Source organism: Rutidosis leptorrhynchoides, chromosome 3 (assembly GCF_046630445.1).
Source record: "Rutidosis leptorrhynchoides isolate AG116_Rl617_1_P2 chromosome 3, CSIRO_AGI_Rlap_v1, whole genome shotgun sequence".
NCBI lineage: Eukaryota > Viridiplantae > Streptophyta > Magnoliopsida > Asterales > Asteraceae > Rutidosis > Rutidosis leptorrhynchoides.
Window position 1 is genome coordinate 304,303,470 of NC_092335.1, and position 288,358 is coordinate 304,591,827.

General features: G+C 33.6%; 1 protein-coding gene and 1 pseudogene across 1 annotated transcript; both read right to left on the reverse strand.

The window, feature by feature from the left end:
* Positions 1-9,608: 9,608 nt before the first annotated feature.
* On the reverse strand, positions 9,609-10,454 carry LOC139901050 (uncharacterized). The gene has a single exon (XM_071883790.1). It carries the CDS (start codon positions 10,452-10,454, stop codon positions 9,609-9,611), a length of 846 nt encoding a protein of 281 aa, XP_071739891.1.
* A 1,383-nt stretch (positions 10,455-11,837) lies between these two features.
* On the reverse strand, positions 11,838-183,976 carry LOC139901051 (early nodulin-like protein 18; annotated as a pseudogene).
* Between the last annotated feature and the right edge of the window lie 104,382 nt (positions 183,977-288,358).

Genomic DNA, 288,358 nt, shown 5'->3' on the forward strand with positions numbered 1-288,358 from the left:
TGGTTGTTTTGATTTCTTATAAAAGAATGTGTATTGTTGTGAAAGTAGGGAGTATAGTTGATTATTATTGAATCAGAATCGAAGAATGTAACATACTAATTGCGAATTTAAATATCTCTCGGGTATTACCTACCCGTTAAAAAAAAATTCACAAATAATATCTTTGAACAAGAATTTTTCATTACTGTCTTTATGAAAATATATGTATGTATATTTTCTTCAGATGTGATACAGATTTAATGAGTTAATATCATATTAAGATTATTTGATTTTTTCGGCTTGAATTAGAAATGAATAATCTCTAAAACATTAGAGATTACATAATTTTCAGAGTGTTTCACTACTGTGATCAATACTTAAATATTCATTCTTATATATTTTTCCTTAGAGAATCATGATGATGCTCATAGAACTCTTACTAACGTCGCAAGATACGAATGTTGTTTTCCAGTAAGTTTCGAGTACATCGAAGATGAAAGTGTAAAATCAAACATGTTATTGAATGATACACTTGGTTTATTATGAAATCGAATTCATTTAATTGAAACAGAGATTGTAGTTAATCATGATTAAGTCGCTGACGAAGGATGTACATCATAGCATATTAGTAATATGAATTTAACCGAGTAGTATCTGCCCTTTTTCAATTCATACTCAATAGCTTAGTACGAAAGATTTATTATAGTTTCAGAATTCATATATATAAAATATATAAATTCTTCAGAAGAATGAGTTAATACTTCATAACTCATTGATACAAAATACTCGTTGTTGATTCAGTGATGATGTCCACGGCGATTCTTGAACTGGCGGAGCTCGGGATGTTATAGGTGCTGCTAGTGCTGATGATGCTGACAGTACTGATGGTGTTGGTAGGGCTGACTATATTGTTGATGCTGATGATACTGCCGGTAACTGCTGGTGATGCTTGTACGGTAAGTCTAGCTTGTAAATCTCTCACCATTCTTGTCAGAGTTTCGATTCTTCTCCCTATCATCTCTGTCCACTTATCTGATTTATGGTTAGGGCTGAAATACATAATCTCTAAGACTTTAGAGATTACATAATCACCGCAGAATTTTCTTTGATGAAGTTATGAATCAATACTTCATCGTTTGTTATTATTGGTATTCCTTGGTGTCTACGGTGCGTATGATGTTGATATCCGAGGTACAGATCGTGATGTTAAGGCGTATGATGCGGATGTGATTGTTGGTGGTGGTAATGGAACTGTTGGGGTTGATGATGGTGGTACCGTTGATACCGGTGTTGCTGCTGGTGCTTATGGTATTGAGACTTGCGATGTTAATGTTACTGGTGGTATTGGTTATGCTGCTGGTGCTGCTGATGGTGTTTGTAATCCTTGCACCATAATCTCCAAAACCGTCACGCGAGCGCGAAGTTTGTTAATTTCTGTTTGTATATCGGGATGATTGGCGGTTGGAACGAGCGAATGAATAAGATTTGTAATATGGGATATTATATAATCGTGACGAGATACTCTAGCAATGAGTGAGAAAATGGTGTCTCGAATGGGTTAGCCAGTAAGTGCTTTAGGTTCATCGCCAAGAGGTGATTGTGGTGGGTGGAAGGGATCGTATTCTTCTTGTCTCCAGTGATTTAATATATTACGAACCCATCCCCAATTCATCCAGAATAGATGATGGGAAATTGGTTGATCCATTCCAGTCACGCTGCTTTCGGAGCTCGTGTGGAAGTCCATATCAGCATAGCTGTCAGAATCTGAGGAGTTCGAACTGGTTGAGGGATTCATCTTGTATAATTGGGGAAGATGAATTTTTTTGTATGAAATAGATTGTAGAATTTAGATTTGGTATTCTTCAATACATATTTTACGCATGTATATATAATACCAAAATCCCATAGATTACGGAGAATCTTTGAAAAAATGTCAGTCAAAGTTCACAGTAATAGATGTGCTAAGATAAGAATTCGTCTATACACTATTATGCAATAAATGCAGAAAAACGCGTCTAGACTTAAGCATGATAAGCAGGTAATTTCCTAAGGATGATAAGTAGATGATTTCCGACAAGAAATGATAAGTAAAACTTTTGACATGCAGACACGGTCGAAGTCCAGACTCACTAATGCATCCTAACGACAATCAGTTAGACACACTAATGCAAGACCCGGTTCGCTAAGACCACCGCTCTGATATCAACTGTAGAGACCCGTCCTAATCCATCCGGACGAAGTCCATATCGATTATAAACGATTCATAACAGTTGATTACATCGCGAGGTACTTGACCTCTATATGATACATTTTATAAACATTGCATTCGTTTTTGAAAAGACAATCTTTCATTACATCGACAGTTGAAGACATGCATACCATTTTATAATATATGTAACTATAATTGACTTAATAATAATAATCTTGAGGAACTCAACGATTCGAATGCAACGTCTTTTGAAATATGTCATGAATGACTCCAAGTAATATCTTTAAAATGAGCAATTGCACAGCGGAAGGTTTCTTTAATACCTGAGAATAAACATACTTTCAAGTGTCAACCAAAAGGTTGGTGAGTTCATTAGTTTATCATAAATAATCATTTCCATCATTTAAATAGACCACAAGATTTTCATTTCTCATAAACATACGTCCCATGCATAGAGACAAAAATATCATTCATATGGATTGAACACCTGGTAACCGACATTCACAATATGCATATAAGAATATCCCCATCATTCCGGGATCCTCCTTCGGACATGATATAAATTTCAAAGTACTAAAGCATCTGGTACTTTGGATGGGGCTTGTTGGGCCCGATAGATCTATCTTTAGGATTCGCGTCAATTAGGGTGTCTGTTCCCTAATTCTTAGATTACCAGACTTAATAAAAAGGGGCATATTCGATTTCGATAATTCAACCATATAATATAGTTTCAATTACTTGTGTCTATTTCGTAAAACATTTATAAAAATTGCGCATGTATTCTCAGCCCAAAAATATAAAGGGTAAAAAGGCAAATGAAACTCACCATACTGTATTTCGTAGTAAAAATACATATAACATCATTGAACAAGTGTAAGGTTGGCCTCGTATTCATGAACCTATATTAATTATATATATATTTATATGTCGGTCAATATTTGTCTAACAATTTAAGTCAAGTCATAGTGTACCACAATCCTAATGCTCGAGACTAATAGGCAAAAGTTAACAAAAGTCAATTTGACTCAAAATGATTTCCAAAATGATTATTATATAGATTAAATTTTGTCGTTTTATATTTTAAATATTTTTAAAAGATTTATTAGAGTAAATAATATAATTCATTTATTAATAAATAAAACTTTATATATAAAAATATACTTTTTATATATCTTGGATAATAAAATTTATAAAGTTCATTGAATATCATAAAAATGTTATGATAGGTTTTATTAATATAATTATATTATTTGTATTACATTTTTATCTTGATAAAATAACATTGATAATAATAATAAGTAAATGTTGTATTATTTTGTAAAAATAATTATTATTATTCTATTAATAAAAATATCAATGTTTATATTTACTAAAAATGATATTATGATAGAATGATAATTCTAGTTATGATAACTTCAATATTTACGATACTTTAAAATAACCATTTTATTTAAAATGATGATAATAATGATATTTTATAGTAACAATGATATTTCTATTAAAATGATAATTTTTGTCAAAATGATAGTTTTAATATTATCGATACTTTTAATAATAATAGTAATATAAATAATGAAAAATGATCATTTTATCTAAATCAATATCTTTAAATTTCCTCATGATGCTCATACTCATTATTTCCTAATCAATTTATTAATAGCTTTTAAATCGTCTTTTATGTCGCGTTCATTTTAATGATAATAATAGTAATCATAATAATTAAGTGTTACTAATATTAGTTTTTAATTATAATAATACTAATAATAATAAATATTATGATAATAATAATACTAATAATTATTTTAATGATAATAATAATAATACTAATTATAACTTTAACGATAATAACGATAGTAATAATAATAAAAATAACAATTTTTAATGATAATACTTTTATTGATAATAATAATAATAATAATAATGATAATAATAATAATAATAATAATAATAATAATAATAATAATAATAATAATAATAATAATAATAATAATAATAATAATTAGATAAAACTAGAATGATGATAATAACGACGATAATAATAATCATTTTTAATAATAATACAAAAATTTAATTGACAATAACTTCTAATCCGTTCATCGAATCTATTCGATATCTAAATGAAAAGTTTATAGTTTTTCGCTAGCTTTCTAATGACATGCATATCTTAAACCTTATCTCAATCACATGTGTAACTAATTTAGGATTCAACATATCCTGTCTAAGGGCGATATCAAAAGTACAAGCATGCATAATCCTATATTCTCGAGCACTAGTCAGGGATACACTATTAAAATTTAAAAATTAAATTACAAGTACTCACGTATCAATATTGAGATTCAATATTGCAGGAAAGGTACGTAAACGCAACGGAGATGATACACACTAGTTTGACCTCACGAGTATAACCCCCGAACATTACCCATAACCTCCATAGCTATAACCCATAATTTCCTTAGCTCTATCCCACTCATAAAACCCATTTTGAAAACATGCGAGTAGAACTTCGTCGTAGTATTTTATGTAATTACTAATATTAATAATACTACTAATATTAATATCATAAGATTAATAATAATCTTTTAATAATAAAATTAATAAATAAATAAAATTAATAAGTAAATAATACGGAGTAAGATACAGAGATAGATTGAGAAATGAATGAGAAACAAAGGCATAAAAATCGAGTTTTAAAAGGAATTGGGCTCTCACCAACCCCCCATGCAAGTGCATGGGGTTTATGTGTTAAAACCATGCAAGTGCATGGTGCCAAAAAGTAGCTCACATTGATTTATTACAGGCGGCTAAGGATATTTATTATATATATATATATATATATATTATATTTAATTTATATAATTATTTATATATTATATTGTATTTACGTTCATGGTAAAAATATACTTTTTACAAAAATGACTCGTACGTGGTCTCACGACTCATGTACTACTTTCGGTTTTTCAAGCGCACTCTCGTACGTTTGCAAAACTAGCCTTTTACGTTACGCGACGCGTACCCTTATTAATAATTTGACTTCTCATCAACAAATTACTTTATAAAAAAAGTGACTTATATAATTGAGTGTTGTGGTCATTTACTTCTATAAATCAGTGGCTCGTTGTTTGTCAAAATATTTTATTTTAAATCAGGACGTTTTATGAATAGTTAAAATATATATTTTTAATTAAAATTGTAAATTTGTACCATATATATGTTTGAAATATTTATATAATAGTACTATATCTAGATTTTCGAAACTAACTATATTACAAAGTATAATTTAAAGTCGTTTACCAAATCGAAAGTAATGTTTACGCTTTAAACTTAATTTGATATAATTCCTTTATACACCAACGTTTATTTTAATTACCTTAAACTTTCTAAATAATATATCTTAATATTGATCGAATCAAATAAAGATGCTTCTATCGTTTACACAACTAATTTGAAATCATATATATATATTTAATATTCAATAACACGTTTTAAATACACGTTGCAAGTTTAATTAAATCACGGACCGTTATCGTTTGAAATTTGTCAAAAGGTTTCTAGAAAGATTCTAACTTTTAAGATAACGTTAAAACCTTTATTCTTATTAAAATGGCTCATTAATAATTTGTCAAAAGTGGTTTCAGATATTTGTAAAGTTATATTCCGTTTTAAAGAAGACGTGCCATTTAAATCATATTACGTAATTTCTAAAATTCCTAATAATAAAAGATAACAATATTTAACTTAATAATTACACTTTGACATGTTGTAAAATATAATAAAATTTCGAAATATATCATAGTACGTTTGAAATTAAATAACTATTATAGAGCTTATCCTTCTAAAACTAATTATATTCAGATCGCATAATTTATTACTAGAACTTATGTTTATCTTAAATCCTTATAAGTTTGTGTTAACTTGTTTAATAAAAATCAAGTGTTACTATATCTATTAATTGTATTCAAAATCGCTCAATATATAAGTTCAATATACTTTGTCTATATATCTATATACACAATTCACATAACACGTTTTGTCACGTAATTGTTTATCTATAACGAATAGGTATAACATCATACGTTTAATATTTCACTAACCTTTACAAGTCATAAAATAGATTTCTTAATATATTTACATGTCAATCAAACCGTTTAATGTTTTGTTAATACTTCTCAAATTAACAATCATACATATGTATATATTCATACATATCTATTTACACATAATTGTTCGTGAATCGTCAGGCATAGTCAAAGGGTAATTGATTACATGAATACAATTCCAAAAATTTTGAGACTCAACAATACAGACTTTGCTTATCGTGTCGGAAATATATAAAGATTAAAGTTTAAATTTGATCAGAAATTTCCGGGTCATCACAATTATCATCTCGCCAACTTTTGTCTCTACCCCACCCACACACAGGGGTTATAGTGCTATCCTCTCCACCACGGAGGTAATCATATGTTTCCTGTTGAACTTTAGCAAAAGTGTGCGGAACATCTCTTCACAGCCTTCGCACCAGAGTTGGATGTCTCTGCGGATTAATAGCATGCAAAAATCCAGAGATTTTTTTATCTTCATGCAGGCTTGGAATCTTTTGACATTCGTAGATGTACTCCGTAAGTAATGCGTTCAAAGTCTCCTTGTTGCCTTGCTTAATATCGTGACATTCTATGTGCGTCTTTTTCTGCGGTAATAGATTTTGAAACTGCAGCAAAAAATTTTCGCGCAAATCTATGAAGCCAATGATACTGCGAGATTGCAAACTATGGAACCATTCCCTTGCTGACCCTTGCAAGGCCATGGGGAATACTCTACACGCGACTGGTTCATCCCAGTTATAAGTGCTCACAACGCCTTCGAAGCGTTGTAGAAAATCCAAAGGATCAGTTAGACCCGAATAGACTCCCAGAGTTGCCGGCACGATCGGCTGAGAAATAATTGGATAGTCAGAAATATGCTGGGCAAACTTGTCCGCAGCAATAGTGATTTCTGTTGCCTTCTTTGTGCGAGTATCTGCATTCTCCGCACAAAACTTGGTAAGCATGTCTTGCAAAAAGTTTGGCTGATCAAACTTATGTTGCATTGACTTTGGCGCAATGCTTCTGAAAGCATCCGCCAAAAAATTCTGGGCATTTTCTCTGCGAGCAGCGTCAGATGCATCGCCCTCATCCCCATAGCGAGGGAAATGTGTTGGTGGTCGCTTTCGCTTAATTTGTGGATTTTTAACAAACTCTTCTACGCTGTCCGAATCATCAGAAAATTCGCACTCTTCTCTCGGCATTTTGGCCATTTTTGATTTATACACAGAGTTCAAATGAATGCGATCTTCTGCATTATCACTATCGCTATCATTATGCTCAATAACTAGACGATCAACTTGTGATCCTGAATCATTCAATGGCCATAAGTAAGTGCGCGGTATGCGAGATTCACAATTACGCTTAGCATCTCTCTTGGCTTGCTCGATTGCAGTACCAACAATCTTGTCAGTTCGCAAACTAGATTTTCTAGTCAAAGCTTTTGGTCGCTTCTCATCAGCGGTTATTTCACTACGATTTTGTAGTAAATTTCTTCGCGTAATCATTTTTTCAGCAGCAACTTCTGGCTGCGAGTCACTAGCATTGTTTTCAGCAGATGTTTTAGCGATCGGCTCTTGAACCGATTTTCCCTCGGTTATACTAGCATTTGTTTGTAATGGAAATATCACAACGTTCTGCGAATCACCAGGCAGTGCATCAGCATTCGCAGAACCACCAGTTTTCTTTGCATTTGTCATCATGATTGTCGAGCAGATCGACTGATTGCGTATTGTAAAAGCACCTGCAAATCATCACAACAAAAACGCGATTGCAATTAAACCGTCAAATTAATTGTTTAACGGCACGAAACAAAAAATTTTCAGGTTAATTTGTAAAACGTGTCCCACGGATGGTGCCAATTGATCAATCCTTAATTAATGATGTTACTTAATTACGGATTGAGTGCAATATGATTGTAACGGAGGATGGAATGTTTGATGATTATTTTGGGCCCCGATGATCGTCTTTCACTTTAACTATCAAGTGATCAACCACCCTGACCTGGTATTGATTGTTAATTAGCTTAATTCACCTTTGCGCGGTGTAAAAATCCTTTGGGCAAGATCACAAGTGGAAATTACAAAGGCTTAGGCAAAATGACAGAGAATCAACAACCCATAAATGAGAGGCCAAGCTCCCTATTTATAGGAATCGAAATATCCGTGGTCTGAGAGTTACTTAACTATCCGCGAAAACTCAGCGGATTAAACCGCGGTCTTGCATTAATGCGAAAACATAACCGCTGCACTTATTTTCAGCGAATTTTGTATAGCTTTGCCTTATAATTCGCGTAGTTCTGCCTTTGGCTTTTAGCAACTAAAATATACATATACAATGCCATGTATATGATCAGTAGACAACGATGATCATTATATAAATGTAATACGGAGTAATAAACTATTATTGAAGAAGATTGTATAGGAATTGCATTTACATATTAGAGGATGAAAGGGTGGTTTTTTTAACCGGTTTGTGATATATGAAACCCTAAAAAAATGGGTCGATGATGATTAAGTTACCTTTTTTTAACCGGCAACGTTCAGAATCACCCACAACGGCCAGAATCACCACCGATGATATACTTTCAATATCGATTAGGTTTTCTAATTTCTAACCAAAGAATATTACGATGGTGGTCAGAGTTGAAAGGGTGCGTACTCTGATTTATGTCGCTATAGGAGAAGACAAATTTGAGAGATATTTTAGATGAGAAGGATTGGAGAGCAGCCGTAGAAGAGCGATTGGGGATTTCTGCAGCATGTGTTGTGATTGTCGATTTTAGATGCCAGTGTGGATATTATGTAGGGTAATTAGTGTTAATTGTGATTAAGTATGGGTTTAACACGTCAGCAAAAGTGATTAAGAGGTACTTATGGATTGACAAGTTGGATAAACCTTCACGATTTATATATGTTTATAGATTATAGATTTAGGAAATAAACTATTAACAGTAAGGAACAAATGTGCTTTTGTAATAGTAAATGAAAGTAAAGAAAATTTAGGAATAAGAGTTAGCTTTTCATTAACAAATAAAGGTGGCTATATATAGCCAAAGAAAACAAATTGCATACGTAAAAGTAGCATTTGACCACTACTCACACTTCACCTGAAGAACTGGAATATTCCACTACTCACTTCCCTCAATCTTGCCATATTACTCGGTCATCACCAACACCAATTCTAATTATTCAAAAACTAACAGTTACTTAATTTAACTAGAGCAACTAATAATAAAACATAACTAAACTTATGACAATGCATTTATTTTTACTTAACCTAGATAACCTCCTAACTATCAAAATTACCCAACAATCACCCCCGTAATTTTGATACCGTCTTCATCAAAGGAGTGCCGGCTCTTCTTCTTGAATCAAGTAGGCTTCTTTGTCATTCCATTTTGTGCACTCATTTTTGAAGTGTCCATACTCTCCACATTCATAGCACCTAAACCCACTCTTATCACCTCGACCCGAGCCTCTTCCTCGGCCTCTACCACCTCTTTCATAGCTCCTTCCAAGTCCCCTTCTGCGTCCACTGCTTTCACCATACCTTTGTTCACTTGCCAACAAAAGTTTATTTTGTTCTTCATCTTTTTCTTCATGACCTTTAAGTCTTTCTTCATAAGCTTTCACCCTTCCAACCGCCTCTTCAAATGGTATCTTAGCAAGGTCCGAATATTGTTCAATGGGAGCTACAATTGGCATGTATTTCATTGGAACCGAATTGAGAAATTTTCTTACAACCACCTCCTCTTCAAGAGTAGAACCAAGACTTTTGAATTTAGCAACGATACTATTTATCTTTCCCAAAAATTCATTGATTGATTCGTTGTCCTTCATTTTTAGCATTTGGAATTCGTTTCTCAACGTTTGCAACCTTGCCTTTTGAACCAATTCAGCCCCTACATATCGAGTTTTGATTGATTCCCAAACTTCTTTTACATTCTTGTGTTTAGAAACTTGTAAAAGAACATCTTCCGGTAGGGTTTGATAAATTATACCTTTGGTAGTATAATTTTTCTTCTCATCAACTTCATCTTCGGTTATTGCATCCCAATGTCCATATACCCTTAGCACGGTTTCAATCATAATAGACCTTGTGGTGTAGTTGGTCTCGGTTAATTTAGGACATTGAATTGGTACGGTTCCTTGCTCACGAACGGTTAGAGAGCGGTCGTTTTCTGCCATTTCTTTTCAAGAATTTCTTTTTTTTTATTTTTATATAAAACTGCTTCTGTCGCGACTAATTTTATGCTGCAAATTGACTGCTTTCTGATGACTTTTACTGATGTTTTCTGCTACTACTTCTTGCTATAAACTGCTGCTATTCTTGGTACCACTTTCTGCAATCTTATACTGCTTTCCTGCTGATATTTGTTCCTGCTAACGGCCTTTTTCTGCTGCTATTTTGCTGCTATACTGCTTCTATTTTCCTGCTAATTGCTGAATTTTCAGCCTGCTACTGCTAACTGCCTGCTACTGTTTTTCTTTCATAGGATTGAGCCTAAGCTCTGATACCAAATGTTGGTTGTGATGTATAACAAATTTAGGAAATAAACTATTAACAGTAAGGAACAAATGTGCTTTTGTAATAGTAAATGAAAGTAAAGAAAATTTAGGAATAAGAGTTGCTTTTCATTAACAAATAAAGGTGGCTATATATAGCCAAAGAAAACAAACTGCATACGTAAAAGTAGCATTTGACCACTACTCACACTTCACCTAAAGAACTGGAATATTCCACTACTCACTTCCCTCAATCTTGCCATATTACTCGGTCATCACCAACACCAATTCTAATTATTCAAAAACTAACAGTTACTTAATTTAACTAGAGCAACTAATAATAAAACATAACTAAACTTATGACAATGCATTTATTTTTACTTAACCTAGATAACCTCATAACTATCAAAATTACCCAATAGATTCAAGCTTGACAAACTCCCTCTTAGACGGAATTTGTCGTCGGTTGGTATTGAGATGGATCAAATTATAAATTATCTGCTCGATATGCAACAGTGGGATAGAGTCTCGAGATCATTTATTTTTTGATTGTTCATTGGCTTCAGAGTTATGAAGGAAGGTACGGTTTTAGCTTGGATTTGATATGCCTATCTTCACTTCTTGGTCCTTGTTTGCTAGTTGGTTCCACGTCCGACAATCTTCGGCTACTCGCAAGAAAAAAGATTATTTCATTTATTGTCACCTTACTTTGGGTGATTTGGTGTTTCCGGAATCGTATCATTTTCAATGATGTAGTTTCAAAGCGATGTAATCTTTTTGATATTCTCAAAATGTATTCTTTTAATTGGCTTAAAATTACGGGTCATCAAGTTTCAAATTAAAACTTATGTCTCTAAAAGCTTTTCCAGGAAGTATTGAGTAAATAAAAAATTTTGCCATTGAAAAAAAATTATATTCTATCAAATAAAATGTTATAACTGCCCTGTCTGTATTAACTCATCCAACAACAATACTACTACAGTCCCTAATCTTTTACCCTCTCAAACCACAAATAATAATATTACAACTCAGATGATTATAAGTAAATCTTAGTCTACCAACAACTCAACAAGTATAGAGTAAACCAAACAGAACCAAAAACCATGTTAATCTCAATCTCGAGTTTTGTGTGTTCACTCCATTTAATTTCTTCTTATTATCGACATCGTCACTATCATCATCAGCAGCGTTATCATCAGTAATATTTTTAGGATGATCAAAGTTAGCCGGGACAACTGTGGCGGGCACTGTATCATCACCAGATTCTTCACTCACTGGACCTGGGGCTTCTGGTGATGGAGTCCTAAACTTTGTGGCAACCCTTGACCTTGGGTGACATTGATGCTGAACCGTTGTCCATTGTTGCATTGCTCACCATCATAGTCACTTGAGAAGAATTATGTGGGACCCACCTTGAGAAGCGGGACGGCTACAGACACAGGGTGGACTGCAGCGGCAGATGGGTCCGGTGATGCGTACTGGAAGGTGTCGTTATCAAGTGCATTGCTGTTGTAGTGACCCGAACTTTTCCATGTTTATATATATTAATTGAGATTGATATTTACATGATTAAATGTTTCCAACATGTTAAGCAATCAAACTTGTTAAGACTTGATTAATTGAAATATGTTTCATATAGACAATTGACCACCCAAGTTGACCGGTGATTCACGAACGTTAAAACTTGTAAAAACTATATGATGACATATATATGGATATATATATATAGTTAACATGATACTATGATAAGTAAACATATCATTAAGTATATTAACAATGAACTGCATATGTAAAAACAAGACTACTAACTTAATGATTTTTAAACGAGACATATATGTAACGATTATCGTTGTAAAGACATTTAATGTATATATATATATATCATATTAAGAGATATTCATAAATGATAATATCATGATAATATAATAATTTAAAATCTCATTTGATATTATAAACAGTGGGTTAACAACATTTAACAAGATCGTTAACCTAAAGGTTTCAAAACAACACTTACATGTAACGACTAACGATGACTTAACGACTCAGTTAAAATGTATATACATGTAGTGTTTTAATATGTATTTATAAACTTTTGAAAGACTTCAATACACTTATCAAAATACTTCTACTTAACAAAAATGCTTACAATTACATCCTCGTTCAGTTTCATCAACAATTCTACTCGTATGCACCCGTATTCGTACTCGTATAATACACAGCTTTTAGATGTATGTACTATTGGTATATACACTCCAATGATCAGCTCTTAGCAGCCCATGTGAGTCACCTAACACATGTGGGAACCATCATTTGGCAACTAGCATGAAATATCTCATAAAATTACAAAAATATGAGTAATCATTCATGACTTATTTACATGAAAACAAAATTACATATCCTTTATATCTAATCCATACACCAACGACCAAAAACACCTACAAACACTTTCATTCTTCAATTTTCTTCATCTAATTGATCTCTCTCAAGTTCTATCTTCAAGTTCTAAGTGTTCTTCATATATTCTACAAGTTCTAGTTACATAAAATCAAGAATACTTTCAAGTTTGCTAGCTCACTTCCAATCTTGTAAGGTGATCATCCAACCTCAAGAAATCTTTGTTTATTACAGTAGGTTATCATTCTAATACAAGGTAATAATCATATTCAAACTTTGGTTCAATTTCTATAACTATAACAATCTTATTTCAAGTGATGATCTTACTTGAACTTGTTTTCGTGTCATGATTCTGCTTCAAGAACTTCGAGCCATCCAAGGATCCATTGAAGCTAGATCCATTTTTCTCTTTTCCAGTAGGTTTATCCAAGGAACTTAAGGTAGTAATGATGTTCATAACATCATTCGATTCATACATATAAAACTATCTTATTCGAAGGTTTAAACTTGTAATCACTAGAACATAGTTTAGTTAATTCTAAGCTTGTTCGCAAACAAAAGTTAATCCTTCTAACTTGACTTTTAAAATCAACTAAACACATGTTCTATATCTATATGATATGCTAACTTAATGATTTAAAACCTGGAAACACGAAAAACACCGTAAAACCGGATTTACGCCGTCGTAGTAACACCGCGGGCTGTTTTGGGTTAGTTAATTAAAAACTATGATAAACTTTGATTTAAAAGTTGTTATTCTGAGAAATTGATTTTTATTATGAACATGAAACTATATCCAAAAATTATGGTTAAACTCAAAGTGGAATTATGTTTTCTAAAATGGTCATCTAGACGTCGTTCTTTCGACTGAAATGACTACCTTTACAAAAACGACTTGTAACTTATTTTTCCAACTATAAACCTATACTTTTTCTGTTCATATTCATAAAATATAGTTCAATATGAAACCATAGCAATTTGATTCACTCAAAACGGATTTAAAATGAAGAAGTTATAGGTAAAACAAGATTGGATAATTTTTCTCATTTTAGCTACGTGAAAATTGGTAACAAATCTATTCCAACCATAACTTAATCAACTTGTATTGTATATTATGTAATCTTGAGATACCATAGACACGTATACAATGTTTCGACCTATCATGTTGACACATCTATATATATTTCGGAACAACCATAGACACTCTATATGTGAATGTTGGAGTTAGCTATACAGGGTTGAGGTTGATTCCAAAATATATATAGTTTGAGTTGTGATCAATACTGAGATATGTATACACTGGGTCGTGGATTGATTCAAGATAATATTTATCGATTTATTTCTGTACATCTAACTGTGGACAACTAGTTGTAGGTTACTAACGAGGACAGCTGACTTAATAAACTTAAAACATCAAAATATATTAAAAGTGTTGTAAATATATTTTGAACATACTTTGATATATATGTATATATTGTTATAGGTTCGTGAATCAACCAGTGGCCAAGTCTTACTTCCCGACGAAGTAAAAATCTGTGAAAGTGAGTTATAGTCCCACTTTTAAAATCTAATATTTTTGGGATGAGAATACATGCAGGTTTTATAAATGATTTACAAAATAGACACAAGTACGTGAAACTACATTCTATGGTTGAATTATCGAAATCGAATATGTCCCTTTTTATTAAGTCTGGTAATCTAAGAATTAGGGAACAGACACCCTAATTGACGCGAATCCTAAAGATAGATCTATTGGGCCTAACAAACCCCATCCAAAGTACCGGATGCTTTAGTACTTCGAAATTTATATCATGTCCTAAGGAGGATCCCGAAATGATGGGGATATTCTTATATATGCATCTTGTTAATGTCGGTTACCAGGTGTTCACCATATGAATGATTTTTATCTCTATGTATGGGATGTGTATTGAAATATAAAATCTTGTGGTCTATTATTATGATTTGATATATATAGGTTAAACCTATAACTCACCAACATTTTTGTTGACGTTTTATGCATGTTTATTCTCAGATGATTATTAAGAGCTTCCGCTGTCGCATACTTAAATAAGGACTAGATTTGGAGTCCATGCTTGTATGATATTGTGTAAAAACTGCATTCAAGAAACTTATTTTGTTGTAACATATTTGTATTGTAAACCATTATGTAATGGTCGTGTGTAAACAGGATATTTTAGATTATCATTATTTGATAATCTACGTAAAGCTTTTTAAACCTTTATTGATGAAATAAAGGTTATGGTTTGTTTTAAAATGAATGCAGTCTTTGAAAAACGTCTCATATAGAGGTCAAAACCTCGCAACGAAATCAATTAATATGGAACGTTTTTAATCAATAAGAACGGGACATTTCAGTTGGTATCCGAGCGTTGGTCTTAGAGAACCAGAAAATTTGCATTAGTGTGTCTTATCGAGTTTGTTAGGATGCATTAGTGAGTCTGGACTTCGACCGTGTTTTCTTTATAAATGATTGCTTAACATTTTTGTTGGAAACTATATATTTTTAATATGTGAATATTATGTGATATATTAATCTCTTAACGCGTTTGATATTATGTGGTAGATGTCTACCTCTAGAACAAGTCCCATTGACTCACCTAATAATAATGAAGAGTCAAATGTAAATTGGAATGATTCATGGACTGATTCACAAGTTCCCGAAGAGGAACCGGAAGAAGAGTCGGAACCGGAAGAAGAATCGGAACCGGAAGAAGAATCCGAACCGGATGAAGAAATAGAACCGGTGGGGGAAATAATAAAACGGTTAAGTAAAAGAAAATTCTCAACCAACCGACCAAGGTTAATTATGGTCAATGGTGTTTCCGCCAAGGAAGCAAAATATTGGGAGGATTACCAATTCTCCGATGAATCGGATTCCGACGAGAATTCCGATGATGTTATAGAAATTACCCCAAATGAATTTAAAAAGGCAAAAGAAAATAATAAGGGAAAGGGCATAAAAATAGAGAAATCTAATTCCAACCCCGATGAACTTTATATGTATCGTCAACCCCCGAAGTCCTTAAGTTGTAACAATGACCCGGGAACCTCTAAACCACCAGGTTTTTCTAAACCAATGTGGAAAACAACGGCTCGTATTAGGGGAACATCATATATCCTTAGAAACTTGGCAAAACGAACCAAAACCGAAGAAGAAGAAACAAGCGAGTCGAAATAAGATAGTTGTATTCGTGTGGTGTAATATATGTAAAATAGTGTGCTTATGCTTTATTATATATGTAAAAATTGCTTGTATTAATAAGTATTTTTTTTATGAATCTAACTCTTGTCTATTTTACAGTATAAAAAAACAAAATGGATAGACAACCCAATATTTTAAGAGACCTACCCGGAGACATGATTGATGAAATCTTGTCTAGAGTCGGTCAGAATTCTTCGGCACAACTATTTAAGGCGAGATCAGTTTGTAAGACATTCGAAGAACGTTCCAAGAATGCCTTGGTTTATAAAAGGCTTTCGTTCGAAAGATGGGGGATATCACATTGGAAAATCCATAAGTTACGATGTGTTTGCTTTGACGCATATATTACGGGGAACCCAAATGCTATTTTACGCAATGGGTTAAGAAATTATTTTGATTCAATATATCCGAATATTGGACTTCGTGATTTAGAAAAAGCGGCTAACATGCAACATAAAGAAGCATGTTATGCTTACGGATTAGTAATGTTCGCTTCTCACCAAAGTGAGAACAAGAACATCGGGCTACAACTATTAAACAAAACGTTCCCACAAGTGACGGAGTCAGTAATTAGGGTAAGAAATGAGGTTTTTAGATTGTTACGGGACTGTTGGACATTACGTAACCCTCATCCCTTTGACGACGTTACAACACGCTGTCTTATCAATGGCCATAACGGTTATGTTCCACAAGACCAAGGATGGGAAGTAATCCTATTAAAACCAGAATGCATGACTTGTTTCTGGACGTATGAATTACGTGTCTTTATTGCCTTTGCTGAACGACTTGTGTACTAGCTAGAATTATCTTCACAACCATCTTGTATCAAATTTATTGTGTGCTATATTTCATGCTATATGTAAAATAAGCTGTATTGTAAGTTTGTAAAATATTGTGTAAAAGTTTGAACGTGAAATATTATTATAATCAGTTTTTCATATAGAATTGTAGTAGTTGAATTGTATATTAGCTACTAAGTATGAACTTAACGGGTAGGTACTACCCGAATTTAAACTTATAAAACGCTAATATGAAGAAAAAGCTTTTATAAATGAGTTCATATTATGCTACGAAATACTATTAACTACTCTTAATATTCTGTATGATTAACTTGTTCCATTTGACTATTTTGAAGGAAATGGCACCGACTACTCGACACATCGTGAATATGAATGAAGAGGAATTCCGTACTTTTCTAGCTTCAAACATAGCTGCAGTACAGGCTGCGCTACATACCAATAATAACCTTGGATCTAGCAGTACAGGAAATCGTGTAGGATGCACCTACAAAGAATTCACTGCCTGCAAACCTTTGGAATTTGATGGAACCGAAGGACCGATCGGATTGAAACGGTGGACCGAGAAGGTCGAATAGGTGTTTTCCATAAGTAAGTGTACTGAAGAGGACAAAGTGAAGTACGCTACGCATACCTTCACAGGTTCTGCGTTAACATGGTGAAATACCTATCTAGAGCAAGTGGGATAAGACAATGCGTACGCACTACCGTGGTCAGCATTCAAGCACTTGATGAACGAGAAGTACCGTCCCAGAACCGAGGACAATAAGCTCAAGACAGAACTTAGAGGATTACGAACCCAAGGATTTGATATTACCACGTACGAAAGACGATTCACAGAATTGTGCCTATTGTGTCCGGGAGCATTCGAAGATGAGGAAGAGAAGATCGACGCATTTGTGAAAGGATTACCGGAAAGAATCCAAGAAGATATAAGTTCACACGAGCCCGCCTCCATACAACAGGCATGTAGAATGGCTCACAAACTAGTGAACCAGATTGAAGAAAGAATTAAAGAACAGACTGCTGAAGAGGCCAATGTGAAGAAGTCAAAAGAAAGTGGGAGGAAAACGGTGATAAGAATCACCAATACAACAACAAAAGCAATTACAACAATAATCGCAACAATTATCCCAACAATCGCAACATCAATCGCAACTACAGCAAATGGCCCAACAACAACAACAACAACAACAATAGCAGCAGCAACTACAACAATCATCCAAACAACAATAATAACCGCAACAACAACAACAATCAGAAGCAGCTATGCCAAAGGTGTGAAAAGTATCACTTGGGGTTCTGCACTAAATTTTGCAACAAGTGTAAAAGAAATGGTCATAGCGCGGTGAAGTGTGAGGTCTACAGACCAGGGGTTAATAGAACGAAAGGAACAAATGGTGTCGGAACGAGTAATGGCGGAGCAAGTAGTGTCGGAGCAAGTTATGCCAATGTAGTTTGTTATAAATGTGGAAAACCGGGCCACATTATTAGAAATTGCCCGAACCAGGAGAACACGAATGGACAAGGCCGCGGAAGAGTTTTCAATATTAATGCGGCAGAGGCACAGGAAGACCCGGAGCTTGTTACGGGTACGTTTCTTATTGACAATAAATCTGCTTACGTTTTATTTGATTCGGGTGCGGATAGAAGCTATATGAGTAGAGATTTTTGTGCTAAATTAAGTTGTCCATTGACGCCTTTGGATTGTAAATTTTTACTCGAATTAGCAAATGGTAAATTAATTTCAGCAGATAATATATTGCGGAATCGAGAAATTAAACTGGTTAGCGAAACATTTAAGATTGATTTGATACCAGTAGAGTTAGGGAGTTTTGATGTGATAATTGGTATGGACTGGTTGAAAGAAGTGAAAGCAGAGATCGTTTGTTACAAAAATGCAATTCGCATTATACGAGAAAAAGGAAAACCCTTAATGGTGTACGGAGAAAAGGGCAACACGAAGCTACATCTTATTAGTAATTTGAAGGCACAAAAACTAATAAGAAAAGGTTGCTATGCTGTTCTAGCACACATCGAGAAAGTACAAACTGAAGAAAAGAGCATCAATGATGTTCCCATTGCAAAAGAATTTCCCGATGTATTTCCGAAAGAATTACTGGGATTACCCCCGCATCGATCCGTTGAATTTCAAATAGATCTTGTACCAGGAGCTGCATCAATAGCTCGTGCTCCTTACAGACTCGCACCCAGCGAGATGAAAGAACTGCAAAGCCAATTACAAAAACTTTTAGAGCGTGGTTTCATTCGACCAAGCACATCACCGTGGGGAGCTCCTGTTTTGTTTGCCAAGAAGAAAGATGGTACATTCAGGTTGTGTATCGACTACCGAGAGTTGAACAAACTTACCATCAAGAACCGCTACCCACTACCGAGAATCGACGACTTATTTGATCAACTACAAGGCTCGTCTATTTATTCAAAGATTGACTTACGTTCCGGGTATCATCAAATGCGGGTGAAAGAAGATGATATTCCAAAGACTGCTTTCAGAACACGTTAGGTCATTACCAGTTTATGGTCATGCCGTTTGGTTTAACTAATGCACCAGCTGTGTTCATGGACCTTATGAACCGAGTGTGTGGACCATACCTTGACAAGTTTGTCATTGTTTTCATTGATGACATACTTATTTACTCAAAGAATGACCAAGAACACGGTGAACATTTGAGAAAGGTGTTAGAAGTATTGAGGAAGGAAGAATTGTACGCTAAGTTTTCAAAGTGTGCATTTTGGTTGGAAGAAGTTCAATTCCTCGGTCACATAGTGAACAAAGAAGGTATTAAGGTGGATCCGGCAAAGATAGAAACTGTTAAAAAGTGGGAAACCCCGAAAACTCCGAAACACATACGCCAGTTTTTAGGACTAGCTGGTTACTACAGAAGGTTCATCCAAGACTTTTCCAGAATAGCAAAACCCTTGACTGCATTAACGCATAAAGGGAAGAAATTTGAATGGAATGATGAACAAGAGAAAACGTTTCAGTTATTGAAGAAAAAGCTAACTACGGCACCTATATTGTCATTGCCTGAAGGGAATGATGATTTTGTGATTTATTGTGACGCATCAAAGCAAGGTCTCGGTTGTGTATTAATGCAACGAATGAAGGTGATTGCTTATGCGTCTAGACAATTGAAGATTCACGAACAAAATTATACGACGCATGATTTGGAATTAGGCGCGGTTATTTTTGCATTAAAGACTTGGAGGCACTACTTATATGGGGTCAAAAGTATTATATATACCGACCACAAAAGTCTTCAACACATATTTAATCAGAAACAACTGAATATGAGGCAGCGTAGGTGGATTGAATTATTGAATGATTACGACTTTGAGATTCGTTACCACCCGGGGAAGGCAAATCTGGTAGCCGATGCCTTGAGCAGGAAGGACAGAGAACCCATTCGAGTAAAATCTATGAATATAATGATTCATAATAACCTTACTACTCAAATAAAGGAGGCGCAACAAGGAGTTTTAAAAGAGGGAAATTTAAAGGATGAAATACCCAAAGGATCGGAGAAGCATCTTAATATTCGGGAAGACGGAACCCGGTATAGGGCTGAAAGGATTTAGGTACCAAAATTTGGAGATATGAGAGAAATGGTACTTAGAGAAGCTCATAAAACCAGATACTCAATACATCCTGGAACGGGGAAGATGTACAAGGATATCAAGAAACATTTTTGGTGGCCGGGTATGAAAGCCGATGTTGCTAAATACGTAGGAGAATGTTTGACGTGTTCTAAGGTCAAAGCTGAGCATCAGAAACCATCAGGTCTACTTCAACAACCCGAAATCCCGGAATGGAAATGGGAAAACATTATCATGGATTTCATCACTAAATTGCCAAGGACTGCAAGTGGTTTTGATACTATTTGGGTAATAGTTGATCGTCTCACCAAATCAGCACACTTCCTGCCAATAAGAGAAGATGACAAGATGGAGAAGTTAGCACGACTGTATTTGAAGGAAGTCGTCTCCAGACATGGAATACCAATCTCTATTATCTCTGATAGGGATGGCAGATTTATTTCAAGATTCTGGCAGATATTACAGGAAGCATTAGGAACTCGTCTAGACATGAGTACTGCCTATCATCCACAAACTGATGGGCAGAGTGAAAGGACGATACAAACGCTTGAAGACATGCTACGAGCATGTGTTATTGATTTCGGAAACAGTTGGGATCAACATCTACCGTTAATAAAATTTTTCTACAACAACAGCCACCATTCAAGCATTGAGATGGCGCCGTTTGAAGCACTTTATGGTAGAAAGTACAGGTCTCTGATTTGTTGGAGTGAAGTGGGGGATAGACAGATTACGGGTCGGGAGATTATACAAGAAACTACCGAGAAAATCATCCAAATTCAACAACGGTTGAAAACCGCCCAAAGTCGACAAAAGAGCTACGCTGACATTAAAAGAAAAGATATAGAATTTGAAATTGGAGAGATGGTCATGCTTAAAGTTGCACCTTGGAAAGGCGTTGTTCGATTTGGTAAATGAGGGAAATTAAATCCAAGGTATATTGGACCATTCAAGATTATTGATCGTGTCGGACCAGTAGCTTACCAACTTGAGTTACCACAACAACTCGTGGCTGTACATAACACTTTCCACGTATCAAATTTAAAGAAATGTTTTGCTAAAGAAGATCTCACTATTCCGTTAGATGAAATCCAAATCAACGAAAAACTTCAATTCATCGAAGAACCCGTCGAAATAATGGATCGTGAGGTTAAAAGACTTAAGCAAAACAAGATACCAATTGTTAAGGTTCGATGGAATGCTCGTAGAGGACCCGAGTTCACCTGGGAGCATGAAGATCAGATGAAGAAGAAATACCCGCATCTATTTCCAGAAGATTCGTCAACACCTTCAACAGCTTAAAATTTCGGGACGAAATTTATTTAACGGGTAGGTACTGTAGTGACCCGAACTTTTCCATGTTTATATATATTAATTGAGATTGATATTTACATGATTAAATGTTTCCAACATGTTAAGCAATCAAACTTGTTAAGACTTGATTAATTGAAATATGTTTCATATAGACAATTGACCACCCAAGTTGACCGGTGATTCACGAACGTTAAAACTTGTAAAAACTATATGATGACATATATATGGATATATATATATAGTTAACATGATAATATGATAAGTAAACATATCATTAAGTATATTAACAATGAACTGCATATGTAAAAACAAGACTACTAAGTTAATGATTTTTAAACGAGACATATATGTAACGATTATCGTTGTAAAGACATTTAATGTATATATATCATATTAAGAGATATTCATACATGATAATATCATGATAATATAATAATTTAAAATCTCATTTGATATTATAAACAGTGGTTTAATAACATTTAACAAGATCGTTAACCTAAAGGTTTCAAAACAACACTTACATGTAACGACTAACGATGACTTAACGACTCAGTTAAAATGTATATACATGTAGTGTTTTAATATGTATTTATACACTTTTGAAAGACTTCAATACACTTATCAAAATACTTCTACTTAACAAAAATGCTTACAATTACATCCTCGTTCAGTTTCATCAACAATTCTACTCGTATGCACCCGTATTCGTACTCGTACAATACACAGCTTTTAGATGTATGTACTATTGGTATATACACTCCAATGATCAGCTCTTAGCAGCCCATGTGAGTCACCTAACACATGTGGGAACCATCATTTGGCAACTAGCATGAAATATCTCATAAAATTACAAAAATATGAGTAATCATTCATGACTTATTTACATGAAACAAAATTACATATCCTTTATATCTAATCCATACACCAACGACCAAAAACACCTACAAACACTTTCATTCTTCAATTTTCGTCATCTAATTGATCACTCTCAAGTTCTATCTTCAAGTTCTAAGTGTTCTTCATATATTCTACAAGTTCTAGTTACATAAAATCAAGAATACTTTCAAGTTTGCTAGCTCACTTCCAATCTTGTAAGGTGATCATCCAACCTCAAGAAATCTTTGTTTCTTACAGTAGGTTATCATTCTAATACAAGGTAATAATCATATTCAAACTTTGGTTCAATTTCTATAACTATAACAATCTTATTTCAAGTGATGATCTTACTTGAACTTGTTTTCGTGTCATGATTCTGCTTCAAGAACTTCGAGCCATCCAAGGATCCATTGAAGCTAGATCCATTTTTCTCTTTTCCAGTAGGTTTATCCAAGGAACTTAAGGTAGTAATGATGTTCATAACATCATTCGATTCATACATATAAAGCTATCTTATTCGAAGGTTTAAACTTGTAATCACTAGAACATAGTTTAGTTAATTCTAAACTTGTTCGCAAACAAAAGTTAATCCTTCTAACTTGACTTTTAAAATCAACTAAACACATGTTCTATATCTATATGATATGCTAACTTAATGATTTAAAACCTGGAAACACGAAAAACACCGTAAAACCGGATTTACGCCGTCGTAGTAACACTGCGGGCTGTTTTGGGTTAGTTAATTAAAAACTATGATAAACTTTGATTTAAAAGTTATTATAATGAGAAAATTATTTTTATTATGAACATGAAACTATATCCAAAAATTATGGTTAAACTCAAAGTGGAAGTATGTTTTCTAAAATGGTCATCTAGACGTCGTTCTTTCGACTGAAATGACTACCTTTACAAAAATGACTTGTAACTTATTTTTCCAACTATAAACCTATACTTTTTCTGTTTAGATTCATAAAATAGAGTTCAATATGAAACCATAGCAATTTGATTCACTCAAAACGGATTTAAAATGAAGAAGTTATGGGTAAAACAAGATTGGATAATTTTTCTCATTTTAGCTACGTGAAAATTGGTAACAAATCTATTCCAACCATAACTTAATCAACTTGTATTGTATATTATGTAATCTTGAGATACCATAGACACGTATACAATGTTTCGACCTATCATGTTGACACATCTATATATATTTCGGAACAACCATAGACACTCTATATGTGAATGTTGGAGTTAGCTATACAGGGTTGAGGTTGATTCCAAAATATATATAGTTTGAGTTGTGATCAATACTGAGATACGTATACACTGGGTCGTGGATTGATTCAAGATAATATTTATCGATTTATTTCTGTACATCTAACTGTGGACAACTAGTTGTAGGTTACTAACGAGGACAGCTGACTTAATAAACTTAAAACATCAAAATATATTAAAAGTGTTGTAAATATATTTTGAACATACTTTGATATATAAGTATATATTGTTATAGGTTCGTGAATCAACCAGTGGCCAAGTCTTACTTCCCGACGAAGTAAAAATCTGTGAAAGTGAGTTATAGTCCCACTTTTAAAATCTAATATTTTTGGGATGAGAATACATGCAGGTTTTATAAATGATTTACAAAATAGACACAAGTACGTGAAACTACATTCTATGGTTGAATTATCGAAATCGAATATGCTCCTTTTATTAAGTCTGGTAATCTAAGAATTAGGGAACAGACACCCTAATTGACGCGAATCCTAAAGATAGATTTATTGGGCCTAACAAACCCCATCCAAAGTACCGGATGCTTTAGTAGTTCGAAATTTATATCATATCCGAAGGGTGTCCCAGAATGATGGGGATATTCTTACATATGCATCTTGTTAATGTCGGTTACCAGGTGTTCACCATATGAATGATTTTTATCTCTATGTATGGGATGTGTATTAAAATATGAAATCTTGTGGTCTATTATTATGATTTGATATATATAGGTTAAACCTATAACTCACCAACATTTTTGTTGACGTTTTATGCATGTTTATTCTCAGGTGATTATTAAGAGCTTCCGCTGTCGCATACTTAAATAAGGACTAGATTTGGAGTCCATGCTTGTATGATATTGTGTAAAAACTGCATTTAAGAAACTTATTTTGTTGTAACATATTTGTATTGTAAACCATTATGTAATGGTCGTGTGTAAACAGGATATTTTAGATTATCATTATTTGATAATCTACGTAAAGCTTTTTAAACCTTTATTGATGAAATAAAGGTTATGGTTTGTTTTAAAATGAATGCAGTCTTTGAAAAACGTCTCATATAGAGGTCAAAATCTCGCAACGAAATCAATTAATATGGAACGTTTTTAATCAATAAGAACGGGACATTTCAGGTGTCGTCACAGAGGGTGTAGATGGTTGTATTGTAGGTTTGCACAACTGTGTGGTTATTATCAGTGTTGAAAACTGCATGTTTATAATTCGTAGAAAAAACAAAATTAATTGAGTGAAACAAATTTTAGAAAGTGACTTAAACAAATACGGAGTACTATGTTGTAACCAGCTGTTTAATGTTTCAATCATGAAAATCTGGCACTAATAACCACAAATTCTCATTCTATGTAATCCATTTTTATTATATATATTAAACCTTTTTTATTTTAACTGTTACTCCGTATTTTACTAGTAGTCTGTATTTACTATTCTCCAGATAAAGTGTATCTAATAGAAAGTAGCAAATTCAAAAATATTTGTATCTTAAATAAATGGAGTAAAAAGTGAAAATTAAAGTATTAAACACTCCATTAATTTACCTTTATTGAAAAAAATGAAATTGTTAAAAATAACCCTAGATACTGAAGATCACACATCTATACTTTCAGTGAAACAGAGGATGATGATTTATTCCTTAAAAAATTGGTAAAAGTAAACCATGAACATATCGCACTTATCAAGATAGAGTAGATAGATTACATGTTCCCTATAATACCTTTTATATATTTATATATTATATATTATTCGGAGTATATATGTAGATTAATGCAAATATAAACCCATATATGCATCATGATCACAGATTACTTATATAAAGATGAAAGATTATTCTCATATTAATTATAATAAATAAGAATATACAATAACAATTTAAATTAGCAATATGATGAAGCTTTTGAAGTGTTTCGAAAAAGCATCGGGCTTAAAAGTCAATTATCATAAAAGCTCGATTTTTGGTTTGGGTGTTGTAAAGGATGAAGTCGAAAGAATAGCAAATCAAGTGGGGTGTAACACAAGTGAATTCCCTTTCAAGTATCTTGGTATTCCCATTGGTTGCAACATGAATCGGGTGGAGAGCTGGAATTTGGTGGTGGACAAGTTTAATTCAAAACTTTCGGAATGGAAGGCACGCTCGATATCGTTTGGTGGAAGATTAACCCTAGTTAAATCGGTCCTACATAGTTTACCTGAAACAACCCCAATCCGTTTAACCAAAAACGGAGTACATTTTTTTTTTTTATATGTTAGGTCCCAATAGCATCCAAGTACACAACCATTTCAAAATAGTTTTCCGTATACAATTTATCATAATAACACGTTAACGTTTTATCGCGACTCTTGGTTTACAAATGACATCATACGTCCTTACGAGGATGTATTTCACATACAAGGTTTGACTCGACACAACCAAACAATACGACCTCGAAACATTTATTCAACACCACGGTTAAGACATAATAGCCCAACCCGATACCAAGAGCATAATCCCGAGGATATACCAAATCCCTAATCCACATCCGTATCCGAAAGCTACCCCATCGAGCCCAAGCGTTCCTACGCATCTAGTCTAACAACTTGCTAGATTCACAATCACAATACCTGTAAAAAGGTAAACAACTAGAGGGGTAAGCTAACGCTTAGTGAATGCAATAATTATACATATACATATATAATCTACTTACTTGCAATCACTTACACAATACCGCATACAAGCTAGCAATTCAACAACCATGCAAACATCATGCATAAACTAATATCCGAAATTCACAATAAGCTAGGAACACCAATAGCATATAATTCACAATTTAACATGCTAATACAAAATTCACACAACCATGGTTAACCAATCGTACAAGGAATGGTACTCGAATTTCCCATCGGTGTTCATAACAACCATTAGTGTACAACAACATATATCACTAACCCTTGGCGGAACGACAACGCATATCCGTTCACAAAACTATTAGTGTACAACGACATATATCACTATCTTGGACAACACATATCCGTTCATAATCCGTTAGTGTACAACGACATATATCACCAACTCGGACAACACATATCCATTCATGAAAACCGTTAGTGTACAATGACATATATCACCAACTCGGACAACACATATCCGTTCATACAAATAAATACATTATATACATACATGTATACTTATCCTACTCACCTCGAGATGCATGCACAAGTCATGTATGTAAAGTCGCCACCAAACGCAATCGAGCAAGCTTTTACCTATAATATACATATAGGTATTCACACAATCAACACACATTCCCTTCAAGAGAATTTGACGCAAACGCCCTTAACCAAGGGTTTATACCTACCTCCACAATCCGTCCATTTAGACACCTAAGTGCAAAATACACCTTTTTATACATTTAACGACACCCGAAGGTCCAAAACTAACGAGACTAGTTCCTGCGTTCCCGAAATACCCAAATACAACAACTTTAGCCATTAAACGTATACTATCTCGTATATTACCCAAAAACCCGTTTCATGGTTGACCAAGTTTGACTTTATCGTTAAAATATCAATTTTAACCCGAAATCATTTCCAACGATTAAATTACATCCAAACACGTCCTTTAACACTTAACACTAGTATTTAAACAATCATTTGACTCAAACTCGCATCATTGTCAATTTTGACCTAAATCAATTTACCCATTTTGACCAAAGTCATAAAAATGCCTAAACTAACCAATAATTTATAACACAAGTGTTATATAACACAAGTGAAAATGGCCCTAATACACCAATTAAACCAAATCACAAGTGTTAAACCCTTAACTTACCCAATTTGACACATAAACCCTAATTTTGACCCAATTCAAAATTAGTCATCTAAATAAGCCCAAATGTGTTTCAATACTTCCATAATTACTAAACTAAGTGATTACACCCAAAACCAAAGCCTAATCATGGCCAAAACGTCAATCAACCCAAAACCCGCCATGTATAAAAAATAACTAGTTTCCATAAACCCACTTCATCATCTAAATGGGTTTTACATCTAAAAAGCTCAATACCCTAACTTGAATATCAAATCATAAAGATGAATTTCGGAGTTAGAACTTACCATCACTACCACAACGTAGCCGTGAACGAGGAGAACAACTTTAATTCTTGCGACCTGACCCAAAACACTCTTCTTCTTCCTCGATTCGAGCTTTCTCTCTCTAAACCCTTTACCCTATCTCTAGGATTTGGTGTGTGAGTGGGAGGGAAGGAGAATGAATAAAAATGAGGTTTGGATAAGATTGGGATCAGTTTTATGGCCAAAAACTTGTCCACATGTGAAATACCAACTTTGCCCTTCATTTAACTCATTAAAAGGCTGAAAAGCATCAGATCGTGCCTATTGTCGCGCCGCGGAGTAAACCCTCCGCGCCGTGGCCCAAAGGGTGATTTTAGATCACATTTTCAAGCTTTCTGACCCTCAAAATAGGCAATTGTCGCGCCGTGGCCATTCTGGTCGCGCCGTGACAATGGCCTATTTCATCCGAACTTCAACAACTTGTTTTGGCCATAACTCTTTGATCGTAACTCCGTTTTTGATGAATCAAATATCGTTGGAAACGTAATAAGATTTCCTTTTTAATAGTAAGGTTTTGAAATATCAAATCAAACTTTATTTGGGGTCAAAAAGGTACGTATACGCCTTGGAACTCAAACAACGTCCAGTTTTCTTCGACATTCGAACAAGCAACAAGTACACGCTTGATATACTTCATACACTCATCGTACAATCATCTTTATACTATTATACAACCAAGTATGAACATTCTAAAGATCAATCACATACCTCGGACATGTATGATGAAAAACGGGATGTTACAACTCTCCCCCACTTAAATTGGATCACGTCCTCCTGATCCTAGTCACTTAACCAATCCTAACCTACACGCTATGGTTCTCCGACACATATCTAAACTCAATGTCCACCACGATTTCCATTAACCCGAATGTCTCACCACACGCTAATAACCATTAGCATGTATTATTGCAACAAACGGTATCTCGTACACACAACGACCAAAAATTCTCATTTAGGAAATATGAAAAACACCATATATCCCTTCAAGTTCTCTCGGCTACAACTCGCCACAAGCTACATCCATACTACATCACCCCACGCAATCTACCAAATTCACTACGCCGTGAACCAAGTCTTGCGTTAATCCGAATCGAGAAGGATTTATGCCGCGTTAAACTCCTTACTTCAATGACTCGTAAACCAGCGATTCAAGAAGGTTCACTTAATCAAGAATCAACTTCCCCCGTCTGCACCACCGGGTCATCCTTCAATAAAGGAATCTTAGTATCGCCAACTAATCACACTAGGGATACAAACTTTCCCATCAATCGATCCGCGCACGATCACCAGTCTCTGGATTATTCCAGGACGACGATAATACACCACGTGCTAAACAAATCATCAACACTCAACACAGGTTTTCTCCTCCAACTCTACAACACAACCCCATAAGAAGGCTTTCTAGTACTAGCACGGGGACTATTCATATACTAGAATCCCATCAACAACAAATCATCATCACTACAAGTTCGCCACTCGACACACGACCCATAAAATATTCACCAACGTCGGGTGAACCCTCCTACCTAGACCGTCCATTAAGGATGGCCTTGACATTTCCATGCAACCAACGAGTCGAATAACTAGGGAACACACTCTCGCAAACAAACAACAACCTCGTGTCTCGACGTGAGACAATCAGAACCGGCGCTCCCTACCTAATAACCATCCTCAAAGTGGAATAATCCGCTGAAGATTCTCACGATCATGTTTTCCAACAGGGAAAATACAGTATTCACCACCATCTCGAACTCATACTCACTCGGCAGTACTATCCAAGTTTCACACCAACCCAAATTTATATCACGAGAGCACCTGCAATAACAGTTACATTCTCTCACTTCCGTGATCTCAAACTTCACACTTGGTCTCATACCGCACTTTGGTACTACACGACCGCCTTACATAAGAAGTCTTACACGTCACTTGATCTAGTACCACGGGAGCTTCCTCGGGCGGCAATAAAAACTCCCCCACTTAGGATTCAGCTCCACATTCTCACCGCCAAGATGATAACATCCCGCGGAATTACCATTTCACAACACACATGATCCTTCTCATCACTGATCATAAACACCGAATCACTGCAAATTCACTTTAGGCTCTCAGAGCAGTCATACAAAATTACCAGAGATGTCGTACACGCGACGACTTCGCACCTTCATACCACAAATCACAATAGACTGCCTTAATCGTTCGCAATGCGAACTCCACCAAAGTCCCACAAACGTCTCTATGCCTAAGCATACGTCACTCCGATAAATCAGTCGTGCATCTCAGTCGAGAGCACCCGACACTCAACGAACCTTTACCAATAATTGCTCACTCTCATGGAGAAGAGTGACCAATTCGACACAATAATTGCATCGACCGCAATATCAACACTTCATCATAACCTTCGGTCTTAACCGAACATTAAGTCCATCACCGGATCGCCGGTCATCTTCACCCGTCTATCACAAGAGCAACCAGATTCGCTCATCCGTCACTTCATAGGAAGTATTTACCGCAATGCTATCTAACTTTGACTTTCGCAACCACCGAATTACTATCACCCATCGATCACTATTGTAATCTCCGCTGCTTCCAAGGGTATCTCACGGGAACCCTAATCACAAAGTAATCACACCACTACCGAAATTTGACATTACACTAGCAGGTATAAAGAGGCACCTGATGCAGTGTCATGCAGACTCCCACCACAATCTACCGAAATTTAAAAACTTGATCTTTGGGTTTCATACACCCGATGTCACCCATTTCTCCACAATAATGACCCAAAGTCATACCTACCCGATAAACCTTACGGTTTGTTGTCTTCTCAAAAGTTCCTAGCGATCACATGCTAGCCACAATTTCCACAAGACCAAAACGATATAGCCTCACGAACCCTTTCATCTAACACTAAAGAGATGCTTGAAAACACCAAGTCTTACACCCTTCCACACATTGGCATGACTACCACAACAAGGGATATTCCGTTAGGAATATTACCCTATAATCCATAACACGCTAACACACTAACGCAATCATCGTCATACGGGTCCCACTCCCATGAGTTTAATGAATGCAAGACTCCCCGATTTGCCAATTCCAAGGCGGCTCACAACTAGAATCCTTACACGATCCTCTAACCACACACTCTACCGAGTGCAACCTCAAACGACAATTATTAGACTTGTCGTATTCCATTACGGAATTTAAGTCCTCGACGCACACACACATACAATAATTGGTCATCCTAGTTATGATGGGTAACTACAACCAATGACAAATCCCAACAGTGCACCCACTACCTAGGGTGACTACGCACGCGCCAAACTCGTGAGTTGCTCACTCACCTTAGCTAACCGAAACCACCGTAACACTTCCCGACTCACAAAGAACCCAATGTGACAACAAGCACATCACTCGAGACCATTATATCCAAGGAACCAATAAAAGATTCCTAACTCGTCCCGTTCTACCCCAAACATGCCACGTGTGACAACCCGAAAATTTCTGACCAAATTTAAACTTAATCTTTATATGTTACCGACACGATAAGCAAAGTCTGAATAGTTGAATCTCAAAATGTTGAACTTTGTTCATGTATTTATTTAACCTCGACCAAATCCCGACGATTCACAATTAATTGTATATAGTTATGTGTGTGTGAAAATAAATTTGTAAATAAATTATGAGTGCATATATTAATTATAATTATTAATTTAATATTACTTTTTGGAGTGTTGAATCACTGAATTATATTATGTATATGTATAATTGATATATTGATGATTGAGTAATGTGTGTTAAGGTTTTTCTTTCAATTCCTTTCCACTTGTATTATCATTACATGTAATTATGTTTTTGCTAATCAAAACAAACGATGGCTCCAATGATTGTACAGTTACTTCCAAATTCTTATAGGAAATTTCTTTTAATATATATGCGAATGAATTTGTAAACAATTACCATCCCATCATTCTTCTTTCTATTCTGTTACATATTCTTTTCACATAATGAACCCACCTATCACTTTCCTACTTAGACCACCACTATGCTTAATTGAGTCATTTCCCTGTGTAACTGTTTCAAAATTCAACTTTCAGTTCCACATCATTTTCAACAATATTATGACTAAGGAATATATATATCTATATATAGATAATATATACGATACATATAGAATATATATTATATCACAAAACAACCATTCCTTTGCTTCACCATTACATTCTTTCTTCCCCCTTCTTTGATCAAACCCATTGCACCATTTAACACCCACTTAATCACCAATCCAAACCACCTTAACAACCTTTGAAAACCCATTACATACCTACTGCTTCTTTTTGTCGAACCAAAACCACTTCAAATCTATCTAAACATTACCTTCACCGGATCATCACCCAGCTAGCCACCTCCACCACCTAGACCAACAACTTTATCGACTGTCATCATCAATCACCTACAACCCCTCGTGAACTCATCCAAACTGTTGCACGTTACTATTTTCTGTCGATATCATCATCAAACAATCACAATGAACGATCGTAAGCTGCCACCTGTGAAGATTACTATATTGCTGATTAATAAACAAATACCATAACCAACACCATTAAATAACCACAGATCACAAACTTGCATATTTTTTTTACTGATGGTACTCGTCTTCTATTTCATCTACCACTACTTCTACCTTTCAGTTTCTATTTTGAGCCAAGCCATCAAATTCTTCATCAAACCACCACCATGATCACCATGTGAGACCATCACCTCTGTTTACAAGGCTGCTGTCACAGCTGCTACAATTAATGCATATCAAATTAAAAGAATTAATAGAAAGTGATTGAACAACAACCGTTACCTCATCAATCTGTGTAGGATTCGAATGTGACCCAGCTGAACTATCATGATGATCATTCACCTTGTTACAGCAGTCACTAAATTCACCATTCTCCTTGATTGGTCTCCAACGAAGAAGATGAGTCTGCATATTCCTCAACACCAACCCCTTTCATAAAATTCTCATCATGAACATTACCATGAATCTTAATATGGATAATAAAAACAATCTTGGACAAAGGTTTAGTTGCAACACATACCTTTGAGTAGTTGTAGCAGCTATTATCATGATGTTAGCGAAAAATTTGATCCAAACCACTACTTTTTCTGTTTCCAATCTGTTTCTCTTTCAGTCAGCCTAAAACGTAATTCAGTTATCAAGTTATCATCATCAAATTGATGTTACTGTTTCTGCTATTAGGTTTCTTCTACCCTCTATTATCATCGAACACCTTAAAGTCGAATAAACACCTGTTACAGCCGAAAATAACCCACTAACTCTACTACTCGATTACTCCTTGTTGTTACTGCTAACTCATGATTATAAATATCAATTTATCGTGAACTTATGCTATTCATGCCTCTTATTCTAAAATCATAAACATAACCATAATCAGAATCGGAACAATTACCTGCAATTGCTTTCCTGATCAACGAATCCCATCACCATCAGGATCATCTCTTCTTCTGCTGCTCGAAGTTATGGGTTGATTGATGATGTTGATTGTTACTATTCGATCTCTACCCTGGTTATTTCTTTGCCTCAGTTATGATGATGAAACGATGATGATGATGCATAGTTGGCCAATTAGATTTCAAGGATTGTTGATTAATTGATTGAAAAACCGAAGGCCATAAATCGTGATGTTCTCCTGCGTTTGATTCCGCTTCTTCGATCTACTTGGAGCCGACAATCAAACCCCAATTTCCCTTTTATTAGGTATAAATATAAATATAAATATAATAATAATAATAATAATAATAATAATAATAATAATAATAATAATAATTATTATTATTATTATTATTATTATTATTATTATTACTAATATTATTATGTTATTCTAATTTTTATTATTTTTATTTTATTATTATTAATATTATTATAATTATTAAATTTTTTTGTTATTATATGAATTGTATGACAAATAATTCGAATGTCATCATTGTTATTATTAATAAGTATTATTAAGATTTATTATTATTAAGAATTATAATTACTTATTATTATTATATAATTAAGTATTATTGTAAATTGGGTAAGAAAAATGGGTCAATCTGTTGGGCTATGGGATTGGGCCGTAAAGCATAAAAGTCAGGTATACATATATATATATATATATATATATATATATATATATATATATATATATATATATATATATATATATATATATATATATATATATATATATATATATATATATATATATATATATATATAACAATTGTTAATTTTTATATAACAATTGACACATAAAAGGGTATTTAAATTATAATAATAATTATTATTAATATTATTATTAACCTTAGTATTAGTAGTATCCTTATTATTAAATTTAGCATTTTTATTAAAAACATCATTTTTAAAATTAATTTTAGTAATAAAAATATTATTATTAAAGATTATCATTATTATTATTATTAAAATTATTATTTCTAACATTATTATTATTATTATTATTATTATTATTATTATTATTATTATTATTATTATTATTATTATTATTATTATTATTATTATTATTATTATTATTATTATTATTATTATCATTTGTATTACTAATCTTACCATTAGTATTATTATTATTATTACAACAAATAATATTCATATAAAACATAATTATTACATATAACATAACTATATTAATATTTTTCTAAATATAGTAACATTATTTATTTAAAGTATACATAAAATAAATGTAGTTAATTAAATTATTAATAAAACATATAATTTACTAAAGTAACAATTTATGATAATATATATAGATTGTTCGATTACGATTATATGTATTAATATATACCTGATATAGGTTCGTGAATCCGAGGCCAACCCTGCATTGTTCAATTGTTCAATGTCGTTATATGTATTTTACTACGAAATACAATAGGTGAGCTTCATTACTCCCTTTTTAAATGCTTTTGCAATATATACTTTTGGGACTGAGAATACATGCGCTGCTTTTATAAATGTTTTACGAAATAGACACAAGTAATCGAAACTACATTATATGGTTGAATGATCGAAGCCGAATATGCCCCTTTTGCTTGGTAACCTAAGAATTAGTAAACCGATCTACTAATTGACGCGAATCCTAAAGATAGATCTATGGGCCCGACGAACCCCATCCAACGTACCGGATACTTTAGTACTTCGATGTTATTTTATATCATGTCCGAAGGATTTCCCGGAATGATAGGGGATATTCTTATATGCATCTAGTTAATGTCGGTTACCAGGGTTCAATCCATATGAATGATTTTTGTCTCTATGCATGGGACGTATGTTTATGAGAAATGGAAAATATGAAATCTTGTGGTCTATTAAAATTATGGAAATGATTATTTATGTTAAACCAATGAACTCACCAACCTTTTGGTTGACACTTTAAAGCATGTTTATTATCAGGTATGAAAGAAGTCTTCCGCTGTGCATTAGCTCATTTTAGGGATACTACTTGGAGTCATTAATGGCATATTTCAAAAGACGTTGCATTCGAGTCGTAGAGTTAATCAAGATTATTATTAAGTCAATTATAGTTAGATATATTATGAAATGGTATGTATGACGTCAAATTCTGATGTAATTAAAGATTGTCTTTTCAAAAACGAATGCAATGTTTATAAAATGTATCATATAGAGTTCAAGTACCTCGCGATGTAATCAACTGTTGTGAATCATTTATAATCGATATGGACTTCGTCCGGATGGATTAGGATGGGTCATTTCAGTTGGTATCAGAGCGGTGGTCTTAGTGAACCGGGTCTTGCATTAGTGTGTCTAACTGATAAGTCGTTAGAATGCATTAGTGAGTCTGGACTTCGACCGTGTCTGCATGTCAAAAGTTTTGCTTATCATTTCTAGTCAGAAATCATCTGCTTATCATCCTTAGGAAATTACCTGCTTATCATTCTTAGTCTAGACACACCTTACTGAAATGATTGCATGAATAGTGTATAGACAAAATTCGTATCTTAGTGTATTTGCTAATTCATATCTTAGCATATCTGTTACTATAGACTTTGCCTGACAACTTCTGTAGATTTCTCCGTAACTTATAGGATTTTAGTATTATATATGCATATGTAAATTATGTATTGCAGGGTACTAATCTACATCCTATAATCTATTTCTTATCGAAAATCCTTCATCTGATCGTACGAGCTGAATCCCTCAACCAGTTCGAATTCCTCGGATTCCGACAGCTATTCCGATATGGAGTTTCACCTAAGCTCCGAAAGCAATGTTACCAGAATGAATCAACCAATTCATCTGATGAGTTCGTAGTCGACTTAATCAATAGAGATGAGGAGAAGGCGATATTTTCCATCAACCAAATTTCCTCTTGGCGATGAACCTGAAGCACTCACCGGCGAATCTATTCGAAACACCATTTTCACTCTCATTTCCCAAATATCTCGTCACGATTATATTCTATCAAAAATTCTAAACCTTATTCAACCGTTCGTTCTGACCGACAATCACCCCGGAATAATAGAAGAAGTCAACAAACTTCGCGCTCGAAAAATAAATTTGGAGAATATGGTGCAAAATGTATCAGCTTCAGCAACATCACCGGCACCAACAGTACCATCAACAATCCATGCCTCAACATCTCATTCTGTACCTCGGGTATAATCATCGTTCTACGTATCGTTCTACATCGATTATCTTCGTTCTTCATGACGATTAAGTAATCTCTAAATGTTTTAGAGATTATGTATTCTAGTTCTAACGGTAAACCAAATGAGTTTAATATCATATTAACTCAATGAATCCATGATTACATCTGAAGAAAATATATATGTATATATATTTTCATAAAGATTGTAATTAAAAATTCTTTCTTACAAAGTGTTAATTGTGAAAATATTTTAACGGGTAGGTAATACCTTAGGAATATTCAGATTTCACATTAATAAGTTACAATGTACATTCTTCGAAGCTGATTCAACAGTCATTTACTATCCTACTTACATCCACCGATATACAAATCCGTTCACCACAGAATAACCATATTCATCCAATTTCATATTTGGATTTTGATTTATCAGAATCCAACAAGTGGCATAATGAAGAAAACATTTGACAAAATAAAATTTGTTAGAAACAAACAAATTAACTATGAGGAATTTTATTAAGAATCCACGCTAACTGATTACATTTTATTTATCGCAATTTTATTTATCGTCATTTAATTTTTGTTATTTACTTTACGCATTTTATTTATCGTCATTTAATTCCTGTATTTATTTTACGCACTTTAAATATTGGGACACGTATACAAGGTTTTGACATATCATATCGACACATATATATATATATTATTTGGAATAACCATAGACACTCTATATGCAGTAATGATCGAGTTCTCTATACAGGGTTGAGGTTGATTCTACAATAATATATATACTTTGAGTTGTGATCGAGTCTGAGACATGTACACGGGTCACGATACGTATTAATTAATTTGAATATTATATATTAAGCTATATATGAACTATTGGACTGTTAATTGTGGACTATCAACTGTGGACTGCCGACATTGGACAATTAAAATGAATTAAAATATTGATTATAACATATGAAACTAAACAATTCTTCAAGTTTGCCACTTGATTTCATCTTAAACCTCATTTATATCTTGACGATTACAATCTACGTTCAAACCTTTCATGATTCTTGAAAACACCTCAATCAAGAGGATGAACCAACCACACTTCATCTACAGAAGAAAAGATTGATGCATATAGTTATGCACCTGAAAAACTCTCGAAAACTGAGTAAACATTTAACACATATCTGTGCTAGCTCATTTGGCGTTGTTATTACCGAAAATAACTTTGCAATTCCTTTTTAAATTAACCAATTTCGTCACAGCTCCAACAAGTCAACTTCAACTTTTCGTTCGAAACAACCTTATTATAACCTTGATATATATGCGTGCTCTTTTATTGTTACCGGGAACCTTTTATATTTCATCGTATTACCAGCAGATGTACCAGCAACCTCGTTGCTCCTTGGCTCAAATCTCTACGACAAATCAATATATTTATCTACTGAAGTCTTATCATGAACTCAATATATTTATATATTGAAGTTTTATCATGAACTCATCGGTATCTTGTAACGATAATTACCATACCAAGTACCGGAAATCATCAATCGATAATCTCTAAATTCTCAGCGATTCTAAGACAACAATTTATATATATATATATATATATATATATATATATATATATATATATATATATATATATATATATATATATATATATATATATATATATATATATATATATATATATATATATATATAACTTCTATCTCCTGGATTTACGAATTTCAATTCTGAATTTCTGAAAAGCGCTTTAGCTTATGAATCAGTTTCATGAGTTTTGAAAAAGCTGATGAAGCAGTGAAAACTGAAGACTGCCTTAACAGTCAAAAGTTTGATGATAAAGAATGGAGTGTTGGAAAAGCTCAAAGATTTTGATACTGAAAAATGAATTGAGCAAATCATGAGAGAGACTCTGAACAAGGACTAAACTTGTACATAAAAGAATCCTGATGATCCTGTTTTTGATGAAATCTTTAACGAATACCTTGCTCCTTAATCGCTCTAAATCATCGTGAATGAATTTCTTCATCACAATTTGATTCAGAAATTTCAAGATATCATCGTATCTTTCATTATAAATATCCTCCATATTTCTGAAGATATTTTCATAACTATTCTTATCTGAAATCATTAATCTCTTCGTGCTATCAGTGTTACATTATATAGAAACTGTTAGTTTCTATATTCTGTAAACCGTCGAGCTTAAAATATGAATGTTATTGAAGTAATGTTGGGAACTGATGCATGAGTTAGTATAATATAATGACACTTGATCAACGTGATTATATTACAGTAAGTCATGCTGAGTTTCTAATGGAACGTGATGATTCACAGATCATAACGTCATCATGTGCCATGTTACATAACTCTGTCATTCTGCTTAACATCTGAACATATTAAGAAAGTATATTCTTGATAGTTCTATTCTCAGTGATTTTGATAAATTTGAAAATCAAATTGTGCTATCACGTTCCTTCCTGCTTAGAACATTATAATAATTCGAAACTCTATATCTACGAATTCTGGACCATTATTCACTTGATTTAGAATCGGGAAGAGAAAACAAGAGCATGGAGCTCCGAAAAATGAAGGAAAATATAAAGCCGATCACAAACACAGAAATCACAAACCGTGTATATCAATGTGTATAGCAACATAAAGACACTGGAGGATTAAAAACACTATAACCCCCAAGGGCGAAGTAGAAGAAAATAGATTCCTCTGGTGGAAGTTGGAAAAGGAGAATGATTGTTGCGATAGTAAGGATGGGGACAAGGATCAGAACTGGATTAAGCATTTTCAGAATCTTTTGGATGTATGAAACAAGAAGGAAAGTATAGGAATGGTGAGAATATTGGAACAGAAGAGTTTAATTTATAATGAGAATATCAGACAAGAGTAATCGAAGCAGATCACCATAATTAATTAGAGAGATCTTAATTTCCTTATTCACCGAAGAATCAGATCTTATAGATTTCCAAGATTTTCTTTTAAATCTCTTGAATTCCGGAATTCAACCAAGGCAATGTCAAAAGTTAAAACGAAACTTCATTTATTCATTTCACTCTTTTGTGATAGCTTCATTCGTACTCTCCGATTAATCGAATTATTTTATCCATATTACTCAATTATGATAAAACTTTAATTTCTAGCTCGTAGGCATCATGAAAACATACTTATTGTCAGCCATGACCATCCCAATCAAATTTCGGGACGAAATTTCTTTAACGGGTAGGTACTTTGACAACCCGAAAATTTCCGACCAAATTTAAACTTAATCTTTATATGTTACCGACACGATAAGCAAAGTCTGAATAGTTGAATCTCAAAATGTTGAACTTTGTTCATGTATTTATTTAACCTCGACCAAATCCCGACGATTCACGAACAATTAATTGTATATAGTTATGTGTGTGTGAAAATAAATATGTAAATAAATAATGAGTGCATATATTAATTATAATTATTAATTTAATATTACTTTTTGGAGTGTTGAATCACAAAATTATATTATGTATATGTATAATTGATATATTGATGATTGTGTACTGTGTGTTAAAGTTTTTCTTTCAATTCCTTTCCACTTGTATTATCATTACATGTAATTATGTTTTTGCTAATCAAAACAAACGATGGCTCCAATGATTGTACAGTTACTTCCAAATTCTTATAGGAAATTTCTTTTAATATATATGCGAATGAATTTGTAAACAATTACCATCCCATCATTCTTCTTTCTATTCTGTTACATATTCTTTTCACATAATGAACCCACCTATCACTTTCCTACTTAGACCACCACTATGCTTAATTGAGTCATTTCCCTGTGTAACTGTTTCAAAATTTAACTTTCAGTTCCACATCATTTTCAACAATATTATGACTAAGGAATATATATATATATATATCTATATATAGATAATATATACGATACATATAGAATATATATTATATCACAAAACAACCATTCCTTTGCTTCACCATTACATTCTTTCTTCCTCCTTCTTTGATCAAACCCACTGCACCATTTAACACCCATTTAATCACCAATCCAAACCACCTTAACAACCTTTGAAAACCCATTACATACCTACTGCTTCTTTTTGTCGAACCAAAACCACTTCAAATCTATCTAAACATTACCTTCACTGGATCATCACCCAGCTAGCCACCTCCACCACCTAGACCAACAACTTTATCGACTGTCATCATCAATCACCTACAACCCCTCGTGAACTCATCCAAACTGTTGCACGTTACTATTTTCTGTCGATATCATCATCAAACAATCACAATGAACGATCGTAAGCTGCCACCTGTGAAGATTACTATATTGCTGATTAATAAACAAATACCATAACCAACACCATTAAACAACCACAGATCACAAACTTGCATATTTTTTTTACTGATGGTACTCGTCTTCTATTTCATCTACCACTACTTCTACCTTTCAGTTTCTATTTTGAGCCAAGCCATCAAATTCTTCATCAAACCACCACCATGATCACCATGTGAGACCATCACCTCTGTTTACAAGGCTGCTGTCACAGCTGCTACAATTAATGCATATCAAATTAAAAGAATTAATAGAAAGTGATTGAACAACAACCGTTACCTCATCAATCTAGATTCGAATGTGACCCAGTTGAACTATCATGATGATCATTCACCTTGTTACAACAGTCACTAAATTCACCATTCTCCTTGATTGGTCTCCAACGAAGAAGATGAGTCTGCATATTCCTCAACACCAACCCCTTTCATAAAATTCTCATCATGAACATTACCACGAATCTTAATATGGATAATAAAAACAATCTTGGACAAAGGTTTAGTTGCAACACATACCTTTGAGTAGTTGTAGCAGCTATTATCTTGATGTTAGCGAAAAATTTGATCCAAACCACTACTTTTTTTGTTTCCAATCTGTTTCTCTTTCAGTCAGCCTAAAATCAAATTCAATTATCAAATTATCATCATCAAATTGATGTTACTGTTTCTGCTATTAGGTTTCTTCTACCCTCTGTTATCATCGAACACCTTAAAGTCGAATAAGCACCTGTTACAGTCGAAAACAACCCACTAACTCTACTACTCGATTACTCTTTGTTGTTACTGCTAACTAAAGATTAAAAATATCAATTTATCGTGAACTTATGCTATTCATCCCTCTTATTCTAAAATCATAAACATAACCATAATCAGAACCGGAACAATTACCTGCAATTGCTTTCCTGATCAACGAATCCCATCACCATCAGGATCATCTCTTCTTCTGCTGCTCGAAGTTATGGGTTGATTGATGATGTTGATTGTTACTATTCGATCTCTACCCTGGTTATTTCTCTGCCTCAGTTATGATGATGAAACGATGATGATGATGCATAGTTGGCCGATTAGATTTCAAGGATTGTTGATTGATTGATTGAAGAACCGAAGGCCATAAATCATGATGTTCTCCTGCGTTTGATTCTGCTTCTTCGATCTAGTTGGAGCCGACAATCAAACCACAATTTCCCTTTTATTAGGTATAAATATAAATATAATAATTATTATTATTATTATTATTATTATTATTATTATTATTATTATTATTATTATTATTATTATTATTATTATTATTATTATTATTATTATTATTATTATTACTAATTTTATTATGTTATTCTAATTTTTATTATTTTTATTTTATTATTATTAATATTATTATAATTATTAAATTTTTTTGTTATTATATGAATTGTATGACAAATAATTCGAATGTCATCATTGTTATTATTAATAAGTATTATTAAGATTTATTATTATTAAGAATTATAATTACTTATTATTATTATATAATTAAGTATTATTGTAAATTGGGTAAGAAAAATGGGTCAATCTGTTGGGCTATAGGATTGGGCCATAAAGCATAAAAGTCGGGTATATATATATATAACAATTGTTAATTTTTATATAACAATTCACACATAAAAGGGTATTTCAATTATAATTATTATTATTATTAATATTATTATTAACATTAGTATTTGTAATATCCTTATTATTAAATTTAGTATTTTTATTAAAAACATCATTTTTAAAAGTAATTTTAGTAATAAAAATATTATTATTAAAGATTATCATTATTATTATTATTAAAATTATTATTTCTAACATTATTATTATTATTATCATCATTTGTATTACTAATCTTACCATTAGTATTATTATTATTATTACAACAATAATATTCATATAAAACATAATTATTACATATAACATAACTATATTAATATTTTTCTAAAAATACTAACATTATTTATTTAAAGTATACATAAAATAAATGTAGTTAATTAAATTATTAATAAAACATATAATTTACTAAAGTAACAATTTATGATAATATATATAGATTGTTCGATTACGATTATATGTATTAATATATACCTGATATAGGTTCGTGAATTCGAGACCAACCCTGCATTGTGCAATTGTTCAATGTCGTTATATGTATTTTACTACGAAATACAATAGGTGAGCTTCATTACTCCCCTTTTAAATGCTTTTGCAATATATACTTTTGGGACTGAGAATACATGCGCTGCTTTTATAAATGTTTTACGAAATAGACACAAGTAATCGAAACTACATTATATGGTTGAATGATCGAAGCCGAATATGCCCCTTTTGCTTGGTAACCTAAGAATTAGTAAACCGATCTACTAATTGACGCGAATCCTAAAGATAGATCTATGGGCCCGACGAACCCCATCCAACGTACCGAATGCTTTAGTACTTCGATGTTGTTTTATATCATGTCCGAAGGATTTCCCGGAATTATAGGGGATATTCTTATATGCATCTAGTTAATGTCGGTTACCAGGGTTCAATCCATATGAATAATTTTTGTCTCTATGCATGGGACGCATGTTTATGAGAAATGGAAAATATGAAATCTTGTGGTCTATTAAAATTATTGAAATGATTATTTATGTTAAACTAATGAACTCACCAACCTTTTAGTTGACACTTTAAAGCATGTTTATTCTCAGGTATGAAAGAAGTCTTCCGCTGTGCATTTGCTCATTTTAGGGATACTACTTGGAGTCATTAATGGCATATTTCAAAAGACGTTGCATTCGAGTCATTGAGTTCATCAAGATTATTATTAAGTCAATTATAGTTAGATATATTATTAAATGGTATGCATGACGTCAACTTCTGATGTAATGAAAGATTGTCTTTTCAAAAACGAATGCAATATTTGTAAAATGTATCATATAGAGGTCAAGTACCTCGCGATGTAATCAACTGTTGTGAATCATTTATAATCGATATGGACTTCGTCCAGATGGATTAGGACGGGTCATTTCACCACGTTTCCTCTGCTCGGTACTTGTCATGTCATGCTTGGTGTCAAGATACATGTTTGTAATAATGGTGATTAGTCACTATTACAATTGCGTACCTTACCATTTTCACATGGTCACGGAAAGTACTTTATCCTGACTGACGCAACATTCACACAAGATAACACGCGATAGCTCCTAGTGCCTGAATGACCAAAGTCCTTATCGCGAACTTGATCACTCAAAACCGCCAAACATCCGAATCTCTCCAATAGATTCGTCTCTAGGACACCGCACCAATAGATACCTGTATATATACACCTATATACAATATAATAATAAATATACACAAGTACACTGCAACAAGTCAACCTACAACCTAGGTGACTATCACTAAAACAACGTCCAAGTTCTCCTACTTACATTAGGCACTAGCAATCTAAGGCACTAATTTACACACGAAACAAGGCCCCACATAATCACGCTTTGGACAATCATAAATCCTGGTTAGTCACCTACTCTAAGGAACTAACAAATCTCAAACCGACCCGTATTCCTACAAGTCCCACAAATAACGCACAACCGTCAATAAGTCTAAGACTAGACACCTATTCCAAGGTCACCTAATTACCTTAGACTATGCTCTGATACCACTTGTAACAACCCCAATCCGTTTAACCAAAAACGGAGTGCATTTTTTTTATATATGTTAGGTCCCAATAGCATCCAAGTACACAACCATTTCAAAATAGTTTTCCGTATACAATTTATCATAATAACACGTTAACGTTTTATCTCGACTCTTGGTTTATGAATGACATCATACGTCCTTACGAGAATGTATTTCACATACAAGGTTTGACAAACAATACGAGCTCGAAACATTTATTCAACACCACGGTTAAGACACAATAGCCCAACCCGATACCAAGAGCATAATCTCGAGGATCTACCAAATCCTCAATCCACATCCGTATTCGAAAGCTACCCCATCGAGCCCAAGCGCTCCTACGCATCTAGTCTAACAACTTGCTAGATTCACAATCACAATACCTGTAAAAAGGTAAAACAACGAGAGGGGTAAGCTAACGCTTAGTGAATGCAATAATTATACATATACATATATAATCTACTTACTTGCAATCACTTACACAATACCGCATACAAGCTAGCAATTCAACAACCATGCAAACATCATGCATAAACTAATATCCGCAATTCACAATAAGCTAGCAACACCAATAGCATATAATTCACAATTTAACATGCTAATACAAAATTCACACAACCATGGTTAACCAATCGTACAAGGAATAGTACTCGAATTTCCCATCGGTGTTCATAACAACCGTTAGTGTACAATAACATATATCACTAACCCTTGGAAGACCGACAACGCATATCCGTTCACAAAACCGTTAGTGTACAACGACATATATCACTATCTTGGACAACACATATCCTTTCATAATCCGTTAGTGTACAACGACATATATCACCAACTCGGACAACACATATCCATTCTTGAAAATCGTTAGTGTACAACGACATATATCACCAACTCGGACAACACATATCCGTTCATACAAATAAATGCATTATATACATACATGTATACTTATCTCACTCACCTCGAGATGCATGCACAAGTCATGTATATAAAGTCGCCACCAAACGCAACCGAGCAAGCTTTTACCTATAATATACATATAGGTATTCACACAATCAACACACATTCCCTTCAAGAGAATTTGACGCAAACGCCCTTAACCAAGGGTTTATACCTACCTCCACAATCCGCCCATTTAGACACCTAAGTGCAAAATACACCTTTTTATACATTTAACGACACCCGAAGGTCCAAAACTAACGAGACTAGTTCCCGCGTTCCTGAAATACCCAAATACATCAACTTTAGCCATTAAACGCATACTATCTCGTATATTACCCCAAAACCCGTTTCATGGTTGACCAAGTTTGACTTTATGGTTAAAATATCAATTTTAACCCGAAATCAATTCCAACGATTAAATTACTTCCAAACACGCCCTTTAACACTTAACGCTAGTATTTAAATAATCATTTGACTCAAACTCACATTTTCATGACCCGTCCTAATCCATCTGGACAAATACATTACATTTGGTTACATCGCGAGGTACTTGACCTCTATATGATACATTTTACAAACATTGCATTCGTTTTTAAAAGACAAACTTTCATTACATCGAAAGTTGACGGCATGCATACCATTTCATAATATATCCAACTATAATTAACTTAATAATAATCTTGATGAACTCAACGACTCGAATGCAACGTCTTTTGAAATATGCCATGAATGACTCCAAGTAATATCTCTAAAATGAGCAAATGTACAGCAGAAGATTTCTTTCATACCTGAGAATAAACATGCTTTAAAGTGTCAACCAAAAGGTTGGTGAGTTCATTAGTTTATCATAAACATTCATTTCCATAATTTTAATCGACCACAAGATTTCATTTTTCCATAATTATACATCTCATATCAGGCATTTCGCAAACTGCATAGAGATAAAAATCATTCATATGGTGAACACCTGGTAACCGACCTTAACAAGATGCATATAGAATATCCCCATCATTCCGGGACTCCCTTCGGACATGATAAATTCGAAGTACTAAAACATCCGGTACTTTCGATGGGGCTTGTTGGGCCCAATAGATCTATCTTTAGGATTCGCGTCAATTAGGGTGTCTGTTCCCTAATTCTTAGATTACCAGACTAAAAGGGGCATATTCGGTTTAATAATCCAGCCATAGAATGTAGTTTCATTTACTTGTGTCTATTTCGTAAAACAGTTATAAAAGCAGCGCATGTATTCTCAGTCCCAAAAATATATATTGCAAAATCATTTAAAAAGGGAGCAAATGAAACTCACAATACTGTATTTTGTAGTAAAAATACATATGATGATATTGAACAATGCAGGGTTGGCCTCGGATTCACGAACCTATATCATTTGTATATATATTAAAACATATACTCGTAATCGATCAAAGTTGTTATATCTTAATTTATATATTATTTTTAATTTAAGTATATATATAATATATATATATATATATATATATATATATATATATATATATATATATATATATATATATATATATATATATATTCAAAATGATTAATATTTATTTAGTTATACTAGTATATCCATCTTTATATACATAATTATTTAGTGTTATATTTAAAAATCAATAGTTTGTTATGTATAAATGTTTATATAAATAATATTGTTAGGTTTGATATATATATATATATATATACATATATATATATACATATATATATATATACATATATATATATATATACATATATATATATATATATACATATATATATATATATATATATATATATATATATATATATATATATATATATATATATATATATATATATATATATATATATATATATAGTTATGTGAAATATGTTTATAGTATAGGTAATAAGTATACTTTTATATACAAAATAGTTATCTGTTTTAAAAAGATAGTTTTGATAATAATAATGATTTACTAATAATAATAATAATAATAACTTTGATAATAATAATACTAGTAATGATATTGTCAAAACTAATACTTTTAATAATAATATTAGAAATCTTATTAATAATGGTAATATTAATATTCATTTTACTTAATAATAATACTTATATTAATAACAATTATTCTAAAATGATACTAATATAAATTTTAATAAAAATATTGTAAATTTCATTATTTTCATAAAAAATGATAATATTCATAATCATTATAATAATGATAATACTTATATTAGTAGTAAAATCGTAAATTATATTTTAAATGATAATCTTAATAATAATAGTACTAATAATAGTAACAATAACAATAATAACACTAATAACAATAACAATAACAATTTATAATAATAATAATAATAATAATAATAATAATAATAATAATAATAATAATAATAATAATAATAATAATAATAATAAATATAACAATTAAAGACTACCTTTAAATGTTTTTCCAAAATAAAATTGTCCACAACCAGGCTCGAACCCGAGATCTCACGCTCACCCGCTTAACACTTAACCATGAACCGTTCCCAATTTTTCTGAATATAACCCGTAATCAATTATACTTAACCCATCCTTTTTCTGTTTTCTTTTCTTTTCCATTTTTCATGAACCCAAGAACGACCAGTGCCCATTTTTATAAAATAGATGCGATTTATTTATTTTAGGATGTGAAATCCGTACATAAATGATTTATAAAAGATTGTGTTAATTAAAATAGAAAAAGAAAAAATTTAAAAGAAACAGAAACAGTTTTTGAAGAAAACGTATGAACTCATAAATTGATTTGGAAATCGAGTACGTTTTAGACAACAATTTCAACTTGAAAAATGTATTAAATTACCATTAGAAACCTTCTGCAACCTTAATTGAACTTAAAACATAAAAAAACAAATCGAATTTTACCAAGAACAAAAGGGTTGACTTTTTTTTTTTTTTAAATTTGACTTTGAAATTGAAGCTCTATAGGACAAATTGAACTATGAGATTTTGTGGATAGTTTAAAAAGAAAGTTTCAAACACAATTGCATTTACACATTCTGAAATTTTATTTGAATTCGAGGTTTTAAAAAAAAAGCACACGAGCAGAGTACCGAACCTGGTTCTTCATTTTCTGTTTAAATCCAATAAATCCATAGCTGTAAAATATATTATAAATTGATAGTTGATAAGGTAATGTTGTTTTATATTCATTAACATTGGATTTAATCGAGCTGTAAATCAAAATTCATCGACAGAATAATCAATTCGTACATGGAAGAAAAATAAAAAATTATAAAGCATAACACTAATTTGTACTGGATTTGTAATGTATTGATAAAGTGATTCAGACATCTAACAGATTTGAGATAGAAAACAAGGATTTAAAACAGTTGATGTTGAAAATCAACGAGTTCTTGTGTCTGTATGTAATTAGATGCCTAATTTATATTTAATGAATAATAATAATAATAATAATACAAGTAATATTAATAATAATACAAGTAATATTAATAATATTAAATAATAATAATAATAATAATATCAGAATAATAAAGAGAAATAATAATACAAATAAAAATTTAATATAAGAAAAATGATAGTAATAATATCATTACTTATAATACTAGATATAATAAATTATATAATTCAAATAAAAATACAATTAATACTTTTAATAATACTGATATAACAATAATAATACTAATGATAATAATAACATTAGTAATAACAATACTAATAATCCTAATAATAACTACAATTATAGTTTTACTACTAATTATAATAATATTACTAATAATGATATTCATAATAATAATAATAATAATAACATTAATGTAACAAATTACATGCATCAATTTTATATCTATATATTATATTAAAATAGTATCATTCATAATGCTGATATTAATATTGATATCAATATTTATTTTAATAATAATAATTGAAGTAATAATAATATCAATATAACAAATCATATGTCTAACTTATAATTAAAGTTAATATATTACATTTTATTAATTATGTAATATTACCATATCCTATATTATATGTTAACATTTATTGAATATTTAATATGTATATATTACAATTTAATAAAAATTATGAATATAATTCATGTATAGATTTATATATATACTACTATGTATACAATTATGTTTTAAATATTAAATAGATAACTACTTATATATATTAAACATTTAAACTCAAAGTATAACGTTATACCTTTTATATATAATCCAGTATATATATATCATAATAGTTGTTTATAGAATTCATACACATTTATATATAGTTTTATTTTAATAACGTTGACAACTTGTGTTTGGAAACCATTTACATCTAATATACTCTATATATTTAAAGTAACAATTTTTAATTATTTAAAGTTATCTTTTATTATATCTAAATTACATAATGGTTCATTGATATATTTAATATAATTATTTACATAAGTAATTATTTACATTTACATTTCTGTTTACAATTAGAGGTTCGTGAATCATCAGGAATAGTCAAAGGTTAAATGAATCCATGAAAATAGTACATAAGTTTTGAGACTCAATATTACAGACTTTGCTTATCGTGTCGTAATCATATTAATATTAAGTTTAAATTTGTTCAGAAATTTCCGGGTCGTCACAGTACCTACCCGTTAAAGAAATTTCGTCCCAAAATTTGAGTGAGGTGGTCATGGCTAACTATAAAAATGTTTTCATGACGAATATAAGTTGATAAATATAGTTTTATCATTTTTGATAAATATAGATAAAATGATTCGATTATGTGAAGCGTACGAGTAAAGCTGTCACAAAAGTGTGAAATGAGTAACGTAAAGTTTGGTAATATCTTTTGACGTAGATAGGTTGATTTCCGGAGTTCAAGGGATTTAGAGAAATCTTTGAAATCTAAAAGATTTGATTCTTCGGCGAATAAGAAAATTAAGATCTCTATAATTAAATACGGTGATCTGCTTCGATTACTCTTTCTGATATTTCCATTATAAATTAAACTTTTTCCGTTCCATTATTTTCACCATTCCTATACTTTCTTTCTTAGTTTATACATCCAAAAGATTGTGAAAATGCTTAATCCAGTTCTAATCCTTGATATTTTCCTAATTATCATTTCTGTCATCTTTCTTTTCAATCTTTCACCAGAAAAATCTGTTTACTTTTACTATTACCTTGGGTGATACTATTCTTAATTATACCATGTCTTTATATGAAATGTCCCGTTCATATTGATTATAAACGTTCCATATTAATTGATTTCGTCGCGAGGTTTTGACCTCTATATGAGACGTTTTTTCAAAGACTGCATTCATTTTTAAAATAATCATAACCTTTATTTTATTGATAAAGTTTAAAAAGCATTACGTAGATTATCAAATAATGATAATCTAAAATATACCAATTACACACGACCATTACATAATGGTTTACAATAAGAATATATATTACATCAAAAATAAGTTTCTTGAATGCAGTTTTTACACAATATCATACAAGCATGGACTCCAAATCTTGTCCTTATTTTAGTATGCAACAGCGAAAGCTCTTAATAATCACCTGAGAATAAACATGCTTAAAACGTCAATAAAAAAGTTAGTGAGTTATAGGTTTAACCTATATATTATCAAATCATAATAATAGACCACAAGATTTCATATTTCAATATACATCCCATTCATAGAGATAAAATTCATTCATACGATGAACACCTGGTAACCGACATTAACAAGATGCATATAGAATATCCCCATCATTCCGGGACACCCATCGGACATGATAAAATTGAAGTACTAAAGCATTTCAAATTCCAGAATAGGGCTTGTTGGGCCCGATAGATCTATCTTTAGGATTCGCGTCAATTTGGGGGTCTGTTCCCAAATTCTTAGGCTACCAAGCTAAAAAGGGGCATATTCGGCTTCGATCATTCACCCATATAATAATGTAGTTTCATTTAGTTGTGTCTATTTCATAAAACATTTATAAAATTACATGTATTCTCATCCCAAAATATTAGATTTTAAAAGTGAGACTACAACTCCCTTTCACAGATTTTTACTTCGTCGGGAAGTAAGACTTGGCCACTGGTGTAGTGACCCATCCTAATCCATCCGAACGAAGTCCATATCGATTATAAACAATTCACAACAGTTGATTACATCGCGAGGTACATGACCTTTATATGATACATTTTACAAACATTGCATTCAATTTTAAAAGACAATCTTTCTTTACAACGAAAGTTGACGGCATACAAACCATTTCATAATATATCCAACCATAATTGACTTAATAATAATCTTGATGAACTCAATGACTCGAATGCAACGTCTTTTGAAATATGCCATGAATGACTCCAAGTAATATTTCTAAAATGTGTAAATGCACAACGGAAGATTTCTTTCGTACCTGAGAATAAACATGCTTTAAAGTGTCAACCAAAAGGTTGGTGAGTTCATTAGTTTAAAATAAATAATCATTTTCATCATTTCAATAGACCACAAGATTTCCATTTCTCATAAATATACGTCCCATGCATAGAGACAAAAATAATCATTCATATGAATTGAACACCTGGTAACCGACATTAACTAGATGCATATAAAAATATCCCCTATCATTCCGGGAAACCCTTCGGAAATGATATAAAATAACATCGAAGTACTAAAGCATCCGGTACTTTGGATGGGGTTCGTTAGGCCCAATAGATCTATCTTTAGGATTCGCGTAAATTAGGGTGTCTGTTCCCTAATTCTTAGATTACCAGACTTAATAAAAAGGGGCATATTCGTTTTAATAATTCAACCATAGAATGTAGTTTCGATTACTTGTGTCTATTTCGTAAAACAGTTATAAAAGCGCATGTATTCTCAGTCCCAAAAATATATATTGCAAAGGCATTTAAAAAGGGAGTAATGAAACTCACCCAATATATTTTGTAGTAAAAATACATATGACAATATTGAACAATGCAGGGTTGACCTCGGATTCACGAACCTATATCAATTTTATATCTATTAAAATATATAATGAAAATCACATAATTTCATTTATTATAATATGTTATTTATGTAGTTGTAGTTATTAATATATGTAATATCTTAAATTATGTGTTATATATGTTTATTTTGTATATATATATCTAAAGTAATTAATACAGTTATATTAATATATATATATATATATATATATATATATATATATATATATATATATATATATATATATATATATATATATATATATATATATATATATATTTAGTATTATATTAAAAGTACCTAATTTGTTATATGTAAGTATTTGTATAAGAAATGTTAATATGTTTTATATATAGTTATATGAAATATCAATATAGTTATAGTATAAGTAATAAGTGTGCTTTTATGTACAAAATATTTATTTGTTAAAAATGATAATTTTGATATTAATGATTTACTATTGATAATAATAATACCTTTATTAATAATGATAATATTAATCGATTGTATTGTTTTTCTTAATAATGATAATAATAATAATAATAATAATAATAATAATAATAATAATAATAATAATAATAATAATAATAATAATAATAATAAACATGTTAATCTTAGTAATAATAATAAGTAATCTAAAAATAATAACAATAATAATAATAATAATAATAATAATAATAATAATAATAATAATAATAATAATAATAATAATAATAATAATAATAATAATAATAATAATAATAATAATAATAATAATAGAAAGCTACCTCAAAGAATAAATTCCAAAAAAAATAAGTGACCTTGCCCGGTCTCAAACCCAAGAAATCTCTCTTCTTGCTAACACCCTTAACCATCAGTCCAAGACTGTTTTTCTGAATTAAATTGTAACCCATGTGTACATATTCCATTCTATCTGTCTCAGTCCAATACTACAACAGAATACAGCCTAATACCTAGATTGTCTAAGCCCAACAGATATTCAGCCCAACTATGGCCTGTTAATTATTTCGATGAGATTAAATAGAGACTGCAAAAAGAATTCGTTGGCTTTGGATTCCAATCCACAAACATGTTGTTGCTGTATTATTATATTTACTCTAATATCTTTACAACAATATTATAATTGCCATGTAATGCTATAATCCATCATCTCTAATATCTTCTTTGTTATCACCATGATTGAAATACCAACAGATTTAGCAAGTAACGAGGATGCAGGAAATAGCAGCGATGGTTTTTCTTTGGTTTGCAGCAGAAACAAGATAACAACAATGGTGGTCGCTATAGCAGTGTTGCGGTTTCATCTGGGTGTCGTCCGAAAAGAATAAAAGAAAATTAATAAGTAACAGAAACGGTTTACAATGGTTCCTGGTGTTCGAAACAAATAACTCATGCTGTTTACAGTAGAAGAAACATATTAGTAAATAAAAAAAATATCGATGATGGCGGTTGTTTGGTGGTTCACGGTGGATGATGGGGTTGTTTGTTGTTTCATTTCGAATAGGAATTTAGTACAAGACAGTAGCGATTAGTCATTATTGCAGTGATGGTTATCCTCGAATGGTGATGTCAACAGGAGCATTTTATGGTGGCAAAAGTTGGTTTGAAGATGAGAGGGAAAGTGAGAGAGAGAAAAAAAATGGAAGTGGTGGTGTGTGTCGATCAACATGAATGGTGAAGAGTGGTGACGGTTGTAGTGTTGGTGGAAGCCGTAGGTGGTGGTAGAGGTGATAGTGATTCCCGGTTGTTGATGATGGTGACGATTCAAGTTTAATAGAGAGAGAGGAGAAAAAAATTGGATAAAGGTGGTTGTAGGTGTTTGTAGGTGATGGTGTTCATGGGTTTAGTTGTCTTGTTCGTTGAACAAAACAAAACAAAAGAGAAAGTAATAAAGACGATGTTACTTGATAAGTTGTTGATGGTTTAGTCGACATAAATAAGAAGTGGAAGAGTAGGGTGGTGGTGTATATATATATATATATATATATATATATATATATATATATATATATATATATATATATATATATATATATATATGCCTCCGGTTGATGAAGGTAGCAGTTTAAACTTGGTGATGAGGTGAACTAGTGGTGGACGTGTTATGGTGATCGTTTGAGGATGGATTCGGTTAATAGAAGAATCGAGCAAGTTGTCTTGTTGGTGATCGTTGGACAGTAAAACGGCAACTATTGTTATGGTTTATGATTTTGAGTTGAAAAAGTTTCATGAGTCACGAAGGTGGTGATGATGAAGTAGTGGTTCAAGTTTTGTTTGAACAGAATAAGAAAATTGTAGATAGTGGTGTTGGCTTGGTGATGGTTGTCGATGATTGAAAGAAGAAAGAAGATAATCACCTACTTGTTAGTTTATCCATGATAGGCATATATGTATATATTTATATATATATAGAATAGGTAATAGTAGGAACAAATACAATACATTACTTTAGTTTATTCATCTCAATCACGGAGGAAATGCTTACATGAAACAACTGGTTAATTGTTTGTGCTTTCAATCACCCAAAAGTATAATATAAAGTAATAATAATAAATATAATATAAATCTTAAATTATAGAAGTTTAAGAAACGTGTAATATGGAAAGTATCCAATTTAAATAGTGAGCCATCAGAAATTTGGAGTCTTCTATGTCGACATTAATTTCCTAGTGATATTATTTTGGTTCTCCGTTGTTAATCAGTGGCGGATAAAAGTCTACAGAAAAATCCTAAATTCTTAATTTAATTATATTTATTTATTTTAGTCATTATGGTATAAATTTTGATCATTAATTTATTAATTAAAAATTACATCAACTGTCTCTCTCATTTATGGGTGAAATATAAAAAGTGTTAAAATTTAACAAATAGTTCCTAAATACATTTTTAATAAGCCTAAAATTTGTAGAACACATTTTCGGATTACCATTTATTTTAAAATTACATAAGTTCTTTCTTAACTCATTTACTATTCATTTAATAACAATTTAGCATTACCATAGTTTACGAACTACATTCGAAATCACATAAGATATATTTAATATACTTTATTTATATACATAGATATATTTTAAATACTAATTATCATAATATCATATTTTTATTTAATTTTATATACTTAGATTTAATAACAACAAAATATAATATTTCAAATTATATCTCAAATTGTTATTATATATATTCATATGTTTAAATATTTATGTATCTATTTACAGATAGTGGTTCGTGAATCGTCGAGAATGGTCGAAGGTCAATTGAATATACGAAACAGTTCAAAAATTTTGAGATTCAACTTTACAGACTTTGCTTATCGTGTCGAAACCATATAAAGATTAAGTTTAAATTTGATCGAAAATTTTCGGGTCGTCACAGTACCTACCCGTTAAAGAAATTTCGTCCCAAAATTTTAGTGAGGTGGTCATGACTAACAATAAAAATGTTTTCATGACAACTATGAGTTGATAAATTGAGTTTTATTATTATTGACTAATATAGATAAAACGATTCGATTAGATGAAGTGTACGAATGAAGCTGTCACAACAGATTGAGATAGAGATTCAACTTTTGACGTAGTTACGGTGGAAATTAGAAAATAAGGTGCGTCTTAAATTTTGACGTAGTCAGGATTGAATTCCGGAATTCAAGGGATTTAAAGAAAATCTCCTAAATCTAAAATATTTGATCCTTCAGCGAGTAAGGAAATTAAGATCTCTATAATTAAATATGGTGATCTGTCGCGATTACTCTGTCTGATATTTCCACTATAAATTTAAGCTCTTCCGTTCCATTATTCTCACCATTCCTATACTTTCTTTCTTAGTTCATACATCCAAAAGATTGTGAAAATGCTTAGTCCAGTTCTGATCCCTAATATTTTCCTAATTATCATTCTGTCATCCTTCTTTTCAATCTTCTACCAGAAAAATCTGTTTACTTTTAATATAACCTTGGGGTGATACTATTCTTAATTATACCGTGTCTTTATATTGTTATTCGTATTAATATCCACAGTTTGTAGCCTCCGTGTTGTTACTGGACTTTATATTTTCTCTTATATTTTGGAGCTCTTTGCCTTTTTATTCTTTTCTCGACCTCTAGTAAAACGAGTAATGGTCCAGAATTCGTAAGTATGGAGTTTAGAATGAACTTAATGTTCTAAACAAGAAAGAACGTAATAGCACGATTTGATTAGTCAAATTACCAGAATCACTGACAATAGAACTATCAATAATATACTTTCTTTATATGTTCAGAAGTTAAGCAGAATGAAAGAGTTATGTAACATGGCACATGATAACGTTATAATCTGTGAATCATCATGTTCCATTTAGAAACTCAGCATGACTTACTGTAATATAATCACGTTGATCAAGTGTCATTATATTATACTAACTCATGCATCTGTTCCCAACATTACTTCAATAACATTCATATTTTAAGCTCGAAAGTTTACAGAATATAGAAACTAACAGTTTCTATATGATGTAACACTGATAGTACGAAGAGATGAATAATTTCAGATAAGAATAGTTATGAAAATATCTTCAGAAATATGGAGGATATTTATAATGAAAGATACGATGATATCTTGGAATTTCTAATATCGAAAGATGGTGAAGAAAATTTGTCCGCATGAGTTTGGAGTCAGAAGCAAGGTATTCGCTAAAGATTCCATTAGAAACAGAATCATCAGGATTCTTAATGTACAAGTTTAGTCCTTGTGATTTGTTCAGAGACTCCTTCGTAGTTTGCTCAATCAGTTTTTCAGTTTTAAACTTTTTCTGAGCTTTACCAACATAGTATTCTTTATCATCAAACTTCTGACGGTTAATGTCATTTACGGTTGTCTACGATTTCTGCTGCTTCATTCAGTTTTTTTTTTCAACCTTCAGAGTATTGATTTGTAGACTGAGTGCTTTTCAGAATTTCAGAATGAAAGAATCATAATTCTAAGAGATAAAGGTTATATGTATACATATAACTGTTGATGTAGAAACGTTGCGAGATTCAAAATACTGATTGCTGATTCCCGGTAATTAGTATGCAATTATCATTACAGAATGCGGATGAGTACATGATGAGACTTCAATAGATAAATATAGTAATTTGTCGTAGAGATTTAAGCCAAGGAGCAACGAGGTTGCTGGTACGTCTACTGATAATATGGTGGGATATAAAAGGTTCCCTGGTAACAATAAAAGAGCACACATATATATCAAGATTATAATAAGGTTGTTTCGAACGAAAAATTGAAGTTGCCTTGTTGGAGCTGTGACAAAATTGGCTAATTTGGAAAGAGATTGCAAAGTTATTTTCGGTAATAATAACGCTAAATGAATTAGCACAGCTACGGGTCAAACGTTTGCTCAGGTTCCGAGAGTTTTTCAGGTTCATAACTATAGGCATTAATCTTTTCTTCCGTAGATGAAGTGCGGTTGGTTCATCCTCTCGATTGAGGTGTTTTTAAGAATCATGAAAGATTTGAACGTAGATTGTAATCATCAAGATACAAATGAGGTTTAAGATGAAATCAAGTGGCAACTTGAAGAATTATTTAGTTTCATATATTATAATCAATATTTTAATTCATTTTAATTGTCCAGTGTCATTAGTCCACAGTCGATAATCCACAGTTAACAGTCCAATAATTCATATATAATTTAATATATAAAATTCGAATTAATTAATACGTATCGTAAGCCGTGTACATGTCTCAGACTCGATCACAACTCAAAGTATATATATTATTATAGAATCAACCTCAACCCTGTATAGAGAACTCGATCATTACTGCATATAGAGTGTCTATGGTTATTCCAAATAATATATATATATATATATATATATATATATATATATATATATATATATATATATATATATATATATATATATATATATATATATATATATATATATGCGTCGATATGATATGTCAAAACCTTGTATACGTGCCCCGATATTTAAAGTGCGTAAAATAAATACAGAATTTAAATGACGGTAAATAAAATGCGTAAAGTAAATAACAGAAATTAAATGACGATAAATAAAATTGCGATAATTAAATTGCGATAAATAAACTGCGATAAATAAAAATGTAATCAGTTAGCTAGGAACAGTTAGCGTGGATTCTTAACAAAATTTCTCATAGTTAATTTGTTTGTTTCTAACAAATTTTATTTTGTTCAATGTTTTCTTCATTATGCCACTTGTCGGATTCTGATAGGTCAAAATCCAAATATGAAATTGAATGAAAATGGTTATTCTGTGGTGAACGGATTCGTATATCGGTGGATGTAGTAGGATGGTAAACGACTGTTGAATCAGCTTCGAAGAATGTACCGTGTAACTTATTAATGTGAAATCTAAATATTCCTCAGGTATTACCTACCCGTTAAAATATTTTCACCATTAACAGTTTGTACAATAAAAATTTTAATTACAATCTTTATGAAAACATATATACATATATATTTTCTTCAGACGTAATCATGGATTTAATGAGTCAATGTGATATTAAACTCATTAGATTTACAGCTAGAACTAGGGTATATAATCTCTAAAACATTAGAGATTACATAATCGTCATGAAGGACGAAGATAGTTTATGTAGAACGATTCGTAGAACGATGATTATGCTTGAGGTATAGATTGTGAGGTTGAGACGTGTGATGATGTTGTTGTTGTTGGTACTGGTTATTCTGCTGGTGCTGCTGATGGTGGTACTGTTGCTATCGGTGCTACAACTGTTGTTGGTGCTGAGGTTGGTGATGATGTTGGTGTAGTAAGTATAGCTTGTAAATCACGCACCATTCTTGTCAGGGTTTCTATCCCACCCTCTATCATTTCTATCCATCCACTCATCTGATTCGATAGATCTTGATTATCAATTAGAAGTTCCCTAACTTCTTCTAATATTCCCCTTCGATTGGTATTCGGAAGTAGAGGTTGAATATTTTCTGAGATTGCATTAATGCGACCTTCGAGGTGGAAAACTTTAGCAAGAAGGGTGAATACAGTGTTGCGCATAGGTTCACCGGTGAGTACATCATTTTCTCCGATGTTAGGAGGTAAGTTTGGTTCGCAGTAGGGCTCGCCTTCTTCATTTCTCCATCGAGTGAGTAAGTCTCGAACCCACCCCCATCTCCTCCAGAAAGAAAAATAGCTAAACGGTGGAGACACTTCGAGTTTATTGACTTCGGGGTCTACTTCAATACGCATCTCGAAATCGCTTCCGTAACTAATGGAATCCAAGCTAGGTGTAGGATCCATCTCTTATGATCAGTTAGAGGATTTTCGATATGAAATGATTTTCGGTTATCGGATAATATTCTAATTATATAGAATATCTAATATAGTATAGAAGATCCCGTAGATTACGGAGGAAATTGAGGAAACGTGTCAGATAAAGTCTACAGTAACATATACGCTAAGATATGAATTTTGTCTATACACTATTCATGCAGTCAATGCAGTAAAACGTGTCTAGACTAAGAATAATGAGCAGGTAATTTCCTAAGGATGATAAGCAGATGATTTCCGACAAAAACGATAAGCAAAACTTTTAACATGCAGACACGGTCGAAGTCCAGACTCACTAATGCATACTAACGACTATCAGTTAGACTCACTAATGCAAGACCTGGTTCGCTAAGACCACCGCTCTGATACCAACTGTAGTGACCCGTCCTAATCCATCCGGACGAAGTCCATATTGATTATAAACGATTCACAACAGTTGATTACATCACGAGGTACATGACCTCTATATGATACATTTTACAAACATTGCATTCAATTTTAAAAGACAATCTTTCTTTACAACGAAAGTTGAAGGCATACAAACCATTTCATAATATATCCAACCATATTTGACTTAATAATAATCTTGATGAACTCAACGACTCGAATGCAACGTCTTTTGAAATATGCCATGAATGACTCCAAGTAATATTTCTAAAATGAGTAAATGCACAACGGAAGATTTCTTTCGTACCTGAGAATAAACATGCTTTAAAGCGTCAACCAAAAGGTTGGTGAGTTCATTAGTTTAACATAAATAATCATTTTCATCATTTCAATAGACCACAAGATTCCATTTCTCATAAATATACGTCCCATGCATAGAGACAAAAATAATCATTCATATGGATTGAACACCTGGTAACCGACATTAACTAGATGCATATAAGAATATCCCCTATCATTCCGGGAAACCCTTCGGAAATGATATAAAATAACATCGAAGTACTAAAGCATTCGGTACTTTAGATGGGGTTCGTTAGGCCCAATATATCTATCTTTAGGATTCGCATCAATTAGGGTGTCTGTTCCCCAATTCTTAGATTACCAGACTTAATAAAAAGGGGCATATTCGGTTTAATAATTCAACCATAGAATGTAGTTTCGATTACTTATGTCTATTTCGTAAAACAGTTATAAAAGCGCATGTATTCTCAGTCCCAAAAATATATATTGCAAAAGCATTTAAAAAGGGAGTAATGAAACTCACCTAATGTATTTTGTAGTAAAAATATATATGACTATATTGAACAATGCAGGGTTGACCTCGGATTCACGAACCTATATCAATTTTATATCTATTAAAATATATAATGAAAATCACATAATTTCATTTATTATAATATGTTATTTATGTAGTTGTAGTTATTAATATATGTTATATCTTAAATTATGTGTTATATATGTTTATTTTGTATATATATATCTAAAGTAATTAATATTAGTATTATATTAAAAGTACCTAATTTGTTATATGTAAGTATTTGTATAAGAAATATTAATATGTTTTATATATAGTTATATGAAATATCAATATAGTTATAGTATAAGTAATAAGTGTGTTTTTATGTACAAAATATTTATTTGTTAAAAATGATAATTTTGATATTCATGATTTACTAATGATAATAATAATACCTTTATTAATAATGATAATATTAATAGATTGTATTGTTTTTCTTAATAATGATAATAATAATAATAATAATAATAATAATAATAATAATAATAATAATAATAATAATAATAATAATAATAATAAACATGTTAATCTTAGTAATAATAATAATAAGTAATCTAAAAATAATAACAACACCAACAATATTAATAATAATAATAATAATAATAATAATAATAATAATAATAATAATAATAATAATAATAATAATAATTATAATAATAATATTAATAATAGAAAGCTACCTCAAAGAATAAATTCCAAAAAAATAAGTGACCTTGCCCAGTCTCAAACCCAAGAACTCTCTCTTCTTGCTAACACCCTTAACCATCAGTCCAAGACTGTTTTTCTGAATTAAATTGTAACCCATGTGTACATATTCCATTTTATCTGTCTCAGTCCAATACTACAACAGAATACGGCCCAATACCTAGATTGTCTAAGCCCAACAGATATTCGGCCCAACTATGGCCTGTTAATTATTTCGATGAGATTAAATAGAGACTGCAAAATAAATTCGTTGGCTTTGGATTCCAATCCACTAACATGTTGTTGCAGTATTATTATATTTACTCTAATATCTTTACAACAATATTATAATTGCCATGTAATGCTACAATCCATCATCTCTAATATCTTCTTTGTTATCACCATGATTGATATACCAACAGATTTATCAAGTAACGAGGATGCAGGAAATAGCAGCGATGGTTTTTCTTTGGTTTGCAACAGAAACAAGATAACAACAATGGTGGTCGCTGTAGCAGTGTTGCGGTTTCATCTGGGTGTCGTCCGAAAAGAATAAAAGAAAATTAATAAGTAACAGAAATGGTTTACAATGGTTCCTGGTGTTCGAAACAAATAACTCATGCTGTTTACAGCAGAAGAAATGTATCAGTAAATAAAAAAAATCAATGATGGCGGTTGTTTGGTGGTTCACGATGGATGATGGGGTTATTTGTTGTTTCATTTCGAATAGGAATTTAGTACAAGATAGTAGCGATTAGTTTTTATTGCAGTGATGGTTATCCTCGAATGGTGATGTCAACAGGAGCATTTTATGGTGGCGAAAGTTGGTTTGAAGATGAGAGGGAAAGTGAGAGAGAGAAAAAAAAATGGAAGAGGTGGTGTGTGTCGATCAACATGAATGGTGAAGAGTGGTGACGGTTGTAGTGTTGGTGGAAGCCGTAGGTGGTGGTAGAGGTGATAGTGATTCTCGGTTGTTGATGATTGTGGCGATTCAAGTTTAATAGAGAGAGAGGAGAAAAAAATTTGGATAAAGGTGGTTGTAGGTGTTTGTAGGTGATGGTGTTCATGGGTTTAGTTGTCTTGTTCGTTGCACAAAACAAAACAAAAGAGAAAGTAATAAAGACGATGTTACTTGATAAGTTGGTGATGGTTTAGTCGACATAAATAAGAAGTGGAAGAGTAGGGTGGTGGTGTATATATATATATATATATATATATATATATGCCTCCGGTTGATGAAGGTAGCGGTTTAAACTTGGTGATGAGGTGAACTAGTGGTGGACGTGTTATGGTGATCGTTTGAGGATGGATTCGGTTAATAGAAGAATCGAGCAAGTTGTCTTGTTGGTGATCGTTGGACAGTAAAACGGCAACCATTGTTATGGTTTATGATTTTGAGTTGAGAAAGTTTCATGAGTCATGAAGGTGGTGATGATGAAGTAGTGGTTCAAGTTTTGTTTAAACAGAATAAGAAAATTGTAGCTAGTGGTGTTGGCTTGGTGATGGTTGTCGATGATTGAAAGAAGAAAGAAGATGATCACCTACTTGTTAGTTTATCCATGATAGGCATATATGTATATATTTATTTATATATATATATATATATATATATATATATATATATATATATATATATATATATATATATATAGAATAGGTAGTAGTAGGAACAAACACAATACATTACTTTACTTTATTCATCTCAATCACGGAGGAAATGCTTACATGAAACAAGTGGTTAATTGTTTGTGCTTTCAATCACCCAAAAGTATAATATAAAGTAATAATAATAAATATAATATAAATCTTAAATTATAGAATTTTAAGAAACGTGTAATATGGAAAGTATCCAATTTAAATAGTGAGCCATCAGAAATTTGGAGTCTTCTATGTCGACATTAATTTCCTAGTGATATTATTTTGGTTCTCCGTTGTTAATCAGTGGCGGATAAAAGTCTACAGAAAAATCCTAAATTCTTAATTTAATTATATTTATTTATTTTAGTCATTATGGTATAAAATTCGATCATTAATTTATTAATTAAAAATTACATCAACTGTCTCTCTCATTTATGGGTGAAATATAAAAAGTGTTAAAATTTAACAAATAGTTCCTAAATACATTTTTAATAAGCCTAAAATTTATAGAACACATTTTCGGATTACCATTTATTTTAAAATTACATAAGTTCTTTCTTAACTCATTTACTATTCATTTAATAACAATTGAGCGTTACCATCGTTTACGAACTACATTCGAAATCACATAATATATATTTAATATACTTTATTTATATACATAGATATGTTTTAAATACTAATTATCATAATATCATATTTTTATTTAATTTTATATACTTAGATTTAATAACAACAAAATATAGTATTTCAAATTATATCTCAAATTGTTATTATATATATTCATATGTTTAAATATTTATGTATCTATTTACAGATAGTGGTTCGTGAATCATCGAGGATGGTCGAAGGTCAATTGAATATACGAAACAGTTCAAAAATTTTGAGATTCAACTTTACAGACTTTGCTTATCGTGTCGAAACCATATAAAGATTAAGTTTAAATTTGATCGAAAATTTTCGGGTCGTCACAACTGGTCGATTCACGAACCTATAACAAATATGTACATATATATCAAAGTATGTTCAAAATATATTTACAACATTTTTAATACGTTTTAATGTTTTAAGTTTATTAAGTCAGCTGTCCTCGTTAGTAACCTACAACTAGTTGTCCACAATTAGATGTACAGAAATAAATCGATATATATATTATCTTGAATCAATCCACGACCCAGTGTATACACGTCTCAGGCTAGATCACAACTCAAAGTATATATATTTTTGGAATCAACCTCAACCCTGTATAGCTAACTCCAACATTACTGCATATAGAGTGTCTATGGTTGTTCCAAATAATATATATACATGGGTCGATATGATATGTCAAAACATTTGCATACGTGTCTATGGTATCCCAATATTACATAATATATTAGAATACATGTATAGAATTGTTACAATATTTCCCATAGCTACAACAATAAAAAATATCCAATCTTGTTTTACCCATAACTTCTTCGTTTTAAATCCGTTTTGAGTGAATCAAATTGCTATGGTTTCATATTGAAATTAAGTTTATGAATCTAAACAGAAAAAGTATAAGTTTATAGTCAGAAATACAGGTTACAAGTCATTTTTGTAAAGGTAGTCATTTCAGTCGAAAGAACGACGTCTAGATGACCATTTTGGAAAACATACTTCCATTTTGAGTTTAACCATGATTTTTGGATATAGTTTCATGTTCATAATAAAAATCATTTTCCTAGAAGAACAACTTTTAAATCAAAGTTTATCATAGTTTTTAATTATCAAACCCAAAACAGCCCCCGGTGTTACTACGACGGCGTATGTCCGGTTTTACGGCATTTTTCGTGTTTCCAGGTTTTAAATCATTAAGTTAGCATATCATATAGATATAGAACATGTGTTTAGTTGATTTTAATATTCAATTTAGAAGGATTAACTTTTATTTGCGAACAAGTTTAGAATTAACTAAACTATGTTCTAGTGATTTCAAGTTTAAACCTTCGAATAAGGTAGTTTTATATATATGAATCGAATGATGTTATGAACATCATTACTACCTCAGGTTTTTTGGATAAACCTACTGGAAATGAGAAAAATAGATCTAGCTTCAAAGGATCCTTGGATGACTTGAAAGTTCTTGAAGCAGAATCATGACACGAAAACAAGTTCAAGTAAGATTTCCACTCGAAATAAGATTGTTATAGTTATAGAAATTGAATCAAAGTTTGAATATGAGTATTACCTTGCATTAGAAAGATATCTTACTGTATATAAGAAAGATTTCTTGAGGTTGGATGATCACTTTACAAGATTGGAAGTAAGCTAGCAAACTTGGAAGTATTCTTGATTTTATGAAACTAGAACTTATAGAATTTATGAAGAACACTTAGAACTTGAAGATAGAACTTGAGAGAGATCAATTAGATGAAGAAAATTGAAGAATGAAAGTGTTTGTAGTGTTTTTGGTCGTTGGTATATGGATTAGATATAAAGGATGTGTAATTTTGTTTACATGTAAATAAGTCATGAATGATTACTAATATTTTTGTAATTTTATGAGATATTTCATGCTAGTTGCCAAATAATGGTTCCCACATATGTTAGGTGACTCACATGGGCTGCTAATAGCTGATCATTAGAGTGTATATACCAATAGTACATACATCTAAAAGCTGTGTATTGTACGAGTACGAATACGAGTGCATACGAGTAGAATTGTTGATGAAACTGAACGAGGATGTAATTGTAAGCATTTTTGTTAAGTAGAAGTATTTTGATAAGTGTCTTGAAGTCTTTCAGAAGTGTATGAATACATATTAAAACACTACATGTATATACATTTTAACTGAGTCGTTAAGTCATCGTTAGTCGTTACATGTAAATGTTGTTTTGAAACCTTTAGGTTTACGATCTTGTTAAATGTTGTTAACCCATTGTTTATTATATCTAAAGAGATGTTAAATTATTACATTATCATGATATTATGATATATTAGTATATCTTAGTATGATATATATACAGTTAAATGTTGTTACAACGATAATCGTTACATATATGTCTCGTTTTGAAATCATTAAGTTAGTAGTCTTGTTTTTACATATGTAGTTCATTGTTAATACACTTAATGACATGTTTACTTATCATTTATCATGATTAAATATAGTATATCAATATCTTAATATGATTCATATGTATTTAGTAAGACGTTGTTATAACGATAATCGTTATATATATCGTTTCGAGTTTCTTAATTCAATAAACTCAATTTTATGTATATAAATCATTGTTAAAATACCTAATGAGATACTTACGTATCATAATAACATGTTAAATATATATATATAATCATATATATGAAGTCATATAGTTTTTACAGGTTTTAACGTTCGTGAATCACCGGTCAACTTGGGTGGTCAATTGTCTATATGAAGCCTATTTCAATTAATCAAGTGAAGTTTGATTGCTTAATATTTTGGAAACACTTAATCATGTAAATATCAATTTCATTTAATATATATAAACATGGAAAAGTTCGGGTCACTACATTATATTGCTATTCATATTAACATCCACGGTTTGTAATTTCTGGGTTGTTGTTGGATTCTATATCTTCTCTTATGTTTCAAAGTCTCTACTTCTGTTTTTCTATAATCATTGACATTCACAGTTAATACTTTCTCCAATTTACTGTGATTTATACTCCCATTTCTACTTTGGAGCTTTATTCTTTTGTTTTCTCTTCTCGACTTTAAGTCAAGCGAATAATGTCCAGCATTTGTAGATATGAAGTTTCGAATTATCATAATATACAAGGTAGAAAGGAAAGGTAGTTGCACAATTTGATTTGTCAAATTACCAGAATATTCGAAAAAGACCGAATCATCAAGAAAATATTTTCTTGATATTTTTGAGGTTAAATAGAATACAAGAGTCGTGTAACATGGCACATGATGACGTTATGATCTGTGAATCATCAAGTTTCATTAGAAACTCAGCATGACTTACTATAATATAATCACGTTGATCAAGTGTCATTATATTATACTAACTCATGCTTCAATTCCCCACACTTCTCCAGAATTCATTCATAATTTATACTTAGATGTTAAAGAATATTGAAAACTAAAACAGTTTTCAACATGATGTAATACAGATAGCACGAAGTGGTATATAATTTTGGACGAGAATATTTATGAAAATATCTTTAGAAGTATCTGTAACAGACTGAAACCCGGGCTAGTTGTAAGTGGACTATTTTTGCCCTTAGGGTTTGTGCTTAGTGTTAAGTGCTTTTTATTTTAATTATTTTATTAGTGTTTTAATATAATTGTGTTGTGACCAGTTTGTGAAAAGGGTCCCAGAACAGGTTTGTTTATTTCAATTCGACCTCGTTTGGGTTACCTAATCTTGTGCGAAAGATATCTAACTGGTAAATACCCGTGTGTTGTACAGTATGGGAATTAATCCCAATTATGTGACTAGTGTTCTGTAATTTCTCCCCATTTCTAGAAAATTCACTAAAAACACCGTACCTTCATCCCTCCCACCTAACCAAACCCTAATTCCCCATTGTTGATCTTGAGCTTGAATTGGTCTTGAAATCACGTTCTTTACACTCTACTGATTCTTTTAAGGTATGAATCATGCGCTTTCATGATCAATTTGGTGTTAAAATAGTGTTTTAAGTATATTTGTTCAAAAGCTTGATTTTGGGTCAAAATCCATGGATTTGATGTTGTTATGGTCAAAACTTGGTGGGTTTATAGTCTATAACATGTAGTAATTGAGTTGTGATAAGTTTTGGTGTCGAAAACGAGCTCTAGATCGAGTTTTGGTGAATTTAGCTTGAAGTCCGTATGTTGTGTTCAGAATCTGCAGATGATGAACACAGTCGGCCGACTGTTAATCGACAGTCGACCGACTGGCGAGTGAACCGACCGACTGAGTTTGACTTTCGGCAAGTCGACCGATTCGGAAAGTCAGTCGACCGGTTATGTCAACAGTCGACCGACTATCTACGTCAGTCAACCGGTTGAGGAGACAGTCGACCGACTGTGTGTCCAGGGCAGAATGTTTTACCAAAGTGCCTTTTTCTATCCGTTATGCTACCCGTTTGTATTTTGGTGTTCAGGATGTAAATTTTGAAAGTGCTTAAAGTGTTAAGCATGAAAATTTTAGCGGACGCATTTTTTTTTTACTAATTTGCTATAATTCGCTGTCAGTGTGTCTAATCTTGATAGGAACACTATTCTAACTTGGTTATTGCTGTTCTCGGGAGATAAGGACAAGGAGGAAGCTCAGAAATAATAACTGAACAGTTGCTGGTAATTGGTGAGTGGGTCTATCTCCGGATAGAGTTTAAGTAGCATATCATGCTACTGTGGTTGACTCTTTTACCATGCATAGTGTAGAAATTGCCATGTTAGAATAATATAGTATGCCTGATGTTGTATGTGAATTATGTGTACACTGTGTGAATGGCACCGGTCGGGCCTAAGGAGACTGGGGACACGAGACCGTGCTTAGGTGAGGTTAGAGTCCGTATGAGGTCAACCGTGCCTAGGGGAGGTTGGGTCCATTGGCTACTGATTGTAAAGTATAGTGTGAATGACGCAACCCCTGCATCTGGATAACTATACTGTGAATTGAGTAGCAGGGACTATCGGTAGAGTCAGGCCCGATCAGCTGGGAGTCGTGTGCTCGTACAAGCTGCCGATCCTCGTATTGTCTTATTGTTTGCTAGTTAGTAGTTAGCAAGTGTTGTTGATGTATATAGCTTGTGTGTGGCTTAAGCTATATCAGTTAGATAGATTCCATTCACTTAGCGGTTTGCTAATCCCCCACATATTCTCCCGTTGCAGGTTTAGGTACTGCTAGTCGGGATGGGTGCTGATGCAGGAGATATGTTTGATAACCCTACTCTGATGTGGACTTTTGTTTAAATCATATTTTGAAATAACATAACACCGTTGTGTAAACTTAAACTTAATTACTCAGATCAATGTAATGACGCTACTTATAGTGTGTTTGTTAATAAAGTCTTCCGCTGTGTGTTTTTTTTTTAAAAAAGGCCGGTGTTACAAGTTGGTATCAGAGCTGGTTTAACCTGACTGGCAGGTTAATCGTAGAGGGGGTTCTCATAGTGGCGACCTGTGACGAAGCATTGGCTCTTACCCCTTGGATCCCTTTATATGTAAAGGGTTGGCCGGCTGTGCGGAGACGCGGGCTATAAAACCAGGCTTTGAGGTACACTCAGTGGTCACCCTGTGCGCAGGAACGGCACTGAGTGGGATGCGTCCCCAACTTATGTTACAAGTTGGTATCAGAGCATGATTTGGCAGCAAGTACGTGCGCGTACTTTGTTCCCAAACCCTGAAGCAAGTCAAACATGTCTGTGGGAGTGGGGGCTAAGTGAAAATAGGATATACGTGTGTTAGTTGTGATTGAACTAACTGATATCCACTAAGTTTTTGTGTGAGCTGTTTTTGTAGCACATGTATGGCTGATAGAAACGCAACTGGCCCATCCAACCCCGGAACATTCAGAGCACCAGAAGAGGGTGTTGAGTCTGATGATGATCAGAGTAGTTACATCCTCCAGTTAGAAAGCAAGCTAAAAGAGGCTGAAGATAAAATTAATGAGCTTGAAATAGCGAGGCATTCTGGAAATGATGATACACCACTTGGATTCCCAACCGCGCAATCCCAAACGATACCTAATGTGTACCAGAACCAGTTTCAGAATCAAATACCTAACCAATACTATATGCCACCGCAAAACACTTTTACTTACCAAAATCACATGATGATGAACCCATACCAAATGCAAATGTTCCAACAACCTTACATGCAACCACCCAAAAGGTGTACTTATAAGAACTTCCGTGATTGCAAACCCTCCGAGTTTTCTAGAAGTACTGATCCGACTGTAACTCTCAATTTGTTGCGAGAAATTGATAGGGTATTTGAAGCGTGTCAGTGTGAACCTGAACTGAAAGTAACATATGCTAGTCGAATGTTGAAAGGTAGGGCTATGATTTGGTGGGATTCTTTGATTTCCAGTATACCAAAAGAGCAAGTGAGTATGATCACGTGGGAGCAGTTTCATGAGAAGGTGTGTGAATAGTATTGTAATCCATTTGATATGAACCGAATCAAGACTGAGTTTCTTGAAATGAAGATGACACCTCAAATGACGATCGATGAGGTAGTAGAGAAGTATATGGATAAACTGAGGTTTGTACAACAATGGGTGCCAGACGAAGCGTCTCGTATCCAGCATTTTGTTAATATCATTTTGCCAGAGTACCGAACTTTTGTTAGAACAGCTACATCATTGTCTCAAGCTGTTGTGATGGCTTTGATGGTAGAAAGTGATGTTCATGCCGCCAGAGATAGAATGTTTGGTAATGTGATACAATAAGGTGGGCAAGTATCCGGTCAATTGGGATCTAAATGCAAGAAGTCTAGTGGGTTTAAACCAAAGGGTAAAAGTGGTCAGAGTAGTTCTGGATCTGGATCAGGTAAAGGGAATTAGTATCACATGTGTCGATCGTCTCATAATGGTCAGTGTTCTGAGGCTACAAGAAGATGCTTAAAGTGTGGTGTTGTTGGGCATGAGTTCTCAGCATGTCCGTATCCAAATAGTGTGTGTTGGAGTTGTCACAATCCAGGATATCGTGCAGTTAGTTGTCCGTCGAAGAGTGGTAGTTCTGGGGCGCGTTCAGCATCAGCCGTAGGGTCAACTGCCTCGAGTGGGCAGAAGAGGAAGAACCCTCCAACAGCAGAGACTAGAGCTTTTCAGATGTCGGTTGAGAATGCTGTGGCAACCGAAGAAGTGATCACCGGTTTGTTTCTAGTCAACTCAATACCTGCTCGTGTATTGTTTGATTGTGGTGCCAATAGGTGTTTTATGTCCCTAGATTTCTGTGCTAAGTTGAAATTACCAGTTACTGTGTTACCCAAGCCGGTTAGTGTAGAAGTAGCCGATGGTAAGATCACACCCGTCACAACATATGTGTCTGGGATTTGTATAGAGATTGAAGGGAAGTCTTTCCCGGTGACTTGTTTAGTGTTACCTATTCCTAGCTTTGATGCAGTATTAGAAATGGATTGGTTGAGCTCGCTTAGGGCTAATATTAAGTGCAATAGGAAAATGATTACCTTTCGTTCGACTGATGGAACCCGTGTTGTGGCCCGAGGGGAGCGGGGCGGGTATAATTTTTCGTTGATAACCATGATGAAAGTGAAAAAGTCGATGGCAAAGGGTTGTGATTCGTTTCTTGCGTATGTGATTGATGCGAAGAAAGAAAAGAGAACAGTGACCAATATTCTAGTAGTATTAGAATTTCCCGAAGTGTTCCCAGATGAGTTACCAGGTCTGCCGCCAGTAAGGGAAGTCGAATATAAGATTGAGTTAGTTCTTGGAACAACTCCAGTTGCAAAAGCTCCATAACGATTAGCGCCATCTGAAATCCGTGAAATGATGTCACAGATTCAAGAGTTATTAGATCGTGGGTTTATCTGACAGAGTTCTTCACCGTGGGGTGCTCCGGTATTGTTTGTTAAAAAGAAAGATGGGTCAATGCGTATGTGTATTGATTATCGTGAATTGAACAAAAGAATAGTGAAAAATAAGTATCCATTACCTCGAATAGACGATTTGTTCGATCAGTTACAGGGTGCTTCATTCTTTTCCAAGATAGATTTACGATCCGGGTATCATCAGGTTCGTGTTGCTGAATCAGATATACCGAAAACAGCGTTCAGAACTAGGTATGGTCATTATGAATTTCTTGTCATGTCGTTTGGGTTGATGAATGCGCCAGCAGTCTTCATAGATTTAATGAATAGAGTGTGTCGTCCGTTCTTAGATAAGTTTGTGATTGTGTTTATTGACGACATATTGGTGTATTCGAAAACAGAGAGTGAACATGTTGAACATCTGAGATTGGTTTTGAACTTGTTGAAACGTGAGCAACTATTTGCAAAATTTTCAAAGTGTGAATTTTGGTTACGTGAAGTGCAATTTTTGGGTCATGTGATTTGTGCCGAAGGTATAAAAGTTGATCCGACAAAGAAAGAAGCGGTAATGAATTGAAATTCTCTGAAGACTTCGACTGAGATTAAGAGTTTTCTGGGATTGGCTGGTTATTATCGCAGGTTTATCAAAGATTTTTCTAAAATAGCGGGTCCGTTGACTAAGTTGACTCGTAAAGATGTAGCCTTTCGATGGACTGATGAACAGGAAAAAGCTTTTCAGATTTTGAAAAAGCTACTGTCTCAGGCACCAGTGTTAGCTTTACCAGAAGGTTCAGATGACTTCGTGGTATACTGTGATGCGTCATTTGCTGGGTTGGGTTGTGTGTTAATGCAGAGAGATAAAGTAATCGCCTACGCCTCGCGACAGTTGAAAGTTCATGAGAAGAATTATCCAGTGCATGATCTTGAAATGGCTGCAGTTGTGTTTGCTTTGAAACTATGGAGACACTATTTGTATGGAACCCATTGCATTATTTGTACAGATCACAAGAGTTTGCAGTATATCTTCTCACAGAAAGAATTGAATATGCGTCAGAGACGGTGGCAAGAGTTGATCAAAGATTATGATTGTGAAATTAAATATCATCCGGGTAAGGCAAATGTGGTTGCAGATGCGCTAAGTCGTAAAAAGTCAAGTGAAAATGTGAAATTTCTTCGTTTAAATATAACATCAGATTTGATTAACAGCTTAAGAATAGTTCAGGCCCGTGCTTTGGAGGACGAACATATTAAATCTCAACAAATGATCAAACAAAAATTGGACTTAATTGATGACTCACGTGGACTAAAGACTTTAAACAATCGTATTTAGGTGCCTAAGCTTGGAGATTTGAGGGATTTAATTATGATAGAAGCTCACAAATCTAGATTGACAGTACATCCGGGTAGTAATAAGATGTATCATGATTTGAAAACAGTGTATTGGTGGCCGATAATGAAAACATATATCGCTCGATATGTTGAAAAGTGTCATATTTGTGCTCAAGTGAAGGCAGAACATCAGAAACCTTATGGTTCGTTACGTCAGTTACAGATTCCAGAGTGGAAATGGGAACATATAACGATGGATTTTGTGACCAAACTACCAAGAACTCAGAAACAACACGATATTATTTGGGTAATAGTGGATCGTCTACCTAAAAGTGCTCATTTTCTTGCTACCCGTGAGACAGCTTCGTTAAGTGAGTTAGCCAATTTGTATGTGAAAGAAATAGTTAGTCGACATGGTGTGCCGTTATCGATCGTTTCAGACAGAGATTCCAGATTTGTGTCAAACTTTTGGAATAGTCTTCAACAAAAACTGGGTACACGTGTGAATTTAAGTACAGCTTATCATCCTCAGACAGACGGTCAGAGTGAAAGAACGATACAGACTTTGGAGGATATGTTAAGGGCTTGTGTGTTAGAATACGGTGGTTCGTGGGATACACATTTACCGTTGGTCGAATTCGCGTATAATAATTCATATCATTCGAGTATAGGGATGCCGCCCTATGAAATGTTGTACGGTCGTCATTGCAGAACTCCGACTTGTTGGTTAGAAGCCGGGGAGAAACAGTTGCAGGTCCCGAAATTGTTCAAATGACAGCTGAAAAAGTTTCAATTGCGAGAGAAAAATTGAAAGCCGCTAGAGATAGGCAGAAAATGTATGCTGATCCGCGTAGACATCCGATAACCTTTAATGTGGGTGAACGAGTGTATTTAAAAGTTTCACCGTAGAAAGGGGTTATTAGATTCGGTAAACGTGGTAAGTTAGCACCAAGATTTATTGGTCCGTTTTCGATCAGTGAAGTGTTGAACGAACAGACTGTGGTGTTAGATCTTCCACCAGAGTTAGCCGGTATTCATAATACATTTAACGTGTGTTATCTACATAAGTGTAAAGTCGATGATGAAACGCAACTTCTTCCTTTAGAAGATTTAAGGGTCGATTTGAATAAGAAATTGGTGGAAGATCCGGTCCGTGTAGTTGACCGAAAGGTGACTAAGTTGAGAAATAAAGAGATACCGATGGTGTTGATCGAGTGGAAACACAGTTTGGGTTCTAATCTTACGTGGGAAACGGAAGAGTTGATGAGAAACCGTTACCCTCATTTGTTTAACCAAGACCAGATTCCGAGGACGGAATCTCCTTAAGGGGTGGATTTGTAACAGACTGAAACCCGGGCTAGTTGTAAGTGGACTATTTTTGCCCTTAGGGTTTGTGCTTAGTCTTAAGTGCTTTTTATTTTAATTATTTTATTAGTGTTTTAATATAATTGTGTTGTGACCAGTTTGTGACAAGGGTCCCAGAACAGGTTTGTTTATTTCAATTAGACCTCGTTTGGGTTACCTAATCTTGTGCGAAAGATATCTAACTGGTAAATACCCGTGTGTTGTACAGTGTGGGAATTAATCCCAATTATGTGACTAGTGTGCTGTAATTTCTCCCTATTTCTAGAAAATTCACCAAAAACACCGTACCTTCATCCCTCCCACCTAACCAAACCCTAATTCACCATTGTTGATCTTGAGCTCGAATTGGTATTGAAATCACGTTCTTTACACTCTACTGATTCTTTTAAGGTATGAATCATGAGCTTTCATGATCAATTTAGTGTTAAAATAGTGTTTTTAAGTATATTTTTTCAAAAGCTTGATTTTGGGTCAAAATCCATGGATTTGATGTTGTTATGGTAACTTTGTGGGTTTATAGTCTATAACATGTAGTAATTGAGTTGTGATAAGTTTTGGTGTCGAAAACGAGCTCTAGATCGAGTTTTGGTGAATTTAGCTTGAAGTCCGTAGGTTGTGTTCAGAATCTGCAGATGATGAACACAGTCGGCCGACTGTCGGTCGACAGTCGGCCGACTGTCGGTCGACAGTCGACCGACTGGCGAGTGAACCGACCGACTGAGTTTGACTTTCGGCCGATTGTGGATATACCAAATAAGTCGACCGATTGGGAAAGTTAGTCGACCGGTTGTGTCAACAGTCGACCGACTGTCTACGTCAGTCGACCGGTTGAGGAGACAGTCGACCGACTGTGTGTCCAGGGCAGAATGTTTTACCAAAGTGCCTTTTTCTAGCCGTTATGCTGCCCGTTTGTATTTTGGTGTTCAGGATGTAAATTTTGAAAGTGCTTAAAGTGTTAAGCATGAAAATTTTAGCGGACACATTTTTTTACTAATTTGCTATAATTCGCTGTCAGTGTGTCTAATCTTGATGGGAGCACTATTCTAACTTGGTTTTTGCTGTTCTCAGGAGATAAGAACAAGGAGGAAGCTTAGAAATAATAACTGAGCAGTTACTGGTAATTGGTGAGTGGGTCTATCTCCAGATAGAGTTTAAGTAGCATATCATGCTACTGTGGTTGACTCTTTTACCATGCATAGTGTAGAAATTACCATGTTAGAATAATATAGTATGCCTGATGTTGTATGTGAATTATGTGTACACTGTGTGAATGGCACCAGTCGGGCCTAGGGAGACTGGGGACTCCAGACCGTGCTTAGGTGAGGTTAGAGTCCGTATGAGGTCAACCGTGCCTAGGGGAGGTTGGGTCCATTGGCTACTGATTGTGAAGTATAGTGTGAATGATGCACCCCCTACATCTGGATAACTATACTATGAATTGAGTAGCAGGGACTATCGGTAGACTCAGGTCCGATCAGCTGGGAGTCGTGTGCTCGTACAAGCCGTCGATCCTCGTATTGTCTTATTGTTTGCTAGTTGGTAGTTAGCAAGTGTTGTTGATGTATATAGCTTGTGTGTGGCTTAAGCTATATCTATTAGATAGATTCCATTCACTTAGCGGTGCACTAATCCCCCACATATTCTCCCCTTGCAGGTTTAGGTACTGCTAGTCGGGATGGGTGCTGATGCAGGAGATATGTTTGACAACCCTACTCTGATGTGGACTTTTGTTTAAATCATGTTTTGAAATAACGTAACACCGTTGTGTAAACTTAAACTTAATTACTCAGATCAATGTAATGACACGACTTATAGTGTGTTTGTTAATAAAGTCTTTCGATGTGTGTTTAAAAAAAAAATGGCCGGTGTTACAGTATCGAAGATATTTATGATGATATTTTGAAATTTCTAAGTTCGAAAGTTGATAAGGAAAAATTTTCCACAAGACTTTAACATGACTTCGGAGTAGGATATTCTCTAAAGATTTCATCGGATCCAGGATTACCTGGATTCTTTGAATATAGGGTTTGGTCCTTGTATTTGTCCTTAGTCTCCTTTATGGTTAGCTCAATCTGTTTTTCAGTACCAAATTTTCTATCGAGCGTTCCCAACATTCCATTCTTTATTATCAAACTTTTGGTCGTTTAGACCATCTACGATTTTGCTGTTTCCTCTGCATTTAATGCTACCATATCTGGGTCATCGGTTATCAATTCGAGGTGGTTTTAAGGGAATTGTGTTTTTAGATGATTAAACACTGATGGTAATATGGTGGAATATTAAAGGTTCCTTGGTAACAATAAAAGAGCACACATATATATCAAAGTGTTAATAAGGTTGTTTCGAACGAAAAATCGAAGTTGACTTGCTAGAGCTGTGACAAAATTTACTACTTTGAAAAGAATCACCAAGTTATTTTGGGTAATAATAACACTAAATGAATTAGCACAGATACGTGTTAAACGTTTACTCTGGTTCGGAGTGTTTTTAGGTGCATAACTATATGCATCAATCCTTTCTTCCGTAGATGAAGTACGGTTGCTTCATCCTCTCGATTGAGGTTTTTCAGGAATCACGAAAGGTTTGAACGCAGATTGTAATTGTCAAGACACAAATGAGGTTTAAGATGGAATCAAGTGGCAAACTTGAAGAATTGTTTAGTTTCATATGTTATAATCAATATTTTAATTCGTTTTAATTGTCCAATGTTGATAGTCCACAGTTAGCAGTCCACAATTAGTAGTTCAAAAATTCATATATAGTTTAATATATAATATTCGAATTAACTAATACGTGTCGTGACCCGTTATATACATGTCTCAGACTCGATCACAACTCAAAGTATATATATTATTTGAGAATCAACCTCAACCCTGTATAGCGAACTTGAGCATTACAGCATATAGAGTGTCTATGGTTATTCCAAATAATATATATAGATGCGTCGATATGATATGTCAAAACCTTGTATACGTGTTCCGATATTTAAAGTGAATAAAGTAAATAACATAAATTAAATGACGATAAATAAAATTGCGATAAATAAATGTAATCAGTTAGCTAGGAACAATTAGCTGGAAACAGTTAGCGTGAATTCTTAACCAATTTTCTCATACTCAATTTTTTTGTTTCTAACAAATTTTATTTTGTCCAATGTTTTCTTCATTATGCCACTTATTGGATTTTGATAGGTCAAAATCCAAATATGAGATTGAATGAAAATGGTTATTCTGTGGTGAACGAATTTGTATATCTGTGGATGTAAGTAGGATAGTAAATGACTATTGAATCAGATTCGAAGAATGTACAGTGTAACTTATTAATGTGAAATTTAAATATTCCTCGGGTGTTACCTACCCGTTAAAATATTTTCACCATTAACAGTTTGTACGAAAGAATTTTTAATTACAATCTTTATGAAAACATATATACATATATATTTTCTTCAGATGTAACCATGAATTTAATGAGTCGATATGATATTAAACTCATTTGATTTAACGTTAGAACAACAATATATAATCTCTAAAACATTAGAGATTACATACTTGCCATATCGAACGAAGATAAATGATGTAGAACGTCATGTAGAACGATGATTATGTTTGAGTTACAGAATGAGATGTTGATGCATGGATTGTTGATGGTACGGGTGCTTTTACTGATGGTACTGTTGGTGTTGCTGATGTTGCCAAAGCTGGTATGTTTTGCACTATATTTTCCAAGGCTACAACTCGGGCGCGAAGCTCGTTGACTTCTTCCATTATTCCGGGATGATTGTCAGTCGGAACGAGCGGATGAATAAGGTTTCGAATTGTAGATAGAATATAATCGTGGTGAGATATTCGGGAAATGAGGGTGAAAATGGTGTTTCGGACTGGTTCGCCGGTAAGTGCTTCAGGTTTCTCGTTGAGAGGGCAATAAGGTGGGTGGAAAGGATCACCTTCTTCTCGTCTCCAGTGATTAAGTAGACTACGAACCCATCAGATGAATTGGGGATGGCTGATTGGTTGATTCATTCTGGTGATGCTGCTTTCGGAGCTTAGGTGAACATCCATGTCGGAATAGCTGTCGGAATCTAAGGAATTTTAACTAGTTGCGAGTTTCCGTCTTGTATGGTTAGATACAAGGGTTTGCGATATGAAATGATTTTCGGCTATCGGGTGGTATTCTAATTACATAGGATATCTATATAGAGCAAAAGATTTCGTAGATTATAGAGGAATTTACGGCATATGTCAGGAAAGTCTACAGTAACAGATGCGCTAAGATATGAATTATCAGATACGCTAAGATATGAATTTTGTTTATACACTATTCATATAATCAATGCAGTAAGATGTGTCTAGACTAAGAATGATAAGCAAGTGATTCCCTAAGAATGATAGGCAGGAAATTTTTCGACACGAAATGAAAAGAAAAACTTTTGACATGCAGACACGGTCGAAGTCCAGACTTACTAATGCATCCTAATGTCTATCAGTTAGACACACTAATGTAGTCCTAGTTCGCTAAGACCACCGCTCTGATACCAACTTTCATGAACCGTCCTAATCCATCTGGACGAATACATTACATTTGGTTACATCGCGAGGTACTTCACCTCTATATGATACATTTTACAAACATTGCATTCGTTTTTAAAAGACAAACTTTCATTTCATCAAAAGTTGACGGCATGCATACCATTTCATAATATATCCAACTATAATTGACTTAATAATAATCTTGATGAACTCAACGACTCGAATGCAACGTCTTTTGAAATATGCCATGAATGACTCCAAGTAATATCTCTAAAATGAGCAAATGCACAGCGGAAGATTTCTTTCATACCTGAGAATAAACATGCTTTAAAGTGTCAACCAAAAGGTTGGTGAGTTCATTAGTTTATCATAAACATTCATTTCCATAATTTTAATAGATCACAAGATCTTCATTTTTCCATAATTATACATCTCATATCAGGCATTTCGCAAACTGCATAGAGATACAAATCATTCATATGGTGAACACCTGGTAACTGACCTTAACAAGATGCATATAGAATATCCCCATCATTCCGGGACTCCCCTCAGACATGATAAATTCGAAGTACTAAAGTATCCGGTACTTTGGATGGGGCTTGTTGGGCCCAATAGATATATCTTTAGGATTCGTGTCAATTAAGGTGTCTGTTCCCTAATTATTAGATTACTAGACTAAAAAGGGGTATATTCGGTTTAATAATCCAGCCATGGAATGTAGTTTCATTTACTTGTGTCTATTTCGTAAAACAGTTATAAAAGCAGCGCATGTATTCTCAGTCCCAAAAATATATATTGCAAAAGCATTTAAAAAGGGAGCAAATGAAACTCACAATACTGTATTTTGTAGTAAAAATACATATGATGATATTGAACAATGCAGGGTTGGCCTCGGATTCACGAACCTATATCATTTGTATATATATTAAAACATATACTTGTAATCGATCAAAGTTGTTATATCTTAATTTATATATAATTTTTAATTTGAGTATATATATATATATATATATATATATATATATATATATATATATATATATATATATATATATATATATATATTCAAAATGATTAATATTTATTTAGTTATACTAGTATATCCATCTTTATATACATAATTATTTAGTGTTATATTTAAAAATCAATAGTTTGTTATGTATAAATATTTATATAAATAATATTGTTAGGTTTGATATATATATATATATATATATATATATATATATATATATATATATATATATATATATATATATATATGTTTATAGTATAGGTAATAAGTATACTTTTATGTACAAAATAGTTATCTGTTTTAAAAAGATAGTTTTGATAATAATAATGATTTACTAATAATAATAATAGTAACTTTGATAATAATAATACTAGTAATGATATTGTCAATACTAATACTTTTAATAATAATATTAGAAATCTTATTAATAATGGTAATATTAATATTCATTTTACTTAATAATAATACTTATATTAATAATAATTATTCTAAAATGATACTAATATAAATTTTAATATAAATATAGTAAATTTCATTATTTTCATAAAAAAAATAAAAAAATGATAATATTCATAATCATTATAATAATGATAATACTTATACTAGTAGTAAAATGGTAAATTATATTTTAAATGATAATCTTAATAATAATAATACTAATAATAGTAACAATAACAATAATAACACTAATAACAATAACAATAACAATTTATAATAACAATAATAACAATAATAATAATAATAATAATAATAATAATAATAATAATAATAATAATAATAATAATAATAATAATAATAATAATAATAATAATAATAAATATAACAATTAAAGACTACCTTTAAATGTTTTTCCAAAATAAAATTGTCCACAACCAGGCTCGAACCCGAGACCTCACGCTCACCCGCTTAACACTTAACCATTGATCCGTTCCAAATTTTTCTGAATATAACCCGTAATCAATTATACTTAACCCATCCTTTTTCTGTTTTCTTTTCTTCTCTATTTTTCATGAACCCAAGATCGACCAGTGCTCATTTTTATAAAAGAGATGCGATTTATTTATTTTGGGATGTGAAATTAGTACATAAACGATTTATAAAAGATTGAGTTAATTAAAACAGAAAAAGAAAAAAATTTAAAAGAAACAGAAACAGTTTTTGAAGAAAACGTATGAACTCATAAATTGATTTGGAAATCGAGTACGTTTTAGACAACAATTTCAACATGAAAAAAGTATTAAATCACGATTAGAAATTTCTGCAACCTTAATTGAACTTAAAACAGAAAAATCAAATCGAATTTTACCAAGAATAAAAGGGTTGACTTTTTTTTTTTATATTTGACTTCGAAATTGAAGCTCTATAGGACAAATTGAACTATGAGATTTTGTGGATAGTTTGAGAAGAAAGTTTCAAACACAATTGCATTTACACATTCTGAAATTTTATTTGAATTCGAGGTTTTAAAAAAAAGCACACGAGCAGAGTACCGAACCTGGTTCTTCGTTTTCTGTTTAAATCCAATAAATCGATAGCTGTAAAATATATTATAAATTAATAGTTGATAAGGTAATGTTGTTTTATATTCATTAACATTGGATTTAATCGAGCTGTAAAGCAAAATTCATCGACAGAAGAATCAATTCGTACATGGAAGAAAAATAAAAAAATATAAAGCATAACACTAATTTGTACTAGATTTGTAATGTATTGATAAAGTGATTCAGACATCTAACAGATTTGAGATAGAAAACAAGGATTTAAAACAGTTGATGTTGAAAATCAACGAGTTCTTGTGTCTGTATGTAATTAGATGCCTAATATATATTTAATGAATAATAATAATAATAATAATAATAATAATAATAATAATAATAATAATAATAATACAATTAATATTAATAATATTAAATAATAATAATAATAATATCAGAATAATAAAGAGAAATAATAATACAAATAAAAATTTAATATAAGAAAAATGATAGTAATAATATCATTACTTATAATACTAGATATAATAAATTATATAATTCAAATAAAAATACAATTAATACTTTTAATAATACTGATATAACAATAATAATACCAATTACAATAATACTAATGATAATAATAACATTAGTAATAACAATACTAATAATCCTAATAATAACTACAATTATAGTTTTACTACTAATTATAATAATATTACTAATAATGATATTCATAATAATAATAATAATATTAATGTAACAAATTACATGTATCAATTTTATATCTATATATTATATTAAAATAGTATCATTCATAATGTTGATATTAATATTGATATCAATATTTATTTTAATAATAATAATTGAAGTAAAAATAATATCAATATAACAAATCATATGTTTAACTTATAATTAAAGTTAATATATTACATTTTATTAATTATGTAATATTACCATATCCTATATTATATGTTAACATTTATTTAATATTTAATATGTATATTACAATTTAATAAAAATTATGAATATAATTCATGTATAGATTTATATATATACTACTATGTATAAAATTATGTTTTAAATATTAAATAGATAACTACTTATATATATTAAACATTTAAACTCAAAGTATAACGTTATACCTTTTATATATAATCCAATATATATATATATATATATATATATATATATATATATATATATATATATATATCATAATAGTTGTTTATAGAATTCATACACATTTATATATAGTTTTATTTTAATAACGTTGACAACTTGTGTTTGGAAACCATTTACATCTAATATACTCTATATACTTAAAGTAACAATTTTTAATTATTTAAAGTTATCTTTTATTATATCTAAATTACATAATGGTTCATTGATATATTTAATATAATTATTTACATAAGTAATTATTTACATTTACATTTCTGTTTACAATTAGAGGTTCGTGAATCATCAGGAATAGTCAAAGGTTAAATGAATCCATGAAAATAGTTCACAAGTTTTGAGACTCAATATTACAGACTTTGCTTATCGTGTCGTAATCATATTAAGATTAAGTTTAAATTTCTTCAGAAATTTCCAGGTCGTCACACGCGTCATTGTCAATTTTGACCTAAATCAATTTACCTAGTTTGACCAAAGTCATAAATATACCTAAACTAACCAATAATCACTAACACAAGTGAAAATGGCCCTAATATACCAATTAAACCAAATCACAAGTGTTAAACCCTTAACTTACCCAATTTGAAACATAAACCCTAATTTTGACCCAATTCAAAATTAGTCAACCAAATAAGCCCAAATGTGTTTCAATACTTCCATAATTACTAAACTAAGTGATTACACCCAAAACAAAAGCCTAATCATTGCCAAAACGTCAATCAACCCAAAACTCACCATGTATCAAAAATAACTAGTTTCCATAAACGCACTTCATCATCTAAATGGGTTTTACATCTAAAAAGCTCAAAACCCTAACTTGAATATCAAATCATAAAGATGAATTTCGGAGTTAGAACTTACCATCACTACCACAACGTAGCTGTGAACGAGGAGAACAACTTAAATTCTTGTGACCTGACCCAAAACACTATTCTTATTCCCCGATTCGAGCTTTCTCTCTCTAAACCCTTTACTCTCTCTCTAGGGTTTGGTGTGTGAGTGGGAGGGAAGGAGAATGAAGAAAAATGAGGTCTGGATAAGATTGAGATCAGTTTTACGGCCAAAAACCCGTCCACATGTGAAATACCAACTTTGCCCTTCATTTAACTCATTAAAAGGCTGAAAAGCATCAGATCGTGCCTATTGTCGGGCCGCAGAGTAAACCCTCCGCGCCGTGGCCCAAAGGGTGATTTTAGATCACATTTTCAAGCTTTCTAACCCACAAAATAGGCAATTGTTGTGCCGTGGCAATTCTGGTTGCACCGTGACAATGGTCTATTTCATCCGAACTTCAACAACTTGTTTTGGCCATAACTTTTTGACCGTAACTCCGTTTTTGATGAATCAAATATCGTTGGAAACGTAATAAGATTTCCTTTCTAATGGTAAGGTTTTGAAATATCAACTCAAACTTTATTTGAGGTTGAAAAGGAAATCTCCCTTTCATATCGATTATAAACATTTCATATTAATTGATTTCGTTGCGAGGTTTGACCTCTATATGAGACGTTTTTCAAAGACTGCATTCGTTTTATTTAAAAACAAACCATAACCTTTATTTTTTTAATAAAGGTTCAAGAACCATAACGTATATTATCAAGTAATGATAATCTAAAAGATAACGTTTTACACACGAATATTACATATTGGTTTACAATAATATTACACATCGATTTAAATCTCCGAATGCAGTTTTTAAACAATATATTACAAGCATGCTGACTCTAATTCTTGTCCTTAAATTAGCATGCAACAGCGGAAGCTCTTAATAATCACCTGAGAATAAACATGCTTAAAAGTCAACAAAAATATTGGTGAGTTATAGGTTTTACCTATATATTTATCAAATCGTAATAATAGACCACAAGATTTCCATTTCCATTTTTCAATAACATGCGAACTGCAAAAAAACCATTCATATGTTGAACACCTAGTAACCGACATTAACAAAATGCATATAGGATATCCCCAAAATAGAAATCCATCTGTATTAATAACTCGAAGTACTAAAGCATACCATTTTCTAGTATGGGGGGAGTTAGAGCCCGTAGATCTAACTTTAGGATTCGCGTTAATTAGGGTGTCTGTTCCCTAATTCTTATGTTACCAAGCTAAAAGGGTGATATTCGGTATTCATAATCCAATATAGAATGTAATTTTAAGTACTTGTGTCTATTTTGTAAAACATTTACAAAACTGCATGTATTCTCATTCCAAAATATTAGATAGTAAAAATGGGACTATAACTCACTTTCACCAATTATCACTTCGTCGAAAAATAATATTTGGCCACTGGTCGATTCAAGAACCTATAACAAATATGTATATATATATATATATATATATATATATATATATATATATATATATATATATATATATATATATATATATATATATATATATATATATATATATATATATATATATCAAAGTATGATCGAAATATAATTATACCATATTTTATTATGTTTTAACGATTTAAGTTTGTTAAGTTGATAGTCCAACGTTTGTAGTCCACAAATAATTGTCCATAGTTAGTAGTAGAGAAATAAATCAATATATATTATCTCGAATCAATCCATGACCCAGTGCATACAAGTCTCAGACTCGATCACAACTCAAAGTATATATATTATTTTGGAATCAACCTCAACCCTGTATAGCTAACTCGATCATTAACACATATAGAGTGTCTATGGTTGTTCCAAATAATATATATAGATGACGTCAATATGATATGTCAAAACATTGCATACGTGTCTATGGTCTATCAAGGTTACATAATATGTTAGAGTACATGTATAATACAATATAAGTTAGTTAAGTTATGGTTAGTATAGATTTGTTACAAATTTCACGTAGCTACAAAAAGAAAAATTATCCAATTTTGTTTTACCCATAACTTCTTCGTTTTAAATCTATTTTGAGTGATTCAAGTTCTATGGTTTCATAATGAACTGAAATTTATGAAACTAAACAGAAAAAGTATAAGTTTATTGTCAGAAATACAGGTTACAAGTCAATTTTGTAAGAGGTAGTCATTTCAGTCGAAAGAACGACGTCTTGATGACCATTTTGAAAAACATACTTTCACTTTGAGTTTAACCATGATTTTTGGATATAATTTCATGTTCATAAGAAAAATCATTTTCCCAGAAGATCAACTTTTAAATCAAATTTTATCATAGTTTTTAATTATCTAAACCAAAACAGCCCCCGGTTTCACTACGACGGCGTATGTCCGATTTTACGGTGTTCTTCGTGTTTCCAGGTTTTAAATCATTAAGTTAGCATATAACATAGATATAGAACATGTGTTTAGTTGATTTTAAAAGTCAAGGTAGAAGGATTAACTTTGTTTGCGAATAAGTTTAGAATTAACTAAACTATGTTCTAGTGATTATAAGTTTAAATCTTCGAATAAGATAGTTATATATATATATATATATATATATATATATATATATATATATATATATATATATATATATATATATATATATATATATATATATATATATATGAATCGAATGATGTTATGAATATCATTACTACCTTAAGTTTAGTAGGTAAACCTACTGGAAGTGACAAAAATTGATCTAGCTTCAAAGGATCTTGGATGGCTTGAAAGTTCTTGAAGTAGAATCATGACACAAAAACAAGTTCAAGTAAGATTTTTACTCGAATTAAGATAGTTTATAGTTATAGAAATCGAATCAAAGTCTGAATATGAATATTACCTTGAATTAGAATAATAACCTACTGTAAATAACAGAGGTTTCTTGATCTTAGATGATTACTTGGAATGGATTAGAAAGCTTAGAAGTAGACTTGTGATATGCGGAAAACACACCTAATCTTATTATAATATACTTACGAATTCGTCCACAGGGAGCAAAGTTTAGGATTTGAAAACTATTAATTATTCTGAAGACTTTAGTTGTAAAATGGGGCTTTGATTTAAAACTAATTAAAACAAAGAAAGAAAATACGAATTCAATAGATAAAGGGGTATTCACTTAGATTCAATTCCCTAGGTTCCGGATTGCTTTTATTAAGAACAATGTAATTAAATCCCTAAGTATAACTCTCGTTAACCAAGTTCATTAATCAAATAGTAAGATAAGCTGGTGTCCCTTACTTAGTTACTAATTATATCATGAAAGTGTCGGTTTTTCACGTTGGTCTCCCATACGCTTCTGAAGAACACAATCAATCAATATTAACTACTCAAGATTATGATTCAGTTGAAGGGTAAATCGGCGTCCCTATTTAGGCTTCACAATTACCTACTCAATTAATGGGATTAATTACTAATCTAATTACACCGGTGTCCTGCATGCAATTCAACCTATCTATTTATTTCACAATAACCTAGATAAATTAATTGCTCTAGTAACTCTCGTTACATCAACCGACAAACTAGTAATTAATGGGATCAATTAATGGGAGTAATTAATAATCATGGATCAAGAGCAATTAATTATATAAATAAAAAATTAGCAATCCATCACCTAAGTTCAATCCTCTAAGTGAATACTAATAAAATTAGCTACTCATAACTATAATTGAATCAACAAACAAACAATTAAAACATAAATTATTATTCATAATCGTTAAATAATGAATTAAAATTAAAGTAATTGTTGTCGTCAAAACAATAAAATAGAAGAAGAGTACCAATCTTATTATAATGGAATTGAGATGTAGTGACAAGAATTAATTCCCATGAGCTGAGATTTAGTCGATCACCATGTAGTCTCCCATTACAGTTCTAAATTAATAAACGAAAATAATAAGTGTTGGTGATGGACTAATGACGGCTGCTCCTTCCTACAAACCTAAAGCTAAATAAAAAAACTAAAACTCTCCTCTGCCTTGTAAACGTAATGGGTATAAATATTCATAGAAGGGTCGGTGTAGTGGGATGTAAAACGTGTGAAGCAAGCACACGAGCACCTCTTGGACTAATAAAGTAAATTTGGCCCAATCTGCTAAGCACCATTCTGTTTTTTTTACATGACCGTCCCAATTAAACGAGCACCTCTTAGTGTAAAATTTCGTACCACCATGCACATGTCATAACCGTGAAAGTATACGAGGTTCAGCAAAACTCGATTTCTTTTCGTTTGTCATTTGTCGTTTGTCTTCAATATTGGTATCGGTTTTTGTAATTCCTCGTCCAAAAGTCATGCAAAGTCTCATAACCACATCTTGACCATAAATATTCATTTTAAGCACGAACAAACCCAAAATCTTCAAAAGACGTTAAAATTAATAATAATGATAACTGATAACGGGACTAAAAATATATATAAATAGAGCGTTATCAAATTCCCCCACCCTTGAACCTTGCTTGTCCTCAATTAAGCTTATTTTCAAAATAGTGAAACTCAATACAAGATTAAACGTACCCGAAGCGTCTTCAATAAAAAAATAGATTTAAGATACACCATTAAAGTCTTCATAAGCAAATAGCCAAATGATTGATCTTCAACAAGCAATCACAAGGTTCAAGCCTTCAATCAAACTCATCAAAATCAACCATAATTCAAGCCTAAGTCATTCACCAAGGAGTCCATCGTGTATAAAGTGTACGCCTCCAAAAAGTATGCTCTTCTAATCAATCCGTGATGGCTATCCCCCTCACCTCCATGCCCCCAAAACACCAATGATTCGTCAATTCCAAATATAATCGTCAATTCCAAAATTGGGTTAAGGTGGGTGCGCCAAAGCGTAGGGGACTGGTTACCCCTATCTTTATGGTCAAACCAGACATAGGATGACTGTCACTCATCAAGCTTTCTATCACAACTCTATAGTTTCTCTCATAGTAGGGCGAAAGCATTGACGGAGGTTCGTGGAATTAGTGCCCCACGTGGCTAATTAAGAGGTCCATCAATTCTATGATTTGGCTCAAAAGCCGGTGTGCATACAAGCCTTTTCGATTATGGGATAGCCGCACTTAAGCGACCTACCTTGGGTGTAAATTTTTTGGGGGGTCTATTACACGAAACCTGAAAGACTTTACTTTCAAGCAATGATCTTTTGAAACAAACTTTACTTGTAAGACTTTACTTACAAGTTCGGAAGACTTTACTTCCTAAGAACAACATGGGAGGACTCAATTCTCCTGAAAGTGTTTAAACACTTTTTTTATTTTATTTAAGGTCCTTGGACCCCACTTCCCATGCATCTAGCTTTTATGCTAGTTTTAAGAAAATGTAGGAAGTAGATACTACATTTCCGTATTTTAAGGGTACCATGGCTTTTGGCCATGGCATGCATTGTCTAAGCAAATGCTAGCACGAAGCCATTGCTCTTACATAAAAAGACAGCACAGTTGAAGCTCAAGGTTCTTCTTCCTACAGTACGATACATCGGTGTAATAAATCGTGAAATGAAGTATTAACCAATGTCAGTATAAAATGATGTAGATTAGGAAGTCTCCTACACCAAGTAAGACGGGCATTCCTTTATGGATGCACTTGAATCATCCTACAATTTTTTTTTTTTTTTTTGAAAATCCTGGAAGACTTTGCTTCCTTATTACACACACTCACGCAAAATAAAATACAAAACACCAGAATCAATGAGGTACCTGCACAATTTGACTTATAAAAGTGATAACATTTGCTTAATAAAAAAACTACACTTGGCTTTTTAACGAGTCAAAAATTTTAAAGTTTCCTAAATTTTTCAACAATTTAATCAAAAATAAGACTCAAGCCAAGTGTATTACATCCGCGAGAATTTATATCTCCCCCACACTTAAAATCATGTAATGCCCTCATTTACATGAAATCAGATAAATCAAATATAAATTCGAGAGGACAATAGAGTGAATGAGAAAAACTTAACCGGATGTAGAGCAATATAATCGCGAAACGGAGTGACAGAAGGCTCTGCACTGACGGTCATTCCTCGATTGTCATCACATTATAGTACCTGCAATGATTACACAAGGACAAAATACAAAAAGAAAAATATATTTTTTTTTTTTGATTTTTTTTTTTTTTTGGTTTTTTCAATTTTTTTAGGGTTTTTAAGGTTTAAAACTCACGCAATATACAAATTTTACATGTGCAAGTTTATTAACGAGTCTTGCACTAGACTCCACCTTCCTCTCAACTGATGCCCGGATGGTGGGTTCCCTCCTTCTTCAAACCGTGATAACCACCACTTTCAATACCATTACCGATCACACTTATCAACCAATCATCCGCGACCCTTAACTCCCTAGTCAGTTCCCTCAACTTTTCTTTCTTTTTTTTCCCCAGATAAATTAGAAACTAACCGGAGTCTTAACTGCTCATCTTTCTCATTCATCGCTTTCTTAACCCTCCCGAATAACCTTCTCATAGACCTATCAACCACAATATTATCGGGCGGTTTAACCACGAGTTTTTCTTTAACAACTCCACCCCCACACTTAGGCTTTCTACTAGTCTCAGTTTCAACATTATTTTAACTAGTCAACATATTCACGGAATCAATGGGTGTGGGTGGTGATTTAACACTAAACTTTGTTTAAAAACTCAAAGTCTTACCTCTATCCCTCAAAATCAACTTACAAGTCCTCCAGTCTGTTAATGCACCTGCAGTTGCTAAAAATGGTCTACCTAAAACAATGGGTACAACCTTATCCTCCGGTATATCAACAACCACAAAGTCTGCTGGGAACTCTAATTCACCTATTTTAATCACCAAATTTTCAGCAATCCCTAATGGTTTACTAATTGACTTGTTAATCAATCTAAGTCCAGTATTAGTCGGCTTAAGTTCATCTAAACCCAAACGTGAATAAACAGGTAATGGGATAAGATTGATACTCGCACCTGAATCAGTTAAACACTTAAAAATTTCAGAGTCATCAATCCTACAGGGCACTATGAACGGCCCGGGATCACCTAACTTTGGTGGCATATCACTCTTTTCCAAAATAGCAGCACATTCCGCTTCAAGAAACGCGGAGGATGCCTGCTCATGTTCACCCTTCTTTGCCATTAAATCTTTCAAAAATTTCCCATAATTGGGCATACCTACAAGAACATCAACCAAAGGTACATGCACACAAATATTTTCATTAGAATTAATAGACTTACAAATAGTGTCCTTTGGTTGCTCGGGTGAAATAGCTCTCGGATATGGAATAGGCGGCTTGTAAACTTTCAATTTAGGTGAAGGTTTCACCTCTTCTTCCACTTTAATCTCATCAACACTAAACTCATGAGACTCGGTAGTCTCAACACTATTCACATCCGACTCTTGATTATCCAAACTAGAAGAACTCCCCGTCATCAAACTCATCAAGTAATTACCATACGTGGGAGTTATATCACTAACTCTAATCCAACCGTCTACACCATTATGAGTATAAGTAGGAATAACCTCATCGGAATCATAACCCTCATCACCAGAAATAACATTAACATGCGAATAGGTAGGAACCTGAGGCTCTTTATTCTTCGCATCACTTTGGTTATTATTAGTCAAGATTGTTCGGGGTGGCCCATTGACATTCGGATTGGCTTGCGTATTCGAAGGGAGAGCACCCGGTGGTCTCTCCGTGAGCGACTGAGCTATACGCCCCACATCCCGTTCTAAATTCTGAATCGAGACCTGTTGACTTCTCACTTGCTGTTTTGTTGATTCACTATCTTACCTCAACGCCGTGATGCTTTCATCCGTATTTATTACAAAACCCCGCAACAACTCCTCTAATGAAGGACCCTTATCCACATATGACTGATTTTGATTTCGATTAATGAACCCCGGTGGTCCGTTCCTTTGATAACCCGAACTACCTCCTTGATACTGATTATTGTATTGATTACCCAAGTAGTTCACCTGCTCTTCCATAGATGCCTGATTACAATCCTTTATGAGATGTGGCCCTTGACATAACTCACAACCAACTTTCATAGCATGCATCTCTTTAGTCATCAATTCCATTTGTCTTTTAACAGTTGATAGTTGTGCTCTAACCGATGCGAGCTCATCACTAGTTTCGGTACTAGCGACATGAGAAAAATGAGAAACATCCATCTCTTGATGCCAATCATATGAGTGTGTGGCAGTTTCTGAGATGATGTTGTAAGCTTCATCTGGAGTCTTTTTCATTAACGAACCACCTGCAGCAATATCTATTTCTTTCCTCGTTGGCACATTAACACCTTTATAGAAAATTTGGACCTTATTGAAGTTGTTCAACCCGTGTTGAGGACAATTACGTAACATCTTACCAAACCGTGTCCATGCATCATAAAGTGTCTCATGTGGCTTTTGAGTAAAGTGATTAATGTCACTTTGCAATTGAGCAGCCTAAGAAGCTGGAAAGAAATGTAGCAGAAATTTATCTTCCATCGTAGTCCAACTATCAATATCACCTTCGAGCAATGATTCTAACCAGTCCTTGGATCTTTCAAAGACCAAGGAAAAACCCTCAAATAGATAACTGTATCTTCAACCTGAGCAATCTTGAACAAATTACAAATACTCTTAAAATTTCGAAGGTGCTCGAATGCATCCTCTTTCGGTGTACCCCTGAACTGACATTTGATGAGTTATCAAGTTAAGAATCTGCCCCTTGACCTCAAAATCTGTGTTGACTTCCGGTTGTCTAATGGCATGTCCATTACCAGCCCTCATGGCTTTCATTAAAGCTTCCATGGATTGACCTCGCGCTGGATCACCCATTGTATCTTCCTCCTTCTTAATATATTCAAAGTCCGGAATATAAAAAGGTAACTCTAAGAAACCTTCGGTGATTTCCTGTTCTTCTTTAGCTTTGCTGCGTGTATGATTAACTCTAGACGGTTCCAGAGTTATAAGTACCTAACCTGCGATCACACCACCACAAAACGAAAGTGTAAAACTGAAAATAAAAATAACAGAGAAGTAACTTTCGCGAAAATAAGTTTCCACGAAAGGATTGAATAACTAAAAGCTTGTAAAATCCTAAGACACACCGCTCCCCGGCAGCGGCGCCAAAAATTTGATATGCGGAAAACACACCTAATCTTATTGTAATATACTTACGAATTCGTCCACAGGGAGCAAAGTTTAGGATTTGAAAACTATTAATTATTCTGAAGACTTTAGTTGTAAAATGGGGTTTTGATTTAAAACTAATTAAAACAAAGAAAGAAAATATGAATTCAATAGATAAAGGGGTATTCACTTAGATTCAATTCCCTAGGTTCCGGATTGCTTTTATTAAGAACAATGTAATTAAATCCCTAAGTATAACTCTCGTTAACCAAGTTCATTAATCAAATAGTAAGATAAGCTGGTGTCCCTTACTTAGTTACCAATTATATCATGAAAGTGTCGGTTTTTCACGTTGGTCTCCCATACGCTTCTGAAGAACACAATCAATCAATATTAACTACTCAAGATTATGATTCAGTTGAAGGGTAAATCAGCGTCCCTATTTAGGCTTCACAATTACCTACTCAATTGATGGGATTAATTACTAATTTAATTACACTGGTGTCCCGCATGCAATTCAACCTATCTATTTCTTTCTCAATAACCTAGATAAATTGTAACAACCCAAACCAAACCACGAAAATTCCCGTTAAATTTTACAACAAAAAAAAAATTTCTGGTGCAGTTCAATTGCGCGGCGCGCCAGGTGGGTGCGCGGCGCGCCAAACCACCTGGACAGCCCGCTGTCCCCGGAAGTCAATTTAACGAAAATGTTCGACTAGTTCCCGACATTTTTAGCCAAAACGCTTTCAACCATGAATTCATATATATAAAACTAGCACGTTTAATTAATAAAATTAAGTTTACGGAGTGGGTCCGACATCGACCCACATTACCACCTTAAGTACCAAAAATACAATTTTCGACTTTAAGATTTTAATACAAAACAAAGCCGAGCATGGCGATCGGGAATACACTACCCAATCCTAAACAATCCAAAAGCAAGTCACTAAAGCAACTATGCAAGTCTTCTAGTCCTCGCGCTTACCCGAGCCACCATCCGCATGCAATCTATAAAAAGAGTCAACAACGAGAGGGTAAGCTAATGCTTAGTGAATGATAATATACTACATACATATATATGTATAAAATGAATACGCCACACAAAAAAAATACCGCATACCGAAGCATCCAAGTATAAAGCATCTATACTAAGCATACCGTACGATCTAAGCAACGAGCTAAAGATACAACACAAAAGATAGTCCACCAACGACAAAGTAAACATCGCCAAATAGCTACACCCGGAGGGTTAGCTACAACACAACAACACATTAATATAATACAATAATAATAATACACAAGGTTAACCCCTTAACCTCAATCACACGAACATTGGCCGAACAACCCGAGCCTTGTGAATTAGCACAACCCGAGATTCACTTCTCAACCATAAGATGACCGAACAACCCGAGTCATCGTGAATCCGCACTACCCGAGATCCACTACCTCAATAAGGTGACCGAACAACCCGAGTCACCATGAATCCGCACTACCCGAGATTCATTTCTCATTACTAAAGCCCACGGTCACGGGATTATAAAATCCACCACATCGGGGTCATCCACAACACAACCATATCAACCCTTCGCCATTAGGGTTATAACAACCAAATCACAACCATGTGTGATAATGTGCACACAAAATGTGCACCTCGCCAAAGATCGTCAACCAAAATGCACAATCGTGCCAATTGGACTTATACACAAGTCCATCAAGTCCACCTATATGTGAAGTGAGCTCTATAACCGAGAATCACTTCACCCGACCCGCACCCATCCTACACATACATATGCACATAGGATATTATCACTCACCTTGAAGTCTTGAAGAAAGCTTCCAAGTAATCCGCAACTCGTCAATGGAAAGTACCTATTCCATTATCACAAATATTACAACACAATTAGGATGGATTTACAAACCACCCAATTCGACCCTTAGTGCAATTTCGACCCAAATGCACTTCCAAGCACAAACCGTATCCGAACTAACCAATAATCACTAACACAAGTGAGAATGGTCATAATATGCTAAATAAACCCGAACTCAAGTGTTAAACACGTGTCATACCCATTTTGACACTTAAACCCTAATTTTGACCCATAAAGGTCAAAATCTCATCCTTTACAAGTTTGACACCAAAACACATTTAACTCGGTTTAATACTTCAACTTAATCCATTTTAAGTTTATAAACCTCATTAATTCGCCAATCGGGTCATAATTACCACCAAAACCTAATTTGACCCAAAGTCACAATTAGTCACCCAAATTACCATAAATGGTTTCCAATACTTCCGTAATCACTAATCCAAGTGATTAAACTCCAAACCAAAGCCTAATCAAGGCCAAAACGTCATCCAACCCAAAACCCGCCAAGTGACAAGAATAACTAGTCACCATAAACCCATTTCATCACCTAAGTGGGTTACTCAACAAATTAACTCAAAACCCTAAATTGAATATCAAGTTAAACAAATGAAATTCGGAGTTTGAGCTTACCAATACCACCACAACGTAGCTAGGAACGAGGAGAACAACTTTAAAACCCGAGACTTTGAACGATTCGAGCTTCTTCCTCACTAAAACCTTCAATCTCTCTCTAAGCCTCTCTCTCTCTTTCTAAGAATGGATGAAGATGATGAGTGGATGTGAATGGGATCCAAAACTGATCCAAACTAGCTCATAAGCCTCACAAATCCGGCCCCATGTGATTTTACCCTTTTACCCCTCATTAAAGCAATTAAAAATAAAGAGGGTTCTGTCAGCAGCAATCGGCGCGGCGCGCCCCAACCCTGCGCGGCGAGCAACACAGCTGAACCAGATTCCTTTGCATATTAATTCCATATAAATATTAAACGAAGCCCGATCTCATATGTCTTTTATAAACAAGTATACAAAATAAATATTCGGGTCTTACAACTCTCCCCTACTTAAACTCGATCACGTCCTCGTGATCCTCATCACTTGACCAAACGGACTCCACTCTACGGTCCTCAACATAAGTCCAATCCGACTTTCCTAAGCAATTTTTCCCAACGAATCACCTTCCACAACTAAATTGTCACCCGCGATTTATCAAATCCACAATCCGAGCACTAACACCATGCTCATTCCCTAACACTGGGAAAAACCCAACCAATCTCATACCGAGATATTAATTCCTTAGTGTACTATTACCGAGTACAACGCTAAAAGCAACCAAGTCTCAACCTAAAGTCAACAATCCGAAACGATGAAGACCGAACCAAACGAATCCTTGCGGATAACACCAATCACTAGACATCCTTTGTAGTGCACTATACGACCAATACGCCACTACTGTAACATCATAATCCAACGGTTAGAAACCGATAGCGTCCAAAAAGACTATGGCAACGCTAAACCCGAAGGTGTACAAAATCAACTCTCGTCACACCCGTGACAACATGTGAGCGAAACACGGCTATCGCATCACTAATCACACAACATGGTCCTCACGACCCCACTACCGGCGTATAAAACAACCAATAGATCAAACCACACGGTCCTCATGACCCCACCATCGGTGTATAAAACAACCGATAGATCACAACTCAACATGGCCGAAACAACCCGAGCCAAAACACATATGGAGGATGGTCGAAACAACCCGAACCTTAGTGAATTCGCAACAACCCGAAATCCACCAACCCAATCCATATATCTCACAACAGAATGACCGCACAACCCGAGTCATCGTGAATACACGCAAACCGATATTCACTACCACTGCCACATAGTGTAACCGAGGATGGCCGTACAACCCGAGCCTTAGTGAATTCGAACTACCCGACATTCACTACCTCAAACTATGAGCCCAACCAACAGGGACAATCGTACTACCCGAAATATTGTGAATACGAACAACCCGATATTCACGTCCCACAACACAACTCTCTTGATGAAGTCAGCGGACCCCGAAGGTCATGCTCTACCAATCTCAATACCGGATGAAGTCAGCGGACCCGAAGATCATGCTTCACCGATCTCAACACCACGCTCATGACGAAGTCAGCGGACCCTAAAGATCATGCTCCATCAATCACGTACTCCCATGATGAAGTCAGCGGACCCTAAAGATCATGCTCCATCAATCAACCATACCATAATGAAGTCAGCGGACCCGAAGATCATGCTTCATTAATCGTCAATCCCATGATGAAGTCAGCGGACTCCGAAAGTCATGCTTCATCAATCACATACCATAATCGAGCAAGAACCACCTATATCAAGCATAGGTACCGAACAAGAATTCTCCAAAAGAGAACCCGACACACACCTTCCTTAACCGAAGGATTTCACCTTGCTCACCAAACACGTCCATTATCTCTCAACGAGATTTACCACATTACCACCTCGGTGGTAATTCCAATCCAAACCATAAGTACAATTTATCCGAAATCGTACCTTACCACAAATCGACCAAAACTAGGTCTCGACAAAAATTTCCGGATCTACCAAAAACATCATCCGAAATATCACACTAAAACTTCCTCGTGCGGGAGTGCGACTCCCCCACTTGGAACCACGTTCCTATCTCACAACTCGTACAACCGTACAATGCTACTAAAGGTAGACTTTACCGACGATTGGGTACACACGACCCATCACTACACCTTGCTCCAACCTTGAGCATACAAAGGATTTCAATCAATCCTTAAACACTTCAAACGAAAAGTGTAGCACGATTACACAAACCATACCCTCGCAATTATCCAATTGCTTTAGTTTGTCAAGTTTCACTTAGTCACTCATGTACCTAAGGGTTTCTCCCGGGAACCTAAGTACAATGTAACCACAACACAATCGGAGTCGACACCACGCTAGTAGGTATAAAAGAGGCACCTAATGTCGCGTCATAAAGACTCCATTACCAACATACGTCAAGATTTTAAACACTCGATCTCAAAGGTTCCAATCACCCGACGAACCCCATGGTTCATCACTTCAACACAGAAGCGAACACGCGCTTAACAATCGAACACCAAATCCATTTCCGTGGCTTGGTAGTAACATTTCCCAAATACTAAGGAATGCTTGGTTGCACCAAGTCTTATGCCCTTCGTCCCAAAAATCAAACATCGTCACAGGGTACTTCCATTAGGAACGTCACCCTTAACAATAACATGCACAACACAATGCATCTAACAAATCCGAACCTAAACGCCACATAAATTTTTATTCAAAAGACATATTTATTAAAACGAAACGTACCTCAACGTCTCCTTGCGGCATTCGCGCCGCCAACTCGGGACAATCCGGCTTGCGATGTCCCTCTTTATGACAATAGTAGCACATTCCGTCATCACTTCTCGGCATTGTGCATTCCCACAACTTGTGACCCCTAACGCCACAATTGAAACACCTAGGCGCACGAGAATCTACCGCGCCCTTTACCACATTACTCGTACTCGCACTCGGACCCTTAGTCCTCTTACTCGGAGCACCATAAGAAATAACCCTTCTCTCACTTGAAGGTTCGGCCTTTTTCGATCGCGTATAAGACTCGAAACCTCTAGCCACCGCAAATAACTCCGCAAACGACTTCGCGTAACCCCGGCTAATTTTGCTTTTCAAGTCATCGCTCAAAGTTCGATAGAAATCCTCCATCAACAAACGATCGTTCCCCAAATATTCCGGGCAAAAACGAGCCTTCGACATAAAAGTCGTCTTTAAAGTATTCAAGTCCATAGAACCCTGTTGCAAATTTCGCAACTCACAACGCAATTTCGATAAATCGGCTGAAGTTCGGAACTCCTCTAAGAATTCCTCCTTAAATTCGTCCCATGATAATGCCATAAACGTCTCACCACCGACAAGATCAATCTTGCCATCCAACCAATCCTTCGCCCTACCTCGCAACAAACTAGTAGCGAGTCTCGTCTTTTTCTCGGGTGGGCATTCCATAGTACGAAAACACCCTTCGACATCCGAAACCCAAGTCGTACTCACCAAAGGATCCGGTTTCCCATCATACATAGGGGGTTTAGTCCTCATGAAGCTCTTAAGACAACGCTCCATTTCACCCCTATTTTGGAATTCGGAATACTTCCCATCCATTTCTTCTCGAAACGCCCTCATTTGCTCCGTAACGGCGGCCGTAACTCTAGCGTTAAATTCCGTGTCGTTCGTCTCGGTCTCGATTCGCGTCGTCATTCTAAAGAATGCAAAACGATTAGTCCACGCACGTATAAAACGACACGCACAACACCCTCCCATCTTGCTAAACACTCGTCGTACATCACTTGTTAGACACGATTTGCACCCGTAATAAGGTCTGCAAGTTCTTATTACGCACGTACGCCGCATCGACTCGTTAGTACAACGACCGCCTCGCTCGATGCTATAAACAAACACAAACAAAATTCTACGCGATAGAAGCACACGCGAGAATTACACCACAACACAAATAATATATTAATAATATCCGTATTACTAATATAAACGTTAGTCGACCTATAAAGAAGGCACTAACTAAACCCGTTCCTGACCCGTAATCCTACAAGTCCCGCAACAAATTACGCGCACACAAAAGTCTAAGTCTAGGCACCTATCTCAAGTCACCTAAATCCCTTAGACCATGCTCTGATACCACTTGTAACAACCCAAACCAAACCACGACAATTTCCGTTAAATTTTACAACAAAAAAAAAAATTTCTGGTGCAGTTCAATTGCGCGGCGCGCCAGGTGGGTGCGCGGCGCGCCAAACCACCTGGACAGCCCGCTGTCCCCGGAAGTCAATTTAACGAAAATGTTCGACTAGTTCCCGACATTTTTAGCCAAAACGCTTTCAACCATGAATTCATATATATAAAACTAGCACGTTTAATTAATAAAATTAAGTTTACGGAGTGGGTCCGACATCGACCCATATTACCACCTTAAGTACCAAAAATACAATTTTCGACTTTAAGATTTTAATACAAAACAAAGCCGAGCACGGAGATCGGGAATACACTACCCAATCCTAAACAATCCAAAAGCAAGTCACTAAAGCAACTATGCAAGTCTTCTAGTCCTCGCGCTTACCCGAGCCACCATCCGCATGCAATCTATAAAAAGAGTCAACAACGAGAGGGTAAGCTAATGCTTAGTGAATGATAATATACTACATACATATATATGTATAAAATGAATACGCCACACAAAACAAATACCGCATACCGAAGCATCCAAGTATAAAGCATCTACACTAAGCATACCGTACGATCTAAGCAACGAGCTAAAGATACAACACAAAAGATAGTCCACCAACGACAAAGTAAACATCGCCAAATAGCTACACCCGGAGGGTTAGCTACAACACAACAACACATTAATATAATACAATAATAATAATACACAAGGTTAACCCCTTAACCTCAATCACACGAACATTGGCCGAACAACCCGAGCCTTGTGAATTCGCACAACCCAAGATTCACTTCTCAACCATAAGATGACCGAACAACCCGAGTCATCGTGAATCCGCACTACCCGAGATCCACTACCTCAATAAGGTGACCGAACAACCCGAGTCACCATGAATCCGCACTACCCGAGATTCATTTCTCATTACTAAAGCCCACGGTCACGGGATTATAAAATCCACCACATCGGGGTCATCCACAACACAACCATATCAACCCTTCGCCATTAGGGTTATAACAACCAAATCACAACCATGTGTGATAATGTGCACACAAATTGTGCACCTCGCCAAAGATGGTCAACCAAAACGCACAACCGTGCCAATTGGACTTATACACAAGTCCATCAAGTCCACCTATATGTGAAGTGAGCTCTATAACCGAGAATCACTTCACCCGACCCGCACCCATCCTACACATACATATGCACATAGGATATTATCACTCACCTTGAAGTCTTGAAGAAAGCTTCCAAGTAATCCGCAACTCGTCAATGGAAAGTACCTATTCCATTATCACAAATATCACAACACAATTAGGATGGATTTACAAACCACCCAATTCGACCCTTAGTGCAATTTCGACCCAAATGCACTTTCAAGCACAAACCGTATCCGAACTAACCAATAATCACTAACACAAGTGAGAATGGCCATAATATGCTAAATAAACCCGAACTCAAGTGTTAAACACGTGTCATACCCATTTTGACACTTAAACCCTAATTTTGACCCATAAAGTTCAAAATCTCATCCTTTACAAGTTTGACACCAAAACACATTTAACTCGGTTTAATACTTCAACTTAATCCATTTTAAGTTTATAAACCTCATTAATTCGCCAATCGGGTCATAATTACCACCAAAACCTAATTTGACCCAAAGTCACAATTAGTCACCCAAATTACCCTAAATGGGTTCCAATACTTCCATAATCACTAATCCAAGTGATTAAACTCCAAACCAAAGCCTAATCAAGGCCAAAACGTCATCCAACCCAAAACCCACCAAGTGACAAGAATAACTAGTCACCATAAACCCATTTCATCACCTAAGTGGGTTACTCAACAAATTAACTCAAAACCCTAAATTGAATATCAAGTTAAACAAATGAAATTCGGAGTTTGAGCTTACCAATACCACCACAACGTAGCTAGGAACGAGGAGAACAACTTTAAAACCCGAGACTTTGAACGATTCGAGCTTCTTCCTCACCAAAACCTTCAATCTCTCTCTAAGCCTCTCTCTCTCTCTCTCTCTCTAAGAATGGATGAAGATGATGAGTGGATGTGAATGGGATCCAAAACTGATCCAAACTAGCTCATAAGCCTCACAAATCCGGCCCCATGTGATTTTACCCGTTTACCCCTCATTAAAGCAATTAAAAATAAAGAGGGTTCTGTCAGCAGCAATCGGCGCGGCGCGCCCCAACCCTGCGCGGCGTGCAACACAGCTGAACCAGATTCCTTTGCATATTAATTCCATATAAATATTAAACGAAGCCCAATCTCATATGTCTTTTATAAACAAGTATACAAAATAAATATTCGGGTCTTACATAAATTAATTGCTCTAGTAACTCTCGTTACATCAACCAACAAACTAGTAATTAATGGGATCAATTACTGAGAGTAATTAATGAAATGTCCCGTTCATATTGATTATAAACGTTCCATATTAATTGATTTCGTTGCGAGGTTTTGACCTCTATATGAGACGTTTTTCAAAGACTGCATTCGTTTTTAAAATAAACCATAACCTTTATTTTATCGACAAGGTTTAAAAGTCACCACCTAGATTATCCAGAAATGATAATCTAAAAATATCACACTTACACACTACCAATACATATTGGTTTACAATATTAATATGTTACAACAAAGTAAATCTCAAATGCAGTTTTAAACAATATTATACAAGCATGCTGACTCCAAATCTTGTCCATATTTTAGCATGCAACAGCGAAAGCTCATAATAATCACCTGAGAATAAACATGCTTTAAACGTCAACAAAAATGTTGGTGAGTTATAGGTTTAACCAAGATTTCATTTTTCAATAACATACAATCTGTATAAAAATCATTCATATGTTGAACACCTGGTAACCGACATTAACAAAATGCATATAGAATATCCCCAAAATAGAAATCCATCTTTATTAATAACTCGAAATACTAAAGCATACCATTTTCTAGTATGGGGGGAGTTAGGGCCCGTAGATCTACCTTTAGGATTCGCGTCAATTAGGGTGTCTGTTCCCTAATTCTTAGGTTACCAAGCTAAAAGGGTGATATTCGGTATTCATAATCCAACATAGAATGTAATTTCAAGTACTTGTGTCTATTTTGTAAAACATTTACAAAACTGCATGTATTCTCATCCTAAAAATATTATATTTAAAAGTGGGACTACAACTCACTTTCACAGATTTTTACTTCGTCGGGAAGTAAGACTTGGCCACGGGTTGATTCACGAACCTATAACAAATATGTACATATATATCAAAGTATGATCAAAATATAATTACAACATTTTTTTATTACGTTTTAAAGATTGAGTTTGTTAAGTCAGCAGTCCTCGTTAGTAACCTACAACTAGTTATCCACAGTTAGATGTACTGAAATAAAGCAATATATATTATCTCAAATCAATCCACGACCTCATGTATACAAGTCTCAGGCTAGATCACAACTCAAAGTATATATAATATTTTGGAATCAACCTCAACCCTGTATAGCTAACTCCAACATTACTGCATATAGAGTGTCTATGGTTGTTCCGAAATATATATATAGATGGGTCGATATGATATGTCAAAACATTGTATTTTTGTCTATGGTATCCCAAGATTAAATAATATATGTTAGAATACATGTATAATACAATATAAGTTAGTTAAGTTATGATTTGTATAAATTTTTTACAAATTTCACGTAGCTATAACAAGCAAAATTATCCAATCTTGTTTTACCCATAACTTCTTCGTTTTAAATCCGTTTCGAGTGATTAAAGTTGCTATGGTTTTATATTGAACTTAAGTTTATGAATATAAACAGAAAAAGTATAAGTTTATAGTCGAAAATACAGGTTACAAGTCATTTTTGTAAAGATAGTCATTTCAGTCGAAAGAACGACGTCTAGATGACCATTTTGGAAAACATACTTCCACTTTGAGTTTAACCATGATTTTTGGATATAGTTTCATGTTCATAAGAAAACTCATTTTCCCAGAAGAATAGCTTTTAAATCAAAGTTTATCATAGTTTTTAATTATCCAAACCAAAACAGCCCGTGGTGTTACTACGACGGCGTATATCCGGTTTTACGGTGTATTTCGTGTCTTCAGGCTTTAAATCATTAAGTTAGCATATTATATAGATATATAACATGTGTTTAGTTGATTTTAAAAGTCAAGTTAGAAGGATTAACTTTTGTTTATGAACAAGTTTAGAATTAACTAAACTATGTTCTAGTAATTACATGTTTAAACCTTCGAATAAGGTAGTTTTATATATATGAATCGAATGATGTTATGAACATCATTACTACCTCAGGTTTTGTGGATAAACCTATTGGAAATGATAAAAAATAGATCTAGCTTCAAAGGATCCTTGGATGGCTTGAAAGTTCTTGAAGTAGAATCATGACACGAAAATAAATTCAAGTAAGATTTCCACTCGAAATAAGATTGTTAAAGTTATAGGAATTGAATCAAAGTTTGAATATGATTATTACCTTACATTAGAAAGATATCTTACTGTAAATAAGAAAGATTTCTTGAGGTTGGATGATCACTCAAAGTGGATTTGCAAGATTGGAAGTAAGCTAGCAAACTTGGAAGTGTCGTTGGTGTGTTCTTTAGTATTTGTTTTATAACTTGGTTTATGTATGGATTTATGAACTAGATTAAGATATATTTTGATGAAGATGATGAAGAACACTTAGAACAATGGAAGAACACCTGAGAGAGAGTATTTTGATGCATGTAAGTTGCAAAATGAAAGTGTTTGTGTACACCATCCTTCACGTGAATATTGATCCATCATATAGGCTCCATTAGTTTGTTATTTTGTGAGATATTTCATATTAGATGTTAAATGATGGTTCCCACATGGTTAGGTGACTCACATGGGCTGCTAAGAGCTGATCATTGGAGTGTATATACCAATAGTAAATACATTTAGAAGCTGTGTATTGTACGAGTACAAATACGAGTGCATACGAGTAGAATTATTGATGAAAATGAATGAGGATGTAATTGTAAGCATTTTTGTTAAGTAGAAGTACTTTGATAAGTGTCTTGAAGTCTTTCAAAAGTGTATGAATACATATTAAAACACTACATGTATATACATTTTAACTGAGTCGTTAAGTCATCGTTAGTCGTTACATGTAAGTGTTGTTTTGAAACCTTTAGGTTAACGATCTTGTTAAATGTTGTTAACCCATTGTTTATTATATCTAAAGAGATGTTAAATTATTACATTATCATGATATTATGATATATTAATATATCTTAGTATGATATATATACAGTTAAATGTTGTTACAACGATAATCGTTACATATATGTCTCGTTTCGAATTTATTAAGTTAGTAGTCTTGTTTTTACATATGTAGTTCATTGTTAATACACTTAATGACATGTTTACTTATCATTTATCATGATTAAACATAGTGTATCAATATCTTAATATAATTCATATGTATTTAGTAAGACGTTGTTATAACGATAATCGTTATAGATATCGTTTTCGAGTTTCTTAATTCAATAGTCTCATTTTTATGTATATAACCCATTGTTACAATACCTAATGAGATACTTAGTTATCATAATATCATTTCAATTAATCAAGTCTCAACAAGTTTGATTGCTTAACATGTTGGAAACACTTAATCATGTAAATAACAATTTCATTTAATATATATAAACATGGAAAAGTTCGGGTCACTACAGTACCTACCCGTTAAATAAATTTCGTCCCGAAATTTTAAGCAGTTGGAGGTGTTGACGTATCTTCTGGAAATAAGTGTGGGTATTTCTTCTTCATCTGCTCTTCTCATTCCCAGGTGAACTCGGGTCCTCTACGAGCATTCCATCGAACCTTAACAATTGGTATCTTGTTTTACTTAAGTCTTTTAATCTCACGATCCATTATTTCGATGGGTTCTTCGATGAATTGAAGTTTTTCGTTGATTTGGATTTTGTCTAATGGAATAGTGAGATCTTCTTTAGCAAAACATTTCTTCAAATTCGAGACGTGGAAAGTGTTATGTACAGCCGCGAGTTGTTGAGGTAACTTAAGTCGGTAAGCTACTGGACCGACACGATCAATAATCTTGAATGGTCCAATATACCTTGGATTTAATTTCCCTCGTTTATCAAATCGAACAATGCCTTTTCAAGGTGCAACTTTAAGCATGACCATCTCTCTAATTTCAAATTCTATATCTTTTCTTTTAATGTCAGCGTAGCTCTTTTGTCGACTTTGGGCGGTTTTCAACTGTTGTTGAATTTGGATGATCTTCTCGGTAGTTTCTTGTATTATCTTTGGACCTGTAATCTGTCTATCCCCCACTTCACTCCAACAAATTGGAGACCTGCACTTTCTACCGTAAAGTGCTTCAAATGGCGCCATCTCAATGCTTGAATGGTAGCTGTTGTTGTAGGAAAATTCTGCTAACGGAAGGTGTCGATCCCAACTGTTTCCGAAATCAATAACACATGCTCGTAGAATGTCTTCAAGCATTTGTATCATCCTTTCGCTCTGCCCATCAGTTTGTAGATGATAGGCAGTACTCATGTCTAGACGAGTTCCTAACGCTTGCTGTAATGTCTGCCAGAATCTTGAAATAAATCTGCCATCCCTATCAGAGATAATAGAGATTCGTATTCCATGTCTGGAGACGACTTCTTTCAAATACAGTCGTGCTAACTTCTCCATCTTGTCATCTTCTCTTATTGGCAGGAAGTGTGCTGATTTGGTGAGACGATCAACTATTACCCAAATAGTATCAAAATCACTTACAGTCCTTGGCAATTTAGTGATGAAATCCATGGTAATGTTTTCCCTTTTCCACTCCAGGATTTCAGGTTGTTGAAGTAGACCTGATGGTTTTTGATGTTCATCTTTGACCTTAGAACACGTCAAACATTCTTCCACATATCTAGCAATATCAGCTTTCATACTCGGCCACCAAAAATGTTTCTTGAGGTCCTTGTACATCTTTCCCGCTCCGGGATGTATTGAGTATCTGGTTTTATGTGCTTCCCCAAGTACATTTCTCTCACATCTCCAAACTTTGGTACCCAAATTCTTTCAGCTCTATATCGGGTTCCGTCTTCTCGAATATTAAGGTGTTTCTCCGATCCTTTGGGTATTTCATTCTTCAAATTCCCTTCTTTTACAACTCCCTGTTGCACCTCCTTTATTTGAGTAGTAAGGTTAGTATGAATAATTATGTTCATAGCTTTTACCCGTATAGGTTCTCTGTCCTTTCTACTCAAGGCATCGGCTACCACATTCGCCTTCCCTGGGTGGTAACGAATCTCAAAGTAGTAATCATTAAATAATTCAATCCACCTGCGCTGCCTCATGTTCAGTTGTTTCTGATTAAATATGTGTTGAAGACTTTTGTGGTCGGTATATATAATACTTTTGACCCCATATAAGTAGTGCCTCCAAGTCTTTAATGCAAAAATAATCGCGCCTAATTCCAAATCATGCGTCGTATAATTCTGCTCGTCAATCTTCAATTGTCTAGACGCATAAGCAGTTACTTTCGTTCGTTGCATTAATACACAACCGAGACCTTGCTTTGAGGTGTCACAATATATCACAAAATCATCATTCCCTTTAGGTAATGACAATATAGGTGCCGTAGTTAACTTTTTCTTCAACAATTGAAATGCTTTCCCTTGTTCATCCTTCCATTCAAATTTCTTCCCTTTATGCGTTAATGCAGTCAAGGGTTTTACTATTTTGGAAAAATATTGGATGAATCTCCTCTAATAGCCTGCCAGCCCTAAAAATTGGCGTATGTGTTTCGGAGTTTTTGGGGTTTTCCACTTTTCAACGGTTTCAATCTTTGCTGGATCCACCTGAATACCTTCTTTGTTCACTATGTGACCGAGGAATTGAACTTCTTCCAACCAAAATGCACACTTTGAAAACTTAGCGTACAGTTTTTCTTTTCTCAGCAACTTTAGCACTTTTCTCAAATGTACTTCATGCTCTTGATCATTCTTCGAGTAAATAAGTATGTCATTGATGAAAACAATGACAAACTTGTCAAGATATGGCCCACACACTCGGTTCATGAGATCCATGAACACAGCTGGTGCGTTAGTCAATCTAAACGGCATAACCATAAACTTGTAATGACCGTAATGCGTCCTAAAAGCAGTCTTTGGAATGTCATCCTCCTTCACCCGTATTTGGTGATATCCAGAATGTAAATTGATCTTCGAATAAACCAACGATCCTTGTAGTTGATCAAATAAGTCGTCGATTCTCGGTAATGGGTAACGGTTCTTGATGGTAAGTTTGTTCAACTCTCGGTAGTCGATACACAACCTGAATGTACCATCTTTCTTCTTAACAAACAGAATAGGAGCTCCCCATGGTGATGTACTTGGTCGAATGAAACTACGCTCTAAAAGTCCTTGTAACTGACTTTGTAATTCTTTCATTTTGCTGGATGCGAGTCTGTATGGAGCACGAGCTATTGGTGCAGCTCCTGGTACAAGATCTATTTGAAATTCAACGGATCGGTGTGGAGGTAGTCCCGGTAATTCTTTCGAAAATACATCGGGAAATTCCTTTGCGACGGGAACATCATTGATGTTCTTTTCGTCGGTTTGTATTTTCTCGACATGTGCTAAAATAGCATAGCAACCTTTTCTTATTAGCTTTCATGCCTTCAAATTACTAATAAGATTTAGCTTCGCATTGCTCTTTTCTCCGTACACCATTAAGGGTTTTCCTTTTTCCCGTACAATGCAAATTGCATTTTTGTAACATACGATCTCTGCTCTCTCCTTTTTCAACCAGTCCATGCCAATTATCACATCAAAACTTCCTAACTCTACTGGTATCAAATCAATCTTAAATGTTTCACTAACCAGCTTAATTTCTCGATTCCGACATATATTATCTGCTGTAATTATTTTACCGTTTGCTAATTCGAGTAAAAATTTATTATCCAAAGGCGTCAGTGGACAACTTAATTAAGCACAAAAATCTATACTCATATAGCTTCTATCCGCACCCGAATCAAATAAATCATATGCAGATTTATTGTCAATGAGAAACGTACCCGTAACAAGCTCCGGGTCTTCCTGCGCTTCTGCCGAATTAATGTTGAAGACTCTTCCACGGCTTTGCCCATTTGTATTTCCTTGGTTTGGGCATTTACTCTTGACGTGGCCCGGTTTTCCACATCCTTAACAAATAAAGGCGGCATTACTTGTCCCGACATTACTCGTTGCATTATTTTTGTTAATCACCGGTCCGTAGATTTCACACTTTGTCGCGCTATGACCACCTCTCTTACACTTAGTACACGTTGTCGTACAGAACCCAGTCGGATGGTATCCTTCACACCTCTGACATGGTTTTTACCTTTTGTTATTATTGTTGGGATGGTTGCTGTTGTGGTTGTTGTTGTTGTTAGGACGTTTGTTATAGTTATTGTTAGGATTACGGTTATTGTTGAGATTGTTGTTACGGTTATTGGGATAGTTGTTGCGATTGTGGTTGTAATTGTTGTTGTTGTTGTACTGGTGACTCTTGTCACCGTTTTCCTCCCACTTCCTCTTGAGTTGTTTCGTGTTGGCTTCTTCAGCCACCTGCTCTTTAATTCTTCCCTCAATCTGATTTATGAGTTTATGAGCCATTCGACTTGCCTTTTGTATGGAAGCGGGCTCGTGTGAACTCACATCTTCTTGAATCATTTCTGGTAACCCTTTTACAAACGCGTCGATCTTCTCTTCTTCATATTCGAACGCTCCTGGACACAATAGGCACAACTCTGTGAATCGTCGTTCATACGTGGTAATGTCGAACCCTTGTGTTCGTAACTATCTAAGCTCTACCTTGAGCTTATTGACCTCGTTTCTGGGACGATACTACTCGTTCATCAAGTGCTTGAATGCTGACCACAGTAACGCGTAGGCAGTATCTTGTCCCACCTGCTTGAGATAGGTATTCTACCATGTTAACGCAGTACCTGTGAAGGTATGTGTAGCGTACTTTACTTTGTCTTCTTCAGTACATTTACTTATGGCAAACACCGATTCAACCTTCTCGGGCCACCGTTTCAATTCGATTGGACCCTCGGTTCCATCAAATTCCAAAGGTTTGCAGGTAGTGAATTCTTTGTAACATACAATACCACTATTATACATATAGGATGAAATATAGCACATAATAACTTGCTACTCGGCAGCTATAAAGGCAATTCTAGTTAGTACGCAAGCCATTCAGCAAAAGAAATAAAGACACGTAATTCATAAGTCCAGAAACAAGTCATGCATTCTGTTGTACTAATATTATTTCCCATCCTTGGTTATGTAGCAGATAACCATTATGACCGTTAGCTAGGCAGCATGTTGTAACATCGTCAAAAGGACGAGGGTTTCGTAATGCCCAACAGCCCCGTAACAATCTAAAAACCTTGTTTCTCACCTCAACTACCGGGTCCGTCACTTGTGGGAATATTTTATTTAAAAGTTGCAACCCAATGTTCTTTTTCTCAATTTGATGAGAAGCGAATATTATTAACCCCGTAAGCATAACATGCTTCTTTATGTTGCATGTTAGAAGCTCTTTCTAAAGAACGGAGTCCTATGTTGGGATATGTTGAGTCAAAATAGGTTCGTAACCCGTAGCGTAAAATTGCATCTGGGTTTTCCGCACTAAATGCCTTAAAGAAAACTTGGCGTAACTTAAAGTCTCCCCAATGTGATATACCCCATCTTTCAAAGGAAAGCTTTTTATATACTAAGGCATGCCTGGAATGTCTTTCAAACGTTTGACAAACTAATTTTTCCGTAACTAATTGTGCTGATGAATTCTGCCCGACTCTAGACAAGATTTCATCAATCATATCTCCTGGTAGGTCTTCTAAAAATTTTGGTTGTCTATCATTAACATCCATTTTTGTTTATATACTGTAAAATAAACAAGGATTTGATTCGTAAAAGGTTATTAACAAACAATACAAGAAATTTTTACATATAAAAATACAAATACACTACAATACATATATTACACAGTATGATTACAACTCTTTATTCCGACTCACTCGTTTCTTCTTCTTCGGACTTAGTTCGTTTGGCTAATTTTCTAGGGATAGTTGGTGATCCTCTAATACGAGCCGTCATTTTCACAAATGGTTTAGAAAAACCTGGTGGCCTAGATGTTCCCGGATTATTGTTAAAATCTATGAAATACGGGCGTTTATGATATATATAAAGTTCATCGGGGTTGTAATCAGGTTTCTATATTTTGATACCTTTTACCTTATTGTTTTCTTTTGCTTTTTCAAATTGGGTCGAGGTAATTTCTATAACATCATCGAAATCCTCGTCAGGATCCGATTCATCAGAAAATTGGTAATTTTCCCAATATTTTGTTTCCTCGGTGGAAACACCATTGACCATTATTAAGTTTGGTCCGTTGGTTGAGGATTTTCTTTTATTTAATCGTTTAACTGTAGGTATTAATATTTCTTCCTCCGAAACCTCTTCTTCTTCCGGTTCCTCCTCTTCCGGTTCCTCCTCTTTCAGTTCCTCCTAGGGATTTTGTGAATCTTCCCAAAATATATTCAACTCTTCATTATTATTAGGTGAGTCGATGGGATTTGTACTAGAAGTAGACATCTATCACACAATATCAAACACGTTAAGAGATTAATATATCACATAATATTTACATGTTAATAATATATGGTTTCCAACAAAAAGTGTTAAGCAATCATTTTAGAAGAAAACAGGGTCGAAGTTCAGACTCACTAATGTATCATAACAACTCGGTAAGACACACTAATGCAAAATTCTGGTTCTCTAAGACCAACGCTCTGATACCAACTGAAATGTTCCGTTCATATTGATTATAAACGTTCCATATTAATTGATTTCGTTGCGAGGTTTTGACCTCTATATGAGACGTTTTTCAAAGACTGCATTCGTTTTTAAAACAAACCATAACCTTTATTTTATCGACAAGGTTAAAAAGTCACCACCTAGATTATCCAAAAATGATAATCTAAAAATATCACACTTACACACTACCAATACATATTGGTTTACAATATTAATATGTTACAACAAAGTAAATCTCGAATGCAGTTTTAAACAATATTATACAAGCATGCTGACACCAAATCTTGTCCATAATTTAGCATGAAACAGCGGAAGCTCTTGATAATCACCTGAGAATAAACATGCTTTAAACGTCAACAAAAATGTTGGTGAGTTATAGGTTTAACCTATGTATTTATCAAATCGTAATAATAGACCACAAGATTTCATTTTTCAATAACATACAATCTGTATAAAAATCATTCATATGTTGAACATCTGGTAACCGACATTAACAAAATGCATATAGAATATCCCCAAAACAGAAATCCATCTGTATTAATAACTCAAAGTACTAAACCATACCATTTTCCAGTATGGGGGGAGTTAGGGCCCGTAGATCTACCTTTAGGATTCACGTCAATTAGGGTGTCTGTTCCCTAATTCTTAGGTTACCAAGCTAAAAGGGTGATATTCGGTATTCATAATCCAACATAGAATGTAATTTCAAGTACTTGTGTCTATTTTGTAAAACATTTACAAAACTGCATTTATTCTCATCCCAAAAATATTAGATTTAAAAGTGGGACTATAACTCACTTTCACATATTTTTACTTCATCAGGAAGTAAGACTTGGCCACGGGTTGATTCACGAACCTATAACAAATATGTACATATATATCAAAGTATGATCAAAATATAATTAAAACATTTTTTTATTACGTTTTAAAGATTGAGTTCGTTAAGTCAGCAGTCCTCGTTAGTGTGATGACCCGGGAATTTCTGACCAAATTTAAACTTTAATCTTTATATGATTTCGATACGATAAGCAAAGTATGTAATGTTGAGTCTAGAAAATTTTGAACTGTTTCATATATTCAATTGACCATCGACTGTTCTCGACGATTCACGAACAACTATTTGTAAATAGAAATGTGTGTTTATATATATAAATAGTAATTGGAAGTATAATTTGAAATATTAAATGCTGTTGTTATGAAATATATAATAATTATTATTTATAAACATATATATATATATATATATATATATATATATATATATATATATATATATATGTATATTAAAAATAAATATTAAATAATTGTAATACTTGTTTGATGTTTCGATCGATATTAAATTAAGTTAAAAACGAACTTATATGATTTTAAAAAAAATAGTGATCCGAAAATGAGTTCCATAAATTTTAGGCTTATTAAAACTGTATTTAGGATCTAGTTATTAGATTTTTAAAACTTTTTATATTTTACTTGGGGTTGGGAGTAAATAATTAATGTAATTTTTATTTAATAGTTAATGATCGAATTTTATACCATAATGACCAAAATAAATAAATATAGTTAATTTAAAAATATGGAAATTTTTCTGAACACTTTTATTCGTCACTAATTAACAAAAGGAGCACGAAACCCAGTTCGTGAAAGAAATAGTACAAGGCGGCTATTGATTACACGTTTTCTATATTTATATTCACATATATATTTCTGTATCCTATTTTTTTTTTTTTGATTAAAGATACAAGTGAATTATTCAAATTCGTTTTTGTCCAACATCAATCACATCTAAAAATAAACAATATCTCATTTTCTTTAAAATATTGATACATGTTGATTTAGTAATATACTTTCGGTTAACAATCTTTATCTATCACTATCTATTCTATTTTCTATCTAATTATATATTACACATTCACTGAATCACTTAATTTTTTTTTGAATGAAAACAAATCCCATCACTATCCCAGTATTCCTTTTCTCTTCCTCCATTCTTTCTTTTTGCACGACACCCTGCTCCATATGCACTACTACCCTCTTGTTTGTACACTATCTTGGATGTTATAAGTAAAGATCACCTTTATCACACATGCAACTATCGAAACCAAAATGAAACTAAACTGTTTCACTTGCTTTCGTGTTATTGCCATTCACTAGTACCCCACACACTATCATCGAGCAAGATTAAAAACAAAACCATAACTGATTGATCGACTGTTGCAGTCCAACCCAAATACCCATCAAAATACACTTGATTTCTGTTTCAAATAAGACCTCAACTCCTATCCTTTCAGCAAATTTGCAATAACATTAAAATCTCTCATCAACTTTATAATATTTCGACTTGATACAAAAATTAGTGAAGTTGATTATAAAGATCCAAGACTTGTTAAACCACAAAATACTAAACCAAACCAAAGTTTATTATTTGTTACAATGACAACGAGCAATTAAATCAAAGATGTCAACTTTTACCTGTGACTGCATCCATTACTGTCTCTGCTTCATTCTATCATCACCATATCATCTTCACCATTAGTACACGACCTGCAGCAGCAGCTACCCATTCTGGTGCTACTTATGTGCAGCTGTTCCAACGACTTGCAGCATGTTACTATCTGTGTTTGGCTTACAACAAATCAAAACAAACATCAAACGAGAACCATTGTGATTCGCTACTACTCCATTGTTACTGCTGTCTGGTACTTCCTAATTCATTAAACTAACAATATAATGAACAGACTACCACTGCTACTGTAATGACTTTCTGTATCCTACTTATCAAACATTTATTAATACTATTTTGAGGAGTAATCAAGAACTAAATCACACACCATATAAAGGTGATTTCGATTTAGGGCACCTCCTATTTCTGTTACAAACCTACTGGAACTTTTGTAGTTGGGTTTTCGTTTCATGATCGAATATTACAACTCAAAACAAACCAACATCATCACCATGAGACAATCACTCAACCAAAACCTTAGTACCTATTATTGAACACAATTATGTTCATTATCTCCTAATTTAATTAATCAGCCAAAACCTACCTAGGAAACTTCTGCTGCTCCCTGTTATTCTAATTTTAAACAATTGAATCAAATAAATAATTTATATAGCAATAAATCTGAATGAGTTAGTTAATAATTTATGATAATTGTTGTTAGTTGATAAAAATTTATATTTATATAATTAAATAATTGAAAGAACACCAATTACCTACATAAACGATTACTAGATCGATTTCATGATCGAGGGAGGATGATTTGATGCAATCCTTATTACTACACACTGCAGTGATTAACCCTTCTTCTTAAAATAGACGTCAATCAAACACCAACTACTACTTCAATTTTTCTGATTGTTATTCGATGACAATGATGATTAGGGATTGATGATGATGATGACGACTGAACGATGATGATAATGAATCGATGCCCTAATAAACATTTATGATCTTTGATTAATTGATCTGTTGAAGAATCGAAAAACCATAAATCGTGATGTGTTCTTCTCTGCTTTTTTTTATTTATTTATGTTCTCCCGATCTGATTGGGAACAGATATATAAAAGGCGTACAGATATTATTATTATTATTATTATTATTATTATTATTATTATTATTATTATTATTATTATTATTATTATTATTATTATTATTATTATTATTATTATTATTATTATTATTATTATTATTATTATTATTATTATTATTATTATTATTATTATTATTATTATTATTATTATTATTATTATTATTATTATTATTATTATTATTATTATTATTTGTTAACACCTATTTCCTTATGAGGTAAGGCTTAGTATGTCAACAAGAGACTAGAAGTGATCTAGCTTTAGGAGGGCGGAGTGTTGCCGATTGATTTTTACCCTCGGAAAATAATCCTTGCAGATCCGGTTCACAAGGGCTTATGCGGCGCTCTCCGGCCAGGGCTTATGCGCTAGGCGGCCTTCAGGGCTTACGCATGACGGAGCAGCCTGTACAGCGGAGAACGCTGGACGGACAATCTCCACAAAACTGTTGTTTCCAGCCTTCCTGATGCTATTTTTATGCAACAATTATGCCTTTTATGTGTGTATACGATAGGATACATAATTAAGTCCCCCCAGTTTAAGGACTTAAGCATTTGAAAAATGATTAAGTTGTTAAACTTTTGATAACGCATGCCAAACCAGCCTGTTCATTGCCCACTTGCATCGGGGAAAACATTTTAGGCATTAAATGCAGAAGAATTTTACTGACACTGTTATGATTGTCTTCTTACGACTGAGATCATCCACGCGCCTCCAGTTGTACAAAGTATTATTTCGTACCCTTCGTTTAAACTCGCCCATACACGTGTCTCAATCATGACCATAAAAATTGCACCGATGAACCCTTATAAAAACCGTCATAACCCTGTTACCATCAGTTTTTTACCTTTGCCAAGATCCAAAAAGCATATTTCTCCCAAATCTTCATCGCCTTCTTCAATATTCAACTTTTTAAGGTTTACCGTCTTCCAAGATCAGTACACTTCATCTTACTGCTATTTTCTTCTTGTTGATATCTGTTACTGTATTATCATGGCTTCTTCACGGAGTACTGGCCAAGAACACGCCAAGCCTTCTTCATCAAATACTGCTGACATTCCAGAAGTTAGCACGATGGCTTCATCATTGACTAGTGAATATTTAGATGGATTAAAGATTGCCTTTCACCATCTCAATCAATACAACCCTGTTCTTCCCACCATCGGACAAACTGCTGACAACCCTCCTGAGGGGAAAATTACTTTATACGCTTTACAAATTACCCACGGCAACCTCCGTGTTCCCCTTACTAACTTTCTTCTTCGCCTTCTTAGATATTACGGGGCATGTCTTAGTCAGATACATCCCCATGGTCTTCAAAAAATCATCCTTTTTGAAATGTACTGCAATGCTATTAATATAAAGCCTCGCATTAATGTTTTTATCTCTTTGTTTAGAATCCGCACGATTAGCGATTGCTGGCTTACTATTGATAGTAAGAAAAATAATCATTTTGTTGGTCTAAATAGAGTTTCAAACTTGAAGGACCGGAAAAGTCCATTTTTCTTTGTTGATGAAACTGTTATTCCGGAAGAATACTCCGTTGTCCGGGAGTGGGGTGCTATTGATGCTGGCATAGGAAAGGGTGTTACAATTTCTCCCACAGAACAGCGGATAGTAAATACCTTGAAAGGACTCCGTATTCCACCCAGATCATATGAAAGGTATGAGGGAATCCTTGTGCTGTGCAAAGTGAGCCAAGAATGGCCAAGCAATTCTGTGCCAGTACTTCGTGAGAAAAAACAGGGTAGGATGTGATATGATCATCCTATTATATATATAGATTTTTTTCTACTGTTTGTCATGTGTACTTATATTGCTATTAATGTGTAATATTTGCAGGCAACTCCGTGATGCAGGTCCGCTCTGCTCTTTTATCCCCTGATCTTGATGATGATGTAGAGGTCACTGCTTGTGACAAAACTGTTGAAGAGCTTGAGGTGGAGAGAGTTGCAGCTAAAGCTAAAGCTGTCGCTGATGCTGAAAAGGGGAAAGAAATTGCTGTGAGCAGCTCAGACAGTGAATCCGGGTCTGATCATACAGACACTGAGCGGACAACGGATGATACCACCACCATCGATCAGCAAACATCGGCATCAGTTGACATTACGGGTGAAACCAACCCTACTCCTCCTCCAATCCAAAAGACAAGAAAGAAGAGCATAGGCTCTAAAAGGGTGAAGAGTACTGAGGAGGGCAAAAAGCAAAAACGTAGGAGAAGTATGTCCATTCTGCTCTCTTTTGAAAATGCACATGTTTTTACTTATAACTATTATGTTTGTTCATAATACTAATTTGTTTTTGTTAGCAATTTTAGCAGAGTCGGATGATAGCCAAGGGAAGGCTACGGAGGGCGGTGACCGGAGGCCGGAGAGGAATCTTGAAAGTGAAGGAGAGAAGGGCCTAAAAATGCCTGACCCAAACTTTGCGCCCTTCGATGAATCTGAATTTCATGAAGATAGGCCTGAAGGCAACTCTGCTTATGATTCTCCTCTTCCTAATATCACTAATCCTGCTGTCACCTCCTCCAATGTTCAAGAGCCAACTCTTCCTGCTCATGTGAGGTCTTTGCAAGCCATCATTGCAAACCCTGCCACTAAAGATAAATAATTTACAACTCTTATTCAGGTATGAATGATAAGACCCTCTGCATATATATGCTTGTAATTTATTGATGTGAGCTATTTGAAATAACTCATAAAATTTTATTGATGTACAGGGTTGTGTTATCCCTGAGCTGAAACCCCAATTCTCTGCTCTTCGTTCTCATCAACTCAGGGAATCAACTATGGCAGCTCATGTACTGCTAACCAACCACCTGGACTCGGTGCTGCAACTGCAGGAACATCAAGAGTCTATTCTTGCATTTGCTCGTAAAGACATAGCTGAAAGTGCAAATGCTTGTAAAAGAGCTGCTGATGCTGAGCGTGCCTTAAATGATGTGCAGAAAATAATAAAGGCTAAAGAAGTTGAGTTAAAAAGTGCTCAAGATGTTGCTGCTGTTCTGCAAGGGGAAAAGGATGCTGAGTAGGTGAAAGTGGGTGAGCTGGAGAAATAGCTGAGTGCAGAGAGAGAGAAGTCTGCTGAGCTACTCCGGAGGGCGGAGAAAGGCAAGGGAAATTTTGCTGAGCTTAAGAAAGGTGTGCCAGGTCTGATAGCTAAGGTGCTTGGATCCAGTCTTGTAGGGAATCCCTACAATGATTATGTTGATGCTGCCTGAGCCCATGCTATTGCTGATGTGACCGGCAAGCTGTTCAAACGCCTTGCTCCCAACCAAACTCCTTATGCTGCCATTGCCAAACTTATGCCTCCTGGTACTCAAGAAAAAGTTGATGAGGCCAAGAACAAATTGATAAATCTGAAGATAAATGTTTATGATGAAGTATGCAGCAAAGAAGACTCTTCTGCTCAAGATGTGCTTGGCGTGCAGTTTAATTGATCTTTGTAAAAATTTCAAACAATGTTTTGTAATAAATTTATTACTGACTTTAACATTATATATATATATACTGACTTTATTGTGATGACTATGTGTGCTTATATGCTTGTTGCAAATATTTTTATGCTTAACGCTTTAAAACCAATCAATTATGCACCTGAGCATAAAATTTCTATACACAATTGTACAGTGTATAATTTGAGCAAATCATTTTGAAAAGTGCATAAGGTAACTCATATGTAAATGCCTTGCAGTATCAAGGATACGATGTCTGATTACGCCTTCCATCATAAAATTAATGAGGAAGAATTATGAAGTGTTTTAGAAGAATGACTATAAATCAATAAACTCTCCGTCTTACGCCTTCCGTCATAAAGTATATGAGGAAGAATTGCTAATTATTTTGCCTTCATACATAAAATATATAACTTCATTCTGTGAATTAATTTTTTATAATGTTTGACATGACAAGTATCTGAGTTTTGTATCATGCCTCGGTGCTTTCTAGTAAAACTTAAACGTTTTCTAGCCGATCCCTTGTGCCTTTACTGGCCGGCACAAAAGCTTCCGCCATCGGAGGTATTTAAAAATACGATCCTTCTGTGGGCAGGTTATAAATGTAATGTTTTACATTTGTCACGGGCAGCACTTTGTTTAAGAAAAATATAAAATTATTGTTCAGTACTGTGCAGTACATAAACGATTGATGACGACTTTTAGGTGGATCAAGCCTAATTAGATGTCATGAATGTTTAATGTATGCAATTGCTAATGTATGCACTGAAAAATAACCACAATGGTTCACAGTAAGTTTGATAAACGCTGCTTCATCTTATAATTCGAAATGTGTTCTTCAAATGCCAAACAGGCATGAGTACAACGATTGTAAAAGACTGCTTTTATTGAAATGCTAAATGAAACTGCTCTTTATTGAAAAGATAAATACTGTTCTTGATAACTTGTTGACAAATTGCTTCTTCATATGCCGAGCACCCAGCGCTGTCCGGCCTTCACACTTGCTTACGGAATGAAAAACTCCTGAACTTCTTCCTCGCTGAATAACCTATCATGCCTTCTCTGATTCATTCTGCCTTGTGGCCCATTTTCAAACTTTGATCTTTCCCTTGTTGGCTGCACATACTGTTAATGTATGGCTGCGACTCCATTTGGAGTGGGGAATCTTACCTCTGCATGGGCCGTTGATGTTATGGCACCAAATTTTGCTATCGCTGTCCGCCCAAAAAGGACATTGAATCGAGAATTTCCATCTAGAATAGTAAAGTCAATCTTTTCTGCTCTCAATAGTGGAAATGTGCCCATAACAACTTCCAAACGAATCTGCCCCATGGCATTTATCGGTGCTCCTGTTAGTCCAGAAACTTTCAACCTCGTTTGCCTAGCTCTGCTCTGCACATGCCTTGGAAAAGTTCTCAAATAATGCCAGTAGATGATGTCAGCTTCACTTCCTGTATCTGTGTAGATACAATTGACAAACTTATTTGCTATCTCTGCTGAAATGATCACTGGTTGGACGGACAACGCCCAATTCTGAATTGGCTGAAAGATAATTGGGGCATATCTCCAGCTGTCCAAATTGCTGTTTGATGATTCACCTTCTTCATAATGTCCATCGTTAATCCAAACCATCCTGATTACAACTTCTGGAGTTGTCTTACGCTCTGTGATCCGTTCTCCGTACTGCGGTTGGTTCCGATTATCTCTTCCGCCATGCTGCTCTCTTCTGTTCTCTCCACGGCGTCCTCTGCTACCATCATTCCTTTGCCACACAAATTTCCTGCGAGGATCATTCCTCCTGTACTGTTTGCCAGGTAACAAATGATTCAATTCTCCTGCCTTGATTTTCGCTATAATTTATCTCATCAAAGATTTGCAATTGTCTGTATCATGGCCCCAAGCCTCATGGAAATCACACCACAACTCACTCTTTGGACCCTCCCTCTCTTCCATAGGTGCTAGAGCATTGAAAGTGGTCCGAATTGGTTCAGTGAAAAGGATCTCTTTCGGCGTTTTAGTAAGCGCCATTATCAACGGGTGCCTTTCGATTGGCCTTCTGTTGTGGTGGAAATCATTAGGGTGATTGTTTCCTCTCCATCCTCCATTTGAATTATCATTCCTTCTCTGATTTCTGTCAAAATACCGTCCTCCGTTGTGTGGCTTGCTACTGCCACCAGTTTCAAACTTGTTTAACCCACGCTCACCAGCTCGAACATGCCTCTGTGCTACCTCCAACGCCTGATGCAATGTTTTTGGCAAGTCATACCGTAACGCATGAACAAGTGCACTAAACCGTCGCTGGTCCAGACAAAAAATGAAGCCAGATAAAAGCTGTGATTCTAGACAATCAGGGATCTTCTGTGCTTCAAGTGTATAACGTTTCATAAATTGATCAAAGATTCATTATGATGCATTGTGATCTCGTGTGCATCAAGATGAGCCAGAGTATAGCTCCGAAGATTTTGGTATTGCATCACAAATTTTGCTCTCAAATCGAGAAAACTGGTAATACTCCCTGGCGGCAAACCAGCAAACCATTCACGTGCCATTTTCTGCAGTACCATAGGAAACATATGACACGCAGTTTCATCCTCCCAATGCTGCAACCTCATAACGCCTTCAAACATTGTCAAAAAGTCTTCCGGATCCGTTGTGCCATCATAAACTCCAATTGTTGGTATAGCAAGATTTCTGGGCAATGGATAATTAGCAATTCGATCAATGAAACACAGCGTTGATTCTGCCATTGCTGGTGGCTTGGTGGCTTGTTCTCCAGTAATGAGGGCAAAAAAGTTGTCCACAGCCACAGCACGGACGGCGGGCTGCGCTAAGCGTTGCTTGTATTTTGCTGGAGCTGTCTGCTTAAGAATGTCATTTAAAAGCAACACTACCTGCTTTTCTGACATGAACTCATCTTTGTCAATTTCATCATCAGAGTCATTATTATCACAACTCAGGTCATTATCATCCCCAGAATCATCAATAAGACTGCCCAGCTTGTCAAGTAGCCTGGATAACTTGTACTTTGATATAGATTGCCTTTTCATTATCTGCTTGTCTTTGCCATCCGCCATCCTCCATCCGCCGAAAAGGTATAAATGACGGACATCGCCGTGGTTGCATCAATGATCGTCGCTCTGGATTAGTAACAAAATTTGGAAGTCTTTCTGCACTTTTAGCTGTCGCTTCTTCAATTACTGGCCTTTTCTCCGAATTAGTTGCCAAATGTTTAAGCCTTTCTGTAGTTTTAGCAACTGTTTCTTCAATCGTACCATCTAGTGGTGAAATAGGTACATCTTCAACAGTGACCATGTCGTCAGATGATGGATTGTTGACTGCTTCAAGTACAAATGGAGCTTCAGCTGCTTTCGTTCCTTTTCCGTTTCGTGTGTTCTTTGCATTAGTAGATGGCGCCATTGTTAACACCTATTTCCTTATGAGGTAAGGCTTAGTATGTCAACAAGAGACTAGAAGTGATCTAGCTTTAGGAGGGCGGAGTGTTGCCGATTGATTTTTACCCTCGGGAAATAATCCCTGCAGACCCGGTTCACAAGTGTAGAAACTTGTGAGGTGGCTTAATCAATCTGTCGTCCGTAGAGCGTAAGAGTGCTAGCCGGATGACTTCTAGTGAGAGAAAGTAGAGAGAGAAAGAGAAGTGAAGTCTCAGCTCTCAAAGTTGTCAGAATATCTGAACTTGTGTAAAATGACGACCCAATGGGTCTATTTATAGTGTCAGATCTACCAGATTTGTTTGGGGACACGTGTCAAATGATGATACGTTCTGTTACATGTGCTCCGAAATTTATGCTAAATGCGGCGCTCTCCGGCCAGGGCTTATGCGCTAGCCGGCCTTCAGGGCTTACGCATGACGGAGCAGCCTGTACAGCGGAGAACGCTGGACGGACAATCTCCACAAAACTGTTGTTTCCAGCCTTCCTGATGCTATTTTTATGCAACTATTATGCCTTTTATGTGTGTATATGATAGGATACACCATTATTATTATTATAAACATTACTAATAGAATTATCACTAAAATTTGTATCATTATGATAGTTATTATTATTATTATTAAAATTTTCATATAAAGATTTCAAAATACATTACAAATTATTATATTTAAAACATTAATATTATTTAAATTTCCATATAATATTATTAATAACATGTATATAATTATTATATATTAACTAAATATATTCATAAAAGATAAATTGTAATATATATATTATAAAACATTGTTATGATATTAATTATACATTATTATAAAATTTTATAGACATAAATTAAAACATTATATAACCTATATAAACATTAAAATATAATACAATATCAATAACATAAACATAAATATATTATAATAAGTTATAAATAAAATTATTAAAATATTTCAACAAAGGATTTCTATCTTAGTATTAATAATTGAATATTATGATAACTTGATATTATAGTATATAAAATAAATATATTTAATATACATATATAATATATGAATTAAGGATGTAATAAATAAATAAAGTACATATTGGAATTTAACATAAAACTTTTATAAATATTATATAATTAATATTTGATACGTTTATGATATTATCTGATATATAATACTTAATACTGTTATAGGTTCGTGAATCCGAGGCCAACCCAGCATTGTTCAGTTGTTCAATATAGTTATATGTATTTTTACTACAAAATACATTAGGTGAGTTTCATTTGCTCCCTTTTTACTCATTACATTTTTGGGCTGAGAATACATGCAATGTTTAAATAACTGTTTTTGCAATATTTATATGCGTGAGTTTCATTAATCCCTTTTTAAATGCTTTTGCAATATATATTTTTGGGACTGAGAATACATGCGCTGCTTTTATAAATGTTTTACGAAATAGACACAAGTAATCGAAACTACATTCTATGGCTGGATTATTAAACCGAATATGCCCCTTTTTATTAAGTCTGGTAATCTAAGAATTAGGGAACAGACACCCTAATTGACGCGAACTCTAAAGATAGATCTATCGGGCCTAACAAGCCCCATCCAAAGTACCGGATGCTTTAGTACTTCGAAATTTATATCATGTCCGAAGGAGGATCCCGGAATGATGGGGATATTCTTATATACATATTGTGAATGTCGGTTACCAGGTGTTCAATCCATATGAATGATATTTTTGTCTCTATGCATGGGACGTATGTTTATGAGAAATGGAAATATGAAATCTTGTGGTCTATTAAAACGATGGAAATGATTATTTATGTTAAACTAATGAACTCACCAACCTTTTGGTTGACACTTGAAAGCATGTTTATTCTCAGGTATGAAAGAAATCTTTCGCTGTGCAATTGCTCATTTTAAAGATATTACTTGGAGTCATTCATGACATATTTCAAAAGACGTTGCATTTGAGTCGTTGAGTTCATCAAGATTATTATTAAGTCAATTATAGTTAGATATTATAAAATGGTATGCATGCCGTCTACTTTCGATGTAATGAAATATTGTCTTTTCAAAAACGAATGCAATGTTTGTAAAATGTATCATATAGAGGTCAAGTGCCTTGCAATGTAATCAATTGTTGTGATTCGTTTATAATCGATATGAACTTTGTCCGGATAGATTAGGACGGGTCTTCACAGTTGGTATCAGAGCAGAGGTCTTAGCGAACCAGGTCTGCATTAGTGTGTCTAACTGATAGTCGTTAGGATGCATTAGTGAGTCTGGACTTCGACCGTGTCTGCATGTCAAAAGTTTTGCTTATCGTTTTTGTCAGAAATCATCTACTTATCATCCTTAGAAAATTACCTGCTCATTATTCTTAGTCTAGACACGTTTTACTGCAGTGACTGCATGAATAGTGTATAGACAAAATTCATATCTTAGCGTATCTGCTACTTCATATCTTAGCGTATCTGTTACTGTAACTTTGCCTGACAACTTCCGTAGATTCCTCCGTAACTTATGGGATTTTAGTATTATATATGCAAATGTAAATTATGTATTGCAGGGTACTAATCTACATCCTATAATCTATTTCTTATCGAACATCCTTCATCTGATCGTACGAGATGAATCCTGCAACCAGTTCGAGTCCCTCAGATTCCGATAGCTATTCCGACAGCTATTCCGACATAGATGTTCACCTAAGCTCCGAAAACAGCGTCATCGGTATGAATCAACCAATCAGCCATTATCAATTCATCTGATGGGTTCGTAGTCGACTTAATTAATGGAAACGCGCAGAAGGTAATCCCTTCCACCAATCGAATTCACCTCTTGACAATGAACCTGAAGCGTTTACCGGCGAACCTGTTCGAGACACCATTTTTCAGTCTCATTTCCAGGGTAACTCGACAAGATTATATTCTATCCACAATTCTGAACCTTATTCATCCGCTCATTCCTACCGACAATCATCCCGGAGTAATAAAAGTCAACGAGTTTCACGCCCGAGCTGTAGCCTTGGAAAATATGGTGCAAAACGTACCAGCTTCAGCAACATCAACAGCATCAACAGTACCACCAGCAACAACATAAACCACAACAACACACGCCTCAACATCACAATCTATACCTCGAACTTAATCATCATTCTACGTATCGTTCTACATCAATGATCTTCGTTCAGTATGGCGATTATGTAATCTCTAATGTTTTAGAGATTATATATTCTTGTTCTAACAATAAATCAAATGAGTTTAATATCATATTGACTCATTAAATCCATGATTATATCTAAAGAAAATATATATGTATATATATTTTTATAAAGAATGTAATTAAAAATTCTTTCGTACAAACTGTTAATGATGAAAATATTTTAACGGGTAGGTAATACCTTAGAAATATTTGGATTTCGCATTAATAAGTTACACTGTACATTCTTCGAATTTGATTCAATGATCATTTACTATCCTATTTACAACCACCGATATACGTATCCGTTCACCAAATAATAACTATTTTCATTTAAATTCAATTTCATAGTTGGATTTTGATCTATCAGAATCCAACAAGTGGTATAATGAAGAAATAATGGACACAATAAAAAAAATTGATTAGAAACAGACTAATTAACAATATGAAATTTTGTTAAGAAACCACGCTAACAAGATCCTAGCTAACTGTTCCTAGCTAACTGTTAATTCCGTATTACATTTTACTTTATCGCAATTTAATTATCACAATTTTATTTATCGCAATTTAATTATAGCAATTTACATTCTCGCAATTTTATTTATCATCATTTAATTTCTGTTATTTACTTTATGCACTTTATTTATCGTCATTTAAATTTCTGTTATTTATTTTTTTCGCACTTTAAATATCGGGACACGTATACAAGGTTTTGACATATCATATCGACACATCTATATATATTATTTGGAATCACCATATGTAACATCCCGTGATTTTCCGTTAAATTTATTTTAACACCGTCTTTTTTTTTATAATATCTTTCGTTATTCAAATTTGTATCTTTCGTTAACTAACGTTCATAATATTCTCGTTATCTAATTATAACGTCATCCGTTACTCGAACGTTTTTAAAATATTCGTTGGGTTAATTCCCGCACCCGCTTTGAAACTCGAGGGACCGAGATTGCCAAATGGGCAAACTAGTTGACTAGGTCAACTAGTCAACCCACTTACCACATCCATTCATTTCATCTCCACCTCCCACTTTCATCCTCCTCTTTCTCTCTACTTCCCATTTTGGAACTCAAAACCCTCAAACATAAAATCATCATCTAAATCCGATTGGAGAAGCAAACATCAAAACAAATTACATTTTCGTGATCCTCTCTTCATCCTCTACATTTTGATACCAATATCATCAAGTTTGGGTAACTTTCTAAAAACTCTAGATTTCTATAAATTCGTGTTTTTGACTTGAAATTATGTTAGTTAGTGTCTATGGCTCGTGTATAACATGAATACATGTTTTGTTTGCTCGATTTGTTGATTTGAGTAACTAGTATGAACTTTGAAATGGGTGTGCTTAATCTCTGATTTTGGATGATTAAATGTTGTTTAAGTGTTAAAGTTCATGTATTAAATGTGTTACTAGCATCATTAGCTTCAATTTGATGTGTAGGTTGATTAAGAAAACTTCAAAAGCATGATTATTGATTTTGAGATGTTTGACTAGGGTTTGATAGTTCTTGACATGAAATTTTGGATGCTTGAATGCCATGGAATATTAATTGTTAGTGTTTAGTTGTAATGTATGCCTCATTACCTTCAAAACGGCATATCATATGTGAGAATTGGATTCCCGAAACTCAAAATGCATTTGATGAACTTGAAAATTTGAAAATAGACTTTTATTGATCACTTGACGAGAAATCGGTTGTTGAAAATGATGTTTTTGATTGATGATACATGTTTAGTTGTGTTCCTTATCAAAAGAGCTTTCCAACGGTATAAGATACGCCTTCTAGTTGTTTACGGTTTGCGTTTTATGGTTGTTTGAAGTTTTGACCAAGACTTGAACATTTGAAACTGACCAGGCACCAGACCCCGTGTATGGCCGCGGCGCGGCGCTCCAGGTCGCGGCGCGACATAAGCCGCGTCCAGATTCTGTTTCCCTTGACCTTTTTACTAAAAATGTTTGACATGTTCTAGACCTCCAATTTACATGCAACTTGTTTTAACATGCTTATATATGAATAACTAGCATAGAAAAATAGTTCGGGACCCTACCCGAACGTGTTGACTTTTTCGTTGACTTCGACCAAGTTTGACTTTTAGTCAAACTTAACCAAACTTTTATACAATCGTTCTAACCTGCTTTTATACTTGATTCTTGCATGAAACTTGACAACGTGATTCACATGCTATACTATTCGAGTCGTAACGAGCCATAGGACTAATTGAACACATTTCGCTCGACCTTGTGTCGTAACCGATTAATTGATACAACTTACTTGTTTAGGTCAAGGCTAAGCAACATTCATGCACACGTTTACTTGTTGAAGTACTTATTTACTCTTGCAATCAAAGGTGAGATCATAGTCCCACTTTTCAACAACTTTTATACTTTTAAATCGTGGGCTGAGAAACATATACATTACGTACTTCTATACATTTCACACGTATATATATTTTTCATACTTTTATACATTGAACACAATTGTGAATACAAAGATACGGACGAGTTTGAACGAAAATCCTCAATTCAATTATCATTAGTTACATCAGATGGTGTAAGCGAGACTATGTTGTGTGGATCCATACGGGTTTGACTAACCCTCATTCGGACGGCTCGCTACCGTTAAGCGAATGAAATATATTCTGGTACGGTGTATGTTCTAACACTTTTATGCTGAGGTAAATGATACAGTTAAGCTTTGATAATTGGGTGCTCGGTAAACAACAATACTTATGGAAATTCAAACGATTTGGAAAATCGATTTATACTATAAATTGTGGTTCAACTTATTTTACTTACATACTCACTTACTAGACCTATGATTTCACCAACGTTTTCGTTGACAGATTTCTTCCATGTTTTCTCAGGTTTTGAATGCTTAGTGATACATGCTTCCGCTCATACTTTTGATACTTGTATTGGATGTCGAGTATACTTGCATACGTGGAGCGTCTTTCTGACTACTTTTAAACTGTGTCGCACGTGTTTCATATGAACTTTAAACCTTGTTATGTACTTGTTATGGGAACTACTTTTGTAAACTTGAAACAATCTTTATTTTGAAATGAAGGCGACATATTTTGGTCAAAGGTTGTCTTAAAGACTTATGACCATGTAATGGGACCTACGTAGATGACGCCGTCACTTGACGATTTGTCGGGGTCGCTACAATTGGTATCAGAGCATTGGTTGTAGGGATTTAGAGTTCATTTGTGTCCACCCCGAGTCATAGGGTACATAGGTGAATCTAGACTACAACCGGCATATAGACTGAAGTAGGAATTACTTGACTATTTGTGCATTATACTCGAACTCTTCTATCATGTCTGACTCGTATTCGATCTTGATCTTACGTTGATAAATTTTGTTGATGCGCCACCTTGACTTTATGAAGTAATGTTAAATGCACATGTGAATCAGGGTAATATAATTTCCGGGATTATATTACGGTGATTCACATGGACGTTCCGACATTATGACATAAAGAATTTAAGGCGAGTCAAGGAAAATTTTCTCTACATCATCATTCCATATCATGATTAGTATTATTGAGAATACTAATCAACGACATTCTTGTGTCTTGAAGGAACAACGCCTCCCCGCCGCGAGCCACGTAATGAGACTTCCGAACAAGCTTTCCAACGCATGATAGCCACCGCCATAGGTGCGGCTATGGCTAGTATCTCCTCCGACATCAATAACAACCACAACCACAACAACCATGGAACCAGTAATTCAAACGAGGGATGCTCCTACAAAACTTTCATGGGGTGCAAACCTCACACTTTCGATGGGACCGGAGGACCGGTTGTGCTCACCCGATGGTTTGAGCAAATAGAAGCCGTTTTTAGCATAAGCGGTTGTCGGGACCAAGACAAAGTCAAATATTCCACCCACACTTTCGCCGGTATCGCTCTCACATGGTGGAATACGTATGTACTATCGGTGGGTATCGATGAAGCCCACACTCTTTCATGGGCCGACTTAAAGAAAAAGATGATCACCGAATACTTCCCGCGCGAAGAGACCCATAAGCTTGAACACGAACTAAGAACTTTAAAAGCGGTCGGGAATGACCTAAAGGCCCATAATCAACGATTTTATGAGCTAGCCTTGATGTGCCCAAACCTCGTGAGTACCGAATCATTAAGAGTTGAACTTTACATGGATGGTCTCCCCAAGAGCATCAAACAAGGAGTAATGTCATCCAAACCCACTACTCACCAAGAGGCCTCGAATATGGCCCGTCAATTGATCGAAACGGTAGACGAAATTGAAGTGCCGGCATCTAAAACCGAGGATGAGTCGGGTGACAACAAAAGAAAATGGGAGGTCCCCCAATCGAGCAACTACAACAACAATCCCGCCAAGAAACCTTTCACCTCCAACAACAAGAAAGGCTATGCCGGTAGTCTACCATCTTGCAACAAGTGCCACAAACATCATTATGGCGAATGTAGCAAACCATTTTGCAACAAGTGCCGCAACCGTCATTATGGTGAATGTGGTAAGTTAATTTGCCACCGTTGCCAAGGAAGTGGTCATACGGCCAACGATTGTAGGAGTGCCGCCCCCGTCGCCCAAAAGGCGCCCAATGCACACCGGACGGGCGTTTGTTTCGAATGTGGCCAACCGGGTCATTTTAAGAATGCGTGCCCAGAGAAGAAGACCAACCCCAATGCACGCGGCCGAAATTTCAACATTAACACCGAGGGAGCCCGAGATGACAACTAGTCACGGGTACGTTTCTTCTCAACAACCTTATATTTCATGTTTATTCGATGCGGGTAGCGTTAGACGCTTTATAACCGAGACTTTGACTCGTACTCTATGCACTCCACCACCCCTCCCTAGACATTACTTGTGCCATTCAAGTGACCAACGGAATAATAGTGTGTACCTATAAATTTTATCGGAGGATATACGTTAAACTTATTGGGTGGATAATAGAGAGCCCAAAACCTAATCGTTAGGAAGGAAATGTTTTCCCCACATATGTATTGATTATTGTGAACTAAATAACTTCCGGTTAAGGACCGATATTCTTTTTCCCCTTACCAACGACCTCTTGATCAAGTACGAGTATCTCGTGTGTATACCAAATCGATCTCCATCCTTGTTATCATCACTTGTGGATTGAGGGAGACGATGTCTCCTAAACCATTTTCCGAACTCGCTACAATAGTTGTGAATCTCTCTTAGTACCGTCCAGTTAATCTAAGGCTCCGTCCGTATTCATAAACCTCCTGAACCGCGTATGCAAATTTATATAGATGAATCCGTTATCGTATTTATAGATGATATCTTAGCCTATTCCGGTAAAGAAGGAAAACGAACAACATCACCGTCTCACGCTCGAAATGTTGAGAAAAAGAGCAACACTATGCGAAAGTCCCCAAGTGAGAATGTTAGTTAAATGAAGTCCAATTTTCTAGACCATGATGTTAATGGTCAAGGCATTACAATCAATCTCGAAATCAAGCCACACGTAATCGGGAAACCCTCACAACTCTGACTTGTGTTCGTAAAATCTTAGATCCTTACCGAAAGTTCATTTCCGACTTTTTCTCGTGATGCTCGTCCTTTACCCTCGATAACTCATTAAGTTGGAAATTTAAACCTCTCCGTGCCCGGACCTTAAGCGTGATTTTTCACACCAACATTACTAGCTAAATTCGTATAGTGCCAGATGGAACTTAAATATGGAAATATTTCTACTTGAACGCCGAAAGGCATACTCTCTCGACTCAAAATCGACGTAACTGAAATTCGTTATTTTGCACGACGAATTCGAATACTTAAATTGTGGACCCGATCAGTTTTCTTGTCATCACATACCCCATCACATACCTCTGTTATTTCACCGTTACCATCTGATATTACTGGAACTTAAGATAACACACAATCCAAGGATACTTCACTCTTCTTTGACTTAACGTCCTTGCGTTTCGGATAATCGGCCGACTGCTATTCAACCCCGAACTATACAACTACGTATACTATCTCATTTCTTATTCAAACCTCGCCCTTTGACAACTAGATGCTCGATATGGCAACCTCGAGGTGTAAACTCACTCTACTCTAAGTTCTCATTTCACTCCTATCTTTATCGCTCGCACTTCCGTATAAGGAAACTTCTTGTAACATTTCTCAGTGGATAGAGACAACCCTTCATATTACATTAATATTCGCCACGAGGGTGAATAGTCCTAACGAACATTTTCGAACCCTAACTAACTTGTTCAAACACATCTTAAGGAATCCTATTCTAACACGGTGTACCATTGCCAATTACCTCGGATCAAAATACTCGTATCGTTTCTGGTTTTGCAAGAAACCTTGGGAACCCGCTTAGACATGTGTACCGCGTATCTTCCACAAACCGATGAACCGAGCAAACGAACGATGTACATCTTGGAAAGACATGTTTTAAACTTGTATGGTCGCTTTTAGTTGATTCCTCTCACCACGGTAATACCATTCGTATACTAACGACGCACTTCCGAAATCTTATATGACCGCAAATGTCATACCCCTATTCATTGGACCAACGCATGTGGCAAACAAACACCGAATCCTAACCCATTCAAGAAACAACAATTGAGATCATTCAAGTCCGAGCAGGGCTCGAGACGACCCGTAGTCGCCAAAAGAGTTATACCAAACTTAGATGAAAACCTCGCAAAATCCAGTGTGTGACCGCGTAGTATTGAGAAACCGCACCTTGGAAAGGTGTAATTCATTTTGGGAAATCGAGGAAGGTTATACCCGCAATATTGAACCTTTTGAAATCTTGGGGCGTATTGGAGCCGCTCCCCACCATTTAGAACTGCCGACTCAATTAAGTTTCCGTTTACCTTACATTTCGTGTAACAAACTTAGAAACGTGTCCTGCGGAACAGGAACTTGCAATCCTTCTAGATGCACCAACTAATGATGACAAACTACTCTTCATAGGAAAACCGGCTGAACTTGTGGATCGTAAAACCAAACCTTACTACTACGTAACACCCCGACTATTCAGATTCGTGGAAATGCCTAAGGATGTATCTTCACTGCTCCGTAGATTGAACAACGCTAGGTCTCGAGTAAGAGACATCGACTACTACTTCCAACTAAATTTGGGACGAAATTTCTTTTGAGGTGTGGATAATGTAACATCCCGTGATTTTCCGTTAAATTTATTTTAACACCGTCTTTTTTTTATAATATCTTTCGTTATTCAAATTTGTATCTTTCGTTAACTAACGTTCATAATATTCTCGTTATCTAATTATAACGTCATCCGTTACTCGAACGTTTTTAAAATATTCGTTGGGTTAATTCCCGCACCCGCTTTGAAACTCGAGGGACCGAGATTGCCAAATGGGCAAACTAGTTGACTAGGTCAACTAGTCAACCCACTTACCACATCCATTCATTTCATCTCCACCTCCCACTTTCATCCTCCTCTTTCTCTCTACTTCCCATTTTGGAACTCAAAACCCTCAAACATAAAATCATCATCTAAATCCGATTGGAGAAGCAAACATCAAAACAAATTACATTTTCGTGATCCTCTCTTCATCCTCTACATTTTGATACCAATATCATCAAGTTTGGGTAACTTTCTAAAAACTCTAGATTTCTATAAATTCGTGTTTTTGACTTGAAATTATGTTAGTTAGTGTCTATGGCTCGTGTATAACATGAATACATGTTTTGTTTGCTCGATTTGTTGATTTGAGTAACTAGTATGAACATTGAAATGGGTGTGCTTAATCTCTGATTTTGGATGATTAAATGTTGTTTAAGTGTTAAAGTTCATGTATTAAATGTGTTACTAGCATCATTAGCTTCAATTTGATGTGTAGATTGATTAAGAAAACTTCAAAAGCATGATTATTGATTTTGAGATGTTTGACTAGGGTTTGATAGTTCTTGACATGAATTTTTGGATGCTTGAATGCCATGGAATGTTAATTGTTAGTGTTTAGTTGTAATGTATGCCTCATTACCTTCAAAACGGCATATCATATGTGAGAATTGGATTCCCGAAACTCAAAATGCATTTGATGAACTTGAAAATTTGAAAATAGACTTTTATTGATCACTTGACGAGAAATCGGTTCTTGAAAATGATGTTTTTGATTGATGATACATGTTTAGTTGTGTTCCTTGTCAAAAGAGCTTTCCAACGGTATAAGATACGCCTTCTAGTTGTTTACGGTTTGCATTTTATGGTTGTTTGAAGTTTTGACCAAGACTTGAACATTTGAAACTGACCAGGCACCAGACCCCGTGTATGGCCATGGCGCGGCGCTCCAGGTCGCGGCGCGACATAAGCCGCGTCCAGATTCTGTTTCCCTTAACCTTTTTACTAAAAATGTTTGACATGTTCTAGACCTCCAATTTACATGCAACTTGTTTTAACATGCTTATATATGAATAACTAGCATAGAAAAATAGTTCGGGACCCTACCCGAACGTGTTGACTTTTTCATTGACTTCGACCAAGTTTGACTTTTAGTCAAACTTAACCAAACTTTTATACAATCGTTCTAACCTGCTTTTATACTTGATTCTTGCATGAAACTTGACAACGTGATTCACATGCTATACTATTCGAGTCGTAACGAGCCATAGGACTAATTGAACACATTTCGCTCGACCTTGTGTCGTAACCGGTTAATTGATACAACTTACTTGTTTAGGTCAAGGCTAAGCAACATTCATGCACACGTTTACTTGTTGAAGTACTTATTTACTCTTGCAATCAAAGGTGAGATCATAGTCCCACTTTTCAACAACTTTTATACTTTTAAATCGTGGGCTGAGAAACATATACATTACGTACTTATATACATTTCACATGTATATATATTTTTCATACTTTTATACATTGAACACAATTGTGAATACAAAGATACGGACGAGTTTGAACGAAAATCCTCAATTCAATTATCATTAGTTACATCAGATGGTGTAAGCGAGACTATGTTGTGTGGATCCATACGGGTTTGACTAACCCTCATTCGGACGGCTCGCTACCGTTAAGCGAATGAAATATATTCTGGTACGGTGTATGTTCTAATACTTTTATGCTGAGGTAAATGATACAGTTAAGCTTTGATAATTGGGTGCTCGGTAAACAACAATACTTATGGAAATTCAAACGATTTGGAAAATCAATTTATACTATAAATTGTGGTTCAACTTATTTTACTTACATACTCACTTACTAGACCTATGATTTCACCAACGTTTTCGTTGACAGATTTCTTCCATGTTTTCTCAGGTTTTGAATGCTTAGTGATACATGCTTCCGCTCATACTTTTGATACTTGTATTGGATGTCGAGTATACTTGCATACGTGGAGCGTCTTTCTGACTACTTTTAAACTGTGTCGCACGTGTTTCATATGAACTTTAAACCTTGTTATGTACTTTTTATGGGAACTACTTTTGTAAACTTGAAACAATCTTTATTTTGAAATGAAGGCGACATATTTTGGTCAAAGGTTGTCTTAAAGACTTATGACCATGTAATGGGACCTACGTAGACGACGCCGTCACTTGACGATTTGTCGGGGTCGCTACACCATAGGAACTCTATATGCAGTAATGATCGAGTTCTCTATACAGGGTTGAGGTTGATTCTCAAATAATATATATACTTTGAGTTGTGATCGAGTCTGAGACATGTACATGGGTCACGATATGAATTAATTAATTCGAATATTATATATTAAACTATATATGAATTATTGGACTGTCAACTGTGGACTATCGACTGTGGACTAATAACATTGGACTATTAAAATGAATTAAAATATTGATTATAACATATGAAACTAAACAATTCTTCAAGTTGCCACTTGATTTCATCTTAAACCTCATTTGTATCTTCATGATTACATTCTGCGTTCAAACCTTTCATGATTCTTGAAAACATCTAAATCAAGAGGATGAACCAACCGCACTTCATTTACGGGAGAAAAGATTGATGCATATAGTTATGCACCTGAAAACACTCGGAACCTGAGTAAACGTTTAAAACGTAGCTATGCTAATTCCTTTAGCGTTATTATTACCAAAAATAACTTTGCATCTGCTGTTCGAGATAGCCAGTTTTGTTACAGCTCCAGCAAGACAACTTCGACTTTTCGTACGAAACAACCTTATTATAACATTGATATATACGCGTGCTCTTTTATTGTTACCAGGGAACCTTTCATATTCCACCATATTACCATCCGCGTTTAATCATCTAAAAAAAAAAAAAACACAATTTTCCTGAAACCATCTCGGATTAATAACCGATGATTCAAATATCATAGCATTAAATGCAGAGGAAACAGAAAAATGGTAGATAGTCTAAACGACCAAAAGTTTGATGATAAAGAAAGGAGTATTAGGAACGCTCGATAGAAAATTGGGTATTGAAAAACAGATTGAGCTACCCATGAAGGAGACCAAGGACAAATACAAGGACCAAACCCTATATTCAAAGGATTCATGTAATTCGGGATCCGTTGAAATCTTTAGAGAATATCTTGCCCCGAAGTCATGTTAAAATCTTGCGGAAAATCTTTCTCCATCAACCATCGAACTTAGAAATTCCAAAATATCATCATCAATATCTTCGATATTTCTGAGGATATTTTCATAAATATTCTCGTCCGAAATTATATACCTCCTCGTGCTTCCTGTGTATCATTATATTGGAAACATTCAATAGAAAATTTAGTACTGAAAAGCAGATTATGTGAAACTAGGAAGAAAGCCGTGGACAAATCACAAAGAATAAGTTTGACTTCAAAGAATCCAAATGATTCAATGTCTGCTAAAGTCTTTAGTGAATATCTTGCTCCTTACTCTAAACCTTGGCAGATAATAGTTTCTATCATCCTCTGATCTGAGATATTTCGAGATATTATCGTATCTTTCATTATAAATATCCTCCATATTTCTGGAGATATTTATATAACTAATCTTATCGGAAATCATTAATCTCTTCGTGCTATCTGTATTACATCATATAGAAACTGTTAGTTTCTATATTCTGTAAAGTTTCAAGCTTAAAAGATGAATGTTATTGAAGTAATGTTGGGAACTGATTCATGAGTTAGTATAATATAATGACACTTGATCAACGTGATTATATTACAGTAAGTCATGCTGAGTTTCTAATGGGACGTGATGATTCGCAGATCCTAACGTCAACACGTGCCATGTTACATAACTCTTTCATTATGCTTAACTTCTGAACATATCAAGAAAGAATATTCTTGATAGTTCTATTCTCAGTGATTCTGGTAATTTGATAAATCAAATCATGCTAATACATTAGTTCTTATTTAGAACACGATGTTTATTCGAAATTCCATACTTACGAATTCTGGACCGTTACTCGCTTTACTAGAGGTAGGGAGGATAATAAAAAGGCAAAGAGCTCCAAAATGTAAGAGAAAATATAAAGCCCAACAATAACACCGAAATTACAAACCACGGATATCAGTGCGTATAGCAATATAAAGACACGGGAGGATTATAAATACAATAATCCCTAAAGCATAATAGAAATAAACGGATTTCTCCGGTGGAAGTTGGAAAAGGAGAATGATTGTTGCGATAATCAGGATAAGGACAAGGATCAGAACTGGATTAAGCATTTTCACGATCTTTTGAATATGGAAATTGAGTATAGAAGTGGTGAAAATTAATGGAACGGAAAAGGTAAAATTTATAGTGAAAATATCAGACAGAGGAATCGAGGCAGATCACCGCATTTAATTATAGAAATCTAAATTTCCTTATTCGCAGGAGAATCAAATCTTTTAGATTTCAAAGATTTTCTTCAAATCCCTTAAATTCCGGAATTCAACCAAAACAACGTCAAAAGTTAAGACGCATCCTGTTTTCTAAATTCAATCGTGACTACGTCAAAAGTTAAGATGTACCTTACTTTCAAAATTCAACCCTAACTCTGTCAAAACTTACGACGAATCTTTACTTATCCTATTTCAATCTTTTGTGATAATTTCACTCGTACGCTTCGAATAATTGAGTTGTTTTATTCAAATCACCTGATGGTGATAAAACTTTAATTATTGACTCATATTCATCATGAAAACATTTTTATTGTTAGCCATGACGACCACACTCAAATTTCGGGACGAAATTTCTTTAACGGGTAGGTACTGTGATGACCCGGGAATTTCCGACCAAATTTAAACTTTAATCTTTATATGATTTCGATACGATAAGCAAAGTATGTAATGTTGAGTCTAGAAATTTTGAACTGTTTCATATATTCAATTGACCATCGACTGTTCTCGCCGATTCACGAACAACTATTTGTAAATAGATATGTGTGTTTATATATATAAATAGTAATTGGAAGTATAATTTGAAATATTAAATGCTGTTGTTATGAAATATATAATAATTATTATTTATAAACATCTATATATATATATATATATATATATATATATATATATATATATATATATATATATATATATATATATATATATATATATATATATATATATAAATAAATGTATATTAAAAATAAATATTAAATAATTGTAATACTTGTTTGATGTTTCGATCGATATTAAATAAAGTTAAAAACGAACTTATATGATTTTAAAATAAATAGTGATCCGAAAATGAGTTCCATAAATTTTAGGCTTATTAAAAATGTATTTAGGATCTAGTTATTAGATTTTTAAAACTTTTTATATTTTACTTGGGGTTGGGAGTAAATAATTAATGTAATTTTTATTTAATAGTTAATGATCGAATTTTATACCATAATGACCAAAATAAATAAATATAGTTAATTTAAAAATATAGAAATTTTTCTGAACACTTTTATTCGTCACTAATTAACAAACGGAGCACGAAACCCAGTCCGTGAAAGAAATAGTACAAGGCGGCTATTGATTACATGTTTTCTATATTTATATTCACATATATATTTCTATATCCTATTTTTTTTTTTGTTGACTAAAGATACAAGTGAATTATTCAAATTCGTTTTTGTCCAACATCAATCACATCTAAAAATAAACAATATCTCATTTTCTTTAAAATATTGATACATGTTGATTTAGTAATATACTTTCGGTTAACAATCTTTATCTATCACTATCTATTCTATTTTCTATCTAATTATATATTACACATTCACTGAATCACTTAATTTTTTTTTGAATGAAAACAAATCCCATCACTATCCCAGTCTTCCTTTTCTCTTCCTCCATTCTTTCTTTTTGCACGACACCCTGCTCCATATGCACTACTACCCTCTTGTTTGTACACTATCTTGGATGTTATAAGTAAAGATCACCTTTATCACACATGCAACTATCGAAACCAAAATGAAACTAAACTGTTTCACTTGCTTTCATGTTATTGCCATTCACTAGTACCCCACACACTATCATCGAGCAAGATTAAAAAAAAAACCATAACTGATTGATCGACTGTTGCAGTCCAACCCAAATACCCATCAATATACACTTGATTTCTGTTTCAAACAAGACCTCAACTCATATCCTTTCAGCAAATCTGCAATAACATTAAAATCTCTCATCAACTTTATAATATTTCGACTTGATACAAAAATTAGTGAAGTTGATTTTAAAGATCCAAGACTTGTTAAACCACAAAATACTAAACCAAACCAAAGTTTATTATTTGTTACAATGACAACGAGCAATTAAATCAAAGATGTCAACTTTTACCTGTGACTGCATCCATTACTGTCTCTGCTTCATTCTATCATCACCATATCATCTTCACCATTAGTACACGACCTGCAGAAGCAGCTACCCATTCTGGTGCTACTTATGTGCAGCTGTTCCAACTACTTGCAGCATGTTACTATCTGTGTTTGGCTTACAACAAATCAAAACAAACATCAAACGAGAACCATTGTGATTCGCTACTACTCCATTGTTACTGCTGTCTGGTACTTCCTAATTTATTAAACTAACAATATAATGAACAGACTACCACTGCTACTGTAATGACTTTCTGTATCCTACTTATCAAATATTTATTAATACTATTTTGAGGAGTAATCAAGAACTAAATCACACACCATATAAAGGTGATTTCGATTTAGGGCACCTCCTATTTCTGTTACAAACCTACTGGAACTTTTGTAGTTGGGTTTTCGTTTCATGATCGAATATTACAACTCAAAACAAACCAACATCATCACCATGAGACAATCACTCAACCACAACCTTAGTACCTATTATTGAACACAATTATGTTCAATATCTCCTAATTTAATTAATCAGCCAAAACCTACCTAGGAAACTTCTGCTGCTCCCTGTTATTCTAATTTTAAACAATCGAATCAAATAAATAATTTATATAGCAATAAATCTGAATGAGTTAGTTAAAAATTTATGATAATTGTTGTTAGTTGATAAAAATTTATATTTATATAATTAAATAATCGAAAGAACAACAATTACCTACATAAACGATTACTAGATCGATTTCATGATCGAGGGAGGATGATTTGATGCAATCCTTGTTACTACACGCTGCAGTGATTAACCCTTCTTCTTAAAACAGACGTCAATCAAACACCAACTACTACTTCAATTTTTCTGATTGTTATTCGATGACAATGATGATTAGGGATTGATGATGACGACGACTGAACGAAGATGATAATGAATCGATGCCCTAATAAACATTTATGATCTTTGATTAATTGATCTGTTGAAGAATCGAGCAACCCTAAATCGTGATGTGTTCTTCTCTGCTTTTTATTTATTTATTTCTGTTCTCTCGATCTGATTGGGAACATATATATAAAACGTGTACAGATATTTTTATTATTATTATTATTATTATTATTATTATTATTATTATTATTATTATTATTATTATTATTATTATTATTATTATTATTATTATTATTATTATTATTATTATTATTATTATAAACATTACTAATAGAATTATCACTAGGGGAATAATTCTAACACACACTTTTTTGATCCTCACACACCAATTTAAAGAAATGGGGTATTATTAGAAGAGTAAAAGGTTAAAATAGGTGTGTGAGGATGAAAAAAGGGTGTGTTAGAATCATCCCCCCTAAAATTTGTATCATTATGATAGTTATTATTATTATTATTAAAATTTTCATATAAAGATTTCAAAATACATTACAAATTATTATATTTAAAAAATTAATATTATTTAAATTGCATATAATATTATTAATAACATGTATATAATTATTATATATTAACTAAATATATTCATAAAAGATAAATTGTAATATATATATTATAAAACATTGTTATGATATTAATTATACATTATTCTAAAATTTTATAGATATAAATTAAAACATTATATAACCTATATAAACATTAAAATATAATAAAATATCAATAACATAAACATAAATATATTATAATAAGTTATAAATAAAATTATTAAAATATTTCAACAAAGGATTTCTATCTTAGTATTAATAATTGAATATTATGATAACTTGATATTATAGTATATAAAATAAATATATTTAATATACATATATAATATATGAATTAAGGATGTAATAAATAAATAAAGTACATATTGGAATTTAACATAAAACTTTTATAAATATTATATAATTAATATTTGATACGTTTATGATATTATCTGATATATAATACTGTTATAGGTTCATGAATCCGAGGCCAACCCAGCATTATTCAGTTCTTCAATATAGTTATATGTATTTTTACTACAAAATACATTAGGTGAGTTTCATTTGCTCCCTTTTTACTCCTTACATTTTTGGGCTGAGAATACATGCAATGTTTAAAGAACTGTTTTTGCAATATTTATATGCGTGAGTTTCATTAATCCCTTTTTAAATGCTTTTGCAATATATATTTTTGGGACTGAGAATACATGCACTGCTTTTATAAATGTTTTACGAAATAGACACAAGTAATCGAAACTACATTCTATGGCTGGATTATTAAACCGAATATGCCCCTTTTTATTAAGTCTGGTAATCAAAGAATTAGGGAACAGACACCCTAATTGACGCGAACTCTAAAGATAGATCTATCGGGCCCAACAAGCCCCATCCAAAGTATCGGATGCTTTAGTACTTCAAAATTTATATCATGTCCGAAGGAGGATCCCAGAATGATGGGGATATTCTTATATACATATTGTGAATGTCGGTTACCAGGTGTTCAATCCATATGAATGATATTTTTGTCTCTATGCATGGGACGTATGTTTATGAGAAATGGAAATATGAAATCTTGTGGTCTATTAAAACGATGGAAATGATTATTTATGTTAAACTAATGAACTCACCAACCTTTTGGTTGACACTTGAAAGCATGTTTATTCTCAGGTATGAAAGAAATCTTCCACTGTGCAATTCCTCATTTTAAAGATATTACTTGGAGTCATTCATGACATATTTCAAAAGATGTTGCATTCGAGTCGTTGAGTTCATCAAGATTATTATTAAGTCAATTATAGTTAGATATTATAAAATGGTATGCATGCCGTCCACTTTCGATGTAATGAAATATTGTCTTTTCAAAAACGAATGCAATGTTTGTAAAATGTATCATATAGAGGTCAAGTACCTCGCAATGTAATCAACTGTTGTGATTTGTTTATAATCGATATGGACTTTGTCCGGAGGGATTAGGATGGGTCTTCACAGTTAGTAACCTACAACTAGTTGTCCACAGTTAGATGTACAGAAATAAAGCCATATATATTATCTCAAATCAATCCACGACCTCGTGTATACAAGTCTCAGGCTAGATAACAACTCAAAGTATATATAATATTTTGGAATCAACCTCAACCATGTATAGCTAACTCCAACATTACTTCATATAGAGTGTCTATGGTTGTTCCAAAATATATATATAGATGGGTCGATATGATATGTCAAAACATTGTATTCATGTCTATGGTATCCCAAGATTACATAATATATGTTAGAATACATGTATAATACAATATAAGTTAGTTAAGTTATGATTTGTATAAATTTGTTACAAATTTCACGTAGCTACAACAAGCAAAATTATCCAATCTTGTTTTACCCATAACTTCTTCGTTTTAAATCCGTTTCGAGTGATTCAAGTTGCTATGTTTCATATTGAACTTAAGTTTATGAATCTAAACAGAAAAAGTATAAGTTTATAGTCAGAAATATAGGTTACAAGTTGTTTTTGTAAAGATAGTCATTTCAGTCGAAAGAACGACGTCTAGATGACCATTTTGGAAAACATACTTCCACTTTGAGTTTAACCATGATTTTTGGATATAGTTTCATGTTCATAAGAAAAATCATTTTCCCAGAATAATAGCTTTTAAATAAAAGTTTATCATAGTTTTTAATTATCCAAACCAAAACAGCCCGCGGTGTTACTACGGCGGCGTATATCCGGTTTTACGGTGTTTTTCATGTTTTCAGGTTTTAAATCATTAAGTTAGAATATCATATAGATATAGAACATGTATTTAGTTGATTTTAAAAGCCAAGTTAGAAGGATTAACTTTTGTTTGCGAACAAGTTTAGAATTAACTAAACTATGTTCTAGTGATTACAAGTTTAAACCTTCGAATAAGGTAGTTTTATATATATGAATCGAATGATGTTATGAACATCATTACTACCTTAGGTTTTGTGGATAAACCTACTGAAAATGAGAAAAAATAGATCTAGCTTCAAAGGATCCCTGGATGTCTTGAAAGTTCTTGAAGTAGAATCATGACACGAAAACAAATTCAAGTAAGATTTCCACTCGAAATAAGATTGTTAAAGTTATAGGAATTGAATCAAAGTTTGAATATGATTATTACCTTATATTAGAAAGATATATTACTGTAAATAAGAAAGATTTCTTGAGATTGGATGATCACTCAAAGTGGATTTGCAAGATTGGAAGTAAGCTAGCAAACGTGGAAGTGTTGTTGGTGTGTTCTTGAGTAGTTGTTTTATAACTTGGTTTATGTATGGATTTATGAGCTACATTGAGCTAGATTTTGATGAAGATGATGAAGAACACTTAGTACAATGGAAGAACACTTGAGAGAGAGAGTAGTTTGATGCATGTAAGTTGCAAAATGAAAGCGTTTGTGTCCACCATCCTTCACATGAATATTGATCCATCATATAGGCTCCATTAGTTTTTTATTTTGTGAGATATTTCATACTAGATGTTAAATGATGGTTCCCACATGGTTAGGTGACTCACATGGGCTACTAAGAGCTGATCATTGGAGTGTACCAATAGTAAATACATTTAGAAGCTGTGTATTGTACGAGTACAAATACGAGTGCATACGAGTAGAATTGTTGATGAAAATGAATGAGGATGTAATTGTAAGCATTTTTGTTAAGTAGAAGTACTTTGATAAGTGTCTTGAAGTCTCTCAAAAGTGTATGAATACATATTAAAACACTACATGTATATACATTTTAACTGAGTCGTTAAGTCATCGTTAGTCGTTGCATGTAAGTGTTGTTTTGAAACCTTTAGGTTAACGATCTTGTTAAATGTTGTTAACCCATTGTTTATTATAACTAAATAGATGTTAAATTATTAAATTATCATGATATTATGATATATTAATATATCTTAGTATGATATATATACAGTTAAATGTTGTTACAACGATAATCGTTACATATATGCCTCGCTTCGAAGTTATTAAGTTAGTAGTCTTGTTTTTACATATGTAGTTCATTGTTAATACACTTAATGATATGTTTACTTATCATTTATCATGATTAAACATAGTGTATCAATATCTTAATATAATTCATATGTATTTAGTAAGACGTTGTTATAACGATAATCGTTATATATATCGTTTTCGAGTTTCTTAATTCAATAGTCTCATTTTTATGTATATAACCCATTGTTACAATACCTAATGAGATACTTATTTATCATAATATCATGTTAACTATATATATATATATATATATATATATATATATCATATAGTTTTTACAAGTTTTAACGTTCGTGAATCACCGGTCAACTTGGGTGGTCAATTGTCTATATGAAACCTATTTCAATTAATCAAGTCTTAACAAGTTTGATTGCTTAACATGTTGGAAACACTTAATCATGTAAATAACAATTTCATTTAATATATATAAACATGGAAAAGTTCGGGTCACTACAATTAATAATCATGGATCAAGAGCAATTAATTATATAAATAAAAAATTAGCAATCCATCACCTAAGTTCGATCCTCTAAGTGAATACTAATAAAATTAGCTACTCATAACTATAATTGAATCAATAAACAAACAATTAAAACATAAATTATTATTCATAATCGTTAAACAATGAATTAAATTTAAAGTAATTGTTGTCGTCAAAACAATAAAATAGAAGAAGAGTACCAATCTTATTATATTGGAATTTAGATGTAGTGACAAGAATTAATTCCCATGAGCTGAGATTTAGTCGATCACCATGTAGTCTCCCATTACAGTTCTAAATTAATAAACGAAAATAATAAGTGTTGGTGATGGACTAATGACGGCTGCTCCTTCCTACAAACCTAAAGCTAAATTAAAAAATTGAAACTCTCCTCTGCCTTTTAAACGTAATGGGTATAAATATTCATAGAAGGGTCGGTGTGGTGGGATATAAAACGTGTGAAGCAAGCACACGAGTACCTCTTGGACTAATAAAGTAAATTTAGCCCAATCTGCTAGGCACCATTCTGTTTTTTTACATGACCGTCCCAATTAAATGAGCACCTCTTAGTGTAAAATTTCGTACCACCATGCACATCTCATAACCGCGACAGTATACAAGGTTCAGCAAAACTCGATTTCTTTTCGTTTGTCATTTGTCGTTTGTCTTCAATATTGGTATCGGTTTTTGTAATTCCTCATCCAAAAGTCATGCAAAGTCTCATAACTACATCTTGACCATAAATATTCATTTTAAGCACGAACAAACCCAAAATCTTCAAAAGACTTTAAAATTAATAATAATGATAACCGATAACGGGACTAAAAATATATATAAATGGAGCGTTATCAACTTGTAACTTGAAAGTATTCTTGATTTTATGAAACTAGAACTTGTAGAATTTATGAAGAAAACTTAGAACTTGAAGATAGAACTTGAGAGAGATCAATTAGATAAAGAAAATTGAAGAATGAAAGTGTTTGTAGGTGTTTTTGGTCGTTGGTATATGAATTAGATATAAAGGATGTGTAAGTTTGTTTTTTTGTAAATAATTCATGAATGATTTATAATATTTTTTGTAATTTTGTGAGATATTTCATGCTAGTTGCCAAATGATGGTTCCCACATGTTTAGGTGACTCACAAGGGCTGCTAAGAGCTGATCATTGAAGTGTATATACCAATAGTAAATACATCTAGAATCTGTGTATTGTACGAGTACGAATACGGGTGCATACGAGTAGAATTGTTGATGAAAATGAATGAGGATGTAATTGTAAGCATTTTTGTTAAGTAGAGGTACTTTGATATGTGTCTTAAAGTCTTTCAAAATTGTACTAATACATCTAAATACACTACATGTATATACATTTTAATTGAGTCGTTAAGTCATCGTTAGTCGTTACATGTAAGTGTTGTTTTGAAACCTTTAAGTTAACGATCTTATTAAATGTAATTAACTCATTGTTATTATACTTAAATGAGATGTTAAATTGTTATGTTAACATGATAACATGGTGTATGAATATATCTTAACATCATATATATATATATATATATATATATATATATATATATATATATATATATATATATATATATATATATATATATATATATATATATATATATATATATATATATATATATATATATATATATATATATATATATATATATATATATATATATATATATATATATATATATATATATATATATATATATATTAAAATACTATTACAACGATAATCGTTACATATATATATATATATATATATATATATATATATATATATATATATATATATATATATATATTGTTTCGAAATCCTTAAGTTAGTAGTCTCATCTTACTTGTATAGTTCATTGTCAATACACTCAATGATATACTTAATTATCAGTTTATCATGTTAAATATAGTATATCAATATCTTAATACAATAGATATGTATTTAGTAAGACGTTGTTATAACGATAATCGTTATGTATATCGTTTCGAGCTTCATAATTCAATATTCTCATTTTTTATGTATATCATACAATGTTAATATACTTAGTGAGATACTTAATTATCATAATCTCATGTTAACCATATATATGTCCATATATGTATCATCATGTCATTTTTATAAGTTTTAACGTTCGTGAATCGCCGGTCAACTTGGGTGGTCAATTGTCTACATGAAACTCATTTCAAATAATCAAGTCTTAACAAGTTTGATTGCTTAACATGTTGGAAACATTTAATCATGCAAATATAGTTTTCATTTAATATATAATCATGGAAAAGTTCGGGCCACTACAGTACCTACCCGTTAAATAAATTTTGTCTCGAAATTTCAAGCTGTTGGAAGTGTTGACGCATCTTCTGGAAATAGGTGCGGGTATTTCTTCTTCATCTGATCTTCACGTTCCCAGGTAAACTTGGGTCCTCTACGAGCATTCCATCGAACCTTAACAATTGGTATCTTGTTTTGCTTAAGTCTTTTAACCTCACGATCCATTATCTCGACAGGTTCTTCAATGAATTGGATTTTTTCATTGATTTGAATTTCGTCTAAAGGAATAGAGAGACTTCTTTGGCTAAGCATTTCTTCAGATTCGATACGTAAAAAGTATCATGTACGCTGGCGAGTTGTTGAGGTAATTCAAGTCGGTAAGCTACTGGTCCGACACGATCTATAATCTTGAATTGTCCAATGTACCTTGGATTCAGTTTCCCCCGTTTTCCAAATCGAACAACAAGCATTTCTTTAGATTCGATACGTGAAAAGTATCATGTACGCCGGCAAGTTGTTGAGGTAATTCAAGTCGGTAAGCTTCTGGTCCGACACGATCTATAATCTTGAATGGTCCAATGTACCTTGGATTCAGTTTCCCCCGTTTTCCAAATCGAACAACACCTTTCCAAGGTGATACCTTAAGCATGACCATGTCACCAGTTTCAAATTCTATATCTTTTCTTTTACTGTCCGCGTAGCTCTTTTGTCGACTTTGGGCGGTTTTCAACCGTTGTTGAATTTGAATGATTTTCTCTGTAGTTTCTTGGAGAATTTCTGGACCCGTAATCTGTCTATCCCCCACTTCACTCCAACAAATCGGAGACCTGCACTTTCTACCATAAAGTGCCTCAAACAGCGCCATCTCAATACTCGAATGGTAACTGTTGTTGTAGAAAAATTCTGCTAACGGTAGATGTCGATCCCAACTGTTTTTGAAATCAATAACACATGCTCGTAGCATGTCTTCAAGTGTCTGTATCGTCCTTTCACTCTGCCCATCAGTTTGTGGATGATAGGCAGTACTCATGTCTAGACAAGTCCCCAATGCTTGTTGTAACGTCTGTCAAATTCTTGAAACAAATCTGCCATCTCTATCATAGATAATAGAGATTGGTATTCCATGTCTGGAGACAACTTCCTTCAAGTATAACCACGCCAACTTCTCCATTTTATCATCTTCTCTCATTGGCAGAAAGTGTGCTGATTTGGTGAGACGGTCGACAATTACCCAGATAGCATCATAACCACTTGCAGTCCTTGGCAATTTAGTAATGAAATCCATGGTAATGTTTTCCCATTTCCATTTTGGGATTTCGGGTTGTTGAAGTAGACCTGATGGTTTTTGATGTTCAGCTTTGACCTTAGAACACGTCAAACATTCTCCTACGTATGTAGCAATGTCGGCTTTCATACCCGGCCACCAAAAATTTCTTGAGATCTTTGTACATCTTTCCCGCTCCGGGATGTATTGAGTATCTGGTTTTATGTGCTTCCCTAAGTACCAATTCTCTCACATCTCCAAACTTTGGTACTCAAATTATTTCGGCTCTATACCGGGTTCCGTCTTCCCGAATATTAAGATGTTTCTCCGATCCTTTGGGTATTTCATTCTTCAAATTACCCTCTTTCAAAACTCCTTGTTGCGCCTCCTTTATTTGAGTAGTAAGGTTAGTATGAATAATTATATTCATAACTTTTACTCGCATAGGTTCACTGTCCTTTCTACTCAAAGCGTCGGCTACCACATTCGCTTTCCCCGGATGGTAACGAATCTCAAAATCATAATCGTTCAACAGTTCAATCCACATACGCTGCCTCATGTTCAGCTGTTTCTGATCAAATGTGTGTTGGAGACTTTTGTGGTCGGTATATATGATACTTTTGACCCCATATAAGTAATGTCTCCAAGTCTTTAATGCAAAAACAACAACGCCCAATTCCAAATCGTGAGTCGTATAATTTTGCTCGTGAATTTTCAATTGTCTGGACGCATAGGCAATTACCTTCGTTCGTTGCATTAATACACAACCGAGGCCTTACTTTGAGGCGTCACAATATATCACAAAATCATCATTCCCTTCAGGCAATGACAATATAGGTGCTGAGTTAACTTTTTCTTCAAAACTTGAAACGCTTTCTCTGGTTCATCCTTCCATTCATATTTCTTCCCTTTATGCGTTAGTGCAGTCAAGGGTTTTGCTATTTTGGAAAAATCTTGGATGAATCTTCTGTAGTAACCAGCCAATCCTAAAAATTGGCGTATCTGCATCTGAGTTTTTGGGGTTTCCATTTCTCAACGATTTCAATCTTTGCCGGATCAACTTGAATACCTTCTTTGCTCACTATGTGACCGAGGAATTGAACTTCTTTCAACCAAAATGCACACTTTAAAAATTTAGCGTACAGTTTCTCATTCCTCAACAATTCTAGCACTTTTCTTAAATGTTCTTCGTGCTCTTGCTCATTCTTTGAGTAGATAAGGATGTCATCGATGAAAACAATAACAAACTTGTCAAGATATGGTCCACACACTTGGTTCATGAGGTCCATGAACACAGCTGCTGTGTTAGTCAACCCAAACGGTATAACCATAAACTCCTAATGACCGTAACGCATTCTAAAAGCAGTCTTCGGAATATCATCCTCCTTCACCCGCATTTGATGATACCCAGAACGTAAATCAATCTTCGAATAAACTGACGAGCCTTGTAGTTGATCAAATAAGTCATCGATTCTTGGTAGTGGATAACAGTTCTTGATGGAAAGTTTGTTCAACTCTCAGTAGTCTATACACAACCTGAATGTACCATCTTTCTTCTTGACAAACAAAACATGTGCTCCCCACGATGATGTGCTTGGTCGAATGAAACCACGCTCTAAAAGTTCTTGTAATTGACTATGTAGTTCCTTCATTTAGCTAGGTGCGAGTCTGTATAGAGCACGAGCTATTGGTGCAGCTCCCGGTACAAGATCTATTTGAAATTCAACGGATCGGTGTGGAGGTAGTCCCGGTAATTCTTTCGGAAATACATCGGGAAATTCTTTTACGACGGGAATATCACTGATGTTCTTTTCTTCGGTTTTGACTTCCTCGATGTGTGCTAGAATGACATAGCAACCTTTTCTAATTAGTTTTTGCGCCTTCAAACTACTAATAACATTTAACTTCGCGTTGCTCTTTTCTCCGTACATCATTAAAGGTTTTCCTTTTTCACGTACAATACGAATCGCATTTTTGTAACAAACGATCTCTGCTTTTACCTCTTTCAACCAGTCCATGCCAATTATCACATCAAAACTCCCTAACTCTACTGGTATCAAATCAATCTTAAACGTTTCGCTAACCAATTTAACTTCTCTGTTCCGACATATTTTATCTGCTGTAATTAATTTACCGTTTGCTAATTTGACTAAAAATTTATTATCCAAAGGCGTCACTGGGCAACTTAATTTAGCACAAAAATCTCTACTCATATAGCTTCTATCCGGATCCGAATCAAATAAAACATAAGCAGGTTTTTCATCAATAAGAAACGTACCCGTAACAAGCTCCGGGTCTTCCTGCACTTCTGCCGCATTGATGTTGAAGACTCTTCCACGACTTTACCCATTTGTATTCCCCTGGTTTGGGCATTTACTCTTGACGTGGCCCGGTTTCCCACATCCATAACAAATAAAGGCGGCATTATTTGTCTCGACATTATTTGTTGCATTATTTTTCTTAATCACCGGTCCGTAGACTTCACACTTCGTCACGCCATGACCACTTCTTTTACACTTAGTACATGTTGTCGGGCAGAACCCTATCGGATGGTATCCTTCACACCTCTGGCATGGCTTCTGCCTTTTGTTATTATTGTTGGGATGTTTGTTGTTGTGGTTGTTGTTATTGTTGTTGTTGAATTGGTGACCCTTGTCACTGGTTTCTTCCCACTTTCTCTTGACTTGTTTTGTGTTGGTCTCTTCGGCCGCCTGTTCTTTAATCCTTCCTTCAATCTGATTTATGAGTTTGTGAGCAATTCGACTTGCCTTTTGTATGGAGGCGGGTTCGTGCGAACTCACATCTTCTTGAATTCTTTCTGGTAACCCTTTTACAAATGCGTCGATCTTCTCTTCCTCATCTTCGAACACTCTAGGACACAATAGGCACAATTTTGTGAATCGTCGTTCGTACGTGGTGATGTCGAAACCTTGCATTCTTAATCCTCTAAGCTCTACCTTGAGCTTATTGACCTCATTTCTGGGACGATACTGCTCGTTCATCAAGTGCTTGAATGCTGACCACGGTAGTGTGTAAGCAGCATCTTGTCCCACCTGCTCGAGATAGGTGTTCCACCATGTTAACGCAGTACCTGTGAAGGTATGCATAGCGTACTTTACTTTTTCTTCTTCGGTACATTTACTTATGGCAAACACCGATGCAACCTTTTCGGTTCACCGTTTTAATCTGATTGGACCCTCGGTTCCATTGAATTCCAAAGGTTTACAGGTAGTGAATTCTTTGTAGGAGCATTCTACACGATTCCTTGTGGAATTAATTCCACTGCTAGATCTGGAGTTATTGTTGTTATTTTGCATTGCGGCCTGCACTGCGGCTATGTTCGCAGAAGAAAAGCACGGAAGTCTTCCTCGCTCATGTTTAAGTTCTGACGAGTCGTTGGTGCCATTTCCTTCAAAAATAGCAAAAAGGATTGAGTTAATCATATAGAATATTAAGAGTAGTCAATAGTATTTCGTAGCATAATATGAACTTATTTATAAAAGCTTTTTCTTCATATTAGCGTTTTATAAGTTTTAATTCGAGTATTACCTACCCGTTAAGTTCATACTTAGTAGCTAACATATAATTCAACTACTACAATTCTATATGAAAAACTGATTATAATAAATTTCACGTTCAAACTTTTATACAATAATTTACAAACGTACAATACCGCTATTTTACATATAGCATGAAATATAGCACACAATAACTTTGATACAAAGCAATTGCGAAGACAATTCTAGTTTAACGCAAGTCGTTCAGCGAAGGCAATAAAGATACGTAATTCATAGGTCCAGAAGCAAGTCATGCATTCGGGTTTTACTAATACTATTTCCCATCCTTGGTCTTGTGTAAAATAACTGTTATGGCTGTTGACTAGGCAGCATGTAGTAAAGTCATCAAAAGGAAGGGGGTTATGTAATGCCCAACAGCCTCGTAACAATCTAAAAACCTTATTTCTCACTTCAACTACTGAATTCGTCACTTGTGGGAATGTTTTATTTAGAAGTTGCAACCCGATGTTCTTTTTCTCAATTTGGTGAGAAGCGAACATCACTAACCCGTAAACATACATGCTTCTTTATATTGCATGTTTGAAGCTCTTTCTAAAGAACGAAGACCTATGTTGGGATACGTGGAGTCAAAATAGGATCTCAACCCGTAGCGGAAAGTTGCAGTAGGGTTTCCCGCACTTAATGCCTTAAAGAAAACACGGGGTAACTTAGGTTCTCCCCAATGTGATATACACCATCTATTAAAGGAAAGCCTTTTATAAACCAAGGCATGCCAGGAATGTCTTTCATATGTCCTACAAACTAATTTCGCCATAAATAATTGTGCCGATGAATTCTGACCGACTTTAGACAAGATTTCATCAATCATATCCCCTGGTAAGTCTTCTAAAATATTTGGTTGTCTATACTTAACGTCCATTGTGTGTTTTTATACTGTAAAATAGATGAGGATTAGATTCATAAAAGATAATTAACAAACAATACAAGCAATTTTTACATATAACATAAAAGTACAAGTACACTTCAATTCATATATTACACATCATGGTTACTACTCTTCATTCCGACTCACTTGTTTCTTCTTCTTCAGACTCATTTCGTTTTACTAATTTTCTAGGGTTAGATATTGCTCCTCTAATACGAGCCGTCCTTTTCACAAATGGTCTAGAAAAACCTGATGGCTTAGATGTTCCCGGGTTATAGTGAAAGTTTAAGAAATACGGGTGTTTACGATATATCCCATCGGGATATTTCATGTTAACATAGAGTTCATCTGTTTTGGACTCGAGTTTTTCTATTTTGATAGCTTTTCCTTTATTATTTTCTCTTGCCTTATAAAATTGAGCCGGAGTAATTTCTATAACATCATCGGAATCTTCGTCGGGATCCGATTCATCGGAAAATTGGTAATTTTCCCAATATTTTCTTCCTCGGCGAAAACACCATTGACCATTTTTAACTTTGGTCCATTGGTTGAGGATTTTCTTTTATTTAACTGTTTTTTTGTAGTTATTAATATTTCTTCCTCCGAAACCTCTTCTCTTTCCGGTTCCTCCTCTTCGGGTTCCTCTTCTTCCGGTTCCTCTTCAAGAATTTGTGAATCTTCCCAAAATACATTCGGCTCTTCATTATTATTAGGTGAGTCGATGGAATTTGTACTAGAGGTAGACATCTATCACACAATATCAAACACGTTAAGAGATTAATATATCACATAATATTTACATGTAAAAATATGTAGTCTCCTACAAAAGTGTTAAGCAATCGTTTTTCAAGTAAACACGGTCGAAGTCCAGACTCACTAATGCATCCTAACAAACTCGATTAGACACATTAATGCAAATTTCTGGTTCTCTAAGACCAAAGCTCAAATACCAACTGAAATGTCTCGTTCATATCGATTATAAACGTTTCATATTAATTGATTTTGTTGCGAGGTTTGACCTCTATATGAGACATTTTTCAAAGACTGCATTCGTTTTATTTAAAAACAAACCATAACCTTTATTTTTTTAATAATGGTTCAAGAACCATAACGTAGATTATCAAGTAATGATAATATAAAAGATAACGTTTTACACACGTATATTACATATTGGTTTACAACAATATTACACATCGATTTGAATCTCCGAATGCAGTTTTTAAACAATATATTACAAGCATGCTGACTCCAATTCTTGTCCTTAAATTAGCATGCAACAGCGGAAGCTCTTAATAATCACCTGAGAATAAACATGCTTAAAAGTCAACAAAAATGTTGGTGAGTTATAGGTTTAACCTATATATTTATCAAATCGTAATAATAGACCACAAAATTTCCATTTCCATTTTTCAATAACATGCGAACTACATAAAAACCATTCATATGTTGAACACCTGGTAACCGACATTAACAAAATTCATATAGAATATCCCCAAAACAGAAATCTATCTGTATTAATAACTCGAAGTACTAAAGCATACCATTTTCCAGTATGAGGGGAGTTAGTGCCCGTAGATCTACCTTTAGGATTCGCATCTATTAGGGTGTCTGTTCCCCAATTTTTAGGTTACCAAGCTAAAAGGGTGATATTTAGTATTCATAATCTAGCATAGAATGTAATTTCAAGTACTTGTGTCTATTTTGTAAAACATTTACAAAACTGCATGTATTCTCATCCCAAAATATTAGATAGTAAAAATGTGACTATAACTCACTTTCACCGATTATCACTTCGTCGAAAAATAACACTTGGCCACTGGTCGATTCACGAACCTATAATAAATATGTATGTATATATATATATATATATATATATATATATATCAAAGTATGATCGAAATATAATTATACCATATTTTATTATGTTTTAACGATTTAAGTTTGTTAAGTTGATAGTCCAACGTTTGTAGTCCACAAATAATTGTCCACAGTTAGTAGTACAGAAATAAATCAATATATATTATCTCGAATCAATCCACGACCCAGTGCATACAAGTCTCAAACTCGATCACAACTCAAAGCATATATATTATTTTGGAATCAACCTCAACCCTGTATAGTTAACTCGATCATTACCGCATATAGAGTGTCTATGGTTGTTCCAAATAATATATATATATATATATATATATATATATATATATATATATATATATATATATATATATATATATATATATATGACGTCAATATGATATGTCAAAACATTGCATACGTGTCTATGGTCTATCAAGGTTACATAATATGTTAGAGTACATGTATAATACAATATAAGTTAGTTAAGTTATGGTTAGTATAGATTTGTTACAAATTTCACGTAGCTACAAAAGAAAAATTATCCAATTTTGTTTTACCCATAACTTCTTCGTTTTAAATCTGTTTTGAGTGATTCAAGTTGCTATGGTTTCATAATGAACAGAAATTTATGAAACTAAACATAAAAAGGATAATTTTATAGTCGGAAATACAGGTTACAAGTCAATTTTGTAAGAGGTAGTCATTTCAGTCGAAAGAACGACGTCTTGATGACCATTTTGAAAAACATACTTTCACTTTGAGTTTAACCATGATTTTTGGATATAATTTCATGTTCATAAGAAAAATCATTTTCCCAGAAGATAAACTTTTAAATTAAATTTTTTCATAGTTTTTAATTATCTAAACCAAAACAGCCCCCGGTTTCACTACAACGGCGTATGTCCGGTTTTACGGTGTTCTTCATGTTTCCAGGTTTTAAATCATTAAGTTTGCATATCACATAGATATAAAACATGTGTTTAGTTGATTTTAAAAGTCAAGTTAGAAGGATTAACTTTGTTTGCGAACAAGTTTAAAATTAACTAAACTATGTTCTAGTGATTATAAGTTTAAATCTTCGAATAAGATAGTTATATATATATATATATATATATATATATATATATATATATATATATATATATATATATATATATATATATATATATATATATATATATATATATATGAATCGAATGATGTTATGAACATCATTACTACCTTAAGTTTAGTAGGTAAACCTACTGGAAGTGACAAAAATTGATCTAGCTTCAAAGGATCTTGGATGGCTTGAAAGTTCTTGAAGTAGAATCATGACACAAAAACAAGTTCAAGTAAGATTTTTACTCGAATTAAGATAATTTATAGTTATAGAAATAGAATCAAAGTTTGAATATGAATATTACGTTGAATTAGAATAATAACCTACTGTAAATAACAGAGGTTTCTTGATCTTAGATGATTACTTGGAATGGATTAGAAAGCTTGGAAGTAGAATTGTAAAGTTGAAAGTATTCTTGATTTTATGAAACAAGAACTTATAGAATTTATGAAGAACACTTAGAATTTGAAGATAGAACTTGAGAGAGATCAATTAGATGAAGAAAATTGAAGAATGAAAGTGTTTGTAGGTGTTTTTGATCGTTGGTATATGGATTAGATATAAAGGATGTGTAAGTTTGTTTTTTTGTAAATAATTCATGAATGATTTATAATATTTTTTGTAATTTTGTGAGATATTTCATGCTAGTTGCCAAATGATGATTCCCACATGTTTAGGTGACTCACAAGGGCTGCTAAGAGCTGATCATTGAAGTGTATATACCAATATTAAATACATCTAGAAGCTGTGTATTGTACGAGTACGAATACGGGTGCATACGAGTAGAATTGTTGATGAAAATGAATGAGGATGTAATTGTAAGCATTTTTGTTAAGTAGAAGTACTTTGATATGTGACTTGAAGTCTTTCAAAAGTGTACTAATACATCTAAATACACTACATGTATATACATTTTAACTGAGTCGTTAAGTCATCGTTAGTCGTTACATGTAAGTGTTGTTTTGAAACCTTTAAGTTAACGAACTTGTTAAATGTAATTAACTCATTGTTATTATACTTAAATGAGATGTTAAATTATTATGTTAACATGATAACCTGGTGTATGAATATATCTTAACATCATATAAATATATATGTTAAAATACTATTACAACGATAATCGTTACATATATATATATATATATATATATATATATATATATATATATATATATATATATACATATATATATATATATATACATATATATATATACATATATATATATATATATATATATATATATATATATATATATATATATATATATATATATATATATGTATATATATATATATTGTTTCGAAATCCTTAAGTTAGTAGTCTCATCTTACTTGTATATTTCATTGTTAATGCACTCAATGATATACTTAATTATCATTTTATCATGTTAAATATAGTATATCAATATCTTAATACAATACATATGTATTTAGTAAGAGGTTGTTATAACGATAATCGTTATGTATATCGTTTCGAGCTTCATAATTCAATATTCTGATTTTTTATGTATATCACACATTGTTAATATACTTAGTGAGATACTTACTTATCATAATCTCATCTTAACCATATATATATATATATATATATATATATATATATATATATATATATATATATATATATATATATATATATATATATATATATATATATATGGTTTTTACAAGTTTTAACGTTCGTGAATCGCCGGTCAACTTGGGTGGTCAATTGTCTACATGAAACTCATTTCAAATAATCAAGTCTTAACAAGTTTGATTGCTTAACATGTTGGAAACATTTAATCATGCAAATATAGTTTTCATTTAATATATAATCATGGAATAATCATGGAAAAGTTCGGGTCACTACAGAAAAATTACGTACACGCCTTGTAACTCAAACAACGTCCAGTTTTCTTCGACATTCGAACAAGTAACAAGTACACGCTTGGTACACTTCATACACTCATCGTACAATCATCTTTATACTATTATACAACCAAGTATGAACATTCTAAAGATCAATCATGTACCTCCGACATGTATGATGAAAAACGGGATGTTACATTATAGCTATACTATTTCTCACTCTTTCGTGCTCTGACAAGTGTTATCAATCATCTTGAGGGTATTAGACGTAACTTCTTTTGGGGTGGGTCGGGTGAGGGGAAAAAATGTCATGGGTTAAATGGGGTGATGTTATCTCACCTTATGGGAATGGGGGGTTAAATATTGGAACTCTAAAAGGGAAAAATCTTGCGCTAATTGGGAAATGGTGGTGGCAATTTAAAAATGAACCTAATTCATTTTGGGTAAAAATTATCACCTCTATTTATGGGTCGGGTGGGTTAATTAATTCTCTTGACTTACCTAGTGTAACACCCCGTCAAAAATCCCTTTAACGGAATGTTAACTCTGGTCCCAGTGCTTAGCTTGACTTTTATGTGACAGCAATATTCTATAGCGGAAGCAATTAATACCTGAGAATAAAACACGCAAAACGGATCAACAATAATATTGAGTGAATCTACAGGTTTTAGGTAAACAATACAGTATGTTTAAGAAATAATACTCCGAAAACGTTTATTAGTGGAAGACCACCAAGATTTAATGTTAAAAGTTTGTAGACAACACCATGTCCCATTTCAAAAGCTTGTTGACACTACCATATCAAGTTTCAAATAGCTGTAGACAATACCATATCTAGTTTTATCTCATTTGTTCGTAAACCACAGTTTTAGATAACGTTGTATGGTATCTGAAAAATAGTTATCAGAAAAATATTTTAAGTTCCTTGACCACGAGATTTTACAAGTACAACTTCAAGTTGCAAAATGTTTGCATAATCTATGAGCACCTGAATACTAGCAATGACGCGAGTATAGAAACCACCATACCCGCCTTTACGTCATAAAATGTTATACACTTGTTCGAGTGTATCTAATGTTCAAAGTAAATGCACCACAGTTAATATTGTAGGGTGAGGTTATCAACCTAACGGATCCGTCCATCTAAATTGTGTTTACACTGATGGTATTAAAAGTATTCAAGCTAGAGGCTTTGTGAACAAACTCAATATGCATATATAGTACTCGTGTCAATACAAAAGCATTTGATAATGTAAGTATAATAGCGTGTATTCTTATCCCTAAAAACATGTAAAAAGCGGGACTGTAGACTCACCTTAGGATAAAGCTCGGATTGAAAAGTGGACAAATAACTTGTACGGTTTAGTGCCGAGTAATGCAACCTAAGTATACGTATTTAGGTTGGTTAATAAATATGTCCTGAACAAATGTGGTTTCATAGTATGAGTTGTCTTATTGCTCTACTCGACGGGTTTCAAAGTAGAAGTCAACATACAGTCAACTAGTTCATGCAAGTCAAACAAAGTCAACCGAAGTCAAACCGAAAGTCAAACTTGGTCAAAATAGTCAACTAAAGTCAACATAAGTAGGTTCATGTCAAATGTTGGTCAACATGTCAAACCTAAGTCAAACAACACGTTTCAGATCATAACAGGTCAATTTCACATTTTTAGTTTATCGTCGTGCACAAAGTTCATGTAGCAAACTTAGCATGTTATCTCATAGTAAAAAATTCAAGTAAACATGGAAAACTCCAAATCATAAGTATACTCAAAATTGATTCCAAAAAGTCCAGCCAAGGTCTCATACGATAATTAAAAGTCAGGAATCAGAATGGGTACATTTATGGTTTACCAAGTCAGTTTCTGACTGCGCACTGATTTCGTTTTAGCTCTAACCGGAGTTAGGACATGCAATTGACACAAGGTCAGTGGCTATGGTTCAAGGACAAGTCAAACTAACACATATCAAAATTTGAGCAATTCTTGTTTAGCCATTTTGTACAGTTTATTCGTGCAAGTTGAATGTTTAGTTTTCAGCTCAATTAAGAAGTTACACAAAGTATGGCACTATTGTGCCCAATTCATAAGGTTTTGGAGGTTGTAATAAACTAAGAATATACCACATAACATATAAGGATTCATATTCCAGAAGCATACATTCTATTTCAATAAACACAAACCACGGAGTATAACACAGAGAACAAGTTGCAAATTCAATTCTAGTTTAGCTAGTTTCATTCGCATGCAATTATCCAAAGATCTAGATACAATTAGCCTATGATATCTACATGAAAGGTGAAGTACTTTTTGTATAATTTTCAAATATGCAAAGCGTTAAACACAGAAATCAACACATTTTATCATACAAGGCTGTTTTCATGCAAGTGCTGTATAAATCCACTTTTACACTAATTCAAGCATATCTCGAGTTATACATAAGCAAACGACATGAAATCCTAGTGTAAATTGAGTGTTTTTAAATTATATTTCCAATGGTATAAGTATCACAAGCCAATTCGTAGTCTATCAAACCCTGATTTCTGATTACACAACAAAAACACAACGTTAATTCAAATGGACATAACTTGATCATCCGGAAACGAAATCAAGCGAATCCAAAGCCTAAAATTAATAGTTTTTCGCAAGGAATCTAATTAACCCATAATATCATGCATTTGAAAAATCAGAATTCACTGATCATGCAATAAACAATTCGGTTTTAAACCCTAACGCATCAAACGATCAAATTAACGATAACAATTAACATGTACGCGTATAGACTTGAGCAATTGACAACATAACTATGAAACATCAATAAAAATCAGATTTTTAAGATTAGGGTTTAGCTAATTATACCTTTAATCGCGAAAAGAATTACACACACGCGTAGAGGATAACACGAATTGTAACTTTGATGTTTAAGGTTTTATCAAAAATTGAAGTTTGAGTATGTGTGTGTGTGTCTGGTAGCGACGGCAGCAAGGAGAAGGAGACGGAAGCAAGTGTCCACTGAATTTGTGTGAATGAGGGTTCCAGGAAAATAATTTTACTAGTTATAACTTAGCTTAGGGCCTTAATTAATTATCATGGACTAATATAAGGGCAAGCACTGGTCCATTAAGCCCAACAACAAAATTAAAAGGGGAGGGGACATGGGGTTGGCCGATTGGACCAAGTGGGGTAATTCCCGGGCTCGTGTTTTGCAATTCCTTGTATTTGTGGCTCGTTTCAAGTGTTGTTTAGTCGTACCGAAGGCCCGGAACGCTAAACCAATCGTTAAACGCAACCAAACGTTAATTTGTTAAAAACCCAATAAATTAATTATTTTTAAAAAGTTAATAATTAATAAATTTATTATTAAAATAAACCCGAGCGTTTCGTTGCTCGAAAAGCAGTTATCAAAACCGTATCGTTTTTATCGAATTTCATTATCCGAAATATTTATTCGTATTAATATCAACACATAATAATTATTGTAACCCTCCAGGGATCAAGTATGTATTTATTACACATAAACACATAAAAGTTAAGTAATCGCCGTTAAATAAACTAACGGAAGGTTAATGGAAGTAACGGAAAAAGCAGGGTTGATACATTACCCACCTGTTATTGAAAATTTCGTCCCGAAATTTTAGTGATCGTCCACTGAAGTGGTTTCCTCGGGAAACAGCTGCGGGTATTTCAGTCTCTTCTGATCTTCACGCTCCCACGTGAACTCTGGTCCTCTTCTCGCGTTCCACCGAACTTTAACGATAGGAATTCTGCTTTGCTTCAACCGTTTGACCTCACGGCCCAAGATTTTGACAGGCTCTTCAATGAAATGAATTTTGTCTTCGATACGCAGTTCCTCTAAAGGAATAATCAAATTCTCATCGCCTAGGCACCTCTTTAGGTTGGATACATGAAAAACGTCGTATATACCGCTGAGTGCTTGTGGCAGTTCCAATCTGTAAGCTACCGGTCCAACTCTTTCGGTTATCTCGAATGGTCCAACATATCTAGGGCTCAATTTACCTCATTTTCTAAACCGTACGACACCCTTCCAAAGTGATACTTTAAGCATAACTTTGTCACCAACTTGGATTTCTATGTCCTTTCATCTAACGTCGACATAACTCTTTTGACGACTCCGAGCCATTCTCAATTGTTCCTGAATCTGTAGGACTTTCTCAGTTGTCTCCTGAATAATCTCAGGACCTGTTAACTGACTATCACCCAATTCGCTCCATCAAACGGGAGATCTACACTTCCTTCCGTACAACGCTTCGAAAGGTACAGCTTTAATGCTCGCATGGTAGCTGTTATTGTATGAGAACTCAGCTAGTGGTAAGTACTTATCCCATCCGTTTCCAAAATCAATGACACATGCTTGCAACATGTCCTCAAAAGTCTGAATAGTTCGTTCGCTTTGGCCATCTGTCTAGGGGTGATATGTTGCACTCATATCTAAACGGGTCCCAATTGCTTTCTGTAATGACTGCCAAAACCTGGAAGTGAATCTGCTGTCGCGATCGGATATGATAGATATAGGCACTCCATGCCTAGAGATGACTTCCTTAATGTAGATCTGGGCCAACTTCTCCATTTTATCAGTTTCTCTTATTGGTAAGAAGTGTGCAGACTTAGTAAGACGATCCACGATAACCTAAATAGTATCGTAACCTCCCACCGTTCTCGGCAGTTTCATGATGAAGTCCATTGTAATAACTTCCCATTTCCACTGGGGAATCTCTGGTTGAGTCAATAACCCTGATGGCTTCTGATGTTCGGCCTTGACCTTAGCGCAAGTCAAGCACTTACTGACATAGGTAGCAATATCAGCCTTCAAATTTGGCCACCAATAAAACGCCTTCAAATCTTGATACATTTTCTCTGATCCCGAATGAATTGAGTACCTTGACTAGTGTGCTTCCTCCAACACTAGTTCTCTCAATTCACTAAACTTTGGTACCCAGATTCGATTAGCAAAGTACCGTGTTCCGTCCTCCTTGATGTCAAATTTCTTATCCATTCCTCTGAGAAATTCAACATTGACATTTTCTTATTTCACGGCCTCTCGTTGTGCTTCACGGATCTGTGATGTTAGATTCATACGGACAACTATGTTAAGCGCTTTAACCCTAAGGGGTTTCTCTCGCTCCTTTCTGCTTAAAGCATCCACCACAACATTCGCTTTGCCCGGATGGTATTGAAGTTCGCAGTTATAATCGTTAAGTAGTTCCATCCAATGTCGTTGTCTCATGTTGAGCTGTTTCTGATCAAATATGTGCTGTAAACTCTTATGGTCGGTGAAGATAGTAAACTTGGTTCCATACAGGTAGTGTCTCCACATTTTAAGTGCAAGGACAATAGCTCCTAATTTAAGGTCATACGTAGTGTAGTTCTGCTCATGAATCTTTACCTGACGTGATCCATAAGTGTAACGACCCGGAAATTTCGACCAAATTTAAACCTTAAACTCTTTATGTATCCGACACGATAAGCAAAAACCTCAATGTTGAGTCTAGAAAATCTGAAATCTATATCTGAAAGATTAGTTACCCTTTTACCCTGCCTGACGATTCACGAACAACCTATAATTTAAAACTCGAAACCGTCATGATTTATATATACGATTTACTTTCTTAAACGATGCTATTTCAAATTAAAATTTTACGTATTAAGTCATTTTATTTTTATGATATAACTTTTGTAATTTTTTTTAAGAAACGAAGTTAAATTAAAAATGTACAATTTGTAAAGCACAACGTACAACAATGTATAGCTTAAATAGTTGAACCGAAATTAATTCAATTACTATTTATATAAATAGTAAATGAAATGAAATTAATTAATTTACTATTCACATGAAAATGACATGATAGAAATTATTAATTATAAGTTACATAATATACCCCTAAAGTATTTGAGAAATACAACTTTTTAAATTCTAAAGATTCGTAAGATTTAAAATTGAATTATTATATATTATTTATTTTACACGTTTTAAAAATTTTATATTATTATATTATTTTATTATTACTTTATTTTAATTATTATATTATATTTATATTATTATATTAAATATATATGTATATATATATATCACACACGCACACTTACACAAACACATGAGTACTCCATATTTATTTCTTTTATTTCTCTTTCTTTTTCTATTTTCTTTCTACTTATCTATCTAAAATTTATCATAATATCTACTTTTATTATTAACTATACTACTAATTATATTATGATTTATATTATCAAAATCAATATTATGATGATCTTATTAGTAGTAAGTGTTATGAGTGTTAATAATTCTATGACGGGGTTCTGCCCAAATATTTTCAAAACAAGATTATGAGTGGGATAAAACTAAGAAGATTATGGGTCAAATTATGGAAGTAATGGGTATGGATCGGGGGTTTTGCTCGTGAGACAAACTAGTGTTTGTCATCTCCGTTGCGTCTGAATAATATCCTGCAATATTGAATCTCAATATTGATACGTGAGCACTTTAAACTTAACTTTTAATTTACTTTTAGTGTATCCCTGACTAGTGCTCGAGAGGTTAGGATCGTGTACATTTTTATATCTATTTTTGTTAAAATATATTTAGGATAGAATCTGAATTAGTTACTTTTGCGGTTAAGATAAGGTATATGAATAATATGTTTTTGGAAAGGTGGCGAAAAACTATAAACTTTTCATTTAGATGTCGAATAAATTCGACGGACAGATTTGAAGTTATAGCCAATTGAACTTTCGTACAAATTAATAAAAATGAATATTTTATTTTTACGTTATCATCAACAATATTATTATTGAATTATTATAGTTACGATTTTATTAATATTCTTATTAAAATTTTCAAACTATTATGTTGATCGCATTTGTTATTAAAATTATTAGATTATTATCAACAACGTTAAAAATATCATTTTTATTTAAAAGTAATTTTTAGAGATGTTATTACTATAATTGCTATGATTATTTTTGATAAATGAAAACAAATCATATTTTTAACAAATTAGTATTTTGATTATTATTATTATTAAAACTATTAAATTATTATTATTAAAATTAACATATTCATTAAAAGTAGTGTTTTAAATAAAAATAATGTAGTTATTATAAAAAAAATGCCATTTTTTTATTATTTAATATATTTATATAAAATTCTATTAAAAGAAATATATTGATAAATTTTGTAAAAATATTTTAAAATGTAAAAACAATAATATTTAAGCATGTACAAATTTTTGGGAAATTATTTTGAGTCAAATACAACCTTTTTAACTTTTGTAGATTAGTCTCGAGCATTAAGATTGGTACACTATAATTTGATTTTATTTGTTAATTAGATATTAATCGATATATAAATATATAATTAATTAGGTTCGTGAATCGAAGGCCAACCTTATAAGTTATCAATGATGTTATATGTATTTTTACTACAAAATACAATTGGTGAGTTTCATTTGCTCCCTTTTTAATTGCTTTTGCAATATATATATTTTTGGGACTGAGAATACATGCGATGCTTTTATAAATGTTTACGAAATAGACACAAGTACTTAAAATACATTCTACGTTGAGTTGTACCACTGGCATACTTCCCTGTAGCTTGGTAACTAATATTTACAGCGGTATTGTAAACGCGAATCCTGTTGATAGATCTATCGGGCCTGACAACCCCAACCGGGCTGGACGACCAGTATTCAACGGTTGCACAGTACTTCGTTTTGTGACTACACTCGGTACAGTGTAGTGAGATTTCATATTAAAGGGAATATGCGACGTGATTAAATGTTAAGTATGGTTACCAAGTGCTCAACCACTTAGAATGCTTTTATACACTCGCGAGTGTACAGATATTTATAACTATGAAATCTTGTGGTCTATTGAAATTTCTGATAACTGTTGTTATGTTAAACCTATGAACTCACCAACCTTTTGGTTGACACTTTAAAGCATGTTTATTCTCAGGTACGAATTAAGACTTCCGCTGTGCATTAGCTCATATTAAGGATACTAGTTGGGACCATTTAAGCCATGATACAAGAACGTTGCATTCGAGTCATTGAAGATCATTAAGGGCTAATATTAAGTCATTTGGATATTGTGAAATGTTAGACGAACATATCAATTTTGATGTAATGATAGATTGTCTTTTTAAGAATAAATGCAACGTTTGTAAAATGTATCATATAGAGGTCAAATACCTCGCGATGTTATCAACTATTATAATTCGTTTGTAATCAATATGGACGTTGTCCGAATGGATTAGGAACGGACCGTTATAGGTGGTATCAGAGCGTTGGTCTTAGCGAACCAGGTCACCCATTAGTGTGTCTAACTGGTAGCTGTTAGGATACATTAGTGAGTCTGGACTTCGACCGTGTCTGCCTGTCAAAAAGTTTTGCTTATCACTTTAGTCGGAAATCATCTGCTTATCATCTTTAGGGAATTGCCTGCTTAGCATTCTTAAGTCTAGACACGTCTTACTGCATTTAGTGCATCGATAGTGTATAGACGAAATTCATATCTTAGCGCATCCTAGATTTGCCTGACATATGCCGTAAATTCTTTTGAAGACTATGAAATCTTTGGAAATATATATAGATATTCTATATAGTTAGAATATCATACGACATCCGAAAATCATTTCACATCGAGGAACCTTTCTATCCACTAAATTACTCTTTTGGCGATAAACCTGAAACACTTACCGACGAACTTGTTCGAGAAACCATTTCTTTTCCCCTTTTTACGGATATCTCATCATAATTATATACCATCTCATATTCCGAATTTTATACATCTGCGCGCTTCAATCGCCAATCATTCCGGTGTACAAGTATAAGTTAACAAATTTCGCGTTCGTGTGACGGCTATGGAAAATATGTGCGACGGTTACAAACACCAGCAGCAGCCACAACCGCGTCGTAAACCTCAATGTCATAAACTATACCTTGAGTATATTCACCGTTCTATGTATTGTTCTATCTACTAAATTTTCGTTCGACATATCGTTCTATATCGATTACCTTCGCTTTACGTTTTACCTCATACATCTTCGTTCGACAGGGCAATTATGTAATCTCTAATATTTTAGAGATCATGTAATCAAGTGCCAACAATAAATCAAATGAGTATAATATTCTATTGACTCATTAAATTTCTAATTACATCTGAAGAAAATATATATGCAAGTATATTTTCATAAAGATTGTAATTAAAAATTCTTTCGTACAAACTGTTAATGATGAGAATATTTTAACGGGTGGGTAGCACCCGAGGAATATTTAGAATTCACATTAATAAGTTACACTGTACATTCTTCGAATCTGATTCAACGATTATCTATTATCCTACTCACAACCACCGATATTAGTATCCGCTTATCCCAGAATAACCATTCTCATTTAAATTTCATATTCGGATTTTGACTTATCAGAATCCAACAAGTGGCATAATGAAGAAAACATTGGATATATTAAAATTGTTAGAAACACACGATTTAACTAATTGAAAATCTATTAAGAATTTCACGCTAACTGTTCCGGCTAAATGTTCCCAGCTAACTGATTAACATTTAATTTATCGCAATTTACATTTCCGCAATTTACATTCTCGCAATTTTATTTATCGTCATTTAATTTCTGTTATTTACTTTTATGCATTTTTAAGTCGGGACACATGTACGCAATACGACGGATTAATTCTGAGACAACACGGTACATGGGTCATGATATATATTTATTTATTTTACGCACTTTAAATAAACGGGACACGTATACAAGGTTCGACTTATCATATTGACCCATCTGTATATATATTTCGAAACAATCGTAGACACTCTATATGTGAAGGTGGGAGATGGCTATACAGGGTCGGAGTTGATTCCAAAATATATATATACTTTGAGTTGTGATCGACACCGAGACCGGTACACGGGTCACGATATGTATTATTTAATTCGAATATTATATACATATATATATATATTATTTAACTATTGTACTATTGGACAATCGAACTAACAGACTGCTAACTATGGACAAGTAAAAATTAATTAAAATACTGACTATAACATATGAAACTAAACAATTCTTCAAGTTTGCCACTTGATTCTATCATAAACCTCATTCGTATCTTGACAATTACAAATCGCATTCACAACTTTTCATGATACTTGAAAACACTTCGATCGAGAAGTCAAACCCGTTGTACCTCGTCTACAGAAGAAAATATTTATGCACCTGCAAACTCTCGAATCCAAATTCATAGTTTAACACATACCGTGTTGAATCCTATGCTATTTATTAGCGAAAACAACCCTACAATTCCTTTCCAAAGTAGCCAATTTTGTCACAGCACCACTTCGACTTCTCAGTAAGACTACTCCTACTATAACCTCAATATTTATACCATGTCCTTTCGCCGTCATTACCGGAGAATCTTTTATATATCACAACATCACCAGCAGCAACTCGTTATCTTCTTGGCGAAATCCGCAATCAGTAATTTCGAAAATCTCGTAGAAATTCTTCCATCATACCTACAACGTCTATCCCTAAGAGTTACATATTTCGAATGTGAAGTTTCTGGAAAACACCCTGGACTATGAAGTAGTTCTTAAAATGCTGATAAAGCAGCAAAGATCATAAACGACTTTAACAGTCAAAAGTTTGATGACAAAGAATAGTAAGGTGGTAAAGCTGAGAAAAAGAGAAGGTTTGGAACTGGAAAACGGATTGAGCAAAGTATGAAGGAGGCCGTAAACAAATGGTGAAAACGGAACCTGTCTTTAAAGGATCCAAATGATCCAGCGTCTGCTGAAACCGTTAGTAAGAACTCTACTCCTTATTTTTAAACTTTTCAAGATGATATTCTTCATCATCATCTTATCTTAGATATTATAAGATATCTTCATATCTTTCGTTATATATATTCTCCATATCTCTGGAGATATTTCCACAACTATTCCTATCTGCGATCATTTATCTCCCCGTAACATCTGCATTACAACATAAAAGAAACTGTGTTAGTTTCTAACTTCTGAAACCTCCGAGTTTAAAATATGAATGTTTTGAAGTAGTGTTGGGAACTGATGCATGAATTAATATAAAATAATGAAACTTGATCAACTTCATTATATTACAGTAAGTCATGTTAAGTTTCTAATGAAGCATGATGATTCACAGTACCATCATCATGTGCCATGTTACACGGCTCTTACATTCTATCCAATCTCCAAACATATTAGAACGTATCACCCTGATAGTTCTAATTTTCCAAAATATCCTGGTAATTTGACCAATCAAAATCGTGCCATTACCATTTCTTTCTGATAGCATTAGTTATATTCATTCCAAATCGCTTGGTTCGAGGACGGGAAGAAGAAACGTAGGGACAAAACACCAGAATAGAAATGGGAACATAAACCACAACAAATAAGAGAGAGCATTAACTGTGGATGACAATAATTTTAAGGGATAGGAGTAGGAACATCGAAATATAAGGGAAGATATAAAACCTAACAACAACCCTGAAACTACAAACCGTGCATATCAATACGTATGGCAACGTAAAGGCACGGGAGAATTAAAAACATTATAATTCCAAGGAAAGGATAAAAGAGAATAGATTCTTCTGGTGATAGATGAAAAAGAAGAATGAAAGATATGAAAGTTAGAAATATAACAAGGATTAGAATGGGATGGAGCATTTTAGCGAATGTCTTAAAGTAGGAACTAAAGAGAAAGAATAGAAGATGTGGGAAGTAAGAAAGGGAAGGAGGTAAATTTATAGTGAAATATTCGACAAAGAAATCAAAACAGATTGCTGCGTTAAATCAAAGAAGATCCTGATCGCCGCAAAAACTAAATCTTATTACCTAAGATTTTCCTCAAAACCCTTAAATTCCGGAAATCGATCATAATCACGTCATCGGTTACAACAATTCTATATTTAATCATTTCACTCTCTTTTGTAATAGCTTCGCTCGTACGCTTCACATGATCGAAATGTTTTATCCATATCTATCAAAAATGATAAAACTTCATTTTCATCTCATAATCGTCATGAAAACATTTCCATTGTTATCTATAACAACCTCTACCAAATTTCGGGGACGAAATTTCTTTAACAGGTGGGTACTGTAACGACCCGGAAATTTCGACCAAATTTAAACCTTAAACTCTTTATGTATCCGACACGATAAGCAAAAACCTCAATGTTGAGTCTAGAAAATCTGAAATCTATATCTGAAAGATTAGTTACCCTTTTACCCTGCCTGACGATTCACGAACAACCTATAATTTAAAACTCGAAACCGTCATGATTTATATATACGATTTACTTTCTTAAACGATGCTATTTCAAATTAAAATTTTACGTATTAAGTCATTTTATTTTTATGATATAACTTTTGTAATTTTTTTTAAGAAACGAAGTTAAATTAAAAATGTACAATTTGTAAAGCACAACGTACAACAATGTATAGCTTAAATAGTTGAACCGAAATTAATTCAATTACTATTTATATAAATAGTAAATGAAATGAAATTAATTAATTTACTATTCACATGAAAATGACATGATAGAAATTATTAATTATAAGTTACATAATATACCCCTAAAGTATTTGAGAAATACAACTTTTTAAATTCTAAAGATTCGTAAGATTTAAAATTGAATTATTATATATTATTTATTTTACACGTTTTAAAAATTTTATATTATTATATTATTTTATTATTACTTTATTTTAATTATTATATTATATTTATATTATTATATTAAATATATATGTATATATATATCACACACGCACACTTACACAAACACATGAGTACTCCATATTTATTTCTTTTATTTCTCTTTCTTTTTCTATTTTCTTTCTACTTATCTATCTAAAATTTATCATAATATCTACTTTTATTATTAACTATACTACTAATTATATTATGATTTATATTATCAAAATCAATATTATGATGATCTTATTAGTAGTAAGTGTTATGAGTGTTAATAATTCTATGACGGGGTTCTGCCCAAATATTTTCAAAACAAGATTATGAGTGGGATAAAACTAAGAAGATTATGGGTCAAATTATGGAAGTAATGGGTATGGATCGGGGGTTTTGCTCGTGAGACAAACTAGTGTTTGTCATCTCCGTTGCGTCTGAATAATATCCTGCAATATTGAATCTCAATATTGATACGTGAGCACTTTAAACTTAACTTTTAATTTACTTTTAGTGTATCCCTGACTAGTGCTCGAGAGGTTAGGATCGTGTACATTTTTATATCTATTTTTGTTAAAATATATTTAGGATAGAATCTGAATTAGTTACTTTTGCGGTTAAGATAAGGTATATGAATAATATGTTTTTGGAAAGGTGGCGAAAAACTATAAACTTTTCATTTAGATGTCGAATAAATTCGACGGACAGATTTGAAGTTATAGCCAATTGAACTTTCGTACAAATTAATAAAAATGAATATTTTATTTTTACGTTATCATCAACAATATTATTATTGAATTATTATAGTTACGATTTTATTAATATTCTTATTAAAATTTTCAAACTATTATGTTGATCGCATTTGTTATTAAAATTATTAGATTATTATCAACAACGTTAAAAATATCATTTTTATTTAAAAGTAATTTTTAGAGATGTTATTACTATAATTGCTATGATTATTTTTGATAAATGAAAACAAATCATATTTTTAACAAATTAGTATTTTGATTATTATTATTATTAAAACTATTAAATTATTATTATTAAAATTAACATATTCATTAAAAGTAGTGTTTTAAATAAAAATAATGTAGTTATTATAAAAAAATGCCATTTTTTTTATTATTTAATATATTTATATAAAATTCTATTAAAAGAAATATATTGATAAATTTTGTAAAAATATTTTAAAATGTAAAAACAATAATATTTAAGCATGTACAAATTTTTGGGAAATTATTTTGAGTCAAATACAACCTTTTTAACTTTTGTAGATTAGTCTCGAGCATTAAGATTGGTACACTATAATTTGATTTTATTTGTTAATTAGATATTAATCGATATATAAATATATAATTAATTAGGTTCGTGAATCGAAGGCCAACCTTATAAGTTATCAATGATGTTATATGTATTTTTACTACAAAATACAATTGGTGAGTTTCATTTGCTCCCTTTTTAATTGCTTTTGCAATATATATATTTTTGGGACTGAGAATACATGCGATGCTTTTATAAATGTTTACGAAATAGACACAAGTACTTAAAATACATTCTACGTTGAGTTGTACCACTGGCATACTTCCCTGTAGCTTGGTAACTAATATTTACAGCGGTATTGTAAACGCGAATCCTGTTGATAGATCTATCGGGCCTGACAACCCCAACCGGGCTGGACGACCAGTATTCAACGGTTGCACAGTACTTCGTTTTGTGACTACACTCGGTACAGTGTAGTGAGATTTCATATTAAAGGGAATATGCGACGTGATTAAATGTTAAGTATGGTTACCAAGTGCTCAACCACTTAGAATGCTTTTATACACTCGCGAGTGTACAGATATTTATAACTATGAAATCTTGTGGTCTATTGAAATTTCTGATAACTGTTGTTATGTTAAACCTATGAACTCACCAACCTTTTGGTTGACACTTTAAAGCATGTTTATTCTCAGGTACGAATTAAGACTTCCGCTGTGCATTAGCTCATATTAAGGATACTAGTTGGGACCATTTAAGCCATGATACAAGAACGTTGCATTCGAGTCATTGAAGATCATTAAGGGCTAATATTAAGTCATTTGGATATTGTGAAATGTTAGACGAACATATCAATTTTGATGTAATGATAGATTGTCTTTTTAAGAATAAATGCAACGTTTGTAAAATGTATCATATAGAGGTCAAATACCTCGCGATGTTATCAACTATTATAATTCGTTTGTAATCAATATGGACGTTGTCCGAATGGATTAGGAACGGACCGTTATAATAAGCAATAACTTTATTTCATTGCATAAGCACGCAACCCATTTATTGTCGTGAGGCATCACAAAAAACAACAAAATCTTCACTTCCCTCTGGTACAGATAATATTGGTGCAGTTGTTAACTTCTCCTTCAACAACTGAAATGCAGTTTCTTGCGGTTCTGACCACCTATACTTTTTGCCCTTATGAGTCAATGCGGTTAATGGTCGGGTAATCTTAGAGAATCCCTCGATGAGTCTCCTGTAGTAACCAGCTAAACCCAAAAATTACCGAATCTGAGTTGGCGTCTTTGGGGTTTCCCAATTCTTAATTGACTCAGTCTTTGCTGGAACGACCTGTATTCCATTGGCCCCTACAACATGGCCAAGAAATTGTACCTCTGGTAATCAAAAGTCACACTTAGAGAATTTTGCATGCAACTGCTCTTCTCTGAGCATAGTCAATATCGAACGTAGATGCTGTTCGTGCTCTTCCCAGTTCTTGGAGTACACCAATATATCTTCAATAAACACAATGCCGAATTTATCTAGGTATGGCTTACACAAACGGTTCATGAGATCCATGAACACTGCTGGTGCATTCATCAAACCAAACGGCATCACTGTAAACTCATAATGTTTATAACGTGTTCTAAATGCCGTCCGGGACATCAGCTTCCTTGACTCTCAATTGGTGATACCTGGATCTCAAATCAATCTTTGAATAACAACTAGATCCCTGTAGTTGATCAAATAAGTCATCAATCCTCGGTAGCGGATACCGATTCTTGATTGTCAACTTGTTCAATTCTCTGTAGTCGATACACAATCTCATCAACCCATCCTTCTTTTTAACAAACAAGACCAGAGTTCTAACTAGGAAATTCATGGCTATGTGACCCACCTTCTAGTACCTATCACAAATTAGGGCATTAGAACCCTGATGTTCTTCACCATGGGAAGCTCTTGTAGTTCTAAAGGTGCAAGTTCGTATATTGTACGCGTAACGGGTGCAGCTGCTGGCACCAAATCAATCTGAATTTTGACTTCGCGGTGGGGTGGACGTGTAACCCCAGGACAATCTCCAATAGTCGGAACATATTCGGGTCTCTTATATGTCGATTCATCTTTACTCACATGTGCTAGAATTGCGAGACATTCTCATCTCAGGTACTTCTGGACCTTCGAGTAATTAGTATAACATGATGGTGTACTGATCTCCTCTCCGTACACCCTTACCATCGGTGAAAGAAATTCGAATAGCCTTCTGGTTGTAGCTGCCTTGGTTGTATCGTCAGATAACTAGTTTGTTTCAACTACGAGGTTAAAACTTCCCAGTTTAATAGTTCTATAGAATACACGTTGTCTAAGGAAGGTACTGGATCCTAAATGTTGTGACGGGATTCTCTAGTGATAAGTCTTCCATTAGCATCGATGTTGGCAGTATATATAAACATTATGATCGATGAGTAAGAACAAACTTGTGACGAATTTCATAAAGTATGACACTGAACAAGGTGTAATGGTAACTCAACTAAAATCTGATATCTAATCAAAGGAGTCGGTGCAGATTTCCATTTCCAAACGTATACGTCTCGCGGAAAACAGATGAAGTGTAGTTCACGTCAATGCATCCAAAGTCGGTTGGTGGTGTTTTTAGGTATAAAGAAAGGATTGTTGCTTAAGGAAATCACGTTGGAACAGATTGAGGAGGGATAGGTAACAAGTAGTACTTACTAGTAGCAATGAGTGGTGGTGTTAGCGATAAGCAGTGATTGGTTGTGATGTGCAGTGATGATAGTGGTGACAAATAAGTTATTAGGTAGTATACTCGTATCATAAGTACACACATGTATATTAACGCACCCAATAATGCCTAATAGTCATCTGTCGGCAGGCTCGTGTTGGGAAACAATAGTGTGAAACTGTGGGTGGCTGGATGATAGGTAAGTTGGAAGTTAAGTAGACAACACTACTACGTATTGTGCGTGCTGTTACCAGGAATTCATCCTCTAAGGACGTATCATAAATGAGTTGTGATGCACAGTAGCGAGTAGTAAAACGTGGAGGTGTTAGTAGTGACGAGTAGTACTTAGTAGTGGTAAGTGGTAATGAGTAGCAGTTAGTAGTGGCAAGTAGCAAGGGGTAGCATTAAGTAGTAATGACAAGCAGTGAGGAGTAGTGATCAGTCGTGACTAGCAGTGAGAGTCAGCATTGAGTAGTAGTTAGCAGTGATGAACGGTACTGGGTAGTGGTATAAGATGACGAGTGTGTCCAAGTAGTGTCTCTGTAGTGACAAGTAGTGATCGGTGGGGACGAAAGATGTCGAGCAGTGAAGGGTTGTGTCATGATTACAAGTTACTTATAAGTTATAATAACAATTAGTTCACATAGTGTAAGTTTCTACTCATTTTTGAGGTTATACAGTTCGTGCTCTAAACGGTGTTTATCCAAGTAATCTACTTGACTCGCTCCCAATTCCTTATTTTGCGGTGTCGGAACTTCTATATGAGTTACCGTAATGTAATCCCGGTCATTACATTACGCTATCTCACATTTCCATTCGACATCGCTCCATAAGTTCAAGATAGCGTAGTCGACTTAATTTTGTTAAATCTCAGGTCGCGTTTACGTATGCGATTTGTAATATAGTGTTTAATTCAAGTCCATATCATATGGGTACAGGGTGTATATGTATGTGATGTATTGTGCTGCCCAACATGTAGCATAGTGACATAAACAGTGCAAGTATGGTGTATAAAAGTCATCCAAGACACACGGCTATAGTCTAGACCCACTAATGTGCCCTACGGTTAGACACACTAATGTATCCTAGTTCCCTATAGCCAAAGCTCTGATACCATATGTAACACCCCGTCAAAAATCCCTTTAACGGAATGTTAACTCTGGTCCCAGTGCTTGGCTTGACTTCTATGTGACAGCAATATTCTACAGCGGAAGCAATTAATACCTGAGAATAAAACACGCAAAATGGATTAACAATAATGTTGAGTGAATCTACAAGTTTTAGGTAAACAATACAGTATGTTTAAGAAATAATATTCCGAAAACGTTTATTAGTGGAAGACCACCAAGGTTTAATGTTAAAAGTTTGTAGACAACACCGTGTCCCTTTTCAAAAGCTTGTTGACACTACCATGTCAAGTTTCAAATGGCTGTAGACAATACCATATCTAGTTTTATCTCATTTGTTCGTAAACCACAGTTTTAAATAACGTTGCATAGTATCTGAAAAATAGTTATCAGAAAAATAGTTTAAGTTCCTTGACCACGAGATTTGTTTAAGTTCCTTGACCACGAGATTTTACAAGTACAACTCCAAGTTGCAAAACGTTTGCATAATCTATGAGCACCTGAATACTAGCAATGACCCGAGTATAGAAACCACCATACCCGCCTTTACCTCATAAAATGTTATACACTTGTTCGAGTGTATCTAATGTTCAAAGTAAATGCACCACAGTTAATATTGTAGGGTGAGGTTGTCAACCTAACGGATCCGTCCATCTAAATTGTGCTTACACCGATGGATTAAAAGTATTCAAGCTAGAGGCTTTGTGAACAAACTCAATATGCATATATAGTACTCGTGTCAATACAAAAGCATTTGATAATGTAAGTATAACAGCGTGTATTCTTATCCCTAAAAACATGTAAAAAGCGAGACTGTAGACTCACCTTAGGATAAAGCTCGGATTGAAAAGTGGACAAATAACTTGTACGGTTTAGTGCCGAGTAATGCAACCTAAGTATACGTATTTAGGTTGGTTAATAAATATGTCCTAAACAAATGTGGTTTCATAGTATGAGTTGTCTTATTGATCGACTCGACGCGTTTCAAAGTAGAAGTCAACATACAGTCAACTAGTTCATGAAAGTCAAACAAAGTCAACTGAAGTCAAACCAAAAGTCAAACTTGGTCAAAGTAGTCAACTAAAGTCAACATCAGTAGGTTCATGTAAAATGTTGGTCAACATGTCAAACCTAAGTCAAACAACACGTTTCAGATCATAACATGTCAATTTCACATTTTCAGTTTATCGTCGTGCACAAAGTTCATGTACATGTACAAACTTAGCATGTTATCTAATAGTACAAAATTCAAGTAAACAAGGAAAACTACAGATCATAAGTATACTCAAAATATATTCCAAAAAGTCTGGCCAAGGTCTCATACAATAATTAAAAGTCAGGAATCAGAAGGGGTACATTTATGGTTTGCCAAGTCAGTTTCTGACCGCTCACTGATTTAGTTTTGGCTATAACCGGAGTTAGGGACATGCAATTGATACAAGGTCAGTGGCCATGGTTCAAGGACAAGTCAAACTAATACATATCAAAAGTTGAGCAATTTTTGTTTAGCCAATTTGTACAGTTTATTCGTGCAATTTGAATGTATAGTTTTCAGCTCAGTTCAGAAGTTACACAAAGTATGGCACTAGTGTGCCCAATGCATAAGGTTTCGGAGCTTTCAATAAACTGAGAATATACCACATAACATATAAGGATTCATATTCCATAAGCATACATAATATTTCAATAAACACAAGCCACATAGTATAACACAGAGAGCAAGTTGCAGATTCGATTCTAGTTTAAATAGTCACATTCGCACGCAATTATCCGAAGATATATATACAATTAGCCTATGATATCTACATGAAAGGTGAATTACTTTTTGTATAATTTTCAGATATGCAAATCTTTAAATATAGAAGTCAACACATTTTATCATACAAGGCTGTTTTCATGCAAGTGCTGTATAAATCCACTTTTACACTAATTCAAGCATATCTCGAGTTATACATAAGCAAACGACATGAAATCCTAGTGTAAATTGAGTGTTTTTAAATTATATTTCCAGTGGTATAAGTTTCACAAGCCAATTCGTGGTCTATAAAACCCAGATTTCTGATTACACAACAAAAACACAACGTTAATTTAAATGGACATAACTTGATCATCCGGAAACGAAATCAAGCGAATCCAAAGCCTAAAATCAATAGTTTTTCGTAAGGAATCTAATTAACACATAAAATCATGCATTTGAAAAATCAAAATTCACTGATCATGCAATAAACAATTCGGTTTTAAACCCTAACGCATCAAACGATCAAATTAACGATAACAATTAACATGTACGCGTATAGACTTGCGCAATTGACAACATAACTATGAAACATCAATAAAAATTAGATTTTTAAGATTAGGTTTAGCTAATTATACCTTTAATCGCGAAAAGAATTACACACACGCGTAGAGGATAACACGAATTGCAACTTTGATGTTTAAGGTTTTATCAAAAATTGAAGTTTGAGTATGTGTGTGTGTGTGGTAGTGACGGCAGCAAGGAGAAGGAGAGGGAAGCAAGTGTCGACTGAATTTGTGTGAATGAGGGTTCCAGGAAAATAATTTTACTCGTTATAACTTAGCTTAGGGCCTTAATTAATTATCATGGACTAATATAAGGGCAAGCATTAGTCCATTAAGCCCAACAACAAAATTAAAAGGGGAGGGGACATGGGGTGTGAGGACCCGGTAATTTCCGACCAAATTTAAACTTAATCTTTATATAATTTCGACACGATAAGCAAAGTCTATAATGTTGAATCACAAAAATGTTGAACTGTTTCATATATTCAATTGACCTTCGACTATTCCCGATGATTCACGAACAAATGGGTGTATATATATATATATATATATATATATATACATAAATATAAATATAAGTATATATATAATATTTTAAAAATTAATAAATTATACTTTAATCATTGAATTAAAACATAAAAGAATATATAGAATAATTAAGTTGTTATTAAAGTAAATATATATATGACTTCTATGTACAATTAATATTACATGTATATAAGATATATAAATATTAAATATTCTCTACGTTAGATAACTATTAAATATGATATAATTACTAAATTGTAATAATAATATATAAAATGTAATTACAAGTTAGAAATAAATGCTATAGTATTATTATTATTTTTAATATTAATATCATAATTAGTGTTATTAATATAACATATAAAAAAATGAAATTCGATATATATTATTATTACTAATAATGTTACTAATATAATTAGTATTATTATTATAATTATCATTAATAATATTATTATAAATTTCAATAAAATTATTATTTTTCTGACTTATTATTATTATTACTCTCATTATAATTAATATTATTATTTATTATTAATATAAATAATAAATAGACATGAAAAATAAGATATGTAACTTGAATTATCTTAATTATTATTTGCATTATCATTAGATATTATTATTACCTTTATCATTAATAATAATTATTTTTATTGTTATCATCATTAATAATAGTATTATTATCATCTTTATAAATATAATTAATAATATTATTATTATTAGTATAATTATTAACATTATTAATAATTATCATTATATTTGATATTAATGTCATTATTAATTTCAGTATTTCTAATAAAAGTATTAACATTATTAATACATTTATATTTACAAAATATAAATATAGATTATATATATATATATATATATATATATATATATATATATATATATATATATATATATATATATATATATATATATATATATATATATATATATATATATATATATATATATATATATATATATATATATATATATATATATATATATATATATATATATATATATATATATATATAACTCATGGAAAGAATCAAATATTGTTTGAAGTCATTATATGATCTATATAATCTGTCTACTAATTGATTCCATTACAACAGATGATTCCAAAATCTGTTTTAGGTCTTTATCTACTTTATTCTATTTTTTTTTTGTTATTCCTCCCTGGCTCAATTATCTGTCGATCACTCTCTCTATATATCCCACGAATTATTTTACGTTATTGACAAAAACCATTCATATATTCATATCCAATATCACTTAACTGCCTGCAATGGTTAATAATTGATTAAAGAAATTTTTTTATTTATTTTATAACACGACACCTCTGTTTGTTCATGTTAAGATCAAAAGCTCAAATTCGATTTGTATTTTAAATTGTGTAAATGCAGTTTCGTTAGGAATCTTCAAAACAATCTTTCTACAAAATTTTGTATTCCAATTCTTCCTATCAAGCTTCAATTTTCGAGTCAAAGTTTTTGAGATAAAAAGTCAAACTGTGTTCATCAATCGAATTCGTGTTAATCGTTTCAATACAAGTTAAATTAACGATTCCAAAAGTTTTTAGGAATGATTTGCAATGTATTTTGTATTATAATCATAGTCTATAACGTACTCCTTTTCCTAATCAAATTTTTTGTTTTTGTTTTGTCCAACAGCGACGAATAGCTGTTTAGGGTTTTTATTTATTTTTATTTATTTTATTTATTTCACCTAATTTTAAATAATCGTTTCTGAGTTGAGATTTAATTCCAGGAATCAAGATTATAATTACGATTAAGATTAATAGGATTTTGATTCGAGTTGGGTTTTGAGATGAAGAAGATGGAGTGGTAAATAATACGGTTTATATAATTTTCAAACCTAGTATTAATCAGAAATGTGAGTAGCAGACGAGTGGTCATGGGTGTTTTGTAAAACCGAGAGATCTCGGGTTCGAGTCCCGTTTGGAGCATTTTTTAAGGGTATCCACTTTATTCTCATTTCCATTATTATTATTATTATTATTATTATTATTATTATTATTATTATTATTATTATTATTATTATTATTATTATTATTATTATTATTATTATTATTATTATTATTAATGTTATTATTATTATTATTATTATTATTATTATTATTATTATTATTATTATTATTATTATTATTATTATTATTATTATTATTATTATTAGTTAGTGTTATTATTATTATTATAATTTTGTTATCACCCCTAATATTTATAAGTATCGTTATTATTAGCCAAATTAAGAATATTATCATTATCGTTATTATTAGTATATGTATTATAAATTCAATTAGGATTGTTATTAATATTGTTATTACTAATATTATTATCCTTACTAGTAATATCATTAAGTAGTATTATTATTAATATTATCATTAATAATAAAAAGATTTTTATATTTATTATTATTATCATTAAGTATTATGTATTTTTATCAAAAGTATCATTTTCATTATCATAATTATCAAACTTTTCGTTTCATTTAAAAACTACTGTTAGTAACGTTGTTATTAAGATTAGTATTAACACTAAGCATTATTTGTATTATTTTTATATGAAGATATTAGAATATTAGGAAGAGTGTTATGAAATAAAAATATTATAATTAAGTTATGAATTAAGCATGATATAATTAAAAATAAGTAAAGATCAAGATTTAAAAAGTATTGCTATAAACATTAATTAAAAACTTCGAAATTAAAAAATATATTTTTGCTATAAATAATATTAAGTAATGTGTATGAAATTATGGATTTAAAAACTATGGATAAGATTATGATTTAAGTAAGTTATTAATTATTATTATCATTTTATTTATTACAAGTATCATTATTAGTATTAAAATAACTATTAACTATATATATCTAATACATATAACCTAACCCTACTATTATATTATTTAATTATTCAAGATATATAAAATAAATATATTTAACTTACTAATGGAACTCATAACTCATTAAAATAATAGTTGAATCACTAATAATAATATATATATATTTGTTCGACTACAAGTATATGTTTTAATATATATACAAATGATATAGGTTCGTGAATCCGAGGCCAACCCTGCATCGTTCAGTTGTTCAATGTCGTCATATGTATTTTTAATACAAAATATAGTATTGTGAGTTTCATTACTCCCTTTTTAAATGCTTTTGCAATATATATTTTTGGGACTGAGAATACATGCGCTGCTTTTATAAATGTTTTATGAAATAGACACAAGTAATCGAAACTACATTATATGGTTGAATGATCGAAGCCGAGTATGCCCCTTTTGTTTGGTAACCTAAGAATTAGTAAACTGATCTACTAATTGACGCGAATCCTAAAGATAGATCTATTGGGCCTAACGAACCCCATCCAAAGTACCTGATGCTTTAGTACTTCGATGTTGTTTTTATCATGTCCGAAGGATTTACCGGAATGATAGGGGATATTCTTATATGCATCTTGTTAATGTCGGTTACCAGGTTTTCAATCCATATGAATGATTATTTTTGTCTCTATGCATGGGACGTATGTTTATGAGAAATGGAAATATGAAATCTCGTGGTCTATTAAAATTATGAAATGATTATTTATGATAAACTAATGAATTCACCAACCTTTTTGGTTGACACTTGAAATCATGTTTATTCTCAGGTACGAAAGAAATCTTCTGATGTACATTTGCTCATTTTAGAGATATTACTTGGAGTCATTCATGGCATATTTCAAAAGACGTTGCATTCGAGTCGTTGAGTTCATCAAGATTATTACTAAGTCAATTATAGTTGGATATATTATGAAATGGTATGCATGCCGTCAATTTTCGATGTAAAGAAAGTTTGTTTTTTAAAAACGAATGCAATGTTTGTAAAATGTATCATATAGAGGTCAAATACCTCGCGATGTAATCATATGTTATTGTATTCGTCCTTATGGGTTAGGACGGGTCGTCTCATGGGGTCGGCCGATTGGCCCAAGTGGGGTAATTCCCGGGCTCGTGTTTTGCAATTCCTTGTATTCGTGGCCCGTTTCAAATGCCGTTTAGTGGTACTGAAGGCCCGGAACGCTAAACCAATCGTTAAACGCAACCAAACGTTAATTTATTAAAAACCCAATAAATTAATTATTTTTAAAAAGTTAATAATTAATAAATTAATTATTAAAATAAACCCGAGCGTTTCGTTGCTCAAAAAGCAGTTATCAAAACTGTATCGTTTTTATCGTATTTCATTATCCGAAATATTTATTCGTATTAATATCAACCCATAATAATTATTGTAACCCTCCAGGGATCAAGTATGTATTTATTACCCATAAACACATAAAAGTCAAGTAATCACCGTTAAATAAACTAACGGAACGTTAGCAGAAGTAACGGAAAAAGCAGGGTTGTTACACCTAGGCCGCAAGGCAAGGGTGGGTGTGGGTTAACATCGTTCGTGCAGGATGGGAGATCGAGAAATATGTAACAGGTTTCAAGAGCTCCTTTATCAAGAAGATTGGTGATGGAACTATGACAAAATTTTGGGAAGAATCTTGATTGCTGGACATACCGTTGAAGCAGAAATATCTGAGGTTGTATCACCTGGAGTCATCTAATTCTGCATCAGTTAGCGAGAGGGTTGAGTGGGGAGATCATGGTTGCACCCTAAACTGGAACTGGAAACGCCGCCCCTCGTGTCGATCTCAAGATGAAATTGCCGAATTATCCAACAGGTTAGCATCATATATTAAATCGAATAGTTCTCTTGACTCTTGGCAATGGAAGTTCTCGAACAGTGGACTGTTTAACTCAAAGGAATTATGCAAAATCATTGAAGATAGCAACCTGGTTCTGGGTAATGTTCAAGTCGGTGAAGAATCTTTACGTAATCATTTGGTGCCATTAAAGGTTGAGGTATTCATTTGGAGGCTATTAAGGAGGCGACTCCCAGTTCGCATTGAATTAGACAAAAGGGGTATTAACCTACACTCTGTTCTATGCCCACTTTGTGACGACGATACAGAAACCGTAGATCATGCCTTCTTCCTATGTAAACACTCAATGGATGTATGGGAACGTATATTCAAGTGGTGGGGATTTGGCGGAGTTACAAACTTCAGTGTCAACAGCTCATTTCGAGGAAATGCCCCAGCGGCGTTGTCAACATTTGGACGTCAGCTATGGTAAGTGGTCGAATGGACAAGTGCTTATCTTATTTGGCAAAACCGTAATCAGAAGGTCTTCTCTAATGTTTCGTGGAACAGTGTGAATGCTTTAATGGAAATTCAGCTTAAGACCTATGAGTGGATCTCGCAACGTTTGAAAAAAAGGAAGATATCTTGGCTCCAATGGTTATCAAACCCTACTAGCTGCTCCATCTGATTCTGTTATATGTGTGTTCTGCGAGTTGCCACCTCTACAACTAGCAGGTTACCATTTGTTTTCATGATAAAAGTTATAGTGTAATAATGTTGTAATTAGTAGGTGTTTGTGTGATAGTTTCCAACGACCTTATGGTCTTCACTGTAATTTGTCTGTAACAGAGTAGCTCTATAAACTCTCCGTATCTGTTTTGAGGTTTAATAATATTGCTTTTCGAAAAGAAAAAAACTTTATCTAAATTCTAGATAGAGAGAGAGTACATATTGAGGAAATCACCGAGAGAAGGTTTTAGAAGAAGCCCATTTTTGATAATCAACACTTGACTTTTCAAGTTTATCAAACCAACCAATATCATCTCCAACTGTGTAGTTTTTGTATCCAGCTGCACCCCATTTTCTATCAATAATTATCATAATCATAAACACCATTACCATCCATAATTTCTTCCGCTCTTTCATTTCTCTTATATCTATGAGTTAATATTAATATTTAATATATTATATGATTTTAAAGTGGGATTGTAAGAAGGTTAATTGTATTGCTTTCAATGTCCCTTTCTTTGCCTATACACAACTACTTGCTTTCTGTTCATTTGATTCACTGTTGTCTGAGCATATATGTAAGAGAGGTAGAGAAAGAGAGAATATAACTTTATTTTTTATTTTTTCATTTTTCAGAGAATATCTTATCTCATATTTAAAAATTTGGGGTTACTTATTTATTTCTGTCGGTTTAAGTGTTCTATTTATGTGTTGTCTATTATGAATATGAATAAAAGTTAGAGTTCAAATGTATTGTTTACACGTCACGTATATATATTTATGTTTATGTGACTAGATATAGATATAGTAGATGAACTGTAGGGTGTATTCGTTGGTGGTGTAATTCTTATTAAATCGGTAAATCGGTTTTTTTGAGTCTTTCCTTGTATTACTTCTCAATTTTTTGTGCCCCGCCTTGTGTGATAAATGAACTTGAAAGGATGAGGAGACAATTTTTTTGGGGGGTTTCCGTGTCAGGTAATAAAATGGGAGGGAATTCTCCTTATATTCGAATGGTAATTTAAATATTAGATCACTCAAATGTAAAAAATTGGCTGTGCTTTACAAATGGTGGTGGAGGTTCCACAATAAAACCGACTCGCTATGGGTCACATTTTTAAAAGTCTAGATGCCCCTTTCGGTGGACTGATGTCAAATGCTACTAACTCGTTACCTTCATCAGTTGGTACATGGCAAAAGATTATTGGTGTACGTTCAGATTTTTCAAGTGTTGGTATCCCCTTTAGAACTTCTCTTTGTAAGATAACTGGTGATGGCGCACGTGCACTTTTTTTTTTTTGAAAGAGTCGTGGCTTGGTGGTGAAAGTTTGGAGCACAAGTTTCGAAGGCTTTTTCGCTTGGAATGTGTTGGAGGTTTTAGAGTTTCGTGTAGGGTAAAATAATCGATAGCCGCTTTTCGAAAAAAAAATAATCGATAGCTAGATAAATCACTTAATCGTGGTATTACTTTCCGAAAGTTATTATTCAACATTTTATTGACTGGGTTACACGAATATCACTTTGAGATAAGACATAGATAACATTCTTGTTTTTGGCAGAAAACAAGAACCTTTTCGCAGATGAGTATTGAGGTTTCGTATTGTGTATACATCATGAATAATCGTCTATATATTTATAGGCACCCGCAATTATGAAAGAAGATATATTCGAATTTATTGGCTGATTGATTCTCTGAAATATCTCCATAACATTCAAAGTGGTTAAGATAATAATATTTTTCATAAAAAAGAATTATTTTTTCCACAGTTATAGCAAAAGTGGTTACAGAAATAATCCTTCTGTATATTACTAAAACTTGGAAAGTACGTTAAATCTCAAAATTCGTATTGCCTCTAAAAGGGAGCAGGAAATCCTTGCTGCCCCTTGTGCTCCCTCTTCAGAGGTAGCACCAACCTGCAAATCACTTATTGAATTTTAACAAGTCATTTTGTTGTTGCCTCTAAAGACTTTTTCACGTTGCCACTTAAGGCTTTTCCATGCTGCCTCTTGTGGTCTCTCTTCAGAGGTAGCACCAAAACTTGTGCAGCCTCTCAGCACTTTCTTGTACTGCCTCTTAAGAGGAAGCACTAAACACTTAGTCAAATTTCAGTTGACTAAGTAGACATTGCATAGGAAACAATAAGTCAAATTTCATCTGACTAAGAAGAAATGATAGTAAATAATGAAAAACCACTTTTGGGTCTGGATAGTCTATTACTTAATGGGTGTACACTCTGTACCTCATAACCCATTTACAAGTGTAGATTAAATCCCTCGATTACACTAAATCTCCAACAATCCTCCCCAATTTAGTGCAATTCATTTTCGAGAATTAAACAATAAAAAAACCTCATGTATAAATGAAAATATCTCGAAGATTGAATTTCCATCTTAGTACATTACACATTTCAATATTCGAGGATTAGGGTGTTTTACGAATTGAACCCTTTAACCCATTTGAATAACTAAAAATAACATACACATAAGTTTTCAAATAGCTATCTTCACACTTTACAAGCCATGTGTCCATATTCATTCATAAATATCCAAATCAAAAATCTAAAGCTTTGTTGAAGCGGCAAAACTTCACACTCACATAGGTAGTTCACTTCAGCCATGCACCTGCTCTTGCACTTTTTTAAATGAACCATTAACAAGATAAACTTCAACCTCATATTCAGCATGTCCAAGTACATACTTTACTTCGGGATGATACATGATTTATGTACTCAAATTTCTAAGTATAAGCCTTCTACTAATTCATGTAGTGCAGGTGTTTGGCATAGTATAAGATTAGCAAGTTTTTATTTAGACGAGATGGAGTTATCCTTCAAAAACTCTTTTGTTAAAAGAATTGGAGACGGTGCTTCTACGCTATTTTGGGAAAACGAATGGCTCAGTACTGATAAATTCTGCAATCTATTTCCGAGATTGTATAGGCTCGAGAACTCGAAGTCTGCTACGGTCAAGGATATATTGGCAAATGGGAGTGTTTCGTGGAGCTGGTGCAGAAACTCATCAGGTCAATCTATGTAACATCCTCTATCGGGCCTAGCTGTAAGATTACTATTTTTACCCTTAAGTTATTAATGTGTTACTATATGCTTTTATTTTTATTTAATATTTGTTATTATTTAATGATGTGGTTAGGACCAGTTTGTGACAAGGGTCACAGAACAAGTTTGTTTATTTAGTTTGGACTTCGTTTGGGCTACCAAATGATGTGCGAAAGATATCAGATAACTGATAAATACCCGTGTGTTGCACTGTGTGGGAAATTAACCTAAATTAAGTGACTAGTGCTGTCTCTCTCTTGCATTTTTCCAGAACCATCTCTCACACACACCCGTTCTTCATCTCCCTCACCTACTTCAAACCCTAATCCTTGATTCTTGTTTTAGAGCTCAAATTGTTCATATCTTTGTGTTCCTTGTGATTCACTGATTCTTTTAAGGTAAGAATCACAAGCTTCCATGCTTTAATCTTTGAGAAATTTAAGGTTTTGTGTTAGTTTTCATAAATGTGTAAATTTGTGTCAAAACAAGTGGTTTATGTGTTGTTATGGTCAAATTGTTGTGGGTTTTGAGTCTATAACAAGTAGTGAATAAGTTGTGGTCGATTTTGGTATTTAAAACGAGCTCTAGATCGAGATTTGAGGATTTCATCGTGAAGCCCGTAGCCTTTGTTCAGTTTCTGATGAAGATGAACACGAACACACTCGGCCGACTGTCGGTCGACAGTCGACCGACTGAGGGTTGAACTGACCGATTGACGAAGACAACCGACCGACTATTGAGTGAACCGACCGACTGAGATTTACCTTCGTCCGACTGATGTAATACCAAATGAATCGACTGACTGCGAAGGTAAGTCTACCGGTAGTGTCGACAGTCGACCGACTGTAAGAGTGAATCGGTAAATTTTTAGCGGACAGTTTTCTAACAAAATTTTCTGTATTGTGCTATTTGGTGTTTATGGACATAAACTAACTCGTGTATATGTATTTCTCAGGATAAAAGGAGAAAGAGAAGGTTCTATGATTAGATAGCTGAACACCTTCTCGTTTGCTGGTAATTGGTGAGTGGGACTAACTGAAGAATATAGTATATAGAAGCATGTTATATTATGATTGACATGCTTGTTAGATATACTTATTGTTGTGGTTAGTTAGTTCTTGTGATGACAGCATGTTAGTTGATGCTTGTCTACTGGAGCTCGGTGTGTCCCTATTGTGTGGTAGCCTCGGTAGGAGAGATCAACCTGCGGGTTGGGTTCCTCTGTGGTAGCCTAGACAACCGTGGTGTATATATATGTGAATGACGCGTCCGTCGCGTGTGGATTATGTATATACATACGATGGTGGAGGAACTTCTGGTAAGCCCCAGTCCGATCAGCTGGTGGTTAATGGTTTGGCCGAGCTGCCAGAGTCTCTGTAGACGGCACTTGAGTGATGTTTGTGTGTTAGACTATCGTGACATGATTAGTATAACACTTATGTATGCTATGGCCTGTAGTTAGTCGTACTCACTTAGCTTCGTGCTAATTCCCCTCCATCTCCTCCATGCAGGTTGTTAGCTTTTGTAGATAGTGCTTTTGGGAGAAGACGAGCATGATGATGTTATGTTTGACAGGGTTAACTCTGATGTGGTCTTTTAGAATATGAACCGTGTACTTTTGAAAACAGAATGTATTTACGTCTCTTCCTGTTAATATGTAAATTGTTTTAATGACACGTGACATCGGTTTGTACAAATGTCGATATCGTATTTAATTAATATTATGCTTCCGCCACGTATTTATTATAAAAAAAATAGCGGTGTCACAAGTTGGTATCAGAGCTGAGTTTGGCAGCATGTGCATTGTGATCTACATGTCATGTTCCCAAACTTAGAAGAGTCATGTCAAACATAACATGCTGGGGATGGGTTAAGTGAGTATTAGGACAGGTTATGTGTTAGTTGTTAGTACTAACAGAATTTATACTAAGCTTTGGTGTGAGTGCTGTGGTAGTGCAGTAATGGCAGATAATCAAGCAACCGCTACTGGCCCTACTGTCCCTGGAACTGGTACTCTTAGAGCCCCTGACAAAGATGGACATGTGTCTTCAGAAGAAGAAACATCTCAAGAAGTAATAGAACTTCAAAGTCGGTTACTAGAAGCTCAAGAGAAAATTAAGGAATTGGAACAAGAACGGGCGCAATGGAACCCTAATACCACTGCGTTAAACACAACTTTTCCTTCAAACCTTTATAATCAACCCGGTGGCAGTTCCCAATCACAGTTTCCACAAAATACCTATCAAAACTATCAAATGCCATTTCCATTTAACCAGACTTTTCCTAATCAAATGATGTACCCATTTCAAGTCCCTGAGACAAGAAGGAAGTGTACCTACAAACAGTTTATGGACTGCAAACCTCCTTAATACAGCGGACACACAAACCCTACGATGACCCTCAATTGGCTAAGAGAAGTGGAGAGGGCGTTAGAAGCATGTTTTTGTGAGCCATAATCCATGGTGTTATTTGCTAGTAGGCTTCTCAAAGGTGAAGCAATGGAATGGTGGGACTCTATCACTGCATATTTACCTAAAGAACAGATCAGTCAAATTACCTGGGAATAATTTGCTGCTAAAGTTCGTGAGCAGTATTGTTCTGAGTATGAGATGGAAAGATTGAAAACCGAGTTTCTGAGTATGAAGATGACAGAAAGTATGATGATTGATGAGGTTTTCAGAGATTTCACATCTAAGCTAAGGTTCGTTCAACAGTGGGTACCAACTGAGAAAGATAAAATTCAGCATTTTATGCGGGTGATTAAGCCAGAATATAGAACAGTTGCAAGATTTGCAACCACATTGGCACAGGCTCATGAGATGGCGAAGATTACTGAAGGTGATGTCATGGCAGCGAAAAGAGAAAGTTCAAAAAGTGAATCTTTTGAAGGAAAATCAGAAAGTCAATAGGGTGGTCAGTCTATTCGGCAATCTAGTAAGCAATCAGGATTTCGTGGTAAGAAGTCAGGTGGGTTTAAACAGAAAAGTAAGTCTGGTATGAGTGGGTCGGGTTCAACTCAGTCTGGGTGGTGTAATGTTTGTAAGTCAACCCATGCTGGTCCGTGTTCTCCAATGACCAGAAGGTGTTTGAAATGTGGAGTGTTAGGTCACGAATCAACAGCTTGTTCATTTAAGTCTAATGTTTGTTGGAGTTGCCATCAAGAGGGGCATAGATCAGCGAATTGTCCATCTGCATCGAGAGCCGGTTCTGGGGCAGGGTCAGGGGCGAGGTCAGTTACTTCTGGGGGATCTTCGACTTCTACTACCGGGCGGAAGAGAAAGAATCCTTCAACAACAGAGGCAAGGGCATTTCAGATGACGGTAGATGCTGCAACCGCTACCGATGACGTCATTACCGGTATGTTCTTGATTAATTCCTTGCCAGCTCGTGTGTTATTTGATTCTGGAGCGAATCGTTCTTTTTTGTCCTTAGGCTTCTATGATAAGTTGAAGTTGCCTGTTAGGATATTAGATGAGCCTTTGGGAATAGAAGTAGCTGATGGTAAAATGGTTCCATGCACATCATCTGTGTCTGGAATTACCATCGAAATTGACGGCCATTCTTTTTCTTTAACCTGTTTGTTGATGCCTATACCTAGCTTTGATGTAGTCATAGGCATGAACTGGTTAAGAGCTAATAGGGCTAATATTAAGTGCGATAAGAATATGATTTCTTTCCGTTTGGCCGATGGATCCCGAGTGATAGCTAGGGGAGAGCGCAGTGGATTTAACTTTCCTATGGTTTCCCTAATGAAAGCTCAGAAGGCAATAACGAAAGGGTGTGATTCATTCTTAGCCTACGTGATTGATGTTAAGAAAGAGAAGAAGCAGGTGACTGATATTCTCATTGTGTCAGAATTTCCCGAAGTATTTCCAGATGATTTACCAGGGTTACCTCCAGTACGTGAAGTAGAGTATAAAATTGATTTGGTTCCCGGTGCTACGCCAGTTGCAAAAGCTCCTTACAGATTAGCTCTATCAGAAATCCGAGAAATGATGTCTCAGATTCAGGAACTGTTAGATAAGGGGTTTATTCGACCAAGTTCTTCACCGTGGGGTGCTCCTGTTTTGTTTGTGAAAAAGAAAGATGGGTCGCTTCGTATGTGTATAGATTACCGCGATTTGAATAAGAGAACAATCAAAAATAAGTATCCGTTACCAAGAATAGATGATTTATTTGATCAGTTATAGGGTGCTTCTTACTTTTCAAAGATTGATTTGCGTTCAGGGTATCATCAGGTACGTGTTGCAGAGAACGATATACCGAAAACAGTGTTTAGAACTAGATATGGGCATTATGAGTTTTTAGTTATGCCATTTGGGTTAACAAATACGCCAGCAGTGTTTATGGATCTCATGAACCGGGTTTGTCGTCAGTATCTTGACAAGTTTGTGATTGTTTTCATAGATGATATCTTGATATATTCGAAAACCGAGAAAGATCATGCTACACATTTGAGATTGGTATTAGAACTTCTGAAACATGAACAATTGTACGCTAAGTTCTTCAAGTGTGAATTTTGGTCGCGAGAAGTACAATTTCTGGGTCATGTGATTTGTGAACAGGGAATTAAAGTAGATCAGTCTAAGATAGAGGCCGTAATGAATTGGAACTCACCGAAAACGCCGACAGAAATTAAGAGTTTTCTGGGTTTAGCAGGTTATTACCGCCGATTTATCAAAGACTTCTCTAAAATAGCAGGTCCGTTGAATAAGTTAACTAGAAAATATGTAGCCTTTCGATGGACTAATGAACAAGAAAAGGCTTTTCAGACTCTCAAACAGTTGTTATGTCAAGCGCCTATTTTAGCTTTACCAGAGGGAACATAAGACTTTGTAGTTTACTGTGATGCGTCACGAGCAGGTTTGGGTTGCGTTTTGATGCAGAGAAATAAAGTTATAGCGTATGCTTCACGACAGTTGAAGAATCATGAACGAAACTATCCTACTCATGATTTAGAGTTAACTGCAGTTGTGTTTGCTTTGAAGCTTTGGAGACATTATTTGTATGGTACACATTGTGAAATCTATACAGATCATAAGAGTCTTCAATATATCTTTTTGCAGAAAGAATTAAATATGCGTCAACGTCGATGTTTAGAATTGATTAAAGACTACGATTGTGAGATTAAGTACCATCCGGGTAAAGCAAATGTGGTCGCAGATGCTTGAGTCGCAAGAAAACAGTTGAAAATGTCAGATTTATGAGAATTGAAATAGTTTCAGACTTGATTAATCTATTGAGAACCGTTCAGTTAGTAGCTTTGGATGACGAAAACCTAAAGAATGAACAAATGACTAAAAGAAAATTTGACCTATGCAATGATTCTAGAGGATTAAAGACCTATAAAGATCGAATTTGGGTGCCTATGCTTGGATATTTGAGGGATTTAATCCTTACTGAAGCGCATAAATTGAGATTATCAGTGCATCCAGGTAGTACAAAAATGTATAGAGACTTGAAACATTGTATTGGTGGCCGACAATGAAGACAGATGTTGCGAATTTTGTCGAAAAATGTCATATTTGTGCGCAAGTTAAAGCAGAACATCAGAAACCGTATGGATCTCTAAGACAGTTAGAAATTCCTCAGTGGAAATGGGATCATATAACAATGTATTTTGTAACCAAGTTACCCCAAACCCAGAAAGGACACGACATGATCTGGGTGATTGTGGATCGTTTAACAAAGAGTGCTCACTTTTTAGCTACTCGTGAAACAGCTTCGTTGAGTGATTTGGCAGAGTTGTACTTGAAAGAAATCGTTAGCCTTCATGGTGTACCGTTGTCAATAGTTTCCGATAGAGATTCGAGGTTTGTATCAAACTTTTGGAACAGTTTACAACAGAATCTGGGTACGCGTGTGAATTTAAGTACAACATATCATCCACAAACAGACGGTCAGAGTGAACGAACGATTCAAACGTTAGAAGACATGTTGAGAGCGTGTGTCTTAGAATATGGTTGTTCTTCTGATTTACATCTTCCACTGATAGAGTTTGCTTACAACAATTCATATCATTCGAGTATCAAAATGCCACCATATGAAATGTTGTATGGTCGAAAATGCAGAACTCCGACATGTTGGTTAGAAGCAGGTGAGAAACAATTTGCAGGTCCCGAAATTGTTCAAATAACCGCAGAAAAGGTCGAAATTGCACGTGAAAAGTTAAAAGCAGCTAGAGATAGACAAAAGATGTATGCTGATCCGCGCAGACGTCCGGTGATATTTAATGTAGGTGATCGTGTATATTTAAAAGTTTCGCCGTGGAAAGGGGTGATCAGATTTGGTAAGCGTGGTAAACTAGCACCGAGATTTATTAGACCATTTCCGATCAAATAAATTTTGAATGATCAGACTGTTGTTTTAGATCTTCCATCAGAGTTATCAGGAATACACAACACGTTCAATGTTTGTTATTTAAGAAAGTGTAAAGTAGACGATGAAAGTCAGATTCTTCCATTGAAGGATTTGAAAGTTGATTTAACTAAGAAGTTAGTAGAAGAGCCGGTTAGAATAGTGGACAAGAAAGTCACAAAGCTAAGAAAGAAACAGATTCCTATGGTGTTAGTGGAATAGCGGCACAGTTTAGGTTCTAACTTGACGTGGGAAACCGAGGAGTTAATGAGGGCGCGCTATCTTCATTTGTTTGACCTTGACCAGATTTCAAGGACGGAATCTTCTTAAGGGGGGTAGATTTGTAACATCCTCAATCGGGCCTAGCTATAAGATTACTATTTTTGCCCTTAAGTTAGTAATGTGTTACTATATGCTTTTATTTTTATTTAATATTTGTTATTATTTAATGATGTGGTTAGGACCAGTTTGTGACAAGGGTCATAGAAAAGGTTTGTTTATTTAGTTTGGACTTCGTTTGGGCTACCAAATGATGTGCGAAAGATATCAGATAACTGATAAATACCCGTGTGTTGCACTGTGTGAGAAATTAACCTAAATTAAGTGACTAGTGCTGTCTCTCTCTTGCATTTTTCTAGAACCATCTCTCACACACACCCGTTCTTCATCTCTCTCACCTACTTCAAACCCTAATCCTTGATTATTGTTTTAGAGCTCAAATTGTTCATATCTTTGTGTTCCTTGTGATTCACCGATTCTTTTAAGGTAAGAATCACAACCTTCCATGCTTTAATCTTTGAGAAATTTAAGGTTTTGTGTTAGTTTTCATAAATGTGTAAATTTGTGTCAAAACAAGTGGTTTAAGTGTTGTTATGGTCAAATTGTTGTGGGTTTTGAGTCTATAACAAGTAGTGAACAAGTTGTGGTCGATTTTGGTGTTTAAAACGAGATCTAGATCGAGATTTGAGGATTTCATCGTGTAGTCCGTAGCCTTTGTTCAGTTTCTGATGAAGATGAACACACTCGGCCGACTGTCGGTCGACAGTCGACCGACTGAGGATTGAACCGACCGATTGACGAAGACAACCGACTGACTGTTGAGTGAACCGACCGACTGAGATTTACCATTGGCCGATTGATGTAATACCAAATGAATTGACCGACTGGGAAGGTCAGTCGACCGGTTGTGTCGACAGTCGACCGACTGTAAGAGTCAGTCGACCGACTGAGTGTCCAGGGAAGAATATTTTACCTAAGTGTTGATTTTTAGCCGTTATGCTGCCGGTTTGTATTTTGGTGTTTAGGATGTAAATTTTGAAAGTGCATAAGCGTTAAGCAGAAAATTTTTAGCGGACAGTTTTCTGACAAAATTTTCTGTATTGTGTTATTTGGTGTTTATGGACATAAACTAACTCGTGTATATGTATTTCTCAGGAGAAAAGGAGAAAGAGAAGGTTCAGTGATTAGATAGCTGAACACCTTCTCGTTCGCTGGTAATTGGTGAGTGGGACTAACTGAAGAATATAGTATATAGAAGCATGTTATATTATGATTGACATGCTTGTTAGATATACTTATTGTTGTGGTTAGTTAGTTCTTGTGATGACTGCATGTTAGTTGATGCTTGTCTGCTGGAGCCCGGTGTGTCCCTATTGTGTGGTAACCTCGGTAGGAGAGATCAACCTGCGGGTTGGGTTCCTCTGTGGTAGCCTAGACAGCCGTGGTGTATATATATGTGAATGACGCGTCCGTCGCGTGTGGATTATGTATATACATACAGTGGTGGAGGAACTTCTGGTAAGCCCCAGTCCGATCAGCTGGTGGCTAATGGTTTGGCCGAGCCGCCAGAGTCTCTGTAGACGGCACTTGGGTGATGTTTGTGTGTTAGACTATCGTGACTTGATTAGTATAACACTTATGTATGCTATGGCCTGTAGTTAGTCGTACTCACTTAGCTTCGTGCTAATTCCCCTCCATCTCCTCCCTGCAGGTTGTTAGCTTTTGTAGATAGTGCTTTTGGGAGTAGACGGGCATGATGATGTTATGTTTGACAGGGTTAACTCTGATGTGGTCTTTTAGAATATGAACCGTGTACTTTTGAAAACAGAATGTATTTATGTCTCTTCCTGTTAATATGTAAATTGTTTTAATGACATGTGACATCGGTTTGTACAAATGTCGATATCGTATTTAATTAATATTAAGCTTCCGCCACGTATTTATTATAAAAAAAAATAGCGGTGTCACAATCTAAAATTGAACTAAACGCTTTATCAGATTTACTTGTTTCGAGTGATTTGGATCAAGACAAACCTGCTAAATGGCGATGGAGCTTTGCTTCTGATGGAACTTATTCGGTGAAGACCATGTTATGTGCGATCGATGAAAAGCTTCTGATGTCAAGCAATTTTGAGCAATAAACTATGAGAAATAAACTTCGTTCTGAAAAAGATTGAGATCTTCATATGGATAGCCCAAAAGAAAAGAAAAAACTCGATGAGAATTGAGCTAGATAAAAGAGGTTTCGATTTGCATAGTGTTCGGTTACCTCTTTGTGATGATGATTTGGAGATGGTTGACCACTCTCTCATCCTTTGTAAGTGTGCTTATGACGTGTGGAATCGAGTTTTTAATTGGTGGAACCTTGGTAATCTTTCCAACGGTAGTCTAAATGATTTAATCAAAGAGGTATATGTTCATTGTGGTACAAGTCAATGAATGTTGGTATGGAAAACAACTCGTTGGATTTTTGCGTATCTTATTTGAAAAAATCGGAACAATATGGTGTTCCATAAAAAATGTTGGAACACCCCGGTTGCTTTGAATGAGATCCAAATCAAATCCTTCGAATGCATTTCTCAAATATTGATGGGAAGAAAACTTGATTAGAATACTTGGCTCATCAAACCTGACTTTTATATCTATAAGTCGTACTCTGTAGTGTTCTCTCGGGTTGTGTCATTTGCATCCCTTAGTGTTTTTTTCGTGTTAGAATTTTTGTTTCTTATTCGTGTGTTGCGGGGCAAGTTCTTCGTTTTGCTTGCTGCCGTCTTGTTTGTGTTTTCTTCGGGTTGTTCTAATATAATTTTCTTTTTGATATCGGTGAAAAGTCATGTTTTTACCCTGATTATTAAGTGCTAAATTGATAAAAATATAAACTTTATCACCAATTTAAGCATTTATTCGCTTTATTTTGTAGAGTAAGTGATTATAAAGACAATGCAAGAAGTCCGAAGAGAATCTAGAGCAAAAACGGTGAAGGTCAAGTTACGATCTTGGAAATCAGATTTTACGATCCAGGAAACTAGGCTGACCAGCATAGCCCACGACCATGACTCACAGCCATGAACCACGGCCTGCCAGCCATCCATACAGCATGCAAAGGCTTCAGCCCACAGCCTCGGCATACAGGCTGCCACTTGCCTACGCCTTAGGCCCATGACCTGCCAGGTCAAGCCCACGGCCTGCCCTATTTAGAGGGCATTTTGCTCCCATTTTCACACACACCACAATTCAATTTCATTCTCAATTTTAGTAGAACAAACATTAGATTTAGAAGTTACTAGCTAGTTTAGCTTTATTTCAGAGGATACTCCAGGAGTCAATGCGAACTCAGGCAGATTTCTGTAAACTCTCAGGATCTTATCTGTATTGCTTTATATTTATTTAAACATGTAATGTTATTATATATATTTGAATATGTGTTATGATATTACCATGATAGCTTAAATTAATCTGTATATTGCTATGATAGAAGTTTAGGTTAGCGTAATTATGTTAAAATAGTACAGTTACTGTTGTTATACTGAATCAGCAACCTCGTTAGGCTTGTATGCTAGAATCTTGAGGATTGAACAACCTAAGTTGTGAACAGGACTTGTCCACCTATATGAACCTAGCTACTTCATAGGATTAAGACCCTTTGTTATATCATATCTGAAGCATCTGAGAACTCGGTATGGCCGGTGTTCCCGAGAGGCATCTAATGTGCTTTTAGGACACGAAAGTTAGAAATTGAGACATGAAAGACCTAGTATACCTAATATATATTCCAAAGAGACCTGTTTTGATCTATATAGTGCCTCATCTGTATAACCCATTCCTATTGCATGTTCTTGTTTGATTGTTGCCTTAGGATTTGTCATACTGTGTGTTGTAGGTATCTTGTAGGTTCTTATCTGTCTTACTATCAGTTTAATACTATAATGTTGTATAATGTTTAGAATAATATGATCTCACTAGTATGATGATAAGGCTGTTAGTTTAATGTTTGGTCAACTTAACCCGAAGAATTCTTTTCGTTTGTGACTATGTTTAATCAACACCACATGTTGTTATTCAGTTTCCTAACTAATATCGAGGGTTAAGATTAGAACCTAACCCCCCTAACAAATCTTAGTGCTTTACTGAGGATATCTTCAAGGCTTAGATACACTCTAGTTGTGCAACCCTAGTGACATACTTGTCTTGATTAAAGAGTCCTCTGAGAGTCTAGAGATAGGTAGGTTTGTATAATTAGCTCATCCAACCAGGTGTACTTTATTCTAATCATATCCCTAATCTAGACATAATTACCCTTTCCTAGCATAGACCTATATATTGGTCAGCATTTTCATGATCTGCATATTCCGAATATCTATCCACCATCTTTACTTTTCTAAAATTAGGACTTTTTTTTTTATCAAAACCACTACAAATTCTCTATCCAGGCAATTCAATCAAAGACAATTATAACCTTGATTTTCAATTCGTTAAACCATCAAAAAGAACGACCCTAGGTCTACTTACGCTTGCTACCTTAGGAAGTAAAAAGTATATTTAGGCCTCGATACTATAAAAATAAATTATCTGCCCCCTCTATTGAAAACCGTTATGTTAACCTTGTTACACGACAAACAAAACCGACTTTTTGAGCGATATCATTAGAGAGAGTACGTTTTCGGCGCCGCTGCCGGGGATCAAATATTATAATTAAGAAAAGCTTTAATCGGATTACCTAGTACCATTTAGTGGTGCCTAAGAAAGACAATTATACACGGACTTGGTTGTTAGATTTTTCGAACAGTCTCCAATTTCACTGAAACCAAAAGGATCTTGCCTCTCCGTAGTCGATCTGGCCACCTAAGTATGAATTTAATTTAGGCAGGATTTAAAACCCATGAAAATTTGATTTTACCATTTTCATGGCGTCTATTATTATTTTCATTTGTTATTTTTTTTTTAAAAAGTTACCATTATCATTATAATATATAAAAAAGTTACCATTATCATTATAATGACGGTAAAATGATAAATAAATAAAAAAATTACCATTATCATTATAATATATAACTTATAAATATAATGATTAATGTTTAATAGATTAAAGTAAAATAACACTTACTAAACATTTAATATTATAACGATATCAATATTAATACGTGTTATATAACGAACTACCTTATTATTAATATTATTATCCAACACTTATTAAGTTTCTTAACTATCATATACCGCATCCTAAATGAAATGTTTCCTTTTTTGCATAGTAAAATATGAAGTTCTTGATGTAATTACGATGAATTAAACATAAAATTCTTAATAGATATAATAATTTCAATCATTTATTTCTTTTTATTAAATACTTAAGTTTTAATCTTTTCATTTTTATTATATTAAATAGATTAATTTCATTCCTTTCATTATTTTTATGATAAATAGATAAGTTTTAACCTTTTCATGTTCCTTATATTTTATAAGTTATTATAATGTTGTTGTAACGACCCAACTCGTTATCTGACCAAAAACACGTCTTAAAAAAAATTTTGTGAGACAGTACATCAGAACGACGTTCAAGCCTTTTGGACGGCGTCCAAATGAACTGAAATATTCTGATCAGTTTTACATTTACACGAGAGCGGAAAACCCGCTTCCCGACACTTTTAAACCAAAACACTTTCACAATATGTTATAATAATTAAAACTAAGAGTTTTCTACAATAAAATTGAGTTTTACAACACCAGGCCCACATCGGCCGTTTTACGACTTTCGTACAAAATTCCAAGTTTTCGACCATATAAGTTTAACACAAAAATGAAGACCGAGCATGGTGATTGGGGATACGCTACCAATTCCTAATCAAATCCAAAAGTACGTCTTCTAAGCAACTACGCAAGTCCTCTAGTTCCCACGCTTACCCGAGCCACCGCATCCATGCATATCTATAAAAATGTAAACAACGAGAGGGTAAGCTAACGCTTAGTGAGTGAGAATATACTACATACATATATATGCATAAAATGGACACGCCACACAAATAATCAATTAACACATACCGGAACATCCACGTATAAGGCAAACTAAGCATACCGTTCAACCGCTATATAACAAGCTAATAATCAACAAGTAAGTTCACCAACGACGCTATGAATGACACCCAAAAGCTACACCCGGAGGGCTAGCTACATCACAACAATACGACGATATATGTATAACAATAAAGCGTAAAACTCCCAAGGTTAACCCCTTAACCCAATTACCAAATGAAGATTGGTCGAACTACACGAGCCTTAGTAAATCCGCATCCACACGAGACTACTATCTTCAATATCACAACAACATCGAGGTTGGCCGAAGTACACGAGCCTTAGTGAATCCGCAACCACACAAGATCACTACCTCAATAAGATGACTCAACTACACTGTAGCGACCCGACAAAATCGTCATTGACGGCGCCGTCTACTTAGGTCCCGTTACGTGGTCATAAGTCTTTAAAATAATGTTTGACTAAAAATATGTCGCATTCATTTCAAATGTAAAGATTGTTTCAAGTTTACAAGAATAGTTCAACCACAAGTTATGTTACAATGTTATAAGTACAAATGAAACCTATGCGACACAGTTTAAAATAAAGTCAAAAGACGCTCCATATATGCATATATACTCGACATCCAATGCAAGTATCAAAATAATGAGCGGAAGCATGTATCACATATCGTTCAAAGACCTGAGAAAAACATAGAAATCTGTCAACGAAAAATGTTGGTGAAATCATAGGTTTAAGTAAGTAAGTGAGTAAGTAAAATGAACCACAAGATTTATAACATTTCGATAATAGTAAACCATTCCAAAAATTGTTATCACGAGCACCCAATTATCAAGGCTTAACTTTCCTTCCATAGAACCCCATCACAATAGTGTTATAACATACACTATTTCTCGAAAATATATTTCATCCGAAGTAACGGTAGCGAACCGTCCGAATGAGGGTTTGTCAAACCCATATGGCCATACAACATAAGTTCTCGCTTACACCCGGCAAGTGTAACTAATGATAATCGAATTGAGGATTTTGTTCTAACTCGTATGTAGAATGTTTGTTTTCATACTTGTGTTCACTTTATAAAATGAAACGTTTATGTTTTCTCATCCCAAATGTAAGTTTAAAAGAGTAAAAGTGGGACTATGATCTCACCTTGAGTGCACGAGAAATAAAAGTACTTCACAAGTAAACGTGTTCAAGAAAGAATGCTAGTCTCGACCTAACCAAATAGGTTGTATCAATATCGGTAAACACGGTTGGTCAAAGTGCTCAATTAGTCCTATGGCTCGTTACGACTCGATAAATATAGCATGTGAGTCAACTTGTCAAGTTTCATGCAAGAATCAAGTATACAAAAAGATTAGAACGGTTTAAACAAGTATTGGTTAAGTTTGGACAAAAGTCAACTTTGGTCAAGTCAAAGTCAACGAAAAATTCAACACGTTCGGGTCGGGTCCCGAACTATTTTTCTGAGGTTTTTAATCATATATAAGCATGTTGGCCAAGTTTCGTGTTAATCGGAGGTGCGTAGCATAGTTAGAATTAAACGAAAAAGTGAAAATTTGGACAGCCGGGTTTGGAGCGCCGCTCAAGGTATTGGAGCGCCGCTCCATGTATCTGTTCAGACATCCGGCCAGTTTGAACACTTAAGCACGAATCCAACTTCAAACAACCATAACTTATGAACGGTAAACATTTAAAATACGTATCTTATATCGTTGGAAAAGTAATTCAACGAGGAATACAACTAAACACATTTCATCAATCAAATCCATCATTAACAATAACGAAAACCTCATTAAATGATCATTATTTAACATTTCAAGCTCAAAAATGCAAACGGTGATTCGGAAATCCAATTTACGCATACGATACGCCGTTTTAAAGGTAATTAAACATACATTGCAACTAAAACTTACTAAAAACATGTCATAGCATTCAATGTATCAAAAGTTCATTTTAAAGTTCATCAAACCCTAACCAAATTTAAGAATTCAATCATTTTGTAAATGGAGCTTTTCTAAATCAGCCTACACATCAAAATGAAGTTAATGATGCTAGTAACACATTTAATACATGAACTTTAATATAACAACAACATTTAATCATCCAAAACTCAAGATCACACACACCAAATTTCAAATTCAAGCTAGTTACTCAAAACAACAAGATCGAGCATACAAATTATATATTCATGTTAGACTTGATCCATAGACACTAATTAACACTTTTATAAGTCAAAAACATCAAGAACAAAGAATCTAGTGATTTTAGAAAGTTACCCAAATGAGATGAAATTGGTATCAAGTTGTAGAGGATGAAGAGAGGATTCCAAATATGTAATTTGTTTGAATTGATGCTTGCTAGATCTTGAATAGATGATGAATTTGTGTTGAGTGAATTGAGAGAAAAAGTGAAAGTATGAGATGAGATGGGAGGTGAATGGTTGAGTGGAGGAGAAGCACTTTGACTAGTTGACCTAGTCAATTCTTTGCCCACTTGGCAAGTTTAGTCCCTCAAGTTTCAAAGCGGGTGCGTGAATTAACCGAACGAATTATTTTAAATACGCGAGAGTAAACGGGAGATGTTAAAATCCAATAACGGAAATATTAAGAACATTAGCTATCGGAGGGTACGAATCTAGATACGAAAGATGTTATTAAAATAAAAAGACGGGCGTTAAAATAATTTTAACGAAAAAATGCGGGATGTTACATTACCCACACCTTAAAAGAAATTTCGTCCCGAAATTTAGTTGGAAGTAGTAGTTGATGTCTTTTCCTCGAGACCTAGTGTTGTCAAATTTACGAATGAGTGAAGGTACTTCCTTTTCATTTGGTCCTCTTTTGGCATTCCAACGAATCTGGATAGTCGGGGTCTTACTGTAGTGACCCGAACTTTTCCATGTTTATATATATTAAATGAAATTGGTATATTTACATGATTAAATGTTTTCAACATGTTAAGCAATCAAACTTGTTAAGACTTGATTAATTGAAATGTGCTTCATATAGATAATTGATCACCCAAGTTGACCGGTGATTCACGAACGTTAAAAATTTGTAAAAACTACATGATATATATATATATATATATATATATATATATATATATATATATATATATATATATATATATATATATATATATATATATATATATATATATATATATATATATATATATATATATATATATATATATATATATATGGTTAACATGAGATTATGTTAAGTAAGTATCTCACTAAGTATATTAACAATGAGTGATATACATAAAAATGAGTTTATTGAATTAAGAAACTCGAAACGATATATATAACGATTATCGTTATAACAACGTCTTACTAAATACATATGAATCATATTAAGATATTGATACACTATGTTTAACATGATAAAATTATAATTAAGTATATCATTAAGTGTGTTAACAATGAACTACATATGTAAAACAAGACTACTTACTTAAGAATTTCGAAACGAGGCATATATGTAACGATTATCGTTGTAACAACATTTAACTGTATATATATATCATACTAAGATATATTAATATATCATAATATCATGATAATGTAATAATTTAACATCTCTTTAGATATAATAAACAATGGGTTAACAACATTTAACAAGATCGTTAACCTAAAGGTTTCAAAACAACATTTACATGTAATGACTAACGATGACTTAACGACTCAGTTAAAATGTATATACATGTAGTATTTTAATATGTATTCATACACTTTTGGAAGACTTCAAGATACTTATCAAAATACTTCTACTTAACAAAAATGCTTACAATTACATCCTCGTTCAGTTTCATCAACAATTCTATTCGTATGCACCCGTATTCGTACTCGTACAATACACAGCTTTTAGATGTATGTACTATTAGTATATACACTCCAATGATCAGCTCTTAGCAGCCCATGTGAGTCACCTAACATATGTGGGAACCATAATTTGGAAACTAGCATGAAATATCTCATAAAATTACAAAAATATTAGTAATCATTCATGACTTATTTACATGTAAACAAAATTACACATCCTTTATATCTAATCTATATAACAACGACCAAAAACACCTACAAACACTTTCATTCTTAAATTTTCTTCATCTAAGTGATCTCTCTCAAGTTCTATCTTCAAGTTCTAAGTGTTCTTCATAAATTCTACAAGTTCTAGTTTCATAAAATCAAGAATACTTCCAAGTTTACTAGCTCACTTCCAATCTTGTAAAGTGATCATCCAACCTCAAGAAATCGTTGTTGTTTATAGTAATATATCATTCTAAATCAAGGTAATACTCATATACAAACTTTAATTCAATTCCTATAACTATAACTATCTTAATTCGAGTGATAATCTTACTTGAACTTGTTTTTGTGTCATGATTCTGCTTCAAGAACTTTCAAGCCATCCAAGATCCTTTGAAGCTAGATCATTTCTTGTCACTTCCGGTAGATTTACCTACTAAACTTGAGGTAGTAATGATGTTCATAACATCATTCGATTCATATATATATATATATATATATATATATATAAATAAAACTACCTTATTCGAAGGTTTAAACTTGAAATTACTAGAACATAGTTTAGTTAATTCTAAACTTGTTCGCAAACAAAAGTTAATCCATCTAACTTGATTTTTAAAATCAACTAAACACATGTTGTATATCTATATGATATGCTAACTTAATGATTTAAAACCGGGAAACACGAAAAACACCGTAAAACCGGATATACGCCGTCGTAGTAACACCGCGGGCTGTTTTGGGTTAGTTAATTAAAAACTATGATAAACTTTAATTTAAAAGTTGTTCTTCTGGGAAAATGATTTTTCTTATGAACATGAAACTATATCCAAAAATCATGGTTAAACTCAAAGTAGAAGTATGTTTTCCAAAATGGTTATCTAGACGTCGTTCTTTAGACTGAAATGACTACCTTTACAAAAATGACTTGTAACCTGTATTTCTAACTATAAACTTATACTTTTTCTGTTTAGATTCATAAACCTAAGTTCAATATGAAACCATAGCAACTTGAAACACTCAAAACGGATTTAAAACGAAGAAGTTATGAGTAAAACAAGACTGGATAATTTTTCTTGTTGTAGCTACGTGAAAATTGGTAACAAATCTATATTAATCATATCCTAGCTAACTTATATTGTATTACATGTATTATAATATATTATGTAATCTTGGGATACCATAGACACGTATGCAAATGTTTTGACATATCATATCTGTGAAGACCCGTCCTAATCCATCCGGACGAAGTCCATATCGATTATAAACGATTCACAACAGTTGATTACATCGCGAGATACTTGACCTCTATATGATACATTTTACAAACATTGCATTCGTTTTTGAAAAGACAAACTTTCATTACATCGAAAGTTGACAGGCATGCATACCATTTCATAATATATCCAACTATAATTGACTTGATAATAATCTTGATGAACTCGACGACTCGAATGCAACGTCTTTTGAAATATGCCATGAATGACTCCAAGTAATATCTATAAAATGAGCAAATACACAGCGGAAGATTTCTTTCGTACCTGAGAATAAACATGCTTTAAAGTGTCAACCAAAAGGTTGGTGAGTTCATTAGTTTAACTTAAACAATCGTTTCCATCATTTTAATAGACCACAAGATTTCAGATTTCCATTTCTCATAAACATACGTCCCATGCATAGAGACAAAAATATCATTCATATGGATTGAACACCTGGTAACCGACATTAACAATATTCATATATAAGAATATCCCCATCATTCCGGGATCCTCCTTCGGACATGATATAAATTTCGAAGTACTAAAACATCCGGTACTTTGGATGGGGCTTGTTGGGCCCGATAGATCTATCTTTAGGATTCGCGTCAATTAGGGTGTCTATTCCCTAATTCTTAGATTACCAGACTTAATAAAAAGGGGCATATTCGACTTCGATAATCCAACCATAGAATGTAGTTTCACGTACTTGTGTCAATTTCGTAAAACAGTTATAAAAGTTGCGCATGTATTCTCAGCCCAAAAATATAAAGGGTAAAAAGGCAAATGAAACTCACGATACTGTATTTTGTAGTAAAAATACATATGACGTCATTGAACAATGCAGGGTTGGCCTCGGATTCACGAACCTATATCAATTGTGTATATATTAATACGTATAATGTAAGTTACAAAATTTCATTTATTAATATGTATTATTTATATATTATAGTTTTGTAGAATTTATTCTAACCTTTATTTTAAAACGTATACTTATATTATATTTTAAGTTATATTTTATATATATATATCGATTTTATGTATATATATCTATAATGATTTACGTTTATATAAATAGTGACATTAATATATTTATATACATATATTTGTGGTTAGTATTGTATTTATGAAATTTTATTAGTTTGTTATGTGAATTATTAATACAATCCTAGTATATACCATAAGTATATATATAGTGTACAAAAGATTTATTTGTTAAAATAATAATTTAGATAATAATGATTTACTAATAATAATAATAATTTTATTAATAATGATAATACTAATAGCAAAAAAAATGAAAATGATAACTGTTAATGATACTAATAATAATAACTCTAAAATAATATTAATACTAATACCATACTTATGTTAATAATAAGGGTTCTAATATTTATAAAATGATAAATGATAATCATAATAATACTAGTAAATATTAATGATGATACTGATAAATATGATATTATTAATTGTAAATGTACTGATGATACTATTATTTATAAACCGGTACAAATTCTAATATTGATGATAATAATATATTTTTATTTCCTTCATAATAATAATAATGATAATCATAATCCTAATGATGATAAAATACTAAAATGATAAGTTTATTACTAATAATAATATTATTAATACCTATCATAATAATAATAATAGTAATGTCTATAATACTTTCAAATATGATAACAAGTATGATACTAATAATAACAATAACAATAACAATCAAAACAATCACAATAATAATAATAATACTAATAATAATTAATATATAATAACAATAATAAAATTAGAAAAGAAAACTACCTCACATGAAAAGAGTTTCAAAAAAAAAAAAAAGAAACTACCGTCCTCTGGACTCGATCTCGTGAACACATGCTCACACGCAAACACTCTCGACCATCCCACCAATTCTGATTCTCTGTACTAATATCGAATTTAAATTATATATATAAACTGTTTTTCTTCTATTCCTCTTCTTCTCCACAAGTCTCACGAATTCAACAAAACATCAATAACCAAAAAAAAAAAAAAAAAAAAAATCAGGGTTCCTTTTAAAGCTTCAAAACATTACAGAAAAAAAATAATTTGGGTTCTAAAATAAAAAAAAAAAAACACTAAAGGCCTACTGCAGCGTCGGTTCTTGGAACAAAACAAAAAAAATTGATTTCGTAATAGATAACATTATAGATAATGTTTATAACACGAAATAGTTTTCTAAACATGTATAAAAACTACTGGAATCGTCAATTTGATCAGAAACATATACACGAACGCGAATTTGTCTCAAGAACAATTGTTGACTTTTTTTAAACTAAACTTTGACTTCAAAATTCAAGATCGATATAAAGATTTGAGAGTTGAGATTTTGCAGATAGATTCAAAGAAAGATTTCTAACCTTTCTGCATTTTTAGATTTTGAAACTTTATTCGAAATTGAATTAAGAGAAAAAAAAATTAGAGCGTGCAGAGAAGAAGAAAAAAAAAATATCGCTGTGCTCTTTAATCCCATTGGATTTCCTTTTTATTTGATTTGCAATTATACATAATCATTTTGTAATAATAGAGATCGGTTGATAAAAAATGGAGAAAATGTCAACACAGGTTCACGAGTTTGGAGCAGGAAAGAAACAAAAAAAATAATAATAATAATAATAGAGATAAAGGATACAGAGGTCAAGCGTATAATATAGATCCCTACTGTTTTTTTAATTAATAATAATAATATATAATAACAATACTATTAATATCTAATAATATTAATAAAATTAATAATAATGATAAATATAATATTAATGATAATAATAATTGTAAAAATGATGATAATAATAATAATAATAATAATAATAATAATAATAATAATAATAATAATACCATACTAATTATGATAATATTAATATTTTATCGATAATAATAATATTAGTAATAATAATCTAATTTATACATCCAATTTCATCTTTATATGATATAAAGTGATATTATGAATACAAATATTGATATTTGACGATACAAATAACATTACTACAACAACTATATTTGTATTTAAATTTAATTTATTAATATCATCTATTATTATGTAATATTTAATAATTATGTAATATGTATTGTAACATATACTGAATATTATATATTTATGCATTTTAATATAAATATATTATAATATTTATTTACATACTAATTATATTATACTTATGTATGTAATTATGAAAAATATAAATGTTTTATATATGTAAGTATTATATATATTTATTAAAATAGTACATTATTTCATCATAGATATATTATAAATTTCTACATATACATAATATAATAATTATGTATAAAATCATATATATATAGTTAAATTTATGTATATATGTATACTACCATATATATAAAATCATGTTTTAAATGTTGAGTAGATGATTAATTATGTATATTAAACAATTAACTACAAAGTATAACATTGTACATTTAATATTTTGATAACGTTGGTAAAATATGTTTGAATCATTTATATACAATATACTATATATATTCAAAATGAAAATCTTTAGTTATTAAATGTTATCTTTTATAATAACAAAATTACTTAATAGTTCATTAATACTAATATAATTAGTTTTATATATAATTATTTATATTTACATTCTTAGTTACAATTAAAGGTTCGTGAATCGTCGGAAATAGTTAAAGGTCAAATGTTATCATGAAATAGTTCAAACATAATGAGACTCGGTTTAATAGACTTTGCTTATCGAGTCGAATCATATAAGATTATGTTTAAATTTGGTCGGAAATTCCCGGGTCATCACAGTACCTACCCGTTAAAGAAATTTCATCCCGAAATTTGAGTGAGGTCGTCATAGCTAACAATAAATATGTTTTCCTGACGAATATGAGTTGATAACTTGAGTTTTATCATCATTGAGTAATATGGATAAAAATAATTCAATTATTCGAAGAGTGCGAATGAAGCTATTCACAAAAGGATGAAATGAGAAACAAAGATTTGTTTTTAACTTTTGACGTAGTCAGGTTTGAATTTAGAAAATAAGGCGCGTCTTAACTTTTGACATTGCCTTGGTTGAATTCCGGAATTTAAGGGATTTAAAGAAAATCTTGAAGATCTATAAAATCTGATTCTTCGGGATTTATGGAAATTAAGATCTCTTTAATTAAATACGGTGATCTGCCCCGATTACTACGTCTGATATTTCCAGTATAAATTAAGCTCTTCCTTTCCATTATTCTCACCATTCTTATACTTTCTTTCTTAGTTCATACATCCAAAAGATTCTGAAAATGATTAATCCAGTTCTGATCCTTGTCCTCATCCTTACTATCGCAACAATCATTCTCCTTTTTCAACTTCCACCAGAGGAATCTGCTTTCTTCTACTTCGCCCTCGGGATTATAATGTTTTTAATTCTCCCGTGTCTTTATGTTGCGATAAACATTGATATACACGGTTTGTAATTTATGTGTTGTTATCGGACTTTATATTCTCCCTTATATTTCAAAGCTCTATGCTTTTGTTTTCTCTTCCCGACTTCAAGTCAAGCGAATAATGGTCCAGAATTTATAGATATAGAGTTTCGAATGATTATAATGTTCTAAGCATGAAGGAACGTGATAGCACGATTTGATTTTCAAATTTATCAACATCACGGAAGATAGAACCATCAAGAATACATTTTCTTGATTTGTTACGGAGTTAAGTAGGATGAAAGAGTTATGTAACATGGCACATGATGACGTTATGATCTGTGAATCATCACGTTTCATTTAGAAACTCAGCATGACTTACTGTAATATAATCACGTTGATCAAGTGTCATTATATTATACTAACTCATGCATCAGTTCCCATCATTACTACAATAACATTCATATTTTAAGCTTGAAAATTTACAGAATATAGAAACTAACAGTTTCTATATGATGTAATACTGATAGCACGAAAAGATTAATGATTTCAGATAAGAATAGTTATAAAAATATCTCCAGAAATATGGAGGATATTTATAATGAAAGGTACGATAATATCTCAGAATATCTAAGATCAGAGGATGATAGAAACTATTGTCTGCAAGGGTTTAGAGTAAGGAGCAAGTTATTCACTATAGACTTTAGCAGACATTGAATTATTTGGATTCTTTGAAGTCAAACTTATTCTTTGTGATTTATCCACGGCTTTCTTCATAGTTTCGCATAATCTGCTTTTCGGTACTATATTTTCTATTGAATGTTTCCAATATATTGATACACAGGAAGCACGAAGAGGTATATAATTTCGGACGAGAATATTTATGAAAATATCCTCAGAAATATCAAAGATATTGATGATGATATTTTGGAATTTCTAAGTTCGACGGTTGATGGAGAAAGATTTTCCGCAAGATTTTAACATGACTTCGGAGCAAGATATTCTCTAAAGATTTCAACGGATCCAGAATTACCTGAATCCTTTGAATATAGGATTTGGTCCTTGTATTTGTCCTTGGTCTCCTTCATGGGTAACTCAATCTGTTTTTCAATACCCAATTTTCTATCGAGCGTTCCTAACACTCCTTTCTTTATCATCAAACTTTTGTCCGTTTAGACCATCTACCATTTTTCTGTTTCCTCTGCATTTAATGCTATGATATCTGAATCATCGGTTATTAATCCGAGGTGGTTTCAGGAGAATTGTGTTTTTAGATGATTAAACGATGATGGTAATATGATGGAATATGAAAGGTTACCTGGTAACAATAAAAGAGCACGCGTATATATAAACGTTATAATAAGGTTGTTTCGTACGAAAAGTCGAAGTTGACTTGTTGGAGTTGTGACAAAATTGGCTAATTTTGAAAAGGGATCGCAAAGTTGTTTTTGTTAATAAATGCCAAAGGATCTGACGCGGCTACGTGTTGAACTTTTACTCAATTGCCGAGAGTTTCTCAGGTGCATAACTATATGCATAAATCTTTCCTTCCGTAGATGAAGTGCGGTAGATTCATCCTATCGATTGAGGTGTTTTCAAGAATCATGAAAGGTTTGAACGCAGAATGTAATCGTGAAGATACAAATGAGGTTTAAGACGAAATCAAGTGGCAAACTTGAAGAATTGTTTAGTTTCATATGTTATATTCAATATTTTAATTCATTTTAATTGTCCAATGTTATTAGTCCACAGTCGATAGTCCACAGTTGACAGTGCAATCATTCATATATAGTTTAATATATAATATTTGAATTAATTAATACGTATCGTGACCCGTGTACATGTCTCAGACTCGATCACAACTCAAAGTATATATATTATTATAGAATCAACCTCAACCCTGTATAGAGAACTCGATCATTACTGCATATAGAGTGTCTATGGTGATTCCAAATAATATATATAGATGTGTCGATATGATATGTCAAAACCTTGTATACGTATCCCGATATTTAAAGTGCGTAAAATAAATAACAGAAATTAAATGACGATAAATAAAGTGCGTAAAGTAAATAACAGAAATTAAATGACAATAAATAAAATTGCGAGAATATAAATTGCGATAAAATAAATTGCGATAAATAAATTGCGATAAATAAAATGTAATACGGAATTAACAGTTAGCTAGGATTTTGTTAGCGTGGTTTCTTAATAAAATTTAATATTGTTAATTAGTCTGTTTCTAATCAATTTTTATTGTGTCCATTATTTCTTCATTATGCCACTTGTTGGATTCTGATAGGTCAAAATTCAAATATGAAATTGAATTTGAATGAAAATAGTTATTCTTTGGTGAACGGATAAGTATCCCGGTGGTTGTAAATAGGATAGTGAATAACTGTTGAATCAGATTCGAAGAATATACAGTGTAACTTATTAATGTGAAATTTAAATATTCCTCGGGTATTACCTACCCGTTAAAATATTTTTATTATTAACAGTTTGTACAAAAGAATTTTTAATTACAATCTTTATGAAAACATATATACATATATATTTTCTTCAGATGTAATCATGAATTTAATGAGTTAACATGATATTAAACTCATTTAGTTTTCAGTTGGAACTAGAATAAATAATCTCTAAAACATTAGAGATTACATAATCACCATGTCGAACGAAGATAACTGATGTAGAATGTCATGTAGAATGATGATTATACTCGAGGTATAGATCGAGATGTTGAGGCATGTGATATTGAAATTTGGGTTGTTGGTGGTACCGTTGGTGCCGGTGATTTGGATGAAGCTGGTACGTTTTGCACCATATTTTTCAAGACTACAACTTATGCGCGAAGTTCGTTAACTTCTTCTATTACACCGGGATGATTGTCGGTTCGGACGAGCGGATGAATGAGGTTTAGAATCTGAGATAGTATATGATCGTGATGAGATACTTTGGAAATGAGAGAGAAAATGGTGTCTCGAACAGGTTCGCCGGTAAACGTTTTAGGTCCATTGTCAAGAGGTGAATTTGGTTAGTGGAAATGATCGCCTTCTTCGCGTTTCCATTGATTAAGTCGACTACGAACCCATCTCCAATTCATTCAGAATAGATGATGGCTAATTGATCGATTCATTCCGGTTACTCTGCTTTCGGAGCTCGAGTGGAAATCCATATCGAAATAGCTGTCGGAATAACTATCGAAATAGCTATCGAAATCAGATGGACTCGAACTGGTTGAGGGATTCATCTCGTACGATCAGATGAAGGATTTTCGATAAGAAATAGATTATAGGATGTAGATTAGTACCCTGCAATACATAATTTACATATGCATATATAATACTAAAATCCCATAAGCTACGGAGGAATCTACGGAAGCTGTCAGGCAAAGGTAACAATAACAGATACGCTAAGATATGAATTTAACTATACACTGTCTATGCAATAAAGGCAGTAAGACGTGTCTTAGACTTTAAGGATGGTAAGCAAATAATTTTTCGACACTAAATGATAAGCAAAACTTTTGACATGCAAACACGGTCGAAGTCCAGACTCATTAATGCATTCTAACGACTATCAGTTAGACTCACTAATGCAAGACCTGGTTCGCTAAGACCACCGCTCTGATACCAACTGTGAAGACCCGTCCTAATCCATCCGGACGAAGTCCATATCGATTATAAACGATTCACAACAGTTGATTACATCGCGAGATACTTGACCTCTATATGATACATTTTACAAACATTGCATTCGTTTTTGAAAAGACAAACTTTCATTACATCGAAAGTTGACAGGCATGCATACCATTTCATAATATATCCAACTATAATTGACTTGATAATAATCTTGATGAACTCGACGACTCGAATGCAACGTCTTTTGAAATATGCCATGAATGACTCCAAGTAATATCTATAAAATGAGCAAATACACAGCGGAAGATTTCTTTCGTACCTGAGAATAAACATGCTTTAAAGTGTCAACCAAAAGGTTGGTGAGTTCATTAGTTTAACTTAAACAATCGTTTCCATCATTTTAATAGACCACAAGATTTCAGATTTCCATTTCTCATAAACATACGTCCCATGCATAGAGACAAAAATATCATTCATATGGATTGAACACCTGGTAACCGACATTAACAATATTCATATATAAGAATATCCCCATCATTCCGGGATCCTCCTTCGGACATGATATAAATTTCGAAGTACTAAAACATCCGGTACTTTGGATGGGGCTTGTTGGGCCCGATAGATCTATCTTTAGGATTCGCGTCAATTAGGGTGTCTATTCCCTAATTCTTAGATTACCAGACTTAATAAAAAGGGGCATATTCGACTTCGATAATCCAACCATAGAATGTAGTTTCACGTACTTGTGTCAATTTCGTAAAACAGTTATAAAAGTTGCGCATGTATTCTCAGCCCAAAAATATAAAGGGTAAAAAGGCAAATGAAACTCACGATACTGTATTTTGTAGTAAAAATACATATGACGTCATTGAACAATGCAGGGTTGGCCTCGGATTCACGAACCTATATCAATTGTGTATATATTAATACGTATAATGTAAGTTACAAAATTTCATTTATTAATATGTATTATTTATATATTATAGTTTTGTAGAATTTATTCTAACCTTTATTTTAAAACGTATACTTATATTATATTTTAAGTTATATTTTATATATATATATCGATTTTATGTATATATATCTATAATGATTTACGTTTATATAAATAGTGACATTAATATATTTATATACATATATTTGTGGTTAGTATTGTATTTATGAAATTTTATTAGTTTGTTATGTGAATTATTAATACAATCCTAGTATATACCATAAGTATATATATAGTGTACAAAAGATTTATTTGTTAAAATAATAATTTAGATAATAATGATTTACTAATAATAATAATAATTTTATTAATAATGATAATACTAATAGCAAAAAAAATGAAAATGATAACTGTTAATGATACTAATAATAATAACTCTAAAATAATATTAATACTAATACCATACTTATGTTAATAATAAGGGTTCTAATATTTATAAAATGATAAATGATAATCATAATAATACTAGTAAATATTAATGATGATACTGATAAATATGATATTATTAATTGTAAATGTACTGATGATACTATTATTTATAAACCGGTACAAATTCTAATATTGATGATAATAATATATTTTTATTTCCTTCATAATAATAATAATGATAATCATAATCCTAATGATGATAAAATACTAAAATGATAAGTTTATTACTAATAATAATATTATTAATACCTATCATAATAATAATAATAGTAATGTCTATAATACTTTCAAATATGATAACAAGTATGATACTAATAATAACAATAACAATAACAATCAAAACAATCACAATAATAATAATAATACTAATAATAATTAATATATAATAACAATAATAAAATTAGAAAAGAAAACTACCTCACATGAAAAGAGTTTCAAAAAAAAAAAAAAGAAACTACCGTCCTCTGGACTCGATCTCGTGAACACATGCTCACACGCAAACACTCTCGACCACCCCACCAATTCTGATTCTCTGTACTAATATCGAATTTAAATTATATATATAAACTGTTTTTCTTCTATTCCTCTTCTTCTCCACAAGTCTCACGAATTCAACAAAACATCAATAACCAAAAAAAAAAAAAAAAAAAAAAATCAGGGTTCCTTTTAAAGCTTCAAAACATTACAGAAAAAAAATAATTTGGGTTCTAAAATAAAAAAAAAAAAAAACACTAAAGGCCTACTGCAGCGTCGGTTCTTGGAACAAAACAAAAAAAATTGATTTCGTAATAGATAACATTATAGATAATGTTTATAACACGAAATAGTTTTCTAAACATGTATAAAAACTACTGGAATCGTCAATTTGATCAGAAACATATACACGAACGCGAATTTGTCTCAAGAACAATTGTTGACTTTTTTTAAACTAAACTTTGACTTCAAAATTCAAGATCGATATAAAGATTTGAGAGTTGAGATTTTGCAGATAGATTCAAAGAAAGATTTCTAACCTTTCTGCATTTTTAGATTTTGAAACTTTATTCGAAATTGAATTAAGAGAAAAAAAAATTAGAGCGTGCAGAGAAGAAGAAAAAAAAAATATCGCTGTGCTCTTTAATCCCATTGGATTTCCTTTTTATTTGATTTGCAATTATACATAATCATTTTGTAATAATAGAGATCGGTTGATAAAAAATGGAGAAAATGTCAACACAGGTTCACGAGTTTGGAGCAGGAAAGAAACAAAAAAAATAATAATAATAATAATAGAGATAAAGGATACAGAGGTCAAGCGTATAATATAGATCCCTACTGTTTTTTTAATTAATAATAATAATATATAATAACAATACTATTAATATCTAATAATATTAATAAAATTAATAATAATGATAAATATAATATTAATGATAATAATAATTGTAAAAATGATGATAATAATAATAATAATAATAATAATAATAATAATAATAATAATAATAATAATAATACCATACTAATTATGATAATATTAATATTTTATCGATAATAATAATATTAGTAATAATAATCTAATTTATACATCCAATTTCATCTTTATATGATATAAAGTGATATTATGAATACAAATATTGATATTTGACGATACAAATAACATTACTACAACAACTATATTTGTATTTAAATTTAATTTATTAATATCATCTATTATTATGTAATATTTAATAATTATGTAATATGTATTGTAACATATACTGAATATTATATATTTATGCATTTTAATATAAATATATTATAATATTTATTTACATACTAATTATATTATACTTATGTATGTAATTATGAAAAATATAAATGTTTTATATATGTAAGTATTATATATATTTATTAAAATAGTACATTATTTCATCATAGATATATTATAAATTTCTACATATACATAATATAATAATTATGTATAAAATCATATATATATAGTTAAATTTATGTATATATGTATACTACCATATATATAAAATCATGTTTTAAATGTTGAGTAGATGATTAATTATGTATATTAAACAATTAACTACAAAGTATAACATTGTACATTTAATATTTTGATAACGTTGGTAAAATATGTTTGAATCATTTATATACAATATACTATATATATTCAAAATGAAAATCTTTAGTTATTAAATGTTATCTTTTATAATAACAAAATTACTTAATAGTTCATTAATACTAATATAATTAGTTTTATATATAATTATTTATATTTACATTCTTAGTTACAATTAAAGGTTCGTGAATCGTCGGAAATAGTTAAAGGTCAAATGTTATCATGAAATAGTTCAAACATAATGAGACTCGGTTTAATAGACTTTGCTTATCGAGTCGAATCATATAAGATTATGTTTAAATTTGGTCGGAAATTCCCGGGTCATCACAATATCGACCCATGTATATATATTATTTGGAACAACCATAGACACTCTATATGCAGTAATGTTGGAGTTAGCTATACAGGGTTGAGGTTGATTCCAAAAATATATATACTTTGAGTTGTGATCTAGCCTGAGACGTGTATACACTGGGTCGTGGATTGATCCAAGATAATATATATCGATTTATTTCTGTACATATAACTATGGACAACTAGTTGTAGGTTACTAATGAGGACAGCTGACTTAATAAACTTAAAACATTAAAACGTATTAAAAATTTTGTAAATATATTTTGAACATACTTTGATATATATATGTACATATTTGTTATAGGTTCGTGAATCGACCAGTGGCCAAGTCTTACTTCCCGACGAAGTAAAAATATGTGAAAGTGAGTTATAGTCCCACTTTTAAAATCTATTATTTTTTTTGGGATGAGAATACATGCGATTTTATAAATGTTTTACAAAATAGACACAAGTAATCAAAAATACTTTCTATGTTGGATTATCGAACCGAATATGCCCCTTTTTAGCTTGGTAGCCTAAGAATTAGGGAAATGGCCCCTAATTGACGCGAATCCTAAAGATAGATCTATTTGGCCCAACAAGCCTCATCCGAGTTACGGATGCTTTAGTACTTCGATTTATCATATCCGATGAGAGTCCCGGAATGATGGGGATATTCTATATGCATCTTGTTAAGGTCGGTTACCAGGTATTCAACATATGAATGATTTTTATCTCTATGTAGTTTGCGAAATGCCTGATATGAGATGTGTTATAAAAATGAAATCTTGTGGTCTATTATTATGATTTGATAATATGTAGGTTAAACCTATAACTTACCAACAATTTTGTTAACGTTTTAAGCATGTTTATTCTCAGGTGATTATTAAGAGCTTCCACTGTTGCATACTAAATTAAGGACAAGATTTGGAGTCCATGCTTGTATAATATTGTTTAAAAACTGCATTCGAAGACTTATGTTGATGTGTAATATTATTGTAAACCATTATGTAATGGTCGTGTGAAAAACGCTATATTTTAGATTATCATTATTTGATAATCGTTGTAATATTTTAAAGGTTATGGTTTGTTCTAAAAGCAAATGCAGTCTTTGAAAAAAAACGACTCATATAGAGGTCAAAACCTCGCAACGAAATCAATTAATATGGAACGTTTATAATCAATATGAATGGGACATTTCAGTTGGTATCCGAGCGTTGGTCTTAGAAAACCAGAAATTTACATTAGTGTGTCTTATCGAGTTTGTTAGGATACATTAGTGAGTCTGGACTTCGACCGTGTTTTCTTTAAAAACGATTGCTTAACACTTTTGTTGGAAACTATATATTATTAACATGTAAATATTATGTGATATATTAACCTCATAATGTGTTTGATATTGTGTGATAGATGTCTATCACTAGTACAAATCCCATCGATTCATCTAATAATAATGAAGAGTCGGATATATTTTGGGAAGATTCACAAATTCCCGAAGAGGAACCGGAAGAAGAGGAACCGGAAGAGGAGGAACCGGAAAAGGAGGAACTGGAAGAAGAAGAGGTTCCGGAGGAAGAAATATTGATACCTATAGTAAATCGATTAAATAAAAGAAAATCCTCAACCAACGGACCAAAGTTAATAATGGTCAATGGTGTTTCCACCGAGGAAGCAAAATATTGGGAAGATTACCAATTTTTCGATGAATCAGATCCCGATGAGGATTCCGATGATGTTATAGAAATTACCTCGACCCAATTTAATAAAGCGAAAGAAAATAATAAGGAAAAAGGTATAAAAATAGAGAAATCCGATTCGAACCCCAATGAACTTTATATGTATCGGCAACATCCGTATTTCCTAAAATGTAACATTGACCCGGGAATCTCTAAACCACCAGGTTTTTCTAAACCATTGTGGAAAACGATAGCTCGTATTAGAGGAACACCATATATTCCTAGAAAATTAGGAAAACGAACCAAGTCCGAAGAAGAAGAAACCAGTGATTCAGATTAGAGGGTTGTAATCATGTTGTATATTATATGTATTGTAGTGTACTTGTACTTTTATGTTCTATGTAAAAATTGCATGTATTGTTTGTTAATTATCTTTTATGAATCTAACCCTCGTCTATTTTTACAGTATAACAACACAAAATGGACGTTAAAGGTAGACAACCGAATATTTTAGAAGACCTACCAGAGGATATGATTGATGAAATCTTGTCTAGAGTCGGTCAAAATTCATCACCACAATTAGTTATGGCAAAATTAACTTGTCAAACATTTGAAAGACTTTCAAGAAATGCCTTAGTTTATAAAAGGCTTTCCTTTGATAGGTGGGGTATATCACATTGGGGAGACTGTAAGTTAAGCCGTGTTTTCTTTAAAGCATTAAATGCGGGGAACTCAAATGCAATTTTACGCTACGGGTTAAGAACCTATTTTGACTCAACATATCCCAACATAGGATTTCGTGAATTAGAAAGAGCTTCTTACATGCAACGTAAAGAAGCATGTTACGCTTACGGGTTAGTGATGTTCACTTCTTATCAAAGTGAGAAAAAGAACATCGGATTGTAACTTTTAAATAAAACCTTCCCACAAGTGACGGATTCAGTAGTTGGGGTGAGTAACAAGGTTTTTAGATTATTACGGGGCTGTTGGACATTACGAAACCCTCGTCCTTTTGACGATATTACAACATGTTGTCTTGTCAACGGTCACAACGGTTATGTTCCACAAGACCAAGGATGGGAAGTAGTCTTAGTAAAACCAGAATGCATGACTTGTTTCTGGACGTATGAATTACGTGTCTTTATTGCCTTTGTTGAACGACTTGCGTATTAACTAGAATTGTCTTCGCAACTGTTTTGTATCAGAGTTTTTATGTGCTATGTTTCATGCTATATGTAAAATAGCGGTATTGTAAGTTTGCAAAATATTGTATAAAAGTTTGAATGTGAAATATTATTATAATCAGTTTTTCATATAGAATTGTAGTAGTTGAATTGTATGTTAGCTACTAAGTATGAACTTAACGGGTAGGTATTACCCGAATTAAAACTTATAAAACGCTAATATGAAGAAAAAGCTTTTATAAATGAGTTCATATTATGCTACGGAATACTATTGACTACTTTTAATATTCTATATGATTAACTTAATTCTTTTGGCTATATTTGAAGGAAATGGCACCGACTACTCGTCAGAACTTGAACATGAGTGAGGAAGACTTCCGTACTTTCCTTGCAGCAAATATAGCCGCAGTACAGGCTGCAATGCAAAACAACAATAACTCAGGGTCTAGCAGTGGAGTTAACTCTGCAGGAAACCGTGTAGGATGCTCTTACAAGGCTTGTACTGCCTGTAAACCTCTGGAATTCGATGGAACTGAAGGACCAGTCGGACTGAAACGATGGACCTAAAAGGTCAAATCTATGTTTGCTATAAGCAAAGGTGCTGAGGAAGATAAGGTAAAGTATGCCACACATACCTTCACAGGTACTGCGTTAACATGGTGGAATACCTATCTCGAACAAGTGGGACAAGATGCTGCTTACGCACTATCGTGGTCAGCATTCAAACACTTGATGAACGAGCAGTACCGTCCCAGAAATGAAGTCAATAAGCTCAAGACAGAGCTTAGAGAATTACGAGCGAAGGGATTCGATATCACCACATACGAACGACGATTCACCGAGTTGTGTTTATTGTGCCTAAAAATGTTAGAAGATGAAGAAGAGCAGATCGATGCATTTGTAAAGGGGTTACCAGAGAGAATTCAGGAGGATGTGAGTTCAAGCGCGCCCACTTCAATGCAAAAGGCAAGCCGAATGGCTCACAAACTTATAAACCAGATCGAGGGAAGGATTAAAGAGCAGGCGGCCGAGGAGGCCAAAATGAAACAAGTCAAGAGAAAGTGGGAAGAACCCAGTGACAAGAGTCACAATTTCAACAATCAATACCACAATCACAACCACAATCGCACCATTTTTCGCAACAACAAACAGAACAAAAACCATTCCAACAACAACAACAACTACAACAATCAACCCAACAATAATACCAACCGCAACAATAAAAATCCCAACAACAATCTCAATAACAACAGTGGTAATCAAAATCATAAAATTCCGTGTCTGAGGTGTGAAGGGTACCATCCAACTACTTTTTGTCCAGCAACATGTACAAAATGTAATAGAAAGGGTCATGATACAACGAAGTGTGAAATTTATGGACCATCGGGTAAAGGAACAAGTAATGCCCACATTATTTGTTTTGGATGCGGGAAGAAGGGCCACTACAAAACTGCGTGTCCAAACCAGGGAAATAATAATGGGCAAAGCCGTGGGAGAGATTTTAACATTAATGCGGAAGAAGCGCAGGAAGACCCGGAGCTTGTTACGGGTACATTTCTTATCGATGAAAAACCTGCTTATGGTTTATTTGATTCTGGTGCGGATAGAAGTTATATGAGTAGAGATTTTTGTGCTAAATTAAGTGGTCCAATGACGCCTATTAATAATAAATTTTTACTCGAATTAGCAAATGGTAAATTAATTTCGGCAGATAAAATATGTCGGAATCGAGAAATTAAACTGGTTAGCGAAACGTTTAAGATCGATTTGATACCAGTAGAGTTAGGGAGTTTAGATGTGATAATTGGCATGGACTGGTTGAAAAAGGAGAGAGCGGAAATCGTATGTTACAAAAATGCAATTCGCATTGTACGAGAAAAAGGAAAACCTATAATGGTGTACGGAGAAAAGAGCAACGCGAAGCTAAATCTTATTAGTAATTTGAAGGCGCAAAAACTAATAAGAAAAGGTTGCTATGCCGTTCTAGCACACATCAAAGAAGTCAAACCCGAAGAAAAGAACATCAATGATGTTCCCGTCGCAAAAGAATTTTCTGATGTATTTCCGAAAGAATTACCGGGACTACCTCCACATCGATCTGTTGAATTTCAATAGCTCTCGTACCAGGAGCTGCACCAATGGCTCGTGCTCCATACAGACTCGCACCCAGTGAAATAAAAGAACTCCAAAGCCAACTAAAAGAACTTTTAGAGCGTGGTTTTATACGACCAAGTACATCACCATGGGGAGCTCCTGTTTTGTTTGTCAAAAAGAAGGATGGTACATTCAGGTTGTGTATCGACTACCGAGAGTTGAACAAACTTACCATCAAGAATTTTTATCCACTACCAAGAATCGATGACTTATTTGATCAACTACAAGGCTCGTCAGTTTATTCGAAGATTGATTTACGTTCTGGGTATAATCAAATGCGGGTGAAGGAGGATGATATTCCAAAGACTGCTTTCGGGATGCGTTACGATCATTACAAGTTTATGGTTATGTCGTTTGGGTTGACTAACGCACCAGCTGTGTTAATGGACCTCATGAACCGAGTGTGTGGACCATACCTTGACAAGTTTGTCATTGTTTTTATCGATGACATACTTATTTACTCAAAGAATGATCAAGAGCATGAAGAACATTTGAGAAAAGTGCTAGAGTTGTTGAGGAAAGAAAAACTGTACGCTAAGTTTTCAAAGTGTGCATTTTGGTTGGAAGAAGTTCAATTCCTCGGTCACATAGTGAACAAAGAAGGTATTCAAGTGGATCCGGCAAAGATTGAAACCGTTGAAAAGTGGGAAACCCCGAAAACTCCGAAGCATATACGCCAATTTTTAGGACCGGCTGGTTACTACAGAAGGTTCATCCAAGATTTTTCAAAAATAGCAAAACCCTTGACTGCATTAACGCATAAAGGGAAGAAATTTGAATGGAAGGATGAGCAGGAAAAAGCGTTTCAATTGTTGAAGAAAAAGTTAACTACGGCACCTATATTGTCATTTCCTGAAGGGAATAATGATTTTGTGATATATTGTGATGCCTCAAAGCAAGGTCTCGGTTGTGTATTAATGCAACGAATGAATGTAATTGCTTATGCGTCCAGACAATTGAAGATTCATGAGCAAAATTATACGACTCACGATTTGGAATTGGGCGCTGTTGTTTTTGCATTAAAGACTTGGAGGCACTACTTATATGGGGTCAAAAGTATCATATATACCGACCACAAAAGTCTCCAACATATATTTAATCAGAAACAACTGAACATGTGGCAGCGTAGGTGGATTGAGTTATTGAATGATTACGATTTCGAGATTCGTTACCACCCGGAGAAGGCAAATGTGGTAGCCGACTCTTTGAGTAGAAAGGACAGAGAAACAATGCGGGTAAAAGCTATGAATATAATTATTCGTACTAACCTTACTACTCAAATAAAGGAGGCGCAACAGGGAGTTGTAAAAGAAGGAAAGTTGAAGAATGAAATACCCAAAGGATCGGAGAAACATCTTAATATTCGGGAAGATGGAACCCGGTATAGGGCTGAAAGAATTTGGGTACCAAAGTTTGGAGATGTGAGAGAAAAGGTACTTAAGGAAGCACATAAAACCAGATATTCAATACATCCCGGAGCGGGGAAGATGTACAAAGATCTCAAGAAACACTTTTGGTGGCCGGGTGTGTAAGCCGATATTGCTAGATACGTAGGAGAATGTTTGACGTGTTCTAAGGTCAAAGCTGAACATCAAAAACCATCAGGTCTACTTCAACAACCCGAAATCCCAGAATGGAAATGGGAAAACATTACCATGGATTTCATTACTAAATTGCCAAGGATTGCAAGTGGTTATGATACTATTTGGGTAATAGTCGATCGTCTCACCAAGTCAGCACACTTTCTGCCAACGAGAGAAGATGATAAAATGGAGAAGTTGGCGAGATTATACTTGAAGGAAGTTGTCACTAGATATGGAATACCAATCTCTATTATCTTTGATAGAGATGGCAGATTTGTTTCAAGGTTTTGGCAGATATTACAACAAGCATTGGGAACTCGTCTAGACATGAGTACTGCCTATCATCCACAAACAGATGGGCAGAGCGAAAGGATGATACAGACTCTTGAAGACATTCTACGAGCATGTGTTATTAATTTTGGAAACGGTTGGGATCGACATCTACCATTAGCAGAATTTTCCTACAACAACAGTTACCACTCGAGTATCGAAATGGCACCGTTCGAAGCACTTTATGGTAGAAAGTGCAGATCTCCAATTTGTTGGAATGAATTGGGGGATAGACAGATTACGGGTCCGGAGATAATCCAAGAAACTACAGAGAAAATCATCCAAATTCAACAACGGTTGAAAACTGCTCAGAGTCGACAAAAGAGCTACGCGGACCTTAAAAGGAAAGATATAGAATTTAAAATTGGGGAGATTGTCATGCTTAAAGTTTCGCCTTGGAAAGGCATTGTTCGATTTGGTAAACGGGGGAAACTAAATCCAAGATACATTGGACCATTCAAGATTTTAGATCGTGTCGGACCAGTAGCCTACCGACTTGAATTACCTCAACAACTCGCCAATGTACATAATACCTTTCACGTCTCGAATATGAAGAAGTTCTTAGCCAAATAAGATCTCACTATTCCTTTAGACGAAATTAAAATCAATGAAAAACTACAATTCATTGAAGAACCCGTCGAGATAATGGATCGTGAGGTTAAAAGGCTCAAGCAAAATAAGATACCGATCGTCAAGGTTTGACGGAATGCTCGTAGGGGACCCGATTTCACCTGGGAGTGTGAAGACCAAATGAAGCTGAAATACCCGTACCTATTTCCAGAAGATTCGTCAACACCTTCAACAGCTTAAAATTTCGGGACGAAATTTATTTAACGGGTAGGTACAGTAGTGACCCGAACTTTTCCATATTTATATATATTAAATGAAATTGGTATATTTACATGATTAAATGTTTTCAACATGTTAAGCAATCAAACTTGTTAAGACTTGATTATTTGAAATGTGCTTCATATAGACAATTGACCACCCAAGTGGACCGGCGATTCACGAACGTAAAAAATTTGTAAAAACTACATGATATATATATATATATATATATATATATATATATATATATATATATATATATATATATATATATATATATATATATATATATATATATATATATATGGATATATATATATGGTTAACATGAGATTATGTTAAGTAAGTATCTCACTAAGTATATTAACAATGAGTGATATACATAAAAATGAGTTTATTGAATTAAGAAACTCGAAACGATATATATAATGATTATCGTTATAACAACGTCTTACTAAATACATATGAATCATATTAAGATATTGATAAACTATGTTTAACATGATAAAATTATAATTGAGTATATCATTAAGTGTGTTAACAATGAACTACATATGTAAAACAAGACTACTTACTTAAGAATTTCGAAACGAGGCATATATGTAACGATTATCGTTGTAACAACATTTAACTGTATATATATCATACTAAGATATATTAATATATCATAATATCATGATAATGTAATAATTTAACATCTCTTTAGATATAATAAACAATGGATTAACAACATTTAACAAGATCGTTAACCTAAAGGTTTCAAAACAACATTTACATGTAACGACTAACGATGACTTAACGACTCAGGTAAAATGTATATACATGTAGTGTTTTAATATGTATTCATAAACTTTTGGAAGACTTCAAGACACTTATCAAAATACTTCTACTTAACAAAAATGCTTACAATTACATCCTCGTTCAGTTTCATCAACAATTCTACTCGTATGCACCCGTATTCGTACTCGCACAATACACAGCTTTTAGATGTATGTACTATTGGTATATACACTCCAATGATCATCTCTTAGCAGCCCATGTGAGTCACCTAACACATGTGGGAACCATCATTTAGCAACTAGCATGAAATATCTCATAAAATTACAAAAATATTAGTAATCATTCATGACTTATTTACATGTAAACAAAATTACACATCCTTTATATCTAATCCATATACCAACGACCAAAAACACCTACAAACACTTTCATTCTTCAATTTTCTTCATCTAAGTGATCTCTCTCAAGTACTATCTTCAAGTTCTAAGTGTTCTTCATAAATTCTACAAGTTCTAGTTTCATAAAATCAAGATTACTTCCAAGTTTACTAGCTCACTTCCAATCTTGTAAAGTGATCATCCAACCTCAAGAAATCGTTGTTGTTTACAGTAAGATATCATTCTAAATCAAGGTAATACTCATATACAAACTTTGATTCAATTTCTATAACTATAACTATCTTAATTCGAGTGATAATCTTACTTGAACTTGTTTTCGTGTCATGATTTTGCTTCAAGAACTTTCAAGCCATCCAAGATCCTTTGAAGCTAGATCATTTCTTGTCACTTCCAGTAGGTTTACCTACTAAACTTGAGGTAGTAATGATGTTCATAACATCATTCGATTCATATATATATAAAACTACCTTATTCGAAGGTTTAAACTTGAAATCACTAGAACATAGTTTAGTTAATTCTAAACTTGTTTGCAAACAAAAGTTAATCCTTCTAACTTGACTTTTAAAATAAACTAAACACATATTCTATATCTATATGATGTGCTAACTTAATGATTTAAAACCGGAAAACACGAAAAACACCGTAAAACCGGATATACGTCGTCGTAGTAAGACCGCGGGCTGTATTGGGTTAGTTAATTAAAAATTATGATAAACTTTGATTTAAAAGTTTTTCTTCTGGGAAAATAATTTTTCTTATGAACATGAAACTATATCCAAAAATCATGGTTAAACTCAAAGTAGAAGTATGTTTTCCAAAATGGTCATCTAGACGTTGTTCTTTCGACTGAAATGATTACCTTTACAAAAATGACTTGTAACCTGTATTTTCGACTATAAACTTATACTTTTTCTGTTTATATTCATAAACTTAAGTTTAATATGAAACCATAGCAACTTGAAACACTCAAAACGGATTTAAAACGAAGAAGTTATGGGTAAAACAAGATTGGATAATTTTTCTTGTTGTAGCTACGTGAAAATTGGTAAAAAATCTATATTAATCATATCCTAGCTAACTTATATTGTATTACATTTATTATAATATATTATGTAATCTTGGGATACCATAGACACGTATGCAAATGTTTTGACATATCATATCGACCCATGTATATATATTATTTGGAACAACCATAGACACTATATATGCAGTAATGTTGGAGTTAGCTATACAGGGTTGAGGTTGATTCCAAAAATATATATACTTTGAGTTGTGATCTAGCCTGAGACGTGTATACACTGGGTCGTGGATGGATCCAAGATAATATATATTGATTTATTTCTGTACATATAACTATGGACAACTAGTTGTAGGTTACTAACGAGGACAGCTGACTTAATAAACTTAAAGCATTAAAACGTATTAAAAATGTTGTAAATATATTTTGAACATACTTTGATATATATATGTACATATTTGTTATAGGTTCGTGAATCGACCAGTGGCCAAGTCTTACTTCCCGACGAAGTAAAAATCTGTGAAAGTGAGTTATAGTCCCACTTTTAAAATCTATTTTTTTTTTTTTTGGGATGAGAATACATGCGATTTTATAAATGTTTTACAAAATAGACATAAGTAATCGAAAATACTTTCTATGTTGGATTATCGAACCGAATATGCCCCTTTTTAGCTTGGTAGCCTGAGAATTAGGGAAATGGCCCCTAATTGACGCGAATCCTAAAGATAGATCTATTTGGCCTAACAAGCCTCATCCGAGTTACGGATGCTTTAGTACTTAGATTTATCATATCCGATGAGAGTCCCAGAATGATGAGGATATTCTATATGCATCTTGTTAAGTTCGGTTACCAGGTGTTCAACATATGAATGATTTTTATCTCTATGCAGTTTGCGAAATGCCTGATGTGAGATGTGTTATAAAAATGAAATCTTGTAGTCTATTATTATGATTTGATAATATGTAGGTTAAACCAATAACTCACCAACAATTTAGTTGACGTTTTAAGCATGTTTATTCTCAGGTGATTATTAAGAGCTTCCACTGTTGCATACTAAATTAAGGACAAGATTTGGAGTCCATGCTTGTATAATATTGTTTAAAAACTGCATTCGAAGACTTATGTTGATGTGTAATATTATTGTAAACCATTATGTAATGGTCGTTTGAAAAACGCTATATTTTAGATTATCATTATTTGATAATCGTCGTAATATTTTAAAGGTTATGGTTTGTTCTAAAATCGAATGCAGTATTTGAAAAAAAAAACGTCTCATATAGAGGTCAAAACCTCGCAACGAAATCAATTAATATGGAACGTTTATAATCAATATGAACGGGACATTTCACTTACGTTGTATTAAGGTTTGGTTCTACGATCCATAATTTCAACCGGTTCTCCAATGAAGTGGAGTTTGTCATCAAAGATATGCTTAACTAGAAGAATAACGCATTCCTGTTCCGCAGGACACGTCTCTAAGTTTGTTACATGGAATGTAAGATGAACGGAAACTTAATCGAGTTGTATGATTCAAACTGTATGCAGTGGGTCCAATACGCCCCAATATTTCAAAAGGATCAATATATTGCGGATTTAACTTCTCTCGATTTCCCAAAACAGATTATACCTTTCCAAGGTACAGTTTTTCAATATTACGTGGTTACTCACTTGGAATTCGAGAGGTTTTCGTCTATCATTGGTATAACTCATTTGGCGACTACGGGCCGGCTCGAGCCCTTCTCGGACTTGAACTATCTCAACGGTTTTTTCTTGAATAAGTTCGGATCCTATGATTGCTTGTCACCTACTTCGGTCCACCGAATAGGAAAGCAACATTTGCGGTCATATAAGGTTTCGAAAAGTGCGGCGTTAATATACGAGTGGTAACTACCATTGTAAGAGGAATTAACTAAAAGTGATAATACAAGTTTGTAACATGTCTTTCCAAGATTTGAATTGTACGTTTGCTTGTTCCGTTGGTTTGTGGATGATACACAGAACTCATGCTCAAACGTGTTCCTAAAGCTTCTTGTAAAACTAGAAGTGAAACGAGTATTTCGATCTGAGATAATTGACAATGGTACACCGGGTTAGAAAAGGGTTTCTTTAAGATATGTTTGAACAAGTTAGTTAGGGTTCGAAAACGTTTGTTGGAACAAGTTTCTTATCGGCTACTGAAAAACGTTCGTCAGGGCTATTCACCCTTCGTGGCGAATACTAGTAATACGTGAAGAGTCTCTCTCTCTATTGAGAATTTAGATAAGAGGATTCCTTATACGGAAGTACGAGCGAAAAAGATAGGAGTGAAATGAGAACTTAGAATAGGATGAGTTTATATCTTGAGGTAGCCATGTCGCGCTTCTAGTGGTCAAATGTTGAGACTTGGTGGGAAACGAGATAGTACACGTAGTAGTATAGTTCGGGGTTGAGTAGTAGTTGGCCGTATATCAGAAGCACAAGGACGTTAAGTCAAAGAAGAAGGAGGTATCCTTGGATTGTGTGTTATCTTAAATTCCAGTAATATCAGACAGTAACCGTAAAATAACAGAGTTATGTAACGTGGTACGTGATGATGAGAAGATTGATGGGGTCCATAATTAAATGTTCCAATTTTTCAGGCAGAATAACGAATTTCAGTTTCCTTGATTTTGAGTCGAAAGAGGATGCCTTTCAGGCGTTCACGTAGAAATATTTTCCACATTTGAGTTCCATCTTGTGCTACACGAATTTAGCTAGTCAGGTTGTTGTGGATAATCACGTTCAAGGTCCAGACATGGAGAGGTTTAAATCTTTCCCTTAGGAAGTTAACGAGGTTAAAGGATGAGCAACACGAGAAAATGTCAGAAATGAATCTTCAGTAATAACCGGCGAGATCTAAGATTTTACGAATACAAGTTAGAGTCGTGAGGGTTTCCCGATTACGTGTGGCTTTGATTTTTGCGATATTTATTGTAATACCTTGACCACTAACAACGTGGTCTAGAAATTAGACTTTGTTTAAGCGAAGTTCACACTTGGAGATTTTGGCATAGAGTTACTCTTTTCTCAAGAGTTCGAGCATAAGACAGAGATGTTGTTCATTTTCTTCTTTACTTAAATAGATTTAGACATCATCTATAAATACGATAACGGATTTGTCTAGATATGTTTGCATACGTGGTTCAGGAGGTCTATGAATACGGACGGAGCCTTAGATAATCTGAACGGCATTAAAAGAAATTTATAACTATCGTAGCGAGTTCGGAAAGCGGTTTTGGAGATACCTCCCCCCTTAACCCTCAATTGATGATAACCGGAATGGAGGTCGATTTGGAATACACACGACATCCTTGCAATTGACCAAGAGGTCATCGGTACGGGAAAGAGGATATCGGTTCTTAACCAGAAATTATTTGGTTCATGATAATCTATACACATATGAGGAATCATTTTCTTCTTAACGAATAGGTTTTGAGTGAAATGTCCCGTTCTTATTGATTAAAAACGTTCCATATTAATTGATTTCGTTGCGAGGTTTTGACCTCTATATGAGACGTTTTTCAAAGACTGCATTCATTTTTAAAACAAACCATAACCTTTATTTCATCAATAAAGGTTTAAAAAAAGCTTTACGTAGATTATCAAATAATGATAATCTAAAATATCCTGTTTACACACGACCATTACATAATGGTTTACAATACAAATATGTTACAACAAAATAAGTTTCTTGAATGCAGTTTTTACACAATATCATACAAGCATGGACTCCAAATCTCGTCCTTATTTAAGTATGCGACAGCGGAAGCTCTTAATAATCACCTGAGAATAAACATGCTTAAAACGTCAACAAAAATGTTGGTGAGTTATAGGTTTAACCTATATATATCAAATCATAATAATAGACCACAAGATTTCATATTTCAATACACATCCCATACATAGAGATAAAAATCATTCATATGGTGAACACCTGGTAACCGACATTAACAAGATGCATATATAAGAATATCCCCATCATTCCGAGACACCCTTCGGATATGATATAAATTTCGAAGTACTAAAGCATCAGGTACTTTGGATGGGGTTTGTTAGGCCCAATAGATCTATCTTTAGGATTCGCGTCAATTAGGGTGTCTGTTCCCTAATTCTTAGATTACCAGACTTAATAAAAAGGGGCATATTCGATTTCGATAATTCAACCATAGAATGTAGTTTCACGTACTTGTGTCTATTTTGTAAATCATTTATAAAACCTGCATGTATTCTCATCCCAAAAATATTAGATTTTAAAAGTGGGACTATAACTCACTTTCACAGATTTTTACTTCGTCGGGAAGTAAGAATTGGCCACTGGTTGATTCACGAACCTATAACAATATATACATATATATCAAAGTATGTTCAAAATATATTTACAACACTTTTAATATATTTTGATGTTTTAAGTTTATTAAGTCAGCTGTCCTCGTTAGTAACCTACAACTAGTTGTCCACATTTAGATGTACAGAAATAAATCGATAAATATTATCTTGAATCAATCCACGACCCAGTGTATACGTATCTCAGTATTGATCACAACTCAAACTATATATATTTTGGAATCAACCTCAACCCTATATAGCTAACTCCAACATTCACATATAGAGTGTCTATGGTTGTTCCGAAATATATATTGATGTGTCGACATGATAGGTCGAAACATTGTATACCTGTCTATGGTATCTCAAGATTACATAATATACAATACAAGTTGATTAAGTTATGGTTGGAATAGATTTGTTACCAATTTTCACGTAGCTAAAATGAGAAAAATTATCCAATCTTGTTTTACCCATAACTTCTTCATTTTAAATCCGTTTTGAGTGAATCAAATTGCTATGGTTTCATATTGAACCCTATTTTATGAATCTAAACAGAAAAAGTATAGGTTTATAGTCGGAAAAATAAGTTACAAGTCGTTTTTGTAAAGGTAGTCATTTCAGTCGAAAGAACGACGTCTAGATGACCATTTTAGAAAACATACTTTCACTTTGAGTTTAACCATAATTTTTGGATATAGTTTCATGTTCATAATAAAAATCATTTTCTCAGAATAACAACTTTTAAATCAAAGTTTATCATAGTTTTTAATTAACTAACCCAAAACAGCCCGCGGTGTTACTACGACGGCGTAAATCCGGTTTTACGGTGTTTTTCGTGTTTCCAGGTTTTAAATCATTAAGTTAGCATATCATATAGATATAGAACATGTGTTTAGTTTATTTTAAAAGTCAAGTTAGAAGGATTAACTTTTGTTTGCGAACAAGTTTAGAATTAACTAAACTATGTTCTAGTGATTACAAGTTTAAACCTTCGAATAAGATAGCTTTATATGTATGAATCAAATGATGTTATGAACATCATTACTACCTTAAGTTCCTTGTATAAACCTAATGGAAAATAAAAAAATGGATCTAGCTTCAACGGATCCTTGGATGGCTCAAAGTTCTTGAAGCAGAATCATGACACGAAAACAAGTTCAAGTAAGATCATCACTTGAAATAAGATTGTTATAGTTATAGAAATTGAACCAAAGTTTGAATATGATTATTACCTTGTATTAGAATGATAACCTACTGTAAGAAACAAAGATTTCTTGATGTTGGATGATCACCTTACAAGATTGGAAGTGAGCTAGCAAACTTGAAAGTATTCTTGATTTTATGTAACTAGAACTTGTAGAATTTATGAAGAACACTTAGAACTTGAAGATAGAACTTGAGAGAGATCAATTAGATGAAGAAAATTGAAGAATTAAAGTGTTTGTAGGTGTTTTTGGTCGTTGGTGTATGGATTAGATATAAAGGATATGTTATTTTGTTTTCATGTAAATAAGTCATGAATGATTACTCATATTTTTGTAATTTTATGAGATATTTCATGCTATTTGCCAAATGATGGTTCCCACATGTGTTAGGTGACTCACATGGGCTGCTAAGAGCTAATCATTGGAGTGTATATACTAATAGTACATACATCTAAAAGCTGTGTATTGTACGAGTACGAATACGGGTGCATACGAGTAGAATTGTTGATGTAACTGAACGAGGATGTAATTGTAAGTATTTTTGTTAAGTAGAAGTATTTTGATAAGTGTATTGAAGTCTTTCAAAAGTGTATAAATACATATTAAAACACTACATGTATATACATTTTAACTGAGTCGTTAAGTCATCGTTAGTCGTTACATGTAAGTGTTGTTTTGAAACCTTTAGGTTAACGATCTTGTTAAATGTTGTTAACCCAATGTTTATAATATCAAATGAGATTTTAAATTATTATATTATCATGATATTATCATGTATGAATATCTCTTAATATGATATATATACATTAAATGTCTTTACAACGATAATCGTTACATATATGTCTCGTTTCAAAATCATTAAGTTAGTAGTCTTGTTTTTACATATGTAGTTCATTGTTAATATAATTAATGATATGTTTACTTATCATAATATCAAGTTAACTATATATATAACCATATATATGTCATCATATAGTTTTTACAAGTTTTAACGTTCGTGAATCACCGGTCAACTTGGGTGGTCAATTGTCTATATGAAACCTATTTCAATTAATCAAGTCTTAACAAGTTTGATTGCTTAACATGTTGGAAACATTTAATAATGTAAATATCAATCTCAATTAATATATATCAACATAGAAAAGTTCGGGTCACTACAGTACCTACCCGTTAAATAAATTTCGTCCCGAAATTTTAAGCTGTTGAAGGTGTTGACGAATCTTCTGGAAATAGATGCGGGAATTTCTTCTTCATCTGATCTTCACGCTCCCAGGTGAACTCGGGTCCTCTACGAGCATTCCATCGAACCTTAACAATTGGTATCTTGTTTTGCTTAAGTCTTTTAACCTCACGATCCATTATTTCGACGGGTTCTTCGATGAATTGAAGTTTTTCGTTGATTTGGATTTCATCTAACGGAATAGTGAGATCTTCTTTAGCAAAACATTTCTTCAAATTCGAGACGTGGAAAGTGTTATGTACAGCCGTGAGTTGTTGAGGTAACTCAAGTCGGTAAGCTACTGGTCCGACACGATCAATAATCTTGAATGGTCCAATATACCTTGGATTTAATTTCCCTCGTTTACCAAATCGAACAACGCCTTTCCAAGGTGCAACTTTAAGCATGACCATCTCTCCAATTTCAAATTCTATATCTTTTCTTTTAATGTCAGCGTAGCTCTTTTGTCGACTTTGGGCGGTTTTCAACCGTTGTTGAATTTGGATGATCTTCTCGGTAGTTTCTTGTATAATCTCTGGACCTGTAATCTGTCTATCCCCCACTTCACTCCAACAAATCGGAGACCTGCACTTTCTACCATAAAGTGCTTCAAACGGCGCCATCTCAATGCTTGAATGGTAGCTGTTGTTGTAGGAAAATTCTACTAACGGTAGATGTCGATCCCAACTGTTTCCGAAATCAATAACACATGCTCGTAGCATGTCTTCAAGCGTTTGTATCGTCCTTTCGTTCTGATCATCAGTTTGTGGATGATAGGCAGTACTCATGTCTAGACGAGTTCCTAATGCTTGCTGTAATGTCTGCCAGAATCTTGAAATAAATCTGCCATCCCTATCAGAGATAATAGAGATTGGTATTCCATGTCTGGAGACGACTTCCTTCAAATACAGTCGTGCTAACTTCTCCATCTTGTCATCTTCTCTTATTGGCAGGAAGTGTGCTGATTTGGTGAGACGATCAACTATTACCCAAATAGTATCAAAACCACTTGCAGTCCTTGGCAATTTAGTGATGAAATCCATGGTAATGTTTTCCCATTTCCATTCCGGGATTTCGGGTTGTTGAAGTAGACCTGATGGTTTCTGATGCTCAGCTTTAACCTTAGAACACGTCAAACATTCTCCTACGTATTTAGCAACATCGACTTTCATACCCGGCTACCAAAAATGTTTCTTGAGATCCTTGTACATCTTCCCCGTTCCAGGATGTATTGAGTATCTGGTTTTATGAGCTTCTCTAAGTACCATTTCTCTCATATCTCCAAATTTTGGTACCCAAATCCTTTCAGCCCTATACCGGGTTCCGTCTTCCCGAATATTAAGATGCTTCTCCGATCCTTTGGGTATTTCATCCTTTAAATTTCCCTCTTTTAAAACTCCTTGTTGCGCCTCCTTTATTTGAGTAGTAAGGTTATTATGAATCATTATATTCATAGATTTTACTCGAATGGGTTCTCTGTCCTTCCTGCTCAAGGCATCGGCTACCACATTTGCCTTCCCCGGGTGGTAACGAATCTCAAAGTCGTAATCATTCAATAATTCAATCCACCTACGCTGCCTCATATTCAGTTGTTTCTGATTAAATATGTGTTGAAGACTTTTGTGGTCGGTATATATAATACTTTTAACCCCATATAAGTAGTGCCTCCAAGTCTTTAATGCAAAAACAACTGCGCCTAATTCCAAATCATGCGTCGTATAATTTTGTTCGTGAATCTTCAATTGTCTAGACGCATAAGAAATCACCTTCGTTCGTTGCATTAATACACAACCGAGACCTTGCTTTGATGCGTCACAATAAATCACAAAATCATCATTCCCTTCAGGCAATGACAATATAGGTGCCGTAGTTAGCTTTTTCTTCAATAACTGAAACGCTTTCTCTTGTTCATCATTCCATTCAAATTTCTTCCCTTTATGCGTTAATGCAGTCAAGGGTTTTGCTATTCTGGAAAAGTCTTGGATGAACCTTCTGTAGTAACCAGCTAGTCCTAAAAACTGGCGTATGTGTTTCGGAGTTTTCGGGGTTTCCCACTTTTCAACAGTTTCTATCTTTGCCGGATCCACCTTAATACCTTCTTTGTTCACTATGTGACCGAGGAATTGAACTTCTTCCAACCAAAATGCACACTTTGAAAACTTAGCGTACAATTCTTCCTTCCTCAATACTTCTAACACCTTTCTCAAATGTTCATCGTATTCTTGGTCATTCTTTGAGTAAATAAGTATGTCATCAATGAAAACAATGACAAACTTGTCAAGGTATGGTCCACACACTCGGTTCATAAGGTCCATGAACACAGCTGGTGCATTAGTTAAACCAAATGACATGACCATAAACTCGTAATGACCGTAACGTGTTCTGAAAGCAGTCTTTGGAATATCATCTTCTTTCACCCGCATTTGATGATACCCGGAACGTAAGTCAATCTTTGAATAAACAGACGAGCCTTGTAGTTGATCAAATAAGTCGTCGATTCTCGGTAGTGGGTAGCGGTTCTTGATGGTAAGTTTGTTTAACTCTTGGTAGTCGATACACAACCTGAATGTACCATCTTTCTTCTTGACAAACAAACAGGAGCTCCCCACGGTGATGTGCTTGGTCGAATGAAACCACCCTCTAAAAGTTCTTGTAATTGGCTTTGCAGTTCTTTCATCTCGCTGGGTGCGAGTCTGTAAGGAGCACGAGCTATTGGTGCAGCTCCTGGTACAATATCTATTTGAAATTCAACGGATCGATGTGGGGGTAATCCCGGTAATTCTTTCGGAAATACATCGGGAAATTCTTTTGCAATGGGAACATCATTGATGCTCTTTTCTTCAGTTTTTACTTTCTCGACGTGTGCTAGAACAGCATAGCAACCTTTTCTTATTAGTTTTTGTGCCTTCAAATTACTAATAAGATGTATCTTCGTGTTGCCCTTTTCTCCGTACACCATTAAGGGTTTTCCTTTTTCTCGTATAATGCGAATTGCATTTTTGTAACAAACGATCTCTGCTTTCACTTCTTTCAACCAGTCCATACCGATTATCACATCAAAACTCCCTAACTCTACTGGTATCAAATCAATCTTAAATGTTTCGCTAACCAGTTTAATTTCTCGATTCCGACATATATTATCTGCTGAAATTAATTGACCATTTGCTAATTCGAGTAAAAATTTACTATCCAAAGGCATCAATGGACAACTTAATTTAGCACAAAAATCTCTACTCATATAGCTTCTATCCGCACCCGAATCAAATAAAACGTAAGCAGATTTATTGTCAATAAGAAACGTACCCGTAACAAGCTCCGGGTCTTCCTGTGCCTCTGCCGCATTAATATTGAAAACTCTTCCGCGGCCTCATCCATTCGTGTTCTCCTGGTTCGGGAAATTTCTAATAATGTGGCCCGGTTTTCCACATTTATAACAAACTACATTGGCATAACTTGCTCCGACACTACTTGCTCTGCCATTACTCATTCCGACACCATTTGTTCCTTTCGTTCTATTAACCCCTGGTCCGTAGACCTCACACTTCGCCGCGCTATGACCATTTCTTTTACACTTGTTGCAAAATTTGGTGCAAAACCCCGAGTGATACTTTTCACACCTTTGGCATAGCTGCTTCTGATTGTTGTTGTTGTTGCGGTTATTATTGTTGTTGGGATGATTGTTGTAGTTGTTGTTGTTGTTGTTGTTGTTGTTGTTGTTGTTGTTGTTGTTGTTGGGCCGTTTGTTGCGATTGTTGGGATAATTGTTGCGATTATTGTTGTAATTGCTGTTGTTGTTGTATTGGTGATTCTTATCACCGTTTTCCTCCCACTTTCTTTTGACTTGCTTCACATTGGCCTCTTCAGCAGTCTGTTCTTTAATTCTTTCTTCAATCTGGTTCACTAGTTTGTGAGCCATTCTACATGCCTGTTGTATGGAGGCGGGCTCGTGTGAACTTATATCTTCTTGGATTCTTTCCGGTAATCCTTTCACAAACGCGTCGATCTTCTCTTCCTCATCTTCGAATGCTCCCGGACACAATAGGCACAATTCTGTGAATCGTCTTTCGTACGTGGTAATATCAAATCCTTGGGTTCGTAACCCACTAAGTTCTGTCTTGAGTTTATTGACCTCGGTTCTGGGACGGTACTTCTCGTTCATCAAGTGCTTGAATGCTGACCACGGTAGTGCGTACGCATCGTCTTGTCCCACTTGCTCTAGATAGGTATTCCACCATGTTAACGCAGAACCTATGAAGGTATGCGTAGCGTACTTCACTTTGTCCTCTTCAGTACACTTACTTATGGCAAACACCGATTCGACCTTCTCGGTCCACCGTTTCAATCCGATCGGTCCTTCGGTTCCATAAAATTCCAAAGGTTTGCAGGCAGTAAATTCTTTGTAGGTGCATCCTACACGATTTCCTGTACTGCTAGATCCAAGGTTATTGTTGGTATGTAGCGCAGCCTATACTGCGGCTATGTTTGAAGCTAGAAAAGTATGGAATTCCTCTTCATTCATATTCACGGTGTGTCGAGTAGTCGGTGCCATTTCCTCCAAAATAGTCAAATGGAACAAGTTAATCATACAGAATATTAAGAGTAGTTAATAGTATTTCGTAGCATAATATGAACTCATTTATAAAAGCTTTTTCTTCATATTAGCATTTTGTAAGTTTAAATTCGGGTAGTACCTACCCGTTAAGTTCATACTTAGTAGCTAATATACAATTCAACTACTACAATTCTATATGAAAAACTGATTATAATAATATTTCGCGTTCAAACTTTTACACAATATTTTACAAACTTACAATACCGCTTAATTTACATATAGCATGAAATATAGCACACAATAAATTTGATACAAGATGGTTGTGAAGATAATTCTAGCTAGTACACAAGTCGTTCAGCAAAGGCAATAAATACACGTAATTCATACGTCCAGAAACAAGTCATGCATTCTGGTTTTACTAGGATTACTTCCCATCCTTGGTCTTGTGGAACATAACCGTTATGGCCGTTGATAAGACAGCGTGTTGTAACGTCGTCAAAGGGACGAGGGTTACGTAATGTCCAACAGTCCCGTAACAATCTAAAAACCTCATTTCTTACCCCAATTACCGACTCCGTCACTTGTGGGAACGTTTTGTTTAATAGTTGTAGCCCGATGTTCTTGTTCTCACTTTGGTGAGAAGCGAACATTACTAATCCGTAAGCATAACATGCTTCTTTATATTGCATGTTAGCCGCTTTTTCTAAATCACGAATTCCAATATTCGGATATATTGAGTCAAAATAATTTCTTAACCCATTGCGTAAAATAGCATTTGGGTTCCCCGCAATATATGCGTCAAAGTAAACACATCGTAACTTATGGATTTCCCAATGTGATATCCCCCATCTTTCGAACGAAAGCCTTTTATAAACCAAGGCATTCTTGGAACATTCTTCGAATGTCTTACAAACTGATCTCGCCTTAAATAGTTGTGCCGAAGAATTCTGACCGACTCTAGACAAGATTTCATCAATCATGTCTCTGGGTAGGTCTCTTAAAATATTGGGTTGTCTATCCATTTTGTGTTTTTATACTGTAAAATAGACAAGAGTTAGATTCATAAAAAAAATACTTATTAATACAAGCAATTTTTACATATATCATAAAGCATAAGCACACTATATTACATATATTACACCACATGAATACAACTATCTTATTCCGACTCGCTTGTTTCTTCTTCTTCTTCGGTTTTGGTTCGTTTTGCCAAGTTTCTAGGGATATATGATGTTCCCCTAATACGAGTCGTCGTTTTCCACATTGGTTTAGAAAAACCTGGTGGTTTAGAGGTTCCCGGGTCATTGTTACAACTTAAGGACTTCGGGGGTTGACGATACATATAAAGTTCATCGGGGTTGGAATTAGATTTCTCTATTTTTATGCCCTTTCCCTTATTATTTTCTTTTGCCTTTTTAAATTCAGTTGGGGTAATTTCTATAACATCATCGGAATTCTCGTCGGAATCCGATTCATCGGAGAATTGGTAATCCTCCCAATATTTTGCTTCCTTGGCGGAAACACCATTGACCATAATTAACCTTGGTCGGTTGGTTGAGGATTTTCTTTTACTTAACCGTTTTATTATTTCCCCCACCGGTTCTATTTCTTCATCCGTGTTCCGATTCTTCTTCCGGTTCCGATTCTTCTTCCGATTCCGACTCTTCTTCCGGTTCCTCTTCGGGAACTTGTGAATCAGTCCACGAATCATTCCAATTTACATTTGACTCTTCATTATTATTAGGTGAGTCAATGGGACTTGTTCTAGGGGTAGACATCTATCACATAATATCAAACGCGTTAAGAGATTAATATATCACATAATATTCACATGTTAAAAATATATAGTTTCCAACAAAATTTGTTAAGCAATCATTTTTCAAGTAAACACGGTCGAAGTCCAGACTCACTAATGCATCCTAACAAACTCGATAAGACACACTAATGCAAAATTCTGGTTCTCTAAGACCAATGCTCGGATACCAACTGAAATGTCCCGTTCTTATTGATTAAAAATGTTCCATATTAATTGATTTCGTTGCGAGGTTTTGACCTCTATATGAGACGTTTTTCAAAGACTGCATTCATTTTTAAAACAAACCATAACCTTTATTTCATCAATAAAGGTTTAAAAAAAAGCTTTACGTAGATTATCAAATAATGATAATCTAAAATATCCTGTTTACACACGACCATTACATAATGGTTTACAATACAAATATGTTACAACAAAATAAGTTTCTTGAATACAGTTTTTACACAATATCATACAAGCATGGACTCCAAATCTCGTCCTTATTTAAGTATGCGACAGCGGAAGCTCTTAATAATCACCTGAGAATAAACATGCTTAAAACGTCAACAAAAATGTTGGTGAGTTATAGGTTTAACCTATATATATCAAATCATAATAATAGACCACAAGATTTCATATTTCAATACACATCCCATACATAGAGATAAAAATCATTCATATGGTGAACACCTGGTAATCGACATTAACAAGATGCATATATAAGAATATCTCCATCATTCCGGGACACCCTTCGGATATGATATAAATTTCGAAGTACTAAAGCATCCGGTACTTTGGATGGGGTTTGTTAGGCCCAATAGATCTATCTTTAGGATTCGCGTCAATTAGGGTGTCTGTTCCCTAATTCTTAGATTACCAGACTTAATAAAAAGGGGCATATTCGATTTCGATAATTCAACCATAGAATGTAGTTTCACGTACTTGTGTCTATTTTGTAAATCATTTATAAAACCTGCATGTATTCTCATCCCAAAAATATTAGATTTTAAAAGTGGGACTATAACTCACTTTCACAGATTTTTACTTCGTCGGGAAGTAAGACTTGGCCACTGGTTGATTCACGAACCTATAACAATATATACATATATATCAAAGTATGTTCAAAATATATTTACAACACTTTTAATATATTTTGATGTTTTAAGTTTATTAAGTCAGCTGTCCTCGTTAGTAACCTACAACTAGTTGTCCACAGTTAGATGTACAGAAATAAATCGATAAATATTATCTTGAATCAATCCATGACCCTGTGTATACGTATCTCAGTATTGATCACAACTCAAACTATATATATTTTGGAATCAACCTCAACCCTGTATAGCTAACTCCAACATTCACATATAGAGTGTCTATGGTTGTTCTGAAATATATATAGATGTGTCGACATGATAGGTCGAAACATTGTATACATGTCTATGGTATCTCAAGATTACATAATATACAATACAAGTTGATTAAGTTATGGTTGGAATAGATTTGTTACCAATTTTCACGTAGCTAAAATGAGAATAATTATCCAATCTTGTTTTACCCATAACTTCTTCATTTTAAATCCGTTTTGAGTGAATCAAATTGCTATGGTTTCATATTGAACCCTATTTTATGAATCTAAACAGAAAAAGTATAGGTTTATAGTCGGAAAAATAAGTTACAAGTCGTTTTTGTAAAGGTAGTCATTTCAGTCGAAAGAACGACGTCTAGATGACCATTTTAGAAAACATACTTCCACTTTGAGTTTAACCATAATTTTTGGATATAGTTTCATGTTCATAATAAAAATCATTTTCTCAGAATAACAACTTTTAAATCAAAGTTTATCATAGTTTTTAATTAACTAACCCAAAACAGCCCGCGGTGTTACTACGACGGCGTAAATCCGGTTTTACGGTGTTTTTCGTGTTTCCAGGTTTTAAATCATTAAGTTAGCATATCATATAGATATAGAACATGTGTTTAGTTGATTTTAAAAGTCAAGTTAGAAGGATTAACTTTTGTTTGCGAACAAGTTTAGAATTAACTAAACTATGTTCTAGTGATTACAAGTTTAAACCTTCGAATAAGATAGCTTTATATGTATGAATCAAATGATGTTATGAACATCATTACTACCTTAAGTTCCTTGTATAAACCTACTGGAAAATAGAAAAATGGATCTAGCTTCAACGGATCCTTGGATGGCTCAAAGTTCTTGAAGCAGAATCGTGACACGAAAACAAGTTCAAGTTAGATCATCACTTGAAATAAGATTGTTATAGTTATAGAAATTGAACCAAAGTTTGAATATGATTATTACCTTGTATTAGAATGATAACCTACTATAGGAAACAAAGATTTCTTGAGGTTGGATGATCACCTTACAAGATTGGAAGTGAGCTAGCAAACTTGAAAGTATTCTTGATTTTATGTAACTAGAACTTGTAGAATTTATGAAGAACACTTAGAACTTGAAGATAGAACTTGAGAGAGATCAATTAGATGAAGAAAATTGAAGAATGAAAGTGTTTGTAGGTGTTTTTGGTCATTGGTGTATGGATTAGATATAAAGGATATGTTATTTTGTTTTCATGTAAATAAGTCATGAATGATTACTCATATTTTTGTAATTTTATGAGATATTTCATGCTAGTTGCCAAATGATGGTTCCCACATGTGTTAGGTGACTCACATGGGCTGCTAAGAGCTGATCATTAGAGTGTATATACCAATAGTACATACATCTAAAAGCTGTGTATTGTACGAGTACGAATACGGGTGCATACGAATAGAATTGTTGATGTAACTGAACGAGGATGTAATTGTAAGTATTTTTGTTAAGTAGAAGTATTTTGATAAGTGTATTGAAGTCTTTCAAAAGTGTATAAATACATATTAAAACACTACATGTATATACATTTTAACTGAGTCGTTAAGTCATCGTTAGTCGTTACATTTAAGTGTTGTTTTGAAACCTTTAGGTTAACGATCTTGTTAAATGTTGTTAACCCAATGTTTATAATATCAAATGAGATTTTAAATTATTATATTATCATGATATTATCATGTATGAATATCTCTTAATATGATATATATACATTAAATGTCTTTACAACGATAATCGTTACATATATGTCTCGTTTCAAAATCATTAAGTTAGTAGTCTTGTTTTTACATATGTAGTTCATTGTTAATATAATTAATGATATGTTTACTTATCATAATATCATGTTAACTATATATATAACCATATATATGTCATCATATAGTTTTTACAAGTTTTAACGTTCGTGAATCACCGGTCAACTTGGGTGGTCAATTGTCTATATGAAACCTATTTCAATTAATCAAGTCTTAACAAGTTTGATTGCTTAACATGTTGGAAACATTTAATCATGTAAATATCAATCTCAATTAATATATATAAACATGGAAAAGTTCGGGTCACTACATTGAGCTCCCTAGTTCTATAGGTATCAAGTCAAAATTCAAATTATCCACCCAATAAGTTTAACGTACACCCTCCGATAAAATTTGTCGGTACGCAATAGTTTTCCGTTGGTCACTTGAATGGCATAAGTAGTGTCTAGGGAAAGTGGTGGAGTGCAAGGAGTAGGCTCTAAAGCCTTGGATACAAAAAATTTATCGACCCCCGAATCGAATGACATGAAACATAAGAGTTGTTAGGAAGAAACGTACCCGTGGTTAGTTGTCATCCCGGGCATCCTAGGTGTTAATGTTGAAGGCTCATTCGCGCACATTGGGGTTTGCTTTCTTCTTTGTACACACATTCCTAAAATGACCCGGTTGGCCATATTCGAAACAAACACCCGCTTTTGGCGCATTGGGCCCCTTTTGGGCGACGGTAACAGTACTCTTAAAAACATGGGCCACATGGCCACTTCCTTGACACACTATGCAAAATGGCTTGCCACATTTTCCATAATGATGGTTGTGGCACTTGTTGCAAAATGGTTTGCTATATTCACCATAATGATGTTTGTGGCACTTGTTGCAAAAAGGTCGAGTTCCGGCATAACTTTTCCTGCCGCCGGGGGTGAAAGGCTTCTTGGTGGTGTCATTGTGGTTTTGTTTGCTTGATGGAGAGGCTTCCCGTTTTCTTTTGTTGTTACCCGGTTGGTCCTCGGCCGTTGGTGCCGGCACTTCAATTTCATCCACCATTTTTATAAATCGGCGGGCCATCGTCAAAGCCTCTTGTAAGTTGGCGGGTCTTGATGGAATTACCCCGTGTGGAATGCTCTTCGGGAGGCCATCCATGTAAAATTCAACTCCTTGGGGCCCGGGAGCCATAAGGTTTGGACAAATTGAGGCTAGTTTGGCAAAACATTGATTATAAGCTTCGAGGTCATTTGGGCCATTTTTAAATTTCTTGGCCCCTGTTCGAGCCTTGGAGTCTCTTCGCGCGGGAAGTATTCGGTGATCATTCTTTCTCTTAATTCGGTCTAAGAGAGTGTATGGGCTTCATCAGTACCCACCGATTGTACATACATGTTCCACCATGAGAGAGCAATACCGGCGAAAGTGAGGGTGGAAAACTTGACCTTATCTTGGTCTCGACAACCGCTTATGCTAAAAACGGCTTCCGTTTGTTCGAGCCATCGGGTGAGAGCAACCGGTTCCCTGATTCCATCGAAAGTGGGAGGTTTGTACTCCATGAAGTTTTTGTAGGAGCACCCCTCATTTGAATCACCGGCTCCATGATTGTTGTTGTTGTTGGAGAAGTGACCGGCCACGGCCGCACTCACGGCGGTGGCTATCATTCGTTGAAGAGCTTGTTCTAGAGTTTCGGGAGAAGTATTGTGCTGACCTTGGTGAGCCATTGTTCCTTGAAAACACAAGAATATCGTTGATTAGTATCCTCAATAATACTAACCGTGATATGGAATTATGATAGAGAGAAGATTTTCCTTGACTCGCCTTAAATTCTTTATGTCATAATGTCGGAACGTTCATATGAGTCACCGTAATATAATCCCGAAAATTATATTACCCTGATTCATATGTGCATTCGACATTATTCCATATAGTCAAGGTGGCGTGTCAATCAAATTAAACAACATGATATTTAGATGGAATAAGAGTTAGATGGGAATAGAAGAGTTCGAGTATAAATTCACAAGTAGTCAAGTAATTCCTACTTCTAGTCTATATGCCGGTTGTAGTCTAGACTCACTAATGTACCCTATGACTCAGGGTCGACACCAATGAACTCTAAATCCCTACAACCAATGCTTTGATACCATCTGTAGTGACAGATGGGGACCACGTCCCACCCAGTGCCTTTCCAGCTAACAGCTTGGTGACCACTGAGCGTACCTCAGACACTGATTTTACGGTCTGCATTTCTGCCAAATTGCCAACCCTCCTACAAAGGGACCGCAAGGGGTAAGAGCCAATGCTTCGTCACAGGTTACACTGTGAGAACCCCCTCTACGATTAACCCGCCAAAAAGCATAGTCCGTTCAGGGTGCCCGGCGTGACAGCCAGACGCGTGACTACCTTTACGGCTAAGGTTAAACCTGGCTCTGATCCCATCTGTAGCGACCCGACAAAATCGTCATTGACGGTGCCGTCTACTTAGGTCCCGTTAAGTGGTCATAAGTCTTTAAAATAACGTTTGATCAAAAATATGTCGCATTCATTTCAAATGTAAAGATAGTTTCAAGTTTACAAGAATAGTTCAACCACAAGTTATGTTACAATGTTATAAGTACAAATGAAACGTATGCGACACAGTTTAAAATAAAGTCAAAAGATGCTCCATATATGCATATATACTCGACATCCAATGCAAGTATCAAAATAATGAGCGGAAGCATGTATCACATATCGTTCAAAGACCTGAGAAAAACATAGAAATCTGTCAATGAAAAACGTTGGTGAAATCATAGGTTTAAGTAAGTAAGTGAGTAAGTAAAATGAACCACAAGATTTATAACATTTCGATAATAGTAAACCATTCCAAAAATTGTTATCACGAGCACCCAATTATCAAGGCTTAACTTTCCTTCCATAGAACCCCATCACAATAGTGTTAGAACATACACTGTTTCTCGAAAATATATTTCATCCGAAGTAACGGTAGCGAATCGTCCGAATGAGGGTTTGTCAAACCCATATAACCATAAAACATAAGTTCTCGATTACACCCGACAAGTGTAACTAATGATAATCGAATTGAGGATTTTGTTCTAACTCGTACGTAGAATGTTTGTTTTCATAATTATGTTCACTTTGTAAAATGAAACGTTTATGTTTTCTCATCCCAAATGTAAGTTTAAAAGAGTAAAAGTGGGACTATGATCTCACCTTGAGTGCACGAGAAATAAAAGTACTTCACAAGTAAACGTGTGCAAGAAAGAATGCTAGTCTCGACCAAAACAAATAGGTTGTATCAATATCGGTAAACACGGTTGGTCAAAGTGCTCAATTAGTCATATGGCTCGTTACGACTCGATAAATATAGCATGTGAGTCAACTTGTCAAGTTTCATGAAAGAATCAAGTATACAAGAAGATTAGAACGGTTTAAACAAGTATTGGTTAAGTTTGGACAAAAGTCAACTTTGGTCAAGTCAAAGTCAACAAAAAAGTCAACACGTCCGGGTCGGGTCCCGAACTATTTTTCTGAGGTTTTTAATCATATATAAGCATGTTGGCCAAGTTTCGTGTTAATCGGAGGTGCGTACCACAGTTAGAATTAAACAAAAAAGTTAAAATTTGGACAGCCGAGTTTGGAGCGTCGCTCAAGGTATTGGAGCGCCGCTCCATGTATCTGTTCAGCAATCCGGGCAGTTTGAACACTTAAGCATGAATCCAACTTCAAACAACCATAACTTATGAACCGTAAACATTCAAAACACGTATCTTATATCGTTGGAAAGGTAATTTAACGAGGAATACAACTAAACACATTTCATCAATCAAATCCATCATTAACAACAATGAAAACCTCAATAAATGATCATTATTTAACGTTTCAAGCTCAAAAATGCAAATAGTGATTCGGGAATCCAATTTACGCATACGATATGCCGTTTCAAAGGTAATTAAACATACATTGTAACTAAACACTTACTAACAACATGTCATAGCATTCAACGTATCAAAAGTTCATTTCAAAGTTCATTAAACCCTAACCAAAATCAAGAATTAAATCATTTTGTTAATGGAGCTTTTCTAAATCAACCTACACATCAAAATGAAGCTAATAATGCTAGTAACACATTTAATACATGAACTTTAACATAACAACAACATTTAATCATCCAAAACTCAAGATCAAACACACCAAATTTCAAATTCAAGCTAGTTACTCAAAACAACAAGATCGGGCATACAAATCATATATTCATGTTAGACTTGAGCCATAGACACTAATTAACACTTTTATAAGTCAAAAATATCAAGAACAAAGAATCTAGTGATTTTAGAAAGTTACCCAAATGAGATGAAATTGGTATCAAGTTGTAGAGGATGAAGAGAGGATTCCAAATATGTAATTTGTTTGAATTGATGCTTGCTAGATCTTGAATAGATGATGAATTTGTGTTGAGTGAATTGAGAGAAAAAGTGAAAGTATGAGATGAGATGGGAGGTGAATGGTTGAGTGGAGGAGAAGCACTTTGACTAGTTGACCTAGTCAATTCTTTGCCCACTTGGCAAGTTTAGTCCCTCAAGTTTCAAAGCGGGTGCGTGAATTAACCGAACGAATTATTTTAAATACGCGAGAGTAAACGGGAGATGTTAAAATCCAATAACGGAAATATTAAGAACATTAGCTATCAGAGGGTATGAATCTAGATACGAAAGATGTTATTAAAATAAAAAGACGGGCGTTAAAATAATTTTAACGGAAAAATGCGGGATGTTACATACACGAGTCATCGTGAATCCGAACTAAACGTGATCCACTTTTCCAATATCCAAACCCACGGTCACGAGATTATGAAATCCACCACATCGGGGTTATCCAATTCACAACTCAATATCAACCCTTCGCCATTGGGGTTATATAATCCACATCACAAGCACATGTGATAACGTACACACAAAGTGTGCACCTCACCAAAGGTGGTCAACCAAAACGCACAACCGTGCCAATTGGACGAAATACACAAGTCCATCAAATCCACCTATATGTGAAGTGAGCTCTATAACCGAGAACCACTTCACCCGACCCGCACCCATCCTACACATACATATGCACATAGGATATTAACACTCACCTTGTCACCTTGATGAATGCCACCGAATAATCTGCAACTCGCCGATAGAATGTACCTATTCCATTTATCATAATACAACAATACAATTAGGGTGGACTTACAAATCAACCTAAATTGACAACTAGTGCAATTTCGACCCAATCGCACTTCCAAGCACAAACCGCGCCCAAACTAGCCAATAATCACTAATATTAGTGACATTGGTCCTAATATGCCAATTAAACTCAAACACAAGTGTTAAACACTTATCATCCTCAAAATCGCATATAAACCCTAATTTTGACCCATAAGAAGTCAACATTCCACCATTAACAAGTTTTGACACCAAAACATATTTAACTCGGGTTTACACTTCAACTTAATATATTTTAAGTTTACAAACCTTATTAAATCGACAATTGGGTCATAATCATCACCAAACCCTAATTTTGACTCTAATCAAAATTAGTCAACCACAAGAACCCTAAGGGCTTCCAACACCTCAATAATCACTAAATACTAGTGATTACACCCATTTGCAAGTCTTACAAGCTTACACTTGCTCATCAAACCCAAAACCCACCAACATCAATAATAAACCCGAATATTGGTGTTAATCTTCAATTAACAACTAATGGGGTTCCATTTATGAACATACAATCAAAAGCCCTAAATTTGAATGATGAACACGAAAACAAAATTCGGAGTTAGACCTTACTGCTAGTATCAACTTGTAGCTAAGAACGAGGAGAACAAAGTTGCCTCTTATGCCAAATATCGAATCGCTAATCTTCCTTTCCAAAAATCCCTTTGAATGATTTGGAGTATTGAAGATTTGAGAGAAAATGAAGAAGAAAAAGGAAAAAGAAATAAAGAAATGAAATGGGTGGATGGGATTTAAGATCCCAATCTGGCACTGATAATGCTAAAAACGAACATATATTTCATAGCATTATCCCTCAAGAAAGACAAGCTTTTAGTTGCAATTGTTCTATTTACAAGTGATATTCGTTTAAATAATAAAAGGTGAAGACAAAAGACAGATTCGATGAATTGAAGATGCAAACGACCAAAAAGCTCAAAAGTATAAAGTACAATCTAAGAGGTCCAAATTATTGATGAGAAACGTCTAAAAGTTACAAAAGTACGAGCCGCGAAACACAAAATACAAGATATTAAATTGTACGAAAGGACGTTCGAAAATCCGGAACCGGGACCAAAGTCAACTCTCAACGCGCGATGCAACGGAGCAAAAATTATAAGTCAACTATGCACATAAATATAATATAATATATAAATAATTCTTAAAATTATTTATGTATTATATATATTTAATAAAACCGTTGGCAAACAAGAAAACAAATTCATGTGAGCTGGAAAAGCAGGCCATGCGATCGCATGGCCTGGAAGTGCAATTTCCATGCGATCGCATGACCCCAATTTGCTGGCCACATCTATAAATTTCGCAGTTTTGGTCGAACAAAAACACATCTTTTTCTTTCCTTTCTCTCAACGTATAAATAAATATATATATTATAATTTTAATTTTAATTTTAATAATAAGGGTATGTTAGCGAATGTTGTAAGGGTGTAAGTCGAAATTCTGTCCGTGTAACGCTACGATATTATTAATCATTGTAAGTTACGTTCAACCTTTTTAAATTAATTTCTCGTAGCTAAGTTATTATTATGCTTATTTAAGCCGAAGTAATCATGATGTTGGGCTAAAATATTAAAATTGGGTAATTGGGCTTTATACCATAATTGGGGTTTGGACAAAAGAACGACACTTGTAGAAATTAGACTATGGGCTATTGATGGGCTTTATATTTATTTAATTAAATGATAGTTTGTTAATTTAATATAAAGAATTACAATTGGACGTACCTACAAATAACCATATACACTCGATCGGACACGATGGGCGGGATATTTATAAGTACTAATAATCGTTCATTTAACCGGACACGGGAATGGATTAATAGTCAATGGACTTATTAAAACTGGGGTGAATTATATACAAGGACACTTGGTGTAGTTATAGTTTAAGTCCCTAATTAGTTGGAATATTTGACTTCGGATATAAGGATAATTTAACGAGGACGCTCGCACTTTATATTTATGACTGATGGACTGTTATGGACAAAAACCAGACGGACATATTGAATAATCCAGGACAAAAGACAATTAACCCATGAGAATAAACTAAAATCAACACGTCAAACATCATGATTACGGAATTTTAAATAAGCATAATTCCTTTATTTCATATTTAATTGCACTTTTAATTATCGCATTTTATTTACTGTCATTTTATTTAATTGCACTTTTAATTATCGTACTTTTTAATTATCACAATTTTATTTTATCGCAATTTCATTATCATTATTTACTTTACGCTTAAAATTAAGTTATATTTATTTTTAATATTTTACATTAGGTTTTAACTGCGACTTAAGTTTTAAAATCGACAAACCGTTCATTAAATGGTAAAAACCCCATTTTATAATAATAATACTACTTATATATATTTATATATTTACAAATATAGTTCTAGAAATATAGCGTTAAACTTGGCTAAGATCCCTGTGGAACGAACCGGACTTACTAAAAATGACACTACTGTACGATTAGGTACACTGCCTATAAGTGTTGTAGAAAAGTTTAGGTATATCCACTCTATAAATAAATAAATAACTTGTGTAAAATTGTATCGTATTTAATAGTATTTTGTAGTAAAAATATAACTATTTCATATACACCTCTACGCACATCAAGTATTTTTAGCGCCACTGCCGGGGAAATAACATAAAACGCCGAAAGCGCAACACTATATAAAAAAAACATTTTTATTAAGTTGTTATCTATTTTTTTAATATAAAAATATAAAAAAAGAAAAATATATCTATATTTTTAAGTGTAGTTAAATTAAAAAGTTTATATTTTTTTTATTTATTATGAAAAGTTATAAAAAACTAATAAATATTTTTTTTAATATAAGTTTTTATTATAAATTATATTTCATATATATATATTAAAACAGAAAAAAATTAAAAATAAAATAAAAATAAAAAGTAATCGGGCTACACTGTAGCAGCCCAAACAATCTGGCCCGATTTCCTACTTCATGCGACCGCATGAAAAATGTACTAGCACTTCATGCGATCGCATGGAGTGATTTGACTCGTCTGTTACCTTAGCTGTACGAAATTAGGGTTTATAATTATAATTATTTTTAAATATAAACCTAATTAGGGTTAATTATAATATTATTTAGTTTTAGTTTTTAATTAATTTGTAATTTAAGTTTTAATTAGTTTTATTAAATATAAAATTGATACTTTTATAAAATATTAATATAAAAATAATATTTTTATAAAAATTGTACTTTTTATAACTTTAAGTTTATTTTTATATTTTACAACTTTTTATTTGTTTTAGCGTAATATTTGTATTTTTCGTTCGTATTTAGTTTTAAGTCATAGTTTTTGCCATAGTTATTTTTATTTCTAGATTTTTAGGCTTTGCCGTAAAATCCCTTAAGTAATTTTTCTTTAGACTAAGATTTAGGTACTTTAGAATTTTGCGACGCCGTTTTAAAATTTTAGTACTTTTTAAGTTATTGCCGTTTTGGATATAGAATTTCTTTAAGCTTTAATACCTTTAGACGCAACTTTTAATTCTTAGTTTTTAGACTTTTAAGTTTCGACGCGCTACGTTCTTTTTATTATTTTTTGATATTTTATTTTTCGATGTTTTTCGACGCACTTTTTCTATTTCATCGACGCTCTAGTTTTTAGGACATAGAATTTTCTATTTCTTCTCTAAAATTTCTTTAAATTTCAACGAAAAATTATTTTAAGTGGTTAAATTGATAGACATCCAAATTTTTCTGGTTTGTAGTAATAGTTGGATTTGTTAGAGGCGAGTTGTGGGCTTCCGATTTAAAGGGTCCTGGCTACCTGCTGCATCTATTGGCTATTCGAAACGTGGGCAAAATCAGAAAAATCTATTAATTTGATAACTTATATAATTTTTATCTTTTATAACTAATAGGATATTCAGTGAATGCACCGAGCAAAATGTTCACCACCTTTTATACGTTCACCACCTGTAACTCGATCAAGACATCTAGCCAATATTGTCGCCGTTGATTTTTCTTTAGAATCGTCATCCAGTCGACCAAGTACTCCAATTCAAATTTCCGATAATCCATTTTTTGAACCAGACCTCACAATTGAGAATTCGGAGAATATTCAGGGACAATTCAGAGATCCTGAACCATTAATCTTTCCTCCGGAACCACCAATCATTCAAACGGAAATTGTCGAGGAACAACCCATTAAATCAGAATCCTCTAGTGATTCAGATTCAACAAATTCAATCATGGAAAATCTGGAAGACCGAGTGAGAGCTAAACGCACTGGCCAAGGTCACGCAATTACTCAACCAGACATTAATGCGCCAGATTATGAAATAAAAGGACAAATCCTACACATAGTAACTAATCAATGCCAATTTAGTGGTGAGCTGAAGGAAGATCCAAATGAACATCTTCGTACCTTTAATAGGATCTGTACTCTATTTAAAATCCGAGAAGTGGAGGATGAACAGATCTATCTCATGTTATTTCCCTGGACTTTAAAGGGAGAAGCCAAAGATTGGTTAGAATCGTTACCTGAAGGGGCGATTGATACATGGGACGTTTTAGTTGAAAAATTTCTTAAACAATTCTTTCCAGCATCTAAAGCCGTAAGACTTCAAGGAGAAATTGTTAAGTTCACACAAAAGCCAAATGAAACTCTATATGAAGCGTGGACAAGATTGGAAAGTTGTTAAGAGGATGTTCGCAACATGGTTTAGACACTTATCAAATAGTACAAATATTCTATCAAGGATGCTACATCACTACAAGAAAAGACATCGATATAGTAGCTGGTGGTTCCATTATGAAGAAAACCGCAACTGACGCTTACAAAATTATTGATAACACTGCTTCCCACTCACATGAGTGGCATCAAGAAAAAGATATCATTAGATCATCTAAAGCAGCTAGAGCCGATTCTAGCCATGACTTTGATTCTATTTCTGCAAAGATAGATGCTGTCGAAAGACGAATGGAAAAGATGACTAAAGATATTCACTCAATACGAATTAGTTGTGAGCAGTATAGAGGACCACATTTGACAAAAGATTGTCTTTGTATTGAACAAACAATGGAACAAAGAGAGAATGTTTCATACATAAACCAAAGGCCTGGAAATAATTATCAAAATAATTATCAACCGCCAAGACCAATCTACAATCAAAATCAGAACTATAACCGAAATGTTCCATACAACAATCAACAAGGTCCTAGTAACCAACAAGTATCCAACAATACTTACAATCAGCAAAGACCTATTTTTCAAAACAAACCACCACAAATCGATGATAAAAAGCCAAATTTAGAAGATATGATGTCGAAGCTAGTTGAATCTCAAACTCAGTTTTTCACATCTCAGAAACAAACCAATGAACAAAATGCTCAAGCATTTAGAAATCAACAAGCTTCTATTCAAAATCTAGAACAAGAAGTAAGTAATCTAGCAAGGTTAATAGGTGAAAGAAAACTGAGAAGTCTACCTAGCGATACAAATGCTAACCCCCGGAATGAAACAGCAAAAGCCATTACAACAAGAAGTGGTATTACACTTAAACCACCTGAAATACCTGTAATTTCTGATGACTCTATTCCTATTCCACAAGAACCCCAACCTGAGCAAGATAAGGAAAAAGAACAGGTAGTTGAAAAGGTTAATGAAGATAACACAGTTAAGGCTAAGCCTTATGTTAAACCATACCAACCACCACTTCCTTACCCGAGTAAAATGAGAAAAGAGAGACTTGAAGTCGAGCAATCCAAATTCTTAGATATGTTTAAACAAATAAATGTCAATCTTCCTTTCATTGATGTAATTTCAGGAATGCCAAGATATGCTAAATTCTTGAAAGATCTAATCACAAATAGAAAGAAAATGGAAGAACTCTCGGCTGTTACTATGAATGCTAATTGTTCTGCTGTACTGTTGAATAAGATACCAGAAAAATTATCAGATCCAGGAAGTTTCACAATTCCATGTTTTCTGGGTAGTCTTAGTTCAATAGAAGCATTGGCAGACTTAGGTGCTAGTATAAATTTAATGTCGTATCCACTATACGCTAAACTAGACCTTGAAGAATTGAAACCAACACGAATAAGTATACAATTAGCAGATCGATCAGTAAAATATCCTAGAGGGATAATGGAGAACATGCTAGTTAAAGTTGGTACTTTAGTATTTCCAGTAGATTTTGTTATTCTGGACATGGAAGAAGATTCTCGAGTTCCTCTCATATTAGGAAGACCATTCTTAAACACGGCTAAAGCAATAATAGACGTGTTCGGTAAGAAACTGACCCTAAGTATAGAGGACGAGAGTGTTACCTTTTCTGTTGATAGAGCCATGCAACAACCGCAATCTGCAGATGATACATGTTATTATATTCAAACTATAGATTCACATGCAGAATTGTTAGAAGAATTTTCAGAATTACAAGGAACAGGAGAATGTTGTTTAGGAGAAGGAACCGAACCAATTGATGAAGCTGAAATGTTAGCTACACTTATGGCTAATGGATATGAACCAACAACAGAAGAAATTCAAATGCTAAAAGAAGAAGACATATATCGATACAAATCATCGATAGAAGAACCACCGACATTAGAGTTAAAGCCACTTCCAAACCATTTAGAATATGCTTATTTACATGGTGAATCTGAATTACCTGTAATAATATCGTCTTCTCTTACCGAAAATGAAAAATCTCAACTCATTACTGTGTTAAAAGCTCATAAACCAGCTATTGCATTGAAGATTCATGATATTAAAGGTATAAGTCCTTCGTATTGCACACATAAAATCCTTATGGAAGAAGGTCATAAAACGTATGTGCAATGCCAACGAAGACTAAATCCTAATATGTAAGATGTTGTTAAGAAAGAAATTATTAAACTGCTAGATGCAGGTTTAATTTATCCAATCTCTGATAGTCCATGGGTAAGCCCAGTTCAATGCGTACCTAAGAAGGGTGGCATGACTGTCATCACAAATGAGAAAAATGAGCTTATTCCTACTAGGACTGTAACAGGATGGCGTGTTTGTATTGATTATAGAAAATTAAATGACACCACCAGAAAAGATCAATTTCCCTTACATTTCATTGATCAAATGTTGGAAAGATTAGTCGGAAATAGTTACTATTGTTTTCATGATGGTTTTTTCGGATATTTTCAAATTCCAATAGCACCCGAGGACCAAGAGAAAACCATGTTCACGTGCCCTTATGGTACTTTTGCTTATAAACGCATGCCATTTGGACTTTGCAATGCCCCTGCAACCTTTCAAAGGTGCATGATGGCAATTTTTCACGACATGATAGAAGAATGCATGGAAGATTTCATGGATAACTTTTCAGTCTTCGGTGATACATTTGAAACATGTCTAGTTAATCTTGAACGAATGCTTATTAGATGCGAACAATCAAATCTAGTACTTAATTGGGAAAAATGCCATTTCATGGTTAAAGAAGGCATCGTTCTTGGTCATAAAATTTCAAAGGAAGGAATTGAAGTGGATAGAGCTAAAGTAGATGTAATTACTAAACTTCCACATCCCACCAATGTTAGAGGAGTTAGGAGTTTTCTAGGGCATGCCCGTTTTTATCGACGTTTCATAAAAGATTTTTCTAAAATTGCCACTCCTATGAATAAACTCCTAGAAAATGATGCTCCAATCATATTTTCGGATGAATGCATCAAATCTTTTAATATTCTTAAAGAAAAACTCACTAATACACCGATCATGATAACTCCAAATTGGAATCTACCGTTTGAAATTATGTGCGATGCAAGTGATTTTGCAATGGGAGCCGTTTTAGGACAAAGGATTGAAAAACGATTTCAACCTATTTATTATGCTACTAAGACGTTACAAGGAGCACAAATAAATTACACAACTACTGAAAAAGAACTCCTTGCTATTGTCTTTGCTTTTGACAAATTTCGTTCATATCTCGTTCTAGCTAAAACGGTGGTCTATACTGACCATTCTGCTCTTAGATACCTATTTTCGAAACAAGATGCTAAACCACGATTAATCCATTGAATCTTACTCTTACATGAGTTCAATATTGAAATCCGAGATAAAAAGGGAGCTGAAAATCTCGCAGCTGATCATCTTTCTCGTCTTGAAAATCCTGAATTAGAAGTTCTAAATGAATCGGCCACACAAGATAACTTTCCTGATGAATATCTATTGAAAATAGATTATAGTGAAATTCCATAGTTTGCAGACTATGCAAACTACTTAGTATGTGAATTCCTTGAAAAAGGGTTGTCGTACCTAAAACGAAAGAAATTCTTTAGTGATATAAAACACTATTTCTGGGAAGATCCACATTTGTTTAAAAGTTGTCCCGATGGAATAATACGCCAGTCAAATCTTAAACCATTGTCACACAGGACCAACAGGAGGGCATTATGGGCCTCAACTCACAGCAAGAAAAGTTTACGATGCTGGATTCTATTGGCCTACAATTTTCAAAGATGCACACCTTCTTTGTAAATCCTGTGATGCTTGTCAAAGGGCCGAAAAAATAAGTCAACGTGATGAAATGCCACAAAATGTCATTCAAGTATGTGAAGTATTTGACATTAGGGGTATTGACTTTATGGGTCCATTTCCAAAATCTCATAATAATCTCTACATTCTCGTTGCCATTGATTATGTATTTAAATGGGCGGAAGCACAAGCTCTCCCGACTAACGATGCACGAGTTGTAGTCAACTTCTTAAAACGTCTTTTTGCAAGGTTCGGAACACCGAAAGCATTAATAAGTGATCGGGGTACTCATTTTTGTAATAATCAACTTGAGAAAGTTCTCAAAAGATATGGAGTAACTCATAAAATCTCAACCGCTTATCATCCACAAATAATTGGACAAGTTGAAAATACCAACCGAGCTTTAAAATATTCTAGAAAAAACCGTAGGATCAAATCCGAAGGAATGGTCCATGAAATTGGAGGATGCACTCTGAGATTTTAGAACAGCCTACAAAACTCCAATTGGAACCACACCTTTTAAACTCGTTTATGGAAAAGCATGTCATCTTCCAGTAGAAATTGAACACAAAGCATTTTGGGCTTTGAAGACATGTAATCTTGATTTACATGAAGCTGGACGTCTACGGTTAAGTCAATTAAACGATTTAGAAAAATTAAGACATGAAGCATATGAAAATTCGTTAATCTATAAAGAAAGAACGAAGAAATGGCATGATAAAAGAATCAGAAGTTCAAAAGAATTTAAAGAAGGAGACAGAGTTCTTCTTTTCAATTCACGATTCAAGCTATTTCCTGGAAAATTGAAATCAAGATGGTCTAGACCATTCATAGTTAAAAGAGTTTTCCCGTACGGAACAGTAGAGTTAATAAATTCAAATGGGATTGAATTTAAAGTTAATGGTCACAGAGTTAAACATTACATAGATAATCTTATGGAAGTTGAAGATGAAGTTAATCACAATTTCGACACCACATCTAACTAAGTGTGGGAAGGTTCGAATCTTTTTAGGGTAATAGTTATTTCTGTTAGAGTTAGATATTCTGTTTTCGTGTAGTTTCCGAGAATGGAATCCGAATGGTCTTTCCCTAGCCGACCCTAAAGAACTAGTCTTCTCCCCCATTATGAATTTTTATTTTTTTTTAGGTTTTACGAGATGAAGCATTCCTTTGATCTGAACCATGGTCTAATGCTACACGCTATGATTACTAAACGTAATAATGACACACTTCCTAGTGAACTGGTATCATTCATAAGAACCAAAATGGACAGAGTAAGAAAAGAACTCAGAAAAGATCATCATAAGATACATTTTGGTAAAGGAAAATCAAAATCCGCAACAAAAAGAAGAGCACGACACCTTGAAAGATGTTATAAATGCGGAAAATGGTCACACGAAGGTAAATGTTCAAATAATCAAACATATTCAAATACCGAATTTGTTACTCTATGCAGAGAAGGACCATTCATATGTTTAGAAGAAAAGATATTGAAGAATCGAGGTTATGCTTACGTAGCTATGGAGAATCAAATCACACGACTCTCCTATGAGTCGGCTAAAGCAGGTCTCTGAAAATTCTTTCTCACAGGTACTTATGTATAGTTCTTATTTTTATTTTTATTGCTTTTAACCTTTTGATAATAAACGCTGAATTGTTCGCTATAAGGTATTAAATTGGTATTCAATAAAATTAGGTATGCGTAACCGAAATTATTGATATCATACAAAAATTTATTACATCACTTCGAAATTTACCGTTTATTCTTAAGGTATAAATATCTTTAATCAATCAACCCAAAATATTTCAAAAATTCGTCAGGAGTAAAACTAGGTTATGGAACCGAAATTACTTTACCGAAAAGAGGGGCGTATATTTTTGATAATATTTGATTGATTAAAGTGGGATAAAATACCAAAAAGATTTTTAATTTTATTTTTACCTTGTTTTTAAAATTAATATATAAATATTAAATTATTATTATAAACTTTTTAAAATCAATATATTTAAGTTTGTACCTATTTGAAAAATTAATATTTTTAATATAAGTTTGTATGTATAAAAACAAAAATATAATATAAATTTGGTGTGAATTTTTAATTTTGATAATATGAATTTTTAATTTTATGTATTTTAAATTTAAGTTTGGTGTGAATTTAAAAACAAAAATTTACTTTATTTCACTAAGTTAAAAATATGATTTTTAAAATTCGTCGTGAGTTGAAAACTAGGTCGTTGAACCGAAATTGCTCTACCCAAGGGAGGGATGAGAACTTTTATTATCATTATTTTTAATCTTATTGAATTAAAGTATGCCAAAACATTAAAAAAAAACCCAAAAAAATCTTTGCTTTTAAAACGACGCTTAAAAAGTAACAAATTTTAAAACTTTGTCGAGGGACGGACTAGGACAACGATCCGAAACGCCTTCATTCGTAAAAGAAACAAATTTTTAAAATAAATTAATTAATTGTTTTAAAAAGTATAAGGTTTTTATATAAAAAAAAAAAACAAAAAAAAAAACCAGGACCCCATGCGATTGCATGGGGTTTGGCCTGTATATCCATGCGATCGCATGGGAGGAAAAAACTGGGCAGGTTACAAAACTCCAGTCGCCAGTTCTGTCTTCACCACAACACACACACAAACACACGAAAATAACCCAAAAACCTCTCTAAAATTAGCAATTTTTCACCATAATTCTTCAAATTTCTTGCTCTAATCATGAAATTGTTCAGAAGCTTTTCAAAGAAGGTAAAGATTTCACCCCTAAACCTCTTTAAATTCGATTTTTAGTGTTCTTGAGCTATAATTTACCTAATTTGATTTTGTTAATTTTTAGTGTAATTAGAGTTAAATTGTTAGTATATTATGCATGTATAACCTAGATTGATGCTATTTAATATGATTTGAAGCCAAAAACTTCAATACTTTTAGGAATCTAGGGTTTGTGTTCTTGAGCAATTTGGGCCTTTTTGATATAAACAGGTTATGGCCGATTTTTTTCATGAATTATTGCTAAATTAAGTAGTGTAACATGTTTAGGTAGCTAAATGATCTAAACTTTGATCCTAAACATGATTTTTGAGAATTAAAGTGGCCTTTTTAGGTCTAAAATTCATGAACTTGATTAAATTGATGTAAATGCCATTTGAAATTTGTTTAATTGCTAGTAATGGTTATTCTAACATGTTATTTGAGTTGAATGCTTATGAATTTTGTAAACATTTTCATATATGCTTATTTGAAAAAGTGTAGAATTATTAGAATTGTGAAAATGTGTATAAGTTTAATTTTGATTAAACATGTTATTATAATTGTTTCAAGTTGTTATTTTGCTAACACTAATGCATATTTGGATGCACAAATTTTGTGTTTAATGTGTTTTGCAGAGATTTACCGATACTGATGGTGCATCATCATCATCTAGACAACCTGCTCCAGAACCTGAACCAGAAATGCTATATGAACCGGAGCAACAACAGGAACAAAAACAACAACCTGATCAACACGTTCCATATTATGATCCGCAACCAGAATATATTAATGCCTACGTAGTATTTCTGATGCATCCGATAGTAGCACACCCGACGATTCATGAAGAACAGTTGCATCCTAATCTGAGGTTTGATCGAAGTTGGAGAGATTACCCGACATATCAAAGTAACAAATTCAAACTGGTAATGAAAAATGTAGAAATGCCGAAGGTAATCGATTGGGAGCCTTTGGAAAGGGTCCAACTTGCTAACTCAGTTAGACTGCATCTGATCCAAAGGTATGTCAGCTCTTCTTTTCCCGATTAGGAACGTTTATTCACCATTCGTAGGCCTGTATATAAGGAATGGTGCGTTGAGCTTATGAGTACTATAGCGTTAAATGCGGATATAGATAGGTTAGATGATAGAAGTTTTCTTAGATTTATACTTGGCCGTAGGATGTATAGGATGTCCATACTGGACATTGAAATGTCCCGTTCTTATTGATTAAAAACGTTCCATATTAATTGATTTCGTTGCGAGGTTTTGACCTCTATATGAGACGTTTTTCAAAGACTGCATTCATTTTTAAAACAAACCATAACCTTTATTTCATAAATAAAGGTTTAAAAAGCTTTACGTAGATTATCAAATAATGATAATCTAAAATATCCTGTTTACACACGACCATTACATAATGGTTTACAATACAAATATGTTACATCGAAATCAGTTTCTTGAATACAGTTTTTACACAATATCATACAAGCATGGACTCCAAATCTCGTCCTTATTTAAGTATGCGACAGCGGAAGCTCTTAATAATCACCTGAGAATAAACATGCTTAAAACGTCAACAAAAATGTTGGTGAGTTATAGGTTTAACCTATATATATCAAATCATAATAATAGACCACAAGATTTCATATTTCAATACACATCCCATACATAGAGATAAAAATCATTCATATGGTGAACACCTGGTAACCGACATTAACAAGATGCATATATAAAAATATCCCCATCATTCCGGGACACCCTTCGGATATGATATAAATTTCGAAGTACTAAAGCATTCGGTACTTTGGATGGGGTTTGTTATGCCCAATAGATCTATCTTTAGGATTCGCGTCAATTAGGGTGTTTGTTTCCTAATTCTTAGATTACCAGACTTAATAAAAAGGGGCATATTCGATTTCGATAATTCAACCATAGAATGTAGTTTCACGTACTTGTGTCTATTTTGTAAATCATTTATAAAACCTGCATGTATTCTCATCCCAAAAATATTAGATTTTAAAAGTGGGACTATAACTCACTTTCACAGATTTTTACTTCGTCGGGAAGTAAGACTTGGCCACTGGTTGATTCACGAACCTATAACAATATATACATATATATCAAAGTATGTTCAAAATATATTTACAACACTTTTAATATATTTTGATGTTTTAAGTTTATTAAGTCAGCTGTTCTCGTTAGTAACCTACAACTAGTTGTCCACAGTTAGATGTACAGAAATAAATTGATAAATATTATCTTGAATCAATCCACGACCCAGTGTATACGTATCTCAGTATTGATCACAACTCAAACTATATATATTTTGGAATCAACCTCAACCCTGTATAGCTAACTCCAACATTCACATATAGAGTGTCTATGGTTGTTCCGAAATATATATAGATGTGTCGACATGATAGGTCGAAATATTGTATACGTGTCTATGGTATCTCAAGATTACATAATATACAATACAAGTTGATTAAGTTATGGTTGGAATAGATTTGTTACCAATTTTCACGTAGCTAAAATGAGAAAAATTATCCAATCTTGTTTTACCCATAACTTCTTCATTTTAAATCCGTTTTGAGTGAATCAAATTGCTATGGTTTCATATTGAACTCTATTTTATGAATCTAAACAGAAAAAGTATAGGTTTATAGTCGGAAAAATAAGTTACAAGTCATTTTTGTAAAGGTAGTCATTTCAGTCGAAAGAACGACGTCTAGATGACCATTTTAGAAAACATACTTCCACATTGAGTTTAACCATAATTTTTGGATATAGTTTCATGTTCATAATAAAAATCATTTTCTCAGAATAACAACTTTTAAATCAAAGTTTATCATAGTTTTTAATTAACTAACCCAAAACAGCCCGCAGTGTTACTACGACGGCGTAAATCCGGTTTTACGGTGTTTTTCGTGTTTCCAGGTTTTAAATAATTAAGTTAGGATATCATATAGATATATAACATGTGTTTAGTTGATTTTAAAAGTCAAGTTAGAAGGATTAACTTTTATTTGCGAACAAGTTTAGAATTAACTAAACTATGTTCTAGTGATTACAAGTTTAAACCTTCGAATAAGATAGCTTTATATGTATGAATCGAATGATGTTATGAACATCATTACTACCTCAAGTTCCTTGGATAAACCCTAATGGAATTGAGAAAAATAGATCTAGCTTCAAAGGATCCTTGGATGGCTTGAAAGTTCTTGAAGCAGAATCATGACACGAAAACAATTTCAAGTAAGATTTCCACTCGAAATAAGATTGTTATAGTTATAGAAATTGAATTAAAGTTTTAATATGATTATTACCTTGTATTAGAAAGATAGCCTACTATAAGTAACAAAGGTTTCTTGATCTTGGATGATTACTTGGAATGGATTTAGAAAACTTGGAAGTAAACTTGCAATCTTGGAAGTATTCTTGATTTTATGAAACTAGAACTTTTAGAATTTATGAAGAACACTTAGAACTTGAAGATAGAACTTGAGAGAGATCAATTAGATGAAGAAAATTGAAGAATGAAAGTGTTTGTAGGTGTTTTTGGTCGTTGGTGTATGGATTAGATATAAAGGATATGTAATTTTGTTTTCATGTAAATAAGTCATGAATGATTACTCATATTTTTGTAATTTTATGAGATATTTCATGCTAGTTGCCAAATGATGGTTCCCACATGTGTTAGGTGACTCAAATGGGCTGCTAAGAGCTGATCATTAGAGTGTATATACCAATAGTACATACATCTAAAAGCTGTGTATTGTACGAGTACGAATACGGGTGCATACGAGTAGAATTGTTGATGAAACTGAACGAGGATGTAATTGTAAGCATTTTTGTTAAGTAGAAGTATTTTGATAAGTGTCTTGAAGTCTTTCAAAAGTGTATGAATACATATTAAAACACTACATGTATATACATTTTAACTGAGTCGTTAAGTCATCGTTAGTCGTTACATGTAAATGTTGTTTTGTAACCTTTAGGTTAACGATCTTGTTGAATGTTGTTAACCCATTGTTTATTATAACAAATGAGATGTTAAATTGTTATATTATCATGATATTATGATATATAATATATCTTAGTATGATATATATACAGTTAAATGTTGTTACAACGATAATCGTTACATATATGTCTCGTTTCGAAATCATTAAGTTAGTAGTCTTATTTTTACATATGTATTTCATTGATAATACACTTAATAATATATTTACTTATCATTTAACATAATTAACCAAGTGTATCAATATCTTAATATGATTCATATGTACCTAGTAAGACTTTGTTATAACGATAATCGTTATATATATCGTTTTCGAGTTTCTTAAATTAATAGTCTCATTTTTATGTATATAACTCATTGTTAAAATACCTAATGAGATACATACTTATAATAAAATCATGTTAACTATATATATAACCATATATATGTCATTGTATAGTTTTTACAAGTTTTAACGTTCGTGAATCACCGGTCAACTTGGGTGGTCAATTGTCTATATGAAACCTATTTCAATTAATCAAGTCTTAACAAGTTTGATTGCTTAACATGTTGGAAACACTTAATCATGTAAATAACAATTTCATTTAATATATATATATAAACATGGAAAAGTTCGGGTCACTACAGTACCTACCCGTTAAATAAATTTCGTCCCGAAATTTTAAGCAGTTGGAGGTGTTGACGTATCTTCTGGAAATAAATGCGGGTATTTCTTCTTCCTCTGATCTTCACGCTCCCAGGTGAACTCGGGTCCTCTACGAGCATTCCATCGAACCTTAACAATCGGTATCTTTTTTTGTTTAAGTCTCTTAACCTCACGATCCATTATTTCGACGGGTTCTTCAATGAATTGAAGTTTTTCATTGATTTGGATTTCGTCCAACGGAATAGTGAGATCTTCTTTAGCAAAACATTTCTTCAAATTTGAGACGTGGAAAGTGTTATGTACAGCCGTGAGTTGTTGAGGTAGCTCCAGTTGGTAAGCTACTGGTCCGACACGATCTATAATCTTGAATGGTCCAATGTACCTTGGATTTAGTTTCCCCCGTTTACCAAATCGAACAACGCCTTTCCAAGGTGAAACCTTAAGCATGACCATTTCTCCAATTTCAAACTCTATATCTTTTCTTTTACTGTCCGCGTAGCACTTTTGTCGACTCTGGGCGGTTTTCAATCTTTGTTGAATTTGGATGATTTTCTCGGTAGTTTCTTGTATTATCTCCGGACCCGTAATCTGTCTATCCCCCACTTCACTCCAACAAATCGGAGACCTGCACTTTCTATCATAAAGTGCTTCAAACGGCGCCATCTCAATGCTTGAATGGTAGCTGTTGTTGTAGGAAAATTCTGCTAATGGTAGATGTCGATCCCAAATGTTTCCGAAATCAATAACACAAGCTCGTAGCATGTCTTCAAGCGTTTGTATCGTCCTTTCGCTCTGCCCATCAGTTTGTGGATGATAGGCAGTACTTATGTCTAGACGAGTTCCCAATGCTTGCTGTAATGTCTGCCAGAATCTTGAAATAAATCTGCCATCCCTATCAGAGATAATAGAGATTGGTATTCCATGTCTGGAGATGACTTTCTTCAAATACAGTCGTGCTAACTTCTCCATCTTGTCATCTTCTCTTATTGGCAGGAAGTGTGCTAACTTGGTGAGACGATCAACTATTACCCAAATAGTATCGTAACCACTTGCAGTCCTTGGCAATTTAGTAATGAAATCCATGGTAATGTTTTCCCATTTCCATTCCGGGATTTCAGGTTGTTGTAGTAGACCTAATGGTTTCTAATGTTCAGCTTTGACCTTAGAATACGTCAAACATTCTCCTTCATATTTAGCAATATCGGCTTTCATACCTGGCCACCAAAAATATTTCTTAAGATCCTTGTACATCTTCCCCGTTCCAGGATGTATTGAGTATCTGGTTTTATGAGCTTCTATAAGTACCATTTCTCTCATATCTCCAAATTTTGGTACCCAAATCCTTTCAGTCCTATACCGTGTTCCGTCTTCCCGAATATTAAGATGCTTCTCCGATCCTTTGGGTATTTCATCCTTTAAATTTCCCTCTTTTAAAACTCCTTGTTGCGCCTCCTTTATTTGAGTAGTAAGGTTATTGTGAATCATTATATTCATAGATTTTACTCGAATGGGTTCTCTGTCCTTCCTGCTCAAGGCGTCAGCTACCACATTTGCCTTCCCCGGGTGGTAACGAATCTCAAAGTCATAATCATTCAACAATTCAATCCACCTACGCTGCCTCATATTCAGTTGTTTCTGATTAAATATGTGTTGAAGACTTTTGTGGTCGGTATATATAATACTTTTGACCCCATATAAGTAGTGCCTCCAAGTCTTTAATGCAAAAACAATCGCGCCTAATTCCAAATCATGCGTCGTATAATTTTGCTCGTGAATCTTCAATTGTCTAGACGCATAAGCAATCACCTTCGTTCGTTGCATTAATACACAACCGAGACCTTGCTTTGATGCGTCACAATAAATCACAAAATCATCATTCCCTTCAGGCAATGACAATATAGGTGCCGTAGTTAGCTTTTTCATCAATAACTAAAACGCTTTCTCTTGTTCATCCTTCCATTCAAATTTCTTCCCTTTATGCGTTAATGCAGTCAAGGGTTTTGCTATTCTGGAAAAGTCTTGGATGAACCTTCTGTAGTAACCAGCTAGTCCTAAAAACTGGCGTATGTGTTTTGGAGTTTTCGGGGTTTCCCACTTTTCAACGGTTTCGATCTTTGTCGGGTCCACCTGGATACCTTCTTTGTTCACTATGTGACCGAGGAATTGAACTTCTTCTAACCAAAATGCACACTTTGAAAACTTAGCGTACAGTTTTTCTTTCCTCAATACTTTTAGCATTTTTCTCAAATGTTCTTCGTGCTCTTGATCATTCTTTGAGTAAAAAAGTATGTCATCGATGAAAACAATGACAAACTTGTCAAGATATGGCCCACACACTCGGTTCATAAGGTCCATGAACATAGCTGGTGCGTTAGTCAATCCAAACGGCATAACCATAAACTCGTAATGACCATAACGCGTCCTAAAAGCAGTTTTTGGAATATCATCCTCCTTTACTCGCATTTGATGATATCCAGAACGTAAATCGATCTTCGAATAAACCGACGAGCCTTGTAGTTGATCAAATAAGTCGTCAATTCTCGGCAGTGGATAATGGTTTTTGATGGTAAGTTTGTTCAACTCTCTGTAGTCAATACACAACCTAAATGTACCATCCTTCTTCTTGACAAACAAAACAGGAGCTCCCCATGGTGATGTGCTTGGTCAAATGAAACCATGTTCTAATAGTTCTTGCAGTTGGCTTTGCAGTTCTTTCATCTCGCTGGGTGCGAGTCTATAAGGAGCACGAGCTATTGGTGCAGCTCCTGGTACAAGATCTATTTGAAATTCAATAGATCGATGTAGAGGTAGTCCCGGTAATTCTTTCGGAAATACATCGGGAAATTCTTTTGCGACGGGAACATCATTGATGCTCTTTTCTTCAGTTTGTACTTTCTCGACGTGTGCTAGAACAGCATAGCAACCTTTTCTTATTAGTTTTTATGCCTTCAAATTACTAATAAGATGTAGCTTCATGTTGCCCTTTTCTCCGTACACCATTAAGGGTTCTCCTTCTTCTCGTACAATACGAATTGCATTTTTATAACATACGATCTCTGCTTTCACCTTCTTCAGCCAGTCCATGCCAACTATTACATCTAAACTCCCTAACTCTACTGGTATCAAATCAATCTTAAATATTTCGCTACCCAGTTTAATTTCTCGATAATTCCAAATCATGCGTCGTATAATTTTGCTCGTGAATCTTCAATTGTCTAGACGCATAAGCAATCACCTTCGTTCGTTGCATTAATACACAACTGAGACCTTGCTTTGATGCGTCACAATAAATCACAAAATCATCATTCCCTTCAGGCAATGACAATATAGGTGCCGTAGTTAGCTTTTTCATCAATAACTGAAACGCTTTCTCTTGTTCATCCTTCCATTCAAATTTCTTCCCTTTATGCGTTAATGCAGTCAAGGGTTTTGCTATTCTGGAAAAGTCTTAGATGAACCTTCTGTAGTAACCAGCTAGTCCTAAAAACTGGCGTATGTGTTTTGGAGTTTTCGGGGTTTCCCACTTTTCAACGGTTTCGATCTTTGTCGGGTCCACCTGGATACCTTCTTTGTTCACTATGTGACCGAGGAATTGAACTTCTTCCAACCAAAATGCACACTTTGAAAACTTAGCGTACAGTTTTTCTTTCCTCAATACTTCTAGCACTTTTCTCAAATGTTCTTCGTGCTCTTGATCATTCTTTGAGTAAATAAGTATGTCATCGATGAAAACAATGACAAACTTGTCAAGATATGGCCCACACACTCGGTTCATAAGGTCCATGAACATAGCTGGTGCGTTAGTCAATCCAAACGGTATAACCATAAACTCGTAATGACCATAACGCGTCCTAAAAGCAGTTTTTGGAATATCATCCTCCTTTACTCGCATTTGATGATATCCAGAATGTAAATCGATCTTTGAATAAACCGACGAGCCTTGTAGTTGATCAAATAAGTCATCAATTCTCGGCAGTGGATAACGGTTTTTGATGGTAAGTTTGTTCAACTCTCTGTAGTCAATACACAACCTAAATGTACCATCCTTCTTCTTGACAAACAAAATAGGAGCTCCCCATGGTGATGTCCTTGGTCGAATGAAACCACGTTCTAATAGTTCTTGCAGTTGGCTTTGCAGTTCTTTCATCTCACTGGGTGCGAGTCTATAAGGAGCACGAGCTATTGGTGCAGCTCCTTGTACAAGATCTATTTGAAATTCAACAGATCGATGTGGAGGTAGTCCCGGTAATTCTTTCGAAAATACATCGGGAAATTCTTTTGCGATGGGAACATCATTGATGCTCTTTTCTTCAGTTTGTACTTTCTCGACGTGTGCTAGAATAGCATAGCAACCTTTTCTTATTAGTTTTTGTGCCTTCAAATTACTAATAAGATGTAGCTTCATGTTGCCCTTTTCTCCGTACACCATTAAGGGTTCTCCTTCTTCTCGTACAATGCGAATTGCATTTTTATAACATACGATCTCTGCTTTCACCTTCTTCAGTCAATCCATGCCAACTATTACATCAAAACTCCCTAACTCTACTGGTATCAAATCAATCTTAAATATTTCGCTACCCAGTTTAATTTCTCGATTCCGGCATATATTATCTGCTGAAATTAATTTACCGTTTGCTAATTCGAGTAAAAATTTACTATCCAACGGCATCAATGGACAACTTAATTTAGCACAAAAATATCTACTCATATAGCTTCTATCCGCACCCGAATCAAATAAAACGTAAGCAGATTTATTGTCAATAAGAAACGTACCCATAACAAGCTCCGGGTCTTCCTGTGCCTCTGCCACATTAATATTGAAACTCTTCCGCGGCCTTGTCCATTCGTGTTCTCCTGGTTCGGGCAATTTCTAATAATGTGGCCCGGTTTTCCACATTTATAACAAACTACATTGGCATAACTTGCTCCGACACTACTTGCTCCGCCATTACTCGTTCCGACACCATTTGTTCCTTTCGTTCTGTTAACCCCTGGTCCGTAGACCTCACACTTCGCCACGCTATGACCATTTCTTTTACACTTGTTGCAAAATTTAGTGCAGAACCCCGAGTGATACTTTTCACACCTTTGGCATAGGTGCTTCTGATTGTTGTTGTTGTTGCGGTTGTTATTGTTGTTGGGATGATTGTTGTAGTTGTTGTTGTTGTTGTTGTTGTTGTTGTTGTTGTTGTTGTTGTTGGGCCGTTTGTTGTAGTTGCGATTGATGTTGCGATTGTTGGGATAATTGTTGCGATTATTATTGTAATTGCTGTTGTTGTTGTATTGGTGATTCTTATCACCGTTTTCCTCCCACTTTCTTTTGACTTGCTTCACATTGGCCTCTTCAACCGTCGGTTCTTTAATTCTTTCCTCAATCTGGTTCACTAGTTTGTGAGCCATTCTACATGCCTGTTGTATGGAGGCGGGCTCGTGCGAACTTATATCTTCTTGGATTCTTTCTGGTAATCCTTTCACAAACGCGTCGATCTTCTCTTCCTCATCTTCGAACGCTCCCGGACACAATAGGCACAATTTTGTGAATCGTCTTTCGTACGTGGTAATATCAAATCCTTGGGTTCGTAACCCTCTAAGTTCTATCTTGAGCTTATTGACCTCGATTCTGGGACGGTACTTCTCGTTCATCAAGTGCTTGAATGCTGACCACGGTAGTGCGTACGCATCATCTTGTCCCACTTGCTCTAGATAGGTATTCCACCATGTTAACGCAGAACCTGTGAAGGTATGCGTAGCGTACTTCACTTTATCCTCTTCAGTACACTTACTTATGGCAAACACCGATTCGACCTTCTCGGTCCACCGTTTCAATCCGATCGGTCCTTCGGTTCCATCAAATTCCAAAGGTTTGCAGGCAGTGAATTCTTTGTAGGTGCATCCTACACGATTTACTGTATTGCTAGATCCAAGGTTATTGTTGGTATGTAGCGCAGCCTGTACTGCGGCTATGTTTGAAGCTAGAAAAGTACGGAATTCTCTTCATTCATATTCACGGTGTGTCGAGTAGTCGGGGCCATTTCCTTCAAAATAGTCAAATGGAACAAGTTAATCATACAGAATATTAAGAGTAGTTAATAGTATTTCGTAGCATAATATGAACTCATTTATAAAAGCTTTTTCTTCATATTAGCGTTTTATAAGTTTAAATTCGGGTACTACCTACCCGTTAAGTTCATACTTAGTAGCTAATATACAATTCAACTACTACAATTCTATATGAAAAACTGATTATAATAATATTTCACGTTCAAACTTTTATACAATATTTTACAAGCTTACAATACCTCTTATTTTACATAAAGCATGAAATATAGCACACAATAACTTTGATACAAGATAGTTGTGAAGATAATTCTAGCTAGTACACAAGTCGTTCAGCAAAGGCAATAAAGACACGTAATTCATACGTCCAGAAACAAGTCATGCATTCTGGTTTTACTAGGACTACTTCCCATACTTGGTCTTGTGGAACATAACCGTTATGGTCGTTGATAAGACAGCGTGTTGTAACGTCGTCAAAGGGACGAGGGTTACGTAATGACCAACAGTCTCGTAATAACCTAAAAACCTCATATCTTACCCCAATTACCGACTCCGTCACTTGTGGGAACGTTTTGTTTAATAGCTGTAGCCCGATGTTCTTTTTCTCACTTTGGTGAGAAGCGAAGATTACTAACCCGTAAGCATAGCATGCTTCTTTATGTTGCATGTTAGCCGCTTTTTCTAAATCATGAAGTCCTATATTCGGATACATTGAGTCAAAATAATTTCTTAACTCGTTGCGTAAAATAGCATTTGGGTTCCCCGCAATATATGCGTCAAAGTAAACACATCGTAACTTATGAGTTTCCCAATGTGATATCCCCCATCTTTTAAACGAAAGTCTCTTATAAACCAATACATTCTTGGAACGTTCTTCGAATGTCTTACAAACTGATTTCGCCGTAAATAGTTGTGCCGAAGAATTCTGACCGACTCTAGACAAGATTTCATCAATCATGTCTCCGGGTAGGTCTCTTAAAATATTGGGTTGTCTATCCATTTTGTGTTTTTATACTGTAAAATAGACAAGAGTTAGATTCATAAAAAAAATACTTATTAATACAAGCAACTTTTACATATATCATAAAGCATAAGCACACTATATTACTGTAGTGACCCGAACTTTTCCATGTTTATATATATATTAAATGAAATTGTTATTTACATGATTAAGTGTTTCCAACATATTAAGCAATCAAACTTGTTAAGACTTGATTAATTGAAATAGGTTTCATATAGACAATTGACCACCCAAGTTGACCGGTGATTCACGAACGTTAAAAAATGTAAAAACTATACGATGACATATATATGGTTATATATATAGTTAACATGATTTTATTATAAGTATGTATCTCATTAGGTATTTTAACAATGAGTTATATACATAAAAATGAGACTATTAATTTAAGAAACTCGAAAACGATATATATTTAACGATTATCGTTATAACAACGTCTTACTAGGTACATATGAATCATATTAAGATATTGATACACTTGGTTAATTATGTTAAATGATAAGTAAATATATTATTAAGTTTATTAACAATGAAATACATATGTAAAAATAAGACTACTAACTTAATGATTTCGAAACGAGACATATATGTAACGATTATCGTTGTAACGACATTTAACTGTATATATATATCATACTAAGATATATTATATATCATAATATCATGATAATATAACAATTTAACATCTCATTTGTTATAATAAACAATAGGTTAACAACATTCAACAAGATCGTTAACCTAAAGGTTTCAAAACAACATTTACATGTAACGACTAACGATGACTTAACGACTCAGTTAAAATGTATATACATGTAGTGTTTTAATATGTTTTCATACACTTTTGAAAGACTTCAAGACACTTATCAAAATACTTCTACTTAACAAAAATGCTTACAATTACATCCTCGTTCAGTTTCATCAACAATTCTACTCGTATGCACCCGTATTCGTACTCGTACAATACACAGCTTTTAGATGTATGTACTATTGGTATATACACTCCAATGATCAGCTCTTAGTAGTCTATGTGAGTCACCTAACACATGTGGGAACCATCATTTGGCAACTAGCATGAAATATCTCATAAAATTACAAAAATATGAGTAATCATTCATGACTTATTTACATGAAAACAAAATTACATATCCTTTATATCTAATCCATACACCAACGACCAAAAACACCTACAAACACTTTCATTCTTCAATTTTCTTCATCTAATTGATCTCTCTCAAGTTCTATCTTCAAGTTCTAAGTGTTCTTCATAAATTCCAAAAGTTCTAGTTTCATAAAATCAAGAATACTTCCAAGATTGCAAGTTTACTTCCAAGTTTTCTAAATCCATTCCAAGTAATCATCCAAGATCAAGAAACCTTTGTTACTTACAGTAGGTTATATTTCTAATACAAGGTAATAATCATATTCAAACTTTAATTCAATTTCTATAACTATAACAATCTTATTTCGAGTGGAAATCTTACTTGAAATTGTTTTCGTGTCATGATTCTGCTTCAAGAACTTTCATGCCATCCAAGGATCCTTTGAAGATAGATCTATTTTTATCATTTCCAGTAGGTTTATCCAAGGAACTTGAGGTAGTAATGATTTTCATAACATCATTCGATTCATACATATAAAGCTATCTTATTCGAAGGTTTAAACTTGTAATCACTAGAACATAGTTTAGTTAATTCTAAACTTGTTCGCAAATAAAAGTTAATCCTTCTAACTTGACTTTTAAAATCAACTAAACACATGTTCTATATCTATATGATATGCTAACTTAATGATTTAAAACCTGGAAACACGAAAAACACCGTAAAATCGGATTTACGCCGTCGTAGTAACAACGCGGGCTGTTTTGGGTTAGTTAATTAAAAACTATGATAAACTTTGATTTAAAAGTTGTTATTCTGGGAAAATGATTTTTATTATGAACATGAAACTATATCCAAAAATTATGGTTAAACTCAAAGTGGAAGTATGTTTTCTAAAATGGTCATCTAGACGTCGTTCTTTCGACTGAAATGACTACCTTTACAAAAATGACTTGTAACTTATTTTTCCGACTATAAACCTATACTTTTTCTGTTTAGATTCATAAAATAGAGTTCAATATGAAACCATAGCAATTTGATTCACTCAAAACGGATTTAAAATGAAGAAATTATGGGTAAAACAAGATTGGATAATTTTTCTCATTTTAGCTACGTGAAAATTGGTAACAAATCTATTCCAACCATAAATTAATCAACTTGTATTGTATATTATGTAATCTTGAGATACCATAGACACGTATACAATGTTTCGACCTATCATGTCGACACATCTATATATATTTCGGAACACCCATAGACACTCTATATGTGAATGTTGGAGTTAGCTATACAGGGTTGAGGTTGATTCCAAAATATATATAGTTTGAGTTGTGATCAATACTAAGATACGTATACACTGGGTCGTGGATTGATTCAAGATAATATTTATCGATTTATTTCTATACATCTAACTATGGACAACTAGTTGTAGGTTACTAACGAGGACAGCTGACTTAATAAACTTAAAACATCAAAATATATTAAAAGTGTTGTAAATATATTTTGAACATACTTTGATATATATATGTATATATTGTTATAGGTTCGTGAATCAACCAGTGGCCAAGTCTTACTTCTCGACGAAGTAAAAATCTGTGAAAGTGAGTTATAGTCCCACTTTTAAAATCTAATATTTTTGGGATGAGAATACATGCAGATTTTATAAATGATTTACAAAATAGACACAAGTACGTGAAACTACATTCAATGGTTGAATTATCGAAATCGAATATGCCCCTTTTTATTAAGTCTGGTAATCTAAGAATTAGGGAACAGACATCCTAATTGACGCGAATCCTAAAGATAGATCTATTGGGCCTAACAAACCCCATCCAAAGTACCGGATGCTTTAATACTTCGAAATTTATATCATATCCGAAGGGTGTCCCGGAATGATGGGGATATTCTTATATATGCATCTTGTTAATGTCGGTTACCAGGTGTTCACCATATGAATGATTTTTATCTCTATGTATGGGATGTGTATTGAAATATGAAATCTCGTGGTCTATTGTTACGATTTGATATATATAGGTTAAACCTATAACTCACCAACATTTTTGTTGACGTTTAAAGCATGTTTATTCTCAGGTGAATACTAAGAGCTTCCGCTGTTGCATACTAAAATAAGGACAAGATTTGGAGTCCATGTTTGTATGATATTGTGTAAAAACTGCATTCAAGAAACTGATTTCGATGTAACATATTTGTATTGTAAACCATTATGTAATGGTCGTGTGTAAACAGGATATTTTAGATTATCATTATTTGATAATCTACGTAAAGCTTTTTAAATCTTTATTTATGAAATAAAGGTTATGGTTTGTTTTAAAAATGAATGCATTCTTTGAAAAACGTCTCATATAGAGGTCAAAACCTCGCAACGAAATCAATTAATATGGAACGTTTTTAATCAATAAGAACGGGACATTTCAGTTCATATCAGAGCGTTGGTCTTAGAGAACCAGAAAATTTGCATTAGTGTGTCTTATTGAGTTTGTTAGGATGCATTAGTGAGTCTGGACTTCGACCGTGTTTTCTTTAAAAATGATTGCTTAACATTTTTGTTGGAAACTATATATTATTAACATGTATATATTATGTGATATATTAATCTCTTAACATGTTTGATATTGTGTGATAGATGTCTACCTCTAGCACAAATCCCATTGACTCACCTAATAATAACGAAGAGTCGAATATATATTGGACTGATTCACAAGTTCCCGAAGAAGAACTGGAAGAAGAATCAGAACCGGAAGAAGAGTCAGAACCGGAAGAGGAGGAACCGGAGGAGGAAATAGAACCGGTGGGGGAAATAATAAAACGGTTAAGTAAAAGAAAATCCTTAACCAACTGACCAAGGTTAATTATGGTCAATGGTGTTTCCGCCAAGGAAGCAAAATATTGGGAGGATTACCAATTCTCCGATGAATCGGATTCCGACGAGAATTCCGATGATGTTATAGAAATTACCCCAACTGAATTTAAAAAGGCAAAAGAAAATAATAAGGGAAAGGGCATAAAAATAGAGAAATCTAATTCCAACCCCGATGAACTTTATATGTATCGTCAACCCACGAAGCCCTTAAGTTGTAACAATGACCCGGGAACCTCTAAACCACCAGGTTTTTCTAAACCGTTGTGGAAAACGACAGCTCGTATTAGGGGAACATCATATATCCCTAGAAACTTGGCAAAACGAACCAAAACCGAAGAAGAAGAAACGAGCGAGTCGGAATAAGATAGTTGTATTCGTGTGGTGTAATATATGTAATATAGTGTGCTTATGCTTTATGATATATGTAAAAATTGCTTGTATTAATAAGTATCTTTTATGAATCTAACTCTTGTCTATTTTACAGTATAAAAAACACAAAATAGATAGACAACCCAATATTTTAAGAGAACTACCCGAAGACATGATTGATGAAATCTTGTCTAGAGTCGGTCAGAATTCTTCGGCATAACTATTTACGGCGAAATCAGTTTGTAAGACATTCGAAGAACGTTCCAAGAATGTCTTGGTTTATAAGAGACTTTCGTTTGAAAGATGGGGGATATCACATTGGAAAACCCATAAGTTACGATGTGTTTACTTTGACGCATATATTGCGGGGAACCCAAATGCTATTTTACGCAATGGGTTACGAAATTATTTTGACTCAATGTATCCGAATATAGGACTTCATGATTTAGAAAAAGCGGCTAACATGCAACATAAAGAAGCATGCTATGCTTACGGGTTAGTAATGTTCGCTTCTCACCAAAGTGAGAAAAAGAACATCGGGCTACAACTATTAAACAAAACGTTCCCACAAGTGACGAAGTCGGTAATTGGGGTAAGAAATGAGGTTTTTAGGTTATTACGAGACTGTTGGCCATTACGTAACCCTCGTCCCTTTGACGACGTTACAACACGCTGTCTTATCAACGGCCATAACGGTTATGTTCCACAAGACCAAGGATGGGAAGTAGTCCTAGTAAAACCAGAATGCATGACTTGTTTCTGGACGTATGAATTACGTGTCTTTATTGCCTTTGCTGAACGACTTGTGTACTAGCTAGAATTATCTTCACAACTATCTTGTATCAAAGTTATTGTGTGCTATATTTCATGCTTTATGTAAAATAAGCGGTATTGTAAGTTTGTAAAATATTGTATAAAAGTTTGAATGTGAAATATTATTATAATCAGTTTTTCATATAGAATTGTAGTAGTTGAATTGTATATTAGCTACTAAGTATGAACTTAACGGGTAGGTACTACCCGAATTTAAACTTATAAAACGCTAATATGAAGAAAAAGCTTTTATAAATGAGTTCATATTATGCTACGAAATACTATTAACTACTCTTAATATTCTGTATGATTAACTTGTTCCATTTGACTATTTTGAAGGAAATGGCACCGACTACTCGACACACTGTGAATATGAATGAAGAGGAATTCCGTACTTTTCTTGCTTCAAACATAGCCGCAGTACAGACTGCGCTACATACCAACAATAACCTTGGATCTAGCAGTACAGGAAATCGTGTTGGATGCACCTACAAAGAATTCACTGCCTGCAAACCTTTGGAATTTGATGGAACCGAAGGACCGATCGGATTGAAACGGTGGACCGAGAAGGTCGAATAGGTTTTTGCCATAAGTAAGTGTACTGAAGAGGACAAAGTGAAGTACGCTACGTATACCTTCACAGGTTCTGCGTTAACATGGTGGAATACCTATCTAGAGCAAGTGGGACAAGATGATGCGTACGCACTACCGTGGTCAGCATTCAAGCACTTGATGAACGAGAAGTACCATCCCAGAACCGAGGTCAATAAGCTCAAGACAGAACTTAGAGGGTTACGAACCCAAGGATTTGATATTACCACGTACGAAAGACGATTCACAGAATTATGCCTATTGTGTTCGGGAGCGTTCGAAGATGAGGAAGAGAAGATCGACGCATTTGTGAAAGGATTACCGGAAAGAATCCAAGAAGATATAAACTCACACGAGCCCGCCTCCATACAACAGGCATGTAGAATGGCTCACAAACTAGTGAACCAGATTGAGGAAAGAATTAAAGAACAGACGGCTGAAGAGGCCAATGTGAAGCAAGTCAAAAGAAAGTGGGAGGAAAACAGTGATAAGAATCACCAATACAACAACAACAGTAATTACAATAATAATCGTAACAATTATCCCAACAATCGCAACATCAATCGCAACTACAACAAACGGCCTAACAACAACAACAACAACAACAACAACAACAACAACAACAACAACAACAACAACAACAACAACAACAACAACAACAACAACAACAACAACAACAACAACAACTACAACAATCATCCCAACAACATTAACAACCGCAACAACAACAACAATCAGAAGCAGCTATGCCAAAGGTGTGAAAAGTATCACTCGGGGTTCTGCACCAAATTTTGCAACAAGTGTAAAAGAAATGGTCATAGCGCGGCGAAGTGTGAGGTCTACGGACCAGGGGTTAACAGAACGAAAGGAACAAATGGTGTCGAAACGAGTAATGGCGGAGCAAGTAGTGTCGGAGCAAGTTATGCCAATGTAGTTTGTTATAAATGTGGAAAACCGGGCCATGTTATTAGAAATTACCCGAACCAGGAGAACACGAATGGACAAGGCCGCGGAAGAGTTTTCAATATTAATGCGACAGAGGCACAGGAAGACCCGGAGCTTGTTACGGGTACGTTTCTTATTGACAATAAATCTGCTTACGTTTTATTTGATTCGGATGCGGATAGAAGCTATATGAGTAGAGATTTTTGTGCTAAATTAAGTTGTCCATTGACGCCGTTGGATAGTAAATTTTTACTCGAATTAGCAAACGGTAAATTAATTTCAGCAGATAATATATGCCGGAATCGAGAAATTAAACTGGGTAGTGAAATATTTAAGATTGATTTGATACCAATAGAGTTAGGGAGTTTTGATGTAATAGTTGGCATGGACTAGCTGAAGAAGGTGAAAGCAGAGATCGTATGTTATAAAAATGCAATTCGCATTGTACGAGAAGAAGGAGAACCCTTAATGGTGTACGGAGAAAAGGGCAACATGAAGCTACATCTTATTAGTAATTTGAAGGCACAAAAACTAATAAGAAAAGGTTGCTATGCTGTTCTAGCACATGTCAAGAAAGTACAAACTGAAGAAAAGAGCATCAATGATGTTCCCGTCGTAAAAGAATTTCCCGATGTATTTCCGAAAGAATTACCGGGACTACCTCCACATCGATCTGTTGAATTTCAAATAGATCTTGTACCAGGAGCTGCACTAATAGCTCGTGCTCCTTATAGACTCGCACCCAGTGAGATGAAAGAACTGCAAAGCCAACTGCAAGAACTATTAGAACGTGGTTTCATTCGACCAAGCACATCACCATGGGGAGCTCCTGTTTTGTTTGTCAAGAAGAAGGATGGTACATTTAGGTTGTGTATTGACTACAGAGAGTTGAACAAACTTACCATCAAAAACCGTTATCCACTGCCGAGAATTGACGACTTATTTGATCAACTACAAGGCTCGTCGGTTTATTCGAAGATTGATTTACATTCTGGATATCATCAAATGCGAGTAAAGGAGGATGATATTCCAAAAACTGCTTTTAGGACGCGTTATGGTCATTACGAGTTTATGGTTATGCCGTTTGGATTGACTAACGCACCAGCTGTGTTCATGGACCTTATGAACCGAGTGTGTGGGCTATATCTTGACAAGTTTGTCATTGTTTTCATCGATGATATACTTATTTACTCAAAGAATGATCAAGAGCACGAAGAACATTTGAGAAAAGTGCTAGAAGTATTGAGGAAAGAAAAACTGTACGCTAAGTTTTCAAATTGTGCATTTTGGTTGGAAGAAGTTCAATTCCTCGGTCACATAGTGAACAAAGAAGGTATCCAGGTGGACCCGGCAAAGATCGAAACCGTTGAAAAGTGGGAAACCCCAAAAACTCCGAAGCATATACGTCAATTTTTAGGACTAGCTGGTTACTACAGAAGGTTCATCCAAGACTTTTCCAGAATAGCAAAACCCTTGACTGCATTAACGCATAAAGGGAAGAAATTTGAATGGAAGGATGAACAAGAGAAAGCGTTTCAGTTATTGAAGAAAAAGCTAACTACGGCACCTATATTGTCATTGCCTGAAGGGAATGATGATTTTGTGATTTATTGTGACGCATCAAAGAAAGGTCTCAGTTGTGTATTAATGCAACGAACGAAGGTGATTGCTTATGCGTCTAGACAATTGAAGATTCACGAACAAAATTATACGACGCATGATTTGGAATTAGGCGCGGTTGTTTTTGCATTAAAGACTTGGAGGCACTACTTATATGGGGTCAAAAGTATTATATATACCGACCACAAAAGTCTTCAACACATATTTAATCAGAAACAACTGAATATGAGGCAGCGTAGGTGGATTAAATTGTTGAATGATTACGACTTTGAGATTCGTTATCACCTGGGGAAGGCAAATGTGGTAGCCGACGCCTTGAGCAGGAAGGACAGAGAACCCATTCGAGTAAAATCTATGAATATAATGATTCACACTAACCTTACTACTCAAATAAACGAGGCGCAACAAGGAGTTTAAAAGAGGGAAATTTAAAGGATGAAATACCCAAAGGATCGAAGAAGCATCTTAATATTCGGGAAGACGGAACCCGGTATAGGGCTGAAAGAATTTGGGTACCAAAATTTGGAGATATGAGAGAAATGGTACTTAGAGAAGCTCATAAAACCAGATACTCAATACATCCTGGAATGGGGAAGATGTACAAGGATCTTAAGAAACATTTTTGGTGGCCAGGTATGAAAGCCGATATTGCTAAATATGTAGGAGAATGTTTGACGTGTTCTAAGGCAAAGCTGAACATCAGAAACCATCAGGTCTACTACAACAACCTGAAATCCCGGAATGGAAATGGGAAAACATTACCATGGATTTCATTACTAAATTGCCAAGGACTCCAAGTGGTTATGATACTATTTGGGTAATAGTTGATCGTCTCACCAAGTCAGCACACTTCCTGCCAATAAGAGAAGGTGACAAGATGGAGAAGTTAGCACGACTGTATTTGAAGGAAGTCATCTCCAGACATGGAATACCAATCTCTATTATCTCTGATAGGGATGGCAGATTTATTTCAAGATTCTGGCAGATATTACAGCAAGCATTGGGAACTCGTCTAGACATGAGTACTGCCTATCATCCACAAACTGATAGGCAGAGTGAAAAGACGATACAAACGCTTGAAGACATGCTACGATCTTGTGTTATTGATTTCGGAAACTGTTGGGATCGACATCTACCGTTAGCAGAATTTTCCTACAACAACAGCTACCATTCAAGCATTGAGATGGCGCCGTTTGAAGCACTTTATGGTAGAAAGTGCAGGTCTCCGATTTGTTGGAGTGAAGTGGGGGATAGACAGATTATGGGTCCGGAGATAATACAAGAAACTACCGAGAAAATCATCCAAATTCAACAAAGATTGAAAACTGCCCAAAGTCGACAAAAGAGCTACGCGGACAGTAAAAGAAAAGATATAGAGTTTGAAATTGGAGAAATGGTCATGCTTAAGGTTTCACCTTGGAAAGGCGTTGTTCGATTTGGTAAACGGGGGAAACTAAATCCAAGGTACATTGGACCATTCAAGATTAAAGATCGTGTCGGACCAGTAGCTTACCAGCTGGAGCTACCTCAACAACTCGCGGCTTTACATAACACTTTCCACATCTCAAATTTGAAGAAATGTTTTGCTAAAGAAGATCTCACTATTCCGTTGGATGAAATCCAAATCAATGAAAAACTTCAATTCATTGAAGAACCTGTCGAAATAATGGATCGTGAGGTTAAGAGACTTAAACAAAACAAGCCACCGATTGTTAAGGTTAGATGGAATGCTCGTAGAGGAACCGAGTTCACCTGGGAGCGTGAAGATCAGATGAAGAAGAAATACCCGCATTTATTTCCAGAAGATACGTCAACACCTCCAACTGCTTAAAATTTCGGGACGAAATTTATTTAACGGGTAGGTACTGTAGTGACCCGAACTTTTCCATGTTTATATATACATTAAATGAAATTGTTATTTACATGATTAAGTGTTTCCAACATGTTAAGCAATCAAACTTGTTAAGACTTGATTAATTGAAATAGGTTTCATATAGACAATTGACCACCCAAGTTGACCGGTGATTCACGAACGTTAAAACTTGTAAAAACTATACGATGACATATATATGGTTATATATATAGTTAACTTGATTTTATTATAAGTATGTATCTCATTAGGTATTTTAACAATGAGTTATATACATAAAAATGAGACTATTAATTTAAGAAACTCGAAAACGATATATATAACGATTATCGTTATAACAACGTCTTACTAAGTACATATGAATCATATTAAGATATTGATACACTTGGTTAATTATGTTAAATGATAAGTAAATATATTATTAAGTGTATTAACAATGAAGTACATATGTAAAAATAAGACTACTAACTTAATGATTTCGAAACGAGACATATATGTAACGATTATCGTTGTAACGACATTTAACTGTATATATATCATACTAAGATATATTATATATCATAATATCATGATAATATAACAATTTAACATCTCATTTGTTATAATAAACAATGGGTTAACAACATTCAACAAGATCGTTAACCTAAAGGTTTCAAAACAACATTTACATGTAACGACTAACGATGACTTAACGACTCAGTTAAAATGTATATACATGTAGTGTTTTAATATGTATTCATACACTTTTGAAAGACTTCAAGACACTTATCAAAATACTTCTACTTAACAAAAATGCTTACAATTACATCCTCGTTCAGTTTCATCAACAATTCTACTCGTATGCACCCGTATTCGTACTCGTACAATACACAGCTTTTAGATGTATGTACTATTGGTATATACACTCCAATTATTAGCTCTTAGCAGCCCATATGAGTCACCTAACACATGTGGGAACCATCATTTGGCAACTAGCATGAAATATCTCATAAAATTACAAAAATATGAGTAATCATTCATGACTTACTTACATGAAAACAAAATTACATATCCTTTATATCTAATCCATACACCAACGACCAAAAACACCTACAAACACTTTCATTCTTCAATTTTCTTCATCTAATTGATCTCTCTCAAGTTCTATCTTCAAGTTCTAAGTGTTCTTCATAAATTCCAAAAGTTCTAGTTTCATAAAATCAAGAATACTTCCAAGATTGCAAGTTTACTTCCAAGTTTTCTAAATCCATTCAAAGTAATCATCCAAGATCAAGAAACCTCTGTTACTTACAGTAGGTTAGCATTCTAATACAAGGTAATAATCATATTCAAACTTTAATTCAATTTCTATAACTATAACAATCTTATTTCGAGTGGAAATCTTACTTGAAATTGTTTTCGTGTCATGATTCTGCTTCAAGAACTTTCAAGCCATCCAAGGATCCTTTGAAGCTAGATCTATTTTTCTCATTTCCAGTAGGTTTATCCAAGGAAATTTAGGTAGTAATGATGTTCATAACATCATTCAATTCATACATATAAAGCTATCTTATTCGAAGGTTTAAACTTGTAATCACTAGAACATAGTTTAGTTAATTCTAAACTTGTTTGCAAATAAAAGTTAATCCTTCTAACTTGACTTTTAAAATCAACTAAACACATGTTATATATCTATATTATATGCTAACTTAATGATATAAAACCTGGAAACACGAAAAACACCGTAAAATCGGATTTACGCCGTCGTAGTAACACCGCGGGCTGTTTTGGGTTAGTTAATTAAAAACTATGATAAACTTTGATTTAAAAGTTGTTATTTTGGGAAAATTATTTTTATTATGAACATGAAACTATATCCAAAAATTATGGTTAAACTCAAAGTGGAAGTATGTTTTCTAAAATGGTCATCTAGACGTCGTTCTTTCGACTGAAATGACTACCTTTAAAAAAATGACGTGTAACTTATTTTTCCGAATATAAACCTATACTTTTTCTGTTTAGATTCATAAAATAGAGTTCAATATGAAACCATAGCAATTTGATTCACTCAAAACGGATTTAAAATGAAGAAGTTATGGGTAAAACAAGATTGGATAATTTTTCTCATTTTAGCTACGTGAAAATTGGTAACAAATCTATTCCAATCATAAATTAATCAACTTGTATTGTATATTATTTAATCTTGAGATACCATAGACACGTATACAATGTTTTGACCTATCATGTCGACACATCTATATATATTTCGGAACAACCATAGACACTCTATGTGTGAATGTTGGAGTTAGCTATACAAGGTTGAGGTTGATTCCAAAATATATATAGTTTGAGTTGTGATCAATACTGAGATACGTATACACTGGGTCGTGGATTGATTCAAGATAATATTTATCGATTTATTTCTGTACATCTTACTGTGGACAACTAGTTGTAGGTTACTAACGAGGACAGCTGACTTAATAAACTTAAAACATCAAAATATATTAAAAGTGTTGTAAATATATTTTGAACATACTTTGATATATATGTATATATTGTTATAGGTTCGTGAATCAACCAGTGGCCAAGTCTTACTTCCCGACGAAGTAAAAATCTGTGAAAGTGAGTTATAGTCCCACTTTTAAAATCTAATATTTTTGGGATGAGAATACATGCAGATTTTATAAATGATTTACAAAATAGACACAAGTACGTGAAACTACATTCAATGGTTGAATTATTGAAATCGAATATGCCCCTTTTTATTAAGTCTGGTAATCTGAGAATTAGGGAACAGACACCCTAATTGACGTGAATCCTAAAGATAGATCTATTGGGCCTAACAAACCCCATCCAAAGTACCGGATGCTTTAGTACTTTGAAATTTATATCATATCCGAAGGGTGTCCCTGAATGATGGGGATATTCTTATATATGCATCTTGTTAATGTCGGTTACTAGGTGTTCACCATATGAATGATTTTTATCTCTATGTATGGGATGTGTATTGAAATATGAAATATTGTGGTCTATTGTTACGATTTGATATATATAGGTTAAACCTATAACTCACCAACATTTTTGTTGACGTTTAAAGCATGTTTATTCTCAGGTGAATACTAAGAGCTTCCGATGTTGCATACTAAAATAAGGACAAGATTTGGAGTCCATGTTTGTATGATATTGTGTAAAAACTGCATTCAAGAAACTGATTTCGATGTAACATATTTGTATTGTAAACCATTATGTAATGGTCGTGTGTAAACATGATATTTTAGATTATCATTATTTGATAATCTACGTAAAGCTTTTTAAATCTTTATTTACGAAATAAAGGTTATGGTTTGTTTTAAAAATGAATGCAGTCTTTGAAAAACGTCTCATATAGAGGTCAAAACCTCGCAACAAAATCAATTAATATGGAACGTTTTTAATCAATAAGAACGGGACATTTCAATTACATATATTACACCACACGAATACAACTATCTTATTCCAACTCGCTCATTTCTTCTTCTTCGGTTTTGGTTCGTTTTGCCAAGTTTCTAGGGATATATGATGTTCCCCTAATACGAGCTGTCGTTTTCCAGAACGGTTTAGAAAAACCTGGTGGTTTAGAGGTTCCCGGGTCATTGTTACAACTTAAGGGCTTCGGGGGTTGACGATACATATAAAGTTCATCGGGGTTGGAATTAGATTTCTCTATTTTTATGCCCTTTCCCTTATTATTTTCTTTTGCCTTTTTAAATTCAGTTGGGGTAATTTCTATAAATCATCGGAATTCTCGTCGGAATCCGATTCATCGGAGAATTGGTAATCCTCCCAATATTTTGCTTCCTTGGCGGAAACACCATTGACCATAATTAACCTTGGTCGGTTGGTTGAGGATTTTCTTTTACTTAACCGTTTTATTATTTCCCCCACCGGTTCTATTTCCTCCTCCGGTTCCTCCTCTTCCGGTTCTGATTCTTCTTCCGGTTCTGATTCTTCTTCCGGTTCTTCTTCGGGAACTTGTGAATCAGTCCAATATATATTCGACTCTTCGTTATTATTAGGTGAGTCAATAGGATTTCTACTAGAGGTAAACATCTATCACACAATATCAAACATGTTAAGAGATTAATATATCACATAATGTATACATGATAATATATAGTTTCCAACAAAAATGTTAAGCAATCATTTTTAAAGAAAACACGGTCGAAGTCCAGACTCACTAATGCATCCTAACAAACTCGATAAGACACACTAATGCAAATTTCTGGTTCTCTAAGACCAACGCTCGGATACCAACTGAAATGTCCCGTTCTTATTGATTAAAAACGTTCCATATTAATTGATTTCGTTGCGAGGTTTTGACCTCTATATGAGACATTTTTCAAAGACTGCATTCATTTTTAAAACAAACCATAACCTTTATTTCATAAATAAAGGTTTAAAAAGCTTTACGTAGATTATCAAATAATGATAATCTAAAATATCCTGTTTACACACGACCATTACATAATGGTTTACAATACAAATATGTTACATCGAAATCAGTTTCTTGAATGCAGTTTTTACACAATATCATACAAACATGGACTCCAAATCTTGTCCTTATTTTAGTATGCAACAGCGGAAGCTCTTAGTATTCACCTTTGAATAAACATGCTTTAAACGTCAACAAAAATGTTGGTGAGTTATAGGTTTAACCTATATATTTCAAATCGTAACAATAGACCACAAGATTTCATATTTCAATACACATCCCATACATAGAGATAAAAATCATTCATATGGTGAACACCTAGTAACCGACATTAACAAGATGCATATATAAGAATATCCCCATCATTCCGGGACACCCTTCGGATATGATATAAATTTCGAAGTACTAAAGCATCCGGTACTTTAGATGGGGTTTGTTAGGTCCAATAGATCTATCTTTAGGATTCACGTCAATTAGGGTGTCTGTTCCCTAATTCTTAGATTACCAGACTTAATAAAAAGGGGCATATTCGATTTCGATAATTCAACCATAGAATGTAGTTTCACGTACTTGTGTCTATTTTGTAAATCATTTATAAACCTGCATGTATTCTCATCCCAAAAATATTAGATTTTAAAAGTGGGACTATAACTCACTTTCACAGATTTTTACTTCGTCGGGAAGTAAGACTTGGCCACTGGTTGATTCACGAACCTATAACAATATATACATATATATCAAAGTATGTTCAAAATATATTTACAACACTTTTAATATATTTTGATGTTTTAAGTTTATTAAGTCAGCTGTCCTCGTTAGTAACCTACAACTAGTTGTCCACAGTTAGATGTACAGAAATAAATCGATAAATATTATCTTGAATCAATCCACGACCCAGTGTATACGTATCTCAGTATTGATCATAACTCAAACTATATATATTTTGGAATCAACCTCAACCCTGTATAGCTAACTCCAACATTCACATATAGAGTGTCTATGGTTGTTCCGAAATATATATAGATGTGTCGACATGATAGGTCGAAACATTGTATACATGTCTATGGTATCTCAAGATTACATAATTTACAATACAAGTTGATTAAGTTATGGTTGGAATAGATTTGTTACCAATTTTCACGTAGCTAAAATGAGAATAATTATCCAATCTTGTTTTACCCATAACTTCTTCATTTTAAATCCGTTTTGAGTGAATCAAATTGCTATGGTTTCATATTGAACTCTATTTTATGAATCTAAACAGAAAAAGTATAGGTTTATAGTCAGAAAAATAAGTTACAAGTCGTTTTTGTAAAGGTAGTCATTTCAGTCGAAAGAACGACGTCTAGATGACCATTTTAGAAAACATACTTCCACTTTGAGTTTAACCATAATTTTTGGATATAGTTTCATGTTCATAATAAAAATCATTTTCTCAGAATAACAACTTTTAAATCAAAGTTTATCATAGTTTTTAATTAGCTAACCCAAAACAGCCCGCGGTGTTACTACGACGGCGTAAATCCGGTTTTACGGTGTTTTTCGTGTTTCCAGGTTTTAAATCATTAAGTTAGCATATAATATAGATATAGAACATGTGTTTAGTTGATTTTAAAAGTCAAGTTAGAAGGATTAACTTTTATTTGCGAACAAGTTTAGAATTAACTAAACTATGTTCTAGTGATTACAAGTTTAAACCTTCGAATAAGATAGCTTTATATGTATGAATCGAATGATGTTATGAACATCATTACTACCTAAAGTTCCTTGGATAAACCTACTAGAAATGAGAAAAATAGATCTAGCTTCAAAGGATCCTTGGATGGCTTGAAAGTTCTTGAAGCAGAATCATGACACGAAAAAAATTTCAAGTAAGATTTCCACTCGAAATAAGATTGTTATAGTTATAGAAATTGAATTAAAGTTTGAATATGATTATTACCTTGTATTAGAAAGATAACCTACTGTAAGTAACAAAGGTTTCTTGATCTTGGTTGATTACTTGGAATGGATTTAGAAAACTTGGAAGTAAACTTGCAATCTTGGAAGTATTCTTGATTTTATGAAATTAGAACTTTTGGAATTTATGAAAAACACTTAGAACTTGAAGATAGAACTTGAGAGAGATCAATTAGATGAAGAAAATTGAAGAATGAAAGTGTTCGTAGGTGTTTTTGGTCGTTGGTGTATGGATTAGATATAAAGGATATGTAATTTTGTTTTCATGTAAATAAGTTATGAATAATTACTCATATTTTTGAAATTTTATGAGATATTTCATGCTAGTTTCCAAATGATGGTTCCCACATGTATTAGATAACTCACATGGGCTACTAAGAGCTGATCATTGGAGTGTATATACCAATAGTACATACATCTAAAAGATGTGTATTGTACGAGTACGAATACGGGTGCATACGAGTAGAATTGTTGATGAAACTGAACGAGGACGTAATTGTAAGCATTTTTGTTAAGTAGAAGTATTTTGATAAGTGTCTTGAAGTCTTTCAAAAGTGTATGAATACATATTAAAACACTACATGTATATACATTTTAACTGAGTCGTTAAGTCATCGTTAGTCGTTACATGTAAATGTTGTTTTGTAACCTTTAGGTTAACGATCTTGTTGAATGTTGTTAACCCATTGTTTATTATAACAAATGAGATGTTAAATTTTTATATTATCATGATATTATGATATATAATATATCTTAGTATGATATATATACAGTTAAATGTCGTTACAATGATAATAGTTACATATATGTCTCGTTTCGAAATCATTAAGTTAGTAGTCTTATTTTTACATATGTATTTCATT

What these genes read in the sequence shown, in the direction of transcription:
- LOC139901050 (XM_071883790.1), bottom strand. Translation starts at nt 10,454, where the DNA reads ATGGCAGAAAACGACCGCTCTCTAACCGTTCGTGAGCAAGGAACCGTA.